This window comes from Pseudorca crassidens, chromosome 1 (assembly GCF_039906515.1).
Source record: "Pseudorca crassidens isolate mPseCra1 chromosome 1, mPseCra1.hap1, whole genome shotgun sequence".
Taxonomy (NCBI): Eukaryota; Metazoa; Chordata; class Mammalia; order Artiodactyla; family Delphinidae; genus Pseudorca; species Pseudorca crassidens.
Window position 1 is genome coordinate 6127003 of NC_090296.1, and position 283129 is coordinate 6410131.

General features: G+C 51.5%; 3 protein-coding genes across 13 annotated transcripts; 2 read left to right on the forward strand and 1 right to left on the reverse strand.

Annotated features, from left to right (window-relative positions):
• The first annotated feature begins 23862 nt into the window (after nt 1-23862).
• On the forward strand, nt 23863-107586 carry CCDC85C (coiled-coil domain containing 85C). 6 transcript variants are annotated; one of them, XM_067726098.1, is made up of 7 exons: nt 23868-24989; nt 86984-87057; nt 93567-93605; nt 97562-97669; nt 102392-102487; nt 103346-103444; nt 104356-107586. In XM_067726098.1, exons 1-7 carry the CDS (start codon nt 24179-24181, stop codon nt 104443-104445), a joined length of 1317 nt encoding a protein of 438 aa, XP_067582199.1. In that variant the 5' UTR covers nt 23868-24178; the 3' UTR covers nt 104446-107586. The 6 variants fall into 6 exon arrangements, with proteins under 6 accessions (XP_067582229.1, XP_067582248.1, XP_067582239.1 ...); XM_067726128.1 differs by lacking the exon at nt 102392-102487 and having other exon boundaries at nt 23863-24989; XM_067726118.1 differs by lacking the exon at nt 93567-93605 and having other exon boundaries at nt 23869-24989; nt 97565-97669.
• A 430-nt stretch (nt 107587-108016) lies between these two features.
• CCNK (cyclin K) lies at nt 108017-127364 on the reverse strand. Of its 4 annotated transcripts, XM_067726080.1 has the most exons (12): nt 127128-127364; nt 123451-123605; nt 122719-122967; nt 122160-122241; nt 120523-120654; nt 116631-116736; nt 116071-116128; nt 114936-115105; nt 114314-114585; nt 113575-113608; nt 110686-110757; nt 108017-109387 (listed from the first exon to the last, which is right to left on the reverse strand). In XM_067726080.1, the coding sequence occupies exons 3-12, from the start codon at nt 122913-122915 to the stop codon at nt 108762-108764; spliced, it is 1749 nt and encodes a 582-aa protein (XP_067582181.1). In that variant the 5' UTR covers nt 122916-122967; nt 123451-123605; nt 127128-127364; the 3' UTR covers nt 108017-108761. The 4 variants fall into 4 exon arrangements, with proteins under 4 accessions (XP_067582181.1, XP_067582172.1, XP_067582165.1 ...); XM_067726071.1 differs by lacking the exon at nt 123451-123605 and having other exon boundaries at nt 127064-127363; XM_067726064.1 differs by lacking the exon at nt 123451-123605 and having other exon boundaries at nt 127128-127359.
• Nucleotides 127365-127692: 328 nt separating this feature from the next.
• On the forward strand, nt 127693-196997 carry SETD3 (SET domain containing 3, actin N3(tau)-histidine methyltransferase). 3 transcript variants are annotated; one of them, XM_067726041.1, is made up of 14 exons: nt 127716-127851; nt 139975-140115; nt 140230-140339; nt 142812-142904; nt 145109-145257; nt 147266-147338; nt 147644-147900; nt 183720-183778; nt 184666-184780; nt 189486-189560; nt 190576-190742; nt 191628-191713; nt 194794-194954; nt 195643-196997. In XM_067726041.1, the coding sequence occupies exons 2-14, from the start codon at nt 140102-140104 to the stop codon at nt 196087-196089; spliced, it is 1806 nt and encodes a 601-aa protein (XP_067582142.1). In that variant the 5' UTR covers nt 127716-127851; nt 139975-140101; the 3' UTR covers nt 196090-196997. The 3 variants fall into 3 exon arrangements, 2 of the variants coding, with proteins under 2 accessions (XP_067582152.1, XP_067582142.1); XM_067726051.1 differs by lacking the exon at nt 139975-140115 and having other exon boundaries at nt 127693-127851; XR_010940821.1 differs by lacking the exons at nt 194794-194954; nt 195643-196997 and having other exon boundaries at nt 127711-127851; nt 190659-190742.
• Nucleotides 196998-283129: the final 86132 nt, after the last annotated feature.

Consider the following 283129-nt stretch of genomic DNA (forward strand, 5'->3'; position numbering starts at 1 on the left):
ATGGGAAATGCAATGGAAGGGCCCCCAGAGGGGGGGCTGGTAGATGATGGCCCTGTCCCCCAGCATCTCTAGAGCACGGGCACCTCCTCTCCCAGCCCTAGATAGAGGTTAACCCTCACTCCTGCTCAGAAGCCCTGGGGAAGATGTTCCCACATGCTGAGCACACTTCCCCTAGGGGTCTGGGGCTGGGAGATTTTTCTGGAGTGACTGTGAGAGCTTCTGCCTGCTGGGAAGCCTCCTTTCCTCATCCCGAGGTTCCATGAGGAATAAATGCCCGCTTTGCTCCTGTCCTGCCAGGCTCCCAGCAGTGGGAGCTGCAGCCTTGCTCTAGGACAGACCTTAACTCCTCTGGCCCACTGTGGGCTGTTCAATCGTGTCCTGGAAGTGCAAGGAAGGAAGGAACGGCAATCAAAAGACATCAGAGCCCTTGTTTCAAAATCAAAGGTCTGGGGAAAATCCCAGCATGCGGATGTCAGCTGGAAACCGGGCTGTCATTTCATAGACAGCAAGGCTGAGGCTACCTGATCTCCTCTGCCTTCCCTCTGCTTCCTGGAAGGACAGTGGCCCCTGGAAAGAGTCCGTGAAGACAGCCTCCCTCACCTGATGACCCTGGACTTGGGAAGTGGGATAAGTTAAAGCTGTCTTAGAACTGTTGCCAGGTGTCTCTTCTAAATCTGCCCCTTCTCTGCCCAGAACCCACCCACAGCGCCTGTATGGTACCCCCAGAACAGTCTGTACCCTAATGCTGGCCTCAGGGAGCCCCTGGCTGGGGATGACTCATCCCTCCCAATCCTGCAGGTCTCAAGCCATAGGGGCCCACACTCCATTGGTTGTGACATGGCTCTGGGGTCCCCCAGCTTGAGATGTGTTGCAAATAGTTCTGCTTAGTTCCTTTGGGGGGGTCTGCCTGACAACATAGATTCTCCCTTAGGTGTCCCCACAACGCCTGGCAGCTGGTGCTCCCCTGAGGCTTCAGCTGAAGCAACAGAGGGCTTGATAGGTGCAGGCGTGCTGGGCTTGGGTCACCCCCCTCCCCCTCCAGGGTGATGGGCTGCAGCATCTTATAGGGCTTCCCTGGAGCAGCTGCCTTCCCCAGTGTGCTCCTAGCCCCTCGTGTGTGGCCCTCCTGCCCCTAGAAGGCTCCTTATCCATCCGGTCAGGCCCACCCATCACATGGCTGGACATGGCCAGACTTGCCCAGGTGGGTCCAAGTCCCAGCCATGGATAGAGCTGAGACCCCAGATGGAAACCTCTCTCCACCCCTCTCCCCCTCATCAGTAGGTACATTCAAATATGTGTATATGTATATATATTCATATATATATATATATATTCATAGTGTGGACTTGGAATAATGTAAATCCCATAGCTCCATCCTGTCCACTCACTGGCAGCGGCCTGGGTGGGGCAGACCCATCTCCTCCATCACCACCTCTGGTTCCTCTCACCCCACAGTGTGCGTCAACTATCATCTTACTTGATACTCACAGCAACCTTCTAGGGCAAGCATTATTATTAAGCCATTTTACAGATGAGGAAACTGAGGCTCCGGGATGTTGACACTGAAGACCGACCAGAGGCGCTGGATCAGAACATGACAATGCAAGGGCATTTCTGTAGACACTGGACAGGAGGAAGAGGGGCAAGAGGATGCAGCAAGAGGAATTTATGGGTACTCTGAGTGGTTGGGGGAGCTGGGCATCAGGGCCTTCTCCCTGGTGTTACAAACAGCTGCCTGCCCTGTGTGCGGTGGGCGAGTCCTATATTGGCTGGGGGCTTGTACACAATGGCCTCAGAATCCCACCTGTTGCTGGGATTCCAGAAACTGGACTCTGAGTTTGTTGGAGGCTAAAACCAGGACCCACGGCTCCAGGGGCTGCTCAGCCAGTACTAAACATCCTACTGATACCCGAAAGGTCATCCCAGGAGAGGGAGTTTAAACCAGGGAGATACGTTTCTGTCCATAGACAGAGGGTCTTTCCAGACTGGGAGCTGACCCGTTAAGGAGTAAGCTTCCCATTGCTGGAGGCGTGCAAGTCAGTGCTGCTATAACAGGGGGAAGATCTGATCACTTCCAAGTTCCTTTCTGTCGCTCAATCTGTGAATGTTTAGATCTTTCATGTACTTTATATATATATATATATGTATATTTATTTGTTTATTGGCTGGGTTGGGTTTTCATTGCTGTGCGCAGGCTTTCTCCAGTTGCGCTGAGCGGGGGCTACTCTTCGTTGCAGGGCGAGGGCTTCCTATTGTGGTGACTTCTCTTGCTGCAGAGCACGGGATCTAGGCGTGCAGGCTTCAGTAGTTGTGGCACGTGGGCTTCAGTAGTTGTGGCTCACGGGGTCTAGAGCACAGGCTCAGTAGTTGTGGCGCATGGGCTTAGTTGCTCCGCGGCATGTGGAATCTTCCCGGACCAGGGCTCGAACCCATGTCCCCTGCATTGGCAGGTGGATTCTTAACCACTGTGCCACTAGGGAAGCCCCTTTTCATGTACTTTTAAGTATAGGCAATATTTCTATAGAGTTCAAAAACCAGAAAGCACAAAACTAAACCGGTGAAAAGGGCTCCTTCCCACCTATGCCCAGGCCTCAGGTCCCCTTCTGGAAGCCATGGGTGATACCAGGTTCTGTGCCATCCTCCGGAGTCTGTGTGTGCCAGCACACTCGCTCTTAATTTTTCAAATAAATACATGTTCATGTTATTTTTAATTGTACTTTGTCTCTTGCTTGTTTCTCTGACAATGGTTTTTTGGCGGCAGCCTGATGATTCAGGACAGTCCCCTCCAGGTGTCCACATGTATAAAGTGGGGGTAACCCCTACCTCATGGGGCTGTTTGGAGGTGACCTTTCCCTGGTGACACCCAGCAAAGCACCTGGCAGGCGTTCAGCTTCCTGAGAACGGTCCTATGTCAGGGGGTGTCCGGGAGTGAGCCAGCCCCGGCCTGCGTGTCTGCAGGAACTCCTCAGGCCACCAGGGGGCCCCATAGAGCGTCCCGGTCCTGCCGGTGGCCACACCATGTCCCGAGGTGACCAACACAACACCGGAGGCTCCTTGGCGGGAGGGAGGCACCTGGGCTGGGATTCAGCATCTTGAATTTCCAGGAGCACTGCCTCTCCCTCCATCCTGTCACTGTCCTCCTTGTCCAGGAATGCAAGGGCAAGAAGCTGAGGTCACCTGTGACCCCACTTACCTCTCCTGAACAGAGCAACAGTTTTTTTTTTTGTTTTTTTGTTTTTTTTTTTGCGGTATGCGGGCCTCTCACTGTTGTGGCCTCTCCCGTTGAGGAGCACAGGCTCTGGACGCGCAGGCTCAGTGGCCATGACTCACGGGCCCAGCCGCTCTGCGGCATGTGGGATCTTCCCGGATCGGGGCACGAACCCGCGTCCCCTGCATCGGCAGGCGGACTCTCAACCACTGCGCCACCAGGGAAGCCCAAGAGCAACAGTTTTTAAGCCATCTTTTTGGGTTTTTTCATTCAAAGACAGAGAGGAAGAGGCTGTCCCATGCACAGCCACTGCCCACCTGCCCCGTCCTGTCCTAACCCCTCAGCACCTGGGCCCTCGGCTGTTCCTGGATGCTGGGACCCCAGCCTGCCTTAGCAACACTCCCTGGGGACCTTGGTCCCTGTGGGACCTCATCACCTTCATGCTGTCCATTTGCTGAAGGAACCTTGCAAATCCACCCTCTCCTCCTCTTTGCTCACGCTGGTGCCTCCCCTCTGGGTGCCCCAGGTTTTCTCAACCCTGTGTCTGTGAGCTAGCCTTCTGGGCAGCCTGCAGGCCAGGCACCCGTCCTGCTGGGAGCCTGCAGGGCCAGCTTTGGGCTGACACAGGCGCAGGCGCTGGGTTCCCCATTCAGAGGCCGCAGACTTGGTCTCTAAGCCCAGAGCTGGGGCAGCTGGGCGGGCTGTGTCCCAGAGGCTGGAAATGGGTCTTCAACAGTTTCTACCCCTGTCTCTTGGTCCCAGATGCAGGACAGACCAGAACAAGATGGAACTGGAATCCTGGCTGGAGCAGGGAAGCAGGGAACCTGTTAGGCAGGCTCCGCCGGGGCCTCTCAGCTCCATGGGAACCAGGGGGCCTGAGGGGCTCAAACACACGGGCCTGGACCCCCAGGGACAGCAAGCCCTCTGGCTTCACCAGCCCAGAGCCGATTCCCCCTGGGGCTACAGGGCTGTCCCAGCCACACATGGAGACCACCACGCCACAGGGTCTATCACCATCAAGTCCCGTCCCGGTGACCCCACCTCTTCTCCAGCATCAGGGCAGACAGCCCCTTCTTCAGCTGACCCCACCTGGAGGGATAATGGTGCAAACGTTTACTGCACACCAGCACAGGCCAAGCACACTTCCAGCCTGCGGTCCTCACAATGACCTTGAGCTTTGCCCTGTTGTGCAGATGGGGAAACAGAGCAGCAGCTGAAGTCACTTGTCCAGGGTCACACAGGGAACAAGCAGGAGCGCCAGGATTTGAGCCCAGGGACCATGCGCTTACCCAGCAGGAGGCACTGCCTTTTGGAGCAGGGATACTTACTTAGCTTGCCTGGGGGGACTCTGCTTTATGGAAACAGTGAGTGCCTCTAGTTGATTTTTCAGTGTTCCCATCCATGAATCTGCTGCATCCGTCACCAAATGCTTCCAGGAGCAGATGGGCACTGAGTGGCTGCCTGAGTCCAGGATCTGCCAGAGGGTGGGAGAGACCCCATGTTGTTGACCCAGCCTGCAGACTCAGGCCGCATGATGGGGCCTCACATCTTCAGTGTAGTCCTGGGGCCAGATGGGACAGGACTCTGCCGAACCCTGGACACCAACCAGGCACCTGGTCCCAATGACGCAGCCACCCAGACCTGCCTGCCGAGGGCACTGCCCTCAATAATAATAATTACAACCAGTATGAGTCTTCTATTGTGATGATGGTAATAACCCTGGAAGCAGTTTTGGCGTGGTGGCCAGGACACCAGACTCTGTGTCAGGCAAACTGGCACACCTTGGCTGCAAGACTTTCTGCCAGTGACGTGACCTCCCTGACCTCAGTTTCCGCCTCTGCAAAGTGGGATGAGGTTGTGGAGAGGTGTCAGTTCCCACGGGCTGCCCGGGGGTCGGGCTGCCCAGGGCAGGGTCCTGGCCAGCCTGGTGGGGACCGAGTTGCAGCCACAGGAAAGGAGGCCCCGAGATGCTGCCACGTGGTGGAGCCTGAACCCACCAGCAGCTCAGGGAACCTACAATTCCAAGTTCCGTGGGCTGCAGCACCTGTCTGTCATCAACAGACGCCCTCGGCTGGTGGCTTCTGCACTTCATCCTCAAGGCAGTTTTCACTAGGTCAGGGACTAGTTTTTTCTCCAGACTCCTCTCTGTTAAGCAGATTTGAAATGGATGGGCTGCCCATTTTATTTATTTATTTTTACTTTAATTTTTTCGGCTGTGCCGCAAGGCAGGTGGGATCTTACTTCCCCGACCAGACACTGAACCTGTGCCCCCTGCAGTGGAAGCGTGGAGTCTTAACCACCGGACAGCCAGGGAAGTCCCTGGGCTGCCCATTTTAGAGATACGGTGACTGAGGCACACGGGAGGCCAAGGGCTTGCTTCGGATCTTAGAGAGGGGCCCAAGGCCAGTAGTTCAAGCAGGGATTCCGAATTTGGCCTCCTCTGTGTAGTGAACTAGGCTCCTGGGGGAAAGAAAAAGGGACACAGATCACAGTTGCGTGAACACGGGAGCGAGAAGGGAATCGGGTGGCTTACAGAGGCCACCAACGCCGTGAAAAAACTCACGCTTACAGGCCAGCTGCTCCAGCTGCCACCAGCCTTCTCTGCTCAGATCCCAGGATGGAGACACGGGGGAGGAGAAGCCAGGTCCCACTTCTGCCACTACCAGGGTCAGAGAAGGGGCAGGGTGTCCCCAGGTCGGGAGCTGGGGCTATAAATGCCTCATCCTGTGTAAGTGGATAAGGAGACCAGACTTGTCCTTTACTGAGCCCTTTTGCCCAGACACCGTGTCACCGGCTTTGCATGTCTCCGGTTGCCACAACAGCCCCCCTTGGGGTAGGCACTGTTGCTACCCTATTCACAGGGGAGGTGAAATCCAAGAGATGAAGCGACTGTTTAGGCCACACAGCTGGTGGAGGGCAGGGCTGCCCTGGAACCCGGGTCGGGGAGCCCCCAGGACCCTTGCATTGTCTCATCTCACGCTCCAGGGAGCCCCCCTGCCAAGGAGAAAGAGGAACAGCTGGGTGTTGAGAACAGAGCGAGGTGGAGAGTTAGGTCTGGGCTCGAATTCCAGCTCAGGTCCGCTAAGCCCTTGTCCTTCTGAGATCCCATCCCCTCGCCTCGCGTGCAGGCATGGGTAACTCCCCCGCCTCGTAGACTTGAAGGCAGTGCAGGGGTGCCCAGCTCACGTAGCGGATGCTCATTAACAGTAACTTTCCATCTTCCTTTCCCTTGATAATAAAGCACTTAGTAGGTGCTCAATAAAAGTTAGTTTCCAACTTCCTTTCCCTCGGTAATAAAGCAAAGTGTTCCCTCTCCCAGACAAAATATTTACATTTTAGTAGAAACCCTTGTCTTAAGAAGGAACGTCTTTATGACCGCCTGGAGGGGTGGGTTGGGGGGGTGGGGGGGAGGAAGGTGCAAGAGGGAAGAGATATGGGAACATATGTATATGTATAACTGATTCACTTCGTTATAAAGCAGAAGCTAACACACCATTGTAAAGCAATTATACCCCAATAAAGATGTTTAAAAAATAAAATAAAATAAAATAAAATAAAATAAAATAAAATAAAATAAAAAAGAAGGAAAGTGAGGGATGGTGGAATTCGAGGCGGCGGCATGCTGTGTCAGGCCAGGAGGCCGCTAGGAAAGGCTCTTCGTGAGCGGCCCCAGGGAGGCTGCTGCTGCCAGGGTCCTGCCCTCCTCCCCTGCCAAGCGGGGTTATCATCATCTCAAAAGCACCACTTCTAAAAATCACCCAAATTCTCCTGAGCTGAGCTCATTCCACAATCTTGAGATAATAGAGAAGGACTTCCCTGGGCTCATACATACCTTTGGGAATCGTGGTTCTCAGAGCCAGCCTCAAAGGGAAACAGGCATTCAAAGAAATACGGAATAAGGCTGCTCCAGCACCATTCATCCCTATTAAATCACACACACACACACACACACACACACAGCCGTACGTCATTAAAATGATAAAAGCCAGTGCTGGCAGCTCTGTAGGAAACAGCACACCCAGGAAGGCTAGCATGTTCTTCCCCAACTCTGCTGCCTACAGAAATGGGGAGCCCCCTTTCAGGCCCAGCACATGCATCTCCTCTACCAGGAAGCCTTCCTAGCTTCTCACTGGAATCACTGCTCCTCCCGGCAGCTCCCATAGCACATTAGTCTCATTTAAGGCATGACTCTCTGTCCCCTTCTCTAGCCCCAGCCAGACTGTGAACTTGATGACGGGGACCGTGGCGCCTGGCTCATTCAGCCGGTGAACACAGAGAGCCCGCCCCACGCTGAGCATTTTGTCCACATGGTCTGTGATCCTCAGTAAGCCTCGACCCGGCGAGCGTCCTCATTGGACAAACGAGGAAACTGAGGCGCAGAGAGGTTCAACCATTTGCCTGAGCCCAGCTGGCCCCGAGCCTGGGCTCTTTCAACAGTACAGAGCTTCCTCTTCAGGTGCCGGGTCCTGCCTGGGCTTTGGGAACCCCGGGAACCCCAGGGTGTAAGGGGGGGGGCTGGGCAGACAGGGCCAGCACTGTGCATGGGAGCCACGACCAGAGAAGCCAGGGGCCTGTGGGAGCCTCATGGATTGGGAGGGGGGTGTGGAGACGGACTTTACAAACCTGTGTCCTGGCGTGGGAGTCAGCCAGGTGAGGAGGACGGACAGGGCATCAAAGGGACAAAGGCAACACTGTGGCCCAAGGCATGGAGGTGTGACAGATAAGAGTGTGTCTAGGGGACAAGCTCTTTATGTTGTCCTTTTGGTGGAATGGAAAATGTAGGCTGGAGAGCAGAGCAGTTAGGAGGGAAGTCATAACTCCCTGGACAGAGTGACGTAGGGACAAAGTTCACCTTGTAAATCAGTGCAATCTGATATGAGGGTCTCTAAAGATGGGCCATAGGTCTCTGCCTTCAGCTCTGTTCACTTCCATCCAGCATCTGCATGGAGCCACCGGAAGCTTGCTTATCAGATGTGCAAATGGCAACGCCCCATGAGAACACAGCATTTCCAGGAACCTCAGCAGGTGAAACAAGGGACTGAAACCAACAGACTGGAATTGAACACGGAGAGCCAGAATAACCTGCCTTGAGGCACAGAAGGTTGTATGCACAGACTGACATGGCATTGGTGAGGCTATTTCCCCCCAAATTGTCTTAAAAATGGGCATCTCCTGTGGCTGAGATGGGGAGACCTGTTTCCTGGGCCTGCCCACAGAAGGTTCTTCATAAACTTTCTGTGGTCTGTGGGCCCCGGAGGGATGTCCTGTACCATCAGGTGTCCTGGCCCTGGGAGGGTCCTTCAGAGGAGGCGGCCAGCGGCCTGGCTCCAGGAGAGGCGTCCCCAGCGACGCCTGTAAAGCTCCCCTACCCCCTCACAACAGCTGGGGTTGGCCTAACCCACGTAAGCCCTCAGTCCCACCCAGGAACAGCCATCCCCGCTGCCCTGAGACCAAAGAGGGCCACTGCCGGGTGAATGGAAGCTCTGGGGCAAGGCGAGAGGAGTTAACTCCTTTCCTGTGGGAGTGGATGGACGGTGGCTACCTGTGCCTGTGATGAAATACAGACAATGGCTGGGAAAACTGGTCAAGGGGAGACTCAGGAAGCAAGGCAGCCTGGCGCACAGCAGGTGCTCCGTAAACAGTGATGAGTCGTGAATGAGTCAGCCGTCTTCAGATCACCAGGAAGCCGATTTAGCCCCTGTGCCTCAGTTTCTGCAGCTGTAAAGTGGGTATAACCTCCAGAGAAGAGTAAGTATTGGGCAAGCAGTGGCGTAGGCTGGGCACTCAGCCCAGGAAGACCCTTCTACCCAGCCATGGTCCATGCTGCCTTAGCTTGTGCACCTCCAGGGACAGAGAGCTCACTTCCTGGAGTCTGAAACAGAGCAGACACCAGCCTGCCTTCAAAGAATTCATAGTGGGTGGTGGTAGAAGGGAGCACACTAGTGCCAGGCTCTGTAGGACCATGGACACTGAGAGGCTGGCCTCGTAGGGCTGACTCCCCCTGCTCCTATTAGAGGCGTTCCCGTAGGGGTGGGCCAGAGTGTCCCATAGAGGGGCCCTGGAGGCGTGGCCCCCACCTCAGGCAGGTCAGAGGGGCCAGGGGCCAGAAGCCCTTCGCTGTCTGAAAAGACAAGGAATGATCAGCCCACTGGGTTTCCAGGCCTTCTTTCTGGCCTCTCCCAAAGCTGCTGACAGATCTGCCTCCCCAGGGAGGTGAGGGATGGTTTTCTCGCTTCCTGTGACCTCCACGGACAAAATTCATCACCTGCTGGCGGACCAATCCGGGCGGGCCCCAGAAAGATGGCATTGAGTCACCTGGGCCCTCGTTGCTCTGACAGCCGTGAACGCGTCAAGCCGGTAATTAGCTCTTACAGGAAAGGGCCAGATCTGTCATTTTCCTCCGGAAGTGCCAAGGGGGACTTGCCGGCTGCCCCTCCTTGAAGCCAGAGAAAGGCCGGATCCTCGTCCCGGCGCTAGACTAGATCAGGGGTGTGGATAGGAGCGGGAAAACATCCATCCTTCCGCTCAGGAATCCCACTTCTGGGAACTCATCCCAAGGAAACAATCCGACAGGAAAACCAAGCTGTGCACAAACACGTCCCCACGGGAGTTATTTATAATAGTTCAGCCCTGGAAATAAACCTCGTGTCCAGCAGTGGGGGAGCAGCTAAGCACCTCTGCTGTTTAAATATCACACCCAGTTGTGAAACGGGGTGAATTGGGGGGTGGTGCTTGGAGGTCCTGGATCAGTCACCCTGCGATTCCTGATGGCCCCATCCCCAGCCTGGCCCCATCAAACAGACCGACTCCAGGCTTTACCCGGAGGTGGTGGATCAGAATCTCCAGGGAAGGGGTCCGGGTGACACGTGTCCCACGTGATTCTTATCACCAGGCAGGTGTGGGAAACCCTGCTCACAGCTAAAATTGCAACTTCAGCAATGCATTTATTTAAACCTTGGTAAGTCTTAGTTTTTGCATCTGTGAAATGGGCCTAGCACCGGGCCTACCCGTGGGATGCTGGGAGGGTTAGTGAGATTATGATTACGATGGCCCCATTGGGATGCGGGGCTCTGTGAGCTTCTGTCACCACTTACACAGGCTATGTGTCCCTCTTCCTCTCCCCAACCCCGTCCTGTCACCACAGGGGAATTTACAGCTGTGCACTGCACTCAGGCCACACAGGCTGGTTTGAGGACGTCAGTGTCAAGGGGTGTGGGAAGGCTGGTGTGATGTTTCTGCGGGGGTCTTCTCCCTGCTCCCCACTGCCCGGCCGGGCTCAGTTTCAGTCAGCGGAGGGGAGGAGGGAGGCTCTCGTGAGAGCGTGGCCAGCCCTGCGCACCAGGGTGTGTCAGGCTCCAGAAGGGGGACTGCCGCTCCCCTTCCCATTCCTTTCCTACCTGGGCCCCCAAGAGCCAGGGGTGTTCCTGGGTGCTTCTGAGCCCCTGCTCTGTACCCAACCTGGTCCAAGCATTGGGAGGGGCCCCCTGGAGGGAGGTTACTAAGGGAAGCAGCTGGGCTGAGTTCCCAAGAATCTTCCAGAGAGAAGGAAAGGCCAGGCAAAGGCCTGGGGCTGTTAACTTTTCAGCTGAGGGAACAAGGCTAAGGGGACATTAGGGAGGTGGTTGTACATGCAGGTCCGGAGCTTCGGGTCCTAGTGGGTTTATTTTTTATATTTTTTTATTTAAAAAAAATTTTGGCCACACCGTGCAGCATGCAGGATATTAGTTCCCCAACGAGGGATCGAACCAGTGCCCCCTGAATGGAAGATGGAGTCTTAACCACCGGGCCACCAGGGAAGTCCCCCGAGTGGGTTTAAAAGGCAAGAGGCTATAGAAGCAATTAGAAAGCCGGGCTGCGTGTGCCTCTCCAGGCAACCAGGAAGATCTAGGCGCAGAGTCCAGGGAGGATGAGGGTGTCCCGCTCCTTGGATGGATGAGTCTCTTTCTTCCGAATAACTCTCGGTATCTCCGTGTGTTCACTGGAGGGACTGGACCAGGTTGGTGGTCCTGAGCCATTGCGTATGCTCAAGGGGCATTTTTGTTTTGTTTTGTTTTTTCTTTTTTGCCGTGCCATGCTCCATGAGGGATCTTAGTTCCCCGACCAGGGATGGAACCATGTCCCCTGCAATGGAAACGTGGAGTCTTAACCACGGGACCACCGGGGAACTCCCCCGAGGGGCCCTTTTGAATCTTAAGAGTTTGGGGCTACAAACCTAGATAGATTGGACAACAGCAAACTCGTCAGCAATAAGCATGACTCAGAGCCCATCTCAGAAGCACGGAGACCCCTGGAGCCACCCCTGCCCCTGTCGGCTGCACCTTCCGCTTGGAGGTGCCTGTCCACTGCCCTGCCGGCTCTCTCACAGCCCCCAGGATGCCGCATCTAAGTGGAGTCCCAGCTGATGCCAGCCCTTCCTCTTTGGCAGCTGGTGGTACCCCCTCAACAGGACACCCCCCCACCTGCTGGGCGAAATGCTCCTTCCATCGGACACTGGGGGTGGCGTGTGTGACTACATATTAGGAAAGATAAACTGTAGAGTTGAGTGAAGAGTTTGCAGCCTCCCTGCTGAGAGCCTCCAGCCCAGGAGGGGTGACTCCAGCCCTGAAATCCCAGTGAGGCTGCCTCTTCCTGGCTCTTCATTGGGTCTTCCACCGGCCTTTGTAGCAGGTGCACCTGCCATGGCAGGGACCTGTTACGGACACCCAGCTACACACAGAACCTCAGCTTCTGTGGGCACGAATGGGCGTAATAATTCCTGCTCACCTCGCAGGCTTGCTGGGAGGATGGGAGGAGGAAGCGGCCCAGAGAATGCTTTGTAAACTGGAAATGGCCGTGAAGAATGTCGGGGTGGATTAGGCTGGGCCGGCCGCCAACGGGCGAGGCTGCGGGGCCTAGGCTGCAGCTGACGAGGGTCAGGTCTGGGGGCTTCTGTCAGGGAGCATTGCTGGTTCTTCTCTCGTTTTTTTTCTTTCTTTAACTTTTCACTTTATATTGGAGTATAGCTGATGAACAGTGTTGTGTTAGTTTCAGGTGTACAGCAAAGTGATTCAGTTATACATATACATGCATCCATTCTTTTTCAAATTCTTTTCCCATTTAGGTTGTTGCATAATATTGAGCAGAGTTCCCTGTGCGCTAGACAGTAGGTCCTTGTTGGTCCTCCTCTCTTGTTTAACACACACTGGCTTGGATATAGGTTTTATTATTATTATTATTTATTTATTTATTTTTGCGGTACGCGGGCCTCTAACTGTTGTGGCCTCTCCCATTGTGGAGCACAGGCTCCGGACGCTCAGGCTCAGCGGCCATGGCTCATGGGCCCAGCTGCTCCGCGGCATGTGGGATCTTCCCGGACCGGGTCACGAATCCGTGTCCCCTGCATTGGCAGGCAGACTCTCAACCACTGTGCCACCAGGGAAGCCCAGATTAATTATTTTTATACTGCAAACAAAACAATGTATGAACTTAGGTTAAAAAAAAATCAAATAACATGAAAAGGTTCAGAAGGAAATGAAATATTTCCCTGGCCCTTCCTCCCCTTCCCCACTCCCTAGAACCACCTGTTTCCACATTTAGTTGTTCCTTTTGGTTTTGGTCTCCATGTTTCTCAGTAAGATGCTCCCGTGGCTATTTCTTGATTTTTCAATTCTAGATGTTTCTAGAATTCCTTCCGGTCGTGACAGATGAGGCTTCAGCTCCCACTCCCTCAGCATCCCCTCAAAGGCTCTACCCAATTCTTAGTTGACCAGTGGTCCAGGGTTTTATTATTATTCTGTAAATGTTACCTGTGAAAGTACCTAGTAGGGCTTCCCTGGTGGCGCAGTGGTTAAGGATCCGTCTGCCGATGCAGGGGATACGGGTTCGAGCCCTGGCCCGGGAAGATCCCACATGCCGTGGAGCAACTAAGCCCTTGCGCCACAACTACTGAGCCTGCACTCTAGAGCCCACGAGCCACAGCTACTGAGCCCATGGGCCACAACTCCCGAAGCCCTCACTCCTAGAGCCCGTGCTCTGCAACAAGAGAAGCCACTGCAATGAGAAGCCCGCGCACCGCAACGAAGAGTAGCCCTCGCTCGCCGCAACTAGAGAAAGCCCACGCGCAGCAACGAAGACCCAAAGCAGCCAAAAATAAATAAATTTATTAAAAAAAAAAAAGGAAGTACCTAGTGGTTCCTTTTATGGTGGAGCTTTGTTTGTTTATGTCCTGGCGTTAATGCGCTTTAAAAAAAAACAAACTTGGGAATTCCCTGGCGGTCCAGTGTTTAGGCCTCCTCGCTTCCGCAGGGGGGCAGGGGTTTGATCCCTGGTTGGGGAACTAGATCCCACAAGCCGTGTGGTGCAGCCAAAACAAACAACCAAACAACAAAAAAACGTGTTAGGTCTTTATGTGTCTCTTCTTACGTTCTCTATCCGCTCCGCTCTAACCTAGTGGCAGGATGGCCAAACGTCCAGGCATTCGGATGCCTTACCGAGCCCCTCCGGGCCTGGGCTCTTCCAGGCTGAGCCGTCCACCCCCTGCTTTGGGGCCTGGGCCTGACCCTCCCCCTGCTCCCACCAGGAAAGGACCTGCCCTCCTGGGGAGCCCTCCTGTGCCCTGGTCTACTCTCAGCATCTCGAGGAGCATGTGCTTCCAAAGCTTCCTGAGAGGTGCACAGCAGTTCATTTTTTTCCTTTTCATGACGACCTTGCACTTCCGAAAATGTTTAGATTCCAGTCTCACACATGGCTCTCTGTGGGCCTAGAATCCAGGCAGGAAATCCTTTTCCCTCAGACTTTTAAGGCAACTGATTGCTCTGTGATCTTCTAGCTTCCAGGGTTTCTAATGAGAAGTCCAATGCCAAGCTTTTAAAAAATGTATTAATTTAAAAACACGTGCACAGGGGCTTCCCTGGTGGCGCAGTGGTTAAGAATCTGCCTGCCAATGCAGGGGACACGGGTTCAAGCCCTGGTCTGGGAAGATCCCACATGACGTGAAGCAGCTAAGCCTGTGAGCCACAACTACTGAGCCCGTGTGCCACAACTACTGAAGTCCGCACGCCTAGAGCCCATGCTCCACAACGAGAGAAGCCACCGGGATCAGAAGCCCGCGCACCGCAACGAAGAGTAGCCCCCGTTCGCCGCAGCTAGAGAAAGCCCGTGCGCAGCAACGAAGACCCAACACGGCCAAAAATAAAAACAAAAAAAACCAAAACACGTGCACAGAGTTTCAAAAATCAAATACGGTTATAAAACTTAAAAGAAAAAAAACCAAAAAACAATCCCTTGCCTCATGGCTCCGCCCCTGATTCCTGCTTCCCAGAAGCAACTACTTTCGATTCTTCTGTGACTTTTCTCCACATTTGAAAACAACACACGTACACTGCTCTTGACTCTCCAGTTTAGGTAGTACCACTGCCTTTCTCTCAGGGACCAGGAAGGTTTAGCCTACTCATGCGCCCACCCTCACACATGCCACCCCTTCCCCCACCCTCCTAGTATAACTGTATCGCAATTTTTTGGTTAAATCAATGTTGTTTACATATTATACTATTTAAACACTATGGCCAACAGAGCCACGATATGTCCTATGACTGTATTTCCTTCCTTGTAGGACTTCTGGGTTTCCCTGGTGATTATTAGTTGCCTCCTTATTTTGACTTGCTGGGTTTTCTTTGTGCTTGTCACTATTTCACCGCCAGACTCTCTGACAGAGCTCTGATGTTCCTCTCAAGACATCCAAGGCCCCAGGGACTCCATGAGCTGTGTTCTCTTTCTTGGCCAGATCCTCCTGGCGCCCTCCCTCCCTGTTCCAATCTGCACTGACTGCTTCTAGCCCTGAAGCCCTCCCTGTCCCACTTCCCTATACCATCACTTTGGGATTCCCCATTTCCTGAATTTGGGTCCTTTCGTTTCTTTATTGAATTCCTAAGTTTAGAGAAAGAATGTCTGAGAGGTAATTTTTATTTTTTTAATCTGAACATGTCATACTCTACCCTCATACTTAATTGACCGGATACTGAAATAATTTTCCTTCAGAATCTCGAATGCATTGTTCCGTAGTCTTCTAGTTTTTGGAGATACTGTAGAGAGTGGCTCCTAGGGAAACCTGCTGCCAATGAACAAGAGCTTCATCTAACCCAGCGCTTCTCGGCCCTGCCTGATGGACTCCCATCCTCCAGATATTCTGATGGGATGGATCTGGGGTGGGGTCTGAGCATCTGCATTTTACCAGCTTTTAGGTGATTCTAACCAGTGCCCAGAGCTGAGAACCACTGCGCTGACCCCCTGGCCTTGTTCAGAGTTAGCCTGACTAGCTGCGTCCTTAGGACACTGACTTGTTCACAGGGGCTCTGAGCGCTTAGGAGGCTAAGATGTGATTCTTCGTTGCAAAGCTGTGTCCTGTATTGGGTCTTGGGGGTGCTGAGCCTGTTCTGGAAAGAAGGCTCAACTCTTCTCTTAGGGTCTCAGAGTCTCAGGCTGGGCTCTGGGGCATTCCCAGGCCTTCCCCTAGCAGACCAGCACCCCACCTGCCTCATTGTGTGGCTTGTGGTTCAGGCCTACCTTTTCTTGTGCATTTGAGTCTCTTTCTACCCCAGGAGGAGGCTTGGAATGATTCCATTTCCAGGTAAGGTCCAGAGGCTCGGAGAAGGGCAGGACTCCCCAGGGCTACCCTGCTAGGAAATATCAAGTCAGAGACACAGATTCTAACTCCAGGGCTTCTCTACTTAACCCAGCTTCCTCCTGTACCGTTCATTATTCCACAAGCACTCACTGAGTCCCCAGGCTCTCTGCTGGGAGGACACCAGGGAGCAGCGACGAACAAAAAGGTGAACGTGATGGTCCAGTTTTAAAGTTATTCATGTCATAGCTTCTCTGCCCAGCTGTGGGCTCAACTGGGGCCTGGGGGGACAGCTTGACTTCAGCCCAGCCTCGCCCGGAGCAGGTCACAGGAGGAATTACTGTTACTGCTGTTGCTATATCAAACAGGAGGAGCAGACAGAGAGGGCGGGGAAGGCTGGTGCTGCAGCCACATTAACAATTAAGGTCGTCACCGACTTCGTTCCACCATCAGGGCATAAAATATTCAGGCACTGGAGGAGGCTGGTCTCCGGTGTCTGCAGAGGGCAGGGCCGGGAGGGGCAGCGTTGCTGGCTGTAGATACTGGGCCAAGGGCAGCCTCCAAGGCCTGGGGTGCAAGGCATCTAGAGGCTGTAGGGGCTGGATGGGCGTGGCACGGGGGTGTCTCATGCAGATGGCGCAGCTGCAGACACCCATGGAACACCACGGGGACCAGGCCCCTGAGGGCCCTGGAGAAGAGGGGGCTTTGTCCTCAAGGACAGTGCAGCTGCGGGGAGGCAGATGAGAACCACCCATCACAGGTGGGCCCGCCCGCCTGGGCTTCACGCTTCCCAGCACAGTGACGCCGGCAGTCACAGAGATACACAGCTGGCCTCAAAGACCGTGTGTCTGGGGTCTGGAACTTATCACCTGGAGTAAACCCTGCGTATCTGACAAGTAGCATAAGTCTTGTAGCATTGTATTTGTGCATGTGTGAAAGCGTCAATTTTTTTTTTTTTTTGCCGTACGCGGGCCTCTCACTGTTGTGGCCTCTCCCGTTGCGGAGCACAGGCCCCCGGACGCGCAGGCTCAGTGGCCATGGCTCACGGGCCCAGCCGCTCCACGGCCTGTGGGATCGTCCCGGACCGGGGCATGAACCCGCGTCCCCTGCATCGGCAGGTGGACTCTCAACCACTGCACCACTAGGGAAGCCCCGAAAGCGTCAATCTGATAAAACAGACATTTCAAAGAAGTCATGGTAGGCAAGGCTGCTATACTGTTTCTTCTTTTTTTTCTCCCTTAATATACAGGGTGCCTCGAATATAAAATTTGACCTGGGTTTCTCCTGTGCTCTGAGAGCTATGAGAGTACAGACCCCAGAGAAGCTTGTGCCCCTGAGCATCAGGACCCAGGTACAGGGATGTCCATGGCAGCATTGCTGGTTACAGCAAAAAAACTAGAAACAAATGTCCTTCAACAGGAGAAAAGTAAAGGTAATGTATTCATGCAATGGAAATTAGATGGCAGAGTTCTCAGTGGGGGAGATTTTGCCCCCAGGGGCCATTTGGCAAGGTCTGGAGACATTTTTGGGTTTGTTTATTAATTTTTATTTTATAATTGGGGTATAGTTGATTTACAATGTTGTGTTAGTTTCAGGTGTACAGCAAAGAGGTTCAGTTACACATATACATAGGTCTATTCTTTTTCAGATTCTTTTCCCATTTAGGTCATTACAGAATATTGAGTATAGTTTCCTGTGCTATACGGTAGGTCCTTGTTGATTATCTATTTTATATATAGCAGTATGTATCTGTTAATCCCAAATTCCTAACTTATCCCTCCCCCCACTCCCAGCTTTCCTCTTTGGTAACCATAAATTTGTTTTCTAAGTCTGTGAGTCTGTTTCTATTTTGTAAATAAGTTCATTTGTATCATTTTGTAAGATTGGAGACATTTTTGGTTTTCACAACAATAGGGGCAGGGGTGCCACTTCCATCTAACTGGTGAAGGCCAGAGATGCCGGTAAACATTCGGCAGAGCCGAGGGACGGCCCCTGCCGGCCCCGACAATAAAGACTTCTCCAGTCCAAATTGTCAACATGCTGAGGCTGAGAAACCTCTTTATACAGCCAGCCGCACAGATAAATGAGCCACAGTTACATATATCAACGTAATAATACAGAACTTAAAAGCTTGTTGCCAAAGAACACATGAAGTATAATACCATTCAAATAAAGTTCAAACGCATGCAAAATTAAGCAGTATATTAGAAGGGAGAAATACAGTATTGTGAAAGCACAGGAATAAGCAATGCAGCATTCAGGATCGTGCTCACCCTGGGGTCAGGTGGGCTGCCCAGGTGACCAGGAGGGGCTCCAGGGGCCGGCGAAAGTGGTGATTCCTTAAGCCGGGCAGTTGGGCTCCAGGCACCTGCTGCTCTGCAGTTCGTTGTGATAGGAAATCGTTCATAATAAGAATAGCGTTTGTAAGTGCACTGAGGGGGGAGCTGGTCCTGCAGAGAGCTCCCCTGACTCAGTTTCCCCGTGATTGAGCATCCCTCCCTGCCCTGCTCCTCGGGGCAATGGTCTGAGTGGATGTCAGCATTTGAAAGGGGAGGAGGGTATTTCAGTGGCTCCAGCTGGGAAGGGAGAGACAGGGAGGAGGGATGCAGATGCTGATACCTGCCCCCACCACCACCATTGGTCCCTAAAGGCACCTTTCCCCCACCTCTGCCCTGGCCTCTGGCCAGCCTGGCTTTGTAGCCTCCTGCCTGTCTCCTGGCCTCAGCGGACCCTCTCTGATGCATTCTTCCCCTCACACCTCCTGTCACCTGCTATCAAACAAAAGTCTGCCAGTTTTCTCTTTGCTCTGTACTCTTCTGTGGTTCCCACTGCCCTCAGGTTGACCTTGAGGCTTTTGCCTGTGACATCAGCAGTTCCAGGCAACCATCCTATGCATCACTGACTTCCTGATCCCCAGAACAGGGCCTGACCATTGGGTAATGGTGTGAGTGAACGAGCCCACCCTCCCCCCAGGCCGCCGAGTGCTGCCCTCCAAGGGGTCGACATCCCCGCAAACTTGCCTACTGGTGGCCCCAGCATCAGTGCAGTTTCCTCACCTAAAAATGTGGGAGTTGAGACAGTTCATCACTAAACCCCATATTCCATGCTGCACCCATCCCAGAAGGAAGCTGGTGGCAGCCCAGGGCCATAGCCCGCACCCTTTGTAGTCCCGTTTGCCAGGGGCAAGCACTAGGCTTCCAGGAGAGCCCTTGTTTCAATGTACCTCAGGGTTTGCATCTGGAAAATGGGTGCAATTTCAATGTACATTATGGGAAGACTGTCCTGATCCAGAGGGTGGGGAGAACGCACAGGGAAGGGAGGCAGGTGCATCTCTCCAGAGCTGGGCAAGAGCCCTGCTAGCTGCTTGACACTGGCCCTTGTGGAGGAAGGCTCGTATGAGAAAACTGTGGCTCAGAGAGGTTAAGGAACTGGCCTAGGGTCACCAGCAAGTTGGTGAGGGAGGAGCTGTGAGATGGAGCTAACAACATGCAGTGACTGATCTGTCAGCAGGAAGAGCTGGAAAGCTCTTCCCAGTGGTCCATCCAGAGGCTCGGGGAGTCTCTCTGGCTTGGTGACAATGTGGAAGGCTGAAGTAGGAGGAAGCTGGGTGATGGACATGGTCTGGGCACAGCGTAGGCCTCCACATTGTAGAACCAGAGTCACAGTGAAAGGGATGTCACAGAGCAATTGCAGTACAGGAGGCTGTAGTCTATGGGGTAAGGTGCACTCTTGGGCCGAGATGGTCGTGGGTTTCAATCCCAGCTCATTCACTTGCTTGCTGTGTGACTTTGGACAAGTGACTTAACCTATGAGCCTCAGTTTGCCCCTTTGTAAAATGGGGATAGAGGCTCCTAACTCACAGGACTGCAGCGAGGGCTCAACGACACAATCCTTGTAAAGCGTTAGCACAGTGCTGGGTAGATACATAAAAAGTGCTCAACTGCGAGTTCCCTGGTGGCCTAGTGGTTAGGATTCTGGGCTCTCACTGCTGTGGCCCTGGGGCTCAATCCCTGGTCGGGGAACTGAGATCCCGCAAGTCACGTGGCAAAAAAAAAAAAAAAAAAGTGCTCAACCAACACTATCCTTTATTAATAATAATGACAGTTGCTTTTCCATGAGCCCTGATTTTTCATCATAGCCCCTCCTCTGTGCATGGTGACTTCCCCCGTTCAGGATCCTCCCTGAGGTGGGGTGCAGGGAAGAAACCCCAGAGCCCAGCCCCAGACCTGGTCAGCTGCCACTGCCTTGCTGACCTGCAGAAATAGTCAGCCACCACGCAAAGCTCCACTGGCCACACCAGAGCCCTTGAGCGTCCAGCAGCCTCTGAACACTGCCCGTAAGTTCACACACAGTGGTCTGAGCAGCCAACAGGAATCCACGTTAAATCCTGAAGAGCTAATGACACCACCATTCTGATCATCACGTGAGGGCTGGTTTAGAATCCCTGGCACCCACTGGGTGCTGGGTAAGTGGTAGGAGGTGGTAGTTATTATTATTGCTGTTGTTGCTGCTGTTAGCTATCAGAGCCCCAGGGAGGGGGCCACACTTCCTCTGTGACTATTCCCCGCTGTTCTCTGCCTCTCCTGTATGTTCCGGCAATAAGGCATGGTTGTGTCTACACACACCCCTCACCATTGCTCACCTCTAGGCCTTGGCTTTGTTGTTCCCTCCACCTGGATTATCCCCACCCTCACCTTCCCCATCTACAATCTGATAAACTCCTACTCACTCTGCAAGATTCACCGGGCGGGGGGTGGGGGGGTCACCTCCTCCAGGAAGCTGCTCCCACTGCCTTAGGATGCTCCCACAATGATGTGTTTTGCCCCGCTCTTCTGTGGTACTTACAACGCGTCCACAATGCATATGGGATTGCACATACACATATGAATTTATGCATAAATACTTAACTAATTATGCTTGTGTGTTCAGGAAATCAGTGAATGAAAGTGACCTTGGGCAAGTCATTTCCCTTCTGGGGCTCAGTTTCCTCATCTTCAAAATGAGGGGCTCAGACTCAATTGGTCACGTACTGAAGGGTCACACATTCACTCAGCAGACAGCAAATAATGGCTGCTCTGAGGTCTCTGTTCAGCGCCCCAGCCACAGAGGAGATAGGAAAGCCCCATCCCCTCTCAGTGAGGAGACAGTCTGCTTACTGCCAGTGTGCTCTCACCATTTCCCGGGTTCACAGACACTGCGATCGGGAATTATTTTGTCTACTATGTATTAGTGTACTGGCTCTCAAAAACATTTGTGTGGCTTTAAATGGACACACACAGTCCTGGAGATTCAGAAGAAAAAAAATTGGAGAGTGGTGGCGCATCTTTATTTTTTAAAAGACCCACAACTACTTTTACTGGGCATCTAGAGAATTACTGCATTAGAGGTCCATGATTTGGTTTTACGGATTTCATGACAAAGCAGAGCTAAAACAGCAAAGACACTTGACATTTCAGATCCTGGCTCGGGGTACAGGGTCTGTTGGATGGTGAGTATTCGAGGGGGCTTGGCACCTCTTGCAGGACCCTTAGGGAGGGGGCTCTGGCTTAGATGGTTCCCCTTGCTTCAGGACCCTTTTTTAGCTCTGGACCCTCTCAATCTCCTGCCGTCTATCCTGCTCTGCCCCAGCCTGTCCAGCCATGGTGCGGAGAGCAAAGACTGTCCCTGGGACCACCACCCAGGAGCCTCATCTCTAGCACCTTGTCTTTGCTGCACCAGGGGGATGTTAGGGATGCTCTCCTGAGTCTTGGTGAGGGGGACCCATGGTCCCACAGTCTGTAGATGATGCAAGCAAGCCCCGTCTAGATGGAAGCTTTTTTTTTTTTTTCTCTTGGAGAGTTCAGCTGAAGCTGCCAGCTCTGCAGGATCAGAGGGCAGAGATGCAGGCCATGGGAACCACCTGGGGCCACACACAAAGTTGGGGTGGCGGTTCCCACAAGCAGTGTTAACCATCTCAGCAACTTCCCTAGTGAGCCCATGTGTCCTGTGCTCACCCCTCACTCTCCCAGCTCAGGCTTTGTTCTGGGGAGAGCCTCCAGTGAGTTATTTAATCTGGTTGGCCTTTTGGGGTAAGAAAGACCTGTACCCTTCCCAAGCGGGAGCTGGAACCCTTTCTCTTCTCAAACTCAAACTCAGATGCCCTGGGCTGGGTCCTCGAAGCACAGTGCCCCAGTGGGGAGGGTGACCCCCAGCAGGCTCACCTGCCTGGGGGAACCTCAGCTACCCTGGAGCTTGACCCTCAAAGCTATGCTCTGCCTGGCACATCCTCTCCCTGAACATCTATATGGAGAGAGGGGGAGAAGGGTGGGGAATGAGGTCCTGAATCTGGACCTCTCTGCAACGCCCCCCACCCCCATCCCTTCTCCACACATGGGCCAGAGTGAGTCTCTTAAAAGGCAAATCAGGTCATATTGCATCCTGCTAACCCCCCACTGCTTTCCCAGCTGCCTTAGAATCATGGATGATCTGGCCCCTCTGACCTCATCTCTCACTCTTCTTCCCGAGCCCCCTCCCAGCCCCACTGGCCTTCTTTGAATAGGCCACTAACAGGCCAACCCTCGGGCCTCTGCACTAGCTGTTCCCTTCACCTGGAGTGCCCTTCCCCCTTATCTTTGTCCTTCTTGTCACTCAGATATCAGCTTAGACGCACCTCCTCAGAGGTCCTCCCTGACCACGGGATCTAAAGTAACTGATAATCACCTTCTGTGACATCAGCTTGTCTTAATCCCCTGCACAGCACTTATTACAGACTCATAGCTATCTAGTTTGTTTATTATCGTCTCTCCCCTCCTCCCCGCAGGGTGCAAAGTCCTCCCCCCCAGAGGGCAGTGGCCTCTGCCGTTGTCCCCTACAGAATCCCCCAGTGGTCTAGAAGAGGCCTGGCTTACAGTAGGCGCTGTACACAGTTGTCCAATGAATGGCTGAACAGCTGTAAATGGGGACATCAGCTGTTGCGCGGGCGCGCGCGCCAGGCCGTGGCGCTCACGGTCGAGTGCGCGGATTTTATCTCGTTGCGGGTCCCGGGGGAGGGACGCCCACCTCTGGCCGGCTGGCAGCAGACGCGCAGTAAATGCACTTCAGGGACGCGAGGATAAACGAGACGGACTCACACAGACAGTGGCAGGACCCGGGTGCCGGGCCAGGCTGCGGTGGGGAAGGCTTTTCGCCGCCGACTCGGCGCCCCCACAGTTAAGACCCCAGTGGGAGACCATCTTCCACCTTCCCCAGTGGTCTCCACGTCGTGAATCACAGATTCTCTCCCGAATTCCGGGACGAGCGGTCGGGTTGGCGGGGGAACGGTGCATGTCCCCGGCGCCCTCGCCCTCTCCTGGCAGGGAAGAGGGTACGGACCGTGCTCCGGGACGGTTGGCGAGGCCATGGCCTTCCCGGTGCGCAACCCGGGGCTGGAATGGAACGCCGCAACCTCGGCGCGCTCCGGCAGGGGACGGGGGTGGAAATGGGGGCGGAGGAGCCGGGGGCAGGGAAGGGGACAAAGAGCCGCTCTGCCGCCGGGGAGAGCGACCCCCGTGTCAGAGTCCTATTGTCCGTCGTATCTCACACTAAGCTGGACTCTGGTGCCCCCGGGAGGGAGAAGGGGAGCTGTCCTTCGGATCTTGGGTATTTGTTTATTTGGGGCGGGGGAGGCCGGGCGGGGCACGCGGGCCTAGGAAGGGGCTGGGCGACCATTTCCGCGCGTCTCCTTTAAGGGAAGCCCTGCCCTACCTTTCCCACCTTCCCCCTCCTTGCAGCCGTACCTGCATTTTAAAAGCGCCCTGTAGCCCTGGGATTGGCCGAGGCCGCGTCCTCCCGGCGCAGAAACTTGAACCGCCAGTGGACTGTACCATCTCCGCGGCGTCCCCCGCTTGCGCCCCGCCCCTCCCGCACACCCCCGGAGAGGCCCAATCGGACGGGCTGGGGGCGGGACCACGGCTCGAGGGCGCCTGTGGCAGGGCCCCGGGCGGGCGGGCGCACGGCGCGGAGGGACGTGGGGGCCGGCCGTGCCTTGCCCGCTCCCTTCCCCGGAGGCGGGGCCGGGCCGCGGCGCCCCGCCCCTCCCCGCCCGGAGTGGGCGGGGCGGCTGGGGCTCCGGAGCTGGGCCGGGGGCGGGCCTCCGCTTGCTTCGCCTAAGCCCGGAGAGCGCCCGGCACTGCAGCCGCCGACGCAGCAGCGGTCCCAGCTCGCTGAGCCTCGAGACACGCGGGTTCCCGGGCGGCCCGGGAGGGCGCTGCGTGAGGGCGCGCGAGGCGGCGCGGGGCAGGCCGCACGAGCCCCTGGTCGCCCCCCGCCCGCGGGCGGACCGGCCCAGCGCAGCCCCGGCACGGGGAGCGCCGGCCGGGCGAGGGCGCGGGCGATGCCGCGGTGACGGCCCCGCCATGGCGAAGCCCCCGGCGGCAGCGGCGGCGGCGGCGGCGGCGTCGTCGGAGGAGCTGAGCCAGGTGCCGGACGAGGAGCTGCTGCGCTGGAGCAAGGAGGAGCTGGCGCGGCGGCTGCGGCGCGCCGAGGGCGAGAAGGTGGGCCTCATGCTGGAGCACGGCGGCCTGATGCGCGACGTGAACCGGCGGCTGCAGCAGCACCTGCTGGAGATCCGCGGCCTCAAGGACGTGAACCAGCGGCTGCAGGACGACAACCAGGAACTGCGCGAGCTCTGCTGCTTCCTCGACGACGACCGGCAGAAGGGGCGCAAGCTGGCGCGCGAGTGGCAGCGCTTCGGGCGCCACGCGGCCGGCGCCGTGTGGCACGAGGTGGCCCGCTCGCAGCAGAAGCTGCGCGAGCTCGAGGCGCGCCAGGAGGGCCTGCTGCGTGAGAACCTGGAGCTCAAGGAGCTGGTGCTGCTGCTGGACGAGGAGCGCGCGGCGCTGGCGGGGGGCGCGGGTGGCGGCGGCGGCGGCGGCGGCGGTGGTGGTGGTGGCGCCGGCTCCCGTAGCTCCATCGACAGCCAGGCCAGCCTGAGCGGGCCGCTGGCGGGCGGCGCGGCCGGAGCGGGGACCCGCGACGTGGGCGACGGCAGCAGCACGTCGAGCGCCGGCAGCGGCGGCAGCCCCGACCACCACCACCACGTCCCGCCCCCGCTGCTGCCCCCCGGGCCGCACAAGGCCCCGGACGGCAAAGCTGTCGCAACGCGCAGGTCCCTGGACGACCTGTCGGCGCCACCGCACCACCGAAGCATCCCCAACGGCCTGCACGGTAAGGACGGCACCTGCCTGGCGGCGCGGGTCTCGGGCCCAGAGTCCCTTCCCCCGCGGGCGGCCGCCACTCCAGACCCCTCCTCCAGCTGGCATCCAGAGGCTCCCGAGCCCACCCGCAGTGGGGCTTTGGGTGGTAATTTTCTGGTTAAGTGATGGAGGCGTGCCCCTGCCCCTCTGAATACGCAGCGGGCCGGGGGCCGCCAGACCCCAGAAAAGTTTCTCTCCTGCGGAGTTTATCAGTATCAGAGTCTGGCACTGTAGGGCTGGCCGGGGGCACCGCATCCCTGCCTGGAAACCGTTGTCCGGGAGCGGGAAGTTTTTAATGGAAAAGAAAGAAAGAAAGGCCCTTTGAGGGAAAGTGAAATTCCCTCTCTTATCTGGAGCAACAGGCAGCCCCAAACCTAAGCAGTGTTCACCTGTGTGCTGGGGCTGGAATTCCACCTGACCTCCCTGCTGCCTGCCCGCTGGGAAGGATCAGAGGCAGGTGGGCCAGAGTACCCGGGGCTAAGAGCCTTCCTCGGTTGTTGTTAGTCCTGCCTTTTTCAGGGCTCAGGGACCTTTCTCAACTCAGGCTCTAAAACTTTCCAGAGGAATGCGGGCTTGGAATGAATCCTGGCTTTTTGTCTCTGCAGGCCTCGGTTTTCTTATCTGTAGAATGGAGCCAATAATCCCTACCTCCTGGATTTGAGGTGGAGATAAAAGCCTCTGAAGGGTTTGTAAACTGTTGGTCACCTTACAGGAAGTGCCACAGTCGTCTGCGGTGGCCAGGGTGTGGGTGGGAGGACCTTTGGCCTCAGGAAAGCTCAGCTACTGTCTTCCACGCCTGTGTGACTGTCGGGCCCAAGGCAGAGGGCTCTGTAGGAGCGGAGCAGCCGGCCCCCATCCCCAGCCCTCTGATCAGTGGTTCTGCCTGCTGCCTGTCTCCTCTCCCACCTCCCTGTCCTTCCACGTTTTTCAGTGGCTTGGCTCCTACTTCTGGTGGCATTTGCTGCTGCCTGAACTCTTTGCCTGAAGGTGGAGATTAAACAGCCCTTTCTGGTTCTCCTTAAAGGCTCTCCTAGTTCAGAGAAAGTGTATCTAGGCTTTAAGTGACTGTTCTTCCCCAGAGTGACAGCCTGGAGGGGGGGTGGGGTGGGGACAGGGCGCTCTCTCTTTGGTTTGGTGGCCAAGTGGCCTCGCAGGTGCCTTGGGGGGGGGGCGGGCTGGGGTGGGAACTGGACCCCGGGAGGTGGGGTGATAGCCCAGCACCGTTTTTCCTTCGTTTACCTTCCCAGCCTGTGAGTTCAGGGCAGGACTAGGTTTAGAGGGATATTTTGTTACTGATTAGCAATCTAAGGCTACAACTTGGGTTTCTCTCGGTAACTCTGTATCCACCCCACCTCCCACCAGCAGTCTCCTTAAGGCCAGTGGGAGTAGCTGAGCGTTAGGAGGTTTAATATGTTAAGGTTGCACCATCTGGGAAGTGAGGAGTCCCAGGCCCAGCCTCTCCGGCCTCGGCTTCTTGGGGGCCTTGGGAGGGTCAGATTTCTGGGCCTCGGTTTGCCCGAGTGCAGTACGAGGCGGGGGGTTGCTGCAGTCCTGCCTGTGGCTAGGAAACGAAACGTTTCTGGTTTTCAGCTGCGTCATCAATGACACTTGGCGAGGGCGATTCTCAGCAGGGCACTGAAGCCCCAGAGTGTCAGAGCACATTTGCTGAGAAGTTCTGTCATGTTTTGGACAAGGAGACGCGGACCCCGTCTGGCTCAGCGTTTTGCTGCCTCAGTGAACAGAGCAGGAGTGAGGTTCCCACCCCACTGGGGGAGGGCGGGACGGGTGGAGCTGTAGGGTTTCCTGCAGAACCCATGCTGCCACCAGTCCCATGCACACTCGGAACAGGACTGCCACAGATTTTGTGGTGGCAAAGCTTTATGTTGGGGTGACATGAACATTCATATTCTCATCATGAATTTCAGGTATAGGTGGCATCGCTGTCGTTTAGTTTTGTCTCATAAAGTCAGGCGTGGCCTTGAGTTGTTCTCCAACAATATGAGTAGGATGCCTGGAAACAAGGAAAGGCCCATCTCTTAGAAAACACTTTTCTGTACTTGGACTTGTAGTTTTGAGCGGAGAGCGAGCCAGAGGTGGAGGCAGGTACAGGCCTCAGTCTGGGTGGTGGCGAAAGGAGTCGGATACCAGGGTTGTGCCTCGGGCCCTTATCCCCATTTTAAAGCCAAGCACGTGGAGGCTCAGAGAGGTTCTGAGCGTTTCCTGGGAAAGCAACTGAGATTCAGGTGTCTCAGTCCCAGCTGCCTGGGTGGTGCCCTGGGGGTCCTCTCCTGCCCAGACCCGTGGGCTGGCTTGCCTCTCCAGCAGCCCGCTGTCATTGTGGCCGATAATATTCATCAGCAGACACTGCTGACTCCCTATTCTTGGTTCCTGACCCACGTTTGCCCTCCTTCTCCTGTCCTGGGAAGTGTCACTTCCTTATCGGTGACCACTGAGCAGATGGCTGATAACCCCGTTACCCAGAGGGCTCAGACTGTCTCGTGTTCAAGTCTACACTCTTCCCTCTTCTCTTTGGCCAGTTACGTAACTGCCCTGAGCCCCTTTCTGCTCTTCTGTAGAGTGGGGCAAAACCCAGAGTGCCCCCTTTATCCCTGCACACAGTGGGCCTCGACAGTTGTCAGAAGCCTCGACGGTTGTCAGCATCCTTGCCGTGCATCCTTCTTCCAAGGCTCCTCATGAAAAAGAGAGGGACCTGTTGGGGGTTTGCCAGATAGACATCGGTGTTCTCTTTGAAACTCTGTTTGCTGTTTAGACAGACAGCTCGCTTGAGTGTCTGCGACTGAGCCGGCGTCTGGTGGCACTTGCGGATGTGCTGGGGAGCAGTGGCCCTGTAATCCTGTCTCGGAAGCTGCAGGGTACCTGCAGCCCTTCAGGATGCTGTAAGGGCCCTAAGCAGCTGTGGTGGGTGGTGGCCCATCGGTATGCCATCCCTGGCTGGGGCTGGGCCTGGTGGACCTGTGAATGGGGATGCAAATAGGCCTTTCTCTGGGTTGTTTTGTTTTGTTTTGTTTTGATGGAGGTCTGGGCTGGGCTGACTAAAGTCTGGACTGGGATGCTCTTTACTCTAATCCGGTGGGGCAAACTGAGGCAGGCGAACCCCAAACATCAGAAGGTCAGGTTTGCCACTTGGAGCTGATGCAATTTCCAAACAAAAGTACTTTCAACAATTCTCCCCTCCCCCTCCCCATCCTGCGTGTCCCACCTTCCTTCTCCCTTCCCCCCCACGTCCCCATTCACATCTGTCCCAGTCCCCCCATCACACCACGGGGTCCACTTCCCTTTAGCTAACCCACAGAAACCGGGGCCTCCAGCAGCCTTTGTGTGGGCCCTGTTTACTTTTAAAAGTTTGGATTAAAAATTTCAGCTTCTCAAAATAAGATGGGTTTGTCCTCCTGCTTGTGTTTTTGTTGGTTTAAAGGGAGGATGGAGCGAGGGTGGTCTGGGCCTCTGGCCCTGAATAGGTCTTTTATGAGGGGCCTCCCGGCTCAGCAGCTCCTGGGCAGGATGCTAATAAGGCAGCTTTTCCTAAACCCAGTCAGGCCTGGGGCCAAAGGTCAGCAAAGACAATGGGGCAGGTTGAATAAGCTTTTCCCCCTCCCTCTGCATCCTGACCCTGACCATCCGTCACTGGCCTTGGGGTACGGAGCCCCCAGGGCCACATACCAAAGGGGGCTGGTGGTAAGGAGCTCACTGGCCTGTAACCCAGGGTGGGACCAGGGTGTGCCCAGCACTTCACAGTTTACCACAGAGGGTGTCCCAGTCCCAGCTCCATTCTGTTCAGAGCTTCCAAATGGTCCCATATTGCAGGTGGGGAAACTGAGGCATGGAGCGGTATGGTGACCTGCTCCCAGTCCCGTGGGCTGGCTGGGGGGCCTGGGATCAGTCTGGGGAATCAGTCTTGGCCTCCGGTGTCAGTCTGGGCCTGCCGCCCTGTGCCTGCTGCCCCTCTGGACCGGGACAGCCTAAGACTCCCATGGGAGACCCCCACCAACAGTGGAAGGCTGTCCGGAGCTTGGTCCTGGGCAGGGCCCCCTGTAGATGGACCCAGGCAGGATGGGGCGGGAGCTCCAGGGGCTGGACCTGTGTAGCAAAGGTGTGGCACCTGTTCTCAGTCCAGACCCAGAGGCTCAGTCATGCTGTCCTGCTTCCTGGCATGACGGTTCACGGTTCCGGACATCAGTGGGATGGGGAAAGCGCAGGCTTCCGCGCACGGAGTCCCTCCTCACTTATATTTTTCATTCCCTCGCTTCCCTGCCAGGCTGGTTTCCCTCTGCTGTTGTGGCCCCAGCAGACCCCTTACCCATGGCCCGGCCTCTGAGTTCTTAGGACACACACTTGGTTTCGTATCGTTCCCGGGGCAGCGCGATTAGCAAGGAAATCTGCTGCTCATCGTCTGTGTTTTGCACCCATGGGGATTTTCTGTGCCGTGTTTGTCCTTGTCATCAGCACGAGGAATTGGAAGCCTACGAAGCAGGACCCCTGTGGACCTCTGTTTTCTCATCTGCAAAGTGGGAAGCCGTTGCCCGCCCTTGGGTTGAGGGAGGAGGGAGTGTGGTGAAGTGTGTAAACTGCGCAGCGCGTGTGAGGTGACAGCTTACTGCACCTCGAAGCCTCATCTGTGTCTCGAGGATGATACTACTCTGGTCCTAGAACTGAGCCTTAAAGGATGGGTTCAGTGACCCTCCACTGTCACCTGGACCCTGCAGACTTGCCTCCTCGGGGTGGGGATGGGGGACCCCCTGACACATGCTCATGAGGGGGGCCCTTGTGCCCACCCCGTGTCAGAGTCAAATGAGTTGTTGTCTAGTTGAACAGAAGGGGGGTGGCCTTCCAGCGGCAGCAGCAGGTCTGCAGGTGGATCTGGACCATGGGTGCCGAGAGCCCAGGGCCTGCGAGGTGTTCTCATGACGCGTGGGGGAGGCCCGGGGCCTGGAAGCCTCCTCATGGGAACAGAAAGAACCAGAACATTGAGCCGGGGGAAGAAAAGCTTTGGGGCTGGGGAGCTGCTGCTGGGCGGGGAGAGCTGTCAGCCCAGCGGGGTCAGTGCTGTGTGTAGCCCCCCAGGGTGGACCCCCAAAGTTCCAGCGATTCGGATTTCAGCCCTCACAGACAAGAGCGGTCCAGGTGGACTAGGTTGCATCTGGAGGTGGGCAGCTCCCTGTCGGGGGAGGCATGCAAGCACAGGGCATTCCTGAACCCACTGTAATGGGACACCCAGAGAGCTGGGCATCTGGTTGTGTGAGTACAGAACAGCGAGTAGAGAATAGTCAGGGAGGTGGACGGGCAGGGCTGGGTGGCTGAGAGAATTCACCCTTCAAGCAGGAAGGAAAACAAGAGCAGACGTTTATTGAGTGGTTACTCAGTCTGAATTCTGAGTGCTGCTCACGGTGATTCGTGTAGCCGGGCTTGGGGAGCGGAGGTTCCGGAGCATTAACCTGGGGTCTGTCGTGGTGGCGGCCAGGCTGGGGACAGAGGGGCAGGAAGCTTGGGGCCTCCAGGGTGGCGATAGCTGTGACCGTGGTCATGGGAGAGAACCTTCTCTGAGGTTCTCAGATCAGGAGGGTCTGCCCCAAAGCCCTGCCCCCACCCCCCGTCTGCCTGCTTGTGACTCCTGACCTGTGGGGTCAGGGGTCAGTCCTGAGCTGCCCTGGGGCTCGGGCAGAGCAGCACCTGTGGGCGACAAACTCTCTCTCTCTGCAGCCTCACTGTACCTCTCCACAGGATGGTTACACCCACGATTGCTCTGCCCACACCTGCAACCTGGGTGCCCGGGATCCAGGCAGGGAGTGCTCTGGGATTTCATCAGAGCTGGGGAGGTGATGAGGGGACCCCAGTGGCTTCCCCAAAGCCTGGAGACAGAGGAACAAACTTGTCTGCTAAAGGGACGTGATGCTCCTTTGATCATGAACAGGGGAATGGTGCCCCTCTTCCCAGGCACCCAGAGCTGGTCATTGTCACACGTTCCCCTCTTGCTGTCCTCTGCTGCCACAGGCCAGAGGGGGCAGGTGGGTGGAGTGTGATAGGGCAGGTCTGGAGCTGGGTCAGTCCCCTGGTGATGAGTGCCTGCCTGCTCTCGAACGAGTCACTGTTGGTCTCTGCTGTCTGGGGAGCAGGGCAGAAGGATCAGGAGTTTTATCGATTCGTTTGTAAGTGTTCTTGGGATCACCCTGTGTATGATGTTTAAACAGAGGTGCGGAGCATCACTTAACCAAAGCAGAAGCCGGGAGCCCTGGGACGTAGGTGAGGGTCTGTTTCCCTTTCCTCCTTCCTGCTTCCCCATTGGCCAGAGGCCTTGGTCATTTGTTATTTCCTGAATTCAAAGATGGGCTTTCCCCTCCTCTGTGGCAGTGCAGGGTGCATCTTAGAATCAGTGTGTGTGTTTACTGCACGGTCTTCCCCTCCCTTACTCTGGAAAATTGGGCATCTGTGACTGATGGTATCTTAGAGTGGAGGAAATGCCATGCCTGGGAAAGCCGGAAACCCTGGAGCAAACTGCCCAGAGCCCTAAAGGCACTCAGAGGAGACTTGGAAGGGAAGGGGGAACCGCCCCAGGCTCGGCCACAACGGTGCTGAGATGCACTGGGGTCCCCGTTTCTGCTGAGGAAAAGGCTCAGGGCAATGAGGCAAGTCACGTCAGATCATGTGGGGTGGGGAGGGGGCCGTCTGGCGTGATGCTGGAGCCTGCGCCCACCTGTGCCCCCCTCGTCCCCGTATGAGTGTTCATCAAGCCCCTTTCACTCTTGGAAGTGCCCTAGTTTGGCTCTCAACCCCTTCAGGTGTGCCGGGAGCTCAGCGGAGGGGGTGGCTGGAGTTGGGAGCTGAGATGGGCCTGGGAGGTGGAGCCGGTCAGTACAAGCAGAGGAGAGTAGGGGAGAGGCCAGGCATGGCGGGAGGAACAGCTGGGGAGCAGGCACATCTGGCTCTGAGGGCTGACGGGTGACTGGGCGATGCTGGGCAGGTGGGGTCTGTGGCACGTCTCCCACTGTACCTGCATTCCCCCTCCCACCCCCCCCGAAGTCCCTGGGCCGGGCTTTTCTAGCTGTGAGTGGTTCCAGCTGTGACCTTCTCTGAGCGTTTTTCCACAGTTACGTGTGAGGGGTGCACTCAGAAACCGGTACTTTTACATAGACCATCCCCTCCCTTTCCCCTGTGCCCCACTTAATACACGGGTGGCCCCATCAGCTGATATGGTCGCTACATCTGGGGCTTTGGGGACACGGCTGTGCCCTCCAGCGCTGTTCTGTGTGGCTTAGATGACACAGAACGAGCAGCTTGAGCCCACTTGTGACCTGACCTAATGCAAGCCCCTTGTTTGCCCATCTGTAAAATGGGAAGCTTGGATGGGCCCCGCCCAGGGTCCCAGAGACCCTAGCATCCTCTACAACTGGCAGAGCCACAGGGAAAGGGCCACCTGCCCTGCCCATCCTGCCTCTTGTTGTTACCTTTGTGGTTAGGTCTCTTGCCTGGTGGCTGGCCCTCAGCTTGGGGCAGGTCTGGGTGGTGGCGGTGCTGTGGTTGCCATGACACACAGGCACTGCTCTGTCCAGCACTGGCTTAGACCGAGACCCCTGGCTGGCCAGCCTGTCCTCGTGAGGGGCTGTGGTGAGTGCCCCGGTGGAATTACCTGCCTCTGCCATCCGATCACCTCCTGCAGGGCTGGGTAGCAGGTTTGGTGCTAGAGGAGAATGCCTGGCTCTGGTTCCCTGGTGTGGGGTTGCCCGGGACGAGGCCACCTGTTCTGGACTTTTGCCATTTGCTGTCCTATCTCTGCCCAAGACCATAACCTTCCCCAGGGCGGGGTCCAGTGTTCCTGGCACATGGTGGGTGCTCAGTAAATGTCGGAGTGAGGAATGGGCAGCCCGGAGGCACTGGACGAGGTCTCCCTCTTGTTTTAAACCCGACAGTGATCAAGCCCCTTTGGCCACTTGCCTTTCTTTTTTGCATTTGTTCCATTTGGCACCAAATGGTCTTCAGCTTCTTCAAAACAAACAAACCTGCCCCCCGCTCCCAGGATGGTAACTTGTACATCCCGCTGCCTCGCCTCTCCCCAGCTTCCCTGTTTCCTTTTAACAGTTACTAAAAAATACATGTTTGCTTTTTTTTGCTTGTTGTTTTTGGTTTACTTTTATTTGTTTAATTAGTTATCTGTTTTATACGTATTAGTGTATATATGTCAATCCCAGTCTCCCAATTCTTCCCCCGCACCCCCGGCTTCCCCCCCCTTGGTGTCCATACGTTTGTTCTCTATGTCTGCATCTCTGTTTCTGCTTTGCAAACCGGTTCACCTGTACCATTTTTCTAGATTCCACATAATACGCATTAATAGACGATAGTTGTTTTTCTCTTTCTGACTTACTTCACTCTGTATGACAGTCTCTAGGTCCATCCACGTCTCTACAAATGACCCAATTTCATTCCTTTTTATGGCTGAGTAATATTTCCATTGTATATATGTACCACATCTTCTTTATCTATTCATCTGTTGATGGGCATTTAGGTTGCATCCATGACCTGGCTATTGTAAATAGTGCTGCAGTGAATATTGGGGTGCATGTGTCTTTCTGAATTATGGTTTTCTCTGGGTATATGCCCAGTAGTGGGATTGCTGGGTCATACGGTAATTCTATTTTTAGTTTTTTTTTTAAAATTAATTAATTATTTATTTATGGCTGTGTTGGGTCTTCGTTTCTGTGCGAGGGCTTTCTCTAGTTGCGGTGAGCGGGGGCCACTCTTCATCGCGGTGCGCGGGCCTCTCACTATCGCGGCCTCTCCCGTTGCGGAGCACAGGCTCCAGACGCGCAGGCTCAGTAATTGTGGCTCACGGGCCCAGTTGCTCCGCGGCATGTGGGATCTTCCTAGACCAGGGCTCGAACCCGTGTCCCCTGCATTGGCAGGCAGATTCTCAACCACTGTGCCACAAGGGAAGGCCCTATTTTTAGTTTTTTAAGGAACCTCCATACTGTTCCCCATAGTGGCTGTGTCAATTTACATTCCCACCAACAGTGCAAGAGGGTTCCCTTTTCTCCACACCGTCTCCAGCATTTATTGTTTGTAGGTTTTTTGATGGTGGCCATTCTGACTGGTGTGAGGTGATACCTCCTTGTAGTTTTGATTTGCATTTCTCTATAATTAGTGATGTTGAGCATCCTTTCATGTGTTTGTTGGCCATCTGTATGTCTCCTTTGGAGAAATGTCTATTTAGGTCTTCTGCCCATTTTTGGATTGGGTTGTTTTTTTTAAAATATTGAGCTGCATGAGCTGTTTATATATTTTTGAGATTAATCCTTTGTCTGTTGATTTGTTTGCAAATATTTTCTCCCATTCTGAGAGTTGTCTTTTCGTCTTGTTTATGGTTTCCTTTGCTATATACACGTTTGCTTTTATCAGTGGTTCCCAACCTCGGCTGCATATTAGATATCACCTCCGGAAACTTTAAAAAGTGCCACTGCCTGGACAAGCCCCCAGAGATGGGCCCCTGTTGGTCCCGGAGCCTCCTGTGGTTGTAGACGTTCCTGGGCGTTCTGCTGACTGCAGAGCCACTGTGGGAAGCTCTGGGAGAGAAGCTGCTGGGCCCGCAGGGCTGCCCAAGCTGGAGATGGCCCATCAGCAGGTGAGCCGGAGGCAAGGACGTGGCCCCACACTGGGGCATCACGGAGCCTGGCCCGCAGGGCGGGGAGGCTGGTGTCAGCTCACGTTAGCCGTGAGGGTGAAACAGGCCCGTTTGTACACTGCCTTGCCGACATTCGCCGTGTGGATACCCCGGGAGCTGGCTTTGGTTCGCCCGGCGGGGCTCCCAGGCAGCAGTGGAAAGCTGGGTCTGAGCCTGGCCTTGCATTTCCTGAGCACCTGCCCCAGCTCTGGACACAGCCCGGTTTGCTCCCCCAGCTCCCCGCCCTGGGAGCTAGAATAGACTGCCAGGCATCGGCACGGAGGCGCTGCCTTTGCCACCCCTGTTGTGGGGTGCTAGGCCGCCCCAGACGGGGTGGGGGCCTTTTAAGGCTGCGGTCAAGGGAGCAGAGGCAGGCTGGGCCAGTGGCACCCAGACGGCAGCTTGGGAGAAGAGCCGACCCATTTCCAAAAATAGCCCATCCACTGTCAGGGGAAGCATCTCTTTGTCTTCCCAAATCTGTCTTTCCGTCGGCTCCCGGGTTGTAAGGCTAGAAGGAGGCACGCTCTTGTCTTGGAATCAGAGGCTCCGGGAGGCACCCTCCCACCCCCCCCCCACAAGGGCCCGATTGTCCGGCGGCCCTGAATGCGCCCGCCCGTCACGGAGCGCGCCGCACCGGCTCCTCTCCCTAATGAGCCCGCTCTGGGAGTGGCCCTTTGTGGCGGGTTCCGGCCACGCTGCCTGTGCCAGGGCTCTCAGAAGGCTCGATTTCCCGGCCGCTTCACATCTCTCGGAGCTGATGGGACAATGGGAGGCTCCCGCCGTGCCCTTTCTCCTTTTTTTTCTGTGTTTTCTGGAACGTGCACACACCGCCCTTATACGGGACAGAAAATTAAGCAGCAGGTTTCTCCCTCTCTCAGCACCCTCTGCCCTGGCGGGGAGGGCTCCCCGCCTCTCCTCGCCTTTCCCAGCCCTTCCCGTGGGACCTCCCCCCACCATTGTCTCCCTCCTCTTGTTCCCGGGTCTCTCCGGGCTCCTTCCCCTGAAAACAGGCTCATGTTTCCTAGTCCAAAGCAATAAACAAAATCTTCTCCTTTCTGTTTTCCTGCCCCCGGCTCCCTTCCTTCCCCACCCAATCCTCCGAGGAGCACCAGAGGCCCAGCCCACCTGCCCACCCGCAGCTTCTTGGCCCCTGGCAGTCCTGGACCCCGGGAAAGGCAGTTCCAGCTTGGTCCAGTGGCCTGTTCTCATCCTGACCTCTTGGTGGTGTTTGATGCCCACTGTGGGCTTGTCTTCTAGAACAGGGCAGGGTGGCTGGGCACCGCCGACCTCCCTGGCAGCAGCTCCTGGCTTTCTCTAGCTGTCTCCTGCCCGTACTGGGAAGCATCGCTCCCGGGCTAAGCCCCCAGTCTTTCTCTACCTTTCGCTCCTGACCTGGAGACCCAGCAGTCCAGTGTCATCCTGGTCACCATCCTGTTGACTCTGTGCCCTCTGAGTTTGGGCCCCTTCGTCTCACCTACACTCCTGTCCCCTCTGCCTAACGGGTGGCGACCCCACTTCAGGGTTTCCTGGCTCTAGCCCTGAGCTGCCCACTAGTCACATGAGGCTGTTTCAATTCAACTTAATTAGGATTGAGTAACACGAGCGTTTCAGTTTCTGAGCTGTGCTTAGCCCCCTTGCCAGTGCTCTGCACCGTGTCATTGCAGAAAAGGAACATCTCCGTCCTTCCAGAGAGTTCTGTCGGCAGCGCTGATCTGGACGGCTCCTTGCTGCGCCGTGCACTGCACTTGTGCACAGAAGGAAGCTCTGCGTGTGAGCGTGGTGTCGGGGGCTCTGTCCCTTCCTGCCAGGCTCCACGCACGATCCCAGGGTCTGCTTGCCTTGCCGGTGCACAGCAGGCCCTTAGGGCTTCTGCTGGCAGGAATTGCCCTTTCTTACCTCCTGCACCCACTGAGATCCCGCCCTTCCCTTGAGGCTTAGGTCTGCCCTTAGAGATGGACAGTCACAGGATGTGTGACCAGCAGCCCTCGTCCACTCCTCGTCTGCAGGAGCCTCAAGCCAGGCTCTTGCCGTTTGCCCTGCAGCCACGGATGCCACTCCCGCTGGTGGCCTTGTGTGTGGGTTCACGTGTACGTGTAGGACACCCAAGCCCAAGAGGCCACAGGGCTCCAGGAGGCTGCAGAGGTCTTCCCCGTAGAGCCCAGCCCCCCACTCCCAGCCACCAGCTCCTTATCCTCGAAACAAGGCCAGGAGGCCTGCGGGATCCGAAAACAAAGAAAATGGCTTTTCAGACGGTGGGGTGAGGTGGGGTAGGTTGCGGGGGATGGACACAGGCCCTCTCCTCCCTCCCCTCTGTGTGTAGAGGAGGTTGCAGACCTGCTCCGGCCGGTCCCCCTCCGGCCCTCTATGCGTGGCTGTGACGGGCAGCAGGCATTCTCACCATCTCGGGGTTAACCGAGCTGCCTGGGTGCAGCTGCGGGTCATTGCGCCAGCCGCTCCCTGGCGGGTGAAGCCATTACGCACTGCACCTGGTGTTCTGGCCCTGGCCTCGACCCCCCTGGTTACTGCCCTTCCTGTGCCCTTGAGCCCACTGTTGGGTGTGTGTGTGTGTGTGGCGGGGAGCATCAGGGCAACCGGTGAGATGATAGCAGCATGGCTCCCCCATGCCCCCTCCCCCCTTTGAAGGCCTGATGAGGCACTGGCTTGGCCCCAGGAAGAGGGGCTAATATTCGGGCTTCCCTGACCTTGGGGGCCAGGAAGGTCTGAGGAGAGCCCCATTCTGAGGTATCTTACTCTGGAGATGCAGTTGGCGGTGGGGGGCTGGCGGGAGGGGGCGATCCTTGGCGTCAGCTCCCTGGAGGCCCCCAGCACCCCGTGCAGCCGCTGGGCCCCGTTCCTGCTGCTGTCACTCCTCTGCTGAGGGCATTTCCTGGCTTGGGGCCGAGGGTTTCCTGTGAGCCCTGCTCCACGCCCCCATGCAGCCCCTGCAGCCCCTGCCCCGCCTGTGGGAACTCCTGCTGACCCGCAGCAGCTCCTCAGTGTGTCCAGGAGGCCCCCCGGGATGCTCCCTGCCCTCCCTCCGAGGTCCCCGCCCTGGAGGGTGGTCCCCAGCACCGTGCTGTTTTCATCTCGCCTCTCTCCCTGCAGAGTCCATAATCCCTGTCCCCCGAGTTAAGGCCTCGTTCCCGTGAGCTGGCCTGGTTGTGGGCAATGTGATCCGCTCCCAAGCGTGTGGGGCTGAAACACTGTGGGTAATGCTGGATGAAAAGACCCCTTGTTTGTGGTGCAACCCAAACTCATGAGCGGGAAAGTGGCGGGGGGGGGGAGGTCGGGGTGGTGGCCGGCCCCCCCGAGTCTGCCCCCTTGCCCTCCAAAAATGCGGCACAGGTGGGGTCACTGGAACCTCCTGGCCTGGGGCTTTATTTGGGGGGTTGTGACGGGAGGGAGACACCCGGGTCAGCTCAGCCTCCTCTGGTCCCTCCGCAGTCCCTGCTGCTTCAAGGTCAGCTGTGCCCTGCTCTGTGCTGACCTTCAGTGGACACATGCTCAGTGGTCTCCTTAATCTGGGCATGACAGGCTTTGGGGAGCCCTGGGCCCCCAACATGGCTGTGTACTTATGCAGGTTCTCAGAGGTGGAGAGTGGTCTGTGGCCCAGGAAAGATCCAGAACCACAGTGGGAGCGCTAGTGAAATCCCTCCCTGAAGCCTTTAAAAATTTTTTTTTAAAAATTTGTTTATATATATGTATATATATATTTTAAAAATTTTGTTCAGTTTCTTTTTTAAAATTTTTACTGAAAGATAGTTGATTTAGTTAGTGTGTGTTGTGTTAGTTTCAGGTGTACAGCAAAGTGATTCAGTTGTACTTATATATAAAAATATACTTTTTTTTACATTCTCTTCCATTGTAGGTTATTACAAGATATTGAGTATAGCTCCCTGTGCTAAACAGTAGGTCCTTGTTCGTAATCTATTTTATATACAGTAGTGTGTATATTTCAATCCCAAACTCCTAGTTTATCCCTCCTCCCTCTTCCTCTTTGGTAACCGTAAGTTTGTTTACTAAGTCTGTGAGTCTATTTCTGTTTTGTAAATAAGTTCATTTGTATCATTTTTTTTAGATTCCACATGTAAGTGATATCATATGATAATTTTCTTTCTCCGTCTGGCTTACTTCACTGAGTATGACAATCTCTAGGTCCATCCATGTTGCTGCAAATGGCATCATTTCATTCTTTTTTTATGGCTGAGTAATATTCCATTGCGTATATATACTGCATCTTTATCCAGTCCTCTGTCAGTGGACATTTAGGTTGCTTCCCCTTGAAGCCTTTAAAAAGTAAAAATGAATGAGCTTAATGCACGCGCCTTGCCAGGAGGCTCCACGCAGGAGTCAGAGAGTGAAACCTAAAGGCCGCTTGGTTTGAGCCTGTGGTCTGGGAGGTGTGGGTGTTGAGCTCTGGCTCACGCCCACCCCGTCCTCTGTTCTCAGGAGTCACACCTCTTGTTCCTCTTTCCTGAAGTTGTCTGTATTCATGTGAGGGTTTAGAGTTGGGTAGATGTTTCCACGTACATCTATCTTTGCTTCCTGGACTTTTCTCTACGTGTTGCTTCCTTTCTGCCTCGTTTTCCCTGGGCCTCAGTTTACCCAGCTGGGAGATGAGGCAGTTGGACCAGGTCCATGGGGGCTCAGAGACCCTGGAGGAACTTGAGGAAGTTCCTCCCTGGGTATCAGCCTTGCCCTGGTGGCTGTTCCCAGCCTGGCCCCTTCTCCCCATGCAGCCGAACCAGTGCCATTGGGCCTTCTTTTCTGTGTGACATTCCTGCCACTCTGGGGCTTTCAGCATCCACGGTGGCCCAGTTTCTAACCTCAGGCCCTCACCTTCCAAGTGCTTGCCCAGGTGGGGGACTGATCTGACCCAAAATCAGAAAGCAGTGGCCAGGAGGGATCGCTTGCTGCCCTCCTCCACCGCACCCACCGAGGCTTCACTTTCCAAGCTCCGCCCCCCCACCCCCCCTGCCCCAGAGGCACACATGCCAACTCCCTGCCGCTGTGGGCACAGCAGCCATTGCCAGCGGGAGCAGAATGAAAATGGGAAAGTCTTCTAATTTCCTTCTTTTGAATTGCAACCTTGATCCTTCCTCTCTCCTCCTACAGACCACGCCTCTGGTGACTTTTGACTAGGTCTGTGGGCTCCCTTTTCTCCCGCTGAAAATATATGCAGTAGTGCCTCATTTGCCTTAATGAGAATGTCAGGCTTAGGGCCCTGGGAGGAGGGGGAGGCCTGGGGGCCAGGAGAAGGCGGTTTGCACTGCCGGGCCAGCGCCCAGCCAATGACTTTGACTCTGAAAGGTGCTCATTCACTCATGTGCAAGCTGGTGTTTGCAGCCTCCTGGGTGCCAGTGGGGCAGGGCAGCTTTGGGGGAGGGGGGAGCCCTGCATCCAGCCGAGAGGCCGTGTCTCCCGGTGGCATCCCCACTGGCCCTTCTGTGGTTCGCTGATTAGTGCCTGGAAGAAGCGGAAAGGACGGTCCCAAGGGGAGAATGGGGTCTAGGAGGCCTCAGGGGGTATGCGGGGGGCGCCAAGGGGAGATGGAAGGCATGCTGGGCTGGGTTCTCTGTGTTCCCCACGAGGACGGGGAGGGTGACGTGGCTTCGGTACTCGCGCGGCAGACATTTCTGAGGCTGTCAGTGGTGTGGGCCTCGGGGCGCGAGTGACTGCCTGCTGCTGTGTCCTATTCCTGCACCTGGGAATGAGCCTGCGGGAGGAGGGGTCAGCCCACCGCAGGGACAGGGAGGTGGGGAGGGGCAGGGAATCCTCAGGTGCACCTGCTCTGCCGTGACCACCTCCCCACGGCGCGGTGCACTCGGGTGTAGACCACGCCGGGCCCTCTGCTGGTCCAGTTGGGCCGCGGAGCCCCTCAGTCAGGGGAGCGGTGAGTGACAGTCTGACCTTGTTGAGGCCCCTCCCCCATCCTCCCCTCCCCCTCCCAATCGTCGGGCTCCACTTTGTCACCAGTGAAGCAGACCCTTGGGTTAGGGATCTCGAAGGGCCCCTTCATAGGGGGTTGGAATAAATCCACGTATGCCATTCTCTGATGTGTTAGAAAACCAGCATACACAACCTCCCTCAGTGGTCTTGAACGAGACTTAGTTCTGACCGTTTACTGCAGGCACCGAGGCTGTTTTTGGTCACGATTCATAGAGGACTAGGGGGGAGAAGGTCTTGGCAGGGAGAGTGGCCCATGGCAATGGGGGCGGTCAGAGCCCAGAGAGTCCTGCTCTGAACCACTGGGCACTGGGCCTCCCCCGAAGCAGGTGGCCGCCTCGGATAACGTGCTCTCGTGTCCTTCCTGCTGTCCTTAGGGTTTGTCCTTTTAATACTCGGGGTGCGTGAGGTGTCCAGCAGGCCCGGGAGGGGAATTTGTGGGGAAGGGGAGGTCCCAGTGGGAGGCTGCCCTGCTGGAGGGAAGGTGAGGTGGCTTGGCTGGGCCCCTGCTCTGCCGGTACCTGTCCTGGGTCAGGAAGGCAGGGACCCAGCTCCGGAGGTTTGCCTGTGGCTGCAGGGCTTAGCTGTGGCACGCCAGCCCTGAGGCCGCCTGGTAGGATTCGGGGACCTGGACCGGCAGCGGCAGGGGTGGGGGAAGGGCCAGTGGGGCCGGGGGCTGGCTCGCTGGCGCAGCACTATTCCCGTCCATGTCCCGAGAGGCTCAGACAAGGAGATGCTTGTGAGCCAGAGTTGTGAGTTGGCATCTGGAAATGATGCCTCATTACAGAGCTTGCTTCCTAAACATGCGTGCATTTATCATGAAGGGCCTTTAGGAGAAGTCCTCGGGGCTGCCGGGGCCCGGATGTGGGGAGGCGGAGCTGGCGCGGCCCCGTGGCACAGATGAGGACACGCAGTCCGCAGGCCCATGGGATTTCACAGATACCACCGCCCCATCCCTGTGCCTCAGTTTCCTGCCTGTCTCCCGGGGGCAGAGTGGGGATTTTGGTGGTCTTCTCAGCTCCGTGCTGTGCTGTCTCAAGCAGAGTGCCTCCAGCTGTGAGGGGTGGTAATGGTGGATGGGGCCCGGCCCCTGGTGCCTGCTGACCACTGCGTCCCTCCCCGCAGGCTGCTGGCCCCTGCTCAGGAGACACTTAGGGTCTGGTGTGTCTCTGAGTTGTGTGTGTGTGTGTGTGTGTGTGTGTGTGTGTGTGTGTCTGTGTGTGTGTCTGTGTGGTGGGCAGTCTTCTGTAGGAGCCCTGGAGGAGGGTCAGGGGCCTTGGTCTGGCCTCAGTCTGTCCTGGACCCCTCTGTGGGCCTCATCTGTAAGGGGCCCCTGAGGTCCCCCAGCCCTGCCCGTATCTGGGCCTTAGAGTCACGTTGGGGTCATTATTACTGTTTGGTCTGAGCACCGCCCAAGGCAGGCAGGGGCCATCAGGAAAGAAAGACCTGCCCAGAATGGGATGGTCCTCCCTGCAGGGAGGAGGAAGGAGTTCCCCGGGTGGCTGGCCTGGCCCCTGTCCCTGTGCCCTGAGCGTGGCCACCTCTCAGCCTCCCGCCTGAGGTCCAGGGAAGAGGGGCTCTGGCATCTCACACACCCCACTGCTGTGCTTGGCCAAGCCCAACTCACCCAGCGGGTCCCAGCTGAGGCTGTGATTCTGTTACCTGGCTGGCACTGGGTGCCACCTGATAGGGTCCAGATGGAGGGTCCTGAGCTCTGGTCGTGGGTCCACCTGTGTAAGCCCAGGCAGGTCACACACACCTGTGTGCCTCACCCTTCCGCCTCTGTTAGATGGAGTGACCCCATCCAGTTCATCTTAGGGCTCTTGAGGATGGACCAAGATGCTCGCATAGTAATAGTAGGAACAGTAGGAACTCGTGGGTGCTCGGTGCTGTCTGCGTATCCACTCCTTTAGCCCTCACAAAGCGCAGGCACCTCTGTTTTCCCCGTTGGACAGGAAGAGGAAGCGGAGGCCCAGAGGTTAAGCTGCCCAGGTCCCGCGGAGAAAGGGGCAGAGCGGTACCCGCCTCTGGGGCCCGCATCCCTAACCACGGCCTTGCACTGCCTCTCCGCGCACAAGCCGCATCATTCCCATGGACGCATCTTCTTCTCCTAAAACAATTGCCTGTTTATTATAGACGATTTAGAAAAATAATCACCTTGGGCCCCAGCACCCAGACGGCCTCTGCGTACCAGTGCGGTGTGGCCAGCGGTGGTATTGTCAGTAATCGGTACACTTTCTCACTTCCCGTGGGAGGCCTGGCCATTGAAATGGGTGAGTTTAGGAGACAAGCAGGAACATTCTAGTTCTGAGTGCGATTTTTCTCCTCTCTGTGGGCAGTGGGGCAGTTAGTGGACTTGAAACGTGCGCATCGGTAGAACGCGTTTTCTGGAACCTCTTGGCTCCAAAGCCCCTTTTGCAGCATGATGCACGTTGTAGATATCTCCCAGTGCATCACATGCCCCCGTCTGGGGACACACAGCCCCCTCTTGCAAGCCTGAGCTCAGCCTTCCTAATTTATCCTGGGGTCCCCTGACAGGAGTTCCCAGGGGGCTAGAATGTCTGCTGATGCGTGAACCCCACTGGGGATGGGGAGCGAGGCAGCCCCTTCTTTGTCTGGACTCTGTGGGTGGGAGTGTGTGAGGAGCTCCGGACTTCGTTCCGGACAAATGTCGTGTCCGGCTGGGGGTGGGGACACCCCTACAGTTGTCGTCTCACCTGGTCCTTTCAGGCTGCAGACTCCAACCCCCTGTGGTTTATCCTGGCGGAGACGCAGAGTATTACCCACCCCTAAACAATCCTTTGCTTATTGTGTGCCCGTAATGGGGGGCTTGGGAGGTACTGGAAGGCTCAACATGGAAATTTGAAAATCACCTATAATCCTGCCCTCTGCAGAGAACAGATATTAACGTTTTCCTTCTTTCCTAAAGGAGGAAATGCTGGGTGGAAAAGGGAAGTCTGTGTACACCTTCTGTTAATTTTTTTTTTTTAACAATGTATTGAATATAGTTCCCTGTGCTATACAGTAGGTCCTTGTTGTTTATCTGTTTTATATGTAGTAGTGTGTATCTGTCAATCCCAAATTCCTAATTTATCCCCTCCACCCCCTTTCCCCTTTGGTAACCATGAGTTTGTTTTCTATGTCTGTGAGTCTGCAAATAATGCCATTTGCAGCAACATGGATGGACCTAGAGATGATCATACTGAGTGAAGGAAGTTAGACAGAGAAAGACACATAGCACATGATGTCACTTACATGTGCAATCTAAACAGAATGATTCAAATGAACTTATATACAAAACAGAAGTAAACTCACAGACCTAGAAAACAAACTCTGTTAACGTTTTATTTTGAACTAATTATAGACTCATAAGAAGTTGCAATTGTAGCGTAGAGGGCTCTCGTGTGCCCTTCCCTCCAGCAGTGACGTCCTCGTGAGAACGGGTCATTACCACTTCTTTTAAAAAATTTAATTTTATCTGTTTTTTATACAGCAGATGCTTATTAGTTATCCATTTTATACATATCAGTGTATATATGTCAATCCCCATCCCCCAATTCATCACCCCCCGCCCGCCCCGCAACTTTCCCCGCCTTGGTGTCCGTATGTTTGGAGAACGGGGCATTATTGAAACCAGGACAGTGACGTCAGCACCACACAGTGAGTGACCAGACCTCAGACCCTCCCTCCGACAGCGCCTGTCTTTCTGTGCTCTCACTCCTATGTGTGTGGAGAGTTTTATGAGCTCTTGCCACATGTGTAGAGTTGTTATACACACTTTTAAAAATAAATGTTGCTGTTTAGAACTGTTTTTAGATTTACGGAATCATTGAGAAGATAGCAGAGTTCCCATAAACCCTGCGCCCTGTTCCCTGGTTGCTCACTTCATCCGCTGGTATATTGGTGCATCCGTTACAATTCACGAGCTGATATTGATACACTGAGTGGAGTCCACACTCCACATTTCCTTAGCTTTTCCCTAACGTCCTTCTTCTGTTCAGGATCTAATCTAAGACATGCATTTTATTTACTTATTTTGCGGTACGCGGGCCTCTCACTGTCATGGCCTCTCCCTTTGCGGAGCACAGGCTCCGGACGCGCAGGCTCAGCGGCCATGGCTCACGGGCCCAGCCGCTCCGCGGCATGTGGGATATTTCCGGACCGGGGCACGAACCCGTGTCTCCTGCAGCGGCAGGCGGACTCTCAACCACTGCGCCACCAGGGAAGCCCTAAGACATGCATTTTAAAAATCAACTTTTGCCATGTCGTATTACAGTTTGTAATCCCTTTTTTTCCCCCGGGAGCATGTTGAGAATATCCTTTTTTTTTTTTTTTTAAATTTTATTGAAGTATAGTTGATTTACAGGTTGTGTTGAGAGTATATTATCAGAGCATCACTGGCAGTTCTTACATGCCAGTTTGAGTGGCCCTCTGCTCATCCCACCTTGTGGGCGTCCCCGCCGGGACCTTCAGAAGGGGTACCGTGCTCCCTCTTGGCTTCTTTGGTCGTGTCAGCACCCCGCCCCCCCTCGGGTGGTCCGAGGGGCAGGCCTGGCACCCCTTCCTTGTGAGGTGGGGCAGCTTTGGGGGAACCCCCCTGGGTCCCCAGACTGGATGAGGTCACGCGGGAGGGCAGAGCGTGGCAGCAGGGTGGCTGGTTTGGAGGAGGAGGGCTGGCTCTGCCCGCCGCGGCCCCACATGCCTGGGCGAGTCCCACCACCTGCGGACGACCTTGCAGCCCAACGATCGCTTGGGCTAGAGTAACCACTCGTGTCCGGGGCCAGTTCCAGAGGCTCGTTGGCCCCCACCCGCTTTGTGGCCTTTCCGGGCAAGGCCAGGAGCCGCAGGTCCCGCCGACAGGATGTTTCTCCACAAGCCCATGGAGAGATCCCTCTGGAAATCCTCCTTTGGCCCTGGTGCAGGCAGGCGAGAGAATTGAGGACAATGGGACCTCAGAACAAAAGGCAGTTGTTGGGCAGGGTCAGTGGATGCCCCAGGCCAGGGCAGGCCTACCATCAGGCGGGTCACTGGATCTCTGCCCATCAGGGGCCAGGCCCCGAAGGAGGGGAGTCAGGCCCCAGGCCTGAGATGCCACACTGCGAGCTGTAGAGCTTGGAGTTTAACTTTGGGGCCCGTGTGCTTTGCAGGAGGTCCAGACACGCAGGGGGTCTGCCTGGCTTGGCGTGGCGCAGTCCATGGCCTACTCCCGCCTTGCGCAGGTCTTTGCTGCCCCGCCGAGCACGTGGTTTATGGTGAACCGGTGGCACCGTGAGTGTGGGTCTGTGATGTCCAGGTGTGGGGCGCTCCTGCCCGGCTCTGTCGCTGCTGGTGCTGGGACTTCACCCCCCAGGCCCGCCTCTGCTCCAGCCTCCCAGGTGGCTTCCCTGCCTCCCGGGTCTCCGCTTCCAGCCCTCTCTCTGCCCTTACAGAATGTTCTTCCGGAAGTACAGCCCCCACCTTGCGCCTCACCCACAGGGACCCTCAGCCTCAACGTCAAGCCCAGGCTCCTGGGAACACGGCTGGAGGCTCTCTGTGATCTGACCCTGACTCCTTTTCCGCGCCCCCTCCCAGAAGCTTCCGTGACTCCAGGCCAGTAGCGCCCCGAATGCTACCCAGGCATTTCCCTACCCCCCCGCGTTTGCCCGGACTGGCTCTTCCACCTCCAACCCCCTTCCCCTCCCCTCCCCTCCCCTCCCCTCCATTTCCATTTGGAAAATCCTGCTGGTGTGCAAGCTGTGGCTGAAATGCCACCCCCTTTTCACAGTTCCAGCCACCCTTTCCCCCCAGTGCTTAGCATGGGTCTCTCTGAGTCATGTCTCACTCTGCCGGGGCTGCATGCGGCTGTTTCCGCATCAGCCTCTGCTGTGAATTCCCAGGACGGCCCCACGTCTGAACCGTCGTTGGTCTGGCACCCACTGCCCACGTGGGGAGCGCCCCATGGGCGCCTGGTGCCTCCCCTGCCCGACGCCGCGTGCCACGCCGAGCTGCCCGTCCCCTGCTTCCTCAGGGGCCCCGGTGGCCAGGCCGCCTGCTTCCTGTCCCAGTGGCTCCATCCACCTCGGTGACCGAGTTCCTGGAAGGCGTCTGCTCTCCAGCAGCGGCCCAGGATTGTGAGGCTTGGATGAAGCGGCCAGCCTCGCCCTGGTGACTCGCTCCGGGGTGTGTGTGGTTTGCCACAGTGGCCGCTGCTGGGGTCACTCCATGTCCCAACCCCAGGCCGACGCCCAGAGCTATTGACGCAGCCAGATGGGGGTGGTCAGGGGTGTCTCAGGCCACCTGCGGGCGGACAGCCTGACACCCTCTGTGCCTTGGTGTCCTGTTGGTAAGATGAGGACAAGTGAGGGTCAGGAGAGGTGGCGGTGGGCAGGAGGTGGTGTGGGAGCCCCTCCCCCAGCGGCCCTGCCCTCGCGGCCTCTCAGCAGGTGGGGGTGGGCAGGGCCCTGAGAGTCACCAGGCAGCCCCCCCGCCCCCGTCCCATGCCCTCCTGGGTCACGAGGGCACCCCGCCTGCCCTCAGCGATCCTGAACCTGCTCCTTGCCTTCTGGGCTCTGCCCCGTCCATCTGTGTTTCTTGCCTGGACTCTTTGGGGCTGGGTTTCGGCAAGGCTCGGAGGAGGGTGGGCTGAGTCAGTCACTGGCCCCCCGGCTGCCAGGGGCATCTGGAGTGCCCGGGCCCATCATGGGTGTCTGGGGGTCCTGAGGGGGTCCTGTGGGGCGAGCTGGCAGGAGGCTGGGGTTCGGGGTCCCCCCTGCCTGCCCCTGAGCCCCGAGTCTCCTGACTGTGGAGTCAGCCACCAGCTTCTTGGATTAACTCAGCTGCAGCGATGACCCAGGAAGCCGAGGAAGCATGGCCTCTCTCAGCGTCCCCTTGACCAGGCTCCTGGGAACAGGGCCCCCCTGGGCTGCCCTGGGCCCAGTGCCTGGCGTCGGGCAGGAGCCAGGAGAGGGGCCCTGGATTTGAAGGGGAGCCGAGGGGATTGGCTTGGGGAAGACGTGGGGCGGCCGGGATGGAAGGGGTGTGAGTGTGTGTGCATGTGAGAGAGTGCGTCTATGTGAGTGTCTGTCTGAGTGTGAGTGAGAATGTGTGTGTGTGTCTGTCTACATGTTTGTGTCTACCTGAGTGTGAGTGTGTCTGTATGAGTGTGTGTGAACGTGTGAGCCTCCAGCCTGCCCACACAGCCTGTCCCCGCTCCCCTCGGTCACGTTCAAGAGCCTGAAAGCACCCCTCCCCACGGCTTCTATTTCTTGCTTTCAAGTCACCTTTATTTAAATGCTCACAACTGCTGGGCCTTCGGTGTGGTGCTGAGTTTATCACGTGTAATTGGGAGAAAGGGCAATTTCATTGCTTTTAGCACCCATGCTGCCCACCCCCTCCAGCCCCTCCCCAGAATAGAGCTGACTTCTGCAAGCTTTTTCCTGGGGTGAGGATTCAATGATCTGCCGGGTGGTATGACTGCACCCACGGAAGGTTCTAGGTGACAAGTGGGTGCTGTCTGTATCCGTGTTGGTGTTTACACACTCACGGCACCCTCCCTCCATCTGCACGTCCTGTTGAATGCGTGGGAGGGTGGGCGTTTGCTGAGCTGTGCCCCCGTGGGAACACCGGCCCTTCCTCTTCGCTGCATCTGAAGCCTCAGTGCAGGTGAGGAAACCGAGGCCCAGAGCTCAGAGGGAGCTGCCTGCTCATGCAGCAGACACCTGGCAGACCCAGGTGGCCCTGAGCCCTGAGGTGCCCCTGAGATGGTGCCCGGGAGACGCTGGACCAATGGGACGGAGAAGTGGAGGGGCTGGGCGCCCACCATAGGCAGCGTCCTTGCCGTGGTGTCCCCATGGCGTGCCGGTGGCACACCCTGGAACCTGCAGGCCAGTGGAGGAGGAACCGCCCTGGGGGCGTGCCGGGCGGGGGGGGTCCAGTGTGACTTGCCGCCCACTCGCTGGGCAAGTTGCCCACCTCACCTGGACTTAGTCTCCGTGGCTTTAAGTGGACTCAGGGACACTCAGGTGGCTCCGTGCAGGTCGGGGGCCCACACCCAGCACAGAGCAGGCTCTCAGTGGTAGAGATGCCTTTGTTCATCCAATATATGTTTATTAAGCACCCTGAGCGCGAGAGACGAGCAAGATGCAGACTGGAAACCAGAGAGGAGACAGGCCAGGAGTATTGTTTCTGGGGTTGGAACCGGTCCAGCGGGGCGCAGGTGCAGCCGCATCCCCTGCCGGTGTCTGCTGTGACGCTGAGGCCTCCGGCCGGCCGCAGAGCTCATCAGGAGTGGGGGCCCCTGGGGCCTATGGTGGCCCCCCTGTGAGCCCAGGCAGCCTGGGCCCGGTGGGACAGCTCATCCATGGGTGTGGGCAGGGGCTCTGACAGGGGCATCCAGGGTGGTGGGGTGGGCAGGGTGGTGTGGAAAGAGTTGCTGACTTGCTGTGTTACCTTGGGCACGTGTTCTTACCCCCTCTGAGCCCTGATTTCCTGCCGAGTGACTGAGAGTCTGTCCCTCTCTCCCTGCCCCCCGAGTCCCCAGGGTGTTGTGGGGTAAGAGGGCTGTAAGCCTGAAAGAGGTCTTGCAAATGTTTGCTGCTATCCAAGCGTCCCTCATCAGGAAGGCTGTTCTCGGCAGGTCTGGTGGGAAAGGGCTCGGGGTGAGCATGGGCCCTGGGGGAGCTGCGGGCGAGCTTTGTAACCGTGTGCACCCTGCATGCTCCCGGCATCCCTGTGTGGATGTGGGCCTCGGCTCCTTGCTGATTACTCCCTGGATCTCACAGGTTCTCGGAGGTGAGGCTGCCATGCCAGAGAGGTAGGTGCCACAGGTGAGGTTCGTGGCATGTGAGTGGACGGCGCCGTTCTGTCCTGGGGACGGTGTGTGACCAGGCAGAGGTGGGGGTGAGGCTCCCGGGAGCCCCTTCTCCCAGGCCAGCCTGGTCCCGTGTGTCGGAACCGGATGGACGCCGTGCACTGTGGCCGGCTCACCCCATTTGCAGGGACCCTGAGGATCACGCTCGCTGTCTCGAGGCCTCTGGCCCTGGGTTTTAGATGTGGTCAGTGGGGAAGGTTAGCAGCCACACTTTACGAAGGCATCTAGAAATCCCCGCCACATGTCACCGCTTGATTTGGTGATCTGTCACCCCCTTGGATGTGCCCTTGGCCCCCTTTGTGGGATTGTGGTTTCTCTTTGGGGATGGGGGGAGACGTGACTGTCAGTCTAGCCATGCCCATTAGAACTGCCTGGACAGGGGAGATTTGTGGGGTGGGCGGAGGACGCACACCCTGGGTTTCCCTAGTGTTTCCTGTCGCGACTTGAGTTCTGGATGGGAATGGAGGGGATCGCCGGCCCCCAGGTATCTGATTTGGCCTGGGAGGTGATTCGGATTCCTGACTTCCACCCCATCCCTCCGGCCAGCAGCCGTGAAACACAGGCCATCTGTGAGGGGTCAGCCTGTGGGGAGCATGCCGACCTTCTGTCCTGGGTGTCCCGGGCTGGGAAGCTGCCTTCCCGTTGGTTTTGTTTTCTCTCTGATGGCCTGTGACTGTCGCTGTGACTCAGGGCAGGGCTGCGAAGCCTGGAGTAGGTTAACCTCTGCTGTAGGGCCTGGGGCACGAGTGTTCCCTGCACGGAGCACGGCTCGGAGATGGTCTGAAGCACGTGAGTGTGTGGAGGTCTGCCGCTTTGTGGAAACGTTTGTGAATGATTTCCTCCGGTGCGGTCGGCGCGGGCTTCTGTGCAGCTCTGTGCTCCAGAGAGCTTCCTCCGTTTCTTGCTGGGTCCTCATGGCAGCCCTGCAAGGCCCATTACTGACAGAAGGGCACCAGGCTCACGGAGCGATTACTGGGTGCTGGTGTCCTCCGCGCCCTGCAGGGTGAGCGGTGTGCCATGGGCCCAGATGGTAGAAGGGGCCCAGCACCGTGGGTGTGAAGCCGTGGGGCCTCTGCGTCTCCCGAGGTCCTTGCCAGTCCCCTGGTTCGGTCACATTAATGCCTGCTGAGCGTCCTAATCCCCCGCGCTGGCCCAGGGTTAGGAAGCGGGCCCCACCCCGTGGCTCCCGTGTCAGGGAACTCGGCCGGATCCTGGGGGTGGTGCTAGTTAAACAGGAAGGAGGAAGCACAGGCCGTCCCCGCAGAGGCCGAGACTGAGCCCCATTCCGGATGAGATCCTAAAGGCTGCCCTCTGGCTGCAGTCCCCACCTCCAGGAAGCCTTTCCTCCCTGTCGCTGGTCGAAGCCATTTGCTTGGTGACCTTGGCAGTCACTCGCTTCTCGGGGACTCCGGGCATCAAAGTGGGATGCCCCGCGGGGTGGCCGGCGTCCCACTGAGCAGCTTCCACAGCCCATCCCTGGGTGAGGACCTGACCCATGGCCTTGTCAACCTCCAGAATGCCCTGTGGCGGGTCCTTCTTTGGTCCCTCTTTGCACTTGTGGGAACATGTTTAGGAATGTGCCCAGGTCACGGAGCTGTGAGTGGCGGGGCCGCAGGCACACCCCAGCCTGCCCGCTGGTGTACCGCTCAGGGCAAGTGTGAGGGCCAACACAATCATTTCACTTTTTGTTTTTTGGCTGCGCTGCGTGGCACGCGGGATCTTAGCTCCCAGGGATCAAACTCACACCCCCTGCGCTGGCAGCAAGTGCCGAGTGTTAACCACTGGACCGCCAGGGAAGTCCCAGAATCGGTTCACGTCGACGAAGCCCCTGGTCAGTGCTCGGAACCCCAGCAGATGTGCCTTTAGCCCTGATTGCCTCTCTTCTTTTCTACCCTTATCTCCCTACATTCCCTAAATTCCAGGCCCTCCTGCCTCCCAGGTCCCCTTCATCTTTATCCCCTCCCCCACCCGCGCTCCCCCGGATCTGGATTGAACTTGTTGGGTTCTCTGTGCCTCAGCCTGGTGGGGGGGGAGTATGCTATGCGTGTGCCAGGCCCTGGTTGCGGGGAGAGCCAGCTGCGGTTGGGATACTGCTCAGCCAGCATCTCTGCCTCCCTGATCCAGGAAAGATTTATGCTGAGATCTAACAGCTTCTGTGAACACACAGAAAACCCCCAGAGCAATTTTCAGTTCTTCATTGAGCTGCCTGCCCCTCCTCCCACCCCCCTCACCCCCACCCCCGGTCCTCTGTTGCGAGGTGGTGGGAGGCCAGAGAGGAAAGAGCAGGTGTCGCAGAATTTAACCCCTGCACAAAGCTGGCAGGTGAACGTGCCCTCCATGAGCAAAGATGTCCGGCCGAGATCCCGGGTTCCAGATGGCAGCTCCTGCATTCAGCCGTCCCCGTCTGTCCTTCACATCCCGGGATAACGAGCAGCAGGATCCCAGCAAGGCAGGATCTGGAGGCGCCCTGGACTGCCCCTCATTTGTGTATGGGCTGTGGGGACCAGAGGCTTTCTGCAGGTCAGGGGGCAAGTGTTAACGCGCCCAGGAATCTGAGGCTCAGAGATGTGGAGGGGCTTGCTCAGGGTCACCCAGCAGCTGCCTGGGCCTGACTCGGGCTCGTCTGTCTTCGCCTGCCCCGCCGCCCTTCCAGGCGGAAGGTGCAGAGGGCATCGAGCTAGTCTAGGTGGGGTCGTGGTGAGGGGTGCATTTGGCGATGGGGGTTGTAAAAACCAAGTCGTTCTGGAAGGCTGACACCCCTCCTCCCCCACCAACCCCGGCAGCACACACCTGCCAGCGATTGTGGAGGACGGGGACCGTGTGGAATGGGGGCATGGTGCTGCCTGGGGCTCTTTGGAGACAGGAGGCTGGAGCCAGGGCCGAATGCTGCTGCCCAGGGCCCCGACCCGGGCGGGAGGACAGCCTCCTGGGTACGCACTGCTCTTCGAGCCAGAGCAGCTGGGCTGCGGGGACCTCATCACTGACCAAGCAAGGCCCTGTTCAGCCCGCTCCTCTAAGGGGACATCAAGGCCCAGAGTGGGGGAGGGTGGTGACGACTGTGAAGCCTGTGGCCTCAGCCAGTGCCTGCAGTTTGGTGACAGCAGAGGGTCCTGTGCTTCTAAGTGAGACCAAATGGCCTTCGGTGATGTTAAACCTCCCCTGAGCAGTCAGGCAGTGCAGGCTGCGGAGGGGGGCAGCACCCATTCCTCGTTGGTGCGGGCTGGTGTAACAGAATACCACTGCCTGGGGGGGGGGTTATGGAAACAGAAGTTATTGCTTACACTTCTGGAGGTTGGACGTCCAAGATCAAGGCGCCAGCGTGGTCGGGTTCCTGGTTCACAGCTGGCACCTTCTCGCTGTGCCCTCACAGGGTGGCAGGGGCAAGGGAGCTCTCTGGACTGGAGCCCATGGTAAGGCACTCATCCCATTCATGGGGCGCTGCCTTCGTGGCTTAAGCTCCGCCCAAAGGCCCCGCCTCCAGCAGCATCACCTTTGGGGGTTAGGGTTTCAGTATGAATTCTGGAGGCGCACAGACATTCAGACCATAACAACCCCCGCGCCAGGCAGAGCCAGCTCCCCGGGGGCTCCCATTAGAATCTTGGCCACCCAGGGCTCCTTCCTCTGCCCGGAGCACCCAGGGGGCTGGCGTTCACTCCGGGTGGTCCGCCCAGCTGCGGGTGTGGTGAGCAGTGACAGCAGCGGGGCCGGCAGGGATGCTGGGGGCTCCAGGAGATGTTAAGTGGTGTGTGCACGGTGGCCATCTCTGCCTGGTTTCTGAGTGCCCCCAGAAACGGTGGCAGCCTTACTTGTCCCCTTTGGCACCGGGCATGTGGTGTCGTCTCCCGTGGTCACCGTGGCGCTCTGAGGTTTTCACCATCCCATCTTATGCACAGGGAAGGTGGAGCTCAGAGGTCCAGGAGCCTGGTCAGAGTGGTCCCGTGCCCTTCACCCTCTGCGGTGCCCGGGGCGTGTGCTGTCAGCTGTTTATCGAGCACCCGTTTCATGTCGGGGCCCCGTTTCCACGCTCTTGGGATATTCCCAGGAGAAAAATAGTCAGAGGTCTCACTGGGGAGACAAACTAGCCGACAGATCAATGGACAAGAGGGTTTTGTGTACTGGTGAGTGCTGGGAATGGACCAGAGATGGGGGCAGGGGTTGCGTCTGGGAGGAGGGCCGCCTGGACTGGGGCTGCATGAGCAGCAGCTGTCCCTGGAGGTCTTGCAGCCCAGGGAGGATGCGGAGGTGGGTGGGGATGAGCCCGGTGCTTTTCAGGACAGCACGGAGGCCACTGTGGCTGGAGGCTGGTAACCGAGGGGGCAGAGTGGGCGGAACTGTTGGAGTTGGGATTTTATCTAAGTTGGGCAGAGATGACACCATCTCATCTCACTTACACTTCTCGAGGTGTTCTGGTTTCCCGGTGGAGGATGGCCTCGGAGTGAGGTGTGGGTGCCTGCATTGGAGGACCCCTGCGGTGTCCTGGTGACAAAGGCCCTGTACACAGCTTTCAGCCTAGGGGGAGGAGGTGACACCCCAACATGCTGGCGTTGGAACTTATGTATTATTTCTTAGAGAAAAGTAATTTATTTTGTAAAAACAATTCATTTTGGGGGACTTCCCTGGTGGCGCAGTGATTTAGAATCTGGTTTAGAACCTGCCGATGCAGGGGACTCGGGTTCGAGCCCTGGTCCGGGAAGATCCCACATGCCGCGGAGCAACTAAGCCCGTGCGCCACAACTACTGAGCCTGTGCTCTAGAGCCTGCGAGCCACAACTACTGAACCCGTGTGCCACAACTACTGAAACCCATGCGTACCTAGAGCCTGTGCTCTGCAACAAGAGAAGCCACCGCAATGAGAAGCCCGCGCACCGCAATGAAGAGTAGCCCCTGCTCGCCACAACTAGAGAAAGCCCACATGCAGCAACGAAGACCCAAAGCAGCCAAAAATAAATAAATTTATAAAAATAAATAAATAAATAAATAAAAATAAATTAAATAATAAAGAGAAGTAAATCTAACACCTGGCACATATTCTTTTTTTAAATTTTTAAAATTTTATTTATTTATCTTTGGCTGCGTTGGGTCTTGCTTGCTGTGTGCAGGCTTTCCCTGGTTGCGGCGAGCGGGGGCCACTCCTTGTTGCGGTGCGTGGGCTTCTCATTGCAGTGGCTTCTCTTGTTGCAGAGCTCGGGCTCTAGGCGCGCGGGCTTCAGTAGTTGTGGCACGTGGGCTCAGTAGTTGTGGCTCACAGGCTCTAGAACGCAGGCTCAGTAGTTGTGGTGCACGGGCCCAGTTGCTCCACAGCATGTGGGATCTTCCCAGACCAGGGCTCGAAACTGTGTCCCCTGCATTGGCAGGCAGATTCTTAACCACTGCGCCACCAGGGAAGCCCACATGGCACATATTCTTTTTTTTTTCGTGGTACGCAGGCCTCCCACCGCCGTGGCCCCTCCCGCTGTGGAGCACAGGCTCCGGACGCGCAGGCCCAGTGGCCATGGCCCACGGGCCCAGCCGCTCAGCGGCACGTGGGATCTTCCTGGACTGGGGCACGAACCCGCGTCCCCTGCATCGGCAGGCGGACTCTCAACCACTGTGCCACCAGGGAAGCCCATTGTACATATTCTTAAAAAAAAACCCAAAAAACCAATTCATTTTTGAAGGGGGCGTGGCTGTCCCCCGTGGATGGAGGACTTCCCAGGGTGGCTGCAGCTTGGCTGTTCACAAACATTGCTCCCCACCCCCTCCCCACCAAGGCTGGCTGTGTGGAGCCAGGGTCACAGGAAGCCCACCCTCTTGGTTCCTCCAGGACCTACCGCCCTGTGAAGGTGAGCCCATGGACTTGGGAGAGCGTGTAGAGAATCTCACCCCGCCCCTGACTTCCAGAGGCTTCCAGAGCCTGGAGTATGGTTCGGGTTATAGGACTGCGTGTGGGGAGCCTCTGGGCCTCATGAAGACGCCCCGCTGGGGGTAGGAGGCCCACACCGAGCAGTTTCTAGCTCCTTTGCCCAAACCCCTCACCCCGTCCCTTCAGCCTCTCTCCCTGTGGCTCAGGGCCAAGATAAAGGGCGAAGAGGCCGGGCAGGTGTGATGGTCCCTGCTTCCCATGGGTCAGGAGGCAGGAGGGAAGGGGCGAGAGGGATTTGTTGTTCTAATCAGCCTGGCGGAGCCTGGCTCATGAAACCAGGGTCCTGGAACCTGGCATCTGCCTGCCCAAAATATGTACATCCGTCAGCCCCCGGACAGGCCACAAATTACCCTGTGCCTGTGATTCAGCTTCCCACCCACCTTTTTCTCCAAGGAGTTCCTGGCATCCTAAATCTTGCTGCATACAGAGGGGAAGAAAGGAGTCCGAGGTGGTACGAAGCGCTCTAGCATCCATGGACTGAGTTTGACCTTCCTGGTGGTGGAGTACCCGGCCGGCCCGCATCCCTAGCGTCCTGCCCAGGGACACCCTGTTACCTTGGCCTTGGGCCCGGCCTTCGCTTCTCTGAACTGCTGCTCACCTGTCACATGGGGCTGGGGAGCAGCTTAGCGCCACGCATGTACAACGGGCACTTGGTCATCATAGCAGTCAGAGCTGGGTGTTTTTAATTAAATTGTTGGCTGTTATTCTCGCTGCTGTGGTAGCCCCGGCTGGCAGACCTCGGCGAGGTGAGAAGGCCTGGTGGCCCCATGCTGGGCTTCCTTTGACTCAGTCCTCCTTCCTGTGCGTTGCTCTCTCGCTGGGGTGGTTCGTTGGAGAGAGCGAGCCCCTGGCAAAGTGGGGATGGCGGGGCTGGGGGGACAGTGAGTGGGTGGTGGTGGGGACCCTAAGGGCTGACCTTGCCGCTTGGAGCTGGGGAGGTGGCAGGGAAGGCGTCCTCTTTCCGTCACCTGGGACCCCCCCAGACTGCTGCCAGCCCCAGCGCCAGCCCCAGCATGTGCCACCGTCTCCATGTTTGCTTTTGCCCTTCAATTTGTATCAGGGCCTGAGTCTGCTTCTCTCCGAAGCCACATATACCCATAAGGTTTGTGTTTTCTGAGGTCAGTGGCCAAGGAGGTCAACACCTGGATAAGGTGCACTTGGCTCCAGGAGGACCTCTCGTTCCCAGGGGCCCGCAGGGCATATCTGAGGTCCAGGGACGCGTTTTCATCTCTCCTGTCTGGCCTGTCAGGTTGTGGCCCCATGCTCCCCTCTGACCACCCCCTGCTGGCCTGTCACCACCTTAGAAGCCTCTGCCTGGGCCACTTCTGGTCCCTGTTGTGGTTCTATAGAGTGGGGTTGATAAGGGACCCACATCACAGGGTCTGTGTACAGTAAGGGGCCAGGCACGCAGGCCACCCCCGCATTCCTGACCATCCTGAGGCCGGTGAGAGGAAGCTCTCTGTCCAGGGCCCTTTGAGGGTTCACAGAAAACCCCAGTGTTGGCTGCTGTGTGGCTTTGGGCTGGCCGGTTAACCTCTCTGTGCCTCTTTCCTCATGGGTCTAGTGGGGGACTGTTAGAACCTTCCTTACTGCAGGGTGTGGTGAACACTGGCTGGGATGAGGTGTGTGAGGTGCTCAGGTGTGTAAAGGAGCGAGGCCGTGATGTCCGCACGTGGATGTCACTCCCTGCGGAGGGTGATTTGGTTTTGGGAAAGCATATTTCCAGCCCCACATCAAGGGTTCCTTCTTTGGAGCCATTCTCACTTGCACAGGTCCCGTCCTGCTCTCATTGTAAGCTGCCCGGTGGAGGCTGGCCCTTAGCTCAGGATCTTTCCAACCAGCTCAGCGGCAGCAAATGTCCTAAATGAGCCCGCGTCTGGGACGGTAACTTTAATAGTGATGGTCCGCACCTTTGTGTGCAGACACCACGCTCAGCACTCCTGTGTGGTACCTCAGAGGTGTGAGATCGGAATGAAGGTCTCAGGCTCTAACGAGGACGCCTGGGGTGGCGTGGGATCCCGGTGTGAGGTCGGATGCTTTTGGTTTTCACGTGTTGGTTCTGGAGTGTCCTGGCTTTGTAGCCTCAGGCAGCTGGGTCCCTGTCTCTTGTCTTCTTAGGGCCTCTCTGGATAGGAGACGTTGACTTTTGTGGCTGCGGGTTTTGCCTTGGCACCAGGGGCCCCCCCGTAACTGCCAAGAGCCCCGGGCAGTGGTGGTGTGCTGCCCCCAGCCACACGCACTGCTTCGGAATCCCGCCTGGTGCAGCTGAGCAAACACCCCGCTGGCCAGTGGCCTGTTGGCTGGGGGCATCAGCGCTTCAGAAACCGGAGCCCTGTGTCGTGTGGTTTCCAGCTTCCTGGTTCCTGGGCTTATAGCTTCCTTGCCGTGGGACCACACTTGGGAGTTAGAATTTGTTATTTTATTTTATTTTTTTTGCGGTATGCGGGCCTCTCACTGTCGTGGCCTCTCCCGTTGCGGAGCACAGGCTCCGGACTCGCAGGCTCAGCGGCCATGGCTCACGGGCCCAGCCGCTTCGCGGCATGTGGGATCCTCCTGGACCGGGGCACGAACCCGCGTCCCCTGCATCGGCAGGCGGACTCTCAACCACTGCGCCACCAGGGAAGCCGGGAGTTAGAATTTGGATCTTCCTTTGTGGATAAGGCATGAGGTCACATGGGTCTTTTGTCAAAGTTGGCTGTTGCGTGGCCGGGTTTGGGGGCAGGGGCTGGGCTGTCGGGCCGAGGTTTGGGATCTGACCATCCCTCTCTGCCCCCTTTCTCCCTGTAGCAGCCACCCTCTCGCGATCCCCGGGACCCTCGGTCAGCCCACCGAGGGGGCTGTTTCTGGGGCCCATGTTCCTGCTGCTGTACCAGGCACCGGCCTCCCCAGGAGAGAGTGCCCTGCCTGCCTTTCAGGACCACGTTCAAGGTGGAGCAGGGGTGGGGACGCTGGAGAAGCCGGATGGGAGTGCTCCCACCCTCAGGTCGTTTCCAGTTCTGTCTCTGACAAGGTAATCCTCTCCTTTGTTGACAGCCTCACTGAAGTCATGTTTTATCTGCCCTTTTCTCTGAGCCTGTGTCTGGCTTTTGGCCAAACCACTAGTAATCACACAGCTCGCAGTAATCCTTACAGTTGTGGGATGTGTGGCCCGGCCCTGTCCCGCAGCCCCAGAAAGGCCCAGCTTCCTCCTCCCTGAGGACGCTGCACCCTCGTCAGCTGGTCTGCGTCCCCCTCCGTGTGGGCACAGGGTCCGGCGGCGACTTCTCTCCTTCAGCGGTGTCCTCACGTCTGCTCACCTGCCAGCCCGTCAGGAGGGCGCTGTCTTCTGAGCGTTGGCGTGTGTCCAGGGGTCCACAGAGGAGGCCCCTGGGGCTCGCCCGCACCCTGCAAGGCAGCTAGGGAGGTGGGATGTGCCTCGAGATGCCTGGGACAGAGGTTCCAGGGTGAGGAGGGGCAGAGGAGGTTGGAGGAGGTTGGAGGGGGCCCAGGGGCCCTGGGATCGTCCTCCTTCCCAGGCCCTCGGAAATGCACACACCTGGCTAGCAGCCCCCCACCTTGGGTCTGGAGGCCTGGGTTACACAGCAAAGAGGCCCTTCCCACTGCCACTCTGTTGAACAGCTGTGGATGCCCCCAAGTACACAAGGCTGGCCCTCCACTCCCAGCAGAAAATGGGCACCAAAGTGGCAGAGGCAGGGCTATAGATGCTGGAACTCTGGGACCCTGGCCTTCCCTAGGCAGAGGCTGGAGGGCACAGGGGCTGGCCCAGTGTCCTGACTCCGGCCAGTCTGGGCCAGTGGCCCCTTGAGGGCTAGCCCTGGGTCAGTGAGGCCAGAGTCAGGGAGCAAATTCATGGGTAGCAGGGAAAGGTCACAGACACTGGCCCCTGAGGGTGTCCCGGGCCGGGGGTCCCTTCTGCCGTGAGAACAAGGCTCTCATGGAACTCTTTACAAAAAGTGTGCTGTCCTGTCTCATCGGTCAACACGCCACGTCCTGGTGCCTGGGTCAGGGCGGCTTTTCCAGGGGCTCCTGGGACTGCTTCTGCCATTTCATCCTCGTGTCAGCCAGACCGGGGATGGGGGCCTGCCTTGCCTGTTCCTCAGATGAGGGGCCCCAGTGGAGGCCCAGACACGGGCCGAGCTGGCAGCTCGGGGACTTGGGGCAGCTCTCCGCGTGACTTGGGGAAGCTCTCTGCGTGACTTGGGGAGGCCAGGGGGTTTGGGATCTGCGGGCCTCGCCCTGCCTCGTGGCGTCTGGGTGCGGCAGGCGTGGCATCACAGCAGCACCCTGACCGTGGCGGGTTGCGCAGAAGTTCCAGCCTCCTCAGCCGCTGCCGCTTTGGGGATCAGAGCCACCGAACCCCTTCCTTTCAGCGGAGGGTGAGGGACAGTGAAGCGGCCGAGAGCCCACTGCCACTTGCAGAAGGCAGGTGCCCAGCCGGGAGGGACACGTGGGGCGGTGGACCGTGCTGGACTCCGGTCTTAGGGGGTCGCTGGGCATGGGGCGGGTGGCGGACGTGCTTGAGGCCTTTTCAGGGCAGCAGACACCTGGCAGGAGGCGGGCGCCTGCCCAGACCCTGATACTGAGAATCTCTCCTGCTGTAAACGGGTGCAGGGTTCACAGGGTCAGGCGGGGAGCTGTAGGGCCTGGGCACCTTGCTCACTCTCCAGGAGGGGGTGAACAGGACGCCTCCCCTCCCTGGATGGCTGGCGGCGGGTGGGGGCGGGGAGGCAGGAGACCGTAGGTTAGGGATGAAGAGCCCAGCTCTGAGAGGGTCAGCCCTGGACTCAAGGTCTTAGATCCACCAGCTACCATTCTGGGTGATGTGGGCCATTGACACCACCCCCCTGGAGCCTCAGTTTCCCCGTCTGGAAAACAGGGCAATGACGGCGCATCCCTCGTAGGCCTGAGTAATTCGTGTGATGTGTTTGGCAGAGCGCCTGGCACGTAGCAAGTGCTGAGCAGACTTTGGCAGTGGCCGTGATGGCTGTGAGTGAGCCTTCCCCGCAGTCGGTGCTCAGGAAAGACCAGCTTCCTTTTGCAGTAGCACCCAGTTTAAGCCGAGAGGATGCAGGGTCCCTTGCCGCGCCCCTTCCGATCTCCCGGGACCCTCTATAAAGTTGCCCCGTTGCGGCCCACAGCTGCCTTCCCCTGCCTTGGGGTGGGGGGCCGGCAGCGTGCCCCTCCTGCATCATGATGCCTCTTCTTTGGGGTCCCCCTGCTCTGCTGGAGGCCTGTTTGTGTTTGTGGCTGTTCTGCTCGGGTCCAGTTCTGTTAATAGAAGAGCAGACAATGGTTATGAAGCAGCAGGGGCTGGCGAGTGGGGCGGGGCATGGGGGTGCCGCTGGCGTCCTGCTGGGCTCCCACGTCCATCACACGGCAGGAGGAGGTGGCAGCCTGCCCGCACCCAGCCTGGGCACGTACCGCCCTCTCTCCCAGGGCTACATAAATCATGGGGACACTCTACCCCTGGGTCAGTGCAGTGGAGCTCGTTACCTGTCTGGTTTTTAGGCCTCCTTGTGCTTCCCCAGGTTAGTGCCACTCAGGTTTTGGATCATCTCTGGTAGAGGGTCCTAGGTGGCCCGTCTTGTACGAGGGGGACTGAAGTCCCTCCCTCTCAGCACAGTGCAGGGCGTTGTGTGTCAGAGGGGTGCCTGGCCCGGCGCCCCCCGCCGGGGGTCAGCTCTCCTCCCCCTACCTGCATGCTCCACGTCCTGGGAGATCCTCTGAGAGCCTGAGTCCCAGGCTGTGGTCGCAGTGGAGGAGGGAACCACTGCAAGGAAGGGGACAGCACGTCCAAGTGTCCTGGACAGGAGCAGAGGCATTGCACTGTTGGCAGGTGTGGGAGGGACTCATTGCTGTTCATGCCTCTTCCCGGGGCTCCCGGAGGCCCGTGGCGCCTGGCGTGGCCCTTCCCGGCCGACTTTTCCAAACCATCCACTGCCCGCTCCCCCGCAGGTCTGGGGAACGCCGAGGGAGTCCCAGCCCAGCCCTGTAGTGGGACTCAGCCACCCTACCTCCTTCAATTTCCTTCTCCCCTCCAGGCCCCTCTGTCTCCACGTTCAGGGACCTTGGCCCGGTAGCTGGCCTCTGGGGCTGGCGTTTTCTTGTGACCGCCCCTGGGCTTTAACTCCTGGGCTTTCAGTGGGACGGAGCGGTGTGCTCAGGCCGTGCTCTGCTGGGTTGTGCAGGCTTATTGTGTGGCCCCCTCCCCCTTCTGCAGTCTTGTTTGCCTCGGCTGGCAGGCAGGTGTCTGTACCATGTGAGATGCTCTCGGTGGGGCATGGAGCTGTGTCTGGGCCTGCAGGCAGACGATCTGGGCACACATCCTGCGCCCTCATTTGTGGAGTGCACTTGGTCAGTGGTGGACTCTGAGCCTCAGTTTCTTTGTTGGTGAGATGGGAGAACTTAATGTTAGCTGGTCCATGAGGCTGTTGGGGGGCTCAAACGCAGTGATAGGGCAAACGAGTTTTGTGTCTGTAAACAGACCTCCGCAGGACGGACATCCCAGCTTCATGTAATCCGTGGGCACGTCTGCCGCCTGCCCTGAGATGGTGAGCGCCAAGGGCGGGAGCTACAGGGGCCGCATCCCCGAGTGAGGCCCAGGGTGGGGAGTGGTGCGCCTCTGTCTTCGGACCCCCGTCCCCCTCTGCAGCCCCCCTTATCCCTGCCCACCCCCATATGTTGGGGGTGGGATGCAGGGAGGCCCCCATCAGCTGAGTGTCACGGGTCAGCTCTCCCTTGGTGACGTCGTATCTGACCTGTCAGGTCCTGTGACTACACAGCCCCTCAGCCCGGTAGCTGTGAGAGGACTGCGGACTGGCTGGGAGGAGGGGAGGGGTGGCGGGAGTTAACGCAGTGCTTGGGGACCAGGGTCCCCAAGCGGCTGTGCTTTAGCCTGAGCTGACTGTCATTGGTGAACCCAGCTGGGGGACAGTGCGATCAGCGGCCCGTGACTAAGCTCCGGAGCGGCCGCTTGGCTGCGTGCTCAGAGGCCCGAGGCCACCTGGGGAGGGGCCGTTTCCCTTCTACTTTGGGGCTGGTTGTCCCCGGTGGCCGCTGCTCCCGCCCGTATTCCTGGCAGTTCCAGAGCATTCCGGGGACAAGCACACTTTCCTCACAGACCGTTTTCTCCTGCATCTGCCCCCACCTACTCCCCACCCTCCATCCAGTCGCCCTGTAAACCCATGCAGTCTGTCCCGAAGGTCTCAGATTGGCCACATGCCCATCTTTCTGTAAAGACAGTTTAATTTGGAGCGTCCCCGAGGGGGCTTGACAGGCTAGACATTGTTCCTGGTATCGGGAGATGAGCCCGGATGAGCCACCAGCCAGCTCCCCCCGCCTCAGCTCCCTGACGGCTTTAACCGGCCACTTCCCGCCGTCAGGATCCATGCCAGGCACCATCCAGGGAGACGCACACACATGACCTGAGAGACGCACACACATGACCTGAGAGACGCACACACATGACCTGAGAGACGCACACACAGGTTGGCCGAGTCCCTGCCCTCAGGGAGCTCACAGTCAGATGGTGGAGGCTGATTCGGGGAAAAGGTGACACAATGAGACGAGAATCAAAGAGAGCTTGAAGCTCTGGTGCAGGTAGCTGGAGAGCACGCGTCCCCAGCGGGGCAATTCTAGAAGGCTCTGTGGAGGAGGGGGGCCTCAGAAAAGGGGTGACTTGTGCCTGCTGAACTCGACGCTGGGATACACACATCTGCCTAGCTGCAGGGGGGTGTGTCCCGGGGTGAGCCGGGTCCTGCTCCCCTTTTCCAGCCATGCCAGCCAGGGGTGCGGGGGTGCGGGGGGGCCAACACCGGCCAGAGGAGGCACTTCCCCGGGTGAGAGGACCAGAAAGCAGCGAGCAGGCGGCATGCGGAGCCTAAAAGGCCTCCAGCCGGCTAACTCCTTCTCTTCAAAGAACAAAGGACGAGACAGAAAACTTTTCTCATACGTGCTAATGGGAGACGGAGGCTGTCATGCACGCTAATGGGAGTGTGAATGGGGCCAGGCCCTATGGAGGGCAGTTTGGTGACTTAGAAAATTGCAGAGGCATGTCCCCTTTGGCCCAGCAATCCCACTGCTGGGAATTTATCCTACAGCGGACAGCACGCGTGCAGATGGGGCACGCCCAGGCCCTCATGGCAGCGGTGCTTGTGATGGTTGAGACTGGAGACAGCCCAGGGGTCCACTGCCTAGGACTGGTGCCTGCCATCCCCCCACCCCATGCCCCGTGCGCCGTGGGAGCCATCCTCAGAGGGAAGGCGGGACTCAGCCAGCCCAGTCTGGCGTGTCCCCAGGAGTTGCAGAGCCCACCTGCTCCCTCGTGTGCCGTGCACAGGACCCCTTTCCCTTGGAGAAGCACGCTGGGGCTGCTGGCACATGGAGGCCAGGGCAGCCCATGGGAGGGGATGATTTATGCCTGCCTGCTGGGAAGCACTGCGCCTTCTGCCAGCACTCGGGGAGTGTGGTGCCTGGCGTCTCCCTGCCTGCTCTGTCGCCCTCCCCATTTCGTCCCAGTGTCTTGCAGATACAGTGACCACTTAATCACCCCGTGGTTCTGCCTACTCCCCTGGTGGCGATACACCTGCCTGAGGTCCTCTTGATGGTCCAGCTGTGCCCTAGGCCGCCTGTGCCTGAGGGCCAGGGACCAGGAGGCGGTCAGGGCAGGGGCGAGCGAGGCGTGGCTTGGGCCAGTTCCCGAGTGTCCTGCCCACAGCCCCCGCTGGGTCCCGACAGGATGAGCGATTGGCTTGAAGGGGCCGCCGGCCACGCCATGCCATCTGGCAGGGCCATTGTGGACCACACAAAGGATGGAGCATGGCAGGGCAGGGGCCAGCCGAGCAGTGGACAGAGGAGCGGGAGGGAGGACGCCAGCCTCCCAGCCCACACCCTGCCGGCGGGAGCCGGCCCGTTTGTTCCTGCCGTGGACACGGCTTCAGAGCAGAGACCTGGGTTATCACTTCCTGGGGCGCCGAGGGGTGATTTCTCACCGTGCCCCCCCCCGAATCTTCGGCTAGAATGCTTTAAACAACTCTGGCTCTGAGCTGATTTATTGCTCTGCTAAGATGCAAAGGCAGTTTTATGTACTAGGTAATTAAGTGGCATTATAGATGGCTCGAGAGTAAGTGGCGCTGTTTTAATAATTAAAATAAATGACCCCTTGACTGCTTCCCAGCTCAATACTTTTTCCTCAGTGTCGAGACCCTGGAGAGAGGCGGGGCACGTGTGTGGGTGCATCCCCGTGTGAATGTGTGTACGTGGGAGTGTGTGCGTACGTGCACACGTGCGAGCTCACGTGTGTGAGTGTGAGGTGTGCAGGGGAAGGAGAAGTGGGTGGATCCTTCACAATGTCTGGTCTCCAGCACAGCCCTCGGGGAGCACGTGTCACTCGGGCCAGGCGGCGCGCTGTCCCGGATAGTTTATCTCTCTTCCGCTTGCGAGGCCAGGCTGACCCGGGGTGGGCGCTGGACGTCGCCCCGCCCCTGTGAGGCAGCCCTGATTCAGACCCCAGCTCTGGTGCCCTCTGGCTGTGGTCAGGCTGCCCCCTTGGAGGCTCAGTTTCAGTTCCCGTACGACGTGGTAACAGTCCCCGTCTCTGTACTGGGTGCCAGGCACCCAGGGGCATGTTAGCTCTCCTCTGAGGATTGAGAGGCAGGGAGCTCCAGCTCTGTTGTGGCACTGGGTGGGGGTGGCCACCGCCCTTGAGACCTGAGTGAGCAGTAGGCTTGCCAGAGGGGTGCAAGGTCATGGGCAGCAGAGGCAAAATGGGGAGCAGGACTTGTGGCCGGGGAGGGACCTCGGCCCCGGCTGGCTGGATCGTCTGTCCCTCCGAACATCTGCTGCCTGCCGGGGGCTGCACGAGCCCAGGAGGCAGCGGGCCAGCCTGCTGGGGCACGTCATTGTCTTCTGCCCCAGACAGTGCTTTTGTTTTGTGGGAGGGTGGCCTTGCCCCAAAGACGTGGGCTGTGGTGAAACGCACAGGCACCTCCGTGGGGCTGACCCTTGGCTGGCTGCCCGCTGGGCATTTCTGAGGGAGGATGGCATTGAAGGAAGCAAGAGGCCCAGTGGGCAGCTCTGCACCGAAGTCATCACGTGCGTGGCCGGGGAGGGGAAGGAGGGGACGTACACATCGCTGGGGGTCAGGCCTCCCCACGTCCTGTGTCCTGCGGAATTGAGTTTAATTGAATCTTACTGGCTCTGCAGCAAAGGTGCTTCTTTCACAGCTGGGAGAGTGGCAACTCAGGGGCCCAAGTCACAAGGCGGGGCCGGGTGTGAAGTCCCCTTCCTCCTGCCCTCCCTCCTGGCCCCCGATCCTCGGTCTGTCCTCCCACTGAAGTGTCCTAGGCCACAGTGCGTGCAGGCATGGTGTTGGGAGCTCATGGGTGGAATGTGGCTGGACCAAGCCGGGCCCCCAGGCAGAGGCGGCCCTGGCGCAGCCTGGCCCTCGGAGGGCGTGTGCTGCCCTGTCTGCGGGTGCCTCACTCTGGCCCCCTCCCTTTTGCTGCTGCGAGCTCCCAGGGTGAACCCTTGTGCTCAGAGTCTGCCTCCAGGGCCTGGCACGGTGGGGGGCACCCACTGAGCGTCATCTGGGCCTGGGTCTGCCCATCGGGGCACAGCTCTGTGGTTCGAAGCCCCTCTTCCTCTGCCCCTCTGACCCTACCACTCTGGGAGTCCCCAGCCGGCCCCCCGGCACGTCTTTCCCCAGGGCGCGAGTGTCTTTTCAAGCCGGGTAAATGGAGTGATGCCAGTGAGGTTTGGTTGCCAGAGGAGCTCACCCAGGCTCAGGCGGTCCCAGCGCTCACATCCAGACACGTCTAGGCTTAGTGTTGCCTGTTGCAGCAGGGGCAGCCATGCGAAGGCCACCCTCAGGTGCTCTTGCTTCCTGAGGGACCCTGGAGCTGTGGGGGACATCGCTCCGGACGGGCACAGCCTCCTGAGGCTGCCACGTGAGCACGCTTCCCGACAGGGCCGCAGGCTGGGGTCCTACTTCTTGTGGGCAGAGGTGAGGTACCTGCAGGCCCGGGAGGGAGAGCGTGGCATGGGGTGGACTCGGGCAGGGCCTGTCTGCGCTGTGGCTCCCTGAGGACCTGCTGCTGCCTGTCCCCACCCCCCCACTGCCCCGCCGCCTGTGTAATCACTGAATTTTGGAGCCTGGGGACTGAAGATGGTCCTGAAGATCCAGGAGCTTGCCCGGCACCAGGCAGGGGGTGTGAAATAAGCCTTGCTTCTTCCCCTCGCTCCCCTTGGAGCCCTGGAGAAGGGCCGGTGCCGCCTGAGGCTTCTCACCTGCGGTGGGATGGGCTCCGGCCCAGGCTGCGTTTGGGCCTCGGGGTAGGAGGAAGTCGCGAGAAGCAGAGAACCACGTCAGAGGTGTTCTGGTCCAGCCCACCGTACAGGCTGGGACCACACAGTGAGGGGTGGCAGGCCAGGGCTCCACCTGGCCTGGCGCAGAGAGGCCATTGATGCCCCACATGGTGCCCTCCAGGGGCAGTGCCACCTGATGGTGCCTGCACGTGAGTGAATTGCCCTGGCTGGACGGAGGGCGCTGGCCTGTGGCTGCAGCCAGTCCCGCGGTGCAGCTGGAATCCCCCCAACGCTGCAGGGTGGGGGGCAGTGGGCGGGCCCTGGCTTCTCATCCTGGCTCTGCGACTCCCCGAGAGGCTGGACTTCTCTCTGGATCTTGGTTCCCTGCAGAAGGGATTTCTCAGGCTCCCGCGGGCTCCAGCATCGGGGCAGAGCTGGGCAGTGGTTGTTAATTAACCAAACTGCGCCCTTGGGGGTGTGCGACCAGCACAGGGACTCTCTCAGCTGGGAGTTTTCTTGCATGTGTGACCTCTCTCCAGGCCGTGGACCCACCTGGGCGGAGGAGCATGCTTTGAATAGCTGACTCCCTCCAGGGCCCTCTGAGAGGGAGTGTCTCCTTTGCACTCTTACTCAGTGGCATGGGAATGTCTGCGGGGAAAGGGCAGGACCCACTGGACGTTACCGAGCCCCCTCCCTGCCTCTCCAAAGTGAACCTGGTGCTGTGGCCTCGTGGGGCTGCTCTGAGAGTCAAGATGGGGAGCGCTGAGGGCCTGTCCGGCCCCTGGCCTGCTGCAGGGGAGGGCTCTAGAATTGCTCCATGAGGGCTTTGTCATTCCCGTCTGCCCCTAGACTTTTATTCAAGGCGATTTTGCCAGCGCTGCTGCCTTCCAGTGATCTCACCACATATGTGACCATCACCATTTCCCGGATGGGAAACTGAGACTCAGAGGGCTCATCCCAGGATCTCCCAGTCCAGACCCTCCCGCCTGCCCCTGTGCTGGTCTGAAGACCCCTCTGTTGGCCGGGACAAGTGGGCAGCCTTGGGTGGCAACCGCTCAGAGGCAGCTCTGGCCCGAGAGCTCCTGGGTCTCGTCCCTTGTGTCCAGGGCACGTCTACCCGGGGAGGCAGCTGGTGTGAGCCAGTTCCGACAAGGAGAGGAATTCCGTGGCTGCGCAGGGCGGGGAATTGATTTGATCGATTTTATTCCTAAGGCGATTTTATTTCTTGTTAGAGAAACAGGAAGATTTGGAAAAGTAGAAAGAAAATCAAAACATGTTTAGCCCAGGGCTTCCCTGGTGGCGCAGTGGTTGAGAGTCCGCCTGCCGATGCAGGGGACGCGGGTTCGTGCCCCGGTCCGGGAAGATCCCACATGCCGCGGAGCGGCTGGGCCCGTGAGCCATGGCCGCTGAGCCTGCGCGTCCGGAGCCTGTGCTCCGCAACGGGAGAGGCCACAACAGTGAGAGGCCCGGGTACCGCCAAAAAAAAAACCCCAAAAAACCCAAAAAAACATGTTTAGCCCAGCCCCCCCCCCCCGCACCCCGACCCTGCTCTGAAAATCTCCCACTACAATGGCAGTGTTTTATCCCCCCTCCCTCTCTCCCCCTCCCCCGCCTCCCCCGCCCCCCCCTCCGCCCCCGGCGTGTTTTGGCTGCTGGTTATCTCGCTGTGTGTTTAGTGTAGAATCTGGCTTTTTTCCCTCAACATTGCATCAGACGCGCTTTTCCTCTTGGTCTTCGTAAACCTTGTTAGTGTCTATACAGCACCCCTTCAAGTGAGTTACCCAGAATTTACGTGACTGGCGCTCTGTTGTCGGAAAGCATAGGTTGTCTCCTGGCGTGTTGGCAGCTACGTTTCCTGCACGCAGTGCTTTAGGTCGGCGGTCGGCCTCTGCCTGGGAGGAGGGCTGTCGGTTTGGGGGCTGTGACAGGGACTCCAAGGCCCCGCCGTGGACAACACTCCGGGCAGCACGGCAGGGTGACGCCTGGGATGGCTCATGGCTCATGTCGGAGGTGATGTGTGTGGCTGCGAGTTGCTTGGCATGTCCCATTCTTGCCCTTAAACATCCCTAAGAGAGAGTGTGTTAGTTTCCTCATCACTTGGTCATTCCTTCTCTGTAGGTGGGCTGTCCTTCCCCTGAACCATTTGAGAGAAGTTGGGGTTAACACACCCCTTCAGCCTCAACACTCCAGTGTGGGTTTCCTAGGATCGAGGACTTTCACTTAGGTGGTGACAGTACGGTGACAGTGTCGGGAGATTGAAGCTGGCCCGCTGTGCGTCCCAGCACGGTGTTTTAGAGCAGTTGCTTTCTGATCGGGGATCCAGCGCAGGATCACACACTCCCTTTAACCTTCCTTCATTTGGAAAGTCTCCTCCCTCCGCCTTTGACATGTCATCTATGTTTTGAAGACCACAGACCAGCCCTGCGTTTGGCTCACGGTTGGATGCAGGCCGTGTGTTTGGGGCAGGAACGGCCCCGAGGGGATGCTGTGCTGTCGGCCTGTCCTGCCAGGAGGTACCTGGTGTGGCCCGTCTTGGGAGCAAACTTCCATCCGTTGGGTCAGGAGGTCTCCCCACTGTGAGGTTAGTACATATAACTTTGTAATTAATAAGTAACTTGTGGGAGGCACTTTGAGGTCACACAGGTGTCTTGATCCTCACCGGGCGCCCACAAGGCTTGCGTCCATTGGCACCGCTCTGGTGGTGGTAATGATGACTTGCTAACTTGTCTGTCCGTCAGCACCCAGCAGCTGGAATTCTGCTGTGAGGTGCCTTCCCCTTCTCCCTCATCGGGCTGTGTGTGTGGACGTGTCTTTTATCAGTGTGGATTCTTATTTTATCCAACATGATTGTAATCTCTGGCTCTCATTGTCATTGTCATTGTCACCTTGCCCGGCACAAACAGCTGGCTAGATGCCGGGGGGGGGGGGGGGGGGAGAAGGGGGTTGGGATTTGACATGTGTCCACTGTAGGGCCTGGGGGCCAGGATGGCCTGTGACCTCAGGCAAGTTGGTGAGTACCTCGGGGTTCCTCGTTACCCTGATGTTAGCAAGAGAGGTTGGGCTGACCTTGAAGGCCCTTTTGCTCCCTTTGGGGTCCCCTTCCAGGCCTTGTGCTGTCCCCCTGCTGAGACTGGGAGTTGGCTGTGGGGCAGTTCCTGGTGGCCAGCTGTCACCTGTCGTCTGTGGGCGTGATGACGCAGAGGGAGGCTCCTTGGTCCCGCCCACCTCACTTCCCCATGGTGCTTCTCCAGCAGGGCCCTTCCTCTGCAGTACTGAGGTCTGTTTATTCTCGTTAGTAACCAAACACTGACCTCATCCTGGCACCAGCTCTCCTGACCTTTGGGTCTGTTAGCGTTCATATCTTTCTTAAAGAAACACAGCTGCGTGGGCTGGCGGAGTGCTGCAGTGATGGCCCCTACCCACTGTGCCCACCACGCCCGCCTGTGCCCACCTGTGCTCACCAGGCCAGAAGGGCCCTTGGAGGCTTCCAACTCCCTCATTGTGCAGAGAGGTGTTCTGGGGCCCAGAGAAGGGAGGGGACCTGCCCAGGGTCACACAGCAAGTGATGGCAGGACCCGGCCCCTGGTGCATAGAATCTGCTCCCCTCACTGCTGGTCCCCACCCGCCCTTTCCAAAGCTGAGCCTCACCGTCCCCTCTCAGAGCCCGGGCTGGGTGCTTGGTGCCGGGGAGAGGGCTGATGTTTTAGGAATGTGAGGGTTGCCAGCCTTCTCCAGGTGCTGTCTTGGTGTGTGACACAGCCCTGCAAGAACTTGCAAAGGGGCGTGAGGGGCGGGCACACTCCAGTAAGAAGCACCCTGCAGCCCAGGACCCAGCGCATCCCGGGGGAGTGCCTCACCTGCCAGCTCGGGCAGGGACTGGGGGTCTCCCCTGCAGCTGAGGCTTGGCCAGAGGCGCCGTGGAGGAGCTGCTGTGTGGGGACAACCACAGTCACCTTCGGCTGAGGGTGAGGGAGTGAGGGCATGGGGGGAGGGGGAGTTCAGGCGGGAAAGCAGGGGGGCAGATCCGTGCAGCGAGTGGAACAGGATGTCTCCAGCAGTCCTGGGTGGTGGGAGGAGGGTCCGCAGGGGCTCTGCGCGCAGTCACAGAGCAGCCCGGCGGGCCACCGTGAGAAGCAGGCCTGCCTCTGCAGGTGGCGAGGCCGAGGCCCTAGGGAAGTCCCTTGCTCAGGTGCCACACGGGGATGCGAACTCTGAACTTGTGCTTGTGGAGGCTCTGGAAGGATCTGTGAGGAGATTGTCTCCACCCCCCAACACACCCCCCGCCCCAATTCCAGGCTGCAGGGGCCTGGCCTGGGGGTTCCAGAGTCCTCCCCGCAGCCCAGTGAGGAGAAGCATCATTCCTCCCATTATGAGGACGCAGAGGCTCAGAGATGTTTAGTCGCTAATGTGAGGTCGCAGGGCAGGTCCCTCTCCCGTGGAGGATCACACCCCGGCACATCCTTAGCGGCCTGGGGTGACCAAGTGCGTGGCGAGTAGGATGTTGAGCTCCAGGCTTGCCAGTCCCATTGTGAGCCACCGACTGAGGTCACGGTGGGAAGTGGAGGGTTTTCCAAGCCCTGCCCAAGGTGAGCAGGTGACCTTTGAGTCCTGGAAGCTTGTGCACCCTCTCCCTTGCTCGGAAGGCTGTGGGTCCAAAGGGCAATTTCAACTCAGTTTACTGGGTGAAAGGCAGCCCGGGCCACAGGGTCATTCAGAGAGCTGAGCCGATGAGCGATGGCAGGACCGGAGTGCACCTGGGGTGACGCGTGAATCCCAAACACCCAGAGCCCCCCATCAGCACCAACACCTGCAACGCCGTGGCCCTTCTCTGGAAGGGTGTTGTGCAGGGAGCAGGCCCTTCCTTTTGGGAGGCTCGGGGAACCTGCTCTGTCTTCTTGGTTCCCAGGGCACACTGAGGCCTGGGCGGGGATGCCCCTGTCCAGCAAATGCAGCCAGCCCGGACCGGCCGACCCCACGCCCAGGCCCTCTCTGTTGCATGGCGGGGATTGGGGCGGTGCCCGTCTCCTCGTTGCCAGCTGGGCCGGTCCATGCCTCCCTGGAGACAGCCTTGAGAAGGCCCCCACGATGACCTGGGGTGGACACGCAGGTCTGTGAGCTTTCTCAGAGCGGTTGGGTCACACAGCAAGCTCACGGCACCCCCAGGCAGCAGCCCGGGTCCTGCCCACCCGCCCTGGATCCCGGAGGAGACCCCTCCATTCTTCTGGCGTGGGAGCCATCTGGGCACAGGCTCCTCTGGCCTGGGAGAGCTTTGTCCTTCCTTTCCCTGAAACTCACACCTGGACCCCCAGCTTCGGGGTTTGCCCCATCATTGCAGCATTCGAATCAGACCTCCAGGCGACCTGTGACCACGGACGTCCTCCCTGGTCTCCCTCAGCCTGGGCTTCTCATTGCCACATGGGCCTGGGGCCCGGTTAGTGCCGGCTTGGGCCATTTCTCCTCTCGCCACGTTCCTTTCCTCTTTTCTAGACCCACTTTCTGCCTGGACTTGGCTCGGACTGTCTCTTTGAGACTGTTTCCCAGGGGGCTTTGAACTGGGGTGGGGCGCAATTTGCTGGGAGGCGGGGGGCTGAACCTGGACTCACCTGCTCGCTCATTCCCTCCCTCCCTCTAGGCTGCCTGCTGTGCGTCCATGAACACAGCGCTGGGCGCTGGCTGTCAGTCACTAGGGTCTGTCCAGCCCCAGTGGTCCAGGCACACAGGACCCTCACCCGCCCCAGGACTCTGTTTACGGTGGAGAGGTCTTCCCTGCGGTGTATGGAACCGGCCTCGGCTTGTTCCCCCATCACAGCCAGCTCAGCGGTCCCTGTACTCCATGCTCTACAAAAATCTCAACTTAAAATAGAGAAGGGGGCCTTTGCTTTATGAGCAAACAATACCACCTTTGCTTCAGATAACCTCCGAGTGTGACATTCCTAAATTGGATTCACTTTTAAAAGTTTGTGGTGATGCACCAGCCCTTTGCTAGATTTGAAAGGGAGGCAAATGCAGGGGGCTCGAGTGGGCCAGGCCCCAGGTGGGCAGTCATGCAGTGGAGGTGAGCGTGGCCTGATTTCTGCTGTCTCCATGGTGACCTGATGCTGGTGTGCCCTCACCTGGCAGCGTGGAAGCCTCAGCTCGCCGTTCTTTCCCATCAAGGTCATGCCACTGGAGTGTGAGCAGTGGAGAGGTCGGGGCTGGTTTTTATTGAGCATCTACTAAGGAATTGCCAGGCGCGATGCCAGGGGCTTTTAGAGCTGCTACCTTTCTTAATCCTCACAGCAGCCTTCCAAGGTTGGTGTTTTAAATCTCATTTTTAAATGAAACTGTGGTTCAGAGTGGCTAGGCAAGTCACCTGAAGTCGCACAGCCACAGCTTTTAGTTCCTCTGTTAGATTCCTACGGCTGCTGTCACAAATTACAACCTTGGTGGCTTGAACAGCACAAATGTATTATCTTAGAGCTCTGGAGGTCAGAAGTGCTAAAATCAAGGTGTCCGCAGGGCTGCGCACTTTCTGGAGACCTGAGGGGGAATCCTTCTCCTGCCTCTTCCAGCTTCTAGACGCCACCCGCATTCCTTGGCTCGTGGCCCCGTTCCTGTCTTCAGAGCCAGCAAGAGGACGTTTCTCTGACCATTCCTCAGTCACCTCTCCTGACCACAGCCAGGAAGGGCTCTCCGTTTTTACACAGTCATGAGGTTAAATTGGGTCCACCTGGATCATGCAGGCTAATCCCCCCTCTTGACCGCCATAACCTTAATCGCATCTGCAAAGTCTCTTTGGCCGCGTGAGGTCACATATTCACAGATTCCAGGGGTTGAGCGTGGGCACCTTTGGGTGGACAGTAGTCTGCCTAGTACAGTTCATAAGCGCAGGCTGATATCTTTATTGTGGTGTCATCTGGGGAGACTGAGGCCCGAGGGTGCTGCCGGAGCTGCAACGTTTCACCAGTTTTCTCCTCTTGCGACACGCCCTGGCCACAAAAGGAGTTGGTCCTTCACTGGCTGGAAGGACGCGCCCTCCCCGGGACCTCGGGGGATGCACCCTGAAGCCCAGTGTTGTCCATGATCTTCTGGTCAGCAGTCACCTGCTGTGGGTTTTCTGTGAAGGGGGAGGGGCAGTTTGCTGTCCTCGTGCCGAGTCTGTGTCATTTTAACGGGCGGGTCCTTGCTGCCCTGCCTATTTGCAGGGATGCGGCCTTGTAGGGGCTCTTGGGTCACATCTCTGTCCTGCCCTCTGACCCTCTGGGTCACCTGGGCCTCCTGCCTGCATCTCTCTGGGCCTGGGTGAGGGAAAGGGCTTGTTCAAGGTCACAGAGCAGTTGGGGCAGAGAGGGAACCCGCTCTTGTCCCCAAGCGGTCTGCGGGAGGGTGGTTTCCCACTGCTGTCAGCCTCCCATCCCTGTGGCCCTTCCTCCCCATAGGCTCCTGACCTGCTGCCATTTCACTGCTCCCAAGGGGTGGGGGGCGGCACCAAAGGAGGCTCGTTGCCAGGGATGTTGTGAGGTTTTCCAAAGGCAGCCCGGGAATTGGGACCGAGGGAGGGGGTGTTCCAACATCAAAAGCTTCCAGTACCTTTTCTGGAGCGTCTGTTGCGCTGCCCCAACTCTCTTCCTTTTACTTAAAAAATGTTATTATTACTATTATTGTGAAGAAATATATAAAAAGAAACAAGCTTGGAGAATAATGAGGCTATTGATTCCACTGCCCACCTTTATCAGATTGCCAACAATAAAGCCTTTTAGCATCAGATCCTTTTGAGAAATAAAGTGTTACAGGTAGAGTTGAGGCATCTTGTGTGTCACCTCCTCACCCCTGCCTCCCCAGAACCTTCCCTCGCCAGGAATTCGGTACCTAACCCCTCTCCTGCACAGATGTTATTTCTCTTACAGGTTGTATGTCCATAAGCAACATACGATGATGCTTTGCAGGTTTTCCGACTTTATAAATGATGTCACATTTATATGTGTCCCTCAGTTCCGCCTCCCCGCCCCTCCCCCCATCGTGCTTTTGAGATGTATCCTTGTTGATGGTACCTGTAATTCCACTTCATTCGTTTCCAGTTCTGCATAGTATTTCATTGTTTGGTTAAACCGCAATTCGTCTGGTCTCCCAGGGAGGACTTTGAGGTGGTCTCCATTTTTTTCACTACTTTGGCCAGCGCTGGGACACGTTCTTGTACCTGTTTCTGCACGCCTGGACCGCCGGGGGTCCTTGAAGGCAGGTGCATCTTCAGTGGCGGGAAGCCATGCCGGGTGGCTGTCTGATCTGCTGTGCCAGGGCGCCCCATGTCCTGCTTCCTGCTTCTTACGCTCTTGCCATCACATGAGTGACCACTATTCACTTTCTGTCGGTCAAATGGCTGAAACTGTCTCATTGTCTTTGTTTGCAGGAGGCTGGTCTTCTGACTGTGCTCACAGATCTGTGGTCTGCTGTTGGGCAGGGTTTTTAATGTTCACACAGTTGAGTGTGACAGGTCTTCCCTTTACGGTTTGTTCGTTTTGCTTCTTGATTAAGAAATCCTTTCCTACTTGAAAGCTGGAACTGCTCTTTTTATTTTTTTTCCTTCTTTTTCTTGTTTTTCCTCCCTCCCTCCCTTTTTGGAGTTGCTCTTTTTATTGAATTTGTTACAATATTGCTTCTGTTTTATGTTTTGGTTTTTTGGCCGCGAGGCATGTGGGATCTTAGCTCCCCGCCCAGGGATCGAACCTGCACCCCCTGCATTGGAAGGCGAAGTCTTAACCACTGGACCGCCAGGGAAGTCCTGGAGTTGTTCCTTTTTAACAACAGCTGTACTGAGACAAAATTCACACAGTTAATATATATATGAAAGTATACAATTCATTGCTTTTTACTACATTCACAGAGTTACCCAACCATCACTGTCTAATACCAGGTCATTTTTATCACCCCAGAGAGAGAGTCTGTGCTCGTCCGCAGTTACTCCCTGTTCTCCCTCCCCCTCGGCCCTTGGCAGCCACCAATCTATTTTCCGTCTCTGTGAATTTGCCGACTCTGGACGTTTCATATAAATGGAGTCGTACAAGATGTGGTGTTTTGTGACTGGCTTCTTGCCTGTAGCATAAGTTGTCACCCCCCTTTGTATGAAACAAGCCCAAGTCTTTAGAGTTGTTTTTTCCCATAGAACTCTGTCCTCCTCGGAACTGCCTTCTGTGTGTGGTGTGAGGTTGGGATTGAATTTTTACTCTCAGCACCCGCCACAGTCCCTTTCATGAAACAATTCAGCCTTCCCCCACCGGCACAGAATGCTGCAGGGCATGCGTGCCAGGCGCGCAGAGCTTCTGCGGGCCCTCACCACCCCGGGAATCCCTCCACCTTTCTTGTGATGACTTATTCTTGTTTTTACTGAATCAGCAAAGCACTGTCCAGACATGGTGCTGCCGCCAGAGCTGGTGCTGCTTGGAGCCCCTCTTCCTCTTTCTCTTGCTTCCTATGCTTTGAGCCCCAGCTCTGCTGCTCACGCGCAGGGCGGGGTTCCTGCTGAGGTGTCAGATCTCCGGCTGGACTTCCAGCCACTCCCCTGTGTCCGATGACGCAGCCGCACCTAGATTTTCTGTGTGCTGGGCCCGCTCCACCTGCCACAGCTCCCCGCACCTCACCGCCTCTGCAGGCGGCTGGAGTGTGCCCTGCCGTCCTGCCCCCTCCCTCCTGCCTCCTCTGCTGGACAGTTGGCTCCATTCTGGGCCCACCAGCTTTACATGCTTGGTAGAGACATGCATGATGTCTAACAATGAAAGCAAACTCCCTTTCCCCCGAAACCAGCAAGGTCTCCACTTATGGCTACCAAGGGGCTTGGCACATACACTCAGGGGCTCCCTGAATGTTTACCCGCCTACCCCCTTTCCTCACCACCTTCAGACATCCGTCCCGCATGTCCTGGCCGCCTCGGAGCCCCTGTGGTACGGCTGTGTTTGCAGGGGTTGAGCCCCAGTGAGTAGTCAGGGCCAGGAGGTGTGGGGTCCCTCGGGAAAGGAGCCCGAGAGGGGGACAATTTGAACAGTCACTGCTCAGCATAGATCAGGGGTCCCCAGCCCTGTGTGCACGTTAGAATCACCTGGAGGACGTTTAAAATGTATGGACATCCAGGCCCCTTCGCTGGAGTCCAGTTTAGTTGGTTCCAGGGGAGAAGAGATCAAATGTTAAAATGTCCCCAGGGAGACCCAGGCCAGGTGTGACTTGCCTTCTGTGTGGCTAGGTGGCTGTGCTGGGGCCTCTAGGTGGTCTGTTCAGCCTCTATCAATAAGTCCCAATCATTCAGAGTTAAATCAGGTTGGGGGGGGAGGGGACATGAACAGTGCTGACACCTGAACTGTCACCTAAGCACACAGGTTAATTTCTGGGCCTGATAATTGAAGGCACAGGAAAGGAATTCTGTTTTTCCTGTTTTCCCCTGGTTTTGAAGTAATGACGCAGTTTCACTTTGGGATGGTCGGGCCTCCCAAGCGGTAGATGGAAAAATAAGTTTGAGTTTTCAGCTTGAGAACACCCGTGGCTGCAGGCGGATCCAAACCGGGGTGTAGTCTACTTTTTGGTGTTTTTTTTGCGGTACGCGGGCCTCTCACTGTTGCGGCCTCTCCCGTTGCGGAGCACAGGCTCTGGACGCGCAGGCTCAGCGGCCATGGCTCACGGGCCCAGCCGCTCCGCGGCATGTGGGATCTTCCCGGACCGGGGCACGAACCCGTGTCCCCTGCATCGGCAGGCGGACTCTCGACCACTGCGCCACCAGGGAAGCCCCAAACCGGGGTGTGTTCTAAATGAGCCGGGTTGGGCTCGGCCTCCTGCTTGGCCACTCCGTCGAGATTTCAGCGCAGGTTGAATTAAATGCCAGGTGGCCCCGGGTGGACAGAGCACCGATCCGTGGGGTCCTGGTCTGTGTGTGTGGCACACGGAGGGGCAGGTGGGAGCCAGGAGACAGCCGTGCGCCTCGTCAGGAGAGGCCGAGCGGCCAGCGTGGCGAGATCTCAGTTCTCATCAATGCAGTTGTTCGTTTCTCTCTGTGCCCATTAATTTTCTTGCCTCTGCAGGCTCAGGATGGAGAGGGTGGGGTCACGGCTGTCCACTTGAGTTGGGGATGTGGGATTTGAGGTTTCCAGGATCCCACATATCAGGGCATGGAGGGGGGAGCTTGGGAGGGGCTGGGGGCCAGCCTTTCGGACATTCGTGACCCCATGAGGCCCAGAGTCTTGGGGCTTGCAGGTGCCCTGGGGTGGAGGTCCCAGGGGGCGAGAGGGCCAGGAGAACGCCATCCAGGGTGGAGTTCCCTGGAGCCTGGGCCCAGTCTTAGAGGCTGAGAGTCTCCAGAACCGCCCCACGAAGAGAATGTTTGCTCAGGGAGGGGAGGTGAGCCATGAGTCTTCCCAAGCCCTGCCCTTCTCTGCCTCGGTGGGCGGCCTGGAGGAGCACCGGGTTTGGGGATGGACACACGCATGCACGCACGCACGCACGCACGCGCACGTCTTGACTTTCAGCCCTGCTTTTATGACTCTGTGACTGGACCCGTTACTGGGCCCCTCCTGAACCTTGGTTTCTGTGTCTCCCTGGCAGAGTCAAGGCTTGGAATGAGCAGTGCCAGCCACCACGGTGCTGGTGTTCTGCGAGGCCCAGGGTGATTGTATGGGGCCCCCAGGGCTGCTGGGGGAGCTTTGAGGCAGGGTGGAAAGAACCTTGGCTCTGGACAAACCTGGGTTCAAATCCCAGCCCTGCAGTGTTCTTGCTGTGTGACTTTGGACGTGCTACTTAACCTCTCTGAGTCTCAGGCTCCTCTGCAGTAAACGGGGATAGCTCGGTGTGAGGATTAGGGGCGTGCTGGGAGGGCTGGGGTTTTGCTTGGCGTCTGCTGGCACATAAGAGGCGCTCAGTAACATTTGCGTGTGCGAATGGGAAAGAAGTGTCCCTTGATGTCCTGTGTGGACAGGGGAACTCTTCTTCACGCCCGAGGCTCTGGTAGTCATCTCGGAGTTTGCAGCCAGCTGCCTTGGCCTGTCCACCATGCAGACCTACTGGTGGGCAGCTCAGGTGGGCAGGCCCGCCTGGAGGAGGGAGGGGCAGGGGCAGCCCTCCCCGCCCAGCGCTGCCACTCCTCCTCGCAGGAACCTGATGTTCCTCTGATATGCCTCCTCAGCCTTTTCGCCTTCATCCATAAATAATATCTGTCTCACGTTCAGCCCGCACCTCCTGGGGCCGCGATGTATGCCAGGAGGCAGATGCGCCCTCAGCTGGGACTCGCCTTCCATCCTCCCCATCCCCACCCTGCCTTGTCTGCCTGTCAGAGTCCTGCTTGCTCTTAAGTGCTCAGCTCAGATGCCGCCTCCTTCAGGAAGGAGTCCCTGATTTCTCCCCATCAGCACATCCTTGCTCTCGGCCCCCCTCATCCCTGGGCTGAGCCTCTTCACTCCACCCTTTGCCCTTCCGCAAACGTGGTTATTCCTGCAGCTCCTGCACTAGGCTGAGAGACCCTCGCAGTAGGGGACCATGCCCTTACACGAGCACGCGTGATTGCTGGTCCTGCCGGTGCCTGGCTCTGTGACGCTGGGTGGACCCATTCACTCGCTGAGCGTTCTTTTTGTTCTCTATATGATAGGCCGTCTGCCGCCCACCTGGCAGGGTCCCTGGGGGATCTAGAGGGTAGTAGAGTGAGTACGTTGGCACCGGGGCCCCCCTCCCAGCTACGTGGGGAAACTTCAGTGTTCCAGGGGCTCCATCCAGTACTGAGCTTCTGCTTGCTTTTCAGTAGTGATGGGGAGCTCACAGCCCCCTGGTAGCCTGGACGGTCGTGAAACAGGTAACTTGCCTTTCTAGTCCTGGATTTGGGGACCCACTGCTCTGCAAGGATTCAGTCCTTTGGTGACCTTTGGGATTGTTCAGCGTCTGGGGAGTAGGTGGGCCTGGGGTTGGAACATCCTCCAAGTCCTTGAAGAAGACAGGACCGTTCCCAGGCTCCGCCGGATCAGTGTCCCGGGCCTTGATGGGGCTGTGCATTCATCAGAGGTGAGGGCAGCAGGGACACCAGCCTGGTCTGTGGGCAGGGTGGGAGGGCAGCGGCCGCTCTGGCACTGAGTACCGGCCTGTTTCCCAGCAGGACTGGGTACTGCAGAAAGTGTGGCCTTTGCCTTGAGCCCAGGGCTGCACTGAGCCCGAGGTAGGGAAGGCTGCCTGGGGAGAGCAGGTTGCTCCGTCACTGCCTGGTCTGCAGCTGTCACTTCACATCCCGGAGCCTCGGTTTCTTCATCTGTAAACAGGGGTCGGTCACCTGCTCACAGTGAGAGACGATGAGGACGATTGCCTGTAAGTAAGGCACACCATTGGTGCTCATTAAGTGTGTGGTTACTGCTGCTTCTTGCTGGAATGACCTCGCCTTGCTCTGTATGTCTTAACTCTGTTCGAGCTGCTATAACAGAATACCACAGACTGGGTGGCTCATAAACAACAGGAGTTTCTCTCTGGTCTGGAGGCTGGAAGCCCAAGGTCAGGGTGCTGGCAGACTGAGTGTCTGGAGAGGGCCACTTCCTGGTTCACAGACGGTTGTCTCCCTGCTGTGTCTTCGTTTGGCGGAAGAGGCAAGAGAGCTCTGTGGGGGTCTCTTTGGTTAGGACACTAATCTCACTCACAAGGGCTCCACCCTCGTGACCTAATCACCTCCCAAAGGCCCTGCCTCCTAACACCATCACATTGGGCATTAGGTTTCAACATATGGATTCTGGGGGACACTGACATCCAGACCATAGCACTGTCCCTGGCGCCCGGGGCTGGTCCGAGCTCCCTGGAGGTGGTTCTCCTGGTGGCCCTGCCTGTGTGACTTTGTGCATCGCTGCGTCCTTGTTTCTGTGCCTGTGGGGGGATGGAGATACCTCCACATGGGGGTGAAGTGTCTGAGGTTACCTGTGAGGGGTGACAGCTCCACCACATCCTGGGCAGGTGGGAGGCACGGGTGGAGACTGAGGCTCCGTGGTGCAGAGTGGGCCTGCCCCACTTGGTTTTGATTTCCACGGCCCGCAGGTATGTGTGGCACTCACCTGTCCCCTTGGGGGCCAGTCCTGGGGCGCGGGAGAAAAGAGAGAAGCCCAGGAACCGACTCACGGGAAGGCAGATGCTCTCAGGAGCTGCCCTCATCCTCTGGGGCAGAGAGGGAGGGAAGCCTGGAATGGTGAGGGTGCTTCTGCTTAATGAGGCCCCTCCATCTCGGTGCCACAGCCGACCCCTCGTAATGAAGTGGAAGGAGAAGGGAATTGAATCAGCCGGGCTGCGTTGTGGAAATGCCGGCCATCTCACGGCAGAGCTGCTGGGTGTGAGCAGGGGCCCAAGGTGTGGCGTTGCTGAGTCTCCTGCTGATGACCTGCCGCAAAGCCTGCCTGTCCCCGAGACCTCATAGGGACCCCGCTCAGGGAGAGGGGGTAGAAGGGAGGCAGGGCTGGTGGGGACCCTGGGAGAGGCAGCAGCTGGAGAATCAGGCCCCGCACATGGCTGCCCCCCAGTCCCCTGCCCTCAGTCTCCATCCACTTCCTCCTTTGCAGAGAGGGAAAGTCGTACTTTTTCCCAAGCTGTAGCAGATACTGTGGGCGCCCTGCCCAGATCCCCGTGGCGCTCACCGCTTCCGTGCCCACCACCCGCTTCACCTGTGGGCACCTGCAGCTCTGCCTGGGAGCTTGCCTCTCCAGGTGGGCACTCCTGGGGCATGAACACCACCCTCCTGCCATGAGCGGCTCCCACCAGGGAGCCCTTGGGCAGGCGAGCAACTGTGAGACCCCCAGCGGGTTCACACCCTTCTCATCAGCTCCCATTCCCCGCCTCACCTCTCCACACCCTCACCTGGGCTTCCTGGGGTCACCTCCCACGTAACCCACTTGTATGCGAATCCTTGTCTCACCCAAATTAAGATGAAAGTTCCTGGTGAGGTTGGCACAAGACAACAGGGTAAATGCTGTGGGCTGAGGTCTGAGGGACAGTTGCCCTTGGCCGCTGGCATGCTGTACCCTCTGTGGCCTTGGGGGTGCCAGGTCACTGTCACAGGCTGAGTGCTTCTTACTGTCATTGCAGCTGCTGCTGGTGGGAGCTCATAGGATTAAGAGTCAACTCGTTTGGGGAAACCTGTTCGACCCAGCCCGTAGGACTGATTCCTGTTAGGTCTTCAGGTTTTTCCAAGGGCCTACTGCGTGCTTAGCGGTGAGCTAGGTGGGGAGGGGGTGACAGGGGTGGTTGGACATGGCCTCTGGCCCCCAAATTCTTGCAGTTTGGACCGATGGTGAGGCTGGGGTGACATTGCCTAGGCAGGCAGGGGGCCAGGCTGCAGGGGGCGGAGATGTGACCTGGCAGCTTCCGGGAGGGCAGAGTGCCCTGATGGTCAACGCCAGCACCTGGCACAGGACTCCTCGGTGGAGCCGATCAGCGCCAGTGGGGAGGGGCTTGCAGACCCTCGGCTCCAGGACTCCACCCACCCACGGGCTGCTCTGGTCCTGCACGCCCCGGGAACAAGGACCTGTGAGGAGGGGCGTAGGAGGGCTGATGTTCAGGCTCCTGTGGGCGAGAATGTTGCGGGAGCTCTCCCTGTCACTCCAGATGGAAGGTGGATCGTGAGTCCCCCAGAATTGGACCAGTGGGCCCTGGGAGGGTCAGGGAATGTCCAGGGGATACCTTGGCCAGCCTGGCTCAGGATCCTTTTCATAGTCACCTCCCTCATTCCACCCCCCCCCCGCCCCCAGCAGTCAAGCCAGGAAATGGCTCTTCCCTCCCTGCTGGCTCTACTCCTTGTTACTGCAAACCTGGGATTAATTTAATTACACGCTTGTCTCCAAGAGGCGGGGGCATGGAGGCGCCCCGTGGGATTGTGAGTTGCCCGAGGCTGCTGGGAAGGATCGTCCTCCCAGGGAGCCGGGCCCTTCCTGGCATCCCCTGCCCTCCTGCTCTCACCCCTGCCACCAACCCCGACTTGAGGGTCCACCTAGCTCTCACTCGTCCCCACGGCAGGGCACCTGCTCTGACCCCCAGGTGACCAGATGTCCGGCTCCCTGGCTCCTGGCAGCATGCAGAGCCTGGCTTGGGGAGCTGAGGGTAGGGGCGGTGGGGACGGGGTCCCGTGTGGCCGGGGAGGCTTATCTGGGTCTTTGAGAAGGCGGCCTCATAGCCTGTTAAACTCTGCAGGATCGGGCAGGCTCGGGGCTGAGCCTGGACCTCGGAAAAGGCCCCCAGAGCAGAGCTGGGGGCAGTGGGCAGAGGGTGGCCGATGGGGCCCACTTTCCACGCCATCCTCTGGGCCACCCTTCTGTTTCCCTTGACATTAACACGGGACTCTGCGATGTGAAGGTACAATCGTTTAGTCCCTTCTCCTTTTTTATAAAGAAAGATTTCTCCCTATTCTAAAGGGAGATTACTTGAAAATTAACAAGAAACAGTGTGAATAAATAAAGTCACCCATCTCCTCGTGAGCAACACCACGGTCAGTATCTCTGTGTGCCTCGTTCCTGGATTTCTGTTTCAGTATTTTTAAACATAATAGCCATTCTACTTGTAGTTTTGTGTCCAGTTCTTTTCACTGGCGTTTAAGTGTTTTTCTTACCGTTGAGGAGAGAGACTCTCCTAAACGTCGTTGGTTGGCGACAAGGGTATAAACGCTCTGCTGTTGTTGGACGAAGAGTTGTTTCCAGTTTGGGTCACTGTAACGCTGTCTGCGTTCTTCATGATTGCAATTCATTCCTTAGGATACGTTCCATTGGGAGCACCGAGTGATTAAAGGCATTTTAAGCTTCTCACGTTGTTCTTTTGAAATTTAAAAGAAAAACCCAACAAACCTTGATGTCTGAAGCGTAGTTCATCCTCTGCAGCCTCTTGGGGTTTGGGGCGAACCCAGACAGATGGGCCGAGCGGAGCGGCTCCTTGTTCCGGGGCCATGAACGCGGCCTGTGGTTTGTGGGATGAGCGATGGCCTGTGTCCCTTCTCGTGGCGCTGGCTCTGTCGCCGCTCCTTCTTCCCGACTGCCATCCTGGGAGGTGGGCGTGAGGCTGTGGAGTGGCCGTGTGCCCGGCCCGCCTGTTGCCTGGCGCGGGCGCTAAGCTGCTCGGCACGTCTGCTGACTCCCTCCCACCCAGGCCAAGCTCCAGCGGCAGTCTGACAGAGAAGGGAAGGGCTGGGAGCTCCTGGCTCAGCGCATCGGAATGGCAGAGGGACACAAAATCGCCCCCATAGCCAGGAGACCATGGGCGGGCGGTGTGCCCGCCTTCAGGGTGGCTCTGCGACCGTATAGGGCAGCGTGAGAGTTAGTGACCTGACTCAGGTCGCTGGTCACACACAGGTGGCTGGTCCTTCTGGCTTCAGGGCTGTGCCTGGCAGCACATCCCTGGTGGGGCTGGGGTGCGCAAGGGGGCTGGCTTGCGGCCGTGCCCGAGGGTTGGGCAGTAGTGGGGCGTCCAGGGGAGACGCTTGACCAAGAGCCACGTCTCATTAGGGACCTCTGCTGGCTTCTCAAAATGGCACGGTGCTGTCAGCTCCTCTCAGAGTGGCGGGACACTTGGGATCCTGAGCACTGACCTATGGGGGTGGGCCTGGGTGGTGGGGAGAGGGTCTGGAAGTCTGGGCCCTGGGCCCCCCTGCTCACCTGCCAGCAAGTAGGGACACTATTCCTTGTGGCCTCCTCGTCTGGAAAACGGGGACGATGTCTTTTGGCCCCTGTGAGCCTTCAAGGAGGCGCCAGGTGCAGGGGCTGCCGTGCGTCATACGGGGGTGAATGGGGGGGACCTTCCCTCCCCCGCCGACCCCACCCAGAGGGGGACCACATAGGGGTCAGTGGTTGTTTTAACGTGTAAGGTTGAGGGAGCTGGGAGGGTCTAATCCGCTGTTTCCCGGGTGGTGTTCCAGGGAACCCTCCTGCCGGCAGCAGGTGGAGGACACAGAGGATTGGGGAGGCCAGGCTGCACCCCATCTCCGTCCCCCTGCTCACAGGGCCCAGCACCCCTGGAACACTGAGGCCCTTCCCATCAGGCCTGTTTGTGAGGGCGGGTGCGGACACGATGTGGGAACTGCTGGTCAGTTTGGGCTGATTGACGGGTAAACCGAGGCCGGGGCCCAGCATGGGGCGTGAACTGTAGTGACTGCTGAGGGTCCCCTGCCCGGGCCCTGGGCACAGGGGTCCGGTCCCCCCACCCTGCCCCGCCACTGCCCTGCGTGTGTATTAAGAAGCCATGGCGCCTCTCGCAGGTCACACAGCGGGGCTCCTCGCAGAGCTGCCCTGTGTCACCAGGGTCTCCCTGGGAGCGAGGGGGAGTGGCCTGGCCAGTGACCCTCTTCCTCTCTAGGAGGCTCCGCATTCCTGAGAGGTGACTGGCAGGGAGCAGGGGGGAGGAGTTGGTTATGTAATTGGGGCGGGGTGGGCCGCCCCCCATTCCTGCCCAGGGCGGGGCTGAGGGCTCCTGGGCCTGGTCCAGGGCTGGGGAGACAAGGCTCCTGAGGGTATGCTTGGGGAACACGGTGACCCACAGCAGGCAGGTCAAGGGGCACACGGGCACCTCGTGTAACTGGGGGCACGTCAGAGGCGGCAGCTCGGCGCTGCTGATGGGCGGAAGCTCGTGAAGCCTGGGCCAGCCTCCAGCGCAGGGGGCTTGGGGCCCTGGGGAGGGGGCCACTGGCCGCCCCATCCTCACAGGGCGCCCGTGGACCCCTCCTCTGCCGGCAGGCCCTGTTGGGGAGGGGCACGGCGTCCGCGTCACACACCTAAGGGCCCAGGGTTCGCCCGCGGTCATGCTGACTGTGCTGGCGTGGATGCATGACGGTCCAGCTTGTCCTTTGCCTGCACCTCAGCCCCCTTTGCCCACCTGGGAAGGTTAAAAGCCCCCCCGGGGGGGCAGTGGTGTGGGGCATTAGGGAGCTGGCTTTGGTCGAAGGTCTGGTGCCTTCTGAGATGAAGGGCCGCTGGTGTGGTCCGGGAAGACCCTGAGTCCTGCTGGGGATCGGGGCCGGTGGGTACAGCAGGAACAGCGACTGGCCCAGGGGTGGGCAGGGCCCAGGCTGGCGTCTGGGCTGTGTGGCCTCTGGCCGGGCGCTCATGCGGGTGAGAGGAGCATAGCCGTCCCTTAGCAGGTGGCAGCAGACCTCCTGGGGGAGGTACCCTATGCTGTCACAGAGGTGCTCAGACCCACCTTTCCTCCCTCGGCACGGGCACCTGCTGTGACTCTTCCGTCCCCTTGCCTACCCTACCCTGTGTTAACCTTCCCTGTCCCGTGTTCTGCCTCCCTCCCCTTGCCCTCTCTGCCCCATGTCACCCTTGGCCTCCACCCAGGCAGGCTCCCTTGTCCTGGCCTGGAGTGAGTTAGTCACTAGTTTTCTCCTCTGAGCTGATTTCCAGCCCAATGGGGAGGTAGGACCAGGGCCGTGGGTAGCCAGGGTGGCGGAATTTCTCCCGCTTCTTTTTTTTTTTAATAGAGACAGGATGCTTTAAGGTGGTTTTTAGAAATTAATTAATTACTTAGCTTATATTTTGGCTGCGTCAGGTCTTCGTTGCTGTGCGTGGGCTTTCTCTAGTTGCGGCGAGCAGAGGCTTCTCTTGTTGCAGAGCACAGGCTCTAGGTGCGTGGGCTTCAGTAGTTGTGGCACTCAGGCTCAGTAGTTGTGGCTCGCGGGCTCTAGAGGGCAGGCTCAGTAGTTGTGGCACACGAGCTTAGTGGCTCTGCGGCATGTGGGATCTTCCCGGACCAGGGCTCGAACCCGTGTCCCCTGCATTGGCAGGAGGATTCTTAACCGCCACGCCAGCGGGGCAGTCCCTCTCCCACTTCTGATGTGATTGTGCAGCGGGGTCAGTGTGGTGAGGGAAGGTGGATTTCACCCCCTCCGCGCTCAGGAACTGGGGGCGTGTGGCTGGAGGTGTCTCCCTGGCCTCTGACTGCAGGAGGGGTGGTGGGTTATCTGTGTTATGCAGCCCCCCGAACAGATCGCTTGTAGAAGTTCTGTGCGTCAGGCAGGATGGAGCGGAGGAAGCCCAGATGCTGACTTGGCATGCTTGGGGCCTCAGTTTCCCCCCTGAGCAGGGGAGGGCCTCCCTGGACCCTGGGCCTTGGGGTGGGCTGCCCCTGGGTGAGGGTCCCATCAGGGGAGCATTTGTGAGAACTCTTTTTGGACCTGAAGCATTGTGGAAGTTGAAGGAATCAGCTCAGGACGAGCTGGCGAGGGAACCCATCACCCACTTTCTGCAGGTCAGGGAAACCTGGGCTCAGAGGCCCACTGGAGGGGGCCCAGGGGAGGGTGGGCCCTCCTGTTGGATACAGTTTGCCGACGGGTGACATGCCCCCTTTGTGTCGTTACAGATCCCTCGTCCACCTACATCAGGCAGCTGGAGACCAAGGTGAAGCTGCTGGAGGGTGACAAGCTCCTGGCACAGGTAGGCTGGCTGTGGGCCAACCTCACCCTGAGGGCCAGCGCAGGCCCTGCTGCCCACCCACCACTCTCGCCCCAGCACGCCTGGGGTTCCCTTCCCCCCTCCCACCCCTAACCTTCCACCTGCCCCCGACTCCTGCCCGGAGTCACCTCCTGGGACACCTGGCCGAGGACGGCCACCTGCCTTCCCTCCATCACAGCCTTTCCCTGTCTGTCCCCACTGTGGTCTGCGAGCCCCTTGGGGGCTGGCGCTGGGCCCGTCCCAGAGATGGTGCAGAACACACACGCAAGTGCTGAAGAAATGGACTGCTTTGCCCTCTGGATGGGCGCATCAAGGCCCAAGAGGCGGGCTGGCCCGTCCCCGCTCAGACCCCCATGGAAACTTCCCTGCCCCTGCTGTGCCAGTTTCTCTCTGGGCTGGGGTCTGCCCTCCTCCCTCCTGCCTGGCCTGAGTCCACAGACAGGTGAGGCCAGGCCTCGTCCCTGGCCTGCCCCTGGCCTGTCCCCAGCACAGGGACGGCGGGTTAGAGATGGGTGATGGGGTCAGTGCGGGGAGGAGGTGGTGCAGGATGAGAGGTGGGGGGTAGGCGTCTGTGCCCTTGACGAGTGCGGCTGGAGCGTGGAGGGGGCGTGGCTGCCAGGACGAGGGGCCTTTCCTGCTGTTGGCAGGGTGGTGATGGGGGGCTGTGATCAGCCCGGTTGGTCGGGGTGTCTGGGGCCAGCTGGCTCGGCTGACCCTCCAGCCTCTTTCTCCCTTGTACTCATCCCTGACTTCATCTCAGTATCCCTCGCCCCTGCCACATCTGCTGGCCCATAAGTGGCCGGCCGGGATGCCCAGAGCGTTTCTCTGGGAACCAGCCCCAGGGAGGGCTCAGCTGCCTGGCCTCGTTGCTAGGCGACCAGTGGGCTTGGCGCCACTGCCCTGCTCAGACACCCTCTCTGCCCACTGGGCGGCGGCTGGGATGCTCACAGCCCCAAGTGCAGCCCGACAGCTGCCATCCCACCTCTCGCCCTAGCAGGGGCTGCTGGAAATTCCCCCTAGCTCGGCAGGACCCTGCAGAGTATGTGGTTCACATTTGGGTCTTTGCTCCCCCACATCCCATGGCCACCGCATTGTGTCAGGCGCATAGCCAGGCACTGAATCGCAAGGCTTGTTTTCAAACAAAATGTGTCACTTGTTAAGGTGCTGGAAGGGCCTGGCTACAAGATATGCTGGCTCCTCGGGGCTGGCAAGGGCAGGGAGGGGCTGGGGCCTCGCCTGGCGGTGGGCTAGGGCTCCTTAGACCTGAACACTCCCTGTGGGCTAAGGAGGGTGTGTGGGGCGGGCTGCAGGCGCTGTAGGCAGGGGCGATGGGGGCAGCCTCAGGACTTGGGGGCCTTTGCTCTGGGGCTGGTTCCCATCCAGCGAGTAGGGAAGCGAGTCACTCACTTCAGCCATGTACAGCAGGGTGAAGGCCAGGACCTCGCTCTGGCAGTGGAAGCCTCCGACCAGCGGGTCAGCAGCCTTGTGAGTCTGCCCCAGTCCAGCTGTTCTTTGTGTCACTGTTTCTGGGGAGAAGCAGGTTGAGAGCTTGGACCCCAGATTTGGCATGCCATTTGCAATGCTGTTCTGCGGTCCAGGCAGGGCATGGCTTGTGGTCCTGTTTCCAAGGACAAGGACAGGCTGCAGAGTGGCAGTCCTTCCTCCTCTTCCTGCCTCTGGGAGCCCCCTGGTCTCATAAGGGAGCCCCCCATAGCTGTGTCCCCTTGCCCCGTGCCCACAAGGGCAGAGGTGGAGGTTGACGGGGCCCTGTGTCTGCAGCATCAGGGGTGCGGGCCGCCACCTGGGCAGGGGGTTTCTCTGCCTGGTCCCTCCCCACCAAGCCTGCTCTGACCTGCTCCCAGGGGTCAGACTGGGGACATTGTCCTTGTCCTGGAGGCAGCAGCAGTGGGCTTCTGTCCCCGACCTGTACCCACGCCAGGCTCTCCGGAAACACACAGCCATCAGATGGGGGCGCGACCTCTCGCCCGGGCCCAGGCTTGCTGGCTTCAGGCAGATGGGGCTTTAGGGACAAGAACATGCTTTGGCCCGGCTCCTCGCTGGTACAGGAGAAGTGCTGGGAACGCCGAGACCATCCAGTGTGCCAGTGTTCCAAGTTTCTTGTTTCCTGAGTAGACTTTTCTTTCTCCCCAGATGAAGCCCTGTGAGGCTGAGCTGCTCCGGTGATAGCCGTGGGTGCTTGTGTGTGTCATGGGGTGGGGCCCCTGGGTCCTATCCTCGTCTCTTCCTCACGAGGACTCTGCTGGCGAGTGGGGGTCTTGCCCAGGGTCTCCCAGTGAGCGGGGTCAGGGCCATACGCAGCATCCCGAGAAGGGGACAGCCGTGTGGTGCTGGGGCCTTGGCCCTCCAGTGCACTGCGTACCCACCTGCCCTGGTCCCCTTGCTTCAGCCGAGGGCTGACCCTCAAGCTACAGGATGCAAAAGCACCCGGGGGCCAGGGTGCGGGCAGGGCATCTCCAGGGTCATGGGCGGGACTCCTGTTGCCCCTGCCACCCGCTGCCGCCAGGGCTTGGCCTTGAGGGTGGGTGGGTGCCCTGGAGGAGGGCGTTGCTGTTCTGAGCCACGCAGGGGATGTGAGAAACAGTGAGAGGAGGGCCGCTTCTGGCCTGCTCAGGGCTTCCTGGTAGCAGTTGACACCTTGCCTGCCTCTGGGCTCCTAGGGTGGCTCAGGTGGCATCAGCTTTATGAGGACCCTTGAGCCACTTCCTCTCCCCTGGCCTCTGTTTGCTTACCTGTAAAATGGGCACTCACTCACTCACTCCATGTGTAACTGATCACCTGCTGTGTGCATGGCCGGCGGGGCGGTGGGCTGGGTGTACAGTGGTGTCCAGGCAGAGGCCTACCCACAGGGGGCACTCTTGTGCTGCCTCCTTGTCCTGGCCAGCAGGCTCATGTATACGGGAGGGCTGTGGAGGACAGTGGAGGTGGGGAGAACTCCGTGGGCAGGGCTCAGCCCACGAGTAGAGTACTGGTCTTATTTTGATGAGTACTGGTCCAGGGAAGATGGGGTTTTCTTAGCCTCCTTCCTCCTGGCCTCCTGCCAGTAGCCTTCCCCAGCCACCCCCAGGTGGCCCGGCACTTGCTCTGGGCTCTCAGCCCCATAGGCTGCCTCTCTTGCTGCTGGGATATTGGGATCCTCCTTGTGAAGCCTGGCCCTGACCCCTGCTGGACTGTTAGGTACTCAAGGACTGGGCTGCTGGGTCTCAGTGGTCACATCTGTGTCTCAATGCCCAACTGGACTTGGTGGATGCATCTTGGGGAACCCAGGCTGCACCTGCCTGGTCTCCCAGGCTGGGAGGGGAGGCTGGTTCTTGCCCAGAACAAGGAAGGTCTGCTTAACCCAGGGAGAGTGGCTTCATAAGGTAGTGAGTGTACCATCTGTGGAGGTAATCAAGTGTGGATGGATGGATGGATGGATGGGGGTGATGGATGACCGTGTTTGGGAATATTGAAGAAGGAGATTGCTGCCATGGGTGGGATTCTGGCCACGGTCTCATGGGCTCTAGCTTGTGAGATTTCATGATTCTGGCACCTATATCTTTTCAGTGAAATCAAATTGCACAGAAACCTCCAGCTCTGTGCAAAGTGGAAAATCTGCCTTTGGCGAAAAGCAGGGGAGAGCAATGTTATTCTTTTAACTATCTTCGGGTGACGTGGCTTTGGGGTTTGGGTGGGAGGGCAGAGAGCCGCTGTGGATTCCCGTTCCCCACTGCCCACCCTCTCCCTCCACGGCCTCTATTTAACTCCAAAACAGCTTTAATTAAAAATGTGCCAGAGTGTTCACAGGCTAAATTACTGTATTGCAGTTCATATTTTCTTTCTCATGTCGGCTTTAAAATTTCATCAACACAGCTGCTTCCTCTGCAGTGATTCATCTGGAGCCCAGTATGTGATAGGATTTTTCCCGTGGATTCTGTGCCTAGCCGGGCTGGGCTGGAGGCGGCTCTGATTGACGCGGGGGCCTACGCTCTGTGGTTCCCTCCATTCACTTCCCTGCTGGGCTGATCAATGAAGGCTCCGCGTGTGCCCAGAAGCCAGCTTCACAAAAGAGCAAGAAGCAGGTCGGGCAGGAGCGGGCGGCCGTCTGGGGGAGAGGAGGCAGTGGTCCAGGCCCGTGGCTGTGACGGGTCCCAGCCGGCCCCCCTTCGCCTGGCCCCGGTGCCCACTCTTCCCATCCTGCCATGCCACACAGGGTCACTGTACACTCAGGTTGGAAGTGACCCCAGGATTTACACCAAGCATGGATGGGGAAACTGAGGCCTGGGTGGAGGAGGATTTCCTGGGACAGGTGATTGTATTAGTTTGCTAGAGCTGCCGTAACAAAGAACCATGCACTTTGTCGGAGCGGGGTGCGTGGAGAAGGGGCTTAAGCAACTGAAATGTATTGAATGTATTGTCTCACAGTTCTGGGGAGCATGGGGTCAACAGGTCAGCATATGAATTTGATTGGGACACAGTTCAACCTGTAGCAATGATGCTGTTGGCCTGACGGTATAAGAAAGTGGGTTTGAGCCCCAGAGGAGTCTGGGTTCAGATAATCCCTGCTCCACCACTCACCGGCTGTGTGGCTTTAGGTAAGATACCTTATGTCCCGGTGCCTGGTTTCCTCACCTATAAGACAGGGGCGATGGTGATGCCTGCTACAGCACTGACTGGAACCTGGGGGCGCCCAGGCAGTGCTTGCCCTTCTCTCCTTTTCCTGGGCTTGGGAGCCTGGGATTTTTCAAGGTCTGGAAGCCCACGCCCATTCAGCCGGGCTTGGTCCCTGGTGGACTGCTCCTTCTTGCCTTTTGTCTGCGTTTTGAACCATCCAGGCCTTGGGACTGAGGAACAGTCTGCTACTATCTGAGCCCATTGCTGACACCTCAGTACTGTTTCCCGCCTCCCCAGGGAGGGCTGTTTTGGTTGGTTGGTCCCCTTGCCCAAGCCCTGCAGAGATGCTGGCCTCATGGTGTGTCTGTGGTGGCAGTTCTGCTCGCTGGCATCTTCTGTGCCGTGCTGCTTCGTTGACGGGCTCTGGGCTGTCCCTGCTTCGCCTGTTTGGTGTTCCGGGGTTGGCTGTCATGTCCCCGCCCCTTCTGTCATGAGAGATGTGGTCTCTGGAGGGCTTCATCTGCTTCATTAGCAGAACCTTAGAACCAGTCCAGCCTCTTCCTCAGCCAGGGAGGAAACCCCCTCTTTCCATCCTCCAAGCAGATGGTCAGTCTAGCAACGTGGGCAGGAAGAGAGACAAGGAATTCTACCTCTGTCCCTTACGCCCGAGGCTTAACCAGGGTCCACCGTGAGCCAGACACCAGGTGCTCAGCATGGTAAGGGGCTAACCCCAGAGCCAGAGGGCCTGGTTCCAACCCCCAAAGTGCCACTTACCAGCTGGGTGGCATTGGGCCAGTGGGTTAGCCTCTCTGTGCCTCAGGTTTCCCAGCTGTAAAACGGGGACACTAACGGTGTCTGCTCCAGGATTGAAGGGCAAATCACGGAAAGCACTGAGGGCCGGGGCTGGCTGGCGATAAGGGTCGGGGGTCGGCCACTGTGACCTCACCTGTGGGCCGTCCAGCAGCTGAGTGTCCTACTGGACCCCAATTGACATGCAGGCAAACAGAGACCTGGGAGTGGGCGAGTTGCTCAGGTCCACTCAGTTGCGATGGGATTTGGGTTTTGCAACACCTGTGCCCTCCAGAGTCCCCCACCTGCCTCCACAGGCCCGCCCCTCACTCACCTCATCGGAGCAAGTAATGGTCCCACCAGGGGACCCGTGAGGGGATGACGGTCATTGCGGTTGGGACCCGGTCAGCGCGGTACCCATCAGTTAGTTACAGGCCACGTGGTTCTGGGCAGTACACACATCCGGGTTTGAAAAATGGTTTAGGACCTGAAGTCGCATGGGGGTAGGGGGCAGTGCCAGCTGCGGGTGAGACATCAGCCACGTGTTAACCGCACGTGGACGACACGCTGCCTCATCTGAGCAATAACCGGAAGAACCCGCTGGATCCCTGGCCACGCCGCAGCCCCTTTGATTCACGGCCTGCTAATGAGTTCTCGTAAAATTAAAAGGGGAAAAAAGCAGGTAAATCTGGTTGGTAGGACCTGTATGTTCTCGTGAGAGACCTTGCGGGCCACATTCGCCCTGAGGACGGGCGGATATCTGGCCTTGCCCAGCTGGCTGGGATCTCGGGGTGCCTCTCAGAAGGGCAGCTGTGTTCCAGTGTGAGCCTCGAGGAGGGCTGTGAAGGGGTTGGGGCCCCAGTTCTTGGCGTGTGGTAGGCACGCTGTCGGTCCTTGTGCAATCTGGAGTTTCTAAAAACACGGGGCTCCTGTGAGGCGCCTTGGGGACCCCGACCTCGGCCCTTGGCCTCCCTGCTGCAGCCCAGCCGAGGTCCTGGCGGCTTTGGGCTAATGGGCGTCCAGGGGAGGGAGGGCAGAGGTGAGGGTCGTGGTTGGCATCGCTGGGTGACACTTGCTCTCTTCCCTTCCAGCTGCCCCGCCCCTATGGCCGCCCGAGAAGCTGGCTTCAGGTAGAGCTGCCCGGCAGGGCTTGTTTGCAGTGCTGTGTGGGGTGGGGGCTGCTTGCAGTGCTGTGTGATGCCCTGTCTGCTCTGGGTGCCCCCCGCAGCGCCCTCCCATCTCTTCCTGGGAGCTGACCACCACCCAGGGTGCCCTGGTCCTGCCTTTAGATTCATTGTGGGATCCGCCCTCTCTCTGAGCTGGTGTTACTGCCCAGTTTTACAAAGTAACAGCAAAAGAGTTATGAGACAGTGGCCTCCTGTGATGCTGCACCCGGGCCCCTGCTTACCCACCTCTCACCGGATCTGCCCAGCTTGTGAGGTCAGGGGCAGGTCGAGATCTGCACTTTGCAGGAGAACCTGCAGCGCCTGGCAGGGCGAGGGCTTGCCGAGGCCACAGGAGTTAGTGGTGGCTCCCAGCTGGCCCAGGTCCTCGGGCGAGGTCTCCAGGGGTGCCTGGAGGTAGGAAGAACCCACCAGCGCCCAGTGCTGGGCTCCCACCCTCTCCGAGCGCTACAGCCTTGCCACCCCTGGGAGGTAGGTGTCACTGCCCTGTGTTAGGGTTTCGGAAAGCGGGGCTGGTGTCACTTGTCACCTGTCCCCATGATAGAGACACCGACACCTCCCTGTACCACGAAGGCTGGCAGGCTGAGGACTGGCTCCCACTGATGGGGTCCTGCCCCTGGTCACTGCATACACATCGGCCCATGGGCCCTGCGTCTGGGGATCTGAGCAGTCACCTGCGGGCAGATTGCCAGGTGGGGACGCCCGGGCGCCCCCGTGTCGGTGCTCACCTTCCATCTCCGCAGTGGCAGGCCCCGCTTCACCTGTCAGGCGCTGCCTCCCTGCCTGGGTGCACCCGGTAGGACCACGTCCTGTTGTAGCCTGCGGCCCACCCGAGGGGCTGAGAGCCCTTTGGGACCAGGAAGGCAGGGCGAGTAGCTGCCTCTGAGCGAGCCCAGAAAGCGGCCCCCCAGGGAGGAGCCCTGAGTGGAGGGGCGGGGAGGTGGGCGCCTAGCCTTGTTTTCTCTGAGTTCTGCCCTTGGCCCGTTTCTGTTCAGCACCTCCTTTGACGGTGCTCCCCAGGAGGCTCTGCAGGTGGCCTCAAGGGATCCCCCGGCTTTGCAAGCAGGAGTCGCTGGGCAGGCGATGACTAGGTGCTTCTGTGGCTGGGAGCCTCCTTGCAGCCCCACAGAGGCCCGGAGAGGCTGGGGTAGCCTGACTTCACACTACCCGCCGCGACCCGCTCTGAGCTGGATAGCGTTGCAGTGATGGCCCTGGACAGAGGCCCCGGGTGCCCTTAACAGTGGGATGGGAGGCTCTGCAGCCTCCTGGGTCTCTCCCTCCCGGTCCAGAACTCTTGTGCTGCTTTCTCGTGGGGGACAGGGCGGGGTGGAAGCGGCCGTTGCCGTAGCTGCAGCGCTGGATCGTTTCCTTCCCTTTTAAGGATCCGGGCAACCCTGTTCCAGCTCCTGCTCTGTGTGTCAGATCCGCTTCCCTGTGTCCCGAGGGACCCCGTCAGGGGGCCTGGGGGGCAGGGCAGTCCTCTCCTGGGGAGCAGTGGTGCGCCCCGTGTCCTGCCCGCCCCGCCGCCCCTGAAGGCCCCTTCAGCTTCGCTCCACCTCAGTGGTGAAACCCTAGGGATTTCATCTTCCAGGGCACCAAGAGGCAAGAGGCAGGAGTTTTAATTTGGGTTTAAGTGCAGTCGTGTTGCTTCATGTCGATGCGTCATTAGCTGCGTTGCCCCAGCATTCTCCCCGCCAGCTTTGTGGCTTTTTGCTCATAAAGTGCTGTGGGCTCGCAAATAGTTATGGACATCGCCGGAGGCAGGGGTAGGAATTGCGTGCTGCTAAGTAAAAACTCCCCACCCTCTTGCACACACACCTCCTCCCCAGGGAATTATCTGCCGGGAGGGAGGAGACACACAGACCTGTGTTTTCAGTAGCAGCACGTGGGCTGTTTCTGAACCCCTTTGGTCCGGGATCAGAGACGCTGTGGAGGAGGGGAGACTCAGCCCAGAGCAGAATCTAGACAGGGTGCGGGTAAGGACAGGGCAGCACCCGCCGTCCTGGTCCCAGGGGCCGACGGGAGAGAGCAGTGGCTCCAGTGCCTGGCCCTGTGGTCAAATCCATACCAGTGTGTGTGGCCTGCGGCCCCAGGGGTGCACGTTCAGCATGTTGAGTTGAGAACACGCTTGCCACTGGAGAAGATTTTGTAACTGTCACAGAGATCTGGCCAGGAAAATAATTGGCTTTGGGATTTTTGCCTATAAATGGAGCTGGGGGGGCGGATCCCCATGGGAGGGTGAATGAGTGCTGGGCGAGGGGCGGTGTCTCTTTCCTGTTGGCGCCCGGTGGCAGAGGCTCGGCTCAGATAGACCCCTGGCTGGGCCAGGGAGGGTCAGTATGCCTTGGGTGACAGTCCAATTTTAAGATAGAGGACTGTGACCGGGATCCCCCTGTAAGACCCTGCTGCAACTCAGGGGACCCCACTTCTCTCCCCTCTGTGTCCCTTGGTGACCTTGCACGGGAACAGTTCTTAGCTAGGCGGCTGGTCTCGGCTCTCCTCAGGCCGGCGGGAGCCTGGGGTGGGGATGGGATGGGAGTGGGGTAATGAGGGGAGTGACTGCCTTTCTCCTGTTCCTCCGGGCCGCCTCTGCTCCTGTCCTACAGATACTTACAGGGCACTGCTGTGTGTGCCCAAGCCCTTGAGACCTGGGGCGTCTGACCTGGGTCTGATGGGGGCGGGAAGGCAGAACCCAGGGAGTTGATGAGGCTGGAGGCCCCGTGAGAAATGGGGGCCTGGGTCCAGCGGCGGCGGGGGGGGAAGATGGGTGTGTGCGGGGCCCCCCGGGCAGAGCAGGGGAGTGCTGGAGAGGAGGAGGGGCCCCCAGGAGTGGCTGCCGCCCTGTCTTGCTCCCCCAGCCCTGGCCTCTTCCCCTCCTAGGGTTTGTTTGGGCAACTCAACGGCTGCTGCTGATTTATGGGACGTTCCGCTGCATTTTATCTGCCCAGAAGTGTTTCCGCAGTTCCTTTGAAGTAGAAGAGGGTGTTGGGGTCAGAAGCACCACCCCAGGGCTGTAGTGATGCAGAGGGTCCAGAAGCCAAGGTTTCTGCTCAGCGGGACCAGGGGGCCTCCGCTGGATTGAGCGTGACCCCTGGGTGCCCCCGCCTCTGGGTCCAGCCCCAGCTTCTGCGCGGCTCTGCTTTGCCCCGAGGGGAACCACCTAAGGCCACATAGGTGCTTGTTCATTCATTCACTCACTCATTCATTCAGTAATTCATTCATTCCCGCTTCCCCCCTCCTTCTAAGCGTGCCCTGGGCATTCATTAGTCATGAGCCCGGCTGCGCTGGCACCTGTGGATACAGAGGGTGAGGCCCAGGGCTCACACTTACGAGCTGCTTTCTGACGGCGGAGGCTCACGGGCAGCGTGTCAGAGCGCTCTGCAGGCTCACACCTTGGGCAGCCCCAGCCCCGTGGAGGCGGGAGGACTTCCCCGAGGACGTGGGCCCCAGGGGCTGCAGAGGCCGTTCCCCAGGCCATTCGGGGACCAGTGCAGGGTGCTGGAGCAGAGGAACGAGGGGGGCGGGCGGGGCGAGCCACGCTCCCATTCACTCACCTGTCTATTCAGCCATGCAAGAAACGTTTATAAAATACACAGCAGGGAGCGAAACGAAGCCCCTGGCCTCGTGGCTCTGACACTTGAACAGAGAGATGGACGTCAACGGCTACTGATGAAAGTGGTAGTGAGATCAAATTGGGGTGGGGGCGGAGGTGGGGTGCACAGGCCGGGCCTCCAGGCAGGTGTGAGGAACAGAGCGGAGGGAACCCACGGAGGGAGCCCTGCCTGGACCGGGCAGGGGTGTCTCGTCCAGCGGTCCGAGGACCTGACGGGAGCATCCTCGGCCCCCTCAGCCCAGCCCCTCGCCCCTCACCTCTAACCCCTCTCCCCTTCTCTCTCACGCAGCAGGCAGGCTCCGGAGAGTTCCGGACACTGCGGAAAGGCTTCTCCCCGTACCACTCGGAGTCCCAGCTCTCCAGCCTGCCGCCCTCCTACCAGGATGCCCTGCAGAATGTAAGTGTCCCTCTCCCAAGAGCCCCACTGTTCCCATGTGGACCGCCCACCTCCGGAAGTGGAGGGGTGAGGCTCAGACCGGCTGGTGACCTGCCCAGGGCACGAGGATGGTCCACGGCTGAGCTGGGATTGGGATCCTCAGCTTCTGCCCGAGCTGCTTCCAGGGCAAGGCTTGGACGGCGCCTGGGCTCCCGACCCTTGACCCTCCACCCTCGACCCTTAGAACCTTGTAAGGGCCCGGCGTGGTGGTGAGAGGTGGGGGCCCAACTTGGGATACCGTTGCCGGCAGTGCAGGCTGGGGCAGAGGCCACGCGGCCCAGCCGCTGTCTGTCTGTGCAACTCGTCCGCCTCTGTCACTCCTTGGACACAGCAGGGAGTGGCTGCCCTGTGTGTACGTGAGGGCGACTACCCCAGACTTTATAACGGAGGTGGGAGAGGAGCTCAAGTTTATGACCGTGGGCTTCCGTTATCATCAGGGCGCCTCCAAGGTGATCCTGGCTTCTCGCCTGGGCTCTGACCTGCCCTGGGTGGGACAGGGAGGGCAGCGTGCGGCCAGCTCCCTGGGATGTGCATGCCCGGCTCAGGACTGCTCCCTGTGGGTGAATGTGCCCGTCATCCCTCTGTGACCGAGGGATGTATTCTTGTATTCAGAATACGCAGATCTACAGAAGCAGAAAGTACATTAGTGGTTGCCAGGGGCTGGCAGGAGGCGGGAGGAGGTGATGAAAACGTTCTGTTGGATGACTGTACAAATCTGTGAATGTGCAAAAACTACCTCCCAAGAAGCACGCGTTCGCATGAGCTCTGTAGATGTTTATTGAGCATCTGCTACGTGCAGGGCCGTGCTGGGCGCTCTCCACACACAGAAGCCCTGCAGCAAGGCAGGGACTTGCTGAGAAGTCCCCACGGAACAGATGAGAAACCGAGCTGGCCTGAGGTCCCTTGCAAGGTGGGCCTGGACTCTCCCCCAGGGTCCCAGCCCGGCTGTCTCCCTTCCATCCCAGCCAGCAAGGGCAGCCCCGGGGTTCCTCCCTGGGCCTCTGCGCTGGCAGGAGCAGGCCGATGCTGCCGCTGGCTGCTGGCCGAGCGCTCTGCTGTTTCTCTTCTGAGGCCCTCGCACCTTCTCCAGGAATGTAGCTGCTGACGCTGTGCAGGCAGCAAAGCCTGCTGATGACAGATAATCCAAATATTTATCCAGGAGCCCCGTGGCTGAATGAGGCTCCATGATGAAGGGCTCTCAAAGCCCAGCATTGCATTGCCCCCACAGGAGCGGCTCCCCCAGCCCTTCATACCCTCTGCCCTCTGTTCATTCTGATTGACTGTGGGAATCCTAACAGCTCACGGGACAGGGCACTGAAGACTTCTTGGTGAGCTGCAAACTGTAAAGTGCTGTGCAAGCCTGGCTGGCTCCTAGGACGTGCAGATGGGAGCAGAGGGAGCTCACTCCCCGAGGCTGAGCCCCTGAGGCCTTGACAGTGCTAGCGGAGGGCATGAGTCTTCCGGAAGGCTTCCTGGAGGAGGCCTTAGGAGGGGCTCCCTGTGCTGTCTTTAGGCTGCCTGCGTGCCATGGGCTGTCACCCCCTTTGGAGGGAAGGAAGCTGAGGCCCACTGGGGTGGGGTGGGGTGGGATGGGACGGTTTGCCAGGGTCGCATGGCTAGTGCGTGCCAGCACCAGGCCAAGCTGGGCGTGGAGGCCGGGTGCCGGCGTGCAGCACGAGGCCGCGGGCAGGCTGTTGGGGCAGATGGAGAGGGTGATGGTGTCTTGTGGGAGGGGCAGCCACAGAGGCTGCTGAGGAGGCAGTAGAGGGGCCGGAGCTGAGGTGGGAGTTCAGAGGCCAGGCCCCTTGGGACGTTTATAGGGCGCTGAGCCCTTGCTGGGCCCTGGAGGGCCCGTGGGTCCACAGGGAGAGGAGGTTTGTGTGGGGGGACCCCCTGTGCTCTGATGCTGCCGGGGGCCTCGTCTCTTCCACAGCTACGTGTGGGCACATTTTCTGTAAGGCTACCTGCATGTCCACATGTCAGAGAATCCCGGGGTGAAGCAGGTGACCCTGTGGGGTGGGGACACCTCCTCCCTGCCCAGCTGGATGTCCCCACCCTCCCCGACCCCATCCCTACCCACTTCTCCCACCCACTGCCTGTCAGTGGAGCGAGCAACGGAGGTTGTACCCATCAGGGTCTGAGAGGAGGAGGCTTTGACAGCTCCCTCGGGGAAACTGGTTTCCCTACTTTTTTTTGGTCAGTTGACTATATTTAAGTGTCCATTTCAGTGGATTTTAGAATCTTCACAGATTTGTGCAGTCATCGCAGCAGAACATTTTCATCACCCTGGAAAGAAACCCCGTGCTCCTTAGCAGTCCCTCCCCGCAGCCCCCGCCCCCAGCCCCTTGGCAACCGCTAATCTACTTGCTGCCTCTCCGCATTTGCCTTTTCTGGATATTTCATATAAACCGGAATCATAAAACATGCCATTCTTTGTGACTGGCTTCTTTCACTTAGCACCGCGTTTCTAAGATTCATCCACATCGTAGCCTGTGTCAGACCTTCATTGCTTTTTATTGTCAAATTTTATTGTCCACATAAATTTGGACAGAGTTTTATGTGCAACAGCTGTGTGGGTGCCCCACATCTTGTGTGTCGTTCATCAGTTGCTGTGCATTGGTTTATTTCCATTTTCTGCCTGTTGTGACTCGTGCTGCTCTGAACACCCCTGCACGGGCACGTGTGTGGACGCCTGTGTTCAGTGCTCTTGGGAGCACCTCCCCGCTTTTGGCTCCAGCGCTGGAGTCCCACAGACCCGGGGGGGGGAGGCTCGGCCCCCTGGTTTACTAGCTCTGTGGCCTTGGCAAGTCGTGCAGCCTCCCCTTACTCATCTGTAAAGTGGGAGCATAGAAAGACAGCGTCTGCGCAGAGGGTGGCAAGCGGCACTCCGTGGGCTGCTCTGCTCCGAGTGGGCTCTTAGGAGGTCGGGGGCAGGCATCACCGGGCTTTCCAGGCTGTGGTCCTCCTGCCATGGCAGGCCTGCAGGGGTGAGCTGGGTTTGGGAAATGCTCTAAAGGTCGCGGTCCTGACCGCTGTCCGGTGGTGGCTTCAGTCGCAGGAAGCCGCGGCTACGCTCTCATTAGCACCTGCCGTCTGTTTGGTGGGGTGGCCCAGGAAGCGGTTGGATTGCACGGCCTATCGTGGCCACTCCTAGTCTTTGCTTCAGAATCGGCCCCCTTACAGTGCGGGCGGTCAGGGAGCCCCAGGCGCAGACAGGACCTGAGGCCAGAGGAGCCCAGGGCCAGGCGCCTTCCTGGGCTGTACTTGTGTGCGGTCGCCCCCTGCTGGCCTTTAGTGGGGAGGGCAGCCTTCTGCCTCAGGGTGCGCACCTATGTGTGTGTGACCCACCCGGCACCTGTCTCCCAGAAGCCGCTTTGGTTTCCCCCGCATGACACACCCGGCCGGGATCCAGAGACCGGGCAGCCTGGGCCAGAGTTAGGGAAACAGCATCCCAGGCTCTCCATACAGCCTGGGACACAGGGACTCTAGCTGTCGTGCAGACAAGGAAACCGAGGTGCAGAGTGGGTCGGGCCTGCCTGGAGAACCCTGCCCAAGCCCAGCTCTGCCGGACATCAAGGCTGTGGGGTCTGGCCTCTGCCTGGAGCCAAGAGCAGGGCGAGCCTGCGAGGCCCTGGGATCAGGTCCGGGCCACGCGGGCCGGTGGGGAGAAGGCAGAGGGTGGCTGCTGATGGTGGAAGATTCCAGGCCCCGAGGGTCCCCGCACAGCGTGGCCTGGCTGGGCAGGGTCCCAGGGCGATGGCCTCATGAGCTGAGCTCACTGAGTTGGCCTGGTCTCTGGAGGGGTCATCGGGGGCCACCGACGGAGAAGGAAACCAAGACTCAGAGACAGGAAGGCTGCCCAGACGCCAGGGTCTCCCCTTCACGCACTCCCTGGGGTGTTCTTGGTGTTTAATCTCTGCCTTCCAGCATCCGCCGGTTCCCCTCAGGTCCCCTCCCAGCGTCTCCTGACCTCCCGGCTCCTGCCGCCCCGCGGTTGCATCGGCCTCCTTGTGTGTGGCCTCCTTCTGTGCGGCCCTGATCCCTTCTTGACCTTGCTCTGGGGCCGGGGTCCCCGCTGCAGCCCCAGCCAAAAGCCCTGCCTTCCGCCCCATGGACACCTGGCCAGCTGGGGAGAAGCCGGGCAGACAGACACTCGGCTTCCGACACGGGCGGGCAGAGGGCCAGGGAGTGGGTCCCTTCCTCTCCCGGCTTGCCTCCCGGCCCCTCAGGCTGATGTGGGTGGTGGGCACATGGTTGCCAGTTAGGGTGTTGGCAGAAGGAGGTGGCACTGTTCCTGGGTGGCCGGACAGAACTGGGAGGGTCAGGGCTGGAAGCCCCAGGAATGCCCTGGGGGGTGGAGGCCGGGGAGGGAGAGAGACCTTAGGAGGCAGGCCGCCTGGGGCTGGAGCCCAGGTCCTTCGCACCTTCCCAGGTGACCGGCAAAACAGACAGCAGACCTTCCCTGTGGGCTGTTTAGAGGAGCCTGCGGGATGTGTGTGGGGAGTCCCGATGCTGCCCCCCGGCCTCACGCCCAGCCTCCTCTCCCCCGTCACCTCCACCCCCATTTCCTCCCGCCTGGGCCCTGGCCACGCAGACGCAGTGCCCTCTCCCAGCTGCTGGCGCACCTGTGGCTGCCACCTGGGAGCCAGCCAGGGCGAGCTGAGACGCACTTCCTTCCCACAGGGCCCGGCCTGCACGGTTCCCGAGCTGTCCCCGCCGCCCTCGGGCGGCTACAGCTCTGCGGGACAGAAGCCCGAGGCTGTCGTACACGCGATGAAGGTGAGGGCCAGGCCCTGCCGCTCCCTCGGGGGCCCCCAGATCCTGCTGCACTTCAGGAGCCTGTGACCTTGGACCCCACGTTTGCCCTCTCTGAGCCTGGGGGCAGCTGAGCGGCAGGGCAGGGACTTTGGCCTCTGGGTGGCCGTGGCTGCCTGGAGCACCGTGGTGTGGGGATTCCGCGGGGTGCTGGGTAGCGGCCAGGGAAGCTGAGGCCTGGGGGAGGTGGGGGGAGGGCTGGCACTCCCCAGGGTCGGGGATGGGGGTTGTGGGGTGAGGCTCAGGCCTCCCAGGCCCACTCTCCTCCTGTGCCCTGCTCAGGGCCTCCGGGTGCGCCCTGCGGTGCATCTCCCACCATGGCATCCCCATCCCTTCACGTGTATGCGCGCCGCGGACGCAGTGCACGGTCCCCCGGGTGTGAGGCCTGGCACGGCTGCACAGACACGGCACACTCGCGCCTGTGCGGGCGGTGACCGGGACACACCCCTGACGTGCATGAGCCGGGCCGCCCTGAGGCCCAAGTGGGGGCCCGGGGGCGGAGTGAGTCCCCCCGTGTGACAGTGGTCCCCACCCCACCTGTCCTCCCTGCTCCCGCGTGACCTGTCTTCAGCTCTGCCCCCGATGCTGACACGGGGTGCTGCTTCCCTCGTGTAGCGTCCCCGGTGTCGCTGTACCGCGGGGAGAGGACGCGAAGCGGGGAAGGACCACCTGGCCCTTAGGCCTCTCCATGCCCCTGTTCCCTGCACACCACCCCTCCGTCCCGGGACCCCACGGCTCCCGTTCGCAGCCGCGGCTCAGGGCGACCTGCCTGAGGCCTGCCTGGTGGCTTCCGCCCCTGACCCTGGGCCCTGTCCCCTGCAGGTCCTAGAGGTACATGAGAACCTGGACCGGCAGCTCCAGGACAGCTGTGAGGAGGACCTGAGTGAGAAGGAGAAGGCCATCGTCCGAGAGATGTGCAACGTGAGCCTCCTGGGGCCCGGGCCGGGGGTGACCTGGGGGGGTGGGCCCTGTGTGGCCATTACTCCCCCAGGAGGGGCCGGTGACCTGGGGGGCTGGGAGCGGGTGCTGGGGCTTCGGGAGCCCTGGCCTCTCTTTGTCCACTTGACTTCCTCCCCCCTCCCGCCTCCCTTCCCTCTTCCCTTCCCCTCCCCTCCCCCTTTCCTTTTCCTCCCCTCCCTCTCTCTCCTTTCCCCTCCTTCTTTCCTTCCCCCCTTCCCTCCCCAAGAACAGGGTCCCTGATCTCTGGTCTTGCTCGCCCCATTTATCCTGACCCTTGGCCCCTGTCCCCTGATGTCTGTCTGGCTCCCAGCCTCCCAGCATGCTGGTGCCCCTGCTGGCTGCCAGCGCACAGGTGCTGTTCACGGGGGTGCAGGTGGAACGCTCCATTCTGCAGGACGCCCCACCCTGGAGCTAGCTGCCTTGGCTTTTGGAAGCTGGGCTTCTCTGGGTCTTTGGGGAGGCAGAGCGTCATCCCCCGACCCGCCTGGCCAATACGCATGGTCTCCTTGGACTCGTGAGGGAGCCAGCAGGGAAGGTGGATCACGGGGTGCACCTGGGCCTCGCTTGGGATGAGGTGCCCCGAATCCCCCTCCTCTGCCACCTCCTGGGTCTGTAGGCCCCACTGGACAGCCGCGAGGCCAAGTCTGCCCCCAGATGTGACCTGCTCGGGGTGGGAGGTGTGGTTGTGAAGGGTGGACGTGCAAAGACGTACTCTGAGGGTCTCTGGGCCTCACGCGGCCTCCGTGTCCCCTCCTGGCCCCATGGCTCTCGGGACGCAGGTGATTCTGAAGAGCGATGGGGCAGTCTGTGCGCACAGGCCCCTGGGCAGGCTTGGGATGGGCCCTCCACTCACAGCTCGCCCCTCCCCACAGGTGGTCTGGAGAAAACTGGGAGATGCCGCCAGCTCCAAGCCCTCCATCCGGCAGCACCTGTCTGGAAACCAGTTCAAAGGACCTTTGTAGGGCCGTTCCCCTGTGGACGTGGACTGGCCCTGCCTGGGGTCCCCAGACGTGGGCAGGCCCTCGCGCCGAGCCACTGTCTTCTTTTTCCGTGGTGAATTGTACATAGGACGCTGCCTGCTGTGGCCTGGCTGCCGGGGGTGCGACTCCATTTCCCACCTCTCACACACCAGCAAACCGGGAAGACTATTCCCCGCAGCAGAGCGGCCTGGACAACCTCGTTCCTGCTCAGGGGCCTGGGCTCTGGGCTCCATTGGCGAGAGGCTGAGGCTGCTCAGAGATGTCCGGCCCAGGAACCGTGCCGGGCTGTGCCCAGCCTTGGTGGAGGGGCACCTCATCAAGACCTCCATCCCCGGCTGCCACCTGTGCTGGACAGAGGCCGCTGGCAGCTGGACTGATGCACGGGGCACCACTTCTGACCCGCCTGCTGTGGCCTGAACACTGGCTCCATAAGCAGTGGGCCCCCAGAGTCGTGGACGAGGAAACTCACCCGCGGCCCTTCCTCTGGCCCCAGGGCCCAGCCTCCCCGCTGCCGGCTCTGCTTGTTTTTAGAGTTCACGCCCCTACCCCTAGCCACACACTCTGCAGTGTCCCCTCACCCTGTCCTAGGCTGTGCCCTATCCTTTTGGGTCCCTCCTGCCCAGGGCCCGAGGCACCTCCATTTCTGTGCTTCGCATCATGGGCTGTGTGGAGTCTCTGGGCTGGGCCTCTCTCTCTGCATGGGTGGCACCGGGCCGTGGCCAGGCCTCTGCTCAGGAACGGTTGCCCCCGGAGCTTGGACCCCTTTTGGATCACTGTGGACGGAGTCGCGTGGCCGTAGGTGAAGGAGTTCTGCCCTCCTTGGGAGGAGCCCTGCTTGGCTCTGGTTTTCATTTTCCTGTGTGACCCTCAGCAAGTCACTCAGCCTCTCTGGGCCCCTGGTCGGGAAAGGAGGGCTCAGAGGTTCGAGGCCATCAGCTCTAGTCAGCCTGTATCCTCACTCACAGCACGCGAGCCAACGGGGTCCTCCTGCTGGAGAGGCGGCTGGTGGGTGGGCTGGGAGGGGCGGAGGCCCCAGCTGAGTTCCGCTGCCTTGCTGCCTCCTCTCGGTGGACGGTCAGCTCCCTTCCTGAGCCTCAGAGTCCTCCCCTGCAGAGTGGGCAGCCTAAGGTCCTCCTTGCAGGGCTCTGGGGATCAAGTAAGACCTTCAGTGTAAAAGGATCGTGTATAAACTGTAAAGCGAGACATGTAAATTTTAAAGTTTGTGTGCGAGGGCAGTGAGGCCCCGAGGGCGTAAGTGATCAGTGGCGTATCACAGACGAGATCCCAGAGCCTGGGGGGCGGGGACAGGCCGCTGTTGTAACCAGCCCCCGTCCACCCGCTGTCTGCAGTTCCTCCCCCATCGCTGGACTCCAGTGGTCATTAGAGCTCTGTGCGCGGGCGAGCGAAGAGCCCGAGAGGCTGGCTTGGCACCGGACAGGCCTCATCCGAGGCTCACGCGAGGGATGGGGACCAGGTGAGGGGACGGACGAGGCTGCCCCGTCCCTCTCCCCAGCGGGGACGCTGAGCCGTCCCCACCGCCTGTCTGCCATCGGCACCCTTGGGTCGACACTCAGGGGAAAGGCCCGCGGCCCTCACTGTGCCCGAGGAGTGCTGAACGGGTGCCGGTGACGGCGTCGGGCACGGCCCTCTTGCCCTGGGTGTTACAGGAAGCTATGGGCTCTCTGGAAGGAGCTGGTCCCTAGGTCATGTGGTGAGTTCCCTGTCATTAGGGGTGTGCACTTGGAGCTGGGTGAACATCCTCGGTCATGTTCTGGGTGGCTTCTGCCCGGGTGGGCAGTCAGCTGCAGGGCAGAGGCCCCCTCCCGGGTCCTGGAGTCCAAAGAACCGTGGAGCAGCTCGAGGGGGGTCTGGGTCTCTTGGGTGGGAGCCACATCTGAGAACCCGTGTGTCACGTCTGGGTCAGGCTGGCTTGGCCACCACTGAAAATAAGCAATAAGCCAGGTGTCCTGGTGACTGCAGGTCTCCTGCAAACGGACCCAGGGAAGAACAGCCTCCAAGGGACCTTTCCCTGCCAGAGGGAGGTGACCCTGTCCCCTAGTGCTGCGGTGGCGTCCGGGGAGTGGGTCAGGCGTTCCCTGCAGAAGCAGCCTCCCGCCCGCCATGGAGGCAGCACCAGCTGGTGCCGGTCTCCTTCCTGCCCCTGCCTGTGTCCCGGAGCCAGCACTGCATGGGAATGGCTTTTGAGGGCAGAATCGTACCTGTGACGGCATCTCTTTTAACGTAAGCTGTCGAAAAGCCTGCAGCGCCTCTGCGCGCCCCACGCCGGCCTGGGGCCCAGCTGCAGCGGGAGCCCACGGCTGGGAGGAGGGTCCCGGGGGCCAGCTCGGGGTGAGTCCCTGCTCTGCCACTAGCAGGGAGTGTGCAGGGGGTGACACCGGCGAACCTCCCATCTGGAGCCTCAGCTCTGAGAGCTCGTGGTGGGGTGTTGCTGAACCTGATGTCCTTTCATAAACACACTGTTTCTAGCGCCCGAAGCCCCGTGTGACACCTGTGCTGTGGCTTCCTTTCCCACTGTGATGGATGTCACCCTTCCAGCCTCATCCCAGGTGGCCAAGCCCATCCTGGAGTCGGAATCCACTGAGCACATTTTTATCCAAAAGTTATTAGCCACACATCAGTGTTGTTTAAAGAGAAAAAAGTGACCTTTTTTTTTTTCTTGAAAACTTGAGAGGAAACAATACATACTACTGACTTTTTTTTTTTAAGAAACAAAGGAAATGCATGACTGCAGAGCGGGAGAGGTGTATATTTTTCGTAACGTGGGGGAAGTACTTGTGCTGCTCTCTGGGAATGGGCGGACCGCCTGGCCCCTGGCCCCAGGCCGGCAGCCGCGCTCTATCTATCTACCTTCTGTCGGATGTGACCGCCCGAGTACTGGGGCCGCCCCCTCCCCAGCTCTGGGCAGAGCTGGGAGCCCTGGACTCCTGTGCCCGTTTCTACCTTCTATTGAACCACTTTGATTTGGGGAGAGAAAAAAAATTAGAACTTTTTGATAGTGTGGTAAAAACATTGATTTGAACTATTTTAGTAAAAGGAGTAACAGAAGATTGTGATTGATAGTGTATACTTTGCGCTAGATAAATAAAGGCTCTTGCAAGCCTCTGGTGGGTACGCAGTGCTCATTTGTTTTGGGTGATGGGGCCCCTCAGGGTGGATGGTGGGGGCCGCTGACTGCTGCTCCACGGCCTCTAGTCATAGGCCAGAAATGCAAAGCATTTCAAATCCGAACCCTGGTCTAACCCAGGACCCTGTCTATTGGAGGGACACTGGCAGTTCCAAACCAGCTTGAAATTCAACTGCTTCCTCCCAAGAAAGCCCACGCAGGCACTGGACGTGGGAGGCTGCCCCATGAGGGTACTGCCCAGGGAGGGGCTTGGGTCTGGCCGGTGGCCAGGCCTCTCCTGGGCAGCGTTCCTCCACTGCCTGTTGCTTGGCCCCCAGGGTCCAGAAGGAGAACATCTGCTTCTGGGCTGCAAACCCAGGGGCTGCTAAGGCTTGGAGCCCCACCTCGTGCCCGTAACGAACAAAGGCGTCATTTCAGAACTGATTTTATTTGGGTAACTGACTGAAGGAGTCTCATTTGTAACCAAGATGGAATTCACAGTATGTTGTTACATTCACACTTAAAAAATATATCTCTATGTACAGGAATTTGCAAATTGATGTAAACATACATTACTTCCAAGTACATTTCTCCCCTTCTTCCTGGAGGAAAAAGAATAGAGCCATCCAGCAAGTCAACCCCTTCAAAATAACTTCTTAAACGCAAAGGATGTAAGTATCTCTAAATCAAAAATGTGGTTCAATTGACCTACACGTGTCATGGGAGAGAACATCATGGAATGACAGCAATGACAACAGCTTGACTTCAGATGGAACCGGACTATTTAAAATGGAGTTTCCAGGAAAAATAGGCACTGATTTCTAGAAGGAAATTCACTCCTTACTGAAGCTATTTATTGAGCCAATATGGCTGGTTAACATTCTCACTAGTGTAAAGTAACTCAGCGCAGGACTCGCGGACGACGCTGGTTGAGACCAAACGCACAGTCGGGTCACAACCGGCTCTGCCTGGGCTCCAGTGAGAGCTGCTGTCCCCACTCCCCAGATGTGGAGGACCACCCCAATTTCACCTTGGGGGTCCGGTCCATTTCTTCCCATACTACAACTGTGTAGCATTATACAAGGTACCCTGCGGCTTACCCACTTAAACTACTTTTCAAGTTAATTAGAAAAACTTTTCTTTAAAAAACAAAGGAAGAAAGAAGGGCGCCAGGTTACCTCATCCAGGCTGCCCGCCCCAGCCCCCCGACTGGAGGCATGCCAGGTGGCGGGATGGGTGGGGGCACAGGCGGCTGCCCTCCAGGGGGCACAGCTGGAGGCGGGTAGCTAGCCGGTGGCAGGCCCAGGCCTGGAGGAGGGTGAGGGGGCACTGCGTGGGTGGGCGGCATGCGGGGGGGTGGCGGCGGGAAATTGGGGTTGTAGGTGGGCGGGGGGGGCGGGTAGCCAGGGGCGGGGGGAGGGATGGCGGGTGGCGGGAAGGAGGCTGGCGGCGGTGGCACGGGCGGCGGGGGCGGGTTCGGGGGGTAGACGTGGGGGTGATAGGGCAGGTGAGCCGGCGGGCCGTAGGCGGGGGGCAGAGCCCCGTAGGAGGGGCCCTCGGTCTTCATCATGGACTGGAGGCTCTGGTAGCCCTCTCCGGACATGTAGGAGCTGCTGGTAGACATGCCGGTGATGTAGCTGGAGGGCGGCGGGGGCGGGGGCCGGTGCGGCAGTGGTGGAGGCTGGTGCACTGGGGCCGGGTGGGCCGGAGGGGGGATCTGGACTTTGGGGAGGTCGCCGGCTTCCACGGGGCCTGGCGGCTCAGCCTCGCCCAAGGCGGCTGCAAGGGGTGGCTTCCGGTCTGCAGAAGGGAGACAGGCCACTGCCAGCTCTGGAACGGCTCCCGGCAGGGCGCCCCTGGGGGCTGCGCGTGTAGGGGGGGATCCACCAACTCCCTCGGGGCAGGGAAGCCCCCCCCCCCGCAACCCCAACAGCTCACGGCCACCCCGGGGGTTCCTGGCCCTGTCACAGCACCGTGGGCCGTCTTCCAGAGGAGCGGCAAGCAGCTGTCACCTTTGTGGCCAGACAGCACAGCCTGCGCCCGTGTCCCGAAGCCAGCGGCTCATGTGCTGTCACGCAGGCCCTGCACCTCACCTCCAGCCACTCTGGGTGTTCCCTCCCCGCTCCCCAGCGCACCAGGCACGGGCAGTCCCGGGGGCGCATGGAGTCCCTTCCGCCCAGACCCCCAGCCCTCTTTCTAGTACAAACGTGCGCGGGGCCCCTTCTTTCTGCCCGTCTTGCCTCCAGAGGCTGTGAGCCCAGGGCCAGGATGCAGCACCGTCTGCGGGCGGCACTGGCATTTGGCAGGACGCCTGAGAGGTGGTCACACGAGTGACGTGGCGTTAAACACACGCCGGGACGGCCTCTGACACCCCAACGACCCACGTGAGCGGCATTCTGGCCCGTGCCCTGTGTGGCGGGGGCACCGCTCCCCGCCCCGGCTCCCTGGCGGCCAGCAGCTGACTGGAAGAGCTGAAGCCCCCAGAAGCTCAGAAGTCGCTGGAGTATCTCCCACCTTCTGGCACACACACCCTAACTCCTGCCTTCTCTAGTTGGACACTTCACCTTCCAAAGTGTCGCCACAGCTGAAGAATGAAAGTTCTTTACAACCTTTCTCCTCTATTTTTAATGCCGCTGAGGAAGCGTCCCAGTTCACTGTGTGCCTGTGAAGGCCTTTTCACTCTATTCTCCACATGACTCCATGAACAACTGCTTACTCTCCAAAGGGTACTGAGGAGACGCCCTGCCAACGGGAAGCCGACGCGAGAGCCTGGAGTCTAAGGTCGACAGCGATCTGCCCAGATCTCGACAATGTTCCTAAGTTGCAGGGCTTTGTTTTCCTAAAACTGATTCTAAAGTCATTTATCCTCCACCATTTCTGGATGCGAGAGGTCAGAGAATATTCAGATATACTTAGAATTCACATCCTCAAGCTATCTGGTTGTAAAAAAACCAATTTTTTGAAAAATCCTAGGTCATTAACGTCTCTCTAAATTTCTGAAGTTCTTCTATAAATCCTCCCCAGGATTTCCCAAGTGTGCCCTTCAAAAAGGCAGCGAGAAAAGCTGGCCCTCCCAGCTGCCTGCAGGCAACACTTACCTGGAGGTGGATGGGCTGGAGGCAATGGAGGGTGAGGGGGCTCAATTTTGGGAATTTTAGGTGGTGGTGGTTCTGAAAAGAAAAAGTAGATTAAAAAGCTACTCTTCGTATACAGTAAGTATGTCAGAGAGAGCGAGAGAGGAGAAAAAGAAAAATGCACTGTTAAGGAATTTTCTGGGGGAAAAGGCTGATATGACCAAGGCTTGAAGGGAAGCTGAGGAAGGCACCAGCTAAACCATCCTTTTAAAAGAACAAAACAAATGAAACAAATACATCCCCCCTCCAGCTCCTGCCACCCCACGCCTCTCACCTCCTTCCAAAAGTAAAAACCCTCTCGCTTCTTACAGTCCGCCAGCCCATTTTCCACCTCTGCCCAACTTCCTCCTGACCACTTAAGACGAGCCCTCCAATGACATGAGAGCAGCAGACTGCATCTCAGTTACCAAGGGGTACCCGTCAGGGTCCTCACTAACACACAGAGCACCGAGAAAGGCCCCAAGTGCTCCCAGGAGAAGCCGGCACCTTTTATCTCTTGTCTAGGCACACTTAAGTTTGTTTTCTCTCTCACAAATGTTTACTCCTAGTTATAGCAGCACACCTGAACTGGCGTCGGTAGAGACCTGGAGGCTGGCGAATGGACAGAAAAGCAAGGTCGTTGGGACCGCTTGGGGCAGAGGACAGAGCCCATCCTTTAGGGTTGAGCGGCTGCATGTAACCAGCATCCTCACTGACAATCCTAAGTCGCCAAGACAGGCTACGCCACATCCAGCACCTTCCGTTTGTGACGGTACAGGGTGCGCGCACACTACCAGAAAAGAATGCCATCTTTTCGCTTGTATGGTTTGGTTCTTTCTTCCTGAAACTCACTTTATTCTGGCTCGTACGCTGCTCTGCTCTGCTTCTGCTCTGGCACTGCTCAACGTTCTTGGCTTCCTGTGTCCCAGACACAGGCTGGGTTCAAGGTCCAGGGACATCCCTCTCTCTATTCTCTTCCTCAGAGGCCAAATCCCCCGTCTCTAGGCAGAGGAGCTGCAGATCTATGCCTCTGCCTTCCATCTCTCCTCCCAAACCGTGGAGCAGGCTCCTGGGCCCTGTCCCGAGACCGAGCAGCCCACCCCTCTCACGCAGGCGCCCCCCTCCAGCCCCTCCCACAGACGGCTGAGCTGAGGTCATCTAGGTCAGTGCTGTCCGACAGAAATATAAGGAGAGCCACACAGGCAATTTTACATCTTCTAGTAGCCACGCTGAAAAGTACAAAGAGGTGAAATTAATTTTAATACGGTCTTTGATTCAACCTGGTATTATCAAGAATTTTGTCATCTTAATGTGGAATCAATGTAGAATTTTATTAATGAGATTTTTAATGTTCTTTTCTCTAACTCTTAGAGATCCGTGTGTCTTCTGCACTGAGGGCACGTGGTGTTTTTGGAGTAGGCCACATGTCAAGCGCTCACCAGCCCTCTGCAACCCAGAGCACAGTGGGGTCTTGCTTCCAGGCCCCAAGGCACCCCCGACACCACGTCTCACTCTGGGGCTCGCAGGCTCCTCCCCATTCCCCACCCTCTTGCCATTACTGCTGCCAGGGGAACTCTCTCTACAGTGAACTCAGACCGTGCCATTCTCCTGCTCAAACGCCTCCACTGGCTCCCCTGCCTATGCAGAATCCACCCTCCACCAGGCGGGCGCTACCACCTGCTTCTAGCACATTTTCAGTCCTAGCAAAAGCTACTCCTTTTTAACCCTTCACAGTCCAGTAAGACTCCCCGCTCTGTTATCTCCCAAATTCTCCACCCCACTGTTCACTCTGCTCCTCTGCCTGAAGGCTCCACCCTGTCAGCCCTTGTTGCTCAAGGCAAGTCCCCCTCCAAGGCCACCCGGGCTCCTTTCTGCCTCTTGAAGACACAGCGCCAGCTCAGCTGACCCAACATCCATGCGGCACGGAGTGCAGCCCCCTCTTCTGTGTCTCGCACTTACTGTTTGCCCATCTGGAGCTAAAAAAACTCCCCTGTAATGAACTCATCATCCCCACAAAGATCCTGAGAAAAAGGAGCTTTACTGTAACTTGAAGATCTCACAATAGTTCAATAAATAATTCACTGGGTTCCTACCCTGGAACTAAGTGACAGAGAAACAGAAATGAGTAAACATGGTCTGTGCCAGCACAGGGTTCAGTACTACAGGCTGACCCGGAGACAAAACACTTCTGGTTTTCTCCTCTGTGATCTTTCAGGTTTTGCTCACACTTTGTTAGTTTCCAATACAGAAACAAGTTAATCAACTCTGGGCTCCACAAATATGGGGGAAAAAACGTGTTTAAAAGAAGCCTGCCCCCGTAAGCAGCAGGGCAGCACGCCTACTGCGGCTCCGATCCTTTCTACCCATCGCTCTGCTGCTTGGTGCTCAGTCTGGGGGTGCCCGGGGCCCTTCACTCTGTCGACTGTGGTGGGCTTAACTAACCTCCAAAAATAAATGTTGCTGCAGCAGTTCGCCTACTTTCCTAATTATATTTTGATATACAGTCGGCCCTTCGCATCCGTGGACAGGGAGGGTGGACTACGAAACCCAAGCATCTGCGAGTTCTGGCATCCAAGGCGGGTCCTAGAGCCAATTCCCCGTGGATACCGAGGGATGACTTATGTTACCAAGCACATTTTTATTGCCACTAATTTTTTTTTTTCTGTATTGATACTGTTAAAGTACAATCCAAAAATATACAGTCAGGGAATACACAGAGAAGACAACGCAGCTAGCGTAAAGTTTTTGATGGGCTCTAACGTTAAATTTTAAGGCCAATCTAAATCTGAAAGGAAACAACTTTTGACTAAGAATTTAAAGTCTTGATAAACAACATATAAAACTAAAAAACGAAACACAAGAACATAAAATTACCTGATGCTTTGTTCTCTTCTTTGGGAGAAACAACCTGTTACAAAAGAAAATACACAACTGTTAACCAAGGCCCTAGATGCAGTGAGGAAAAACTGATTATTCAGGCACTGAACAGAATCATAGCCAGAACGTGGACTCAGACAAAAATTAATTTTGGCTTGAACTTGCAGAGCAAACCATGGCACCTAACAGATCATTTCTGCCTCCTTCCTCTTCCCCTTTCAAATCAGACAGCAGGCAGAATTACTAACTTTTCTGACTAGTGAGTTCTGAGCACTAAGTTTCATGCCCTCCATCGAGCTGTCTTAACCGTGGTGAGGGTGCTTGCTGACCGCCCCTATCCCGTGGGGCTTCCTTGGGGTCTGTGTCACAACGTACGGCTTCCTCCACTGGCGCGGCTGCTACCATGGGGAGAAACTTTTACAAGTTTAAAGACATGGGAGACACCTATTCCGGCAGTCAGTGTGCAGATGTGGAAACTACACCCGGGCACGTTTTGGGGCCCTGACACAGGCAGCAGCAGCTGGAGGAGGACAGAGCCGTCCTGGCCTCAAAAGGTACCTCTCCTCTGACCACGCCAGCTGTCAGGCTGCCTGTGGCCATACAGGCAGACGGGGAGGTGGATCGTGTCACTCCCTGCTTTTGGTGTTCCGTGTGCTGCCTCAGAAAGGGGAACACACACAGGTGGGGTGTCGCCACAGGAAGCCGGACGCACCCAGTGCCAACCTGGCGCACTCACCACGGCGCGCTTCGCCTGCCGGGGGGGACTAGGCTGCGGGGACGGTTTCTTGGGCTGCTGGGCCGGTGGTGGTGGCTGCGGCTGGGCTGGCTGCTGCGAGTCCTTCTGCGGGGGCTGGGGCAGCTCGGAGCCTTGAGCCGGCTGTGACTGTGGCACTTGTGGTGCTTGCGGTGTGGGCTGGAGAGGTGGGGGCTGCTGCAGCTGATGGGGCGTGTGATGAGGCATCTGTTGTTTCCCTTGTGAGTAAAGATCCAGGATTTGGTGGCAGATGTCTAAATGATAGGAAACAATTACATTTGCCACAAATTGATATTTTAAATAAAATTCTACCTAGAAAAAAACATACTCCCATTTCCCTTGCAGGTGCGATTCCCCTACAAGGGCCAATATGTGGCTGTCATATTTGTAATTCACCAATCCCTGCTGTGCACAGCACTGGTGTGCATTTTTAGTTCACCAAAACTATGTGTTTGGATAGAATGAACATTACATTAGAGAATTTAATTAAAGAATAGTTTGCATGGACTTGTTTGGGAGAATCCATTCTCGGGACTCATTCTTCCTCACAGGGAAGAATGATCTAATGTGGAACACCCTGCAGAAAGCTCAGCACGCCCTGTACCTTCCAAAACATCCACAGGGACGTCTTGCACAAACTGCTCCCACCATCTCCGGTACATGGGTTTGGAGGTCCATTCCTGTATTTCAAATTTGCACAAACGTCCCGCAAGATACATCACTGCCACTGCTATGATCTCTGGTTCCCACTGTAGTGACAAGGTCGTGCAGAGACTAGTTCAACAAGAAAAAGAGGTGACTTGACTCGGATGAGCAAACGTTTATGATTAACCCAATGCATGGAGATTAGATGCCATATCTAAATGTCAGTTTGCTTATTTTTCCCTATACATGATCAAATAAAGTATTACAAAGAAGCAAGTTTTTAGTCTTCTAAATGTACCGAGATAAGTTACTTTAACTATAGCTACTAATTTGTTCCTTAAAAAATCAGAATTCCAGCACATTCAAAAGTTGCTATGTTGGGCTTCCCTGGTGGCACAGTGGTTGAGAGTCCGCCTGCCAATGCAGGGGACGCGGGTTTGTGCCCCGGTCCAGGAAGATCCCACATGCCACGGAGTGGCTGGGCCCATGAGCCATGGCCGCTGGGCCTGTGCGTCCGGAGCCTGTGCTCCGCAACGGGAGAGGCCACAACAGTGAGAGGCCCGCGTACCACAAAAAAAAAAAAAAAAATTGCTATGTCATGAAATACAAATGAAAATGCTTAAGTTCTTCAAACAGCTGGAACCCTAGCACTGAACCATCTCCTTACATGATGGCAACTCGCGGGCCTTCTGTTCCCTATCCAGCACCTCCTTAGATCTCTCAGCTCCAAGAACATCAAGGCTCTAAAACCACTACAAGGAAGTATAAAGTTGCAAATATATAGTTTGCAATTTTGCAAAATGAAATGGATTTAAGTATATACTTGTCAAAATTCTCTGGTGTATTGTTTAGGACTTATGTTTCAAACCGGTGATAAGATTTCAGCATCCTATACCACCGTGATGTGGCAGGGTATCCCCTCTGCCGGGAAGCGGGTGACCTGGACTTTAACTCCAAGTCTGCCGTTAACTGGCTCCTTAAGCTGGGGCAAGTCAGTTTCCTGACTACAAAATAAGGGGTTTGGATTAGATGACACGTAAAGTCCCTACCTATTTTAAAACACCATAATTAAACCAACATTTGAACCCATGTACCTGTCGTTTACGAATGTCCAAGCCATTTGAACCAACTTTTGAATTTTGTTTTTATCACCTAGAAACGGGGAAGAAAAGGCAAATTAGTAATAGAAAGGAAAAAAAAAAAAGAAGAATGAATGAGAAGCAACAAGTACTTATTTAAAGCCTACTGTGTGCTTAGCACCACCCCCAATACACAGCAAAGAGCTTCGGCCTGGGAAACAAGGACAAATGAGCAGGCCCAAGTCCCACCTCTGTTCTCTTTCTGCATGACCTACACTGAACCACCATTTATGGGAAACCTGGCTCCAAGCCTGATTTTATTAGGCTATTTAAAAAATCCTTACTCATTTTCCTGCCTCATATCACTTGGCAACTGGATGACAGAATCTGTTTATACATAAAAGGAAACAGCGTTAACAGCTATAATATTGAATTGTCTGGCAAGCTATGGCCTAGGTACTTCACACACTGAACTTTCTGCTGTCCTCTTTTGAGAAGCGTAATCTGAGTATCATCAAATTATTATAAAGATCTGATTTCAGAATGAAAAAGTTCTCTTAACTTTTTTTTCTTACCTTTGAGCTGTTTCGCATACTTGAGTAGGAATTGGTACGGATGTTCCACCTGTAAATCAAACTTTATGGTCTGTAGTAAGATTCTCTCCAGAACCATTACTTCTTCCTAAAAATGAAATAACAAATGTTGAGACAGTAATTTCAATCACACGTCAGAAACAGCATTAAAAAAGTGAGCTTTCCTTTTATTCTCTCTTCAAGTTATATTTTAGCAACTATTTTTCATTCCTTTTCTCCTCTCTCCCACTCAGGCCTTTAACATGCTCACAGACAATGATAAATTCTGAAAAGAACTAAAAGTAGGAAGACAAAACAATCAGTTAATTTTTAAAACCTACTTGAAACAAAGTAAACATTCTTAGAAATGTTATTATTTTCCATACAGATGAGCCCCCTTTACAAAATAGACCTTTACTTTACAGATACTTTAGTTTCCTTCCAGACCTCCATTAAAAAAATGCAATCTTCCAGGCATTTACATTGAAAATTTTAAGCAAGAAAGATTATGACAGTGGCAGCTTCATGCAAACCTGGACAGTGAATTTTGTGTGTGTGTGTCTGTGTGTGAGAGAGAGAGAGAGAGAGAGAGAGAAAGAGAGAGAGAATGGGGGAACATCATTTTTGTGTTTTAATCATTCATCTACCTGAAACAAGGTATCCCAATGTCATTTACTAAGTAAATTATCATTTTCTCTTCTATTAAGCCACATCCTGAACTGTCTATACACACACACACACGTGCGCATACACACACAATCTTTTCTGTTCACTGCTCTGTTTGTCTACTTCTGTACCAGGATCAGAGATTTAACCTTTGGAAGGGACAGTTCAATGATTATTCCTCTTTTAAAAACCTTTCTTGTTTTAGCCATGTTCCCCCCACCACCTGCATTTTAATATCATTTTATTTAGTATCATTCTAGGAAAAATGAAAGCTACTGATGTTCTGATTGGGAACTCACTGAATTTACAGAATAATTTAGGGAAATGGGCATTTTAAACTACACTGAATCTTCTATCAAAAATTTATTTATGAAAATCTTCTTTTCAGTCCTTCAGTAGTTTTAAAGCCTCCCCGCCCCAACGTGGTTTCCACAAATTTATTATAAGGTTTATTCCTGGATATATTATTTTACTGCTGCTACTGTAAATGGAATCTCTTCTTTTATTATGCTTTCTAGTGTCCATAAACAACTTCTTGAATTCAACCTCTGTAGAGCCTGACTGTCCGAGCACTTATCATTTTACTTGATTGTAAAATACAATTAAGATGCTCTGTGTGGCAAGAACAATTACAATCACTTGTTTGAGTCGAAGAAGAAAGGGCCTTGGAGAGACTGACAATCTCATCATTAACAGCTGCATAAACCCGTTAACTCTGGGAAGAGAAGCCACGTAGATAACTGGCTTTCAGGTTAAAGTATGGCACCACACTTCACAGAATGTAGAGATGATTCTACCATGAGTGTTATTCCAAATGGCATGGCAAGGTGAATGTCTTTCCACCCTTGTTTCCCAAGTGTTCTCTCAGGAAAGCGTCTTAAAATCTTAAGGTTTTCACACAGTATCAAAAAAAATCCCACTATCACTGTCCCCCCACCCCACTTTTGTTACCACCTGTTTTCCAGAAGTTTCAACATATCCCTTAAATTTAGAAACAATCTTTTACCAAGTGTCCAGACTGTAGCCCATATAGTATTACGAGACAGCCCAAGGCCTGGCCTCCCTTTGTGTTTCAAATACTCAATTAATGGAATAATTATAGGTCTGTGTGCCAACATGATTCCTCAGGGAACTTTCCCTCAGCCCCACACTTCCTGTCTGGAGCACCTGTCTAGGTTCCCAGATCGAATGCCCTCACCGCACCTTTCAATAACTTTTATAGCATTTATCACAACTCATAATCAGGTAGCTGGCTATCTGAATATTTGATTAAAATCTGTCCCACCACTCGACTGTAAAATCCATGAGAGCAAAAGCCAGGCCTGCTTTGCCACCTGTTCATGTCTAGTGCCTAATGCAGAGCCTGGAACAAATATTTGTTGAACACACGAGAAATTAATGTAACAGGGAGAAACCACAGAGTTAGGGCAAAGCTAAGTAAGACAAAAAAGTTGCACATGATTCAGGACCGTATTTTTTCTAATTGTTTACATTGCCGCCTCCCCCCAAACTTCCCTCCTCTCCTCTCCGGCGAGGAAAATGTCTTCCACAATGTCCTCACCGCTCCCAGATCCTGGGTTCCTTCCTTTGGCCCCGACACCCAGTCATGCCTGGGGAGACTGCACATGAGAGAGGGGAGGGCAGGCTGCAAAGCCCCTCTGCCCACCTGAGTCAGGCTGGCCTGGCTTAAAAGCCTCATTAGCATGGCTGTTGCCCTCTTCCTGACTTCTGGGCCCTGGAACTGCAGAACTTCTGCCTCACTGTGCCTGGCCGGGATCTCGGTTTCCTGATGTGTTGGTACAGTGGGTAAAGGCTGAAAGCAGAAGGGGACTCCTCCAAAGGCGTCCTGGACAGAACACGCCAGCTGCTGCCACGTGCCCTTGCCCTGCGGTGCTTCCAGATCTTTGCGACTCCTTCTGCGTAACCACAGCTCATCAGCCACAAGGTCCCTCTGCCCCTGTGACCAAGACCTGACTAAAGCACAACACATTCCTACAACTGTCTCCCTGCTGTGTGAAAATCAAAAACCCACAGGCACTGGAAACATTATCTGATGCTACGTTACTTTTATAAAAGTACATTTTTGACCACTGTTAGTATGAATTCCTCATAGGCTCACATTTTTATAAACAGGTGAATGGATTTATAAAATAAGTTCAAGGGACAGAGTTATCCACACTGACATTACTTACAAATCACGACCACAGTATGTGCAAAAGCATTCTGGGCCTGTTACCTCCTGGAAGGCACACACGTTGCAGACACACACACAGATTCTGCTGGGTGGGGGAGGCCGACTACCGTGGGAGGCAGTACCAGCTGACTAGGAAAAACAGGGCTGTGGACGTGCTGAACGGCATCGTCTGGCTTAGTTTTGCTTTAACTGTGATTCTGAGTTTCTCCCCACATCCTTAGTTTGTCATTTATTCAACAAGTACCTGTTGAATGCCTACTCTATCTAGCCACTGCACTAGGTATCAGGCAAAACAGACAGGGTCTTAGCTCTCACAGATCTACAGTTGAGAAGAGGAATGTTCTTTGTGTGATTATCTGGTTAAAATCTATCCAATTGTGAGCTGTGATAAACATTATGAAGGCTAATTCGCAAGTGCTATAAGGGTTACAATGGGGGGACCTTGACAAGAACAGGGGAGGAGGAAAGCTGCCACCGACCCGAAAGTGGTCTCTTTAGAACATAATAAAATCATGTATACAATTATTTTACCATCATTTCCTGACATTAGCAGGGGTTGTGGGGAAGGGACAGGATGGATAGTATATCAACCTGGGTGTCTGCAAATGTTAATACCTTCCACCACTCTTGGGAAGCAAAAGACACACAGCACACGTAGACACACTTGTACATCCAGCATCTGTACATTCTGTCTTCCCAGAAGCCAGCTGGAGATGAACCCAAGAAGCCAAACTGCTTCTGGGCCTAGGAGTGCTAAGGGCCACGAGAGGACTTTGCTCACACATGTTCTATGTGCTACTGCCCCTAACGGGCTCACAACCCAGCATGGCACATTAGCAGATGCTACCTAAGTGTAGGCTACGTTATCTTCCCTCCTTTCTCACAGAAGCAAGGAAGAATACCTTCTGCATAAGTCCTCTTAGGGACACAGGGGACTGGCAGATACAGGGCCACGGCCGTTGTCAACACAGGGAACTCTATCATAATGCTGTTGTGAGGAATCAAGGCCTGAAGGCAGGAAGTTATGACTCTTACCTTTGGGTCATCTCCAAACTGGCCAAATTGTACATCATTTAATAAACTCCGAGCTGTTTTGATGATATCTTTACATTTTTTTGGTGTTTCTTCTACTTTCCCAGCCAGAAAGAGACAACAAGCTCCTGTCACCTAAAAGGGAGACAAAAGCTCCTGAGACCCTGTTATCAAAGCTCACACAGAACAGAAAAAGCATTTTGGGCCTTCACAACAAACTGGGCTCCCTCACTCTCCTGCCAGCTTCTTTCTCATTTGCAAACACCTGGACACTCTAAAATCTTGAAGGAAATGTCACATACAAATATTCCACCCGCCCCGCCATTTGGCTTCATAAATTATTTTAAATTTAGTTTTCTGAATAAAATGTCATGTAAACAAAGTAGCCACCAGAAAGGGAAAAAAGTCACAGAAACAAATTTTCTTTTCACATTGCAATCTTAAAGACACTGACTCCCTGACTGGTGCACCCAAACGCATGTCCTCTGGAATTCGCCTCTGCACCACTGCCCACGCTTTCTTTTTCCTTCCTCACGCTGCCTGGCTCCTGGTCCAGTTCCTACTCCACTGCGATCTTCTCACCGCTCTACCTTCAGCTTTTCTTTGCCCGCTCGCTCCAGTCTCTCCTACATGCCCCTCCCTTCACAGAATCCTGACCACGTTAGACATCAGTGAGATCCTGTGCCGGGGTACAAAGCGGATCCTGACACGGTCTCCTTCCCCTAGAACGTCACAAATTAATGAGGAAGATGTGTACAAAACTAAGTAAAATCTTAGCAAAAGGAAGACCCCCAGCAGACTAACTTCCTGTTACATCTAATTCTTCTTCTTCATGAAACACTTCCATCACTTCAGTTTACCTACTGAAGCCACAGTTCCCTAGTCTGGCATTCAAGGCCCACTATGGTCTGGTTCAGTCTACCTGGCACCCAGGGTCCCAGCATGCCCTTCCCGCCGACAGGCCTCCTGGCTGCCGCGCAGGCCTCCGCCAGGCCTTGGCTCACGCTGCTTTCTGTAGGACTGCTGCTCTGTCCCATCTCAGCACGGGTAAGTCCTACTTACAGTCAAGGCTTAACCCAGTGCTGGCACCTCCTCCCCAGAATTTTCCTCGATCCCTCTATGATGTAGTTAATCTCTCCCTCGAATGCTACAGCCTTCCTTCTGTACCTCTCCTATGGCCTCACTCTCTACAGTGTGTTTTGTACCTGTCATACCATCTACCCTGGACTGAAAGCTACTTGAGGCAGACTCTCCCACAGAGCATAAGACAGTCCATGTCTTAAGGAGTAACTGAAGAATAACGGATATGGTATAAAGAACTTATGCAGTCTTGGCCTTTGTTGGCTCTCAACTGTAAGGCCAATTTTATCTTGGGAAAAGTAACAAGGAAGCAAATTTTCACACTAAGTACAATATGATTATGGTTCATATTGGACTAAATAACAAACTTAAAAATACTTTAATACAGTTAATTGGGAAAAAAACAAATTTTAGGCTGTTTTTGTTTATATATAATATGTACCATACAAAAATAAATACTTTCTGGAAATAAAATAGAAAGAGAGACTACAATCTGTCCACTAAACTGTGTGGAAATAATAACATGTGATAGAAAATTATAATAAAATTCAAACACTTACATATCTTGGGAATTGCTTGAAGGAATGAAACATATAGAAGCGATGAAAATAAATTATTCCAGTTGCCAGGGTATCATAGTGTCTGTTGTTCTGGTTAAGGGTTTTGGCCAAGAATTTTTACAGGTTACGTCTTAGTTAAATGTGGAAAAAACAATAAAGACAAACAATAACAACAAGAGCAGTGGGAAAGCAAACACTATCAGTGGCAAAGCAGGCGAATGGGAATCTCCGGGTGTCGGAATTCTGGTACAAGCTGAAGTCTATGCTTTAGTAAGGCAGGGCTTCACTATCCTTTAGAAATACTTCAACTGAGGTCACTGGGTGCTATTTTCCATCCTGGTGGCCACCTGCTCAAAGGCTAATTCTACACATTTAAATGATAAAAAGGAAATAGAAAATCCCTGAAGAGCCAAGCAAATCTGAAGCAACATTTAAATAAGAAAGCTAATTAAGAGCTGCTTTAGTCAGGGATGCTACTTGGTCTTTTGTCTATAGCATTTAATTTAATTTGTGGTGCTGGTGGGGAGTCTGTCTATCACAGGTCCCAGAATCAGGATACAGTCCCAAACGTGTGCCCACATCAAAGATGAACCGAGCCCCTTCTCGGCGGTAGCGGGCCTCAGTGGCCGGATCGAGTCCTTCTAGTTGAGAGGGTGTATGAGCCAAGTCTTTTTTATCCCAGTACCAACATGGTTTTGTGTGGTCCAGGTTTGCTGAGGTTACTGAAGGGCTTGAATTTTCCTTATTCTCCTTCATTTATTGAAGTAGACTCGTTCTTTCCAACAGACTTTCTGAAAATGTTAGAATCCTAAAAGAAAGAGAAGAAGCAGTAATGTTGGAAAGGGATCCCTCACGTTAAATAATCCCAATCATTGTAAACAGTCTACGATCACAGATTTGTACTTGATAAAAATTTTTCAATAGAAAAAGCACTACTGATCGGTAGTTAGAAGCCCAGGCGTACCTCCAAACACAAATTTAATACTTAAGTGACTCACAGTACGATAAATCCCAAATTTCATTGCTTAAAAGGAGGAGCTTTTCTGTCTCATTTCCTTCTGCCTTTTTTCACTAGGCCCACCTCCCTTATGCTGGTCTAGATTCTGTTCTTCAGTAAAACCCAGGTTGGTCCTAACCCCCCCAAAAGATTTATCCTCCAAAATTATCCATTTCTTCCATCCAGCATCCAGTCAAAATTTTCCCTTTTTTAGTTTACTTGATTTCATTTAGGTACTTTCACTTAGAAAAGCCACCAGACTGGATGAATTCATATCTGCACAAGCCACTGAACTGAGCAATGTAGATCGGGTGTGGGTGTAGTGATCTGGGGAGAAAGGATGGAGGGAGGTAGTCCACAAGGGAAAGAAGGAGTTCCTTTAAATATTTCTTGCTTTCTCATCCTCTTCTCTTTCATTCAGAATGAAGAGATTCTCTAAAAGCTGTATGCTGAGAAAAGAAAACAAAAAATAAGGACTCTCACCTAGAGGCCATTATAATATGGAAATTGTTTGTAAACTGGATCAGCGAATAGACATTTTCATACAGGGCAGCAAAAGGGTTCTAAAAGAGGTAGCTAGAACCAGGTTGGTCTGGTTCAGCAAGAAAATAGCAGTTCGGCAGCCAGGCTCTGGGCCAGGGCCATCAGTTAATCTGGAAGCCTAACTTCTCCTGTGTGCTGCCTCATTTCTGGTGGGAAAGGTGACATGGAGGGCTGACCGCTCTCCTCCTTGCACCTGGGAGCTCTAAAGAGAAACGTTCCCTCCAACAGGAAGAATTAAGTACTACCTGGAGAAAAGTAATCTTCTTGAACTAATTTACACTCTGTGTGACTGAACTGGGCAACGGGTGGGGGCTGGGGGAGACCGGTTAACTAAAGCCTCAGTATGTATGAAGAGTTCCCAATCAGATGCTCAGTAAGAGTATGAAGAGCTGGGAGTTAGATGTCATACTAGATATATTTTCTCACCTATCAGATTGGCAAAAAGTCCAAAAGTTTGACAATATACTCTGTTGGCAAGGCCAGGGAGAAGCAGGTAATCTCTTACGTCGCTGGTGGGAGTACAAAGCGGAACCACTCTCACAGAGATTCGGAATTTGGCAATATCCAACAAAATTACACACACATTTGCTCCTGGATTTAGCGATTCCACTTCTAAGTATTTACTCTGACAATAAGATCACAATTATGAAACAACAAGCGCACAAGATCATTCAAAGTATTGTTTATAACAGCAAAAACTGTAAACAACGTGAAAGTCCATTGGGGCACTGGTTGAATAATATGGTACATTAACACAAATGCGTACCATGTAGCTATTAAAAAAGACTGAGAAAGATCTGTAAGTACTTGTATAAAGAAATTTCCAGGATCAGCAAGGTGCAGGAAAGCATACACAGCTATGTTAGTATCTAAGTAAGAAAAGCGGGGAAATACTAAGTAGAGATATCTATTCTTTTTTTCTTTTTTTTTGTGGTACGCGGGCCTCTCACTGTTGTGGCCTCTCCCGTTGCGGAGCACAGGCTCCGGACGCACAGGCTCAGCGGCCATGGCTCACGGGCCCAGCCGCTCCGCGGCATGTGGGATCTTCCCGGACCGGGTCACGAACCCATGTCCCCTACATTGGCAGGCGGACTCTCAACCACTGCGCCACCAGGGAAGCCCCACAACTGAGTTTTGATAAATTTAATAATTCCTGGCAAATTTACATCTTGTTAGTTTTGGTCTATAATTTCAGCCTTTAAGAACTCTTGAATCCTGAGTGCCATCTAACATACTGGCTAACTATCACTACAGGTTTTGAGTGCATTTATTAATTTGAGAAGCATGCCTCATATATTTAAAGTTGGTAATAAAAAAAAAAGTGCTAACCAGAGTAAGGGCAAGGCCAGAGCCCTGCAACTTATCGCTAAAGACCTCTCTTCAGGTTGACATCAACCCATTAATCAGCATTTGGGGTTTGCTAATTTGAACGGACATATATCCATCTAACTAGACCTTACCCAGTATACTTCTCTCTTGTGTCTATTAGGATAGGAAGAGGGATTATGTTCAGTGCCCTAAGGAAATCTAAATAGACTCATGTCTAGCAATCCCCCATCCACCACCAGTCTAGTAAACTTATAACAAAAGAAAACATGATTTGTGTCACCTGGTTTTCTTAAACTGAAGCTCTGTTGGTCTGAGGGTGTGAGCCCTTTTTCCCAAGTACTTAGAAGCTCTCTTCTTGTTGTCCCAACAAGACTCTAAAACAGATTACTAATAAGCTCTAGCATCCAAAGCCACCCAATTGCTCTCTGCAAAAACTGACACATTTATCAGACTCCAGTCTTCTATCATTAACTGCACTTTTAAGATTCCTCAAAACCTATGAACAATAATTTCACAATCTTATCTGCATGTATCTTGGTATATCATTTATTTGACCCTGAAAATAGAATTAGATGTAATCCAATTAGATATTCTTTATAATCTCCTCAATTACCTTGAACTTAATCCTTCTTGATTTTGTCTTGACCTAGTTTTAGAGACAACAAAACATTTTTCCTTCTAGATACTTAGCAAACTCTCATTGTTTTCAAATATAATCTCCTGAAACGAACAATTTATTTTGTAAGCCAAAACTATGACCATTGTTTTTCTTTATGACGTTCAATTTTAGAAATGGCATTTAAGAGTTAACGATCTCATTAGCAAGTAAAATGTTTCTTTATTGCTTGTTGGTGTAAACTACGTTTTCAAAATGGAATGTTTAACATGCTTTATACAAGAATCAACTAATGTTTCTCAACAAAGCATCAAAAGATAATCAAAAGGAGACAAAAGTAAAAAAAAAAACAAAACTAAAATTAGACACCAACGGTAGTCACTCTGAAAAAACAAAGCAATCCTGGATAACTATTACATTCATAGTCAAGATTATTTAACAAGCAGGCATCTAAGAACACTAAGAATCTTAACCAAATGTCTATCAATACCGCAACTATTACCATCATCCATCCATTCATTCAGCAATGAAGACAGTTTACTATCTGTCAGGCAGTGCTCTAGGTGCTGAGGATATAAAGCTCCTTCGTGGAGCTTTCATTCTAGCAACATCATTCATACAAACCTTAACCAGCGCCAGAATTGCAAGGCAGTGTGCTAGGTATCTTTAACGATACACAAGAGATACACAAGCATTATCAAGTTTACCTTAAAAACATAAAACAGGCCATCTTCAACTAAATGCTGTGAGAAGCCGTTCCTAACGTCAGAAGATTTAGCGAAAGCTCCGTTTGACTGGCAAGCCAAATTTCGGGAGCGCTACCGACCATGCTTTGTGCGGGGAATAGTCTGAGAGCTTTTAGATATCCTCTTGCCTTACGCCTCAACCTTCTAAAGAACAATTCCTCTGGTAACAAACCAAACAACCCAGGAGAGGGTCGGTAAGCGTGATGTGTCGGCAAAAACGAAACTAACCGCGTAAGTGCCTTTTCCTCATTCCTAGTCCCACCCTTATTACACGGGTCTTCAGATTCCGAAGTCAGAGTACCCCAGATGTGGAACGATACCCAAAGTCTCAGGCGTTACCAAGGTTGGGACCAACACACTGCGAAATAACCGGAAAGACGTGGGTAGTCTTCGGTTGGACCGCTGAGTGTGTGCGCGCCTAAGACCCCTGCCCTTTCTCCCCACCTTCCAGAAAGTCCCCGAACCCTAACCGCCCTTCACTTGGAGCGTCGCTACCTGCTCTACGGTCCGCGCCGGCCTCCCTGACCCGCTCCTGCGCCTCAGACCCTCTCCCGGAGCGCGTCTCGCGGCCCCGCTGTCGCCCGCTAACTTCGATCTGCACCCGGGGGGTAGCGGAGGGAGGCGGAAGCCGGAAAGAGAGACTCCGCCAGCGGATGGAGGCAGGTGGCCATACCCTAATCCGACCTCCAGGTACGCGGGACTTGAGTGGCGCTGCCCGCGGTCCGTCGGTCACTCACCCCTCGTCTCAGGCAAGCCCCTTAGCAACGTCTCTCCTTGTTGACTGCGGCCATCTTGGACGTGGAATGTCGGGAAATCTACGTCATCGCGCTGCGTCCGGGACTAGAAATAAGCGACCGGAGGGACGCCTGTCAACCAATGAGAAGAAAGTAGAGCTCTCAAACGTGGAACGAGCCGCCAGTCTTCTCCTGGCCCCGCCCCGCGGGTCAGCGGTCGCTGCGTCAGGGAGGAAGAGCCCACCAGAGGGCCCATCCCGTCGGAGAGAGGGAATTCGGGAGCAACCGAACCTGCTAACGGAACTTGGGCGCGAGAGGCGGGGCTCGGGGTGCCGGTCTTCCAATTAACGCCCGGGCATGGGCTCAGCCCAGCCAATTATGGCCCGGAACCTGGCGGGGGCCGAGCAGGCCGCTCTGGCCCCGGAGCCCGCCGGCCCAATGGCTGGGCAGGAACCCGAGCGGAACGGTCGGGGGGCGGTGGGGCGGTGCCGCGCCCATGCGACTGAACCGCGGGCCAATGGGCGGCGGCGGCGGCGGCTCGGGGGCGGGGCCTGGGGCGGGCGGAACCGGGTTGGGCCGCGGCGGCGGGGCCGTCTCAGGCAGCGGTCCCGCCCCCGCCTGTCCGGCCGCAACCGCCGCCGCCACCGCCTGGGGCTTGGTTGAGGTGGACTGTGGGTCCCGGCGGAGTGTGGCGCCGCCGCCGCTGCGCGAAGGGGCAAGCGGGCAGGTGAGTGCCGGCGGCGGCCCCTCCGCGCGCGTGGCCCGCGGGGCAGACTCGCGTCGCAACCCCCCCCCCCACCGCCCAGAGTGCTGCGAGGCTGCCCCCAACCCCGGCCGGCGCCCCTCGGCCGTGGTCCGGCCCGCGCCCCGCCGGCCGCTCTGGGCCTAGGGTGCAGGGGTCGGGGTGCGCCCTGGGGCCCGGCGGGCAAGGCTGGGTGCCGGGGGCCCGGCGAGGTCGGAGGGCGCCGCACGGTCTCTGCCCTCCGGCCTTCCTGGGGCGGGGGCGCGCTCACCGCTGCCCAGCGTCCCTTCCCGGCGGCCGTAGCTCCGTTCCCCGCTCTGCCCGCCCAGAGGTGGCAGCAGGTGCAGGAAGCGCCCGGCCCCTCGGCACCCACCGGGTGGGGCCGGGGTCGGTCCCTCTCGCTTTCGTCGGCTCGGCTCTGCGTGGGGCTGGCTCGCGCACCCGTTTCCTTCCTCTCTCCCTCCCTCCCTCCCGTCGTCACTCGGCTGCTTAGGCGAGGACGGTGTGGCTCTCATGTTCCTCTCTCCAAACCTCAGGTGCCCTCGGGGGTGCTCGGGGACTAGTCCCTGCTTCTCTCCCTCAATTTCCAGTTATAAAAACAGTCGTTGAAAATAGGTCATGTTTCTTCCCACGCGCCCTGGCCATTTTCCCCACGCTCCGTGCCCTACTAGGGAGAAGAATTCAGTGCTTTGGAGTTTGTCATTCCAGCATCAAACTCTTCCTCCTCGTGGCTCCAGCCTGGCGATGCAACTGTGTATCCTCTATCCCCAGTGTCTACTCGGGGGTGGGGGGTGTGTGGGCGGGGGAGGAGCCGATTAGCGTTGGGCGCCACTTGCGGCGGGGGAGGGGGGGCTTACCCCTGCCGTGTGTTGACTGGTGTAGGATCACTTGGGATCCTAAATGAAGGAGGTGACGTTTTGCATTTCCAAATGAAGGAGGTGATGTTTGGAAAGAAAAAATCCTTTTTAAAGTATGTTGACAGGTGAATTTTGCTTTTAAGAGCCTCCGAAGAGTTAACCCTTTAGTGATGGATCTGCACAGAGCTTGATTGTGGTGTGGTTACAACAGCTGTATGCGTTCGGCAGAACTGGCAGAACTGGACACTGAGAAGTTTGAATTTTGCCGTGTGTAGATGATAACCTCTTCCTCCCCGATTTTTTTCTCCAAAATGACCCTACTGCTATTTCAAAACTGAAGGAACCAGAAATAATTTTGGAAAGGTTTTTCTTACCATTTTAAGTGAATGAATTTAACTTAAGAATATAGCAAAATAAACGCAGCTTTCCTCTGTACCCTTAAAATTTGGCAAGACTTACTTGAACCCTGATATATTGTGTCCATACAGAGTCTACTATGTATGTAGTCTCATCTTAGCACATTAGTTGCTGGGGCTGCTGTGATTGATAGTTTGGAAAAGTTCCAGCATTTTAAGGAGTTTTTCTCGGGCCTAGGATAGTAATTTGAAAAGCCAAGTTCTCAGAGAGCCGCAGAACAGCTTGTTATTGGGCCCCAACGGCCTGTGTTTTCCTTCTGCTACCCCTTCCTGTCTGCCCTCTCTTATATATATTCAAAGTTGTAACTTAATGTCTGAAATGAAACTCTAGTCTGAACGAGTAAAATGGTTGCTGCTTCTCATCTCTTCTCCAGTGATCCCTGGGATAGGAATGGTGTTGGACTCGCAGATTAAAACATTTATGTCTACGTGTGCTGTAGAAATGAACGTTTCTGTTCAGTTCTGTTGATAGGAGTGCAATAAGATTGTCAGGAAGAAAGTAACACTTGCTGAACACTTAGGCCCCGTTTTCAGTGACGATTAAACCTTTGCTTTAGAAGCCACTGGAAACTGAGAGAGCTGTGAAGGTTGTACTGTAATAGTTTTCCATTCTAAAGTTCAACCCCTGGAAAACTGTTTTGTTCTGAGAGCTCTGATAATTGGTCACAACCGTTTCCTTAAAACTTGCCGCTCTCATGATCCAGAAGAGAATGGCAAAGGAGATGACAGCTGGAGGAGAGTATCTACAGTACGCTGGAGTCTGCTCGCAGTAAATATTTAGCAGATAATCATTGAATTCAATGGGAACCAGGTACCTACTCTGTGGCGCGTGGAATTTTAGTAAAAATATGAATGAAAACCTTACCTCCTGGCTCAGGGTTTCTCTTTCTTTTTACTAGATGTCAGTTTAGTTTGAAGCTTTCCAAATCTCTCAAAATGTTTGAATTACATAGTCTCCTTTTTTCTTATCACTAATCTGCAGTAGCTTTTAGAAATGTAACTAATAATACTGTATCTTTTTTGGTGTAGTTTGATGAATATCTATCACTGGGAGGTTTTTTTTATCTTTAGAAACTGGTTTGTCTTCTCTGGCTTCTGTGAGGAGTAGGGAGGAAGAGTTTCAAGTGTGTTTTCTCTTCGTGTACCTCAGTCCTGGGGGTGGGACCTAGATTTTGTTCCCGCACAAAGGAAATGGAGTCATTTATTACTATGGCATTAAACACTTTTAACAGAATAGTGAAGAGTGAATATATCTTTATTCTTATGGTACTTTGGAATTTGCTTGTGGCCAGTTAATTTGTTTTCTCAATGAACAAGAATTATATTTGGGCCCATTAATTTATCAGAAAGAATATTTTGATTTGCTGTGCATCCTTTTTTTCTTGCTACAGTTGAAGAAGTGTTTATCTTGGATATCAGTTCATTCTGAGTCATATTAAGGGGGTCAGATTAAGGATTCCTTGGCTTTTAAATTTTTCTGGTTTTCACTTTTGTTGCATATACAAGTGTACCTTACTTGACAAAATTGACTTCTGTACGTTGGATTTCCTTATGTCATCTCATTTTCCTACTCATAAAATTGGAGATTGTTAAATAGTTTGATCTGCATATATAATTTACATAATATTTATTCTCAAAGTAAAAATAAATTTCTAACAAAATATTAATACACATATTTTATTACAAAGGAGTTGAGACTTGTTTTTTTTTTTCAAGTCATTTTAATAGTCTTATGGGGAAAAAGTTGATTAACAGAATAGAATCCTTTTTGTTGTTAAATTCATTCAGTAACTCAAGCCAGAGATTAGCTGTGTAGACTCCATTTCCATTTGGGAGTTTCTTCTAGGTTTAGAAGTAAACAGATCGTAAAACCAGAGGTACAAACACAGCTATTGACAATTTTCAACTGAAATATATTTGAATGGAAGAAAAATGATTCCAAATGATTATAAAATTCAAATACCAAAGTTAAGACTTTGAACATTTTTTTCTTATTCAAGTCCTTTCCAAGTAGAAGTTAATTAATAATCAAGATAAGTCCAAACACTCTTGACTGGCAATGGAAGACAAGTCCAGCTCTGAAGTTAAGATTTTGAAAGGGAGCTGAGTGATACTGATTACCAAGCCAGAGTAAAATTTTAACTTCTTACATGTGTAGGCTGAATAATGGGGGTACAGAGGGACGGGGGGCAGAGGGACAGGGCAGGAAAAAGTGCTTTCACTATTTTTTAGAAGGACTAAAAAATTGTCTAGAGAATTAGATAAGCAGGTGTCTACATAGAACTCTCAATAAGTATGCAGTATTTTAGCCTTATTACCTATCTACCATCCTGAATTTCACTTTCCCCTTTGTTCACGATACAGTTCATTAGAACATAACAAGGCCTAAAAATTCTATGACCAAACCTTTAAGGTTTCAATCTCAGAAAATAGGCCTGACTCTTCAGTATCAATAGTTTTCTGTTAAGCACAGTTAAGAGAAAGTAAGGGTTAGTGTTGAAAAATACTCATGAAAGTTGCCTTTATCATAAAATTTGGAAGTTTTGTTCATGTCCCAAATTTAAGCTGAGGCCACTCCTTTGTATTTGGACAAGGCCAGCATAATGACTCTATAGTTTTAAAAGGCCAAAGGGGTAAAAGCTTTACATGGTATGTTTTACAACTGCAAAGGAATACTGTTATTTAGAATTTCAGAGATAATGAACCTTCAGAGCCTCTCTAAGGGGGTTGGTTTTGCACTGAATCCATGAAATACCATTGGGCATCTGTGACGTTTGACATCGAGCTGTGCTGATGAGGCTGTGCTACTAGCTGTCTGTCATGCTGCATAAATTTATTAACCTCACTAAACTTCAGCTTTCTCATCTGTAAAGTGGGCATAATATCTTTCTTTGTCTAGTGTGTAAAATGCTTACCTCAGTTCCTGATATAGGAAATATGCCTGATGATGCAGTTATGATGAAGACGGTCATGTTGGGGGCCTGCCCCAGGGCACACACAGGTTCAACAGCCCAGAAACAAACAACGTGACAGCATGAATAATTTGCATTTAGGTTCCAAAACTCAGTTGTTTAATGTAGCACATGTATCTGGCTGAAGGTCAGTTTACGTAACAAAGGGTGTAGTTGGTTACCACCTTATCCTCAAGACTGTGGGACCACGTCTCACTTATCCCTGCATTTCATATTAGATACTCAAGAAATGTGCACTGAATGCAAGCATGAATTCACTCATTCACTTGGCTGGTAGAAAAGTAAGGCAGTGTTAGCTATACCGATCTTCCTGGAGTTATGATGGGGTTACATCCTGATAGCGTGTTGAAAATACCATTGTCGAAAATGCATTTAACATACCTAATGTACCAAACATCACAGCTTAGCCTAGCCGACCTTAAAAGCGCTCAGAACACTTCATTTGCCTACAGTTGCGCAAAATCATCTAACACAAAGCCTGTTTTGTAATAAAGTGCTGAATATCTCATGTTATTTTTTGAACACTGTACCGAAAGTGAAAAACAGAATGGCTGTCTGTTCAGAAGGGTTGTAAGTGTGTTCGTTGTTTACGCTCATGCTCCGTGTAACCGGCGGGGAGCTGAGGCTTGCCGCCACTGCCCAGCATCACCAGAGGGTATCACACTGCATATCACTAGCCTGGGAAAAGATAAAAATTCAAGGTTTCTACTGAATGTGTATGCGCTTGCACCGTCTGTATTAAAGTTGAAGTATCTGAACGTGAACCACAGTAAGTTGGGGACTCATCTCCTTGGGTTGAATTTGGCAGTGGAGAGCAAAGCACTTTGATAACCATACCTGCTACATAATATTAGATATCTTTATTTTAAAGATGTTCAGGCTTGAGGGTTAACACAGATAGCCCCAGAGGTCTCTTCCAAACCTGATGTTCCACAATTCTAGAATCTAGAATCCTTATGGGAGGAATGTGGGTGGTTTGAAAGTAATTTCTTGACAGATTATAGCTAGCTGTTCCTTCACCCTTAACATTTTTCTTTTAGAAAGCTATAATAGGAAATGGTTATTCATGATACTGAATGATTCTTTGCTTTATGAAGAGTTTGTTTTGCAACTTCCTTTAAATAGGAGCCTCATTTTAAGTGTATTTACAACTTAATTCAATAGCAGTTTAAAACTAAGACTATTATGTATTGAAAAGTCAATCAAAGATGGTTTAAGTGTCTCTAAAATTATCATGTGTATTAGTGGAAATATAGCAAAAACATTGTAGAGAGCAAGTTTAAATCTCAAGTTTGTGTATATCTGTATCTATCTACGTATCTATCTATATATGTATATATGACAGCCCAGATTGTTCTGTATAAAGATAGAAATTTTAATTACATGCAGCTTATAGGTCTACATTCATCTTGGTATGTATGTAGCTACTGAGTTGAAATTAATTCCATCTTCTCGCCTGTCTGCTTGCCCAGACTTCTTGGTACTTTTGAGCTGTGACACATCAGTGTCTCCTTTGATAGAGGTTGGAATGATGAGTGCTAGTTAGCCACTTGAACCTGTATAAGTTAGTAAGGCTTGACCCTGTTACTAGATCCTGCTACTGTGCAAAGAGAGGTGTTTCCAGTATTTCAGTTAACATGGTACCAACGCAAGGACCATGTATGCTTCATCAGTTTTTGGAGGAGAGAGAGCTTAGCACAGTTAAATGCTTTTCAATTTGGGAGTGCTTTCATTTTCCTAGGCCATCATCCTGTAGTCTGTGTATTTAATTCAGTATGTAGTAATCTGATCCTAATGGCCTGTGAAGTATTTTAGTGAGATTCTTTTCTTCCTCCAAAAGATTAGGCAGGCTTCACACTCCCTTCAAGTCCGTTTACAGCTGGGAGCCTGAGGTGGGAGGAAGCCCTAGGACCATTCTCTCCCTTAGTCAAACCAGCTGTAAAGTTGGGAAGATGCAGCATACATTGAAAAACAGATGCTGGGTTTGAGCTAAGGTTTTCTGGTTTACCAAATTACCAAATAAGTATAATCAAAAATGTTTATTCTAGTTGTATTTAGTTGAAAGCAACTCAAGAATATCGCAAATATACATTCATTCCGTTTAGAATTTTGGGGGAAAGAAAAAAAACCCCACACAGCTGAATTCCATCTCGGTCTGTTCAGTAGGTGTGAAGTATACTTTGTAAAAATGGGTTAAGTATCCCCCTCACCACGCCCACCACGCCATCAGCCAAGTTCCTTAAATGCACTGTGTTCTTATTTCTCCTCACTTAGGCAGATTATGTGTGAAAGAATCACTTCACTGGTCAGAAGTGGTTGTTGATTACAGATGACACTTGCATATTGTCAGCAATTTAAATAATAATTGAATATGCCATCTATTTTACTGTTTTCTAAAGTTTGTTGTATCTCTTAGGTGGAGAGATTGTTGATGGACTTGCTAAATAGTTTATGGTGTTATAAAGAGCCAGATTTTGAGGATTTTGTAGATTTTTAAAATATCTTGATGGTGAAGCAATGTAGATATGTGTGGAACTCTTAGCTTGCTGTTTCTTTTTATAGATGCCCCTTCCTTTGAAGGACTGTCACTGTAATTGTTTACTGTAGAATCCTTTTGCCTGTCAATCCTATTGCTTTTCTGCATATTATTTTCTTTTGTCTTAAGTATTGTTTAAGTCCTTTTTTACTGTATATTTGTTTTCCCCAGATAATTCATTAAGAATTTGGAAATTATACCTGCTTTCGATCTAAACTTTGGGGGAAAAAATCTTTCATTTAGCATTGTACCTTCGGCTAAAATTTGGCATTTAACTTTGTGTGTGCATACACATATCTAATTTAGCACATCTTTGTATTTTTCTAATATACATATTTGAAATAAATATTGAAGAGAAATATTTGGTCTTTGTAGGAAATTGATGAATTAAACTAATAGGTACTGTTTTTCCACTGAGAGCACTAAGAATATTCAGGATACCTATTTGGCTCTTTCATTTGTTGAAACTTGGAATCTAGCCCCGGATTCAGCTGAACTCACAATGAAAATTATTCATTGTATGTAACAAGTTTTTGAATCATAAATGAACAGGGTAGGTAGTTATTTTAAATCCGTGAAGTTGGGGAAATCTTTGTTAGCTAAACAAGGCAGAAGGGGGTTGAGTTTAGGAAACCACTCAGCCTGGATTCTAACACTTTCTCAGACTGAATCTGAACATCTAGTCCTTCTTCTTTACCTGTACTTTATTCCTTACCCCTCTCTGTTTGGTTACTTTGCCCGCACATTTTAGGAGTTATCCAGGCTGAGTCCAGGGTCCTCATCTCATGACCCTTGTGGCCCGCAGGGCTGGCTGTCCCTCATCTGGCTGTGGTCATCTTCTGCAGCAGCTGGTGTGGTCCTGGCATGTGGATGTAGGAGACCTTGTTTAGTTGCAAATGTGCTGGATGTAACACAGGGTTTCAGGTTGAAGCTGTAGGTCCGCTGCTTGTTGGCTGTGGGCTCTTGGCCAAGTCATAGCCATGCCTGAGCACCCTGCCAGGCCAGTGGTCACCACTGGCCTCTGCAGGCTGTGGCGGGAACGTGTCTGGCCAGTGCAGAGAGCTGTACAGATGCTCGTGCCCCCAGTCACAAGTGCCCCTGGAGCTTGAAGTTGTGCTTGAGTAACAGCTCTTCCATTTCTATTGGAAATGGACTTATTCCTGCTTGGTTGTTTTCTAAGAGACCAAAAACACTTTAAAAATTCAGTTTGTGTTTATTGGAGAGATTCTTTTATGAACTTTAATACCTTAAAGCTTTTCTAACAACAAACTACGGTTTCCCAAAGGAAACTATTTTTTAAATGTGAATTTTATATGTATAAATTTATCTTTTGACTTTTAAGAGTCATCCTAGTTCTTAGAAGTAGTAGTTAAGTATTAAGTAAATGTCTCATTTTGGCTACTGTTCTGTCACTGGTGGAAGAATATATCAAAATGGTTCCTTGCTGTATAATCTTACTATTGTGATGGGAAATAAATCTTACCCATAAGTAACACTAGTAAATTCAGATAAGATTTTCCTTCATTCAACAAATATTTGACCCTCAACTGTGTCCGTGGCACCATACTAGACCCTACAGATAATTTAGAAATGGAAGCTTTGGGTTTTTTCTGCCACAAGACAGAAAGCCACACCAGTGGGTGAGGTAGGCACATAAATGATGTCAGCTACAGCGCGTGAGGCCGTGGGGGCTCCAGGGCTGAGCTCGGCAGGGTGTGGAGTGGGGAGGGGGCCGTCGGTGAGCTGGGGTTTGAGTCAAGACTCAGACACCATCACCAAGGGCTGAAGGCACGTAGGCCGCAGAGAAGAGGGAGCGTGTGGATCAGAGGATGGCATGGGGCCGAGGGGCTGAGGGAGCTGGCAGAGGGTGGCAGGAGGGCCTAATGCTTTGTGGGGTGAAAAGAAGTAAATGCGGGGCTACCGCCTTTGAGGTACTTTTAGGTGGTACATTGGTCACACAAATGCGAGAAGAATTGGTGCCAAACCATATCGAATCCAGAGGCAAATGAATCTTATAGACATTGACGTCTGTAAAGTTCAGAAAAACGGCTGCTGGGCCATAGAACTGGGTACAGAGAACCCCTGCCCTCCAGAAATGTTAGTTCTTCAAGTACACACTTGAGGACATGCCTCTGATTCAGTGCGCCGGGGGCTGAGTAATTAGGAGCTCCGGGACAGAGTGGGTCCAAGTGACTGGAGGCTTTCCTGGGTGAGGTCACTGTCAACCTGGTTTCTAGGTAGAACAGATTAAGAGCTGGTCTGGACCTAGGGTCTTGTACCCCAGGGAGGTACATCCCCTGGGGAGAAGGACAGCCATCTCCCTACCCCTCCTTAATTGAGAAGCGAGTTAATGCCTACTGGGAGATTCTTACTGTCTAACCTGGGCAGGCTGCTTTCTCTCTTTAGGGCTTATATCCCTGTGGGAGGGAAACAGTCCAAAGAGAATTCCAAAAGACTGATCTCAAGGTAAGCCAAGCCTTTAGCATCTGTTAATCACCTTGAACTTGACCCGTTCTTACAGATTTGCATGGAAGTGAGGGCTGCATGGAGGAGCCCGGAATTTCCTCAAGGCCATGGGGGACATTTTGACTGAGTATGTGAAAAATTTTGCCAGGAGGAGACAGGGTTAGCAGAGGGTAGCTTTATTTCAGGAAAAGGGGAGAACAAGAGCAAATCCTAGAGCTGTGTTGTGTAAGCGGTGATGGGAAGAATAAAGCCGGGCAAGAAAAATGGGGTGAAGCAGTAAAGGGCCCTGAGGGCTGTGCTGGGGAGGTTAGGTGTCACCTTAGAGCCATGGAAAGACCTTGCGTTGAGCAAAAGAAGCCTACATGTTGTATAATTTCATGTGTATGAAGTTCAAGGACAGCTGCTCCTGATTAATTGTAGCTTGTTGGCGAGGGGTCCATGGTGCTCATTTCCTGATGTGTTTTGAAGTTTCACCTATGTTGTATATTGGTACCTGTTACTCAGTGGGGGCAGATTTAAGTGGCAGGGGTGGGCTTGGGCAGGGAGAACGCAGGACACTTATAGTCTAAGCAAGAGATGAATTCAAGACGAGCAGGTGGCCTGAGATACTCAGGGGTGTTACCACTTGGCCGGATGTTGTCGGTGTCGGGTCTGGAAGACGTGTCCGCCCTCCTGCTCCCTGCGGAGCCCTGTGCTTTTGCTCTGCATGTCACAGAAGCAGTGGGGCAGTGGCCGAGCACAGGCTTTAGAGTCAGGCAGACCTGAGTTCTAACTGCACCTCTAACCTTGGACAAAGATGGAGGACTTCACCTTTTTGAGAATGTCATCTAAAAGATGAGGCTAATACCTACTGATTAGAGTGTCTGGGAAGATCAAATGAAGAGATGATCTTAGCCCAGTGCCTGGCAGAGGTTAAGGACTGCACACAGGGTCACTACTGCTGCTGCTTTAATTAACGATTGTTATTTCAGGACAGGTATCTAGATGCCAGAGAGTGATGGGAGTTGGAGGGATTCCTGAGGGAAGACTTGGGGTGGGGAGGGGAAAGGGGCTGCAGGCAGAGTGAAGAAGCCTGTTTTGTAGCCCTCGGGTCTTCGTGCTGGGGAGACTGGTGTAGGCGGGGCGCGGCTGCCTTGGGTTCACTGTGCCCCAGGCCTGCTAAGAGGAGGGAAGGGTCTTGGAGTTACTATCTGAGTGATGTTTTTGAGTTGACGCCTAACACACAGAAGGTCACGCTGGCAGGGAGAGGCCGGCAAGCCCATCTCTGACAACGGGCTTCACAGTTCTTCCTGCCAAGCTATATTTGGAAGTGTGATTAAAGCCCTACTTTCCAGGCTTACTGGTAGTCTTAGTTGTTTTCAGGTCAAGTTCAGTGGTCCTCCGCAGAGATGCCGTTGGTAGATGTGGAGAGGGCCTGGTGCAAAGAAGAGCGGCAGGTGCTCTGTCCAGGCCTCTCAGCTGTGAGCTAGTAAACCCGGGAGCTTCCTTCTCGTTTAGTCCTTGAGCTTGAGGAAAGGTGCTTAAACCATTCCCCCGCCTGCTCCCCCCACCCCACACTTTTTTTTTCCTTCTGCTTTTGATCTCAAAATAACTAATTCTCTTTGCTGCCGAAGTTTTAGGTATTGTTATCTGTTCACTTTTGTTCCAGGGTGCCTGGCACTATGTGTTCCACTCTTGTGTTTTAGAAGCCTTTTTAGATACGTAAGTTACAAAGTATACTTCATGCATCAGACGCATCAGAGAAGCTACATAAGATAGCCCTTTAATAGAAAGCTATTTTCTGTTGTTTTAGCATGGCCTGTATTTGCATGGAGTCATTGCAGTGGAATCAGTGATCAGCTAGGCTGCAGGAGAATATGCATTTTCAACCTTTTGTCCCATCACAGCTCTCCACACTACAATAGTCATTTCTCTTTGTAAAAAACAAGTAGGTCAGAGTTGGCCTTTTGGTTCTCCCTTGAGATTAATTGTAGCTTGTTGGCGAGGGGTCCATGGAGCATCATCGTGGTGTGTGGTATTCATTAGTGTGGGTGGCTCCAGTGGCTTCTCTGGGGGGATCTCTCTCCGTCTTCTTGGGTTGTCATCCTCAAGCGCTTCTGTCTTAGGAGGAATGCTCAGATCAAAGTCCTCAGACAACAGTTGCAGCCCTCCTGCAGCTGGGGTCCTCTTTCCCACCGCTCCCCAGAGAGACCTCTCCACCTGGGGTGCTGTGCCCCCTGCCCTGCCATGTGCTTCCCTCATTCCTGCCCTGCCTTTGAGTTGCCCACCCTTTCTTCATACATCCCAGTCCCTTTCTTTCTTCAAGACACATCTCCTGACTCACTGCTATAAAATGTTTTCAGACAGATGTTATAAACATCTCTGCCCGGCATCTATCGGTGCATCCCCTGTCCCACTGTCTCGTCTGCTTGTGGCATATCCTGGCCATTTCTTATTTGTTAGACCATTGAGGGCTCCAGGGTGGTTGAAGTGCCAGGCTGGGAGGCAGTGGAGACCTCTTTCGAGGGTAGGGTCTGCCATCGACTTCCTGTGAAACCCTGGGCAAGGTACTTTGGATTTTCCTTGAAGCAAGATTAAGGAATTGAATTAGCTCTCTGAAGTTTCTTTGATCTCTAAAATGTCTTCAGCATGTGTCTAGAGGGTCTAATCTGTTGCTTATGATATAGTTACTCTTTATGGGAAATTATTCGTTTAAAGCAGAGGGAGGAGAGAATATATAGGTTTTTGTGGCCATGTGATAGTTTGTGATACATGAATGTAGATGTAACTTCTATCTATGTAGTATCACAGAATACTAGGATATACAATGAAGTCTATGTAATTTGAAAAAAATTCTAGAGTAAAACTTGCTTCTACTGTAGTTTTTGTAGGTGAAAAGGAACGAACTTTTCTTCCAGAGACTACAAAGCAGCTTTTTTTTCACATTTGAGTGCCTCCAAATACTAGTATTAGTTACACGTTGCTTTTTCTGGAGGGAAACTTCAGGATATGGCACCTTTGAGGTAAGATCTTAATGTCTCAAGGCCGAGCCACTGCTGTGCCACGTTTTATTACTCAGTTTTGTTCTTTGGAAATGTAATGCTTTTCTCTTTGTTTTTTCTTTTTCTTCTCCGTAGTCAGAAAATGGGTAAGAAGAGTCGAGTAAAAACGCAGAAATCAGGCACTGGTGCTACGGCAAGCGTGTCCCCGAAGGAAACCTTGAACCTAACCAGTGAGCTGTTGCAGAGTAAGTCTCGGCTCGGCCTTCCCGCCTCTGTGTGGGACACGTGTGTCTCTCTCCTCACACCCATGCACCGCGTGGGGGTCCCTGGTCTGGGGAGCAGGAGGTGAAACAAGCTTGTGTTCAGATCGCAGCTTGTTTAGCCATGGGGCCTGGCACATTACAGATCTTCCCCAGCCTGCAGCTTCCCTGCCTGTAAAAATGGAGGTACGGTACCAACAGGTTCCAACAGGTAACTTTTACCTAACAGGTATGGTACCAACTGTAACTATGGTTAAAGGAGGCTTGGACGACAGAACGAATGAATGTAGATAACCACCCCCCCCTGCCTGCACCGGTGGGCCAGGCCAAACTCCACTGCTTTTTAACAGTGTGGCCTTGGACCAGTTCCTTAACCCTGCTGAGTCGCAGTGTTTGCATCAGTAAATAGAGTGTCTCGAGCCCCATGTGAGCTATGGCACGTGAAGGTTGAAGGTCATTGGGCCGTGAAGCCAGAGGTGAGCGCAGCGTGCCGCTCAGAGAGCAAACGTAGGAACTGGGCTCCCTTCCCTTTACTTTCAGTGATTCGTAATAGTTTTCCAGTTTCACGTATGGAGGTTATCCGTTCTTGCTCTAGGAAATTAAGTATCTGTTAAGTGCCGATACTTGCTTTAGCAAGTTAGTGTAAGCTGGTAACTTCTTTCTTTAAATTGGAATTTAAGTTGGTGCTCTGTATGTTTCAGATTTAGCTGTGGTCACTCGATTAACTAACTACGTTTGTCTCATTTTCTTGGCCCCTTATTTTAGATTATGTGAGAGGCTAACCCCCAAATAAAAATTGCGCTTTCTTTCCTTGACACAGGCAGGCAGGCAGGCAGCAACTGAGTCAGGGTCAGGTCCCTCCCTGAGTTCTCCCATCCCCCCTGTGGGGAGCCCCCCAGAAGGTCAGTGTGGGCTCCCACAGAGCACGGCTGTACCTGCCCGCCCCCACCTGTCTCTCCTGCTGGACTACAGGCGGCCTCAGGACAGGCTCCTGTGTTCTGGGGCCTCAGTCAGTGTTTGTTGATGGAAGAGTGAAGTAAGACTGGTTAACCTAAGTTATGAGTCAATGCATAACTAGTTATTGTTAATTATTATTAATTTTTAAATTAATTTTTATTGGAGTATAGCTGCTTTACAATGTTGTGTTAGTTTCTACTGTACAGCAAAATGAATCAGCTATACATATACATATATCCCCTCTTTTCGGATTTCCTTCCCATTTAGGTCACCACAGAGCATTGAGTAGAGTTCCCTGAGCTATACAGCAGGTTCTCATTAGTGGTCTATTTTATACATGGTATCAATGGTGTGTATGTGTCAGTCCCCATCTCCCAGTTCCTACCCCCACACCCCTGTTGATTATTTACCACATCTGGTCTTCTCTGTGGGGAACAAAGGGGGCCAGGAGGTTTATCAGGAATGTGGTCGGGGTCTCTCTCTTTAAACTGATACTGTCTTAAAAGGTCAGGGCCGCTGACAGGCCGGGTGCCCGGGGTGCGGCCTTCCACTGCCATGGCTCCGGTCTTGGCGGGTAGGTCTTTCGGTTTTGGCCTGACAGAATCTTAGCTTCTTTTTTAGCGGCAACTGTGCCATCTCTTTTTGTAACTCCCCCAGAGTGCTTATTATAGAGCCTTACACAAGGATGTGAAATGTTTGTTGACTAATTGTCCTTATGTCCAATTTAACTGGTTCCCTTAGGGAATCATTGTTATGGAGTTTAACTAGAAAAAAATGTTGACTCTTAATATACCTTCTTTTCACCATCCACAAGAGTTTTCAGGAAAATGTTTTGCATTTTAGCTTAGCTTTTTAGATTTTCCTGTTATGAGTATTCTGAGGAAAATTGATCAGAGCAGCAAGAATGGGGTAGATGCAAGTTAGGTGCTCACACCTGTGTCCTGTGGTCACAGTGTAATATGTGGCCTGGGTGGTTTCAGAGGGTTTACGTGCTTTAAAAAGTACACCTGGTTTATGGGCTTCCCTGGTGGCACAGTGGTGAAGAATCCACCTGCCGATGCAGGGGACACGGGTTCGAGCCCTGGTCCGGGAAGATCCCACATGCCGCGGAGCAGCTAAGTCCGCGAGCCACAACTGCTGAGCCTGCATGCTTCAACTACGGAAGCCTGCTTGCCTAGAGCCCGTGCTCCGCAACAAGAGAAGCCACCACAGTGAGAAGCCCGCGCACCGCAACGAAGAGGAGCCCCCGCTCGCCGCGACTAGAGAAAGCCCGCGTGCAGCAACGAAGACCCAACGCAGCCAAAAAACAAATATTAATTAATTAATTAATTTAAAAAAAGTATACCTGGTTTATACTTCTCACCTCTGTCATCACGGCTATATACCTTTGTTCTTTAAAAAGAAACCAACAGCAACAACAAAACCCAGATCCTCTTTCTTCTGAAGACTAACAGGCTAAGCTGAGAGAAATGTTTCGGTGCCATGGTTTTTGTGTTACAGAATGCAGTAGTCCTGCCCCTGGCCCAGGAAAAGAATGGGAAGAGTATGTGCAGATCCGGTCTCTAGTTGAGAAAATACGAAAAAAACAAAAAGGTAAATTTCCTCAAATGATCATCACATTTTAATAATATCCTGTGGAACCTGGCATAAGCAGAGAGGCTTTGAGAATGAAGGTCTCGGCATCAACCCTCAGGCCTCCGTGCCTGTCTGGGTGGTGGTTGTAGAAGGGCTCCTAGATATTGGGAGGGAAACTGCATTGGGAATCCATCAGGATTTTCCCCATGTTTGAGGTGCCTTTGCTGCTTTGGAAGGGATAAAAATGTTGAGCTTCAGCGGGGACAGTTTTTCTATCTGGGGACTAAGATGGTATAACTTTCATTTATTTTTATTTTATGAAATACATACTTAAATTTGTTTTTGCATCCTGTGTTTCCTTTAGGGTTTGAGGCCAGTACATGGTGTTGTGTGGTCAACACACAAATATATACGGATTGGTTAGTGTCTTGTCAAGATTTACAATGAGCTCAAATATGTCTTGATTTAATAAGAGATGTAGTTATATTTCTCAAACTGTGTTTTTCCAGGGTGTATTCAGTAGGCATCTTAATGATTCCCAGTCAGGCTGGCAATGGGGCCAAGTGTCAATTCGGAAAAGCGTATTCAATATACCTATTGTTTTTGTGCTGTAAAGCACAAAAAGTAGATTTGTATGCAGGCCACACGGAAGGTAGAAGGAGAAAGCATAATAAGGAGCCTGCGTTCAGAAGGATGAGAGAACTTCTTTGACTCCCCTTTTATTTATTGCCGTGAAAGTTAGTGGGAAGACGGTTTGTTTTGTATTTGCCCTCTTAGGGAGTAGTTTTACCGCTCTCCCATGCACATCTGCAAACATGCAGTCTTTAGGTTAGATAGTCTCAAACCCTCAATGGGGACGGGTTCTTTTATAATGTGTTAATTTGCATTAAATGGTAGACTGTGCTAATCCTGGCTCACCAAATTGGTTGCTGAAAAGTTTTTTTATATCCTGAGTTTCTGTGCTGAGTAGAGACCATTTACTATAACTGGCACTGAAGCTAGAGCATTCACTAGTTCTCAATAAGGGAAGAGTAAATTCTGTTTTAGAGTATCCCTAACAAAATCAGTTTTCTCCATTTAGCAGGTACCTTTGCAGACCTAGCCTGGCACGGCGTCAGGCCAGGCAGTCCTGCTTCACAGACCTAGTTAACCATGAATTGTATCTTGGGGACATGGCCACAGGCCCTGGGCTGGGTTCTGTGCCCAGCACCTCATGTGGTCGAAGTTCCTGTTCCTCTCTCTTTATTCCTCAGAAAAATAATGATTTTTCCTATACATGGCTTTTCATCTTTTTTGATATTTCAAACGTGCTGAAAAGTGCCGAAAATAACACCTAAGCAGCTACTATCTCAATTGGATACATGCCAGAGTCTTGTGGGTTCAAGTTCTTCTTTCCTTCCTTCTCAGCTACTGGTCCGATCTCTTCCCCTCCCTCCGTGCTTTGATTGGTTCTTATATTTGTTTTTAAGAAATTAGGCGTTTCAGGCACAGCTGAAGCCCCACACTTCCATCCCACTCCCTCCTCTCCCCTCCCCTCCCCCTCGGGGGGCGTTGTCTTTACAGTGAATGTGTTTCTGCTTCATATATAACCCCATACAAATAGATGGTAGTAATTGGTATTTTAACAATTTACGTAAATGGTATCATACTACTGGACTTTCAGAAAACCAGTGTTAAGTTTTGTGTTTCGCTTACAGTGATACATATAGATGCTGCTCATTTAAGTTGCTGGACGAAATTCAGAGCGTTCCAGTTTTGTGCTCTTAGAATCAGGGTCTAGGGCTCCTCCTTACAGACGTCTCCTTGTGCATGTATGTATGTGAGCTACTGATTTTTGTTTTCGTGTGAGTTTTGTTAAAGCAAGTGTGCACATGAGAGATGGCAGGTTGCTCTAGGAACCTGCAGTGGTCATGAAGGCTTTCCCCATCCCTGTTAGTGCACCTAATAGAACCTGACCGCCAATATTCATATCACCTGGGACCAGCAGCTATTGCTCTGTAACCAGCAGGGCGTTCAGGATTTTAACTCACCTTTCCTGTCACTAGTTAAGGTATGTACTGTGACATCTGGTGGTCAGTTTTGATTTTTTTTTTTTCAAGATCGGAGTCTTACTACTATTTCTAGGTAGGTAGTTCCAGTGGTCTGTTTTTTATTTTCTGAGAGCAACATGACTGATATGTTCTAAAAGTAGCTCTTGTTTTCTAAAACACGGATTGATATAGGTCTGTCTGTTACTTTTGATGGAAAAAGAGAAGATTACTTTCCTGATCTAATGAAATGGGCCTCTGAAAATGGAGCCTCTGTTGAGGGTTTTGAAATGGTGAACTTCAAAGAAGAGGGCTTCGGTTTGAGAGCGACAAGAGATATCAAGGTGAGTTTGTAGGTGAGCTGCTGGTCTGGGGGGCGGGCTCTAAGAGCATCTGGGTGGTGTGGCGTGGAGGGCCCAGGACTTGGAGACAGGCGTCTCGGGCTGTCCTGAGCACACTGTGGGCGTGTCGGCAGCGTGCAGCCCACCTCTCTCTCCCTGACCTGCAGTCTCCCGGCTGGCCCCGTGGTCCTGAGGGGCCTCAGCCCAGGGCTCTAGACAGCCCCTCCCAGGTTGTCCTCATTGGAACTGTGCTATCAGCCAGTGAGTGGGGCAAGTCGGGTCACATCTCCGAACCTCTGTTAGGAGACCAGAGAACATGTCTTGCGGGCTTTTGAGATTTGAGTGAAGAGGAGGATGTGAGCTTGGGTGGTTTGGAGGGAGAGCACACAGGGCCCTGTGATGGATTGGATGTGGGTGGGGTGGAGGGTGGGCAGTGTCGAGATGCGGACCGGTTTTCTGGAGTGGGTAACTGAGTGGCTGGAGGTACCACTTACGGAGACAGCAGCAGCAGAGGGGAGGGGAAAGAAGAAGAGAAATATCCATGTGCTAAGGGACAAAGCTCTTCTCCACTCTCGGTCCTTCCTTCCAGATGAAGGGAGCAGCAGCCCCCGGCGGGGCTCTAGGCCTCTCTCTGGCCCTCATCATGCCGCTCCTAGAGAGGAGGTGTAACGATCTGATGGTTCTGGAAGAAGGATCTGGGCTTGGCCTTTTTCTCCGTGGGAGCTGGTTGCCATATGTGTTCTCTCCCCTGCTCTCTCCACCCTGGGAGTTTTACAGGGCAGGCCACACGTGGGGAGGCCTGTCGGGGCTCCAGTCCTGCCTGTAACTAGGTGGGGAGTCTGTCTAATTCTGGGATTCCGTAGGTGATGTTTTGTGTCACCATCTGTTGTATTCTTGTGTCTCTCTCAGTTGGTTCAGAACTTGGGTGGAGGAAATGGATGTTATTTATTTGGGTCCCTTCAAACTTCCAGCAGCATCTCTGGTCAAGTCGCAGTTTACTTTTCAGTGATGCCTTGATAAACCATACACTGGTTTATTAGATGCCTGTTAAATATCTAGTGTGTGAATAGTACCTTGCTTGTTATTATACCATGCTTCCCAAAACACCAGGATCTCTTCCTTCATGAGGCTGATATAGTAAGGGATGAGACACACATAAAAATAAATAGTAGACATTGGTAAATGGCAAGAGTAAACCAGCTGTCACACTTTGTTCTCATCTCTGATGAGAAGCATCATTAGTATGGATGCTGCCCAGAATATCTTAGCGGTGGTCCGTCTTCACTATGTGCATGTTTTTTTAAGCTTTATTGAGGCATAATTGATATACAAAATCACACATATTTAACGTATATGTTTTGATGAGCTGGGACATATGCATATACCCGTGACACCATCACCCCACTCAAGGTACTATGTTGATGTGCATGCTTTAGGCAGTATAGACACATGGACAGGACTTCCTGAAAGAAGCATCTCATGTTGCCAAAGTAGTGAGATAATGCCTTGGGAAAAAATTAGTAACCAGAGTATGTCTTACGGGCTTGTGCTTTCGCTGGTATCCGTGTGCTTTAAGGTCAAGCATGTGGAGGAAGGAATGTTACTCTAGCTTCAGAAACTCAATAGCAATTCACACTGGCAGGTTAGGGTTTTTGTTGGAGGTAGAATTTTGTTTTGTTTTGTTTTTAGAACTTAAGTACAGCAAAGAATAAATAAGCACCCTTGTGCTCTATTCCCAAATTGTTATATTTGCTTCGAATTGCTTTTTTGATTTTTTTTTTCCCCAGTGTATATAGTTTTTCTTTGGAAACAGGATTCGAGACGATGCTTCTACTCATTTAACTGTGACATAAACGTGTACATTTAAAAGCGTATTTGATAATTAGAAATAAAATGCTTATAGGCAACCTTAAGTTGTATTTCATTGTGATTGGATTTCTGACCATAGATGTAGCTGGATTGACAATTGTAACATGTCTTGGTGATTCTACTATTATTTTTTTCCTCCTAGGCAGAAGAATTATTTTTATGGGTTCCAAGAAAATTACTAATGACTGTTGAATCTGCTAAAAATTCAGTGCTGGGTGAGAATAATTTCTGTTTGTTCAAGGCAGAGCAAAAATGATAAAAATATATAAAATTTCATTTTGTGGCGCTAGGGACTATATTTGGTCGTTTTCTCAACTAGTGAAATATTTCCCCAAATCCACACGAAGTGTTTTCCACACTTGTAATCTGACATAGTAGAAGAATGTCAAAAGAAGAGGGCACCTTACCTTAAATGTTACATGACTATCAAGATATTCCTATAACTTTAATATATATTTTGAATAAACACTTTTTAAAGCAGTGTGTGGAACTGATGCTGTTACCTTCTGGGTTAATTCAGGGCCCTTGTATTCTCAAGACCGAATTCTTCAAGCCATGGGAAACATCACACTGGCCTTTCATCTGCTGTGTGAGCGAGCCGACCCTAACTCTTTCTGGCAGCCCTACATTCAGACCCTCCCCAGCGAATACGACACCCCTCTCTACTTCGAAGAGGATGAGGTTCGCTACCTTCAGTCCACACAGGCCATACATGACGTCTTCAGCCAGTATAAGAACACAGCGCGGCAGTACGCCTACTTCTATAAGGTCATCCAGGTGAGCGGCTGGGAGCTGTTTGAAGGATGTGTTACAGGGTGGGGAAGGAGGGAAATTGATTGCTTAAATGTTCCACCTAAACATTTTGCTTTTTAAGGTAAAAGGCATCGAGTGCATTGTTTCTGTTTTTACAGAAATGTCACTGAAATGTGGTTGGAATACATCTGACTTCCTCAGTGCCCAGTGTTAAAACAAGCAGCGGTTGCTCCTAAGTTATGAAAGTCACTGCATTTTCTGAAAACGAAAGACAACCATGGACTTTTAGAAGCTCTACAATCTATCTAGTACAAAAAGATATGCCCCATGTCTAAATTTTCCAAGGAAATGAAAGTCCATTTGTGGGTTCTTCATACGTATATTAGTAGTAAAATATTGACAGTTGATTTCTTTATGTTTTGCAAAGTGTACTGTGTATTATATTAATTTTGATTAGTTCTAAGTAGACGTGTCATATGGAAATCTCTATAAGGTCATGAACATTTGAATTACACCTGATTGCTCCTTGCTGTGTTTTGGCAGTTCAGCCAGTGTTCTCTTTCCTTTCCAGCTGAACAGCACTCAGACAGCTGAGGGCCAGTGTCAGGGTTCCCTTGGGAGCTAAGAAAGGGCGAGTGTCTCTGCCTCTTGACTCGCCCCTTTCTCATATGCCCACGAATCAGCTCCTGGGCTGCTGTACCTAATAGGTGGCAAGTGGGAAGGTGAGCTGCTCCCTTTCCCTTTTCTTTGGGTAATTGGATAACCTGGATTAGGCTTGATTTGGTTGTTCCTTAGCTGGTCTGTCTCTGCTCTGTTTTCATTGCTACAGGAAATAATGTTTGGGTGTTCATCATTTAACCTTACAGCATGCCTACTGTGCAAGAATGTCACACTCAAAATTATATCCTCCCCTGTATCAAATACTTCAGATACATAAAAAACTATGACTCTTGTCTTCAAGTAGAAGTCGCTGCTTTTCTAAACTTTAAACTTCAGGAAGCCTTTAAGAATTATCATATAACATGTATATAGCATTTATTTTGAGTGTGCTTGGTTTGAAAAATATTGATGGAGCAGGCCAAAACCCTGATTATTCGGTTAGTTTGCACCTGCAACCCTGCAATCTAAAGTGTGACGTGGCTCTTCGTGACCTGAAAGGGTTGTGCTTTTATTCCTAGTTTTTTTTTTTTTTTTTTTGCGGTACGCGGGCCTCTCACTGTTGTGGCCTCCCCCGTGGTGGAGCACAGGCTCCGGACGCGCAAGCTCAGCGGCCATGGCTCACGGGCCCAGCCGCTCCGCGGCATGTGGGATCTTCCCGGACCGGGGCACGAACCCGTGTCCCCTGCATCGGCAGGCGGACTCTCAACCGCTGCGCCACCAGGGAAGCCCTATTCCTAGTTCTTAATTGTGTTTCTTCAATGACTAATAAAAGCGAAGCTGACCCTAGCAGGTCTAAACCTTTGTTATTTCCTATTGTTAGGCAACAAACTGGAAACCAGCTCTTTTCAGGAATGTGTTTCTCAAATCGGGGCTGTGAGATGGCGAAGGCTGGCGGCCTACCCTGAGAGGAACTGCCTCTGTGGTCAGGCCGAGGGTTCTGGAACGATGCTGAGTCTCCCGACAGCTGGCTTGGCGTGATCTTTGGATTTTCATTACACTCACCGGTCTGTTTATTTCAGTATTAACAAAGTAGTGCAGTTTGGCTTCAAGGTTCAATGAGATTTTAAAGGTCCGTGAGTCACTAAAATACTCTGTTCATTTTGATGGAACCGTCTCATGCCAGGTCTCTTAATAACCCTCTGAAATAAACCACTTTAGATGACGTTTAGGTGACTGAATTATACCACAGTCTGTGTAGTAAATAGTATTATTATGAACATCTCAGGAACTAGAGAACATTCTAAAAATAAACTTTAATTCAGAAGTTTTTCTAAGAGTAATAAAATTCTCACATGACTAACAAGAACAATTTGGATAACTTATAATGAATCCGAATATCCTTTTTAAAAAAACAACCACAGTCTTAAAGCGTTAATGAATCTATCCGTTATTCCTTTTTAGTATTCCTTTATTTATTTATTCTTCCTTTTTATTGGAAACTTTGATTAATAAATGTGAAACAAGGTATATCCAAATGTGGAATTATCAGACAATCAAATGTTGGCTTTTTTGCATAATTAAGCCAATCTTGAGTATTTGAAAATAATGGTTGTGATTTTAAAAATGGGTGAAAGGGTTCAAAAGGTAAAAAGAAAAAAATATATATGCAGAATCATAAATTTTAAAAATGATTTAAAGATGCAATCAAACTGTACTTTTCTTGACTGTCAAAAGCATCAAACCGAAGAGAAAGCAAGGTATGTCTGTGACCACATAATAGCTTCTTCTGTGTTACATCAGTGCATCTCAGCTGGGCGGTTGAGAGGGTATTTGCCCTTGAGAGAGTATTTGGTAACAGTTGGAGACAGTTTTGATTGTTAGATTTGGGGGTGGGGGGAATGCCACTGGCCTCCAGGCTGCAGTTGCTGCTGAACTTCTCTTGATGTGCAGGGCAGCCCCCAAACAAGGAATTGTCCAGCCCAAAATGTCAATAGTGCTAAGGCCGAGACCCCCTGCTTTGTATTTATATATAGAGGACAGAGCACCTCAAATACCTATGTGATTCCAGAAATCACCATCAATCCCTTCTAGTGATTGGATGCCTAGGGCCTGACTGGCATTGGTTGCTGGTCACTGTCTCCATATGTCAGAAAGTCTTCGTGGGCCAGTTCCAGATCCCCCCGGCTTTAGCTGCCTGCTGTAGCTAGGAGAATATATTTTAAAGTGCTTTTCTGCTTGCTGTCATTTAACAAACATCACTTCTTTTCAAAAACTTACAGATATAAGACTAGGTTTGGAGATGTTTGACTTGTTAAGGATGTAAGTACAGGGGAACAAAGATTGAAAAACTCTAAGTGTAAAATTCAGATTACTCTTTAAAAACACAGACTTGGACCAAGGAGTCGAGTCGAGATCCTTGAAATTGCATTTTGAAAATGAACTTTATGTGGTGGGCTATCATCATTTCTCCACATAAGCTGGTGAGAGTTCAGTCAGGAAGGGGGCATTTAACTGATGGGAGGGGAAGGACCATGTGCCCCGAACGGGGCAGCTCTGACTGAGGGTGGTTTCAGGAAGGGTCGAAGCAGCAGTGGGATAATCTGCCCAAGAGAGAGAGGCCGCACAGAAAGAGCCTGCGCTTTGTAGTCAGACAAACCTGAGTTGAAATCCTAATAAATGTATTTACTATTAAATTAAATATAATTTGGCATTTGTTGCTTTACCCTACCCCTCTGTGTTTGTCTCCTGATCTGTTAGGTAGAAGACCCATTTTTCAGCGTAACTGCTGTCAGCCCAAGTTGGGCTGTTCATCATAGCCCCCAGCACAGTGCCGGGCTGCAATGCCTGTGGCATGAGGAAACACCAAGGAGGCCACGGTTGAAGCCACCCGAGCCAGGGCGGCATGGCAGTGGAGAGGGTGGGCTCTGGGGCTGACCTGCCAGGGTTCAAATCCCCACAGCATCGTTTTTGCCAGGGCTCTGTGCTTCTGTTTCCTTTTCTGCAAAATGAGATAATACAGCACCTGTCTCCCAGGGTTGCTGAGTGGACGAAATGAGTTGATCTGCGTGAGGCCCTCAGTACAGCAGTACTTGTCATAGAAATGCTCCATTTCTGTTACTGTTTTGTGTTTTGATCCTTCAGGCCATGTCATTTGGCTGTTTTGTGTTAATTGTTTTAAGTTGCATCTCCCCTGTCCCTGCAGTACCTTATGGTAGTATTTCTTAACATTCCTACTAAAAACTCCTATTGGCCACGGATAGTGAAGAGTATTCCTGCAGGACTAGGGCCTAGACCCAAGTGGCTCTTCACAAACTCAGATTGCTTCGATATCTCATGCTTTTGTTGTTACTGTCATTGGTTTTTTATCTCATGTTTTTAAATATTAAAAATGTGTGCAGTTGTTTGTTTGCTGTGGTTTAACAATCATGTGAAATGACTTACTGTCAGGTCAGACTGGCACTGTAGGAAAACAGCCCAATTTCTCCCATGACCCTACCTGCCGCTGTGCATCCCTGGAACCCACATTCCAGCGGGAGAAGCGTGGCTTTATGTGGAGTAAATGCCATGAGCCCCACAATGTGGCCAGTCTAAGGGTGGTTCTTTTTCAGTAAAAGAAAATGTGACAGTCACTTAACGTTAGTAAAAATAGGCAGCAGAAGATATGATTGCACATTGAAAATACATCAGAATGAGCTTTGGCAGAAAATTTCTTAATTGATGATTTGATTTCTGTGCCTGATGGAATAGGACCTCAAGGCAGCCCAGAATGAGATGTACTGCTGAGACAACCAGGGGGTCTAGGCTATGGAGGAGAAGGTTTTTGCATAAGAATTCATGACAAAGAAAAATGGATTTAAGCAAGAGTTATCTTTCTAAAAATCATATTTTGAGTCTAGCTGTTTTTCTAGTTTCAGGATGTTCCCACTGCTTATAGAAGTCTTCAGTAACAATTGAGAGTAAACATGAATGTTAACACGGTACTGCTGTTATGTTGTGTGTCATGTTTTCTCACTTCAGTACCAAACCATACATCTTATGCTTTTCCAGGCTTGGATGTTGGGCTTTTTCTCCCTTTTAGTAGACAGATCACTTCAGCAATGCGTTATCACTCAGGGGAGAGTGAGTAGGATTACAGCAGTTCATGTTTAACATTTTCAGTACAGCGACCTGCCCTCAGTTTGATTTTTTCTTTTTTTTCTTTTGCATTGTAGCTCTTAACCTTTTTCAGGGTCTTGGGAACCCTCTTCCCAGAGACGTGTATGTGTGCTATAATCACAAACCCTGGCGTAACATTTGGGGGCTCAAATTCCAGAACCTGATTTGCAGGTTTTTGTTATGACTTCCAATTTAAAGTCATTTTTCTGGGGATGCAGACCAAACTCTGCTCTGAGCCGAAACTCATTCTTTTTCTCCTGAGCTGGCCGCTGGCCTGAAGGTCTGCCAGCCCCGGCCCGGCCACTGTCTCCTGGGGGCACCAGCAGTGTGACGCAAGCACGGCTGGTCCCTGTGTGGTGGCGATCCCAAGTCCCTGGGAGAGGAGCACAGAGACGTGTTCATAGTCATCTTGCGTCAGCCTTTAGGATGTTTATTCTAAAAGAAAACTGGCACTAATACTAACTTCTAGGAATTATAAATGCTTCTAGGTAAATTTCTCTGCATTGCATTCTTAATGTTTAGAGAAACCTCTCTCTCTCTCTCTCCTATCTCTCTCTCTCTCTCTCTCTCTCTGTCTGCTTGTTGTTGCCTAAGAACTAGGAAAATAATTTCCTCCCAGCATATTTTCTTGGTCAAAGGCTTTTGAGTGCGGCCGCTTGGTAGTTCAGGTTACTTTCTGTCTTTAGTTTGCTTCACAGAGTTGGTTTAAAAGTCTTTCCAGGACTCTGCTCGTCCTCTTCTGTGCAGTAGCGCTTGGGCTTCACGGTTCTTTAAGGTTTTTACATTGTACCTGCATTGTATTCTTCTTGAGATGTGCAGTATACAGTGTGTCCTTTAGGTATCTAACAGATGATAGTATGTAACCAGAAGCCTCAAACTCAGGGAATTTTTTGTGCATACCTGCAGTTAAGATCTCACACCTGCTGGTGAAACATTCTGCTGCAGTTTCATGGTTGAGAAATGTCAGCACCCAAACTCAGGAAGCTGAATTTAGAAATTGTGGCTCAGCCAAACGCTGGAAAAGGCTCGTGGGGATTGAGAACCTGAGTGGTGGTAGAATTTCTTCCTGTCAGTTTGTGAAGGGGGACGCGAGGGAAGAAGAGAGGATTAATAGTAGAGGCAGAACTTGGCCCTTAAAACTGCTGCAGAGCTTTAACCTATAAAAGTACGCCTGACAGACCAGGACATTCCAAAGTTCAGCTCCAAGTTGGGACTGTTGCATGGAAATATATGACTAGTTTTGTGATAGAAATCAGTGGGAAAAAAAGTAGGATTTGGCTTAAACCCAACTTTGAAGTGGTGTGATTGTGAGAAAATGAAGAAAATCATATCTTAACGTAGATGAATGATAGTCCAAATATTTCTCACCCGTGTCAATGGAAAAGAAATGAGCAGATCCTGTGAATGAGCTGTTTGTCTAGTTGACAATCCCACGTAGTGGGCTGGGCACTGCGATGTGGAGCGCCAGCTGTCCCAAGGTTAAGAGCTCTCTTGGGATGAGCACATTTTCCTGTGCTGTTGAGCTTGAATGTGATGCTCTTTTAAGTAAATTCAAGTGTACGGGATTGAACAGCATAGAGGCATATCTATAAAATTACTATTTCCCCATTAATCTCATCGTTTAAGTGATTTATCCCACCTTACTTGGATCTCCTCTTTTTGCGCTGATCGAATCTGAGAGGTACAGGGGAAGGGCTGATGGAGAAACACCTGTGTGTGTTAAGTGCTGTGAATTTTATTTCAAGCCTTCCGCCTTTCCTGCCTAATGCTGCAGGATGGGGGGAGGCTGTGTTAAGTTGGCCGGACAGGCAGCTTCTCCCACCTGGCCAGGCCCGTGGTGGCAGGAGACCCGCGCAGCCAGACTCACAGCTTGCTGTGAACAGGGCCTGCCCAGAGGCCAAGGAAGGTGCCACTTCTGGCTCTCGGCATCCCGTGGCAGTTGTGGCTGAGCGTCAGTTGCTGTCCCATTTCTCGCTGTTCTCCTTGTCCCTGCTGGAGCCACAGGAGAAGAGCACAGACGTGAATTTTTGCTGGAGATAGATTTACCTCTGTTTTCCTGAAGTTCATAGAGAAGATCTGATCATGCATGAGGCCTACAGGAATAACATCAGATTTGAGTAAAGCCCCTGGGACTCAGCATACTTTAAAGATCCAGCGCCTTGACACATGCAGGCGATGTATGTGGCCGTCAAATGCTGTCCTAGGCACGTGTGGGTGCGCGTACCCGAGAGCCCCGCAACGGAGGATGTGCACTTGCGTTCATGGAACTTGACTTCCGCTGGTGGCTGAGGTGGTGGCGGGCACCCCCGGTTTATGTGCAGGTTTACTCCACGTCATCCCTGAGGCCATGGGGAGCTTGGAGGGCTCTCCGTAGCTGGCTTCTCCCTCCGTTGGCCCTTCCCCTCCACCTAGAAACCTGTGTAAGGGTCTTCCTTCCAGATAAACCAACCCACCTTCTCCTCCTGACCTTGGATTCACTCCCCTTTCTTTTTGTTTTTAGCCCACTGTATCCTCCTGATTGTTCATTCAACCACTGTTTATTGAGGATCTCAAGCGTGAGGCACCACACCTGGGGACCGGGACTAATGTCCCTGGGGGTACAAAGAGGTGTTTTTGAACTTTTTATCTTGAAATAATTTTTTCGACTTACGAAAAAGTTGTAAACATAGTACAAAGTTGAAAGCCTGGCCGTGGGCACCACCTCCTGGATACCCTGCTCCTGCCCTCGTTCCCACGTAAGTTCCCTTCCGGGGGCACGTGTGTTCCGTACGTAACGCTCTTGTTCTCAGCCAAATTCCTGACAATGTCACGACTCCTGACGCAGGGTGGGGGGTATGGGACACCGAGGAGGTGAGTCAGAGGCGAGGGTGGGGATGAGAGAAGGCGCTTCAGTGGCTGGGGGTATCGAGGTAAACGTGGGTTCTGTGGTGAGGGCACTGGTTGGAGGTGCAGGATGTGATGGGGAGAGAATGAAGCCCTCTGATTCCAAGCTGTGCCCGAAGTCCGAGGGGCCTCTTCCCATCCTGTGAGTCGTGTTCTGTGCCGGGTGCCCTGGAGCACTGGCCGGACCGGGAGGTGGGAGTGGCTCCTGAGCTTGTTGTATGGACCTGAGGTCACTAACAGAAGATGCTTTGTGGGGACAGAGCGGCCCCATCGGTGTGAGCCCCTGGGCTCTCTCCTCAGGGCTTTAGTCCTGCCAGTCACCCTGTGAGGGAGGCAGTGTCCATCCTCCCTTTGCAGAGGAGCAGTGGGAGATGTGGGGTTCCCAGGCCCAGGTCAGAGCAGGCCGGCCGGACCCGAGCCCTCCCAGACTGGGGTCGGCAGGTCACAGTCTTTCTCTACAGCTCTTTCTGGTCTTACTTTTGGGGCAAAGAAGTGGTCTAGTGTTTTTTTTTTTTTAATAAATTTATTTGTTTTTATTTATTTTAATTTTGGCTGCGTCGGGTCTTCATTGCTGTGCGCAGGCTTTCTCTAGTTGCGGCGAGTGGGGGCTAGGCTTCGTTGCGGTGCGCGGCCTTCTCACTGCGGCGGCTCCTCTTGTGTGGAGCATGGGCTCTCGGCGCGCAGGCTCCAGTAGTTGTGACTCACGGGCTCAGTAGTTGTGGCTCGTGGGCTCTAGAGCGCAGGCTCAGTAGTTGTGGCACATGGGCTTAGTTGCTCCGCAGCACTTGGGATCTTCCTGGACCAGGGTTCGAACCCGTGTCCCCTGAATTTATAGGCAGATTCCTAACCACTGCACCACTAGGGAAGCCCAGAAGTGGTCTGGTTTTAAGGGCAGGGCAGTCTTGTTCAAAGTCTCTCTTGGGCTCTTATCTTGCAGAAAGCTGTGCCATCCCCTGGGCCTGCACAGGGCACCTGCTGGGATTCCTTCCAGCTCCTGGAGGGGCCCTCGTCCAGCCTCAGTCTCACTCTGTGCAGAGGTGGGAGAGGGCACATGCGGAGGACGCCGTAGGCTGCTGGCTTTCCCCCACGCTGGGATGAAGCTGATGAAGCTCCCTCTCTCTTTCTTTCTTTGTTTTGTCCTTACCAAATTGACTTTTACTGTTATAAAAAAGTGGAAACACTGGAACTTAGGAAAATCACTCCAGGCTTGCATGTTCTCTGGAGAGTTTCCAGCGACTTGGTGATCTTTGTAGAGCCTCTGGCTGTCTTGCTGAGATGCACTGACCTGTGTCCTTGCTTTTTCCTGATAGCTGACATTGTGCATTACTAATTTGTGTTAAATGTGTATGAGTGTTGTCCTTATCATGTCCTTATTTAAGGTTTCTGACTTTGTAGATTATTCATTCTGAACGTGTATCTAATTTTCACCATTTTTATAAATACAGGCTGCAGATATGACATTTAAAAACATCTAATTTGTGGTTTTAACAGTTTGCTTGTTTTGTATAATGTTATAGCAATTCAAATAGATATAGACTTCACCTGCTGGGAATCTAGTGTTCTTTGTTTTTTCCAGTTTTTGTTTCAGCAGCCTTTGAGGGACTCAAGAAACGAAATGCTCTTTCTCTGTATTCCTGGTTCTAAATGGGGGAAGCCATACCTGCGTCCAGTTGGTGGCGCATATTCCTTCTTGGCAGTTATTGAGGAAGGTCACCGTTTTGTGGTGTCTGTACAAGCGGGGAGGCTGGGCAGCCCCACGCTCTGTGTCCTCCTGTAGAAGTTTTCCAGGTAAGATTCCCAGATCTCCAGGCTGCCGTGGTTGCTAGGGCACTCCTGTCTCCTGCCCTTGGCTGGCCCGCTGGCTCTTCTGTCTGGCAGTCCTCCTGTGAACGACAGCCTTCCTGCCCTTGCTCGGCTTGTCACCTGGGCCCCTTGAGAAAAGCTTCCAACTTTGCTGATCAGAGTTGGGAACGGAAGTCCAACAAAGCCATTACAAGGGTAATCATTCATGGCAATGCCGCCTATGTGTCCAGCACTGTGAGAGCTTTCTTGCCTTTTATTCCAGGAACTACTGCCTTCCCATGAGAATCTGAGACAGAATTAACCAAATTAGATTCAGCGGAAAGCTCCAGTCCTAGGGCCCGAGTCTTTGGGGCATCACCCCGTTTTACAGGTGAGGAAATGGGCTGAGTGGCGAGTCAGGATTGAAGGCCAGATCCTCCCGACCCTAGAGGCTGTTTTTCCCACTTCCCTCGTCTCCACAGACCCATCTTCTCTACAATTCCTTCTCTCCCCTTCTAGCCCCCGCTTTACCAGTCCTGGGTCTTTCCCACAAGTCTGATCAGTAGAACTTTTTTGAAAATACAAGTTTAAAAACAAAAGCTTCAAAATTGTTTTTTCTTGAAACCTGCTTTTCTTCCCAGCCCCCTAAGGTCTGTATCTGGTGATTACATTCCCTATTCTCTGGGATAGGAATTCTGGTTTTATTTTTGTTTTGTTTTGTTTTGAGTGTGTGTGATAAGACGAGAGCCTGCTTCTGTTTTTTGAGACCTCTGACAAGCGCCCTTACGAGAACACTCTCCTGAGTGAGCAGACACATTGGCAGCCACTCGTGATGGTTGACGCTGACGTGCAAATTCTGTCCCTTCCCTGCACAGCTGTACTGCTTTCATAATTGCTTATGACCTAAGAAATTCTGGCTTAGGCTGCAACCTTCCCATGGCCACTCTGCGTATCCTTCTCGCCTTCTCTCAGGGAGAAAAGCATTTACAGTAGAAGCATGAAAAGGAATTAGAGGCAGTAGAGGAACCTCCATAACATCAGGGATTATATTATTAATACATCCTTTTTACTCGGGTTGGGCCGGGACCTCTCGGCAGCTGGATGTGGAGGCACAGCTGGGACTGTCCACCCCCTCTGCATTTGAGTACCAAGCGGAAGAGTGGATCGAGCTCACCCTCCGGTGAGCTTGAGGGAGTGTGTAGACCTGCATGGAGTGAGATGGTGAGGACGACCGCTTTAACAGAGTCGGTAGGTTAGTGAGTGTTCACAGGCAGGGAACATAGGCGCCTGTGTTCTGTTGCCCTTATTCCATAAGGTGCTGTGGAGTAGACACAACCGCAGTCCCCTCCGCCTGACTTCCTTGGAATTGAGAGCCCGAGCGTAGGTGGGGCTTTGCTGTTGGTATTCATCGGGCTCTGCTTCCTGCATTTGCAGAGGCGCTCTGCTTTGAGTATTTAGTGCTTCATTCTAGCCCTGGGGCGTTAGATCAGGTGGATCACATCTTTTACCGTTACGGAAACTCATTTTAGCAGCGTGTTTCTGCTGGGCAGATTATCCAAAAAATTGCCCATGCAATATAATAATTTTTAAATAGTCTTGTTAACAGCAGCTTCTTCCCACTCTGCCTAGCCATCCATTCTGCACCCAGCTTGCCAGTTTTCGGAGGAGTCGGTGTCCTGTAGAAGAAAGAACAGTCCGTCCGAGTCTGAGCTTGTCACCCGCTAGGTAAATCTGGTCAGGTTAAGTTGGAGTCTGAGTTCCCTTATCTGTAGAAAGGAGACATGGGTGCCCGCCAGCCAGGCTGTGTGGGAGTGGAGAAGAGGCATCTCTGCGGGGCTCAGCGTACAGACGCCAGCCCTGCAGACTCAGTGGGTCAGCCATACCCTCTCCTGGGCCGTCCTCTGGCCTCTGCTAGAACACGGTCCCTGCTCAGGGCCCGATCTGACAAGGCAGCCCTTCCCAGCGTGAGGACTGCTTAGAGGACCAGCCCTTGTACAGAGGCAAAGCATGCCTCCCTGGAACGTTCATCTGAGTCGTTTCCTGACTCGAGAGCAAAAGAGTAGATTTTGCCTTCTGCCACGACTCCTTCCCTCCCTGTCTACACCCCCCCACCCCCCCCATCCCCGCCTGAGGCATTTGTTTAGCAGACACCTCTCTGCAAGGTGCCCCTGCTTGGAATCGACAGTTTACCACGTTAGTCAGAAGCTTGCTTGCTGGGCCTGTAAAATTAATTCGGTAAAAAGTGATATTTGAGGACATAGATTGAAAGAGAAGGAAGAGTCCTTCCAGCTGAAAGTGGAGGAGGACTTCTTTTGGTTTTTGTCATTTTTAAATGGGAGCAGTGGTGGTTGGAGAAGGTGATCTCAGACACGGGCCCCCGCTGCTCTCTGACCTCGCCTTTGGCCTATTTTTTCCTCAAAGCACATTAGTACTTGACAGCATATGTGTATTTCTTCATTCATTTGTCTGTCTTCCCAACCAGAATGTCAGCACACTGGGGGCAGGGACTGTGTTTTATCCTCAGCTGGAAGGTGCCTAACACCTAGCAAGGGCTCAGTCGCAGTTTGTTGGGTGAATAAAGCCACCAGCCAGTAGCTGAAACAGCAGCAAGTAGCATTTAATGAAACTGGTCAGACACTGTGCCTTAGTTCATTTCCTCCTGTCAGCGTCCAGTGAGAGGTGCGATTCCTCCTTCCTCCTGAAGAGCAGACCTGCCGGGCCTCACGGGTGGTCTCAGGTTTGGCTCGGACCCTAGAGCCTGTGCTCTCTGCAGGCTGCAATCCTCCCTGCCCCCCTGAGAGTCCCAGAACTCAGGCCACCTGTCACTCAATCATCTGTTTTGTGGCTCTTCTGGAACCTGCAGGGGGTCAGGAGCAGACTTGTCTTCTGTGTTCCCTAGCTTAATTAATTCTCTTCTATTCTATGGGGTTGTTTGCCTGTTTTCTGTGTTCAGATAGCTTTCTAATTTTTCGTGGTCACCAGCAATGACTATGGTCACATGTACAAGTTTTTTCAATATTCAAGTCAGTTAATTTTGTTTGTTTGCTTTATTTTTGGTCTGGAGCAATTCTGACTTGTTTAAAATGGCCAGTGGCTTTCTTACTGTCGTTTCTCTTACTTTGGAATTCATTTTCCTTCCAGTGATGACGGACACCCAGTCCAGGCCACTGTCCTGCCTTCCAGAGGGTCTCTCCACTCTTAACCCTCCTGTCTGGGTCTGTGTGCAGAACTAGAGAGATCTTTTCGTAACATAAATTATATCATGCTGCTGGTTTACCATCACACTTGGAAAAACTCAAAGGGCAGGGCTGCTGAGATGGCCTCTCCTCCCACTTCAGGTGACTCCTTGGGTACCCCTTCCTCCCCGTCACTGCAGCCCGCTCCCCCTGGCTGTGATCAGTTCGCTGGTCTCGCCCAGCCTCCCTGGCCCCATCTGCTCCCTTTCTGCAGTGCCTTCCCCCAGTTCTGTGCATGGCTGCCTCCTTCTCAGTCTTCTGGTTTCAGCTAAAATGTTGCAGTTTGAGTGAGGCTTTCCCTTACCCTGAAGTAGATCTGCCTTATCCACTATGTTAGTGTGTTAGTCAGGACTCTTCTGAGAAACAGAACCAACAGGATGTGTTTATGTGTATAGAAGGAGATTTATTTTAAGGAATTGGCTCACATGATTATGGAGGCTGGCAAATCCAAAATTTACAGGCCAGGCCGGCAGGCTGGAGACCCAGGGAAGAGCTGATGTTGTAGTTCAAGTCTGAAGGCCTTCTGCTGCAGACTTCCCGCTAGCTTGGGGGAGGTCAGGCTTTTGTTCTGTTCAGGCCTTCAGCTGACTAGATGAGAAGGAGAGCGATGAGGGAGGGCAATCTGCTTTACCCAGAGTCCACCAATTTAAATGTTAAGCTCATCCAAGAACAGCTTCACAGACACATCCGGAATAAAGTTTCACCAAATATTTGGGCATGTGGCCCAGCCAAGTTGACAGATAAAATTCATCATCACAGTTAGCATGCTTTTTTAAAATCTGTGTATTGACTTATTATCCGTGTTCTCCTCTGGAGTGACCCTGCTCTCCAGGCACCACCGTGGCACTGTTGCCGGCACAGTGCCTGGCACACAGAGCCTGGGCAGAGCTTGTTCAGTGGGGAGCCGGTTGCCTGCCGGCTCTCCAAGTGAGTCTCGCATGGCCAGGGCCTCGTGGGAGGTGGATGGCCAAAGTCCAACCTGTCCTCGGCTCCCTAAGCTGTGTCCCCTCAAAGCTGCATCCTAACAGGCAGGCAACTTCTTCCAATTTGTACAAAGGTCCTCTGATGTCCCTAAACCTGTTGGGACATCAGAGGAGCCATGTAAATGAGGACTGCCGCAAGTCTAACAGAGCATGCCATCACTCTGCCCAAAGCTCCATGGCCCTGGCCTTTCTTCCTCTGTCTTCCCAGATGTGAAACTTACAGTGAGGGGAGGATTTATCACATCCTCTGCTTTTAGCAGACTTAATCTAGTAGCTGTCCATAAAACTGGTTTATACTCTCTTGGGCTACTGTGTTTTTCTCTGTAAAAAATAAAATACCGTCTATATTTTCCAAAAGATTAGGTGACGTGAAATGTACTTCACAACACTGTCGGCTTCTGTTGTGCTTTCGTTCTTACCCGGTGTTCACGACCAGGCTCTTATGCTCAGGTTCAGAGCCTTCTGCAGATGTGCTCTGGGCCACTTTTCTTCACTTCCCACCAGATGCCCTCCACTGCCATGCTGCCTCCGCTGACTCCGCTCTAGCCAGGGCTTGTGGCTGTGCTGGGCCTGATGGCTGCTCCTTACGTTGCTCCAGGGAACGGCTCCTCCTCGGCGTGTTGTCGTGTGGCCATCCGAGGCTGTATGCATTCCTTCTGACCCTCTCCCCAGCTGTTTCCTCCTGGAAATCACTGGCTACCTCCGGCTCACGTGTGACTGTAGCAAAATGCCCTACAGTTATCGACAGTTGAAGCTTGAATTATATTTTTGGGGAGCTGCTACTTTTAGGCCCACCTGTGTTCTTTAGTCCTTGAGCTTTGTCACGCGTTGCAATTTGGGTAACTTTTTCATTTCACAAATCAATTTTATTCTTTTGGCGTACAAGGAAAAGTGAGTTCTAAATATTAGTGATTGAAAACATATCATGGATACTGTGTTTATTTTTATTTACATTCAGCCTCATCAGGAAAAAATTATAATAGTATTCATTAAAAATTTTAAGTCAAATAACTACCTATTTAAAATACCTTCTAATAATAATGGTGTTTTGCTGAATGCTGGCTTCTCCTCCAGGCCAGTGGTAGGTGCTATAAGGAGATAGAGAAGTAATCTGAGTCCTTGCCTTGTAGAAATTTATAGTAGAGATGGGAGGAAAACAATTGGCAGGAGACGTTGAAGAGCAAAAATGGGAAACTGAGGCAGTGACTGCCGTCTGAGCTCCTGGGGGGCAGTCAGGTGGTACTTGAGTTGGGGCTCGAAAGGCAAAATTGTCTGGTAGAGGGAGGGAACTACTGTCAGCAAAGGTGTGGAGTTGGGGGGCGGCAGGACACATTCCGAGGAGGGGAGACAGCCGAGGCCAAGCAAAGGCCGCAGCCGCTGGATTTGAGGGAGGTCATTTCGGGGTTTGCATCAGGGACCAACTCCCAGAAGTTGGGTCCCTGCATCTCCCTGGGATTCCTGTAGCTCAGACCATTATGGGGTGAAATGGCTGTGGCCTCAGTAGTTGTATTTTATGCCACCTGCCCAAGTGGCTCAAACTCTCTGAGCCTCAGTTGCCACAATTACCTCCCACCCTGTCTCACAGCCGAGCTGTCAGGGAATAAAATGTGGTTTTAAAACGTAGCATTCTGTTAATGTAATTAACCAGAAGCTGGATTTGAGCACACTTCTGTGATGTCAGAAAGGAAAGTTCCAGTACTGGATGTGAAAGGCAGGAGGATGAAACAGAAAAGTCCATTTCCAGGAGCTGGGATGGAGGGTGCAGGAAGGAGGGAGGGTGGGAGGGCACGAGGGCCTTCAGCAGGCTTTGGGGTTTCTGCCCTGCATGTCGTAGGGAGCCCTGGGCAGCAGAGTGATCAGGTTGGCCTGGGTTTGTTTGCTCGCTTAAAGATAACCTCGTGGCAGGGAGGCCAGAAGACCAGGTAGCCTGAGGAGTTTGAGAAGTATCTGAAGGTTGGATTGACCGCATCTGCTGACAAACTGGATGAGAGGAGTTTGGGAGAGAGTTAGTTTAGGATGACCTTGAGGTTTCTGGAATAAACTGGTTTTAAGTTTACTATTCCCCCCTTATTCCTAAGCTGACTTTACCAGCCTTTCTCTATTTCTAACCTTTATGGTTTAGAAAGGAAACTTTTGATCCTAAATTTCTAGCTTATTCTAACTTGTTTGAATGCAAGGCACCGAAAGTAATCTTTGTATCTGAGTTTTCAGTCCAGACAGGTTTATTTTGTACTTTGGAATAGATATTTCAAGCAGAAACCTTTTGTATGCAAAAGTCAAGCCTGGAGCAAATCTTTATTGTGAAATTATAAGCTCGTGAAGGTGAAGGTTTTAATGGAAGCGCTCACCCAACCTTAACCGTAGTGACACACGCACAATAGCACGTCTGAACGAAAAGCTGTCAGACGAGCAGCGTTCAATTTAAATATATTAGTGATTTCAAGACTGTCTCTAATGAGTTCTGAAATCTTTGTGTCAGCCTCATGTTTTTTCCTTAAATGCTGTGAAATCATTTAAAATTAATAAGCTAGATTTCATTTGGTGGCGTTTACATCAGAACTGCTACCATCAGCGTGGAGGTCCTTGCTCTTGTGTGGTCTTCTCATCAGTCTAGTGGCTGTGGTTTCTAGAAGCAGAAGGACAGCAGCTTCCTGTTAACAGGTCATTACGCTAACCAGAGGGACCTCCTAGATACAGCTGCTGGGTGTCAATGCTGGAACTTCATCACCTGAACGTGGGCGGTGTAGTGGCAAGGGCAGTGTTTCAGTTACTGCTAATGTAGATGTGAAATGAAGCTTCCTCGAGGGTGTGAAGTGTTGGACCAGGGTGTATGGAGGACTTAGGAGTATTATTCCCAAGCCGAGAAAGGTCTGTTGGCAGGGATCAGTTCTGTCCGTGTCACACACACACCCCCCCGCACGTCGCAGAATCACGCAGAAGTCCCGCTGCGCCTAGGCCTTTGCTCTCTGGCAGTCAGCCTCTGTCACGCAGCACCACTGATGTGTGCAGAGCACTGGTAGGTGCTGGGGCTGCAGACGTGGTTTGGCCTCAAGGAGCTCTCCGTCTAGCGGAAAACCAAATCTCGTCCCGTAAGAGAAGAGCGAGGGGTAGGGGGCGCTAGCCCAGAGGCGAGGGGAGAGCCGAGAGACTGGGGAGTCAGGAGAGGCTTCTCAGAGGCGGGTGAGGTAACTGACTCCGAGGAAGGTCCGGGCTTTACTGGGGGGAGTGGGCAAAGGGCACAGGCTGGCCACTCAGTGCAGCTGGAGCGTGGTGTGCACGGGGCAGAGGAAGTGAGGGTGGAGAGACAGGCTGCACGGGGGCGGGAAAGCAGGACCGGCGCTGCAGTAGCACTTCATTTGGTGCCCAGATACTCATTAAGCACACTGAGTCCTCACAACCACCCTCCCGGGTCTGGCTGTGATTCCTGTTTGACAAAACGGAGGACTATTTGCTGGTCTGTCTGTTCCAGGACTTGAACTCATACCCAGTTACTGGTACACAAGAACTTAGATTCCTACCTGAGTCTAATGTACCTTCCGGATCTCCAGTATCATGCTGACTTCACCCTGTAGCCAAGGGAGCTGGTCGCTCACTCTGTAAGCATTTACGGGGTGCCCACGGCTCAGTAACTAATCTGGTTTGTATTTCAGCGTAAGCAGTTACAATGCTTTAAGTGGTGGACGTGTACTCACGAGTCCTGCTAAAGCGGAAGCACCGCAGAGGCAGGGCTTGGCCTGCGTGGATCGGGCACCCAGCCCAGTGAGTGCTGGCGCGCAGCGAGAGCTTGGTAACCAGTTACCAAGAAATACAACTCCTGGGTGAGGCCGAGAGTAGGTGGTGACCGACCCACGGTGTCAACACTTTTGGACGCAATTCTGGATTTTGTTTCCAGTGTGTGGGTAGCAGTAGCTTCCTGGACAGGCTGCTCTAGGAATGAAAAGCACATAAGAACATAGCTGTGGACCAGATCAAACCTGCATTAAGAAAAAATCTTTCCAAGCCAGCTTCACCTACTGTTTTTCTTTTTTAATTTAAAGGAGGTGCTTAATTTCAGCAAGACACTCATCCTGGTGCCTTAGTAGAGGAACAGGGAGGGACTCTCAGTGTGGTCGGAGAGATGGCAGGTGGTGTCAGGCTCTCTTCCTGGGCCTGTCCTGCCAAGCACTTTTGTCGGGATGGTGAAAAGACCTAGGAGGCATGCTGGTCAAATTTCTGGGTGGTGAAAAACCCAGGAGACTCCCTACGTAGACTAAGCCGGTCCAAACATCAAACATTATAAACGGTTTTTTGATAAGATTTATCTTCAGTCTCTCCACATGGCAAGTAATGGAAAAAGGTAAACATAGTGTGTATCTATTGATGGATTATATCATATATAACAAATAAGCCTTTGCAACGCCAGTTATTTAGAATGGTCAGTATTAATGGAATAAATACATGATAGAAAAAAAGGCAGGGCCATCTAGTAGCTCTCCGTAGTAGCACCTTCTGTGGCAAAGATGGACAGTTTGGGGATGTTCTGTTGACTTTTTAAATGGAGATTTAGTTTATACACTAGAGCACATGCATTAAGCATAGATTAGTCTTTATACTAAGTAGCTAAATCAAAGTCAAGATATGGAACATTTTTACCATCCCAGGAAGCTCCCCAGTCTCCTTTCCCAGGCTGTGTCCGCCCACGCTTTTCCAGAGGGGACCACTATTCCGATTCTGTCACCATGGGTCAGTCTTGCCTGCTCACCAGCCTCCTGTCATTAGGGTTGTACAGCGTGTACTCGCTTGCATCTGCCTTCCTTTGCTCAGTGTAATGTCTGTGAGATCCATCCAGGTTGCTGGGTGTAGCGGTAGTTGACTCCCTTATTGTTGCTGCATAGTTTTCCAGTGTTTGAATAACCACATTTATCCATTCTCTTATGGATGGACATTTTGGTGGTTCCCACTTTTTGGCTGTTGTAAACGAAGCTGCTGTAAGTAATCCTGTATGTGTCTTCTTGTGGACCTATGCATTCCTTTCTTCTGGGTGTTCTTGGAAGAAGACTAGCTGGGGTATTGGGTGGTCATATATGTGACCACCCAACCTCAGTAGATATCGATGAACCATTTTCTGAGCGACTAAACCCATTTGGTGGCGGGAGAAGTGCTCGAACATTCTGGTTGCTCAGCTTCCTCCCAGCCTGGGCTGCAGGGCCGTCCTGTGGGCATGCGTGTAGTCCCGACTTCCATTCCCCAGTGACTAATGGTGCTGAGTGTGTTTTCACCTGCTTATTAATTACTTGGGTATCTCCTTCAGGGAAGTGCCTGTTGGAATCTTTTACTCATTTAAAACAAAATTATAATAATATACTTTATTTAACCCAATAGAGCTGAAAGATTATCCTTTAAAAATATAGTCAGTATAAAGTGATTTATGATATATTTCACTTTTTTTGCAGTAAATCTTTGAAGTCCAGTGTGTATTTTTGGGGAGAGTAGTATATTATGTTATTAAGTTTTTAAATTGAGGCAAGATATATGTAACATAAAATTTGCCATTTTGACCATTTTTAAGCATACAATTCAGTGGCGTTAATTACATTCATCGTGTTGTGCAACCATCACCTCTATCAAAACTTTTTCATCACCTTAAACAGAAACTCTGTAAATGTTAAGCCGTAGCTTCCCCCCACCTGCCCCGCCCCGTCGCCTGTTTGTGATTTGGCATTTTCTTCTGATTACGTGCCCTTTATAAGACATGTTTTGACTCTCTCCTCCCAGACTGGGACTTGCCTAGTGCTTTCTTAATGTATCATTTGATGAACAGAAGTTCTTAATTTTAATCAAGTCTGATCTATCAGTCTTATTTTTTAAAGATGGTGTGTTTTTGTGTCCTTTAACGAATTCTTTGCCTAACCCAGGGGCTCTCAACCAAGAGCGGTCTGCGCCTTGGAGGATAGAGACATTTTTGGCTCTCACAGCTGGGCCAGGGATGCCGCCAAGCCTGCAACGCCCAGGACATTCCCCACGACAAAGAATCATCTGCCCCGAAATGTCAGGCGTGCTGAGGTGGGGAAGGCTTGGTCTGGCACAGGGTTGTGAAGATGTTCTGTACGTTTGCTTCCGGAAGGTCTACTGCTTCACCTTTCACATTTAAGTCTATGAGCCGTCTCTCTTTAACTCATGTGTATGGGATGAGAAGAAATTGAGAAAAATCTTGATTCTTCCACATCTGTGCCCCTAGCCTTTTATTTAAAACAAAACTCAGTACATTAATTATCAGGAGCTTTCCATGGAGCATTTTAACATCTAGAGCTACAGTTTCAGTGTTTGGTGGTCTAAAGGCAATGTTTGAAGCATGAAGTAAATGGCCTGGCATGTGCAGAAACTGAAGATTGTTTTCCCCTTCCAACTTGCTTATTAGGGACTTGATTTAGAGTATTTGTTCTTGTGGTTTTTTAACTTTCAGGTTGCAACCATAATGAAAATGCCCACACGAAAGATGCAATTCATAAAATAAATTGACTCTGAAGTGTGCTGTTTTAATTAGACTGTAATCTGGTTCTTTGCATATAAGCGTCATGATTAGACATTTGCCAGAGAGAAGGGAATTTGGTAGTTTTTCCATTGTAGTTCAGTTGTATGCCTACTTGTCAGGTCTTCCACAAAACTGACCACTTAAATATTCAAATCCTAATAAAATAGGTTGTGATGTTTTAGGATCGGTAGGAGGAGAGAATACCTTCAGAAGTGGTGCCCTTAAACCACGTGGACAGCTGTTCTTCAAGAGGGTGGCAAGGACAGAAGCGTTGTTATGAGAAATTGTCCCTGTGTTTAATGGTCATGTCCGGTACATTCATAGTATTCTTATATTAAAATCTAATTTTATATAAGAATTTATGGCTGTTGAGTGGTCAGATGGGGAAAATATCACCTTGTTCAGCATATGTTGTGGGATGGTAATTGTTCTGCTGTTGAAACTGACCCTGACAAGGCGATCAGTGGTTCTAGGGTTAGATGCTTAGATCTTGCTTTAAAATCCTTAAAAACACATGTTGCTATTTTAAGGCCACACTAGTTCCCCTTTTTCTGCATTTGTGTGAATGGTGTGTGCCAGAAAGGTGCTAATTTGGAATCAACAGCTGGGTTTGAGTCACAGCCCTGCCTCCAAATAACCTAGAGATGGCAGGTCACCTAGCCTCAGTTTCCACATCTGACATTGGAGGCGCCGGTCACTGCCTCATGTTGGTCCTGGAGGATTGAATGAGAAGTGTAAGAGGATTTTGTGAAGTACAGATCTTCACAGAAACGTGGGGTGCCCACTTTGTGGGCCCACCCAATAATCTTTTTAAAAAATTTCTTACCATTATATGTGTTACATTTATATAGAGGCAGCGCTTGAAGTTAGATGAATGGATTTGGAAACTCCTCCACTTCCTAGCTGGGTGACCTGGGGCACGTTTCTTCTGGGGCATAGTTTCTTTATCTGTAAAATGGGGGTGATGGTGGTACCTATCTCACAGGGTTCCTTGCGAGGTTTAACTTGGTTAATACTGTAAAATGCCTAGGATATTTTATGTGCGTGGCATATAGTAGGTACTCAATAAATGTTAATTGTTATTTTATTGTTACTGTAGAGTTGATTTGGATGATAATGCCATTCAGCACCTGCCTCAGTCAGACCCTTTTCTGCACACAGTGACCAGTCCTCTGGAAGCGGGCTGATGAGTTCCTGACATAGAGACCGTGGCCCTTGGCACTAGGAAGTTAGGCAGGGGTGACGGGCACGGAGGTTCTGTCGTGGGGAGGAAAGTGATACGTGAGCCAGCGGCGCCGCATTTACCTGCATCTTCACTACTCAGCAGATTGAGAAGTTTAATTGTTCATTAATGAGTCACCTGCATAATTTCACTAATTTCTGTTTAATGGGGCCATTTTGAGCCCCTAAAGGGCTGAGAACAGACTTTCTTCAGTTTTGTTTCCCCAGCTCCTAGCCTGACGTTTGGCACATGATAAATATAAGTTGAATAAATTCTAATTATCAGTTATTTGCAGGTCAGGTCCAAAACTGTGTTAGAGATCCTGAGAATCTAAGTAATATGGATGGAGTTGGAGACCTTTAGATTACTTTAGAGGAAAAAGTAATATGGCTGAGTCCTTGGCCTTGCTCTCAGCGGCCTTTTTGACTTTTTTCTTTTATTTTAAGTGAAATTATTTTAAAATTAGAAACCATACATAAGTACAGTAGAAAATATTAGAAAATACAATAGCTTAAGGAGGAGAATTAAAGTTTTATATATTCTGTTTGGCAGAGTTTCAATGACCCGGAACCTCAAGTGGGCAGATCTGGACAAAGATGGGGCCAGAAACCCTAGTGTGAAATTTAGCTTCTCCCAGACTGCATTTTGCCACCATTCATCGGTGTGTGCATATGTACCTGCATGTGCATATGTACCTGCAAGGCATGGGGAGGGGTTTAATCAGATAGCAAAGATCTTCACAACCTCCTCCTTGGTGGCAGCTGGCAATATACCCAGTTCCTAGATTCAACTCAAGTGAGTATAAGTCACCTGCAAACTTGTTAAAAATGGCGCTTCCTGAGCTCCACTCTTGGTGTCCGTAGGTCTGGACTGAGGCCTGGATGCAGTGCACCCAGACAGCAGCGTCCTGGACTGTAGGACTTTGGAAGAGCAAAGAGCTTGCTGTTGGAGCCTGTCCAGAATGTCTTACAATTCCCTTTGTGTATCACAGTTTTCATCTGTGTTACAGATCAAAAGCAGGTGTATGGAATTGAAGGGACCAAAATAAATCCATAAGCGTGTGAGGTGGGCCTTATGGAGGCCTTCACATTGCCTGATTTTCATAAGTAACTTTGGAAATTAAAGAGACTCAGATGGGTTTCTATATTGGATTTGATCCTCTTTGAGACTGCCAGTGTAGAAGCAACTGTTTATCACATCTTAACTAGCCAGTGTCTTTGTTCAGAGTACAAAGCATATGTTTCAAAGAACTTGGATGTCTCCAAAAGCTGTAAATTTAGGATTGAAATAAAGTATTAGTTTTCAGGTGACTGAGTGAATGCTGAGCACAAGTGGGGCCAAGGGGACAAGAGACAGTATCACCACACTAATGATCGTAAAGCAGACCAAATGCCCCTCATTCTAAGCACAAGCTCCTGCCTCCAATAGGAAGAGAATTGAGGTGTTTTGTCCACCTTTAGTTTCCATGCCTTTTCTGTGTCCTTCTCATTATTTCCCCTTACCGTCACCATCCTCTTTTGTCTTCACCTTTCTCTCCTTGTCCAGGCTAACCCTTTACCTGTGCTCTTGGTAACATAATGCCCACGTGTCTTTGTCCTGTCACTTATTCCCCATCCTGTGCATCTTCTTCCTTTTTTTTCCAGTAAATATGTTCATTTCCCCTTTCCTAAAAGGTAGAAAGGTGCTAACATTTACTGAAGACACTTGTTACTACAGCAGCTCCTAGCCCATCCTGACCGATAAGGTATGCATGTGCTCGTGTGAACTTTCTTGAGAAGTACTCCCAGACCCATAGTTGTCTGTTTTTTAGAGGCTTAAAACAATGCACCCTTATTCTCGCATGGGTGGTATTGGGAATCCAGGAATCCAGGCATAGCCTCACCAGGTCCTGTGTTCCAGGGTGTTTCTCAGGCTGCAGTCAGTGTGTGCTCTCATCTGAGGGCTCGACTGGAGGAGGACCAGCGTCTGCACTCCATCTCCTGACTGGTGGCAGGATTCTGCTCCTTGGGGACTCAGTTCTCACTGGTGGTTGGCCGAGGCCTTGCCACCTTAGACCCAATGTTTTTATCAGGTTCACCAGCCCCCTCCCCACACTCTCCACTTCCTCTGCTCTCTGTTTTGATCCATCCTTTGGTACATTACTTTCCCTAAAGAAGACCTTCTTCATCATTTCCATTAATTTACCAATGTCTACTGAATTTAAGTCCCTTCCTCTGGAGGGCTACTAACTTACTGATGCCTCTCAGGTGCCAGCAGACCTCGGGGGTGGGCCCTGTCTTCCCTTTACACGTGAGGCAGCTGACCAGTAGGGCCCCTCCAGAGCTGCTGCCCTGTGCACCGCGCCTTCTGCAGGGCCCTCGCGTGCCCACCAGCCTTTCCCTGCTGCTTCCCTACATGAGCTTTTCCACCCAGCACACCTCAGCCCCTCCTCCTCCTGCACCGATGTTCCTGGTACGGTCTGGGGCACTTTCTCCCTTCCCACCTGGAGACCTGACTCACGTGCCCCCTCCTCCCTGAGTCACTGCCTGATCGCTCTGTTGCCAGCAACGTCTGCAGCCCCTTCTCTGTGATTCCAGCACACGGCATGTGTTCTGGTGCCAAAACACAGTCATGTTTTGCCCACCTGGATGCCCTGCGATGGTGTCATTACTCTTGTGCATAGGGAACCCGTCCTACTCATTGTCCCCCACGGGGCCTGACCCGTAGCAGGAACAGTGAACTGGAGTCCGGCTGTGTTTATCAGCTCCTTGCGTTTGACAGGTTCAGCGGGAGAGCCCAGGGCTCCCTGTGCCCGTCCCTTCTCCCTCCCTGGATCCACCTGCCACCCGCCCCCTGCCAGACTGTATCACTTCCCCCTGCTCTGCACTCTTCCCCTCAGCCGCTCTCATCCCGACCATAACTGTGTCTAGTACCCGCCACCCAGCAGACAGGAAGCTCTGGGAGGAAGGCAGGGGCCTGAGCCATCTTGCTTACTTGTTCCCCATTCCCTGGCACAGCATTTCACTCGAGAGTGGGCACTCTGTAATATTTGTTGAATAAGGGAGTGGGTAAACGAGTGAATGAATGAATGGATCAACTCAAGAGCAGTTTAATATGGTGTAAGGTCAGGCACCAGCTGGTATTTTGCAGACTTCTGTGTTGGAAACGCAGAGGTCACTGGAGGGCATCTGAAGGTTTGAAGGAAGAGGGATATCAAACCATCTTAGGGTTGGCAGAGTGAATCAGTGGAAGGGAGGTAAATCTTTCTGATCTGGAAAGTAATATCAAATTGTAGTTATGAAAATTGGGGGAAACTTTTCCACGTCACGTTTTTTTCAGGGATATATAAGATTACTTCCAGGTTTTGCAACTTTTTTTTTTAGAAATTAGAAGATGACTAGAAAAAACAATGGCCATTTTGCCGAGGAGAGTCTTAATTGACAAAGCTAATGATCTAGAAAAACCTATGTTGGAAAATGTCACTTTATTATATGTGTCTGGAAGTGCAGATGGGAAAACAGGTTTTTTTCTTTTTGCAGCAGATTCATTAAGTGTTTAGAAAGAGGTTCTCTCTGTACCGCCTTCCCCAGCCTGAGAAGCTCGAGACTAAATCTAAACTCTCTTCTCTCGTGTCTGTTATGAAGCAGGTGGCTGTGCTGCCCTTTATAGCAGACCTGCAGCCTCCGCACCATCCTGTCTCAGCCTCTGCTCCCGGGCCCCAGAGCATCAGCAGGAGTGTCCAGGTGACAGTTAACTCTGAGCCAGGTCAAACCGTAGCCTGGCCAGAGAGATGCCTTATCACACCTCGCTGACCGTCTCATCCCCTAGGTGTTGTTTCAGAGTCTCTGCAGCCCTGAGCTGCCCCCAGGCTCACCCGTTCCCAGTTTACTAAGAGAAAACTCAGACCAGATGACAGGAATTTCTTCTATTTCTTGTTGTCTCCATCTCAGTTTCTTTGTGTCTTTGCCTCCCTCAGTCCCTCTGAGAAGGAGTCCTGGCCAGCAGCTAAGGTGAGCCTGGTGGCCCGTGCCCAGAGCTCTGTGACATTGCTCTGGGTGCCGTCTCTCCATCCCCATCTTTCTCATCCTTTCCTTCCTGCCCAGCTTTAGCCCTTGGGTTTACAGAACGTCCCTGTGCCTTTGAGATAACGTCCTGTCCCCTTCTGTCTTTAACCACAGCATGTACCAAGAATATTCCATGCTTGAGAGTTCTTCGAGCCCCTGTGGTCTAGGCCCTCCCACTGCCCCACCAGTGACATACCCCCTGATGGGTCCCTGGGCCACCAGTTGTCCGATCCCGTGGCTGTCCCACTGCCCTGTCTCCTCGACCTCTGTGACGTTCCTGCTGACCCTTCAAGCTCACTCTTCCCGGGGCTTCTCTCACTGCCATTCCTGCCCCCCCCCCCCGAATAGAAGTGCTCCCCAACTTTCGGGACTCTGGGTTAGGAGTTAGACCTGGTTTTCAAAACCCAGTTCTAAAATCTTCTCTCATATATGACTGTAATCAAAAGTCATCTTATATCGAAAGGTGACTTAAGTTAATATATTGGATTTCTTGCTTTCGGTTCCAAGTGAACAATTTGATAATTGCCTGTTTTATAGGTAGTGCTTAAAAGCTATGCACTGATTAAACTGTTCTTTCACTGAAAATTTGTATCCAGATATTGACTGCTCCAACAAAATGGTATTATTCTTAGAAAGTGAGACAGTATTTTCTCTGATAAAAATGAGAGTGAAATCTATCTCATAACTATTGATCAGTAAAGCATCTAATTAAGGAAATATAAGGCAAAGCATATTTTTTGTGGAAAAAGAAGTAGACTTGCATTGTCTCACTCGTCCTGCTGGGCTCTCACTTGGGCTTATCTTCAGAGATGGAAGCTGGGCAGAGCCTGGTACAGTCCTGCACGATTTGATCGGCCCTTTTCCTCTTCTTGATTTTATACCTGGTTCTGTTTCAAGGTAGACTCTAACTTTACAGAAGAATTTTTTTTATGACTTCTTTTCCCTAAGAAATTTTGATGCCAGTAGGGAAATAGCCTGGTTTTTAAATTTTTATCTTTTGGTAGAACAACGCTCGAAAGAGTTATGGTACCTTTTCTGGACTCAAAAGGAGAGAGGGACATTTTTTTATCAACTGAAGCTGAATATAAAATAATTTTGCTTAATCAAAAAGAAAGCTCTCAGCTACTTTACCCAAAGGCACGGACATTTTAAATTACATTTGGTTAGTCAAGTGAGTTGTCTTGACTTACTGTAAGAACATTCTGTTGTGCCTCTAACAAATTGTAGCCCTGTAATTCAGTTCATTGTAGTTTTAATGGGGGCATTTTTACCAAAAATGTTAAAAAAATTTTTTATTTATCAAATCTCAGGGTGATACGTTTGAAAGTTCCCTTTTCAGGGGATACAAAAAAGGTTTTCTATTCTGAGCAATAGCTCTTTATCAGTGACTTTATATTGTTCATACCTCCCTCCCTCCCTCCCTCCCTCCCTCCCTCTGTCTCTCTCCATCTTTCTGTCTGTCTCTCTCCTGGAGATACAGAGAGCTTTCCTGTGTACCCAGCCATGGAGCAAGAGGAGTGGCCTCTGTACCTCTCCTCCTTGGTTGGAACATTTGTGGTTTTGCTCTCCTGATGGGGAGGGGACCCAGAGAAGTAGTGTTGGGGATTTTCTCTTTGGTACCTTGTAGCACAGTTTAAGCATCCGGAATACAGAAAAGGAAGGGAGAGGAGTAGTCTGCGATGGTGGGGGCACCAGCGCCCTCACCACTGGTCGCGTACACGCTCCCTGTGGACCCCAGCACCTGCAGGGGTCGCGAAGAAGCACTGAACCTTGGTGCTGTGATCTCAGCCACCCACTCTTACCCACCTCCCTCGTGACCAGCAGCTGGCTGTGTGCAGCAGGGACCTCTACCCTGGATTTTGTTATCCTTGGGATTTACCAGGGTTAGCTCATAGCAGCTGGTGACCAAGTAGCGTATGTGATGTGTGGATCCATGTGATGTGCCTGAGCATGTGAGGGTTTCAGAGGCTTGCTCAGTTGTGGGAACCCTCCTGAATCCTTAGGACTGATGTATTACGTCAGAATGTGGCCGGTCTTTATCAGAATCCCAAGTCTGAAATACGCGGGTTCTCAGGCTCCGTGGTGCACCCCTGGGTTCATCGCTTACTAGCTGCTCGTGACTTCAGCTTCCTTTAGGCTTAAAGGCAGGACATTTAAGGCGCCAAAGTTCATTTCTCTAACAACTTGACAACGAGGAGAGTTGCAAGTAGCCAAAGAGATGGCACCCGTGTAAGCACTTGGAGGTATTACTGGTTTAGTGATTGATAAAGCTGTGGGGTGTCTTAGAGGCTGTTCAGAGTTATCATGAAAGTGATAGGCGTTCCAGGTAATGTAATATTGGAAGTTGTTGGGACACCAATGTGGCATAATTCTAATGAAGAAAATACCAGAAAGTGAATTCCAGATATGACCTCTATGTTTTAAAGTGTATTAAAGGAAAAGAGTGTACCTATCTACATGTATTTGGTACATATGTGTTTTCTGGGACCAGGGTTCTTCATGTCCAGAATAACAGGGGAATTGGGCTAGATGATCTCTAAGTTACCACCTGGGTCTGAGATTTTATGACTATAGATAGCGACTTTAACTAAATATGGCGTGCTTTCTGGTGGTTTGGAAATAACAGACATAAACATTCTTAGTTTTGGTAATATTGCCTGCCTCTAAGCTTTGCAATGTCCTTTAAAATATCTCTGTGCTGAATTTTAAATGAGAGCAATATTTACCAAGCATTTTCCTAGAATTTCAACAGGAAAAAAACGTGTTTACCGTATCAGAACTTAACCTTAATTTATAAAAGCGGGACAACTAATTATCCTTTGCCTTTCAGTAAGCTCCAGAAAACTTTTGCCTGGTTATTATCCCAGCCCCATCATTTATTAACTGGGTAGTGACCTTGGACATGCTGTTAATTTCTCTGTCCCTCAGTTTTTGCAGCAACAGAATGGGTCTACTAATAGTGCCTATTTCACAGGAAGCAGGATGATTAAATTATGTAATACACGTAAAGTTCAGTAAAGCTCGCAAGAGTTCCTTGCACAGACTGCTTAGTAAATGGTGACTGTTAATCCCTCCCTTCCTCCTTCCCTCTCAGTTTCTCAGTCTCTCTCTGTCTCTGTCTCTGTGTCTCTGTCTTCTAGAGATACAGAGAGCTTTCCTGTGTACCAAGCCGCGGTAATTCCTTTTCTGGGACAAGGTTTGTATGCATCTCTGAACGTCAGTCTCCCTATCAAGGAGATGGGCTTCATAATGGTGGTCAGAATGCTCTCCTCTTATGAATGACTGGTGCCCCGAATCATGCTAGCTTGATTAATTTAACCAGAGTCCAAAGTCTCTATCCTGAATTGTTGAAATCTAAAGTAGCCGAAATGAAAAATAAAATTCTATGAAGCTGATGATAAATAATTCTAGCCTGCTTTTCTGATGCAAATGCATCCTTCTAAAAATGAAAACTGCTGTTTACCATTCTGTTTATTTCTAGTTTCTTTGGCGATAAGTTGAGGAGTTGCAAGTATTGCTTGCTTGCTGGAGTTACTATCTTTTTGCAGACCAGAAGAGAGATTCGATCATGGTTTGGAGTCCTCAAGTTAATCAGCAGATTGAGATATTTGGGGGTGGGGAGTGTCAAAGGCAAAGAAACAAAAGATTTAAGAGCTTAGAAAAAAGATAGAGGCTGCTCTCTGACCCCCTTTTCAGATGAGGAGACGGAGGCTCGGCGTCAGGTGATCTGAGGTGACCAGGGAGGATGAGGCTGTCTCTGTTAAGGTGCACCGCTGCTGGGGTGAGTTGGAGTGGCACGGTGGAGGGCCATTTGGGACAGGGAACTGCTGGGCTTGGTCCATTTTGCCCCTTATTGGATTCTTAAAGTAGAGTAAAGCTTTCTCAGATATGCTTGAAGATAGATTTTTGGGGGAAAAAGAGAGAAGATTCTTTGACCCTAGATAGTGGGAAAATACCCTATTCATGAGAGATGGCAGACAGAAGGAAAGGAAGCCCAGATCTGTTTCTCCGGAAGCCCGTGGGCAGTGCCTGTGTGCGGTGCTGCAGGGGAGGAGCGTGGCAAGCACGTGACCCTGGGGTGGGGTCTGGTCACCGCCAGATCGCCTGCTTACCCTGGCGCTGCCTCTCGCCACCTTTGGAGTCGCCACTCCTCTGTCCCACCTGTCACTTTGGCCATGACGGGTCCACCGAGAGGAAATCTCCTAGCCCCCAGGTCGCGGCTCGCCCTTCGCTGCTGCCCAGGGCAGAGGGCAGGGGGAGCGTTTCCCTCTCACTGTGGAGGAGAGCGTTTCTCTGAATGAGGTATCGTGCGAGGCACCGGGGGTTCCCTAGTGGTAAAAAGGACGTCGTCCCTGCCCCGCTCACCTCCTCGGGCAAAGAACTGTGAACCGAATGTGCCTGTGTGCGTGTACACGCACACACATGCATACGCACGCACGCACTTGCACACACGCACGCGTGCGCGTGTGCACACGGTGGGAAAGAAGGGCCCAGGACTGGGAGGACACAGAGCAGAGAAACCTGGTGGTCGGAGAAGGAGGGTCTGGGCTGTAACCTCTGGCATCACCTTTCTTTTTAAAGTCACTTATCTGACTGCTGCCTGGCAGGACCCCTGTGAGGATAGTGACTGTGTCCTCCTGTCACACAGCACCTCGCAGAGCATTCAAGATAGTCAGTAAATGCAGTATTTGTTGAATTTCTAGTCCTAACCTATTCAGCTTTTTTCTGAGTCAATGAATATTTGTTGAGTGAACAAATGATTGACAGTCAAAAATGTAGATTGATTATGACTAAATTTGATTCGTGGCTGATTGCCCCTCTTCAGGGAATACAAATGGTAACCAATAAAGTTTTTAAACAGGCATATCTTTTTCAGTGTTTCAGTAGATTTCAATTTAATCTAAACTGGATGTAGGTTATAGATTTCAGTGTTCCAATGAAAAAACCAATTCTTCCATCCTAAAGTAATTTTATGAATTTATTGAACAGCGTTGATATTTCTCTACTAAACTCATTTACTTAATTAAAATTTTTGTATTATAAGGTAATACCCATTTGCTATAAAAATTAAGTATAAGGGAAAAGCAGACAGTTTAAATTTAATGTGTATTGATGTATTTATTTGATCGTATTGAGTGAATTCAAAGAACTTTATGATGAAAAATTCCCTGAAGAGTTGGGTGTAATCTGTGTTTAAAAATGAAAGTCTTTAAAATTGATTTTTTTCCCTCAAGAGCCAAACGCGTGAACCGTGCTTTGATTCTGATTTATGGTCATCAAAACTAAGTTCTAGATTCAAAAGATATTTTGCAATTTGTCATTCAGTTAAACTGTGTTATATCCACTTAGAAAATGAAATACGAGCAGGAGGGTTGAGGACCTACTAGAGATTGCTGCCTGACCTGCTGCTTCTAGTTAGCCTGTTTTTGGAGCAGGAGGGGGAACCTCAGTGTTCTAAGTGTAAATTTTCCTTCTGCCCCTCCCCTGCCCCCTGCCTTTTAATACATATGCCAAATACAGTCTTCGACATATTTTAGTTAGGAAGTTCAAATTGCATGCTACTGTGGTTTTTTATCGGAACAAAATAGATACAACTTCTAAATTATGTTTTGTCATTCCTGATACTATAGAGCCATTAATAGGTCACTGAACTACCATACATATTTTTCAAGTTAACAATTGATTATATATTACAGCAGGTTGTAAAATTCTTTAAAATACAGTATTTAGGAGTCATTTTTATGAACTGAGCTACTTTCCTTTTAATATATTTAAATGCCTCATTGAAGGTGATTATTAAATGTATTCAACTCAGTTTCCATATAAAAACTGGTCAAGGTTAGAGATGAGTATTCTTTAGAAAAGTAAAGATCTGATTTTGAGAAGTGTTTGTGTCCTAGAGGCCATTTGTGTGTTTTAATCTTTTTTTGTTTAATTTCCTTAGAGTGTTTTGAATCTTTCTTTAGGTTAAATGTGGTTTTTTTTAAAGAATTGTTTTAGGAAATACCTGTCCATATATTTATGAAAGTGCTTGTCTTTATTTTATTTTTTGAAATGTTTACTGTTAAATATTAAAAACAAGAAGCAGCTTTAACTCAAATGTATTTTGTTCCTGTGCAGAGCTGTTGCAAAGCTGTTTCACATACTAGATGTTTCTGAATTAGGAATTCACATAATAATGAATTCTGCTTATTTTGCTTCTCCACCAAGATTTGTTGTGTGAGCTTAAAATAAGGCTGCAGCTGATTCGTGTAGCACATATTAACTGTTTATTTAGTTTAAGTACATGTCTGTATCTTTCATTTCTGATCAACCTGAAAAATTTGCATGCTACACAGCAGTCATCTTCTTTATACTTTATTAAATATCTGTCAATTATAAATATCAAGGTTTTACATTAATGTCAAGATAGTACATCAAAAATTCATGGAATATGTGACTTTTTCCAAGGGTATTTAATACTTAATGCATTTGTGTCATTTTTCTTTCCCGAGATATTGACAGGTTTTATTAAGTGTTTGTTAGGGAGATTTCATTTTTATCAAGGGACTATAAAGAGAAGCTGCATGCTAAATCAATTTTTAAAAGGCAGAATGTTGTTCATTTTTTCATCTTCAACTCTTGTAATCCATAGGTTTTATTTAAATTTCTTCTTGGTTTATTTTTGTTTTATGTGAGTGATAGTTCAAGACAGAACTTTAATAAGGATCAAATATGCTGACTGTAGTGGTTTTTAATTTCCTTAAGCATAGCTACCAGACCCATGCAATATGGTAAATTCTTCAAAATGTCATACTTACATATTTAGCAATATTACTTCTTTTTATTGAAGCCAAACAAACGATTTTAGATATTAATCTTCCCCAAACATAGTGATTATTTTGTACTAGGTACAATATTACTGTGTCTCATCTGGAACACCTCCTATGATAGAAGAGGGAATGGGAGAGAGCGTCCCTGGGTTGTCAGGCTTGACTTAAGGAAACAAGAATCCTCTTTTAAAAGTAAGCTCTATAGGGCTTCAAGTCTGATTATGAGCTACAGGAACTGTTCATATCTCCAACTTCAGATGTTTATAATGCACAAGAAAGTGAAAATGTCGATCACTTAAAAAATATGGGCTTGTTTCTAAACCTGTATTTATGGGGTGGGTGGGGAGTGGGGAGGAAGTTAATGCTTGGTGGACCCTATGGCCTGCTCCTTTTGGGCCCTGGTACCTGAGAGACCCCATCACTGTCGTCTTTCTCTACTGCCAGACAGACCCTCACTCATCCCATGTGTAGCTAGATCTTGGAAACAGCTATCTCAAACTAATTAGCCACAATGAGTAAGTTTTCTGCTTTCATTTACAGTTTTTAAAGTACAGGTTAGGAATGTCTTCTATTGGAGATAAACAAAACCCTTATAAGATTTTGCTCTATAAATGAGGAGTGTTCAGTTATCCTCCCCATAAAGTGTGAACTTAATGACTTTCATCTAAGAACATTTTTAGGAGCTTTCAAGTAACTTCAGGTTAATATTATAATTTTTGGAAAATGTATTTTTAAACGTTAAGGCTTGATGTGTTAAAAAAAAAAAAAATCTGTCCAGAGCTTAGTGTTTGGAATAGACATATTTCTTATTCTTGTTTATTTTTTCAGGGTATGTGAAAATACTTATTTTTAAAGTTAAATGCTTTTCACGTGAAAATCACTTCAATATTTGAATGTTTCAAGATCCTTGTAAAACTATTATATAATAATTTAAAGAGGTAGGTTGGTTTCTTTTTTTCTTCTTTTTTTTTTTTTTTAGAAACCAAATTTCTCTTGAGTAAAGCTGAGCCAGTAGCCATTCTGGATAAACCCCGGTTTGCTTTAGGATAAGTTGCTCTGGGGGCCTTGCCCTAGGAAATAATTCAAGAACTCTGCAGCTGTAACCGATTCCGCCATGAGGCCAGTAGGTGGCGCTGGTGTCACAGCAGTGAGGGCCCCGTTGAAATGGAAGATACTTGCCTTTCTCTATAGCCTCAAATTCCACTTCAGTATAACTGTTAAGTGCATGTGTCTGTGGTAGAATAGCTTTTTTTTAAAACCAGAATTACGTACAGTGGGCACACCTTATTTCTGAAGCAGATAAGAACAACTATTTCTAACAGATTCTGCAAACATTACGTAACTCTATAGCCAAAATAATCTTCAAAATTAACCTGAAGAAAGCATTTGCGTATTTTTTCCCTTGCGTATTCTTTACGACTTCGTCAGGCCTGTGAACATAAACTTGTATTTTTGGTAAGAAATGTATATAAATAGTAGGAAGGGAGACATTTTGGAGAGTTAATTTTCCATCTTTTTGGTCCTTGGGGAGGCTGCCCTTGTTTGAAGAGTTTTCTTCGTAGAGTCCAAAGCTATTTAAAGATCTTTGAGTGTTTGGAACATTCTTCCACAAGTCGTTTTGACATTCAGCATTCTAATTTTGAAAATTGTCATCTCTTCTCCTATTCAGTAAGTCAAACTTTTCGAGGGGGGAGGGGTCGAATTTTTAATACTCAGGGGTTTTAGCATTGGAATTTACCAGCTTTCAAAATACCACAGGGCATTCCCCAGTTTAAATGAATTTAAAACATTTTAAAATAACAAAAGCAACAATGCTTTCCCCCCTCCTAGAGTTTGAGAAGAGATAGGATGTGCAACATTCCCAGCAGGTCAGACTGTGTGAAGCTTCATTTTATTATAAGTGAAAGGAAATTTTAGCAATGGAATTTCTTTTCTTCAAAGTTCTGAAAAATTTCTATGGTACTTATCATCAAATTAGTTTTGGGTGGAGGGGCAGTTCTTATCTGCGGAATTTGTACTCTTACGAGGAAAAACCTGAGCACCCTTATGGTCAAGTTCCATGATTAAATGGAAAGCTTCTTTAGGACTCTTAGGACACAGGCTTGCATTTCACTCATTACAAAGAAGAGGCAATAAGAAGCTTCTCCTCGAATCTTTGCTGTGCTTGACCATGGTATTGGGTTTTTTTCCTAAACCAGAGATAGTTTTTTCTAATCTTCCTAGCTAGAATAATGCAGCTAGAGAATGCCCCTGAGCGATAGGTTATTTTATATTTTGACCTAAATTATATCTTCTTTAATTTCATTTTTATTGTCAGAACATTTACATATTAGGTAACTGTATTTCCATATGTTGACTTTTCTTCCAAAGGGTTAAAACTGGGTTTAGGATCAGAGGGGAGAAGCAGGCACCTGGGAGCTAGCACCCAATTGGCAGCCTTTTGTAATATATAATTTGCCTAAAATTGCGCGCCGAGCACAAGCTTTTGTTTTCTAATTGATTTACGGTTCGAGCCACTTTTACCTCATCCCCTACTGTCCTGCATACGGTGCCAGCGAGTACAGTGCAGTGAGCGATGATAAATTACCATATGCACTTGTGATGGTAATGCGTCAAAAGTCAGAACTGCATACTGCACGGGGCTCCGTGCATTTGCAGTGCTGCAGAGACGGTGCAGCCGAATCGCACTGGTGTCTCAGAAGTCACCATTTGATCACTTACTGCAATCTGTCTGTCAGCCTGTAATGGAAACCGAAGATTAAAATTATACTGTTACAGCTTTGAATTTCTTAGTTGAGACGCAGTTTTTTAAGTGCTCGAAAGGCCCAAGGTGGGGGGAGTATTGTGGAGAGAGAGGATGTGAGATGTGTACAATTTTCTCTAAAGTGTGGAGTTTTGGATATTTTTATCAAATGTTCTTTTGTCCAGAGACAGAAAGAAAAGGAGTGAAATTCACATATGCCGATCTCGATTTTATCTTTATTACATTTGTTTGTAAAATTTAATTCATAATTTCACAAAACTGTGTTTTTCTTGATTTTCTGTATTTGAGCTGCATCTGCCATGTTGTATGATTCATTTGCACGTAACAAGTTGATTTCCTTCCAAATGATTTTAAGTCAGAGATAAATGAAAGAAGTTTCAATTTATTAGAGTGCCTTTAATTGTTCCTTTTATTGATGCAAGAAGAGATTTGGACTATTCGTGAGGGCTGTACAGCACATTAAGGCAAGAGATGCAAAGGGAGGCTGGGACAGACACCTGACTTGGAGACTCCGGGTTTCCGTGTAGACGAGAGACTTATGGTGTGGGTGTGCCTACCTTTTGTAAACTCAGTCCACCTTAAATTTTATTTCTGTGCCGTGTCTGTGGGTCCTGGTATCGAAATATGAAGCAGCAGATTTATGGCGGCTGCTGGGCACAACAAATTAAGTTGACAGTGATGTATGAGAGCATAATAGCACGATGATCCCTCAGTAGCGCGGCTGGATGCCTCCTGCTTCATTTGGCTCTTGTTAGGATCTGTTAGGCAGCTAAATAATGAAATTTTGCTGACTGATTTCTGTTTTCCCTTTTTCTCTTTTCACCTCTGCTTTCTAAAACTTCTAATTCCCAGACCCATCCTCATGCCCACAAACTGCCCTTGAAGGATTCTTTCACTTATGAGGACTACAGGTTGGTGTGAGGGGTGTGTGTGTGTGTGTGTGTGTGTGTGTGTGTGTGTGTGTGTGTTGGGGTGTGTGTGGGGTGTGGTGTACGTATGTGCAAGGCATGTGTTGGAGGGTGGTTTCTGAGTGAAATTGGGATCTCAGAAGTGCGAAGGGCTTGGGTAAGAAGTGACTTGCATGACCATTTTAAAGCCTTAAAAAAGAGATTGTTCTTTCTGGAAGTTACACTGGACCCCGGGGCAGGGAGCAGCGTTTTGATAGCCATGTGGAAATTGCCATTAACCTGTGTTGGTGGGGATTAGTTGATAGAGCCAGGTGATGCTCAAGATTAACGTTAGTGTGGGGTGAGGATTTTTTTTCTTTCAAACAGACTGTTTTAGCTCTTTAAAGTAGGGACTTTTTTTTAACAAAAAGATTTAATGCAGTGCACAACATAGTAAAAAAAAATACCATTCCACATTTTGTAGAGTTCTTAGAGGATTCCGATCAGAAAGGAGTTAGTGTTTGCTTTTCAGTGAGGCTCAAAATAGGTACAGAGTCAGCGTTTGGGTAAAAGAGGGGTGGGGTCTCTCCGCAGCAACGCGGACCGGGACCAGCTGAGGCCTGGCTGACTCTGTTCTAGGCCCTTCCTCCAGGCCGCTTTCTCCCGGGAACGTCCTCCCTTAATCTCTCACTCCTAGATTTCCCCTGGCTCCCTTTTCCTTCCATATCCCCCCTCCTTTTCTCTTTACCCTAGACTTAATTTTAAATGATGATGAACATCACCTTTGCGACTTAGGAAAGGGTTTTGAAAATTCGTGAGAGGTCAGGCACACCTCGGTTTTGGCTGAGTTGTGACTGCCGTGGGCTTTCAGATGTGCCGGCCATAATTCGCCTCTTTTCTGATTGTTACAGGTGGGCGGTCTCTTCCGTTATGACTCGACAAAACCAGATTCCCACGGAGGATGGTTCCCGGGTGACCCTGGCGCTGATTCCTCTGTGGGACATGTGCAATCACACCAACGGCCTGGTAAGGACCTCCTCGGGTCGTGTTCATTAACCGGCGAAGTTCTGCCTAAAAGTCACTGTCCCCTACTGCCCCCTCCAAGAGGAGCAGACAACGCCAAACCTCGCCCCCCATGTGTAGAGGCTGGCGGTTTTTTCTCTCTGTGTTTACTTAATCCTGAAAATGTGAGTCTTATATCACTTTCAGAAGCCACAGTGAACTGCATTTCTTTGCTAAGCCACGATTCCAGCCTAGACATACATTTTCTTATCTTATTGGATGACAGACTTAAACCAAAGTTTCTTTTTTCTTATTCTTTTTAAAATACCAATTTATTGAAAAAAAATCCTTTCTCCTTCTGGGTTTTCCTTTTGTGTTGCTTGTTTTCTCTCCTTGCTGACTGTATTATCAGTTACTTAAGTTTCTCTGATTCTTTCCTGCCGCCTCTCCCTTCACCTGCTATGCAGACACATCCTTGGCCCCGTTGATTAACCTGCTTTTGTTCAGGAGCCAGTCCTGGTGTCCCTGGCAGTGGGGCGGGAGGAGGTGCACTTCGGCGTTTGGCTCTTGGCCTTGGATGCAGGAGTCAGTTGGCATCATCAGACGTTGGAAAGATAGGGAGACGCTGTGAGGATTGTTAATCATGACGCATAGAGGAGGCTGCCTCTGTTTCTCAGCATTCTTCAGATTCTGAACCTCGGAGCAGGTTGCTGTGCTCTCTGTGCTGAGAAAGATTTCCTGATATTACTAGTTGGAAATATGATCAACTTCAGAACGTTTTGAATTTTTAAATATTATAATCGTATAGTGGTTTGGTTAGTTTTTTGTTCATCTTTTCTCAGTGTCAGCTTTCTTTGTTATTATTAGCAGTATTATAAATAGACTGGTGCTATAAATGAGTATTTCACATCTAATTCCACAAAATGGCCAGAACACATGCCACGTGTGCCAAACACTTGAGAGAAACCCTAGTGTGAACCTGGGAAGGTCTAGCCACAGCACACTCTTAAATTGGAGAGAAAGAATATCTATACTTTTATAATTATATTTTTGCCTTAATTTAGATGTGCTTAATTTAGCCGTTTTGAGGCGTATTAGCGTATTTTATCATTTATTTTCATTAATGAATACAATTTTATATTTTGTTCTTTTTGTTTTCTTTCAGAGCTATTTTAAATGATTATAACATTGACGTTTAAAAATTTTTCAAATAGCTTTTAATATTTGACAGTAACATTTTTCTTTTTCTTGGATTAGGTCATTGGTTCCCAAACTTGATTGATCATCGGGGTTTATTTTTTTCTTTCTAAAATTTAACAAGTACATACTTTACTGTAAACAAAGAAAACCAGTTAAAGAAAACAGAAGCCTCTGCAGTGAAACTCGGAGGTCCCCTGCCAGTCCTGGGCGCCGGCGGCCCCGTGGCTGGTCCACTCGACGCCTCCTGGGTAGCTGGCTACTGGCTTTCTGCACGTCTCTCCCACTCTTGCTGTGCATTTGCACCTTCACATACTCACATACACACTGGTTTTGTGTGGCTTTCATGTAAACTACTCACTCTTTCCCCCCCTAAAAGTAAAAAAAAAAAAAAAAAGTTAGTTTATCTCAAAATAAAAATAACGAATTGATGACAACTACTAATACTGTCTTTTTCCTAATACTGTTCATCAGGTCTCAGCCACCGCAGTCCTGGCAGAAACACTGCTAACCTTGAGAAGGTTTATCCAAGATGTTAGTGCTTTTTCTTGCAGCGGTTGTCTTCTCTGCACACTTAACTCTACTACACGTTTGTTGGACAGTTTCCCACCGTAAAAACAACACTTGATGGGAAATTTTGTCTGGTAGGATTTCAGAATCTCTTTTAGCACTATGAAGTTGTATGTCATACATATTAACAGTTAATCTCTTTTAAAATAAGGTACTTGAAAGAAAGGCTTAGCTTTTCAGACAGTAGATTTCTTTTTTGTGTGTGTCTGTCCTGACAGTCGTTGTCTGTCTGATCTGACTACCGCTGGGGGAGCTGATAGAAATTTGTAACCCAGCAACGCTGCGTGCTTCTAACAGTGTCCCCAAACCTGGTTATGGGGGTAGAAATGGAGGAATCAAGCCTGTGACAGTGATTCCAAACCAGCAGCAGCAAGGAAAAGCACGAGAAATTAAGAGGCTGGATGAATATCTAGGCCGGGCTGGAGACTCTAGCGAACGTGATCTATTTCCTAGCCACTCCGAGAAACAAACGTAGACAGGTTTATAAGGCGGCGTGTTGGGCTGTGAGGCATAATGTATCTGAATTCTGCGTGGCTTGTTCAGAACTAACGGGAACAGGTCTGCTTTCCCTTTTTTGAGGTTGTTCAGTTTATACAGAGAAGGATACTTCTGAGTGGGTTTCGGCCTCTGTATTAGTTCCAACAGGTAAAGCGTGTTGGAATGATCAGCCCTTGTATTTGGGTACGTGACCCTACCAACCAGGATGAAAGGGCTTTGGAAGATTCAAGCAGAATTGCAGGGGTTTCTTTTTCGAGGCCCTTCTGTTTGAGTGTTGAAGATCTGAAACATTTAGATGTGCATGAGGCTTCCAGTCTCAAGGTGAAAGCCCAGGTGTTTACAGTAGCAGACAGGGCCCCCTGCTCAGCCTGTCCTCGCTACACCCCAGTCTGTCTGGGCCCTACACGCCCACCGAGGGCCTCTGCGCTGACTGTTCCCGCTGCTTCCCCAGGCTGGGCCATCCTGAGCACCACGCATAGGATGGCCACACCTCCCCACCCACGGGCCTCCCTTCCTGTCCTCTACCGTCTGTCTCCTGTGCTTCCGCGTGCTCCTCTTATAGATTGTTGGCCCTCCCCCTTCCCTCCTGCTTCCCCTGACTTCCTTCTGCCTGTTCGTGCTCCTGTCAGGCCCCTGGGTACTGCCTGCACCATGGAATGCCAGCCTTCTAGGGCTGGGAGGTCATGGGCAATCCCCACTCTGTACCTTATCATCAGGGTCATGTTTGGGGGTCATAAAAGTGATTTTGATATTGGGCAGGAACTTCATGGAGCTGATTTTTTTATCAAGTGTTTAAGCTGTTCTGTGAGTGAAAATGAGCCAGAACACCTGCCTTCATTTAGTCCTCGTTGCTTTCGTATTTCTCATTGGTCTTGGTTCTGGGGATACTGGGTTTAAAGAGGAGTGTTATCTGCCCTTCCATCCCCAAATGCCATTCCCTGGACTCAAAAGTAATCTTTTGAGCTGTTGATACCTTGAATAGCAAAGTAGCACTTGTAGCCGTCTTGAATTTTGATTCTCTAGGATAAAATGAGGAGATCGAAGTAATTAATGAGCATTTACAGACAATCTAAGAGATTGGGGGCTGCTCTGAGGGACAGACTTCTGAGAAGGAGCTTTTAATATAAATTGGAGAGCCTATTCTTTTCCCTGCATCAAGCAGATATTCTCAAGGGCGAGGGCAGTGTCAGGTGTTGGGCCCGGTGAGCTAAGCTCCAGGCGCCGAGGTGAAAAGGGCTAGGCTGCAGGTCTGGCTGGTGGGGGGTGCAGAGATATAAATACCCTATTACTGGGTGGGAGAGGCTTTGGGGAACAGAGAGGGAGGGTGGGATGAAGGGGGGCATCTCCAGAGAAGCCGGGGCTCAGGCAAAGCAGGAGCTGAAGGTGGTCGCAGGCACGAGGGAGCGGGGACGGCGCCTGGAGTGGCAGGCGAGTGGCGTGTCCAGAGACCGTAGGGAGGTGTGGGCCTCCTTGTAAACTGGCCTTGCTCAAAAATTTGGATGTTTTCCGCAAGGCAAAGTGGAGCACCACTGAAAAGTTTTAAACAGGAGGTCAAACACGTATGCCACACGGGACACGGGAGGGACAGTTCTGGAATTTGAGACCAGTTGGAAGGGTTTTGCACGTGTTGAGCTGGGTGAGAAGAGCCAGGGGACGGCAGGACAAACAAAATGCAAAGGGTGACTCGGAAGGTGAAATGCTGACCAGTTGAGGCCCAGAGAATTTTGTGGTGACTTCAGTGCCGAGACCACGACATCGCCTGCCCCCCTCCCCCACCCCTTGACAGGAGAGATTAGGAAGAGATGCGGATTGTCAGTGTGGTTAGTGGATTTGGGGGTTCAGAAACTCTCACAGGATAGCTTTCAGCATAAAGAGAGTGAATAGGATACAACTAAGTTGTTTTATTTTTCCTTTGCTTATCTGAAAGTTTTAATTTCTCTAGTTCCAGAGTAAAATAAGTACATAATTCGGAAACAGCTTTTCTTTCTCCCTGATTCTTTATCCAGTGGGAAACCCGCCTTGTGTTCTTAATGACCAAATACTAAAGATGCTGTTTGCAAGTCAGTTCGAGTTCTCCAGAGATCCCGCTTCCCTCCTTGCGGGAGCGCAGGTCCTGTGGGTGGGTGGGTGGCTGGAGATGGCGGGGGAGGGGGGGGATGAGCTCAAAGCCTGTAACTTTGTAATGAATGATTATGTTTGATTGAGACCAGCAAGGGATAACCTATACAATACATTTTCCGAAGAGTATGTCCCTCACTGCAGGTACGGGGTCTTCCATAAGGATTTCTGGTGTGAGTAGAATCAAAGAAAATAACCAAGCAGTTCTTTGCTCAGTTTGGTGAAGCAAGCAGAATGCAGCCCTTTAAGTAGCTTTGCGTGTCTTTTATCCTCTAATCGCCGGAAAAAGGCCCTCCTGAGCGAGAGCACTTAGACGCTGTCCTGTCATCCTTCCTCCCGTGTACAGATCACCACCGGCTACAACCTGGAGGACGACCGCTGTGAGTGTGTAGCCCTGCAGGACTTCCGGGCCGGAGAGCAGGTGGGTTCCACACGGAGTCCCTCACCTCAAACTGTGTTGATCATTTTTAAAAAGTATTTAACTTGGGCAGAAAATTTTGAGATTTGTATTTAAGGCTTGTTTTCTGGAATACATATTGAGACCCAAAGCCGTAATAAATATGCCGTGCTTTGAATGGGACGTTCGGGTCCACCAGGGAGAAAGATGTGAACGCAGTTATTTGCACAACCCATCTACTGTGTGTAACACCGTCAACTGAAAATAAATTCTGTGTTACGACAGTAGAACAGATTTTTCGATTGTATAGACTGCATTGTTTTCGTATCTTTTTCTGTTGATTAGAACCTTCTTTAAAAGGAGGCAGTTTATTTAAGCGGCAAAACCATAAGGGAATCAGGAACCACAAGAGCTGCCTTCTTGTACTTTCACTTTAATCTGTGAGGTTTTGAGTAATATTTGGGGTGGGGTTGAACATGTGCGCGAATGGACACCTGCACTCTGCCTGGCAGTCCTGTGACCAAGCAGGGAACACAAAAGACAGAACCGACACAGACCACTGATGTTTGAGCTGGGACAGAGTGAAAAATACTAGCCTAACAAAGTGCCTGGAGACAGTGCAGAATGGCCGCAGCATCTAGAAGTGGGTTTCTGACAGACACTGCCTTAAACCCTGGTTCCAGGAGACGCTCTTGTAGTTAAAGGAGAGGGAGAAAAGAACATGGTGAATTCTAAAGTGCAGTCGTAAAGCAGCAGTCTCGCTGTGACTGGGAGTGTGAGGGGGTATGAGAAAGGCTGGGACGACGGGGTCCGGCTCCTCTGGGTGCTAGGAGGTCGGCGTGTGCTCTTCTCAGCCCGCCCGGCCCCGCCCGGCAGCACATGATGTTCAGGACAGGGACATGGTCACCTCAGAGCTGTTTGTCTCCTTAGTGTGAAGTTGCGTTAAATATATGAGAACTGATCCTTTGCCCTGCTCTGTACTGAGAATGGATGTTAAGTTTCTTTTATATCCCTTTATTTTTTCTTTACTGCATCTCAGATTTACATTTTTTATGGCACTCGGTCAAATGCAGAGTTTGTGATCCACAGTGGTTTTTTCTTTGACAATAATTCACACGACAGAGTGAAAATAAAGCTTGGAGTGAGTAAAAGTGACAGGCTGTACGCCATGAAGGCCGAGGTCCTGGCTCGCGCTGGCATCCCAACGTACGTAGAAAAAAATCTGTCAGCTCTTTACTGTGGTACTTGAAATATTTCCAGTCGCGTAGTGTTTAACTGGCGTGTTAATAAAACTTCTCCACTGTAGTTTGTCTTAATCCCTTCATCCCTGTTACACTGCAAAGTTAAACCGTGGAGATGCATGGTGATTTACCAGCGTTTTCAGATCAACGTAATTGTGTCGCTGGAAGCGTCCACAGCCAGTTCCAGGGAATGTGGCCTGAAATCCTCGTTCAGTTAAATAAGTGTCTCCATGTCATTAATGCCTTTCACTTTGAAAAGGTTAATGACCTGGATCAATTTGTTTCATTTAATTCTTTGCCACCATTAGGTTCTGTAATGAAGTCATGATAGTCAGTGATTTCAAGAATTTCTGGTTAAATCAAATCTTAAGATTTTCCTGCATTTGAGGTGCAAAATGATAAGGACAAGAATTATGATTTATTGGTTCTCCAGGGAGTGGAGAGAACCATTCTTAATGAAAATGGATTATCTAGACCTTTTTTTATTGAACTTGTCAATATTTGATTAATGATTAAAATGTGAACTCAACATAAATTATTGTTAACCTTTCTTAGGAGCCATGGGTATGCTTAATTCTCCTGATGTGTTGTTGTGTGCACCCGAGATGAAGGCTATTAGACTAAGAACTGCAGGCAGTGATGGTTACCGCCACCCTCCTCGGCCAGCCCAGGCCTTCCGCATTTCGCCAGGGCTGAAAATTCTGTTTTTAGAGTTCTGGTGAGGAGGTGGGGTCCCTCATGCTGGCCCAGGCTCCCTGAGGACCACACACGGAGTGCAGAATCAGAGATTTCACTGTGGGGCGAGGAGGCCACTGCAGCAGGGCCTGATCTCTCTTCTTCCTCTCGTCAGCTCCAGTGTCTTTGCATTGCATTTTACGGAGCCACCCATCTCTGCCCAACTTCTGGCTTTTCTCCGAGTCTTCTGCATGACCGAAGGTAAATCATTTCAGAAAAAAAAAAAAAAATGTTGCGTTTTTTTCTTTTTTTAATTCATGAAGTGTGAGACAGAGGGATTCAGATTAAAGATAAAATTACTTAAAATTAAAGCACTTTGGGGGGAAGAGGTAATATTGGAGAAAGAAGAAATTGATCTGTTTTATCCTGGAAGTATTTTATTAAATCCTCAGTGTGTTGTCAGTATATGCTTGTAATAAACAAATAATTCTCTACTGCATTGGAAGAAAACTTAATACATCTTGGATTGTCTGCCTGTATCAAAATTCGACATTTGTAGATGGGAGCTTCTGATGTGCCTGTTACCCGGGACGACAGAGCCCAAATGTCCTCACGGTGAATGGTCATCGACACTGAAGTCGGGTGGTCGGCCCTGACCCACGTGGGCCAGAGGACTTCATTTGTTAACCAGCTCTGTAGTGTGAATCCGAAATTGCCAGCAGGCCTTTCAGTGCCAGGCATCCAGTTGGAGTAAATAACACTGCAAACAGAACCTGTTTAAACTGCAAATATTCCTGTCTACAGCCTCTTATTTCAGGCACAAAAAGTTAAATGTATGCATTGAGCATTACTTTTATGTTTCCTTAAGACAAGCCGTTTGGGATCTCTGGCACTGAGATGTGATCTATTGCGGTTGTGTTTTCACTTTTCATCTGAAAATATACTCCTCCAAATCCCCTGGTTGTGAGGTTCCATTTTTAATTGTGTGTGACTTTGCTGTTGTTGTAAACTACCCTGGATCCTGTGCACAGCGGATTGGGTGGGAATGAGTGACAGTGAGTGCGTGCCACCTAACTGAAGAGACAGACAAGTGTTCTTCTGAAGGAAGCTGTCCGAGCGCTAGAGCAAGGGCAGCCCGGGGCCGGAGCAGAAATGACAGCCCGTGGAGGGAGTCTGCTGGTCTCTGCCGTCTGGCTCCCTCCCTTCATGTCTGCGGCCAGAGAAGTGCCGCCCAGGTCCTGGCTTGACATTGGAAGTAGAAGAAACTGAGTCCTGAAACACAGACAACCAACTGCAGAGCCCAGAGAGGTGTTAGGTGGTCCTTGTCCCTCGCTCGCAGCCACACTGCTCTAGACTCCCTGTCACTCACGTGGGAGCTTCTGGTGATTTTGTGCTTTGGCACTGGTTCCTCACTTCAATTTAGTGAACACGAGTTAAGGGTTAACCGTGGGCTTTTCTTGCATGTAATATAGGGTTACAAAGTTGAATGTCACAGTTCATATCCTGATGAGAGATGACGACGATGATAATCCCCATAATTTGGGAGCCCTCTCTCTGTGCCGGGCACGATGCTGAACGTGGTGCAGGCTTCGTTCATCCTCATCAGCCTTGCTGGAGGGAGGTGGGGCTCCCACTTGACTGACGTAGAAGCTCCCATGCAAAGAGGAGAGTAACTTGGCCATTCAGCTGGCCGGCGATGACCCTGACTTGGGACCCAGCTCTGCCGCCTCAGGGCCTGTACCCCAGGCCCCCACGTGGCTCCTGCGGGTTTGCAAGACCGATAGCCCACGGAAGAGATCCTAGCGCTGCAGGGTGTCCAGGGGCCAGGCTGGGGGCCACCAAACCACACTCTTGCGGTGGGCAGGGAATGCAGGAAATCCAGGAAGGGCTTGTCAGCGAGAGGGAAGAGGGGGAAGAAACCTGCCCCCGGAGCCTGTGGTTCACTTCCTGAGTGTTCCAGGCAGGGTGATGGCCTTTCGTGGGTTCTATTTCTCCAGGCATGTGAAGCCAGTCCAGTATCACTGTTAAGAGCGGCAGAGAGAAAACTCTGCTTCAGCCCCTCACCTTCCCAATGTTAATTAAAGGGTGCAACTCGGTAGGTTGAGGAGGAAAACAGAAACTGTAACCTTAGTATTGGGGGCGTCTAAAAAGAAGCTTCTTCCACTTAAAAAGCATTTTAAACATCTTCATTGCTTTATGCAGAGAATATAAACTGAAGGATCAAAAATCTAAAAATCCTGAATTTCATCATGACCTTTTGCTAACAAATGCAACTTAAGAAATTTCTTTTCTGAATATTAGATTAACTTCTATTTTCTTAAAAAAAACCCAGCAAACCTGCTTTTGAATCATCTTAGCTCCATTGATTCTCTTTAGTTTCTCTTTAGTCATAGACAGTTTGTCTTGTCAAGACAATTGATGCATTCTTTGAATCACTCTCACTAATACTAATAAAAGTTTGGTTTGCTGGCAGCAGAAGTTCTTCCATTTGAATTGTAAATAGTGACAGCTGTAGGGCATTTTGCTCTGAAAGAGATACTGTCTCATAATTACATAAGAAGCACGGTTGTATTTCTTGAGCATGAATAGGATCGGCATGTTTTGGTCTTTTGAAGATAATGTGCCAGGAGATAAAATGCTCAGAGCAGTTGCTGAATTCTTCCCTCTTCTTACATATATTTGAAGGCAGTTGAGATGTGCACTTGTGTTTATTTGTAATTCCTTTTTAAATTCCTGACAAGTGAGGGATATAGACACGTATTTCATTAACTAAGATTTTTCTAGTCCATTTTTGGGTTTCAGTTTGTGGTTTACTTGTTGTAAGATGAGACAAATAGCTTTGTCAGGTCAACTGCTGGAATTAGCATCCGTCAGATTTCAGTCTAGAAGGATCACTGGGTTGTTGTGCTGTTGTTTGCTTTCACAGTTTACGTTGCTCACCTACATGTCTTTTTGACCCAGTTGCTGTGACTGGGCTCAGAGTTTGCAAGAGGGGTGTTGTCAAAATAAGGCGTGTGTCGCTACAGATGGTCTTTAAGAAGTATCTTCCGAAACCATCTAAAGGCTCTCGGGATCCCTCTTAAATACAGTGAACAGTGTGGAGGGCTGGCCCAGCAAGGCTTGGTCTGGGTTCCAAATCAGGAAGACTCCCCTCTTTCTCCCCTGAAGCAGCTCTGGCTCTGCTCTGGAGAGTCTAGCCACGGCCTGGCTGATGGATCAGGGAGAACTCGTCACCCCAGGAAGATGACATTGTTGGGAAGGATGTTTTGTGAGGTGGGCTGCTGGTGAAAATGAGAAATAGTGCTGTTTCCCCTAACAGATGGCTGTTTGTGTTCTTGTAGAAGAATTGAAAGAACATTTGCTGGGAGATAATGCCATTGACAGAATCTTCACCTTGGGGAACTCTGAGTATCCTGTTAGCTGGGACAATGAGGTCAAACTGTGGACATTTCTTGAAGATCGAGCCTCACTTCTTTTAAAAACATATAAAACAACCATTGAGGTAATTCTGTTCATTAAGGGAGGATTTGTGCTTTGTCATGTTTTAAAAGATGTTTAATAAGAGATTCTTTCTTAAATGTAAATTACTGTCGTGCTTTAGCAAAATCATTGTGTATTTGACATTTTTCATTAAACTTATTAATATTTTTCTATTTTACATGTTTACCCCTACCAAAAGAGTCACACTGAGGCATTGTTGATTAGAATATAAATTTTTTACATTATTTAACATTTTTCCATAATTTCTAATTCATATGATACAAACACAAGTTTACTCTTGGGTCACTGACTTCAAGTGCCTGTCATTCAGCCATCGTTCAGCCAGGTGCCGAGCCCTGGGCTCCATCAGGGCACAAGACAGAAGGGTTTTAGAAATAAGTGGAGTTCTGTCAGTGTCCACGCACCATTTGGTTTAGGCTCTTCTTTTTTGTTTTATAATCATTTACTTAGGTATAATTTACATAGAGTAAAATTCACACTGCTGAAGTGTACGCTTGGGTTTAAGCGTGCAGTCATGGCAGCCACCTCCACAGTCAAGTTCCAGAACCTTCTGTCACCGCCCCCCCCCCCCCATCACTCCCAATTTCTCTCATGCTTTCGTCCCCGGCAGCAACTGATCTGCCTTCTGGCACTATCGTTTTGCTGGTTTAGACTTGCTGTAGTTAATTTTGCTCTGTTTCCTTTTCCAGGAAGATAAGTCCTTCTTGAAAAACCATGCCCTTTCCGTTCGTGCCACGATGGCCATCAAGTTGCGCTTAGGTGAGAAAGAGATCTTGGAAAAAGCGGTCAAGAGCGCAGCCGCGAACCGAGAGCACTGCCGCAGGCAGGTGGAGGGGCACGCCCCGCTCCCCAAGTACGAGGAGAGTAACCCGGGGCTGCTGGAGGGCGTGGCGGACTCGCGGCTGCCCCTGGTCCTCAGGGACCCGGACGGGGAGGCCGGCACACAGGAGGCCTTGACCCTCACTGAGGCTGTCCGCAGGGCAAAGGCTGCAGAGTACGGGCTGGTCAACGGCGAAAACTCTATACCCAACGGGACCAGTTCGGAAAAGGAAAGTTTAAATCAAGAGGAAAGTAAAAGAGCGACCGGAGACGCCAAAGAATCTTCTTCCGACAGCGCCGAGGAGGTTGGAAAGTAGCTCTGAGTCTGTCGGGGGACCCAGTTTAGCAGAAGTGTATGAACGGCCCCGTGTACATCGCTGTGTTTCCTTGTTCACGGTTTTCTTTCTGCAGAGAGGAAAATATGTTTTTGCTGCTTTATATAAAAATGATTTTTTTAAGTTATTTAAAAAATCTAGCTTCCCTTTCTGATTAAGATTGCCATCTTGCTTCTTGGCCAAACAAACAAGTTATCAAGCAGAGCACAGAGGGGGAAGAGGTGCCTCGGAAGACTTTGCAGACCCATTGCGGGCAAATGTATCTTCTTCCCGGGGAAGAATTCAGTTCCTCTGTCAGCTGTGCTTTTGTGGGCCTGTCATCTTGACAACCAGAATCAAAGCCTGCCCTGCCCCCTGCCAGCGGGGCTTGACGGTGGCGCTCTGGGGGTGCAGCGCGAAGGTGGGGCATTTGGCTGCACAGTGGAAAACAGGCTTCAGGTTAGGGAACTTGAGAGGAAGAAAGAAAAAATTTTCCTAAAAAAATAACACCCCAGTACCAAAAGAAAAGGTAAGGTGGCAACCTTATTTTTAATAGTTTTAAATGTTGATGATAATCCTAATTATATAAACACACAGACACACACACACACACACACACACATCTAGTGATTTCTAAAGATTTGTTTACTTTTTGTGTTTTGTTTTACTGTATTGAGAACTTGTCCTTTCTCCTTGAATCCAAGTAGGACATGCATCCTCCTCCTAATTTTAAATGTTGGCTCTGATTGTAAAGTGGTGCATTTGCCCTCCAGCCCTGGTGCCGGGGAGCTGCGAGGGCACCATGTTCAAGGCAAGGCCGCTCCTGGCTTCTCTGGTTGTCACAACAAGCTAGAGATTTTCAAAGCTACACTTTTGAGTAAAAAGCCTTATTAAAAGGAAAACGTAATTAATATTTTTGTCTATTCCTTTTCTTTGGAGTGCGACAGGCCCCTTGAATCGAGCTTTTATGCAAACCATCCTGCTTATCCGCGGGGTTTCGAACCTGACCCGTGCTGTGTGTTGCTCCCCCCTGGGGACTCAGAGATGGACGAGAGGCGCGTGTGCTCAGCCCCCTCCCTAGCCTGCAGGGCATGCTCAGGGAGGGCCGGTGGCACCAGGAACACAGGAAGAGGAGTTCTTACCTTCAGGGGAAGTAGAGGCTTGGGGTGGTGTCCTGGGGGTGAGGTGGGATCCATCCCCAGAAAGCCACCAGTCTTCAGGTTATGGATTGCCAGTCTTCCTTAACTACAAATGTTCACGTCGTCTCTGATGTCCTGACTATTAAGTACGTCGCTTATTTTGGGAAAGGCTATGTGAATTATTCCCCCGACCGTCCCGGTAAACATCGCTGCACACAGGTAGTCTTCAGGGTGCTCTCGGTGTTTCTCCTTGGAGAAGACACAGCTCTGCCAATAACTTGCTTTATTCTCTACCAAGGACACCCCACCTCCCAGGGCTCCGCATGTCACGTGTACCTGCTTCCTTGGACGCTAGAGACAGGTTTCATCTTTACGTGAGGTCGGCGCCTGTAACTTCCTATGTTGTTAATGTGAACACAATCTGAACTGCCTCAGAAGAGGATGCCAGTGACATCAGCTCTCCTATCAGCCCTGTACCTGAGATACTTTACCAAAGATATGAGGTAGTCTGGGAAACCTACGTACTAATTTCCAAAAGGCAGAAGCACGGTGGTACTCAAGGAGTTTTCTCTCTGGAACAGGAGCCCCAGAAGAGCTGAAGAATGCTCATGACTGATTTGCCTGTAGATGAGTTTCTCATTGGATGACAGCTTTCAAGTCTAATGTTAAATATATGTCCTTTGGGAAAAAAAAAAAAAAATATATATATATATACACACATATACACACACACACACACACACACACACACACACACACACACAGTTCAGATGTAAAGTAGCTTCATGAGATAGAATAGTTTTCAAAATACTCCCTGGAGAAGACTCGAGTTCAGGTGGAGCTGGACGCGGGTCAGGACAAGCCCTGGTCCTCACGGCACCACTGGAGGGTGCAGGGACCTGACGCTTGGGCCTCAGTTCCCTCATTTACTTGGGAGGTGAGGGAACGGTACTAAATTATCAGTGGTCCCTGCTTAAAAATTCAGACACTTTTCTGTCCATGAATTGCCCATCCACAGTGTCTCTTTGTTAAGGTTATTGGACCAAAAAACGATTATATAGGTTACGCTCCAATCAAGGAGACTGTCTGTGACAAAAAGGGTGCTCATAGAACGCTTTTGATGTCGGAAGAGAGTGTGTTGAATAACATGATTTCCTAGGTCAGATAGAATCACCCTTGCAGGACTCGGGGGGGGGGGTGGTCAGCGAGACCACAGTGCATGTCCTCAGCCCTCTGCGCCCATGAGGGATTCAGCGCTGCGGCACAGACACTTGGGTTCACAGCTGAAGCATTTGAAAACTGAGGAAAAGTGATTAAATTGGCATTGAAGAACCCTCACTGCCATCTGTCATGAAAATAGACCTTTCTCTCAAATCATTTTAAAGTTTACTTTCTTCTTAATGCTTTTGGATAAGAGGCTGCTCAGGCTAGTCATTGGAAAAATGCCAGCTTCTGCTTCTGTTTCGTTCGCTCTGTGTGTTATTTGTGTAAACAGGAATTAGATATCACCAGCCTAGAAAAATCACCCCGTTTTTCCACTCAGGCTGCCAATTGATGGGTGATTTCCCCCAATAGTTTCTAGAATAGGCTCACTAGAAGATGTATTTAATTTTTTGGAGAGGTGAGGTAAGACATTAAAAGTATAATATACCCAGGTTCCCAGTATGCAGGCTTCTGCTAAATTAAACTTTCACTTAAAAATGAGGGAATTTGGGCTTCCCTGGTGGCGCAGTGGTTGAGAGTCCGCCTGCCGAGGCAGGGGACGCGGGTTCGTGCCCGGGTCTGGGAAGATCCCACATGCCGCAGAGCGGCTGGACCCGTGAGCCATGGCCACTGAGCCTGCACTTCCGGAGCCTGTGCTCCACAACGGGAGAGGCCACAACAGTGAGAGGCCCACGTACCGCAAAAAAAAAAAAAAAAAAGGGAATTCGTTTTCTGTAAGTCATCACTTACTATGTGTTTGATGGTTAAAGCGTACATGTTGGAGTGAAAGAATTCAAAACAAAACCCAAAGAAAGTACCTACAACTTGAGTTCAGAACTAAAACAGCACTGGCTGTAAAGAAAATAGGGGATCATGATTAGTGGTGGTTGGTTTTGGGGGTGAGTTTCAGGAAGCCCAGATCTTGAAGTGTTGGCTGTAACCATGGCTACGGTGAGAAGCTTTTTATGTGATACACCGTGCCATGTTCACATTATTACCGATCTGGCAAAATGAACATGTTTATTATTAATAGGATGTAGCGATAACCTGACCCAAGAATCTGGCTCACTTTTATTTAAATGTCAATTTCAGGTAAGTATACAGTAGAATCCAGTAACCTCATTAGGGGTCACCCTACTATTGTAATCAGCAGCACGTTATATAGCGTATTCCTAAAATTCTGTGTGTAAATCGAATTGGAGTAACTCAAATTGTATTTAGATGCACTGGCGAATTTGTTATTTAAATGAAGCTGCAGTGCTGGCCCTGGGTATTTGAAGAACTGTCACGGGAAGGAGGGATGGGACTCACTCTGTCTCTGCAGAAGGCACAGCCAGGGCCAGTGGGCCGGGAGGCAGATCCCCGCAGAGGGAGGGGCGCTTCCTAACAATGCAGGCTGCTCTGGACGTGGGCATGGACGTGAACAGATCGCCGGCCGTGGGAAGAGGGTGTTCTAAGTGTCTGGGGCACTTTGATTTTATTTATCTTTATGCAGAGGGTGGGGAGGCTCTCCACGGTGGCTGAGAGTGCAAGTTGCAGGCCACATGGCTCTGGGTTCCTGACCCAGCCCCGCTTCTCTCCTGGGACCTGGGGACAGTCCTTGGATGTGTTTGTACCCACCTTTAGTGCGTCTGCGCTTCCTACCTCTAGAGGGTCCGGGAGGACCAGATGAGGTAACGGGTATGAAAGCTTCTGGCACAGTGTCTGCCGCGTGCTAAGCATTCAGTAAATGTGAGTCATTACTCTTTTCCAAGTCTGAGCCACTCCTGGGAGGCAGGAAATGTTAGTGGGACTGGGCGGGGGGACTGGGGGGCAGCAAAATCATCCCTGCTCTGCAGGCAGACTGCTGGCATCTGTCCACTGAGACAGACCTGGACTGAGCAACAGTTGTGTTCCTGGTGTAATGCCAGGTTCTGTGTAATTCAGATTCCTAAGAAGCCCTTGCTGCCCCCGCAGGTGGTGAGGCAAGCATTTGAACAAATAACCGTAACCCCGGGCAGAGCACGCCACGCTTCTGGAGACGGGGTGCTCTGCGCACTCTGGAACTCGGGAAAAGAAGCGCTGGAGGAAGTGGCACCTGGGCTTTCAGGGGTTCGTCTGTGAGCAGTGGAGTGGGGACAGGGCAGTGCCAGGCTGGAGGTGGGGGGTAGGAAGTTGAGGTCCCCCTGAGGAATCCCGCAGGAGGCTCCTGAACTGGCTGGTGCCCAGGGACCCCAAGGAGAGCTCCTGCAGAGTTTCACCTACCTTGTAATGAATGAACTTCTTTAGATGGAAAAATGTAGCAATGGCCAGCTGCTTGAAAGACCATTGGTATTTCCCGTAGAAACGAGATAAAACGACAGAGAAACCTGTGTTCATGGACGCCTTAGCCTGCCTGCGGGGTTAGGAAAGTTAGCCCAGATTGTCACACTCATTTCGGCGCCAACCCCTAGGTTTATTCATTCTCCTAACGCCCTCTTACGAGTCAGGCATACCTGTGTGTGTGTCCATACATATATTTTACATGTATACATTTACACAAATGTGTGTGTGTATATGTATACGTGTGCACATAAGATTTTCTCAAAACTCGTATTCTTCAGTTTCAGGCAACAGAGAAGGTGCTCGGTCGGCATGGCTGAGGGCAGACTTCACCCAGCTGGTGCGATGTGAGTGCTGGTGCCTTTGTGGCTCATCTTTCATTTCCTGGTGCCTCGTGCAGGACCTGGCGCCTAGTGCGTGCTCTGAAAAGGTTTCCTCACTGGTGGAGCACCCCCAGCAGTGGGAGACCTCCACCTCGGTGGCTGTGATTTACACGCTCCTGCGGAGAAGCTCCAGGCTGACGTTAAAATCCCGCTCTTCTGCCCCGGCTGGATCAAATCAAGGGCACAGGAATAACCCCCTCCCCCCTCACATCCGTCCTCCCCCCTTAGGAAGCAGGTGTTATAACAGACACACTGACACCACCAGCTCTACCAGCAGCTGTACAAAGGTGGTGTTTTACAGAAAAGCCTTTATAGGGTTATTTTTGCCAGACTTGGGTGCTGAGGGTGTTGAGGTGGAGAGCAGGCTCGTGGTGTGCGTGTTTGCTGCCTGCTGAGATGCTCTGGGAATTGGTGACTCATGCGCCGACGACATTAACAAAAGCTACCGATTGTTTCAGGGAACGGGCCGGGCCATTCCGCGTAAGTTAACTGGGTGGAGCTCTCAGAGTGCCAGGAGCCCCGTCCTTTGGGGTGACAGGAGCGGCTGTCTCCTCCCCCAGGCCTTCAGCCCTACGACATGAGTGGACCAGCGGTCGTGCAAGGGTGAGCAAGGGCCCCCATGGGACCCAGCAGTTTTCCAGGTCAGGCTTCTTGGAGGCTCAGACGGCAAAGACTTCAGACCTTCAAGGTGTGGGTTCTTCCCCACAGGGACCCAAACAGCCTTGGTCTGCTGCTATCTCGCACTGCACCCCGGTGGCAGGGGCAGGTGGCAGAAGCCCTGTTTTCCAGATGACAAAGCACAGGTCCAGGTGCCATGTTGAGCTGCCGGGAAAGTGAGCCACGGGTGGCCACAGGCTCCCATCCCAGTTCCTCTTCCTTAATAAGCTTTGATTCAGTGACACCTGTCGATTCACCCAACAGTTGTTGGAGTATCTGATCAGTGCTGGGGGTGCAAACAGTGTACCCCCAGCCGCTCGTCCACAAGGAGCTCCAGGAGCAGCGGTCCTGGCACCCAGCCCATGTCTGGAGGCTGCAGGGGGCCTCCTGGGGAAGTTACACCCAAACTAGGTCTTGAGGCACATTCCTTTGTTTCCATCCCTAACAGAAAAGAGACTGTCCAGGGCTTTTAATTCCCCAGTCTACAGAATGGTAGATTACCTGTAATTCTCTCTTAGACTAATTTTTATTCCTTATCCCCCCCTCCCCAAAAGGTTCATTTCTATTACCAAATAATACAGAATTTAAGTCTCTGATTTCTTTTCACAACTTAAGTGCTTTGAACACATGCCTCAGGGAACTAGAATCTTCTTCATGTTTACAGATACTACATTTCCAGATTTCCTAACATTCTGGGATCTTCCGAATGAGGGTGGAATGATAAGAGGGGAACCCCAGCATCATAGCTTTGGGGTGACTCCAGATAAATGACCGTGAAATCTGTTTCCTTGGCTGAAACAGAAACCCGTTATGAGACTGGTAAGTGAGAGCGCGAATGGTGGAGATTAGCCCCATTTCCCCAAACTAGTCCACGAGCACCCATCCCAGAATGATGCCATTTAAAGAAAACCACTTGTTAATCCCGCGGGGTTTGACTAGGCCACACCTACTTCAGTCTATCTCAAACGGACAATTAACAAGGAAATGAGAGGATCCAGCCTCAGTGACACACCACATCTGGGCATAGAAGCTTGTCACCTGTTTCCCTGTCGTTCCTGTGATAAGTTTTGTTGTTTACCGCCCAAGTTGCCTTTGGCCAAAGCGGCTAAGCTGTCTGTCCATGACATTTCAGTGTCTAGAAATCCAAACGAACAAATACTCTCCCCTACAACAAATATAAAATGACGCCCGTAGGCATCAGATAATTCTGCAGGCTATCTCCAAGGAAGCCGGAATTTCCAGCAGCAATTAAACTGCATGACTGGATACAGGAAAAATGTTATAATTGCTCACAGGTAGCAATTTATTAGGATAGATGTTACTTGTGACATGTGTCAAAAAGGTCAGAGTTTGTATTTCCTTGGACATTAACCTAATCTTTGAAACTCTAGAAGTTACACTTTTTGGTCATTAATTTTTTTTTTACAAGCAGAGATTTTGACAATTAACCCAGTTAATAAAGGTCAAATTTCAATTTTTTCTTTTCCAATTTCTGGAGCACTCAACTTACTCCTTTTTGAAAATGGGAAGATAGAGGATAAACAGTTATTAAATGAATACAAGGATGTAGTTCTGCTGTCAGGGTGATGATTATAAAACAGCTGTTACTGGAAGAATAGAATTGCTGTGTATGTGATGGGGAGGAAAGTAGATTACAAGCCGAGGAAATAGAAAAATTAAGCCCCAATAACGTGCGCAGTTAGTAGGATAATATGAGTATATGCGCTTGTTAAATCATCTCAGGATTCTAGTCATTCAATTATGGAGACTTCAGGCTTCAACTATTGAATCTGCACGTTTAAAAATAAGTGCTTTCTGCAAACTCGCAACGAAGGGCAACGTGAGTTAAGAACAAAAGCGTCACCCTCCAGGTTGCATCCCCGAAATGACCCACAGGCAGACGGGCAAACAGAGCAATCAAGGCAGCTCAGCCGCCAGCGACCAGAGGCCAAGGGTGAAGCTGCAGGGAATGGGTGAAGCCCATTCCCTGCACCACCACCGCGGGCAGCCTTCCCAGATCGGTGTCCACGAGGAAGGGAATTCTATCACCTCTTCATGGCATGGGAAACAGCAGAGAAAGTCCACCAAGACCTCCTCTGCCACCAAAACAAGACAAGCCAAACCTCCCTTTTCACCCTCATCCAACCCGACCCCACGCCCCTCCCTCTGGCCCTGGGTCCCACCTCCCCGCAGGCTTTATAGGAGCCCCTACCTGGGCAATCTCCTTTCCCCTGCTCCGTTTGCGCCCCCTGGTGGCAGTGCCAGCTAGGACGAACCGCCCTCCAGGAAGCCGCCGGGGGAAACGAAGCCAAGTTCTAGGAGGTACCTTCCCAGACCGAGCCAAGAACTTGATCCGAGAGGTGGATTTTTTTTTTCGCATTATGTGTGTTTGGGGTTTGTTGGTGCTCCTGTTGTGTTGTATAAATAAACGCTTCTCAGTACAGATGTGCTCAACGTTAAGGAATAGGTAAGACCCACAATTACACCTGTTTATCCAGCAAATACCAACGATGTGCACGGAGCCAGGACCCTGCCCTGTCTGCGGGTGCCCTCTGGCCCTGGACATCTCCCCGCCATCCGGCTTCTCCATCCTTAAACTGTGGCTGAGGCCCTGCACGTCCACGGCACATTGTAGCGCCCTCGCCACGAGATTTCACTTTGCAATTGATACGCGAGGCCCCGTTTACAGCCCGCGGCTGTGCCCGCGGCTCCTTGCACAGTGTAGGTGCCCAGAAGAGGCCCAAGAGAAAGGAAGTCCAAGACGGTTGGCTCAGCAAGAGGGCTGGAAACTGTAAACGGCAAGAAATAGTCTTCGACAAAATATAATTTGGAAAATTGTTAGAATGGTGACTTTCACTATAATGCTTTATTCCCAACAATTCCACAGCGTTATGCCTGCGGGCAGAGTGGACAGATGGATGGATAGGAACTCACAGGGTGATCGCATACTCTTAAGAAGGACAGATCACTTTCCCAAAGAATCGTGGTTGGGAGGCAAAGACGCGACTCGCTTTACAGAGCTGGTAGCAGCCTGTCCTCGGGGATGCGTGGCGCGCAGGGAGTGCCACCTGCCCGGGGACACCAACGGAAAGGAAAGGCAGGCGAACGGAGCAGCGTCTGCCAATCCCGAAATATCCCTGCAGGCTGCAAACCTGTGTTAAATCTGAGCGCACCTGATGCTCTGGGCCCCTCGTGGGGCTTGGTTAGAATAGGCCGTCGTGGCTTTGCCAGGAAGCTGTAGGGAAGGGGACTCTGGCCTGCATTTTTTTCCCTGTTGACCTCCTCCACTCACGAGTCACCTGCCCCACAGGCTGTAGGATGCCCCCCTCGGGCCTCATTCTCTTGCCCACCTCTCCGCCCCACGTCCTGCCCGCTCCACAGCGCTCTTTCTACCCCATGTCTCCTCTCCCTTTTCCACAGTAGACTTTTCCAGAGATTTTATTGTATCTACGATTTGCCCAATACCTACAGCGGGGGGAAGACCCCCAGACTGGAAGGAATCAGGGCTGGTCTGGGTACATCAGAGCGACACAGGGGTGGCCGCCGGGGAGGTGGTGTGGGAGCCTGGCCCCAGCAGACAGCAGCACCTTCCCCAGTGGACAGGGAGGCAGCTGATGCCTGGCTCTTCTGACGCTGGGGGGCTGGAGCCAGGGGTGGGGCTGAAGTGGAGGAGGGCCCTTGGAAGGCTGAAGGCTGGTCACAGAGCCTCCCGCACCCCCGCGCCAGGCAAAAGAAATGGGGCTTTTCTCCTTTAGGGAGGGGCCCTCTGAATTTTGGGGGAGATCCCTGTGGGGTCCTACACAGTGCACTGGGGGGACCAGGCTGGAGTAGGGAACCGCTCAAGTGTCTGCAGCAGTGAACCCCAGGGAAGGTGAAGGGGTCCAGCCAGGAGGTCCAGGAGGAAAGCAGATCTGAGGGAGGTGCCTGTTGGGGAGAGGAGAGCCCAGGACTGCTGGGGCCTGGGGGCTGGAGATGCCATTAAGCAAAAACTGCTCTGGGGATGGGAAGCAGGTCTCCTGGGGGAGCCAAAAGCCCCCTTCCCACCTCTGCAAAGCCAGCAGGCTGCAGTGACAGGTGTGAGCCCTGTGGACTCACACTTCCGCCTGTGGACTAACCTGTGGACTCAGCCCAGCCCTTCCACCGCTGACGGGGTTATTTAACCGAACTCCAGTTTCTCCGCCCGGACAATGGGTCAGCAGTGAAAGAGCGTGGTAAAATGGCAGCACGGAATCCGCAAGCTCAGACGGTCCCCTTCCCCACCCTCCCTCCACGTGTGCTCGGAGGGGCACGGGCCCCTGGCCTTGTACCTCGCTACGTCTTCATAAAGCGTGGGTGGCCAGCTCCATTTTGGCAGACCTACCGGAATCTGAAGTGTGTGGGGAGCCACCTGTGTAAGTGAGTCCCTTCGTAATCCTTTCAAGCTCCACAGTAAACTGGCCTGTCTTCTATTTCCAGCAGACCCTTCCACCTTCCCCTGCCTGCTCCTGCCCTTGCCCCCCACCATCAACACCCCCCTCCCCACTTTAAAGGACTGCACTCAGGGACAGGTAAAGACTCTCTAACTTTCCCTCAAAACCCGGTGGCAGCCCAAGATGGATAGATTTCACTACATAATTGTTTTAAAAAATTTTATTGGATTATAGTTGAGTTACAAAGTTGTGTTAGTTTCAGGTATACAGCAAAGTGATTCAGTTACCTATAGATACATAGATTCATTCTTTTTCAGATTCTTTTCTCATATAAGTTATCACAGAATACTGAGTAGAGTTCCCTGTGCTGTACAGTAGGTCCTTGTTGGATATTCATCTTACCTATGGTAGTGTGTGCATGTTCATCCGAAGCTCCTGACTTATCTCTCCCCACAACGTGTCTCCTTTGGTCCCCATAAATTTGTTTTCGATATCTGTAAGTCTGTTTCTGTTTTGTAAATAAGTTCATTTGTATCATTTTTTTAAAAATCAGATTCCACATATGAGTGATGTCATGTGATATTTGTCTTTCTCTGTATGACTTACTTCACTTAGTATGATCATCTCTAGGTCCATCCATGTTGCTGCAAATGGCATTATTTTGTTCTTTTTTATGGCTGAGTAGTATTCTATTGTATACAGGTACCACATCTACTTTACCCATTCCTCTGCTGATGGACATTTAGGTTGTTTCCATGTCCTGGCTACTGTAAATAGTGCTGCAGTGAACATGAGGGTGCATGTATCTTTTCGAATTATGCCTAGGAGTGGGATTGCTGGATCCTGTGGTAGTTCTATTTCTAGTTTTATAAGGAACCTCCACCCGTTCTCCATAGTGGCTGTATCAATTTACATTCCCACCAACATTGTAGGAAATTTCCCACAATTTTTAAAAACTGCATTAAAAAGCCCACCATAGGGCTTCCCTGGTGGCACAGTGGTTGGGAGTCCGCCTGCCGATGCAGGGGACACGGGTTCGTGCCCCCGTCTGGGAAGATCCCACATGCCGTGGAGCGGCTGGGCCCGTGAGCCATGGCCGCTGAGCCTGCGTGTCCGGAGCCTGTGCTCCGCAACGGGAGAGGCCACAACAGTGAGAGGCCCGCGTACCGCAAAAAAAAAAAAAAAAAAAAAAAAAAGCCCACCATAAACAAAGTCAAAAGATGTTCTCTCCCAGTAAACTGGAAGAAGATATTTACAACATTTACCAAAGGACTAATATTTCTATTATATAAAGAACTTTTAAAAATTGAGAGAAAAATGGGAAAAAAGACATGAACAGACAATTCACACACAAAGTCCTCAAACACACAAAAAGTGTCCAAATTCATTCGTTATGGAGAAATGCAATTTAAAGCAACACTGACATACCATTTTCCCCGTACTGGACTAACAAAAATTAAAATACGGCCACATATTCTGTTGGTGAGCCTCTGGGAAAACAGGTCCTCTCATGCACTTTTGCATTTGCACTCCTGCAAATTAGTACAACACCTTTGAAGGGAACTTGGCAAAACCAAGCAGAGCTACACACGCACTTACCTGTCAGCGCAGCAATCCCACTTCTAGGAATCTGTCTTGAAGACACACCTGCAACATACAAAAATAGACACACACAAGGTTGAGCACTACAATGTTGGTTGTTATCGCAAAATACTGGAGACTGCTCCAAAGTTCATAAACAGGAGAGGAGTTGAATCAACTCTGGAACCTCCACACAGTGGAGGAGGAAGAGATCTCCGTGAGCTGACGTGGAGTGATTTCCAGGACATGCGGTGAAGTGAAGAAAGCAAAGTGCGAGAGAGTTTCTGAGGCATGGTATCCTTCATGTGGAAAAGAAGGAGGTCTAGGCAAATACACTCGTTTGTGTAAAATAGATACAGGAAGAAAAACAGACACTAAAGAGATGAGTTACATGGAGTGGGTGAAAAGGAGTGGGGAATGGGGCTAGAAGGCAGGGAGGGGGCTCGGGTGGCCAGGCTCTGAGTCTTTCCTTCGGTCCAGCTATGACTCAGGACCTTTGCAATGTTTCACAGACCTTCATTTGTCCTTCACATTCCACCCAGAATAAACCAAACAAACCTGGATATGAGGGTAACCCCAAATGAAATACCCTCCCCCAAAATGAACCAAGCCATATTGCAAATGAATAGCACAACCACGCTGAAGGGTGTGGGGAAGGAACTAATATAAGCAACTTTGGAATTCAGTGTCTTGACTGGTTACTATAAGGGCACAGGGGAAAGAGCTGTACACAAACCTAGTCAGTAAATGCATTTCTTGAAGGGGAACGGGTCAGCAATTCTGAAACTACCCTCTACAGCCATGAGAATTGGACAAAGAATCATTATATTGTAGATAATAAGAGCTGGGTTTCTCCCTGTTGGAGAAAAGTTACAAAGAAGGAAAAGAGGAAGGCTAAAATAATCCCTGTGATCAGTATGAACTCACGGTCTTTACTGTGTATAAGATAGGGAGACCCAGAATCATGGATGTGTGTGGGTGTGGTTTAGCGCATGTATAGCACATGTGTTTCCCAGCTGTGTCCACTGAGTGGGCCTGGAAACAGTGATGCCCCAGTAACAGCACCCTTAGTGCCTCATCTTTGTTTTCAAGCACCATCCTCCAATAAAGGCTCCTGGGAGAAATGGTCTCAGGATCAGAGCAGGGAAAATACAAAATGAGCTCGTATCGGGCATCTTGTGGTGTCAAGAAGTTAGGAGGTGGTAAAAAAGGATGGGGTCTCGTTGAGAGAACACAGGAGTCAAAACGAAGAGGCTCCCAATGGCTAAATTGGAACAATTTGTGCAATAAAATAAATAACGGTAGTATTGGATTATAACACATAGATTACAACAAATGCCCACGAGTCCATACTGATATAAACAACCAATTCAATAAATAAATGGAGAGAAGGGACAGTTCTTCCTTACAGTCAAATTCCTATTTATTAATATAAAGAAAAGAAGAAAATAGAACGTGACCTTTTGGCAAACATCACACTAATAATTGTTGTGGACAGGATCCACCGATGGACGTTAAAATTAATGGGTGAACGTTTGAGACGAAACAGAATTTGCATGGTCTCAGAGTACCTCCCTCAAGACATGTATTAATTAGAAAGGAAAGATAGGAACTTGACTGTGGAGAAGCCTGGCAGACACCACCTTAAACAAGTGATCAAGGTCAACATCACCAATGAAGAGACACGGACACCATGAACCCCTGATGTGAGGCACCGAGCAGGACACAGAATCACCTCTGTGGGATTCTTGCCAAAAATGCACCACCTCGGTCCAATCCTGACAAAACATCACACAAGCCCAAACTGAGGGTCATTCTACGAAATAACTGATCGGTACACTTCAGAAGTGCCAGGATCATGAAAGACAAGGAAAGATTGAGGAACTGTTACAGATTGGAGGGGATGAGGGAGCCAGGACAACTAAGTGATGTGGGGATCTTAGACGGGACACTGGAACGGGAAAGGACACTCGTGGGACACCTGGTGACATCTGAGTTAGGTCTGAGGTTTAGTTAGGAGCTGTGTATGATGTTCATTGCCTGGGTTGGCTCACTGCTCTCTGGTCACGCAAGACGTGAACTTGAGGGGAAGCTGTGTGAGGGATATATGGAAACTCTGCACTGTTTTTATAGCTTTTCTATAAGTCTAAAATTAGTTCAGAAATACAGAACGAAGCCCTGTGTCCTAGTGACGACTGCCTGGGCCTGAACCCTGCCCTGCCACTCCTCACTGTGCATCAGGGTCCCGGTCCCGCCCACATGAACAGGATCACAGTGAGAGAGCCCAAGGGAAGCTCTAAGGACTGTGCCCGGGGCCGGCCGCTGCATTCTCGGGGCTGCAGGAAAAATCAGCCGCGAGCCTGCACAGAGAGCGTAAAACGTTTTTTTACATTTCTTTTTTAAAAGTACAGCAAGAACTGCAGACAAATCTGCAGCAGCACGTGAGGGTCCAAGTGGTGCTTTTTTGTTTTTGAAATGAAATGCTGAGAGACTGGTAGCCCAAACAGAGGATAAAGGACAGGGTTTTTCAGGCAATTAAGCTCAGCCAGTAGCAGCACACACGGGTGCTCATCTCCAGGGGAAGGGGACCACGTGCACAGAGCACTGATCTGTCCGCGGGGCTCTCCAGGTGCTAGCGCACGGTTCCCAGCCAGCCAGGGAGGGAGGGTCACCTTGCCACGTCACCGATGGCTTCCTCCAAGGCCCCGGCCCTGCCTCCCCTGGCCTGTAGCAACCTGGAATGCCCTTCCCGACACCATCTGCCTGACAAACTCCTCCTTTCCTGGCTCTGCACGCCCGCTGCCCACCTGTGCCCTCCCCCACCTCGTGGACCTGAATCCTCGCCTGGGGCGCCAAGCCTGCCCCCCACTATCACCAGGACCTGGGTGTTGCACGGGGGCTGGATTATGGTCTCCCTCTGAGGCCGCCTGAGTCCCCCCACCGACCACCCCCCCCGCCCCAGGGGTGACTGGCAGCGACAGGAGGAAGAAGTAACGGGATGGGTCACCATGTGCTGCCCATACACTGTGTGCTTCCCATGTGCCAAACGCTGCCCCCTCTGAGGCTCCGGGGCCACCTCTCTTGACAGCCTAGGAAGCTGAGGCCCGGCGAGGTTAGTGCACACGTGTGCCTGCATAGTAGAGTGTGTGTGTGTGTGTGTGTGTGCATCTGTGTGAGTGTGTGTGCATGCACGTGTGACTGGGACCCGGGCAGGCTGGCTGCAGAGCCTGTGCCCTCGCACCCACATCGACACTACAGGCTGTGATTACCGCCTTTTTCCAGACAAGGAACTGGGCGCAGAGAGGACCGTGACCCACCCAGGGCACAGCCAGGGAGAGGCCGAGTGGGGCTGCCCACTGAGCAGCCTGCCCTCGGCTCAAAGCCTCGGGCAGCTTAGGAGAGCCCTTCCGACCTCAAATGGAAATATCCCAGAAGCAAGGGAGACCCTTTTCCTGCAGGACATAGCGTGGACGGCAACTCGCCAAAGCGGGAGGTCCTTCCTGCTGCCTCTCCCCTTGGCCTTCTCAGCGGGACTTTGATGATCTGTTTCTATGTCCACCTCCACCACTAAACTGTGAGCGCCTCAAGGTCAAAGGCTCTTCGAATTCAGCTTTGAGACGTCCCTATTTCTAAACCCCGGGTCACACATACTCCAGTGCCAGCCCTGAGGACGCTCATTTCTTCCAGTGAGGTGTAAAGACATAATGGTGCTCCCACTGCCTCCCTGAATCCTTGAGACTTGAAAGCACGTCTTATTTCTCCACCAAATTGCCAGGATCCCTCCACCCCTGAGCCCTTGAAGGAAGTTACTAAATGTCCGCGCCCCGGAGGAAGGTGGATTTTTTTACCCCCATTTTCTGGAGGAGGAAAACTGAGGCCTCAGAGGCCAAACGCATTCCCTCCCACCTGATGGGAGGGGAAGATGAGACTTGAACTCGGCCTTTGGACTCTGGTCCCAGCCTCTTCCGACCACGCTGTCACCAGCCTGCAGAATTCCTTCCAGGGCTGTGCATCTCCTGTGTGGGCCCCGGAGGTTCTACTGCAAGGGTGAAACTTCTTACCTCTTTTCTCTTATTTAAAAACAAACCAAGCAGGACTTCCCTGGTGGTCCAGTGGTTAAGAATCCACCTTGCAATGCAGCGGATGCGGGTTCGATCTCTGGTTGGGGAATTAGGATCCCACATTCCGTGGGGCAACTGAGCCCGAGCGTGCCACAACCACAGAGAAGCCCGCGTGCTGCAACTAAGGCCTGAGCAGCCAAAGATAGATAAATAAATGAATATTTTTTAAAAACGAAGCTACTTTTTTTTACCACCCACACGCTGTATCTAGCTATATTAAAACACTCCCTTCCTTGACTGTATTCTGTTATGTGGTATTACTTTTCCACCAGCTATTTATCTTGCAAAAAGAAATCCGCAATTCAAAAGCAGCTTCCTCCCCATCGCAGTGAAGAGGCTCAGCACTTATTAGTCTGAGTCCACAGGACTGAAGTGAATGGTGTGCCCAGGTAGCCTGGGGACCGGTGAAGGCCCTCCAACAATGGGACAGACGCACGAAGGTTTCAAGAAATAAACAGGCCCGTGGAGCACGATGTGGGCGTCAACTGGGCACTTCTCGGCTTTCAGTGAACCTCTCAGCGGGAGGCGAGCCGGGTGTGAGGCCTGTCCACGTGGGGAACCTTCACACCCTCTCATCCAGGGGCGACTTGCAATCCCATCTGACCTTCACCATGGGCCCGAGATAGGCGGGTGCAGGGGTTTGTCCATCTTGTGGATGAGGAAACCAGGTCAGAGAGGTGAGCTGGGACAGGAATACAGGACTTAAGTCTCCAGCCAAGTTAAGCTCCCAGCTTTCGGGGCTCCTGGACCATGTGGGTCCCGCATCAGGGGAGGGAGGAGAGGGCCTGGGCCCTCGGGGGGCTCCCATTCCGGAGGGAGAATCCTACAACACTCCAGGGCGTAGCTAAGATGATTCCAGAGGCTGACAAGTACCTACAAGAAAGGAAAGCAGGTTGGTAGGTGGGCAGGTGGCTGAGGAGGGAAGGCTCTTCACTGGGCGGTCGGGGAAGGCCTCTCAGGCGGCGTGACTCACAAGGGGCTGCAGCAAGTTCCCTGGGGTGGGAAGGAGCCTGGGGTGTGTGTGTGTGTGGTTTAAGGCACAGAAAGGCCATCATGGCCGGCGCAAGGGGGGCGAGTCGAGTGGGGTGACAAGATGAGGAACTGGCTGGGAGAGAAAGCAGGGAGGGGGGGTTGGTACCTGGTTCCAGCCAAGCCACTGGGTGGGTGGGTGGAAGCCATTTACTGGGGTGAGAAGGACACAGAGCGGAGGGGCGGGGGGCCAGGAGTCTGATTTTTGCCAAATTGCATTCAAGGTGCCCGCTGGCGGCCCAGCCAGCTGGAGGGAGATGGATGACAGCACCCAGAGGTGGAGCTGCTGACAGACGTGTGGAGGCGTGGGAAAGGCCTGAGACCGTGCCTGCCCTTGTCCTGGTTTTGCAGACTTAGGAACAAAACGGTACTTGGTCCAGGCTGCATCCGCCTGGAGAGGTGGGGTGATGGATGGCGCGGGCTCACGGCTGAGTATCTTGCCCCTGCTCTGCTGTCTCATGTGGGTGGGGAAGCGAGCAGGCCCCAGGGGGCCGGCCTAGGCTCCTGCATCCACGGGGCTCCAGCCAGGTTGGCTTTGCGGGGACAGGGCTCTTGAGTTTCCTGAATGTCCGCTGGGACCTTCATTCTCTCAGAAAGTATCATCTGCACCTGTGTACAGTCCTGGTGCGGGATCCTGGGGCCCAGAAGCTGGCGCCTTGGGCCCAGTCTACCCTGCAGTGCCCGCAGGCAGAGAAGAGGGGCGTCCCAGGAAAAGCTGTCAGCTATGGGGAACACCGGCAGCCCCTCTGCCAGGTGAGCGACCACTGGATTTGCCCATGGGGAAGCTCCGTGGTGGATGGGGCAGGCAGAGTGTGGGCACACCTGGGGGAGGTGGGGGAGGGGAGACAAAGGCAGTGATTACCCAGACAGACAGACTCTCTTTAGGGGTGCGGGCAGCAGGAGTGAGCATCTGGGGAACGATGAGAAGGTGAGGAAAGGTAGTTCTGCGGGGGTCGGAGCCAGCCCACCAGGCACGGCCTCCAAGAGGACCCTCCGGCACAGAGGCGTGCTTTTCTCCAGCCATCGCTGGCCGCTTTGGCGCAGGCATGAAGCATGAAGTCTAACCCATTTGGCAAAACCCCTGCTGCGGTTTGGGGTTCGGAGGCAAAGGGACAAGGTGGTGAGGCGCACGGTTGGGTGAGAAGACAGGTGGGCACCTGAGAGGTGAGGCTGATGAAGGGACGGGGTCTCCTGAGCCCCAGAGCTGCGGAGTGAGGGTGCAGAGGGGGGGCGCTGGAGGGCAGGAGGGGGTGGCCAGAGGGGGCAAGCTGGGGCTGCTGTTTGGAGGGGTGACGAAGGTCAGGTTGTGGCCATGGCTGGGGGACTGAGACGAGGTGGACGGCAAGACCACAGGAAGCAGGAGGTCACATCGCTGGGCAGCTGAGAACTTGTCCCCTGGTGGCTGCAGGGGCCCCCGGGGAGGGGATGGGGGCAGAGAGCTGCATTCCAAGCAGGGTTCATTCTTTGTTCACCAAGGACATCATTCATGGCTTGGCCGAGGGTGAGGGACGCCCTGGGAAGGAAGCCCCTTCTCTTATCAGGACGAGGAACGCTGCAAACAGAGCTGGTCATCTCAGCTTTATTGAAAATACTCAGTGATTTCTGGTAATGACCAGCCGGAACTGAAGAACAAGCTCTCCTGAAAGGTCGTTTCTCCGAGAGAAGAAAATTACTCCTTTTCCTGGAGGCTGTCATCTTTCGCTTTAATTAATGTGAAACGTGTGCACGCTTAGCAGTGGCTTCAAACGTTTGAGTGGACTTCCTGTGACATTTTTAATAAAAGAAAATGTAAGTCCTCCTGGGATAACCGAGGTGTTCATCAGAGCCTTCTTGGTTGCACGGATGCTGGCACCTCCAGCGGCCCGGCGAGGACCGTCTCCCTCGAGGAGGACAGCATCACCCCGGCGAGAACTTCCCTGGCACGTGTGCTGCTCTATGCGTCCGTTCGCTGGGAAATGATATGGGAGAACAGGATTGTCTGTTCACTTCACAGCTGCCTGGGCAAGTGAGCTAACCCCCTGCCTCAACTTCTCCATCTATAAAATGGGGCAGCAGTGGCACCTATTTCATACGGCTGTTTTATGGATTACATCAAATACTTTATGTGGGCTGCTTAGCACAGAGCACAGACTCTGTGACTGAGGCTGGAGTGATTTGTCACTTATGCCCGTCCCCACGCACCTGGCGCTGTGCTAGGCGCCAGGATGACCTGGATGGATGGGCCGAGTCTGGTGGTTTTGCTCTTCAAATCCAGGGTGGCTGTTGGTCTCTCGTTCTTCCCCAGGGGTCCCCAAGGCATGCGCCCCATTGTGTTATGGTTGTTTATGTGCCTGCCACACCCACCAGACTGAAGGCAGGCCCATGTCCAATTTATCCTGGTCCACAGGCATCCAGCTCAGGGGCTGGCTGATCACAGGGCCCTGGGAAACAAGAGCCAGCATGGACCAGGGCTCTGAAGGGTAGGAAGGGTGTGGTCCAGGGGCCCAGTTTGGGGTGCCGGACTGCCTGACAGTCACTGGGACCTCAGATTCTCTCCACATACCTGCAACAGACTGTCCAGTCCAATTCCTTTATTACTATTTCCATTTTGCCAACAAGAAAATTGAAGCTGAGTTACAGGATTTTGGCCCAAATCACAAAGCCAACCTATTCTTTTTTTTTTTTTTTAAAGGGCTTCAAAGGCTTGGCTTTTTTATTTATTTATTTTTGGCTGTGCTGAGTCTTCATTTCTGTGCGAGGGCTTTCTCTCGTTGTGGCGAGCGGGGACCACTCTTCATCGCGGTACGCGGGCCTCTCACTGTCGCGGCCTCTCTTGTTGCAGAGCACAGGCTCCAGACGCACAGGCTCAGTAGTTGTGGCTCACGGGCCCAGTTGCTCTGTGGCATGTGGGATCTTCCCAGACCAGGGCTCGAACCCATGTCCTCTGCATCGGCAGGCAGACTCTCAACCACTGCGCCACCAGGGAAGCCCAGCCAACCTATTCTTTAAGGAATCAAGAGATGAACACGGTCCTAGGAGCAACCCTTCTCCGATAAGCAGGTTAGCTTTGTGATTCCCAAACTCCCCCTTTAAAGACCCCCTATAAAGTGCCTACTACACGCCAGCACCTCACTGGTGATTGAGACAGACCCAGCCACCCCTTCTGGAGGTCAAAGTGCAGTGAAGGCTCTTCCCTCAGCTACACCCACAAAGGCTCGGGTAGAGCAAGGGTAGCGTAGAGAACTTTCTTTTCCTGAACACTATTTGAAGGTGCCCACGCAATGCGCTATCAAACACCAGCCCCACTTCCTGCAAAAACGCAACAAATCAAAGCAAAAATCCTTGGCATGTATTTCCTACAAACAAGGACATTCTCCACCTAATCACCGTACAACCACCAAGGCAGGAAATTGACGCTGATGCATTACGACCACCCGATGCTCAGACCCCGTCTAAGCTTCACCAGAGGTCCCAGAACGTCTTTTATAGTGAAAGGATCCCAGATCACGTCTCACGTTTAGTTGTCGCACCCCTTTAATTGTCTTCATCTGAGAGTTCCTTCACTTTCCCAGCCCTGACTCTTCCGAGGACCCAGGCCTGCTCTTTCCTAGAATGCCCCTCAGCTGGGGTTTGTCACGCGTGGATTCAGGCTCCGCACCTTCTCAGGAACCCTACGGAAGCGATGCCGCGTTCCGCTCCCTGCATCCTAGGATGGGGGACAGGATTTCCATTTGTCCCAGAGCCAACTAGGGTGACTTTATTCATTTGACTGTGGTCGTTTCTGCCATATTTACCAACTGTGGAGTTACTTTCTCAGTAATTAATTATCTCCTGTGTGTGTTGTGTGTGTGTGTGTGTGTGTGTGTGTGTGTATGCAGGGGTATTACATTTGTATGTGTATGATATGTAAATAGCCCTTTCCTCTTCTATTACTGTCATTATTATCATTTATATTTTTTACCATTATTTATTTTGATATTGAACTTGGTCCTGATTTGGCCAGTGGGTTAGCCTTTCAAGCTGGCCCTGGTCCTCAACATCCTTTGAGCACCTCCTTACCTTCTGTCACAAGATATTCCAGACGTATCTTGTTCTTTCCCTGCCCCGGCCCCGGATCGATGGCTCATGCCCCGTTCCTGTTTAGTGGAGTGTGGTGTTAGCAGCCCAGATCTGGACAGGATGTGTGCTCATTACTATTGGGGGTGTCGGCTGCCAGGCTCTCTCAGTGGACAGAGCTAAACACACACATGTTTACACACTCATTTACCTCTACATTCCTCTATCTCTCTATATAATTCATACCTCCAATTCCATTCCAACACCAGAGTTCATCCTGGTTTTCTACCTTCCAAGTTTGTAGCTCCCTTCCCCAACAGTGAGACTCCAGGGTCCCATTATCCTCAAAATAATTGCTTATGGGATCAATCCTCCAGTAGGTGATCAATCTCCCATTGCCACCACCATCTCCCTTGGATGCCCCCTAACTCTGCCCGGGCTCCCACACCCCACCACCATCACCCTTGTGTACAGGGACCCTCCTTACGTTTCTCCCTGCTTTGGCTCTGATACCTTGTGCTCACCCGCCCCGACACCCTCTCATCCCCGTGGGGCCTTTGATTCCCCACATCACTGGCCCTCAACATGGCAAATCTTGCCCCCTTGGACCCACTCAGTCTCGACACCCATGCTGGGCTGCTATACCCTTCCTCCCTCTGGTGTGGACACCCACCCTGCCCAGCTTTGTCTAATGGCTTTTGGTCTGAATATTCAAGAAGAAAAGAAGGCAGGCAGGCTGCATAGGAAATTTTAACAGATATTGCCATATTAGTCTCCAAAGTGACGTTATCCATTTGTAACCTCACCAGCAGTGTATGAGAGGACCTACCTCCCTACACTCGATGTTGACACATTTAAATGTTTGCCAAACTAATGGGAAAAAAATGTCAAATTAATTTGCATTCCCTCTTTTTACTAATAAGTTGAGCATCTGTCTTAACCCTTTACAATGTCTGTTCTGCATCTTATCCACTCATATCATTTTCCTATTTTCTTATTAAAGGAATTCTTTGTATATTTTGAATACTAATCCTTAGTTTGTTATATATGCTGTAAATATTTTCTCCTTATCTGCCACTCCTCTTTTAACTTTACATTATCTTTCTTCATACAGACCTTTAAATTCCGTAGTGAAATTTATGAATCTCGCTTTTCTTTAAATCTTGTTTAAGGTTCCTCAAGGTCATAAATACATTTTATGTATTTTTTTCTTCTGTTATTCTTGCAGGGTTTAAAAAAATTATATCTTTATTCCATTAATTTTGGTTAACGGCATGAAGAGGAAATTTAATTTTAAATTGTTCCAATATTTATTGACTAATCCACCTTTTCCCCACTGATTTGAAATGCCACTTTTCTTCATATCCTAAATTCCAGTATACACATGGGTCTGTTTTTTTGATCTTCTAGTTTTGTTCCAAGGATCTATTTATCTATTCATGTGCTAATATCATATTATATTTATTAAAATTACTTTATAATATACTTTGACATCTTGTCAGGCAGAATTCCCCTCTTTGTTTTTCCTTTTTTCAAGCTATCTTGGCTAGTCTTGAACATTTACTCTTCCATCTGAATATTAGAATCAGCTTGTCAAATCCCATTAAAATCTTGATCAGGTTTTGATTGGAATTGTGTTGAATTTATGGATCTATTGGGGGGATTAAAATGGAGCAAAAATATTAATCCTTAGCGTTGTGATACGGCCCAGAGAATGTGCACACTCACGAACGGGCTCTCTGGCCCACCGAGGCTAGCTCTGGCCCTGGGGTCCCAGTGCCTAGTGTGTGGCTTGGGTCATGCAGGGCCACCAGGGCCCCCTCCAGAGGGTCTGTGGGGACCTCCCTGGGATACAGAATTCTGGCCCAGAAGGACTGATCCCAACATCACTCACCATCATCAAATGCTCACTGAGCACCTGCCGGGGGTGTCCAGGTGCCAGGGGTGAGGGTGACCCGGGGGCCAGGCAACAAACTCCTGCCTGTGGAGTAGGGTGTGGGATCCAGAGGAAAGAGCCACTGGCTGCTGTCTGGAGAGGACAGCCTCTAAGGTCAGCTCTGCAGGATGGGTCGGTTTTCCCGGCAGCGCTGGGAATGGGGCAGTGCAGGGAGATGACAGTAGTGTGGGCAGGAATTGGGGGGAACGGAGTGGCCTGAGTTGAGGGGAAGGGCAGCTGGCGATGAGGCCCCTCAGCATGAGGTCATGTCAAGGTCTGCTTGGGTGTACTGTGCCATACAGAGGGGTGCCCAGGGCAAGTGCCAGGTGGACGACTGGGGCTGCAGGTAGGAGGCCTGGGGGTGTATCCTGTCCCTGGGGATGGGACCAGGAGAAGACCATTTGGGCAGCCTGGGGGTAGCTGCATGTTTCAAGGGCCGATGGAATTTATTTCCATGTAGCTCTCAATGTTTATTAAAAGTAAGTCATAGAAATATTTTAGGGCTTCCCAGGTGGCGCAGTGGTTGAGAGTCCGCCTGCCGATGCAGGGGACACAGGTTCGTGCCCCGGTCCGGGAAGATCCCACGTGCCGCGGAGCGGCTGGGCCCGTGAGCCATGGCCGCTGAGCCTGCGCGTCCGGAGCCTGTGCTCCGCAGCGGGAGAGGCCACAGCAGTGAGAGGCCCGCGTACCGCAAAAAAACAAACAAAAAAACCCCCCAAACTTTAAAAATCATTAAAACTCAACAGTAACTGCAGCTATTGTTTACGAGTCAGACCAGGAGGAGGTTTTTTTTCAGGGCCGGTTATTTATCACTGACATTGTATAGAATTGCAGACACATGGTGATAATAAAAAGCAGACTGACTTTCAGTCAGTTTTATTATGTTTTAAATTCTATACAAACAATGTACCTGGCGGACCATTCTTACCAACCCCACCCCGGGGACACCGCCACCCTGACCCCACGTGTCTCTCCAGCCACCTCCTCCTGTCTCTATTCCCTTTCACAGCAGACCCCAGGCTCCTCCTAAACCCCATTCTCTGTGAAATGTGTGCTTAGTTCGATAGCAGGACTCACAAAAGAGCATCTGTGAAAATGCGTGAGGTATAAAGAGCAACTACACAGGAGCCCTGGGGTGCCCGGCACCCAGTGTAAGAAACAAGACTGGACGTCGACTCCAAGGTCCTCTGTGCACTCTCCCAGGTCCCGCCCCCTGCCCACCTTCCCTCAGAGCAATCACGTGCCTTGATTTCTATCCATTTATCATTCTCCTGTTGTGCTTTATTGTTCTGTGTGTATGTGGCCCTAAACGTGACACTGTTTAGTTTTGCATGTTTTTGATCTTCACGTAATTGAGTCCTTTTGTGTGTATCTTTCTACCCTCTGCTTTTTTTCCTCCACATGATGGTACTGAGATGATATACACTGTGCGCACAGCAGTTTATTCTTTTTCGCCCCTGTGTAGCATTCCGCCCTATGAAGAGACCACAATGTATGGATTCATTCTTCTGCTGATGAAATGTGGGTGGTTTCCAGATGTTTGTTTTTGTTTTTGCTTTGTTTTGCTCTCATGACAGTGCTGCTTCTACAAGGCCAGTCTCATGGTGCTCATGGGTCAGAATTCTCTGAGGTATAGACCCTGGGGTAGAACTGCTGGGTCATGGGGTGTTCTTTTCTTCAACTTTATTGCATAATGTAAAAGTGGCTTTGGTCATTTTGACTCCCACCAGCAAAGTTCCCAATGTTCCAAATACTGGTCAATAATTGATACTGTCATTGGCTAGAATGTAAAATCTTAAAAAATTTGGCACTCGTATATCCATGATATGAATGATCATGACCAGGTATAGAAGTCTGAGGTCACTGCCTTTTTTCTTCCCCCCCTCAATAGACTCTCAAACATTTTCAGATCAAAAGGGCACACCACGTTTCAGGCAGGATTAGTCTGCTGAAATTCCTAAATTCTAGGGGAAACTTTTTTAAAGCTCTCAAAATTCCAGGCAGAGGAAAACAGTTAAGTTACTAAGAGAATCTAGACCAAAATCAGAGTTCTTATTTCCCGTCCTGGAAATCAGAAGACAGAAGAATAATGAATCATTATAACAAGCACATAAAGTCAGAACTGTTATTATCCCCACTTTATAGCTGAGGACACAGAGAGGTTGGGTAAGTTCTTTAAGGTTACAAATCTAGTACGTAACTTATGATTCAGACCTACACTCTCTGACTCCAGAATACACACTTTTAACTACTACGCTCTCCTAAGTAAGATGCAATATAAGAAAACTACTTAAACATGTAAAGACCTTTTCCCAAACTGAGAAGCAAACAGAAATTCTAAAGCCACTGTCATTACAATTAGGACTAAGAGAGGATGCCTGTTACCACCACTATTATTCGACACTGTCCTAGCTAATGCACTGTTCTAGAAAATGAACAAAGATGATCCTAATATGTAAAAAGAAGTGATACAATTGCCTTTATTTTCAGGTTATAAATTATGTATATATAAAATTCAAGCAATTCAACAACAAGAAAAGGGTAAGGTGGCTGGATACCAGGTAAGTAAGCAACAACAAAATAGCCTTTCTTTACACTAGCAACAAACAAAAATGGAAAACCCACCACATTCGCAATGGCAGGAACACTATTTTTGAAATATCTGAAAAACATTAGGAATAGTCTATGTATGATAGCATCAGAAGAATAAAATACCTAGGAATAAACTCAACAAAAGTAGCACAAAACTTACCCTCTGAAACTACAAAACATGGTTGAAAGAGTTTAAAGAAGGTGTAAATAAGTGGAGAAACATCCCACATTCACAGATTGTAAGACTTAGTATTGTTAAGATGGCTCTATCTCTAAATTATCTATAGATTAAATGCAATCCTTATCAGAACCCCAGTTGACTTCTTTGTAGAAATTACCAAGATGATTCTAAAATTCATATGAAACTGCAAGGGACCCAGAATGGCTAAAACAATTGTGCAAAAAGGGAAACAAAGTTGGAGGACTCACAGTTCTGATTTCAAAACTTAGTACAAAGCAAGTGCAACGAAGACTGTGTGGTATGGGCATGAGGATAGACATATAGATCAGTGGAATAGAATTGAGAATCTAGAAATAACCCCCTGTGTCTATGGTAAATTGATTAAAACTTTTAAAATTAAAGTACAGTTGATGTACAATATTATGTAATATACAGGTGTACAATACAGTGATTCACAATTTTTAAAGGTTACACTCCATCTATAGTTATTATAAAATATTGGCTATGTTCCCCATGTTGTACGATATATCCTTGTAGCTTATTTGTACCTCCCACTCCCCCACCCCTATACTGTCCCTCTCTCCTTCGCTCTCCCCACTGGTACCCACCAGTTTGTTCTCTATATTGTGAGTCTGCTTCATTTTTGTTATATTCACTAGTTGTAGTTTTTAGATTCCACATATAAGTGATATCATACAGTATTTGTCTTTCTCTGTCTGACTTATTTCACTTAGCATAATGCCCTCCAAGTCCATCCATGCTGCTGCAAATGGCAAAATTTCATTCTTTTTTATGGCCGAGTAGTATTCCATTGTATATATATACTACATCTTCTTTATCCATGATGAACTGATTTTTTTTCTTTTTTTTACAGAAATGGTAAAAGACCCAAAATGGTGCCAAGACCATTCAACGGGGGAAAGAACAGTCTTTTCAACGAGTGGTGCTGGGACAACTAGACAGTCACATGCAAAAGCATAAGGTTGACCTTACACCATACAAAAAAATTAACTCAAAATGTCTCAATGAACGAAACTAACCCAAACCGAAGCTTATAAAACTCTTAGCAGAAAATACAAGGGTAAATCTTAATGATCTCAGTTTTGTCAGTGGATTCTTAGATATGACACCAAAAGCATGACCAACAAAGGAAAGAACAGTTCAGTTGGACTTCCTCAAAACTGAAAATTTTTGTGCTTCAAAGAACATTATCAATAAAGTGAGAAGACAACCCACTACAGAATGGGAGAAAATATCTTCAGATCATTTATCTGAAAGGGATCTATATCTAGAATAGATAAAGATATCATATAACTCAAAAATAAAAGACAAAGAATCCAATTTACAAATGGGCCAATCACTTGAATAGACATTTCTCCAAAGAAAATATGCAAATAGCCAATAAGCAGCTGAAAAGATGCTCAACATCGTTCATCACTGGGGAAATGCAAATCAAACTACCATGAGATACCATTTCACACCCACTAGGATGGCTAGATTAAAGTCAGATAATAGCAAGTGATGAAGCTATAGAGAAACTGGAACCGTCATACATAGCTGTTGGGAATGTAAAATGCTGTAGCCATGTTTAAGAACAGTCTGGCGGTTCTTTAAATGATTAAACATAGAGTTACCATGTGATTCAGTGATGCTACTCCTAGATATACGGCCAAGAAGAATGAAAATGTAAGTCCATACAAAAACTTGCACTAAGATGTTTATCTACACGATGTTTATTGCATCATTATTCATAATAGCCAAAAGGTGGAAACAACCCAAACGTCTATCAACTGTTGAATGGATAACAAAATATGGTATGTCCACACAATGGAATATTATTTGGCCACAAAAAGGAAGGAAGTACTGACAATTGCTATGACATGGATGAACCTTGAAAATATTATGCTAAGTAAAAGAAGCCAGTTAAGAGTATATGATTCCATTTATATAAACTGCCCAGAATAGGAACATCTGTAGACACAAAAAGTAGATTGTTTAGGGCTGGGAAGGATGGGGGAATAAAGGGGTGAATTGTAAGGGGGTGAACCATAGCTAAATGGTATGGGGTTTCCTTCTGAGGTGATGAAAATGTTCTAAAATTAACTGTGAGGATGATTATGCCTATCTGTGAATATACGAAAACCTGTTGAATTATATGCCTTAAATGGGTCAATCGTATGGTATGTGAATTATGTCTCAATAAAGCTGTGTTGCTGTGTGTGTGTTTTTTAAAGAATAAGTTGGAATGGGGACTTCCCAGGCGGTCCAGTGGTTAAGAATTCACCCTTCCAGTGCAGTGGGTGCAGGTTCGATCCCTGGTCGGGGAGCTAAGATCCCACATGCCTCGCAGCCAAAAAGCTAAAACATAAAACAGAAGCAATATTGTAACAAATTCAATAAAGACTTAAAAAAATAGTTTAAAATAAAAAAAAAGAGTAAGTTGGAACAATGACCTGGAAAGATTTTTATTAGTGCTTAAGTGAAAAAAGAAAGTTGCAGAGTGTTATGAATCGAACTGTGACCCTGCCCCCAGCCCCGTCCCCCCTCCCGCCCCCCACCCGCCATTCATACATTTAAGTCTTAACTCGGAGCACCTCAGAATGAGACCTTGTTTGGAAATAAGGTTGTTGCAGATGTAATCAGTTAAGATGTCATACTGGAGCAGGGTGGGCCGCTAATCCAATATGACTGGAATCCTTATAAAATAAAAAGGGGAACAACACCAAAAGTGAACTTTAATGTAAATCGTGGACTTTGAGTAAAAATGATGTGTCGATGTAAGTTCAATTGGTAACAAATGTCCCATTCTGCTGGGGGATGGTAACGTGGGGGAGGATGTGTATTTACAGAGTAGATGGGAAATCTCTGTACCTTCTGCTCAGTGTTGGTGTGAACCTAAAACTGCTCTAAAAAAATAAAGTCTAATGAAATTTAAAACAAATAAAAAGGGGAAATTTGGACATAGACATGCACAGACAGGGAGAATACCAAGTGAAGATTGGGGTTACACTGTTACAAGCCGATGAATTACCAGAGGATAAGAGAGAGGACTGGAACGAATCCTTCCCTGGCACCTTTAGAGGGGGGCGTGGCCCTGCAGATACCTCGATTTCAAATTTCTAGTGACATTAGATTGTTGTGAGATAATAATTTTCTGCTGTTTAAGCCACTCAGTTTGTGGTACTTTGTTATGGCAGCCCTAGGGAACTGTTACATAGAGTAACAATGGAAACAGAGGTTAATTTGTATTAATTCATTCTGTTAACATTGGTTATCTTATGGGATTGGACTGGAGTAGGACAGGCTATTAAATATGCTTTTATTGTTTGAATTGTTATAAGGGACACATACTCTTTTGTTTTGCATTTTAAAAACAATTTTTTTTTTTTTTTTCTTTTTACAAGAGAGCTGGGCTTCAGGGTTTGGAGGCTGTCTTCATTTTTTAAATTAATTAATTAACTTACCTTGGCTGTGTTGGGTCTTCGTTGCTGTGCGCAGGCTTTCTCTAGTTGTGGTGAGCGGGGGCTACTCTTTGTTGTGGTGCGCGGGCTTCTCATTGCGGTGGCTTCTCTTGTTGCAGAGCATGGGGCTCTGGGTGCACGGGCTTCAGTAGTTGTGGCACATGGGCTCAGTAGTTGTGGCTCGCGGGCTCTAGAGCGCAGGCTCAGTAGTTGTGGCGCACAGGCTTAGCCGCTCCGTGGGATCTTCCCAGACCAGGGCTCGAACCTCTGTCCCCTGCATTGGCAGGTGGATTCTTAACCACTGCGCCACCAGGGAAGGCCCTGTCTTCATTTTTTCTGTCGCCTTCCGGGGTTAGACATTTTAACTGTCTTCCGTAGGGTCCTCCTTTCCAGCCCCCAAATTTCTTGGCCAAACGCATTCTCCGAAGCAGTCAGGAAAATTCCACAGCACACCGGGTACGGGGAAAGCGAGGCAGGAAGGCAGCTCCCGCTGTCCTGGCTTGTGGACGCAGACTGTCATAGTAAGGATGAGGGTGACGGTGATGACGGTGGTGATGGAGGAGGTCCAGGGTGGGGAGAATTCATGCACGTTGAAATCTCCAGTTGGCACTTTCTCTTCCCCATGGAGCCTCACTTAATGCTCCAAGGCAACACCTCCCATTCACAGATTTGGAAACTGAGGCTCAGCGAGGTCACGTGACTTGGGTAGGGACCCATGGCTAGTAAGTCGTGGAGCCGGGATCTGAGACTGGATTAACCCAGCTCCGCCCCCCTTTTCCTTCCAACTCACTGACGCCTCAAACACCGCAGAGGTTGGGAGTGGTACGGTGCCCCTCCATGCCTCTGTCCCCGCCCCCGCCCCATGTGTCAGGCCTCATCCTTAGCTGCGCAAGGACCTCTTGCAGTTCAAAACAGCCACGGGTTGGAATAAAAAATCGGGACCCATCCCACCAGCCTTTCCCTCTGCAGTTTTCTAGCAGCCCCAGTTAATTTGCTGTGGTGTGGCGGCCTGCATTATTCAAGCGCATGGAATATTCAGGCTGTTGGACAGAGGCACTGAGCCTGTCGGGGCTGGCTGAGCGGCTGTCTCTCAAAAGGCCCCTGTGGGCTGGGGAAGCTGCCAGGCTCTGAGAAGCACCCTGCGCCTTGTTGCTGGGACAGATGTGGCTGTCGTCCCAGCCTGACCCAGGTGGAGACGTGGGCTGCCTCTGTCACCTGATGGGTGTCCCCATTTGGGGGGAATGTATTACTGGGCACCTGGGCTCTTTCCAACCAGACTTCTGGACGAACCGGCTCAGCTGTGTCCCCGCTGGTGGGAGCCCCACAGAATCCACTCCCGGGGGAGCTGGCCCAGTGTGTCGGGGCCGTGCAGAACTTTCAGGGTCTTGGACACTCTTCCCTCAGTCCCTGCGGGGAGCTGACCTCCAGCAGGAAAACCTGGAACTCAGGACGCCCTGTGGTTTCAGCACCGTGTCAGCCTCGTGACTGCAAACATGCCAAACCATCAGGTTGAAAACCCTGTGTGTGATCAGGCTGCCCAAGATGGCTGTGCTCTTGCTGGCTGTACATCCCCTGCTTGACCAGCGCCTGCTTCCCCTATACCCTACTCACATGACTGACCTTCCTATGTTCTTGCCTCTGCCCCAGCTAGTGACTGCTCTAATCTTTAGATGAGAACATCTCCACCAGGATAGCTTATCAAAGGGGTGGTGAGGGGCGTGCCACTCTGACAGTTTCCCTGATAACCAATGAGCCAACCTGACATCAGCTTCCCCTATAACTGGTAACCTTCTCCTCCCCCCAGGAGCCAAGACTGCCACCACGTCCTGCCCGCGGTCTGCCACACATCGTGGGGCGCTGCCCCAGGACCTTGATTCAGATGTGTAAGATCCCCCATGCGTTAAAGCACCCACGCCCCTGTTGCTGACGGGCTTTTTCTTTGGTCTTGAGGTTGGCCAAGTACAGGCCTTGCAGGTCTGTGGGGTGCAGCCCGACACCCTGGTTCGCTGTGATGTTTGGGTTCCCATGAGGTCAGTGTGAATGGGGTCCCCAAGCAAGAGGTCGAATACTAGAACCACGCTTCCAGAATCAGGGCACACGTCTTCCTAAGCCTCTGCCCTCTTGAGTCCTTGATTGTAGATCTAGTGTCAAAATGCCACAGCATCCAGTTCCAGAATCCTAGAGTCCTGGCGGGCGGTTCTGGAGCCTTGGGGGTGGTTTTGCAATCTGAGCTCCCAGTCACACTGTGCAGAGCTCACCAGCCCCTTCCTGAGCTGAGCCTTCGGGGGCAGACCCCGTCTCTGAAAACATGGTTTATGGAGCACCTGGCAGGAGTGAAGGCAGGCGCCCTTAAAGATACAATTAAGGAAGAAATCCTGGAAAGTTCTTTGAACTTTCGACACAGCTTCTTGGCCTCAATTAGGGCTGCCACTGCTCTCACCTTCCTGGGCAGATTTACGTGGGTGGAGAGAGACCCCGGAGCCCCCTGCTCCCTCAGGTACTCAGGGGAGCACACTTCTCCCAGGGGGGCCCCCGTTGTTCATGGCTCCCTCTGGGCTTGGAAGGCTCTGACTCGGTGGAAGTCTGCCCGTGTTGTGATGACCTTGTCCTCCTCCCATTTTACAGATGGGGACTCTGAGGCTCTGAATGCTCTCGTGGGTCTAGACCTGGGTTTCCCAACCTCAGCACTGTTGACATTTGGGTTGGATAATCCTTTTTGGGGGGGTCTGTCCTGTGCACTGTAGGGCGCTGAGCGGCATCCCTGGCCTCAATCCGTTAGATGCCAGCAGTCCTCCAGTGTGACAACGAAAAATGTCTCCAGACATTGCCCAATGTCCTCTGGGGAAAAAAAAATCTCCAATTGGGAAGCGTCGGTCTGTGGAATGGATTCCTGAGCCCTGTGGTGACTCTGCGGTGGGCCTCAGAACTGCCCTGCCAGCCCTGCCTGTTGCCTGACTGGCCCCTCTTCCCACCCTGAGATGCCCCCAATAGATGCCCCAAGGGAATAATCCCATTATCCCCATTTTTCAGAGGAGGAAACAGTGGTACAGAGTTTTAAAAAGAGGTTTACACTGTTCAAGGTCACACAGCAAATCAGCGGCAGAATTAGGATTCAAACTCGTATCTGTCTCTTTCAAATCTACCACACCATCTCCCTGATTCCTGTTGAGATCCTGAGCTCACTCAGTCATTCAACAAATATTTTTTGAGTACATACTACAGACCAGGCCCTATTCTAGATGCTGAGTCAACAGCAGTCAACAAAACAAAGACTCCTGCCCTCATAGAGCTGATATTCTAGAGGGGTTGCGGGGCGGGGGGGAGGTTGGAAAAGAAACAAATACCTAGCTTGGAATCAGGCTGGAAGGCAAATGAGAGGACTCCCAAGGCTGCTCAAATGCCCCCTCAGCTGGGCTGTGACTCAGAGCTATAAAAGCCACCATCAGTAATGGAATGGGTGGGTTCCCCCTTCATCCCCTGCCCCAGGAAACTGGGGCTCGGATAACTGCTAGTTCTAGGTCTTCCCTCCAGCCCCCAGGCACTCACATTCCTACACAGGGCTGAAGAGCCAGGCCAGGGCAGCAGCTCTGGGCAGGCCGCCTCCAGAAACTTTTCCCTTCTCCCACATCTGTCCAATTGTGAGCACGCGGCGCCCAGCCCGGCTGCGCAGACCCAGACCCCCATAAATTATGCACATCACTCCCATTTCTAGACAGAGGCGCTGGAGAAATTACAACTCCCATTAACTCACACTGCACAGGGAGGCCAGCTGTTTCTCCCGCTCCGGTCCTCCTGGGCTGGAAGGGATGGGCTTGGCCGTGGGAGGGCCGGAAACGCTCAGCTACTCCGAGCATTAATGCGCTGCGCCTGTAACTCCTTGGCCGAGAGGGGCCTTCCGTCCACAGCAGGAACGGTGCCGGTGCCTCGCTAGCTGGCCCGATGCTTGAAAAATTAGATGGAGAGGAAATGGTCGTGGAGGGGCCAGACTACGTGTCGCAGGTGCCGTCTGCACGCTGTGTATATAAGGGGCAGGGGGCTTCAGGCCGCCTTCCAGGGGTCGCCTTCCCCTTCTCTCCCCTCCACTCGTGTCCTCGAGGTCCCCTGCATGTGGCAGCTGGACTGACCTCTCCCGGATGTGGCAGGAACTGGCCAGGAGCCAGTTCCTGTGTAAGGTAATACGAGCAGGGCCACTAGAGGACTTCACTGGACCCAATCTGCAGATGAGAGAAGAAGTGACTCGTCCAAGATGACCGTGTTATTTGGGGCAGCAACCGCCGAGGTGACCGAGCTCTCCTGGCTGCGGGCTCTTGAAGCAGGAACCCCCTGCACACACAGTGCCAGATACCCGCCTGCGTAGCTGATTGGACCAGGGCTTGGGGGAGGAGCCAAAGACAGACTCAGGTGGGTGGTGGCAGGCGTGAACTCTGCCCAATAGGAACTGCCCATACAGGAGTGTGGCGACTTGAGCCAATCAGAGCCTGTCACGGGGGCGCTATCAATGCCCAGGGCTGGCCCGCGCCTGGCTTCCGCCCTGTGTTTGCGTGCTCCTGCAGTGCGGTTCGTGGGCGCTGTTCCTTGCCTACCCTAGCAGCTTGGGAGCACTGCCAGTGCCCTGGAACCGAACTCCTAGGTGGTGCCAACGCCCTCAGGTGAGAGCTAAGAGGTTCCCAGACCAGGCCTTCGGTGGTGACGAGAGGCCCGTGCGGTGGCAGCCGGCCGGGTACAGGTTTCAGTCATGTCACCACTAGTGAATTCCAGTGTCCACAGACAGACTGTTGAAGTTATTTACAGCAAGGCCCAGCGATATTGATCCGCATCAATACTTATAAAAGAGGCAGCTGTTTCTGTATTAAGGGTGTCTGTCTGTTGGCCCTTAAAGATATTAAATCTTAGGCCCAGGGATATCAGAGCTGAGGGCCTGGAAACCCCAAACAACCCAAGTGATGAGTGTCCCTTTGCAGGCTGGAAAGCCGGCCCAGGCAGGAGCGGAGCCCAGCCCCAGCCCAGTCTCGGGCTCACAGTTTTCTTTGCATGGGAATGACTTCTGGGGTCTCTTTCCGTTTGCCTGATCTATGTGCTGTGGGTGAAACTAATTAGAGCACATTTACCGTGCTGGACACCTTATATAAACTCTTCCTAAGCCCTCAGTGGTAAGATTTCATGTCTTTATAAAGATGGGGAAACTGAAGACCGCAGGGTTAAGTAATTTACCCAAGATCATATCTCTAGAAAATGGTGACGCTGGAATCTGCAGCTCAGCTTCTGATTCCAAAGCCCTGCTCTCTGCTGCCTGTCTGGCCCTGGAGTTGGGTCTTGAGGGTTAAGGGTGGAAAACATTCATTTACTCACGAGTGTACTCGTTCATTCAGCGTGCTCATTTCACAGTTCTAGCATCATCCTTCTCAGGCTCTATAATGCCATTTTCTTGTTTATTCACTTGCTTTCTTCTTTGTCTGTGTCTCCCCCTAGAACGTGAGCTCCATGAAGGCAGAGCATGTGTGTATTTTATTCACTCCAGTATCCTCAGTGCCAGGCACAGCGCTGGTTCTCAAGAAGTGTTGGCAGAATGTTGAAAGCATTGTAGGAAATTATATCAAGAAGTCGAGACTTATTTAGTTCTCGAATGAAATTGCAAGTGATCAGGGCTGGATGGTTGCTCAAATGAATGAAAGGACTAGTCATGTCTGCTCTCTGAGGCTCAGTCTTCTCGCCTGTGAAGTGAGGGCGGTAGCATTAATAGCTACTATCTGCCTACCTTGGAGAGGGTTAGTCACAATGTGTGTGTGGTAGTCATTCGGGCTGGTCACAGATTTTCCACATCCTCCGTGGGGTGCACATTAGGAATACAGGTCCCTGCCTCTTTGAAGTCGGGTGACTTACTTTGGCTAATGAAATATGAATACAACTGACGAGAGTCCCTTACTTTGGCTTACTTACTTTGTGACTTACTTTGGCTAATGAAATATGAGTGTGATGAGCATCCCTTCCAGGTAAAGACTGTAAGAGCCAGTGAGAGGTGGAAAGATTCACTGTATCCCCCACATCCAGAAAAACCATGCAAGAGTGTAGCAAAGTGGACCCTCCAGATATATATATATTGTGACTGAGATGTAAATTTTGTGTGTTAAGTTATTGAGAGTTTGGGTTTTTACTGCAGCAGGACCTAGCCTATCCTGACTAATGGAGTATGTGTATACAGTGTGTGATGCCAAGAGCAGAGTAGGAGTTGCAGAAAAGGTGCAGGTGAGATTCTCCTGCTCATCGTAGTTAAGCAGGCCGTGTCTTTCCTGGATGCCAGGGCCACTGTCTAGGGACAATGGAGACATTTTTTTCTCCAGCTCTTTCCCAGTTGGCTCTGCCTCAGGAAAGCAGAGAAACCCAGACATGAAGTCACCGCTTGTTTTCACGAGAGAGCAAGAAAAAAGCCGTTGCAGTATTGTGTTTGCCTTATTAAGGCTCATTTTCTCATTACAATTTTCCCTCCTAATTGCTAATTTTTCCAGCTTCTCCAAGAGCCATTCTACTTCCGCCTTGTTCCTTCCCCCCTCCAAGAGTGCTTCGAGAAACTGCCACAGATGGGCAAAGGAGAAACACACATGCTTGTTTTTAATTTACTTGAAATCCTCTTCTCTTGGTGCTACTGGGACAGGCAGCTGCCAGGCTCTCCTGGCTGTGTGGCTGGGGACTCAGGCTTGAGGACTAACTGCCTCCCACAGAGGGAGGGGCTGGTCCAGGTCCAGTTCTTTCCCAAGGGCCTGACTTTTTGGCGTCATGGTGGCCTCTCCTGGCCAGGACCTCTGAGTCCTTGGATTTGGTCCTTGGGTTACAACATCCCCTGAGTACCAGTGCTGTGCCTGGAGCTGCTCCCCTGTGCCTGAGTGCATCCACTGTCCCTCATCAGGAGGGAGCAGGGGTCCCCCACTGTCAGATGGGGAGACAGACTCAGAGAACCGAGGAGCTTAGAGCTGCAGAACGGTGGAAATTTCTCCTAGGACGGTCTGTCTGAATTCCAGGTGTTCCTTCCACATGGCTGGCCTGTCCAGATCAGCAAGGAGCTGGTTGCAAGTGACACCCTTTTTCCCATCCTCCCTGAGCTGGCTCTCAAACTGATGCACCGCTGCTCACTGGCCGTGGGACCTAGGTCAATCCCGGGCCTCCTCAGGGTCTGGGCCCCCACCTTCTGCCTGAGGGGATGGGATCAGATGAGGCCTTTAGGTCTGATATTTGGACTCCAGGCACGATATGCTCTTGGGTCTCCTGATCCCCATGAGGCGGGGAGGGTGGGAACTTTGACCCGACATGAGAGGGAGAATCAAAGGAGAGTTGTGCAATAGAGTGGCTTGGACTTGCCGTGCTGGCCCTGCCGCTGGTGGGCTTTGTGAGTTTGGGCAAGCCGCTTCACCTCTCTGAGCCTTGGCTTCATCGTCTGCAAAAGCAGGTAATCATCCCTACCTCACTGATGGGAATGCAAACATCAGTGTAAAGCTGTTAGCCTAGCGTCTGGCAACAAGCAGACATTCCCCACACGGTAGTTGCTACAGCTGTTTGTCATCCGCATCCCTGTTGTTCTTGTTATACAGGATTTTTTTAATGAATTGGAAAAAGTCCCACCTGCCACATACCAGAAAGGTCACCGGGTCCAACTTCTGTTTTTTACAAATTGGGAAACCAAGTCAAGAGAAGGGAAATGCCATGCTCCACCTGTGATCAAAAGAGAGTTAGCAGGGGGCTTCCCTGGTGGCGCAGTGGTTGAGAGTCCGCCTGCCGATGCAGGGGACACGGGTTCGTGCCCCGGTCCAGGAGGATCCCACGTGCTGCGGAGCGGCTGGGCCCGTGAGCCATGGCCGCTGAGCCTGCGCGTCCGGAGCCTGTGCTCCGCAAGGGGAGAGGCCACAACGGTGAGAGGCCCGCGTACCGCAAAAAAAAAAAAAAAAAAAAGAGAGCAGAACTCTGTTTTACCCTCTGCCTCCTCTTCCCCACAGACAGAAAAAGAAAAGCAACTGCATTGATTTTTCAGACCCCCGTGGGAGGGGACCCCTTGGGCACAGTTCCTGCTGAGTAGTGTATTATCACCAGAATGAGAGAGCCCTGTCCTCCATCGAGTTACCCAGATGCTGGGCAGCAGCAGAGGCCTGAGGACTTGGCACCAGTGGTCGCATCTGGGAGCTTTGGGGTTGGGCTAATGTCCTGGGGCGGGAAAAGGCCTGGCCCAAGATGTCTACCTAGGGCATCTGGACTGATCATAAGTGGCTGTTCTCCAAGGAACACGAACCCACATCATCGCCAGTTATTGACCAGACTGTCCTTATCCCTCGTTGCACTTGGCACAATCATAGCACATGACTGAACTTGAGAGTCTGCTTCAAGCTGCACTGCAAGCTCACACCCAGTGCCCAGTATGTCACTGGGATTATTAGTTGGGGAGAAAGAAATGAACCACAGGTTGCTGAGTGGTATCCTTTGCAGTTCTTCACCAGTTTTTAGTTCATGAAGTTCCTTCCTATCCATTTATCGCATTTCATCCCTCAAATCCCCTGAGAGATAGGGATTCATAGGCCCATTTTATAGATTGGAAAACAGAGGCTCAGAATTTGAAGCTGGGTTGCCCGTGTGGTAGCTGTATGTGGCTATTTAAGTTAAAACGCAGTCAAGTGTAAAATGTTCTGTTCCTCGGTTGTGTTAGCCACATTCCATGTGCTTAGTAAGCACGAGTGGCCGGGGACTAGCGTTCCGGACACTGCAGTGTGGGGTATTTTCGACCTTGCAGACGGTTCTATCAGATGTCGCCATTGCAAGGCTACTTAGTCATTACTCAGCAGAGGGGACCAGGAGCCCTGGTTTTCTGACTTCTAGTCCAGGTCCCTTTCCAGGGCCCCCTGAAAATGGAATTTGGAGTGTGCAGATGGGTGTGGGGAGAGCTCTCAGAAGTTCTCTGGATTTCAGGGGACCACGTTACGGGGGCAGGAGGGAGATTCAGGAACGGTCTTTCATCTTTCTCTAATAAGAGCAATTTATTTCCTGTTTTGCATAAAACTAGTAAGAACTGCTCCACCAACTCTAATGCAAACGTGGCCGTGTTGTGTCATTCTTCTAGTGAAACAAAATGGCATCAGTGGGATGTCTGGGGCCTGCCCTTGGACTTCGCTCTCCTTTTCCCAGAGTCCCCCGAGTCTGATACTCAGGCATCCTGAATGGGGTGCCAGTCTGTCCTCTTTCTCGGCCCAGTTGGACAGCATCTGGCCCTGGGCGCCGCGCTCCTTCCTGGGGTGGTCTGGGCTGTCCAGAACCATCCTGTCCATCTGCTGAGGATGCAGGGCCACTGCTGCCCAAGGGAGAAGACCTGAGCCTCGCTTCCCAGGCCAAGCATGGGCCACAGCATTTGGGGCTCAGCCCTTCAACCCACAGGCGGCCACAGTCCAGGGGACCCACAGCCCCTGGTGCTCCATCAGAACCAGGCTGGCTGGGGCTCTTCATGGGACCACGTCCCTTTCTCAGCTGCCCTTCCCTTTTTCCTGCCCTGGGAACCCAGGAGTCCTGGTTTATTCCTTTCTGCCCACCCTCGGGGGAGAAGCCTCAGGCACCTCGGCCTTCAGATCAGGGAGCTGTTCATAACCAAAGTGGTTCTGTCACCTCTCCCTAGATGAGCATGATTTTTAGTATACTTGTGGCGGGGGGGCATTGTGGAATTTGAGTCAAGGTTTCAACAACTTAAAACAAACAGACTTGAAAGCCACTGGTCTTGTCCATTTCCCTTGTTTGTTGGACAGCCATTGGAGATCTAAGAAAGGACAGGGTCTTGTCCAAAACCAGTACTGACTGGCTTGTCACTGCCCCTGCTAACACCAGACAGGACCAGATCACCCCCTGGAGGCAGAGCAGTAGCCTCCCCATCAAGGGCGACACAGGTGGCAAATAGATTTTACCCTACGTGCCGCCTCCCATCAGCCCGGAGCATCAATTCTTAAGAAGGATTCTGGGGCTTCCCTGGTGGCATAGTGGTTAAGAATCCGCCTGCCAATGCAGGGGACACGGGTTCGAGCCCTGGTTTGGGAAGATCCCACATGCCGTGGAGCAACTAAGCCCGTGCGCCACAACTACTGAGCCTGCGTTGTAGAGCCCACGAGCCACAACTACTGAGCCCGTGCGCCACAACTACTGAAGCCCGTGCGCCTAGAGCCTGTGCTGTGCAACAAAGAGAAACCACCGCAATGAGAAGCCTGGGCACCGCAACGAAGAGTAGCCCCCACTTGCTGCAACTAGAGAAAGCCTGCGTGCAGCAACAAAGACCCAACGCAGCCAAAAAAAAGGATTCTGATGCCATGTCCCACCTCAGTAAGGAGGAATGCTTGGATCAATGAGAAGTGTCTGCCAGGGGCCTGAGAGGTAAGAGCAGCCTGTGTGGGGTATGTGTGTTCTCGCGATTCCTGACTATAGACAAACATTTATCCCTTAGAATGGCATTTAGGCCTTTTATGTTCTGACCCTGTGCACTTTTCTAGTGTATTTCCCACTGTTTGACCACGTATGTAACACGTGCCTGTCTTTCCCACCTCTGTGCCATTGCCCACACTGCTCCCACTGCATGGAAGTCCCCCTCCGCCTCTCCACATGTCCAGAGCTGCCCTGTTTCTCCCATCTCACTTCTAGTACCACCTCCTTCCAGAAGGCTTTCAGACTCCCTGTCAGCATCGGTCTCTCTCACCGAGGGTGCCCACCGCTTTTTATCTCACCCCTCCTGCGACCCTTTGTGGGTCTCCCTACGGCTGTTGTCAGTAGTGTATACTTTCTCCTCCGCTGGTCTGGGAGGGACGAATAGGGCATTTTGGTTGCAGTGACAGCCACCAAGCTGGAGCCAGCTCAGGCGGAAAGAAGTCCACAGCCGAGGTGAACAGCTGAATTGTGGGAAGGGTGAGGGTGCAGCAGAATTGCAGGAAAAGAGTGAGCCCAGGGAATGAAAGGCCCCTGGGCTTTTCTCCCCATCTCTCATCTCTGCCTCTTTGTGGACAAGCCTCATCCTCTCTCTCCAGGCACCTTCTCCAAAGATTCACAGCTTACCACCGTATACAAGATCAACCTCTCTCTCTCGTTACAAAAACCTCAGGGAAGGGCTCTGATTGGCCTGCCTGGGCCAGGTGCTCCCCGCTGGACCACTTGGCTGTGGCCAGTAGGTGGGCTGTCCAAGAACATAGCCATAGGGAGGGTGATGGAGACGCCAGGGGTGGGAGATAGAGGGCTGCCCACTCCTTCTCCTGTGTGTTGAGTGGCTGTGCCCACCATGGACCCAGAGCACAGGGTATGGGGAAGGGAGGCAGGAGGGGGGTTGAGTGGGTGGGTGAGGCCAGCCACAGGGGGTGGTTTTGAGAGCCTGCCGGGGGACAGGGGTTGCTGGGGGCTTCTTTCCATATTTCCTCTTGCATTTAACCTTCATAATAATCCTTCCGTGTGAGGATTCTCTGTATTCCCAGGTCATACAGGTGATGACAAGCCGAGAATTCTGCGTACTTGGGTACCTCCTGGGGAGGCGTCATCACTTCTCTCCTTTACAGGTGGGGACAGGGGCGTGGAGCAGCTGAGCCGCTTCTCCAGGGCACAGACACTGGCTGCCGGGCCTGGCTTCAAATTCGCACCAATTGACTCCCTGGCCCCTGCCTCTTGGGACAAAGGAGCCAAGACTTTTTTTTTTTTTTTTTAACCCTGCAGCTCTGTGGTCTTTCAAAAACCTTGGGGAAAGGGAGGTGGGGCTGTGGGAAGGTAGGATGGGACTTTTCTCCAAATCTGGGGGTCGCCCTGGGGCATTCGCCTTCTCATTCTTGTTTCTGCCGCCCTGGAGTTTTCTCTGCCTCCGTATGTTAAAAAGAAAGAAAACAATTTAATGACAACCACACAAAAAAACTTAGATCATTTAAAAAAATACAGAAAAGTCTGACTTATGTGAAATTTAATTTAATTTATTTTTATACCAGCAGCTGTCAGTTCAAAGAACAGCAAAGTAGCCATCTGTGCTTAATTTCATCAATCCGCTGCCGATGGTCACGTGAGCGCGGCTCTTGGACTGAGGCAGAGCACGTGGCCAGATCCCAGCCCCCCCCCCCCAGGCCCCCGCCCCCAGCCCCAGGGCCCTCTGTCCAGGGAGGGGTCTGGTGGCTTCTGCTGGGAGCAGAGGGGCACGGCACCTGGGCACTCTGGCCGAACTTGCCACCAGCGGGGCGAGCCCAGCAGTCCCTCCCCTGACTTTTCACGTTATTTCTGCCAGTGGTGAGTGGGGTTTTCAGCCCTGCTGAACAGATAGGGAAACTGAGTCTCAGAGGGGTCTCTGGCCCAGGGTCACACAGCCGACAAACAGGTCCAAACCCTGGTTTGTCACCCTCCCGAACCCATGTCCTCACTAGGTGGGTGGCCTCCTGAGCTTGAAGCTACTACAAAACTCCAGAGGGGTCAGGGGATCAAAGAGAGCAGGGGCCCGGGGAGAGGAGGGCCTCTCCCACCACAGACCTGAGCCCCCTCTTGCCAGCCAGGAGGAGCGTGTTTCTAATGGACCCAGCTGCCCTCCCCGGGAGCTTCCTTCTCCCAGGGGAGGCCGCACGCGTTCCTCTGGGCTCTGAGAGGAGCGTGGGCGCTGTCACCCTTCCCCGGGCACAGCCCAGAGCGGAAGGCTCGGTCCCCACGTGGGGAACTTGCCTGAGGTCATATAAATAGTGAGAAGGGAAAGCAAGAACATGGTGCTCATCCAAACCACCAGAAAATCTGTCCAGAAGATCCCCGACCTGCACCGCCGAATCACAGGACCTCTGGGACCAACCGGGCCTCCCGCCTACAGCCTGAGAAGCCAAGGCCTGAGGGGGAGAAGGACCCATCCAGGGTCGTGCAGGGTTGGCTGCGGAGCCCACCTGGGACAGTACAGCCTCAGACTTCAAACGCACGGCAAGGCCAGCTTGTCACCCGCTACGGTGGCCTGGCCTCTCTCAAGTGGGCTGGGTTGGGGGGGGCCTTCCTGGGCCCCATTTCTTTCTGATTCAAGGAGCACCCTGGGGTTGAACTTGGCCCCTTCCAGTGGCAGAGGCAGGAAGGGTGTAACCTGGCAAAACCCTCCTTCTCCCCCCAAAAGACCCAAACTCCTGAAGCAAAGTCAGAAGAAACCCCAGTAGGGATTCCTGGACAAATCACAGCTTTATGTACTGATGAATTAAGAGAAGTAAGAGTGAGCGAGTCAGAATCATTAAAATATAGATCAAGAAAGTCACATTTCTCGATTTGCCATATTAAAGAGAAGCGGGGGAAACACGCCAATTGGCTTGTCATCCTCTCATTAAATAACAGATGGTGGCTGAGTCACTGCTCCCGGTAGGCAGGACGCTGCTGTCTGCTGGCTCCCTCACTGGGGCCCAGCCGCTAGCTTGGGACTAAGGGGGCCTGTGGGGGGCAGAGGAGAAGGAAGCCCACCTCATTCCGCCTCCTTGTCCGTCCAGCCCCATTCCGACCCCCTGCCCCTCCAACTTCTGGAAGAGCCCATCTGTTCCTTCTCAGTAATGGTGCAAACACATGGAGAGCCCAGCCTGGAGGGAGACAGAAAACGGGCAATGATGTGGTACCCTGAAGTCAGGGTTATGGGAGAGGATGCCCAGGGGCCGTGGGCACCCAGCAAAGGAGGTGATGAGCCTGAAGGGTGGGGGCCAGGCCCCACACACAACTTGGCCAGAGGTTCTTCTCCCTGAAAATCACCGAGTCAGCCACCCCCAGACCCTCCGCTGCCCAGAGGTCTGCGTCTCCCCACCTGGAATCTGCTCTTCCTTCCAACGCCTTGCCCCCGGGGGCCTCCTTCCTCCCTTCTCGGTGTTCCTCCATCCTCCTGTCCCACTGGCCCCCTCGCCCCTGCCACTGCCACATATGCCTGCCAGACCCAGAGGTGGGCATGGAAGAGCAGTGACCCTTCCCTCCAGGGGAATTTCTGGCCCATAGATGCTCATTCCCAGGTCCCTTTCCCTGACAAGCTCTTAGGCTCTCATCATTGTTGCTTTCTGAGGGCTTGAGTGCAGACCCCACTGCCGTCGGCATCTCCTCACCTGGGCAGTGTGATTCAGACCGTGTCCCCACAGAGCTCTTGATGGGCCGAGTAGACCGGTAGTGTCACTTGGAGGACAGGCGAGGGGGCTGTGATGGGCTGATGACTTTTAATGAGGTCCCCTTCAAAGAGAAACATGAGCCAGTTGGAATTTCGATAGGATTGCATTGAATCCATAGGAGGCTTTGGGTAGTATTGGACATTTTAACAATATTAATTCTCGCAGTCCGTGCACCCGGGATATCTTTCCACTTGTTTGCGCCTTCTTCACTTTCTTTCATCAAAGCCTTGTAGCTTTCTACAGATCTTCCATGTCTTTGGTTAAATTTACTCCTGAGTATTTTATTGTTTTTGATGCTATAGTGCATGGGATAGTTTTAAAATTTCTTTTTCAGATGTTTTGTTGTTGGTGTATAGAAATGCAGCTGATTTCTGTATGTTGATTTTACATCCTGCAACTTTACTGAATTTGTAGATTAGTTCTAACAGTTTTTTTGAGCCTAACAGTTGTTGAGGAGTCTTTAGGATTTTCTGTATTTAAGACCACGTCGTCTGCAGATAATGACAATTTTACTTCCTCCTTTCTGATTTAGATGCATTTTATTTCTTTTTCTTGCCTAATTGCTGTGGCTAGGACTTCCAGGGCCATGTTGAATAGTAGTGGTGAGAGTGAGCACCCTTGTCTTATTCCTGATCTGAGGGGAAAAGCTTTCAGACTTTCACTGTTGAGGATGATGTTAGCTGTGCACTTGTCATTGATGGCCTTTATTATGCGTATGTATGTTTCTTCCCTACCCAGTTTGTTGAGGATTTTTATCATGAAAGGATATTGCTTTTTGTCAAATGCTTCTTCCTCATCTATTGAGATGATCACATGATTTTTATCTTTCATTCTATTAATGTGGTATATCCCATTGGTTTGTGTATGTTGAACCATCCATGCCTCCCAGGGAAAATCCCACTTGGTCTTGGTGTAGGATTCTTTGGATGCGTTGCTGAGAATTTGGGCCACTGGAGATTCTCAGCTCACACTCCTTGGTGTCTCCTCCTGCGTGTCACAGGCTCAGTTTGGATCCAGACCCCACCAGCTGAGAGGCCTTGTTTTTGCAGGACATGAGACTTTGCTGTGACTGACGGTAGAGGCCATAACTCTGGTTTGTATCTTAATCAGAAGGAAATAATGAGCAATGCTGCATGTGAAAAACACCCAGGTGCTCCTTATACACCATCACATGTACCTAGGGAAACAGTCCAGCTTTAAAGAAGGAACTTGGGTTTGGGAGTTCAAGTGGGTTTTAACTGACCAGACATTCATTCTTGAAACATCTTAGAAAAGGAATTCATTTGATCCTCAGTCCTAACTCCAAAGCTTGTGTGGAAATGTGCTGTGTTGGTTCCAGCAGTAGGAACTGGGCAAATTCCTTCCTTCTCCGCCCGTTGCCCCCCCCCCCACCTCCCCCCACAAATGGCAGGAGTGAGCCCTACAGGCTGGGCAGTGGTGAGGACTCAACAACACGGATGGGCCTGGCCCCCAGTGGGGGACATTAGTGACACTGGGTCTTCAGGTCACAAGTGCACCAGAGAGGAGGGGTATTCAGAATGCCCGGATCCTCCAGGCTCCCTCCAGGAGCCCAGCTTTGGGACACCTGGATGCAGATGTTGCGACTTGTCCGTGGAGGCGTCTTTGCCCTCAGTGCAGGTGTTTATGGAGGTGTGTGTCTGACACCACCTGGCATCCATTGGTAACGCGTGGTCACACTCACCACCCCAGCCCTGCCGGAGATCTCCCGGCCGACCAGCAACTCTAGGCTGCCTGCCCTGACCTTAACGGGCCCCTCTTGTCTGGGGGATAAATTATGAAATTCTTTGCATTTTTTGTGCAGCAACATCTGGTCTCCTTGATCCGCGGCCCCTGATGAATGGGTGTCGAGGTCTTTTTCCTGTCTACCCTCGACGGCTCGTATTTTCCACCTGTTTGAAATCAATATTCTTCGGTGTAAATCGTGACCCGTCCCCCGCACTGCACCCAGCCCGTCTCTCTCCAGACAGCTCCTCGGCACAAGTGTTGGCTGGTGGCCTCACGCCCTGCTGGTTCGGTTTGTGAAATGATTTCCAGGACCTTGGCCGGCAGCCCGCCGGGCCCAGCATTCACATCACCTGGACATCCTCCGACACCGCCAATTCAGCACGTCCAAAAATCTCATCCCCTCTCCCCACATCTGCTCCCCTTGGCTTCCTGATCTCTGCGAAGGCTCTACCACCCACCCAGTCACCCAACCAGGAAACCTGCCCACCTACAACCCCATCCAGGAATTTCGTGGAGTCGCATCCTAAGATGATCTAGAACCTCTTGCTTTCTGGTCCTCAGTATTGCTGAAGAGCTCTTTGATTCCCTGGCCTCCAGTCGTGCTCCTCTCTAAGCCGTCCTCTGCTGACCACAGGGGTACCCTATGATCCACACCTAATCATCTTGCTCCCCTTCTGGTTCTCTGTTGTCTTCAAGATGAAGCCTGGGCCTTTGAGCATTGCCTGCAAAGCCGCCTTGCTCAGGGCCAGCCTTCCCCTCTGCCCCATCCCCGCTTCACTCCTCTTCCTCCTGTTCTTAGTGAAGAACGAACACTCTTTTCACCCTCTGGCGGCTGAGTGACTTCGGTGACTCTTTTAAAACCTCTGTGACAAAGCGAGAGAGTGGCATGGACATATATACACTACCAAACGTAAAATACATAGCTAGTGGGAAGCAGCCGCATAGCACAGGGAGATCAGCTCGGTGCTTTGTGACCACCTAGAGGGGTGGGATAGGGAGGGTGGGAGGGAGGGAGACGCAAGAGGGAGGAGATATGGGGATATATGTACATGTAGAGCTGATTCACTTTGTTATAAAGCAGAAACGAACACACCATTGCAAAGCAATTATGCTCCAATAAAGATGTAAAAAAAAAACCCCAAAACAAAAACCAAAACCTTAGTCCTTTCTAGACTTAATCAGCACCTCCGTGCCTTATAAATACATCTGGTAATTTCCTTGTCACCTGTCTGTGGAGAAGGCCAGGTATTCACCAAACTCTGAGGGTCTGAATCAAAACTTAGAGGGGAGCTGCCCACGGACCAGAAATCAATTGCATGGCAGCAGCTCATGTTACTCTAAACCATAGCCTGAGGGCTGAATCCAGCCCGCTGCCTATTTTTATAAATAAAGTTTTATTGAAACACACACCCATTCGCTTTGGCTGCCGTCATGCTGCGCACAGCAGCAGAGTCGAGTAGTTGTGACAGAGACCGCGTGACCCACAAAGCCCCAGATAGTTCCTTTCTGGCCATTTGCAGAAAAAGTTTGCCAACCTCTGCTTTAAAATAATGTACTCTTCTGGGCTTCCCTGGTGGCGCGGTGGTCGGGAGTCCGCCTGCCGATGCAGGGGACACGGGTTCGTGACCCGGTCCGGGAAGATCCCACATGCCGCGGAGCGGCTGGGCCCGTGAGCCATGGCCGCTGGGCCTGTGCGTCCGGAGCCTGTGCTCCATAATGGGAGAGGCCACAACGGTGAGAGGCCTGCTAACTGCCAAAAAAAAATAATAATAATAATAATAATAATAAAATAGTGTACTCTTCTGAATTCTTTATTGATGTGTTTGATTTCTTGTGAGTCGAATTCACCTACCTGAAACACCTAGCACGGTGTTGGTCAAAAGATGCCCGTTCAGTGCACGAATGGATGCCACTCCGATGGCTGTTGTTAATTTCCGCTGGCGCGCTGTTGGTGAGTAACCTAGTGAAAATATCAACTTCCTTCACCCAGACTTCAGTCGTCAGAATAACAGGCAATGCAGATGAGGCCTGGGTCCACGAGCCTCCCCCCCAGGAGAGGGTCCTTCTGCCTCCATCCAGAGCTCTCGGAAAAGCCTGGAGAATCTTGCATGCCTTCAGGGTCCCAGCGGGGGGCGGGGGGCGGACCGTGGGGGGCAGTTAGCAGACAGCGGTGCCCAGGAAATGCAGGGCGACCTGCAGGAGCAGTGGGTGTCTTTCTGGGGTGCTGATATCAGGCGGGGGGCGGATATGTGGTGGAGGGGCTGGAACCAGGGGGGAAAGGTGGGTCCACCCCGTGACTGTCCCACAGCTACTGCTCTTGTGCCCAAGGCTGCCTAAGACCCTCCAGAGGGAGCCCCCCAAGTACCTGAGCTGTTGGGTATGCGTGTGTGTAGTGGGGAGGCTTTGTGGGGGGGCTGTGGGCTTTCATTAGAAGGTAGGAACAGGAAACAGTGGCACATGGGCCCCACGTTTGTTCACTAAACGAACTGTGGTGCAGCTGTCACCAAGCTTCCCCACCGTGAACGAGGCATCTGTGGCAGTGAGGGAGCTGGGGCTTCTGCTCTCCTGACCCCAGGGTTCAGCAGGGGGTTAGGCCACAGACAAAGGCCAGTGGTTTCCTTTTGGCCTAACCTACCCCAACCATACCAGGAAACCCATGTTTTGGGAAAAAAATGTCTACTGACCACAGTAAAATGTTAAGGTGATATTTGATTTGCTCTCGGGGTTTTTAACCAAAGATGCATAAAACTTCTAATGGGTGCCGATGCAGCCAGGCTGATGGAGGTCCCCTAAAGCAAAGTCATGTGCTCTTTTAGTTTGTTGGTGAGGCTGGAAACATGGGTTCAACTGAACTTCCATTCATACCTTTGGAATATGGAATAACGTTCTGGTCCCACGATTACTGTCATGGGGGTCTTGGTGATGCCAGCCAGCCTGATACGTGAGTCCTCTGTGCACAGGGCTGAGTCCTGGGGCAGAAAGAGGCAGAAGGAGGGGAGTGGTGGGTCCCTGAATCACAGGGGCGTTGGGAGTTGAAAGAATAAGCATAAAAGGATAGTATTAGGAGATTCATCGTTCAGGGGTGTACTAAAACCTGTTTTCCCTTTTGTGAACTTAACCGTCCTGATCCACGTGCATTTTCTAAATGTCACTCCCTGTCGTGGTCTCCGATTCCCTTTGGGGACTTCTGCCCAACTGTGCCCACCTGGAAGGTGGGACCTGGCTTCTCTGGCCAGGCCTCGTGGAGCCCAAAGGCAGGGCCTCGTTCTTCCTTGTCTTTTAGAAAGGCTCTCATGCAGGCCCTGCCTCCTCAGATCCTTCGCGTGGACCGATTCTGCTCTTCCTTGGGTATCTGGCCTGGGCTTGGCCAGCTCTGAATCTTGGCGTGCCGAGCCCTTTGCGTCTACCCCATCCTTAAACTTGATCTTTGTGGCTTTCCAACCCAGTTCCCAGCCCGTGGGATCTCTACCCCAACTTGTGAAATGACGGGTAATCCTCCACCCGCCCTCCTGGGGCTCCGTCAGGATTTCTGGGACCCCCCACAAATGTTACCCAAGACATTGCCTAGAACCCCAACAAATACCATGTGGCAGTTCCAGATGTTTGAAACCCTGGCAAAATTCCACAGTATTTTACCAAGTCTTTGTTTGCTCTATACCCCTAGAGGATAGCCCTCAGGGGTTAAAGAAAATACGCTGCCTGAATAGGGGGATGGAGTCAAGATGGGCAGATAGCATAGGATTCGCTCCTTTCCATCTACCTAAAATGGCTTGCAAGTCAAGGAAGCCAAGATGGACACCTAAACGAACTAAAGCCGGGATACACGAGATGGATGTTTACTCGTCAACGTGGCGCTTAGAGACAAATAAAACACAAACGTAATAACGTAGTGGGCAGTCCTAAATACTGGAATACAGGCACGCCCTCTCCCACCGCCCCCGCAGGACTGGAGACGGGGAGTGGGCCACGTCAGCCCAGCGCTGTGCTCGGTGCAGGCTTTGGAGTCCGAGTACGTAGGAGTCCAGTGCTAACCCCATCTACCTCCTCAGGTGTTTGAGGCTCAGGTGAGACAGTACCTGGTTCACAGAGGAGATGATACATGAGCGCAGGAGCCTTTGGGCCCTTCCAGTGGACCAGCCTCTCACTGGAGCAATGAGGAACGGAGGCCAGAAAGAAGGGCCTCACCCAAGATCGCAAGACGGGCATCTCTTGATTCTCCATCCAATTAACTAAAAATACAAATTGAAAAATGCCCACCTGTGCGTGGCGCTCTAGTGTCTGACAGCTGGCAAAGCATTATGCTTCTGTCCTCACAATTATCCAGTGATGTAGAGGGCAGGGAAGAAGGATGCACAGAGGAGTAATGGCTACGCGGAGACTGAAATCTAGGTTCAGACACACAGATGGCTGGATGCTTCCCTCCTGCCTCCCTGCCACATCCTTCCTTCCCCTGGTAGGCTTAGGTCTCTCTCCACCAATCTCCCTGCAGAGAGCAGAACTCACAGAGCTGCGATGGGACTTGGAGATCAGGAAGTCCAGAGGCCCCGGTTCGTGGATGAGGGCAGCGTCTCAAGGACACTGTAGGACCCGCCTAAGATTCCTCAGGTGTCCAGGGCAGGTCCTTGGATGCCAGGGCAGTGTCCTTCCCATCAGTGCCCATGTCCAGCTGCATGTCTGGCCCTTCAGGGCAGACATGGAGGACTTTGGGGCACCTGACTTGGCACTTTTTCAGCACCGATTGCTTTGCCCCATAGTCACATGTGGTCCCACTTGGTCACGCCCCTCTGCTTGGGAAGCTGGGTGGCCATGTCTGCATCTCTGCAGATTTTCCCATTTACTGCTGAATTCTGAACTGGGCTCCAGGGGTTGGAGCAAGCCCGTGGCGTGATGGTCATCAGAGAGTCCCTCGATGGGCCCCGCTTCCTTGGGGACTGGCTTTTCTGCCTCCGGGAAGAATTACCTCCGCCACCTTCCAGTTCAAATGGCAGTCAGTTAATCTCCCCACATTCGTGGCTTTTGGGCAGTCTTCTCATGGTTCCCTCCCTCTTGGGTTACCTTCTGACAACGGATTCCATCCTGGGCCACCTTGGCCAGGTCTTTCCCTCTCTGGCTTTGTTCCTCATCTGAGAAGGAAGGCTGTGTGTGTGTGAGTGTGTGTGTGTGTGTGCACGTGACCTGTAAGTGCCCTGCTGGGCTCCGTACTTTACGGCACCGGCTCTCTGTTTGTCTAAGACGAAAGTGTGAGGCTAATGGAGTCACACGCGAAATCTGTCCCAGTTTCCCCCATCACACCCTCCTGCTTTTATACCTGAGGATTCCCCAGCAAAAAAGGAGCTCAGGTCCCACGAACACTGAGACCAAGTTCCACACTTCCAAGTACAACTGAGTCTTTCTCATCTAGCACTTGGGATACAAAATGAACACACAGCTCTTTCACTACTCAAATTAATCAGACTCAGAGCTCATCATCCCTGTGGGTCCTGGAGTGAAAGGTCGTGCTTCCCTTCCTAAAGTCGCCTTTGGTCACGATCCAAATACTCTAGGCAGGGACTCAGCAAAGGCTTTGGTCCTTGTGTCACAACTGAATCTGACTCAGACAATCCCCCTTGAGGCTGGGGGTCTTCATCACAGCCACTAGAGAACGATGGTCCCGACATAGATTGGCTGGGACTCCCAGGTATGGCTTTTTAGATGCTCTTTGCTTGTGCCAGGGTGGCTGATCAGATCGTGTTCCAGCAACCAGCTCTGCACCCCCCACCCAAGAAACCCAAGTCACCTGGTAAGATCTGTTGTTCCTTACCATGCTTTCTCCTTTCAGGAGTCCCTGGAATCTTCTACTAGCTAACCTTACACGGGGCCATCTCAGTGTCTTGATTTTTACCTCACACATAGCTATCCATCCCAAAGACTGTTTCCCAGCTTCCCTTGTAGCTAAGTGAGTAATTTATGGCCAAGTGGAATATGAACAGTAGTGTCCTGTGGGACTTCCAGGAATTCATCTTAAAAAGTTAGGAGCATGCCCTTCTTTGATCCTTCCTTTGTCCTGCTGTCTGGAACATGGATGTGATAGATGGAACTCTAGCAGCCATTTTAGATCACGAGGGTCACACTTTAGTGAAGGTGGAGCAGCGTGCTAGAAAGAACCAAGGTTCCTGATGGCCCTGTGTCCCTCATATCAGTTCTGTATTTCCTACTTCTGGATCTCTTTAGTGTGAAAGAGAAATACATTTCTCTCGTGTTCAAGTCACTGTTATTTTGGATCTTCAGTCACATGTTGCTGAACATGATCCTTACTGATACACCAAGCAAGCTTGATTTCTAAACAGAGAGGAACTCTGAGGGTATTTGCAGACCTCACATGTTCCCTTCCCTGTGGCAGTGATAGAGCCTGCCTGTCTTCTGTAAGGGGACACACAGATCCTTATGTACCTTGCTTAAGAACAAGAGACAATAGATACAATCTGTTAATCCCATCTGTTTTCCATAAGAGGGGAAAATGGTTACATGGTGATGATGGAAATTCTCAGGCTGGGTGGAGGGGATTTTCCGAGTGTTCCATAACAGGGACATGGGGGACGGAGGGGACACAAAGAGGAGACACTCGTGGAGCTGATCACAAGGGATTTATTGTCTAGCACTGACAGAGTTTGTAATTTTCAAAGCCCATTTCATTCATTATAACCCCATTATCTCCTGTTCTTCTTTCTCCTACCAAGTACTCCCAGTGACAACATTACTATCCCCACTTCCCAGATGGAAAACTTGAGGCTCAAAGGGTTGTGAATGGTTAAGCAGGTCTGGCCCTATTTTGTTATATTTTGTTTTAGAGGAGGAAGAACAATCTGGCAACCACCTATCCTAGACTTCCCATAAAATTTCCAAGCTAATTCAATGTTTTTTTTTTTCCTACCAGAGAACATTTGTCCCAGAAAGATCACACACACTGAGTTTTGGTTTGGAAAGTATATTGAAAACAACTTTAAAAATCATCTTCCAAGGTAACAAGTATTTCTGGGAAGGACGGAGAAAGTGCTGGGAAGTTCAGAGGGAGTCAGGGAAGACTTCCTGGAGGAGGTGGTCTTTGGTCAAAGTATAGAAATAATGCTGAACTGGGATGGCAGAGGAATACTCTTTGGGGATAACTAGGACTCCAGAGAGGAGGTGATGGGGAGGAGATGGTTATGGAATGTAAGAACATTCTGGAAGATGGAAGAGCATGTGAAATGCAAAGACCCAGGGGCTCTGGTGAAGTATCAGGGAGCTGGGATTCGTGTGATACACCTGGAGTGAGCGTGCTGGGAGCAAAGTGGTCCCTGTGAGAGGTGGGGCAACCTCAACTAGGGCAGGGGCAGCAGGAAAGGAGAGGCAGAGACAGCAAGGAGGCCGACTGGGCAGGACAGGGCTTCCCACTGGTCAGACGTGGCGGGTGTGAGGGACGGGAGATGGGGGTCCCCAGGTTTCCGCCTTCAGCCCCGAGTGGATGCTGGTGCCCCCACACGTAATGATGGTGAGGCATGTGATCGGCACATACAGGTTAGTAATTAATATGTGCCCCCATCCCCATAGGTATTCTTTAAATATTTGTTTAAAATTAAGTGTATGAGCTCAAGGAGAAATTGATTTTCTGTTAATAAAAATGGCATTCAGAGAAGATTCACTTACTAATTCTCTTCCAAAGGGCTGAAAAATTTCAACCAAACATTTCTGGTGCATTTTTATTTGTAGGTCTTCTTCTCAGTTCAGGTGTGTATGTGTGATTGTTTTTTTTTTTTTTTGGCTGTGCTGTGCAGCTTGCAGGAGCTCAGTTCTCTAACCAGGGATCAAACCTAAGCCACAGCAGTGGAAGCCCGGAATCCTAACCACTAGGCCACCAGGGAACTCCCTGTATCTGATATAGGGGAAAAAAGATCAAAAAGACAAACACCAAAGTATTAACAATCTTATCTATGTTTGGTGGAATTATAGGCAATCAGTTATTTTTCTTTGTGTTTCCCAAGTATTCTTTACTAAGCAGAGAGGTATTAAAGAAACAGGTTACCTACAAAGAAAGAACAAACAGGCTCGTTCCAGATTTCTCCTCTGAATACTCAACACTAGAAGAAAATAAATGCTCTCTTCAGGATTTTGAGGGGAAAAATTTGTGGACCAAAAGTTATGTCCCCAGCCAAGTGTCGTTCGTGAACAAAGGCTACAGGCAAATATTCTTGGATAGGCAGAGACTGGGAGAGATACAGCTCATGTTACCTTAAAAAATTATCCAACGGTGTATAGCCAACTGAGAGATGAGTCCAAATGAAGATCTCAAGAATGGAAACCAGTAGTATAAAAGGGCTGCCGAGAACATGGAAACCAGGAACTTCCCTGGTGGTCCAGTGGCTAAGACTCTGCACTCCCAATGCAGGGGGCCAAGGTTTGATCCCTGGTCAGGGAACTACATCCTACATGCCGCAACTAAGACCCAGTACAACCAAATAAATAAATTAAAAAAAAAAAAAAGAAGCATGGAAACTAAACATACAAGTGTATGTATAAATGCTGCTGTAAACTGGGCCACACAATAGAATGCAAAAAAAAAAAAAAAATCATGAAAATAAAACTTATAAAATAAAAAAAAATGTTTTTTTTAAATAAGCTTCATCTGTAACCCCCAATTGAAACAACAAAGACTTGGGGAAGGGCAGGGAGGAAGGAAAGCAGGATGAATTACTAAAAACACACAGTGATCCGTCAAGCCGTATTACATTGTTCTTACATTTGTTCTTGATATAAGCCTGATTTGATATAAGCCTATAAGCATTTGATTATCTTAAAGGAGATCACTAATGGCACTAAAAATTTGCATCAAAATATATTAGATGAAAAAAAGCCATGGTAGAAGGGTTTTTCACATTTGTAGGAAAGAGGAAGACCCATACACATGTAATGTTTGCACAAAGCTGGGCCACTGCCGGGGAGGGCGCCTGAGGTCCATGGGCTGATCTCCAGTGAGTATTCAGATCTTCTGGAACAATGTGGCAGGCATTTTTAAAAACGGCTTTATTAAGGTATAACAGACATAACTGCACGTATTTCAGATGTACAGTGTCATACATTTTGGCATAGGTGTGCAACAGTGTAGCCGTCACCTCACCTGAGATTGTGAGCAAATGACCACGCCTAAACATTTCCTCCATCATCCCTCCCTCCTCCTTCTCCACAGGGACAGGTAAAAGTGAGCATCACTTTACATAGATAGCAAGAAATAGAAAACAAAGAATAATAAGGGAACTAAGAAACAGAAAGCATAAAACAAGATGACAGAAAGAAGGCTGTAAATGTTGAATATTTTAATAAAAGGCAAAGACTGTCTGAATGATAATATCAATAAAGTGTCTACCTGTTCACACACAAGTAAAGAAATCGCTTTATTTTCCAGCATCTGTGGGACATTGACCAGGGTCGAGCATATGCCAGGTCATAAAAATCTTACTGTGTTCCCCAAAACATAAATTTCACAGGTCACATTTTCTGATCAAAACAAAATTAAACCATAAATAACTATTTCTTTTAAAAAAGTATTTTTAATAACAATGGGAACATAGAGGGATAAAATACATTTACAGAATATTTTGAAAGTAATGAAAATAAAAACTCTCTACCTAATAAGAATAAAGCTATTCTCCCAGGCAGAGTCATAGTTATTAAATGAATTATTTATCCAAAAAGAGAGCTAAAATGTATATGATTTAAGCATTCAATTCCATAAATTAGGAAAGGAGGGAAAAGCAGCCCCAATAAAACAAAAAAGATGAAGCCAAACTTCTTTCTTTGAATTTCATTTAATTTATTTTTTTATACAGCAGGTTCTTATGAGTTATCCATTTTATACATATTAGTGTATATATGTCAATCCAAACTTAATGCAGTAAAAAACAGAGCTAACCTATAAATGTGAGTCAATTTGTAAAGATAAACTTCAGTAATCTGGTGACTTTAATTAAATAACAAGGTACAAAATACAAACAATATGACAAAGAGGACAGAACTTCAGAGGGGTGGTTTACAAAAAGAATAATATATATAATTATATGAATACTTTGAAAATCTCAGTGAAAATAAGCAATTATCTGGAGTACTGCAACTTACCAAAAATTTTGAGAAGATATCAAAAACTTCAAAAATATTAATAATTGTAAGTCGACATTGAAGGTTTTATAAAAATACTTTCAAAAGAAGGTTGTGGGCTAGGTAGTTTTATATGTAAGTTGTTTAGGTTATTTAAGGAACAGATGAGTAACTTTTCCAAAGCATAGAAAAGACCAAAATTGATATCATTTATATGTGGAATCTAAAATATGACATAAATGAACTTTTATGAAACAGAAACAGACTCACAGACATAGAGAACAAACTTATGGTTGCCACAGGGGGTGTGTGTGTGAGAGTGATGGAGTGGGAATTTGGGATTAGCAGATGCAAACTATTATATGTAGCATGGGTAAACGACAAAGTCCTACTATATAGCACAGGGAACTATATTCAATATTCTATGATAAACCATAATGGAAAAGAATAAAAAAAGAATGTATAAATATATATATATATAAACTGGATCGTTTTGCTGTAGACAATAAATTAACACAACAATGTAACTAAACTGTATTTCAATAAAAAGACCAAAATTTACCCAAATGATCTTGCAAAGTTAAAATAATCTTGTCACCAAAAATCTATCAAAGGTAACCTCAAAATGAAATGATCGACCAGTCTCACTTGAGAAAGCAGATGTGAAATTCTAAATAAACTCCCCACAAGTCAGATTCAACAGCATCTTAATTATTCATCCAAGTCCAGTAGACTTTGTTCTGGGAATGTAAGAATGGTTTAATGTTAAGGAAAATCTATTTGTATAAGAAGTTGTATCAATGGGTTATATAAGAAAAGATATATGATTATCTCAATAGATGTCTGAAAGGCTTTTGACCCAAATGAACATTTATTCTCATTCTCAGATAATATATTTAACACAGAATAGTTTTTACTATGTGCAGCCCACCTTGCTGAGGACTTGACATGGTTTATATCATTAAATACCCGTAGCAGCTCCCTGAGACGGGTCTCCTCTCCTACATAAGGCTGATTCCTCCACCTGTGCATCAAATCTTATCTCCTCCCCCTCTCAGGTACCTTATGCAATCAATGAATTACCCCTCTCCTATACGTTCACCTTGGCCCCTCCCCACATCTGGTTCCTTCCCATCAATATTTAAATAAGCTTAAGATCTTTTTAAAAAACCCCTTGACTCTGCATGACCCTCCAGTGAAGACTTCTTGTAAGAATTGTTCTGTTCACTCCGTTTCCTCAGGCTCCACCCACAGCCCCCTCCAGGCTGGTTTCTGCTCCTTTCACAGTTTCCCCAGGTGACCTACAGGCGGCCTAGCCCGCTGGTCCCTTGGCAATCACATTACAGGTGAAACGATGCTTAGAGGATGAAGCACCATCCGGTGAGGGTGAACAGCAAAGGAGCATGTGTGAGTCAGGGTGACGGTTGAGCTGTGCTAACAAACGTGGCCCCCACCAAATCCAGTGGCTTCATGAAGATGGGAGGGGTCCCGCCTCCATCGGCCCTGGGCAAGCAGACTCCTTAAGCGGGCAGCTCTGCTTCTGGTGGTGACACAGGGATTCAGGTCCATCCTTCCAACCTGTTTGTCATTGAGGAAAATGATCATCCTTCATGTACAGATGGTTTTTTCCACTTTACAAAACATGGACATTTTACAGAGCACAGGACCCCTGGAAGCTGTTTATTATTATCCCAGTTTTGGAGGTATCGGGACTGAAGCTCAGAGCCCTTGTCAAGCAGACAAGCATCCCACAGCTAGAAAGAGGGGGGCCACGACCAAAACTCAGGTCCTGCCCGCTGGCCCCTAAGTCCACTGCTTCTGACAGGCAGTCACCTTTCACAGACTTACAGTCGTGTCCACCTCGACCCCTTGGTGACGGGGAGCCCGCCAGGAGGTGCTTTCCTTAGACTGGAGGCTCAGCAAGTCCCCATGGTGTCTGGAACTCTCTTCTCTCCTGCTCTGGAGTTTTTCCAGTGGGCCCGGCAGCCCCCTCCCATATGCATTCGGGGTTCTTCCAAGAGCCTTTCAAATGTTCCCCAAGAAAAGGCCAGACCCACTCCTTGGGCTCCACGGCTGGCCAGACACCACCCTCTTCTATGCCGCATGGAAATAAAGCATGGAGGTGACAAGCAGCTTGGAGGAGTAGAAATGTCAGCGTGACACCCTGAAATCTCCTCCGAGCACGTAACTCGGAGATGGTAAAGGTTGCCCAGAAAGCAAACTGTTAGCTAGGAACCGGGGGAAGTTCCTCCTCTGGGTTCTTGGAGCCAGGAGCTCCAGAAGATCTGCTGCGCGTGCCAGGAGCCCACCCTGCACTCAGGCAAGCTGACGCACGTGCCAGCACCCGCTCCACCCCTGTGGGGCCCCAGCCCTGCCAAACCACTTGTAGCTCCTGTGCGCCCTCCTGTCCCGTCCCCTCCAGCGTCCCCCTCCTGACTGCCTCTCCTGCCCCGGCTCCCGGCTCTGCTCTGCGGCCTCCCTCGCTCAGGCTGATCCCAGGCCTCCAGCTTCGAGATGGTGCCTTTCATGTCCATACCCTGGGGGCCTGGCGCAGAGGAGGGCTCCATCAGGATTTGTCCACTGAACAGGTGACACTTCCAGGAGAACAGCGTTTCAAGTGGACCGAGGTCATGCCCTGAAGTCCTTCCTAACGCCAGGCTGGCAGCTAAGAGGAAGGGCCACCGTGTCTGGGCCCCAGAGGCGAGGACACTGGGTGTGGAAAGATGGCCAGCCTGGGGGCACCTTTCCCGACACGGGGCTTCGGTTTCTTCGTTGGCAGAATGATGGGGGTCAGTGCCCTCCAGGGCCCGCCCAGGACCGGCTCTGTGCCTGAGTGCAGGGCATCTGAATTCCTCCTTCTCCTCGTGGGATGGATGCCAAACAGCCTTGCCCTGGCCTGGCGCCCGGCCTTGCTTCTGCCGCTGCCCATTCCCACCCACCCTCCACTTGTGCCAGGCCCCTGAAGGACCCTGCATAAGGAGCCCTGAAGCCTGAGCTCTGTCCTCTCCACAAAGCACCCACCCTGAGGAGATGTTCACGTGGGCACATCTGCGTGCTGCGTGTGCATCTTAGGTAGCAGAGAAGGTGCGTGGGTGTGGGTGTCTTGGTGTCTTTGCGTGTCACCCCCATAGATTCGCTTAGGGGCAGGCCGGAATCAGGAGGGGGAGGTCCGGGGGAATGGACATCACCCCGAGGAGGGAGGTGTGTACACGTGCATGGGTGCAGGCACCCAGGACACCTGTCATGTGTGTGGTCGGTAGACGTGCCTGTGGGTGGGAGAGGGTGTATGTGTGTGTTTGGCTGTGTGGGTGTTTGTGAGTTTGTGTGTTTACATGCGTTTCTTTGTGAGCACGTTTGTGTGCATGTTCACCCGTGTGTGTGTGTGTGTGTGCATGTCCCACCTCAGACCTGTTCAGAACCAAGAGGATATGTTCTGGTGGACAGGTGGGGGCCCTGGTGAGCAGACATCCTGCCGGCATCACCACTCACCTTTCCTTTTTTATCCATTTTAAAGTCTTGGTCGTCACGTCTGAAAATGCTGGAACGGCAGCCGAGGTTCTCTGAGCCAAAGTGCCGTGTGTGAACTGTGAAAACTGTCTACCCCGTGTGGGAGGCAGAGACGGTTTCCTATTTTAATTCTCTCGGAGACTCCAAAGGTTAGCAGTTTCTGCAGGTCCCACAGCAGGGTCACGAGCACGAGCCCCTCATGATCACCGGCACTTGCTGGCTGTGGGCAGCTGGAGAGACCCTTTCCCGAATGCATGGTGCCCCGTGAAGGGACATTCACAACGTGCTTTTCCTTCGGCATCATGACCTCAGAGCCATAAGGGAGCTTAGAGACTCCAGTAGTTGAACCTTCCCATTGACAGCGGGGGACAGCTGTTCAGTGAGCAAGTGACACATCCAAGGTCACAGGGGAACAGAAATGGAAACCCAGGTGCGTCCAGCCCCAAGGAGGGCACAGAGCAAGCTTGGGGCATGCTTGGAGGCGGCGGGATGGTGGGCAGCAGACTCAGGTGGGGGAGGCAGTGGGAGCCATCGATGGCGGCGGGATGGTGGGCAGCAGACTCAGGTGGGGGAGGCAGTGGGAGCCATCGATGGCGGCAGGATGGTGGGCAGCAGACTCAGGTGGGGGAAGGCAGTGGGAGCCATCGATGGTTCTTGAGCCGGAGAGGCATTTGCTCTTTGACACATTTTAGGGAACTCAGTCTGACCTCCATGGGGTGCAGAGTAGAGTGGGTGGGAAGGTGGGAGCGCCCCCTGGGGCTCTGGGGGAGCCTGCACAGCATCCAGGGGTGTTGAATGAATGAAGTAAGCGCAGGGCTTCCGCAGGTGGAGGAGGACAGGAAGAGCGTCCTGGGCAGAAGAAACCGCAGGTGCAAAGGCTGTGGGGGAGGGGAGGTCCTAGGAGCGCTTGGGGGCATCAGGCGCTCACGCGTGATTGGCGGGTCCCCATCAACGGTGGTGGCGGGTGGCGGAGACTGAGAGCCAGGCGGGCGCTTTGGCCTCTCTCCCGAGGGCCTTGGGTAGTCACTGGCGGCGTGGGTGCGCACCCTGCTAGACGCGTATTTCGGAAGGACAACCCAAAGCGCTGGGGGATGGGCTCCTTTCCAGTGGGGCTTAAGGCTGGGACGGCAAGGTGCTAGAAGAGTTAGTGACCAATGTGGGAAGCAGCAGGGTGGGGAGGTGGTAAGGGGGGCCTCTGTGCTTGTCCCCCCCACCCCCTTCCACCCTCCCAAGCTGTCTCTGGACATGCAGGGAGGCCATCAGCTGCAAAGTCCAGGGGTGAATGGGGGGAGAGGCAACGGGCACTTCGGTCCTCCAAAGGGGCCCGGGCACCAGGAATACCCAGCATGTCGAGGTCAGAGGGCACAGGGCCAAGCACTGGCAAGGGGATGGAAGACCCTTTCCCATGGGCTTGCAAAGAGGCCTCCTGGAAACGAGACTCAGGGTGTGGGCAGCAGTGTCTGTGAAAAACGCAGCCCTCCTGCCAGGGGTGACCACACCTCTGCAGGTGGTGGCTCTGACCCTGCCGCACCCTGTCTGCTCCCCACTCTGTCCCTCTCAGGTGGCCCTGCGCACTCTCAGCCTTGTCTGAGAACTCTCTCGGTGCAGTGTCCTTGTCCTACTGACTCCCCAGGGAGGTCACCTCTGCAGGCTCAGTCCTGGGTGCAGCCCTCACCCAGCTCCTTCCCTCACCACCTCCCCAGGAAGGTGTTGGGGGCTCTGTTTTGTAGGTGGGGAGACTGAGGCCCAGAGAGGTGAGTCATTTGCTTAAATAGCACAGCTGGTAAGAGTGGCTACCCACACACACCTGCCCGGCAAACAGGGGCAGGCTGTTTAGGAATGGGGGTTCTGGAGCCAGAGGGCCTGGCTTCAGATCCCACCTCCCCCCAGCAGGCCAGCTTCTGACCTGTATCCTCATCTCAAAGTAGAGGGCGGTTCCAGTGTCTGCCTTGCAGGGGCGGCCCAGGAAACACGGCAGGTGTTAGAGGATGTCTGCTGTGTAGACGGGTCACCCTTCTTCCTGGGAAGCAGGGTTCAAGTGCCTGCCTCACTGCTGTCCACACTGATTCCCACCAAATGCCTATCAGAATCTGTAATCATTTGTCAAGGCTGCCGTAACAAAGAACCACACACAGAGCAGCTTAAATAACAGGAATGTATGTCCCGCAGTTTCTGATGCCAGAGTCCAAGGTCAAGGTGTGGCTGGGCTGGTCCCTTCTGAGGCTGGGAGGCAGGATCTGTTCCAGGCCACACCCGGAGCTTCTGGTGGTCTTTGGCATTCCTTGGCTTGTAGACCCATCACTCTAATTTTTGCTTTCAACTTCACGTGGCATCATCTCTGTGTGTGTGTGTGTGTGTGTGTGTGTGTGTGTGTATGTGTCCAAATTTCCCCTTTTTAAAGAACACAGTTATATTGGATTAGGGTCCACTCTCATGACCTCATCTTAACTTGGTCATCAGCAAAGACCTTATTCTGCGTTAGTCTCTGCTCGTGAGTGTCACGGTCTGGTGAGGGTTCAGACGGGTCAAAGGCAGGGGCATGATCGGGTGATGCGTGCCCTGAAAGAGTGGGCACAGGGTCTTGATCACAGGGTGGGGTGGGGAAGCACAGCTACACAGTTCTGGGGCTCCCGTGGCCCCTGGCCCGGCACACAGTAGGTGCTCACTGCCTCTTAGTGGATGGATGAGTGAATGAGAACAGATTAAGAGAAGGCACAGCGCTGTCCTGTCCCAGAAGCACTGAAGCCACTTGAAGAGGCAGGACGGAATTTCTTGCCCTGGGCTCCAGCTCCTTGGGTGTTGAAAGACCAAATTCCTGAAATTCATTTCTTCTGTCTCTTGGGCCGGCCCTTTATCAAGCTTGGAGAGCTGGGGAAGTGCTGGCAGCGTGTTAGGGCTTGACGGCGGGGGGTTAGCTGGGCTCCACGTGCAGCCTGGATTCCAGACGCCGCCGCAGCCATCTTGATGTATGTGTGGTCTCAGCATAGAATTTCTCCATTACCCAACTGTTTAGAAACTGGAGGCAGAGTCCCTTTGAAATTGATGTTGCTTTTTGGAGCCATAGGACTGATAATTACTGGCGTGGAGGCTCCCACCATCCTGCAAATGTAAAAGGCCCGATGTGGCCCAAAGCAGGGGCAGACGGACAGGGCTTTTCTGACTGTCGAGATGCTGCCATTGCTTCCTGCAATGTTGAAGCTGGTGTCTTGGTGGTTTGGGGGGCAGGAGTCTTGTGCTGGGGCCACAGAGTGTCTTTACGATCTCTTCAGTTGGTTCAGTGACCAGAGTGCGGGGTGGTGGTGGTGGGAATCCTCCATCAGCCACCCCTCCTGCCTGTGCAATACTGGCGAGTCACTTTCCCTCTCTGAGCCTCAGTTTCCCCATCTATACAACATGGACTAATATACTGGGTGTAGGATAACTTATGAGTTTGAAGTTTAATGGTTCTTTATGGCTTGAATGACTTTTATTACTACGGCGGAGGGTCTGAAGATCTTCTAAGCTGTTCTTATGGGGAGGCTGATAATAATCTGTCATTTGGGGGGAAGACTCGGCAGCAGCAAGATGATGTTGAACTTCACAGCAGGTGGGGGGAGTTGGTGGTTGACCCGTTCACTGCCCGTCCAGCAAGGATTCGCTTCGTGTCCTGTGTTGTACAGACAGAGACAGAGGAGGACCAGACCGTTCTCCATCACCATCCATCTCTCTGCCTTCGAGCCTCTGCATCTCTGCCTCCGTCCCTCACTCTTCTGTCTTTCCCTCGAAGCACACTGCACATAAAATGGCAAAATGTGGGCTCCAGCCAATGTCAAGATCAACTAGCTCCTTTCAGCCTTAGCCAGACAGCCTTGGCCAAACGTCTGATCTTGGAAGACCACACCATTCTTTCCAGTATTTTCACCGCTAAGTTGGCATCCTGGAAGTCAGCATTTGTGAGCATTTCCAGCGTGTGGGGAGTACGTTCCAAGCTCTACCAATGAGCAAACCTTCACTGTTTGTTGAACAAATGGATGAGTGTTTATTCTGGGGCAGCTTGAAGGCTGGGTGAACCTCTCTACCCCGCTCACCTTGACACCAGCCAGCTTATGCGCTCCGCCTATAAAGAGAGTCACGGGATTTGGGTAGAAGAACAGACTTGAGATTGAGAAGCAGGACTCTGGCGATGAGGAAACAAGCTTGAAGGGTGAAGCGGGTCGTTGAAGATCGCACGGTAACTTTGTGTGGAAGACGGGGTGCAGCCCGGTTCCCCCACCTCGCAGGGCAGACGCTCTTCCGGGTGATCAGACCCAGGCTTGGCAGGTCTATCTGAAGGTGTCTGAGGTTTGTAGGTCTGTCCCCTAAGCAGAAGCATCTTGCCGGCTGCGTGGCCGTGGTACGAGCATTTCTGTCTCAGGCTCTTCACACGCTGGGCTTAAGCACCTTCAGGCACCTCTGGGGCCCACACAGACACCCTGGGAGGAGTGACTTGGAGCAACTCAGGTCTCTGGGCAACAGGAGCCACGAGCCCTGTGCTGTGGACATAGATGACATTGCTCAGTAAACGTGCTCTGATCCAGGGGTTGGTACCAAGCGATCAAAGAGAGAGAGAGAGAGAGACAGTCCTTCGGCAGGACGGGGGGCGTGGGAAGCCACACAGGGGTCCTGCACACACAGTAGGGCCACTCTGAGGGAGAGTCATGCAGAACACAGGGCAGGGCAGGCCACCCGGCCCCAAACCTAGTCTCTCTGTTCATCTCCCAAACCTGAAGGAAGCAAGGGAATCAGAATAAGGGAAAAACTAAGATGAAGCTGTGTTAAGTAGTGCCTGGGACACATTTACACTAAAACAATTGTTTCAGATGTTCTGAAATTCATATTTAACTGGGCATGCTGCATTTTTATTCACTAAGTCTAGCAAAGTACACCCTGAGGAGATGGGGTGACGGGGCTGCCCGAATCCTCAGGGTGCCCACTCACCAGGAACCTTCCCAGCAGCTTCCTATATTGTCTTAAATTAGAGGAAAACGCCAAAGTGCATTTCAGCAAAGCCTGGTCTAAGGGTCTAAGTAAGCAGGCTTTCTGGTGCTCAGGCCTCCTCTGCCTGGTTTTATGTGTTAATTTGCCTGGGCCATGGGGCGCCCAAGACATTTGGTCAACATGATTCTGGGTATTCCTGTGAGGATGTTTTGGGGTGAGAGTAACATTTAAAAGCATGGATGTAGAAAACAAACTTACAGTTACCAAAGGGGAAAGGTGGGGTGGGGAGGGCTAAATTGGGAATTTGGGATTGACGTATACACACTGCTATATCTAAAATAGATAACCAACAAGGACCTACTGTATTCTGTAATGACCTAAATGGGAAAAGAATTTGAAAAAGAATCGATGTATGTATACGTATAACTAAATCACTTTGCTGTACACCTGAAACTAACACAACAGGATTGCCCAAGTCACCACAGATGGCCCAGGACAGGGAATCAAGGAGCTGATGACCAAAGGGGGCTGATTCCCGGGAAGACAGGTGGAGGAGGAAGAGGCTTGTTTCCTAAGTTGCCATTTATGAAATACTTGCCCTGTGCCGGGGTAGCCAGTGAGCACCCATGTGTGTTCCTTCAGGAGTCCTCACCGCACTCTGGAAGGCGGCACCCATTTCATCCCCATTGTACAGGTGGGGAAACTGAGGCTGAGAGAGGGGAAGTGATTGGCAGCTGAAAGGGAAAGAGTCAGGCCTCCCAAATCCCCCGAGGCCTGGGACACCCCTGAGAACCCAGGCTGAATGCATTGCTTGGCATGTGGGTGAAACCCCTCTTTGCCTTCAGATATGGGAAGATAAGAAATGAACAGAGGGGAGGAGTATGAAGAGGATCAGGGAGTCTGATGGTTCTCAGGCTTGATGCCAGGGGGAGGGGCCTGAGGGGGGAGCCACCTCTGAGGCTGGGCAACAGGAGGGCTTCCTGGAGGAGGAGACACTGTAATGGAGAAGGATGGGAAAGGACAGTCCCGGCTGGGCCTGGCCAGAGTCGGGGCACAGGTGTGCACAGGGCAACAGAGGCAGTGTTGTGGGAGGGATGGAGCCGGGTACACGTGCTCCACAGCCCTTGCTGGGTCAGAGCTACTGTCCCCACTTTGCAGATGAGAATACTGAGGCCCAGGTCCCACGGTGACCCAGCAGGCCAACCTCAAATCTCAACGTCTCAATTTGTGCCCTGCTCTCTTCACCCCAGCAGGGTGGTTTTGGAGGCCAGGGGCCAGGGTTAGGGCTCCAGCGGGTGGAAGATTCGTGGCGGGTACAGACACAGCCACAGGACGAGGTCAGGAGTCAAGAATCAGTGCCAGTGCCCAGGGAGGAGTGGGGCTGGGACGTCAGAGGACAAAGCCAGGGCTGGCAGTCCACTCGGAGGGAGCCAGCCTCCTAGGCAGAGGCCAGGGCAGGGGATCTCGGCTTGGGCCAGCTGGACCCTTTCCAGACCTTCCCGCCGGCAGGAAACGGGGGTGCCTGGGAGGGAGAACCGCCTTGGGAAGGGGAGCCCCCTTCACAGAGTCCCCAGGATCCAAACTTCGTTGGGCAGGAGGATGCTTCCTGAAGCTTTGGAAGGAACAGACAGACAAACACGGAGTCCTGGGGTCGCTGCCAAACCCAAAGTTCGCTCCCTGGCGAATGCTGCAGGAGGGGAGAAGCACGCAACATATGGAAAGCCCAGCACCTTCCACGTTGCTGGGAGAGGCAGCCGCCCCTCCACAGCCTGCCATTCCCGTTTCCTTTCTGTTCCCTCCGGTGCCTTCCAGGGACTGGCGTCCCTATGGCCTGGCTCTGCGTGGCCTCCAGCAGTGGACACCTGGGTCACCGCAACCCCTGTCCTCAGGCAGTCACAGCACGTGGGGAGAGACACAGAGATAGGAGGTGATAGAGGACAATGTGGTCAGAGGGGAAAGTCACTGACTCTGCCTGGAATGCTCAAGGAGGGCTTCCAGGAGGAAGTGTCAGTTGAAGTTAGCTGGAATTAGGCTGGAGTAGGAGGGGTGATGGAGCTGTGTTTCCACCTATGCATGTCTCTGAGATGTTGAAACACAACCAAATGGAGGTTCACAGGTGTTAGAGTTTTGCTTGGGGTTAACACGGGAAGCTATAGGTGGGTGAGGCCAGGGTTTGAACCCAGGTGACCAGCCTGAGGCCAGGGTCTGTGTCCAGGCACACGGAGCCACCTTGATTCCCGAAGAGGCTTCCCCAGTAGCCAGACCAGGGCAACAGGGAGGCTGCGGGCAGAGAGGCGTGTCCTGCTCACTCTGGGACGTGAACTGGGTAGGGGGTCTCAGGACTGACTGACGAAGGGGACACCCTCCCTTCTCAAGGGCTGGGCTGGGGGAGGGGAGAGGAGGGGGTGGGCAAGGGGGAGAGAGAGAAGGGGGGTTCCAGATACAACACGCAGTGGGCCCGGGAAATCTTCACTCTCCTTCCCTGAGGCTCTCAGTGTGCCTGGGGGATGGGGCGTGTGTGAGCGTGAAACACAAGTACGAGTGTGTGTGTGCACATGCCCGCCAGCACGCTCAACAAACCGGTGGTGAGTAAGTGGGTGCATGAAAGGCCGAGGTTCAGCAGACCAGCCCTGGGGGCGCCCAGGTGTGTCTGAGGGTGCGGATGCTCCCCGGGCAGCCGGCCGTGCGCCCAGGTGTGTCTGAGGGCGCGGATGCTCCCCGGGCGGCCGGCCGTGCGCCCAGGCGTGTCTGAGGGCGCGGATGCTCCCCGGGCGGCCGGCCGTGTGCCCAGGTCTTGGTGGCAGCTTGTGCCCTGCAATCTGCTGACGACCCGCCAGTGGGCAGCCGACACCGGTGGTTTGGTGGCAGTGCCACGTGGCTGCAGCACCCACAGGGCTGGGGAGGGCCAGGTGTCTGCCGCTGTCTGACCCTCGGGTCCTCTGGCCTGTCTGCTAAGCAGAGGGGGCAGGACAGGAACAGCAGAGGGGGTGGGGGTCTGGGGTCTGGGCATCACCGTGGGAGATGCCCTGGGGAGAAGGAAGCCTCCTGGGCTGTACTCAGAATGCAGCCAGGACGGTGACCCCTTGTCGAGCTCTGTCTGGTCTGGGCGAGCTGTCCTCCCTCCTGGATGCCTTCCCATGGGCACAGGCAGAGTGACAGTCAGGGCCCGACAGATGAGGACAGTCCAGAGAGGAAGGGGAAGCAGGGGGCACATGGGTGGGCGGAGGTGAGAGCCCAGCCCAGGCTGAGCTCAGGGCATTTTCTCAGCCCCTCCACAAAGGCCCTGCCCGGCCGCCCAGCTGTGTGGTCAGCCGGCGGCCACAGGCTCTGACTCCGGAAGGTCAGCCCCCAGCACTGGGGGAGGGGTTTTCCTCTGACGAGCCTCATGTGACAGCATCACAGCCCACACCTCAAAGCTGCCCGGGGGGCTCCTGGGCCACTGAGAAGACACCTCACCTCTGGGACTGACCGTTCCTGGCCCATCTGTTCCCCGTCCCCCTTGAGCCCCTCCACGTGGGCCTTCCACCCACCTTGCTGTCCTCGCAGCACCTGCTGGCTCTCCGCACAGGGTGGCTGGTCCCCCCGAGCTCCAGGTCCGCAGACCTCCCTCCAGCCAGGGCTACATGGACCAGGGCACCTGGAGGAGGGTTTACCAGCTAAGGTCGTGCCCCGGACACAGTTGACAGCGCCCTCTGCCCACCCCCGACCACTGACATAAGATTTCTTGATGAGCTTTAAAATGGGTTTCACCTTAATTCCAATTTTGTTCATTCACTGAGACTTCATTCATGCTGTTCTGTCGCGCTGCAGCAAATCCCTGTCGCCTGCCCTTCCGTAACATGCAGCTCTAGCTGTGATCTAGAAGCAGGCTTCCAGGCCTCGAAACTAGGCTTCCAGATCAAATGTGGTTTTGATCTTCTACTTCAAAATCACAGCCCCCAAATTATCTATATGAAAAAAAGTAGAATCATTTCCCAGGGGTTCCCATCACCCCATGTCAGGCTTTATCCACAGAACTGGGGTAGCAAGATAAACAGGGCAGGTCTGTACACTCGGAGGGCACATGGCCCATCAGGGAGACAGAAGTTCACAGATGCTCCGTTTCCAAAGCCCTCTGGACACCGATCCCCTTAACCCTCAGTCTAAGACCGTCATGTAGGTATTATGTGCCCCATTTTATAGATGAGGAAACTGAGGTTCAGGGTCACGCAGTGAGGGAGGCACTGGGGCTGTTGTGAGAATTAAACGCGCTGAAGTGTTTAGGACTCACAGTCGGGTACCCACATCTTCTGACTTTCAAGTTTAAACCCTTCTCGCCTCTAGGGGGTGCTCTCCCCGCCGCGCACTATACCATGGTCACAAGGCAGCATGTCCTGTAGATCGCTCTGCTGTACCCGTGCACGAATAGCACTGGTAATGACGTCTATTCCTCTAGTGCCGTAGCATCAGCACAAGACGGGGATGCAGTGACATGTGTCCAGAGGAGGGGAAAGAACACAGGGAGGAAGGAGGTGTGGGGGGCAGGCAGAGGGTGCCCAGTCATCGTCTTACTTCCAGCTTTACTAGTCAGGATAATTTCCTCTTAGGTTTTTCAAACCCTGTTCTATAAAGCTGGGGACCTGGCCTGATGTGGCTGTAATATGTTTACGGGCCACTTCCAGCTGGGCTGGGCCCAAGCACACAATGGCTTTGCTTTTCTCCACTCTCTGGCCCCGTCTGGACCGTGTCACATCGCCCTTGCCCTCTTTTAACCCCTTGGTCTCTTGGGCAAAATTCAGTGCCGCTGAGAACTCCAGTGTCACACCCAGAGCAGGGCTGCCCTCCCATTTGATGGGACACTTGATGTCCCCTGGGTGGCCAGCCCAGTCCAGACACTGGCTCTCATGGGGGAGGGGTGAGTGCAGGGTCCGCCCCCCCGGCACAGCTTCCTGGCAGGGATATTCACCTTGTCCTGCCCGCAGCCCAGCTCCAGGCAGCAGGTCCTCCCCTGCCTCTGGCTGCCTGCCAGCATCCTCTCTCTCCCAGGTAGTTGTCTCTGGTAAGGAGGCAGCAAGAGCTCAGACCCCATCACTAGCTCAGTTGTCCTCTTGGCCTTTGGGAGACACTCACATGGTCCCCCACGCCGAACAGTCCTCCTCTGCTTCTTCTCTTTGCCACTGCCGGTCTTTCTCGCTCTCTCTCGTCTCCCCAGAGAGGCCCGGCCGGGGCAGGGCAGCCCACCTATTGCCCCCAAAGATGACCATCCAGGAGAGGGAGCTCTGGCAGGCAGGTGGGGGAGGGAGGAGGTCATCTCCTGTGGTTGCCTGGGGTGATGGTCAAGGGCAACACGGCTGCCGCGTCTGCCTGCCTCGCTGAGGGTGGGGCTTTGGTCCCCATCCAGCAAGGTCCTGTGGGTAGTAGAGTCCCATGTAGGGAGGGAAAGTAATTCTGGGATGTTTTACAGCGGTGTGAGCTGGGTTAAAGGAACCAAGAGGACATTGCTGCACCCAGGGGCCAACAGCCAGGGGAAGTGGGGAGGCCCAGGTGGAGGCGCGGGTGGTGGCACCCGACAAAAGCGCTTGTCGAGCCAGTCACGGTAGGACAAATCTAAGAAAGCCAAGAGGTGCCCCGGCCCCTCCCTCTGCCCGCCCTCCCATCCCCAATTGGGGCTTCCCATTGGCTGGAGCCAACAGGAAGTGACGGCACAGGGCAGGACTGAGAGGGAGAATGGATTGTGCGATGGGAGGGTGCTGGCACCTGGAGGATGCTCAGTGGTCAGTCACCTAAGCTCCGGGTGGCTCTGGCCGCTGGCTGCCGATGCCAGGGCACCAGGAAAAGCCCTGTTCCACATCCGTGGCATTCCCGGTGTTTCAGAAAGACCCTAGAAAGAGAGGGTCCCGTGCCTGTGAGCCTCTGAGCTGGGTGTGAGGACCCTGCCATGCTGGGAGCGGCCCGTGGGAAGCCAGGACTCAGCCCTAGTGCAAATGCAGCGATGATGGATTCCAGAGTGCTGCAGGGGGCGGGGAGGTGTAGGTCAATGGAGCCCCCTGAGACTGGAGGCCTGCGTGGCACATTGTCTTGGGCCCCAGATAGAAGGCACATCTCATAGGCCTGATGCGTGGATTATAATGAATAATAACATTGGCCACTTACCGTGCATTCACGGTACGCTATGGTCGTTTCGCATGCGGCTAAGTTACTCACAAAAATGGACAAAGCACGTGTCACCAACAGACATGTTTTCCTGCTGTGACCCATGCCATCCAGAGACGCTTTACACTACAAAGCCTGGCCCCTGACAGCCCGCACCGCCTAAAGGGAATGAGCCCCCGGCCCCACCTGGACCATCACCTGTGCAGGGTCTGCCCTGACCTAAGATACAACACATTTCATCGGCAACATCAAGGGCCCTGTCGCTCAGCAGCCGTGGGCCCTGAGGCTCCCGGAGTGGGGATGCCTGGGCGAGGACCCTCCAGCCCGAGGGCAGAGCTGAGCGCAGCCCCTGCGCCCTGGGCTTCCCTTTGCCCGATGGCTCGGTGCCCACAGTGTGACCAACGCAGCTGTCGTTTCTGAGGCCAGTGGTGGCCTCTGGATGATCATTTACAGAGCCGGAGGGGGAGATAAGGCTGGCATTTGTGCCAGTTTATGTGCCCTTTATAGGTCATAAAGAGATAGCACTGCCGGGGGCCACACTCTGGTGCCAGCACCCCCCCCCCAACTGTCTCTTTCTGCCTATTTTTTTATTGTCCACTCTTATCTTTCTCCCTCCCCATGCCCCACCCTGGTGCGGATCGCAAGACCATAACCTTCTTCAAACTGCTGCTGGCTTTTCCTGACCTTCTGCCCCTGGCACAGAAAGTAACTTTATTAGTGGGGCTGGTGAGGGCTTGGCTGGAGCCCCAGCCTGGGATGGCCAGAGAGGGGGGAAATTCTACCAGCACAGCAGGGACCCAGCTTTGTGGCCAAAGGGATTAAGGAATCCAATCCAGACGAATAACACTGTGCCTACCTCCTCAGCCCCTGCCTCTCTGAGGCAGGAATGGGGGTTGGATTCCATCCCTTTCTCCTTGTCTGACCTTTCCCTGCATAGTGACAACTGCTCTGATCAGAGAGCAGGGCCACTGATAGGGACAGGCACACCGGTGTCACCGGGGACCATTAGGGACTCCTGGGCCTCTGTCTTTGCCCCTTGAAATGGATTCAGGCGCTGGGTCTATGTCCACACCTTCTCATGATGGTGACGAGAAGAGCTGCCCATGGATGTGGGTAGCCCTCCTCAGTCTGAGAGGAAGTAAGAGGACGTGGAATCACATGACTCGGGCTTCAAGCAGAACCCACTCCCCCTTTACTCAGGGACTGGGCCTCAGCATCTTCATCTGTCAAATGGAGCTAAGATCCCTACCTTCAGCCACCAGGCATGGGATCATGTTCGCTGAGAGGGCACCCCGCGTGCAGTTGAGTGGGAAGGGGACAGCTTTGGAATCATAGAGACTTGAGTTCAGATCTCGGTGTCGCCATTGGGCAAGTCTACCTCTCCGCACGCTGGTTTCCTGTTTGCAAAACGGGGACAGTGAAGGCCACTTCTTGAACTGTGAGAATTGAAGTACATTGTGTCCCTGGTGGTGGCAAATGCTCAGCAAATGGCAGGAGATGGTGCTGATGCTGAGAGGAGATATTAGTGTCCCAAGTTCACAGGCGGGGAAACTGAGGCTCCAAGAGGATGCTCAGATGAATGGTGGAGCTGGGTCAGTGCGGGCCTCCCCGACGCACGCACGTGCCACTGCCCACTGAGCCCCTTTCCCTCCTTGACTGACCCCAGCAGAAGCGTTTGCTCCTGGAGTGGGTCCAGCCATCCTCACGTTTTGGTCACAGGTTGGGTGGGGGTGACCATGGCTAGTGTGGCATTTGCTCTCCTTCCCTGAACCTGTGGTGACAAGCTAACAGCTCTAACCAGGGGTCCTGCTTCCCGCCGCCAGCAAGGGAGAGATGTTGATGGCATCCCAGTGGGTGGGTCTGGGGCGCTTGTCCCCCAGCATCACGACCAGCATCCAGCGAGAGTTGGGGGGATGAGCTGGTTTCCTCTAGCCTTGCATCACTTGAGTCACTCAACTCTGGTGCCCAACCCATGTTTGTTTTGTCTTTCTGGGTTTCAGCCCTTTGGCCAGTGGGAGGTTAAAGATTACTGAGGCAGCTGACAATAAAAGTGCCCGGCACACTGGCCTTTGACCATCCATTAGAAGGCAGTGGGATCACGTTCTACACAACCGTCAACGGCGAAAAGTGGTGAGGGTGTGGGCAAGGAGCACACCCTCCTGTATTAATAGGAAGAGGACAGTCGCTCTTGCCTGGGCAATCGGGCCAAGCTTCTCTTTTATCTGAAGCCAGGGCCACAATGTGGCATTGTTCTCTGTCTCAAAGGCCACCATGCGGCCCCAGAGTGGACCCAGATGGACCCCACCCGGCAGAGTAAACACCCACCCAGAGGTGGCCAGTGGCAACGGGGAGAGTTTTCTTCTTTTCCTGGAGGAAATACTTTCCTTCCAAGTGACTCTGGGAATCAGAGACCTCGCGATGACACTAAACCCTTGGTCTTGGTTTCCTCATCTGGACCATGTGGCTAGCTGACACTCCACACCCCAGGCAAGGTTCCTGATCTTTTCTGTGCTACGGAGCTAGGGAAGCAGAAGGACCACCTTCTCAGAACCCCGTTTTCTTAACGTATAATATAAAGCCAGGAGATTACAAAGGAAACTGATCATACTGAAATACAGTTATCAAGATGTTTAAAAGCAAATGTGAGATACAGAAACACCTGTGTTTCTTTACGAATGCATGTAAGTTACAAGATCTAGCCAACTAGTAGATCTACCAACTACTGTAATTTCAAAGTAGTGATGAGTGAAAGTTATATTGCAAGATATCTACAACAACAAGGTCATAGGCACCACCTGTACCTCTGAGGGTTTTGGGGTTTTTTTGGCCTATACATCTTAAAAAATTATTTTTTATTTTGGAATAATTACTCACAAGAAATTGCAAAAATAGAAGAGTGGTCCCATTTACCCATCACCCAGCTTCCTCCAATGGTGAAATGTGACAAAATTCTGTCCATTAGCAACACCAGGAAGTTGGTTGGCACAATGTGATGAACTACACTACAAACCTCCACTCAGATTGCACCACCTTTTGCCCGCACTGGTCTTTTGGGCTAGTTTTTGGGTGTAATTCTGTGACATTTTATCTCACGCGTAGATTCATGCTGCCGCCCTCACAGTCAAGATCAGAGCTCTTCCCTTGTGGCAAAGAAGCCCCCTCGGGCTGCCCCTTTATAGTCCTGCCTGCCCCGCTTTCCTCAAGCACCTCCACCCCCATCCCATTAGTTTTCCATCTTGTAAAAATGGTAGTAGTTAACATGCACCAGGCACGGACCAAGCACATTCCCATGCTCTAAAAAGATGAAAACTGAGGCTCAGAGCGGTGGCTAATTACCTGAGGGCACTCAGCAATAAGTATCTGAATGGGTGCTGCCTGCCCTTCGTCTTCACCCACAGACTTCACAGTCTCCAGCAGAAAAGCCCTAGATGCGAGCTGGGAAACTTGGGCTCGGTTTCCAGCTCCATCTCCTGGGAGCTGTGTGATCCTGGGCACGTTCTGAACCTCTCTGAGCCTCAGTGTCTTCACTTGGAAGATGAGGGGAAGGTGTGACAGGCTCACCTCGCTGAGGTTGCTTGCTGGGTGAACTTAGAGAGGAGGGAGAGGAGCCCTGGGCATCTCCTCAGGGTGAGCTGCCCCCACCCAGTTGTGTGTGTGTGTGTGTGTGTGTGTGTGTGTGTGTGTGTGGTGGTGGTGGGGATTCAGAGCCAGATCAGCCTGGAAAAGATCAGCAGCAGCTCGTGCACACACACAATACACTTGCAACACACACACACACACACACACACACACACACACACACACACACAGGCAATGCTTGGTGGCCAGGTTATCCTTATTCTCCCATCATCTCACATGTCCCTGGACAGCCAGCACACCAGGCACGAGGTCCTGACAGAAGCTCCTGGAAGAAGGGCAGGTGGACATAATATCTGGAAAAATTCTGTGCTACCAGTTGCTTGAGGAAATTGGTGGAAAACTGCCTGTATTTAGTCAAGAAATGGTTTAATAAATAAATGAACGAGTAAACAAATATCTTCAAAGTAACACACCATGCAGAGTGTTCTGAATGAGATGAAATCCTTTCGATCGCTAGTGACAGAATTCCAACTCAAATTGGCTTAAGGTGGAAAAGAGTTCATGTGATAAACGCCCTCCAGGGCAGGGTACCGCTGGCCTCAGAGCGCCTGGAGATGGGGGCTGCGGCAACATGGCTGGCTGGCTGGCTCTCCATCTTTAAGCATCTCAGTTCCTCTCTGCCTGCTGCCTCCATGTGCGCGCATGGCCCCAGACAGTTCTGGAATCATACTCTCCCAGTTAGTGACCTGAGAGCAAAGACTACTCTTCTCCACTGGGTCTATCCAGAAGACACTCTGGGGAAGGGCCCAACTGGCCTTGCATCCCAGAGCCACGTCTGGACCAATCACAGTGACCCAGGCTCAGCTTTGGTTGTGAGCTTGTCCCTGTGGATAGGGGATGGGATCTGTTCCCCAGACGCCTAACTGAGGAGCTGTGCTGGGCTGAAAAAGCCAGCAACAAGATGAAACTTGTCAGGAAGGTGCCTGGGAATGTCCGGAGAAGCTCTTCAAGGACAGGAAGGGAATTCAGGGACCGTCAGTGTGTCGCCAACGGCAGCCCGGGTCACTCGGAACCACCGCATGCGTGCTTGGAAATGTTTATTGAAATTATTTAATAGTCCATCCACATATGTAGCTCCAAACAAATCCAGGCTAAACTAGAAAAGACATATTATATGGCCACAATTTAAAGAGACCAGGCCAACAGGCTTCACTCGTTCGTTCATTTATTCATTCGCCAAATGCTTGTTGAGTGTCTGAAATATGCTGGGTGTTGGACATAAACTAATGAGTGAAACAGATAGCTGCCTCAGTTTTCCTGATGGTGCTGTTCGCAGACCTGCGAGGGCCTGAGGGTAGAGTGGGAGCTGCTTGGCCTGGTCTTCCAGGCGTCAGCCATACAGCCCCAGCCTCGCTTTTTTTTTTTCTTTTAAATTTTTACTAGAGTAGAGTTGATTTACAATGTTGTGCTAGTTTCAGGTGTACAGCAAAGTGAATCAGTTATACATATACATATAGCCACTCTTTTTCTTAGATTCTTTTCACATGTACCCCAATGTTCATAGAAGCACTATTTACAATAGCCAGGACATGGAAGCAACCTAAATGTCCAGCCTTGCTTTCTAACCTCGGCCATCACTGCCCTCACGGGCCGGTTCCCTGCATTCACCTTGCCTTTGCAGGCCTCTGTGCTTTTGTCCCTGCTGTTGGCTCTGCCTGGGATGCCCTCCCCCAGTCTCTCTGCATCAACTCCATCTGAAGCCCCCTCAAGTTTGGCCCCTATGCCACCTCATCTCTGAAGCCTGTATCCCCACAGCCTCTGCTTGTAGGGGATGGAGTGCCATGGCACTAAGATGCTGAGGGTTGATTGGCACCGAATGACTGCCTTTCCCTAGAGTTGGATCCACTTGGAGCCCTGGACTGCGGGCCTCTGCGTACGTCCTCATTGCTGTCTGAGGTGTTTGACCCTGTTTGTTTCTCACAGCAGAATCATTGGTTTACTAATTATCTTAAAAACTGTTAGCTCATTTGATCTTCCCAATAACCCCGCGGGCACGGGTAGTAGCCAATTTTGAAGGAACATTGAGGCCCAGGAACTTCTATGTCAGGCAACACTGTGGACAAAATGGACAATTCTCGTGCTGGAAACAACTAAAAATCTTGGATTGAAAAAAATCTTAAATGCATCCATGAGCTGGTGAGAAAATAAGGTATATCAGGCCAGGCTGTAAGTGAAGACAGAGACTCAGGAAGGTCAGCAGAGGGTTAAAGCTAGCTTTTGACTCAGGGACATTTGTTGAACCAGGTGAAGTTGAGAATTGATTCTGTATACCCTGAGGCAAGGGAGTAAGACGAGGCAGTTCAGGACCTGCTCAAGACACGAAGTTTGGTATGAAGCTAGGAGTGCGGAAGGGCACACTGCCATGTAAGAGAGAACTAGAAATCAATCCTCCCCTACTGAGACTGAGAGGGAGAATGCTTGTCTCGGACTGTGGTGCTGGGTGAGAGGGAAAATGAAGCTTCCTCTGAGGATTTGTAACCAAGGAATGTTGTAGCCCGAATTCACACAACCTGGGATGCCAAAGAATTTCAAGCTGAGACTTTAGCTTAAAGTGGCCTCATACTGGCAGTGATTCCAGGTACCTGACAGAACAGAGCAAACCTGCTCTCCAGAAGAAACCACTTTCATCCCAGGCTTTTAAAAACTTTCCAGAGTTCCATGGAAAATGAGCAACTTCAATGTAAAAATCGCTAGACAGATAAGAAAATGAGAGAGAGAGGGAGAGAGAGGGAGAGAGATAGAGAGAGGGAGAGAGAGAGAGGGAGAGAGAGAAGGCAGAATGAGATACCGCATAATACATCTTTCAACAACTTCAGATATCAGTATTATATAAAGAATGCACAAAATTATGTTTAATATATTTAAGAAATAAAAGGGGAAATTTAAAACGAGTAGGAAGCAAGTAGGTTAGAAAATGAACTCCTAAAATGTAAAAAATATATAAGAATTGTAGTTAAAAACTCAATGGACAGATTTAATAGCAGTTTAGAAAAAGCTTAAGAAAGAGTTAGTGTCTGAAAAGGAATATATGTATATATACCTATATATAAAACAGAATCACTTTTCTGTACACCTGAAACATTGTAAATCAACTATACTTCAATAAAAAAAAGAACTAGTGAATTTGAAGGTAAAAACAAGGAAATTATTGATAATTAGCTCAAAAAGACAAAGGTATGGAAAATATGAACAAGAGGTAAAGAGATCTAAAAGATAGAGTCCAAATGTAGTCTAATCACAGCCGCAGAAAGGAAGGAGAGAAGAAGAGAAAAGAAGAGAGAGAGGGAGATGAAGGGACACAGGGGAGAGGGGAGGGAATGGGGCAAAGCCAGCAGTGTGAAGGGATAACTGTTGAAAACTTTCCAGAATTGAGGAAAGAAAAATTCTCAGAAGCCCAATACATTCCAAGCAAGTTAAATTAAAAGAAAACATAACACAATGAAACTGCAGGGCACCAAAACCAGAGAAGATTTTAGAAGCAGATTTATTTTTGTTAATGAGAAAAGACAGAAAATACATAAAGGAGGGACAGTCTGGCAGTTGACTTCTCAACAGAAACAGTGGAAGTCAGAACACAGTGGAATGGTATCTTAAACGTGCAGAGAAAAAAATAGTCAACCTAGAAGTCTATACCTAGTGAAAATATATTCTAGGAATGGGGATTAAATACAGCTTTTGTTTAAGGTAAACAAAACCAGAAAATTTGCCACCAGTAGACTTTCACTAAAAGAGTTCTAAAGAGTATACTTTAGGGCTTCCCTGGTGGCGCAGTGGTTGAGAGTCCGCCTGCCGATGCAGGGGACACGGGTTCGTGCCCCGGTCCGGGAAGATCCCACATGCTGCGGAGCGGCTGGGCCCGTGAGCCATGATCGCGGAGCCTGCGCATCCGGAGCCTGCGTACCGCAAAAAAAAAAAAAAAAAGCAATGGGAGAGGCCGCAACAGTGAGAGGCCCGCGTACCGCAAAAAAAAAAAAAAAAAAAAAGAATATACTTTAAGCAGATGGAAAATGATTCCAGATGAAGAGTATGAGGTGCATGAAGGAAAGCAGAACTAAGAAAACGGTAAAATGTGAGTAAAAAATTGTTTTATATGGAGTATGTCAACCAAAGTATGGGCATATTGAGTAGATGCTCATAAATGGTAGTAGTGATGATGATGATGTTGATGATGATGGTATAACAACTTGCAGGATGGTTACATAGAAAGAGTGCAGGATTAATATCAGAGAAACATAGGTCTGATCATTATACTTCCATTTATTAGCTGAATAAGTTGGAGAAAGTAAGTTTGAGAAAAAACTCTCTGTAGTTTTGTAATATATTAGCTAAGGATAAAAAAATTGTTCTCCTAGGGTTTTGTGAGTAATAAATTAGATAATGCTTATAAAACACTAATTACAGGGCTTGGCACATGGTTGAAACTTTGATCTCAATTTGAATCTCAACTTCTCAAAGTCTGGAAATAGATAAGTGGTTGAGGAAGGTGGATGGGGGCCAATCACTTATGAATGTTAATAACAAAAGCTACCATGAACTGAGTGTATACACTAGGCACTACACTATGACCTTTGTATACATTTTCTTATTGAAACCCTATGGTATCCTTGTGGTCAGTGGCATATTTAACACCCGAAGCCAAAGCTTCTTAACACTTTTCCTTCTCAATAGAACAAAATCCTTTTTGTTGATCATTTTGCTGAAAATGATCAACCATCAGTAATAACCATCAGTAATGATCATTATTTACTTCTAAAAAATTAACAGTTAAAAAGAAGTATCAGGGGGCTTCCCTGGTGGCGCGGTGGTTGGGAGTCCACCTGCCGATGCAGGGTACACGGGTTCGTGCCCCGGTCCGGGAAGATCCCACATGCCGCGGAGCGGCTGGGCCCGTGAGCCATGGCTGCTGAGCCTGCACGTCCGGAGCCTGTGCTCCGCAACGGGAGAGGCCACAGTGGTGAGAGACCCGCGTACCGCAAAAATAAATAAATGATTGTAAAGGGAAAAGTAAATTTGGCTTCATTTGCAGAAAACATAGCTGTAAACAGAAAATCCTAAGAAATCTACAAATAAGTGAATTCAGCAAGGCCATATAAGGTAAAAAAAAAATCTGTACTCATATATTACTAATTAAGAATTAGTTAATTAAATTAAAAAAAAATAAAAGAAGTATCAGTATAGCTGATCCACTTTGTTATGAGGCAGAAACTAACACACCATTGCAAAGCAATTATACTCCAATAAAGATGTTTAAAAAAGAAAAAGAAGTATCAATGTTAAGTATATTTTTTAAAATAAATTTTTAAAAATAAATTTATGTATTTATTTTTGGCTGCGTTGGGTCTTTGTTGATGCGCACAGGCTTTCTCTAGTTGTGTCAAGCAGGGGTGACTCTTCATTGCAGTGTGTGGGCTCCTCATTGCAGTGGCTTCTCTTGTTGCAGAGCATGGGCTCTAGGTGTGCAGGCTTCAGTAGTTGCAGCATGCGGGCTCAATAATTGTGGCTCGCAGGCTCTAGAGCACAGGCTCGGTAGTTCTGGCACATGGGCTTAGTTGCTCCACGGCATGTGGGATCTTCCTGGACCAGGGATTGAACCCATGTCCCCTGCATGGGAAGGTGGATTCTTAACCACTGTGCCACCAGGGAAGTCCTTAAGTATATTTAAATTTAGTAAAATATTTTATTTATGAGCTAAAATTTGCACATCAAACAAAAACAGCACACTTCACAGTTTGCAAGCTTGAACAATTCCTAACCATTATGAACTTACTTTCCAAATGCACACATGGAACTGAGTTCATGTGTATTGGGTACAAACCATTTAACTGGAACTTCTTTGAATTAATGTCCACGTAGGATATAATATTCAATAAAGGGTAAGTAATAAAATGTGCTAATTTTGAAATTGCCTACAAATTATTAAAACTCAAATGTAATAGCAGCAATTATTTAGAACCTAGACCAACTGAAGATTTTTCTTTTCCAGGAGGAATATTTTATTACTAGCATTATTTAGAATGGCCAATGCATGGTGTTAATAAAAAGAAGAGCAGTGCTTACTTAGTTTTGTTATTGTTTTAAAATTATGTATAGAAAATTGTCTGTGCACAGGGTAGACTACGTTCGTGGGGCCACACTTGATACTCTATGATACGCCACTGACTTAGGTATTGCCTTTGAAAATTTTCATCTCGGTTGGGACTCTCATTTTTGAATTTCAAATTTATTGTATCTTTGTGCTTCGTTCAAAACTTTCAATTTAATATCTATCTTTCTATGTCTATCCATCCATCTAAAATGTATGTGTACGTGTGTATACACACACAGCACTTACATGCATAATAAATAGACCATTCTAAAATTTACTATCGCGCTATATGATTTTTTTTGTTGTTATTTTCCCTTAAGGTGTCTTGAGGAGATTTTCAAATTAGTACAAGTAGGGAAAGCTACCTCATTAAAAAATGGTTACCTGCCATTTTATAGAGTGGATCCACCAAAATTTTTAAAGTAATTTAAAAAATTGAGGCATGACACACATACAAAAACATACACAGACCATAACTGTATAAATTAATGAATTTCTTAAAAGCCAACCCGTTTGTGTAACCATCACATATATCAAGAAATAGAAAATTATCAGCACCCCAAAAGTCATTGTTTTCCCTCAAATATACCCTCTATCCTGACTTCTATCACCATGGCTTATTTTGCTTGCTTTTTGGGCTTCATATGTATGGACTCATATAGTATGTAGGTGTTTGTATCTGGTTTCAAGAGATTCGTCCATATTGTTGCATATTTCAATGGGTCATTTACTTCCTCACTGATCTACAGTATTCCATTATGTGACCATACCACAGTTTATTTATCTATTCTACTACTGATGGACATTTGGGTTGTTTCCAGTTTGGGGCTGTAATGAATAACGTGGCTATGCACCATCTTTTCCCTGTCTTTTGGTGTCTGCAGATTCACGTTTCCGTTGAGGAGTGAGTGAGAGGGAATGCATACATTTAGTTTTAGTCAACATTCTTGCCTTGTTTCTAACCCTAGGTGGAAAGCATTCAGTCTTTAACCATCAAGTAGGATGTTAGCTGTAATTATTTTTGTAGCTACCCTTTTTCAGGATGAGGAAGTTTCCTTCTACTTGTAATTTGCTGAATTTTTTCTTTTTTTTTTTTTTTTTTGCGGTACGCGGGCCTCTCACTGTTGTGCCTCTCCCGTTGTGGAGCACAGACTCCGGACGCGCAGGCTCAGCAGCCATGGCTCACGGGCCCAGCCGCTCCGCGGTATGTGGGATCTTCCCGGACCGGGGCACGAACCCGTGTCCCCTGCATCGGCAGGCGGACTCGTAACCACTGCGCCACCAGGGAAGCCCTGCTGAATTTTTTATCATGGATGCATGTTGAAATTTTTCAAATGCTTTCTCTGCATTTATTGAGATAATCATGTCAGTTTTCTTCTTTATTCTATTAATATGGTAAATTACAGGGATTGATTTTCAAAGCTTAAACCAATGTTTCATTTCTGGGATAAATTCCACTTGGTTATGATGTATTGTCATTTTATATATTGCTAGAATTGATTGCAATATTGCAATTGGTTATGATTTTGGTATCAAGGCCACAGAAAATAAATCAGGAAGTATTTCTTCTTTTTCTATTTTCTGAAAGAGTTGGTGTGGGATTGGTATTATTTATTCTTTAAATGTTTGATAGAAATCAGCAGTGAAGTTATATTTGCCTGACATTATTTTTTTGTGTGTGTAAGGGGATTTTAAAATTACAAATTCAATTTCTTTAATAGTTGTTTGGCTACGTGTTTTCTGTTTCTTTTTGAGTTAGTTTTGATAATTCATGCCTTTCAAAAATTTATTTTACCTAGGTTGTTGAATCTATTGGCATAATGTTATTTACAGTATTTTGGTAAAAATTTTTTGTCCATTTTTGTGAGGGATGTTGTTGCATGGACCCAGCTCTTAAAAGCTCACAGGAGTTGACTGTGAACATTGCTTTCTAATTTCACATTCAGTGATGTCACTTTGATAGCTTGAAAGCAGTTATTGTGGCAATATTTACAGCATGGAAGTTTGGCAAACACTGCAAATCAAACTTTCTTTCCCCTGCCAGAGAGAGCAGAACACTGCTTGTTATCTTTTTTTTTTTTTAAAAAAATATATATTTATTTATTTTTGGCTGCATTGGGTCTTTGTTGCTGCCCGTGGGCTTTCTCTCTAGTTGCAGTGAGCAGGGGCTACACTTCGTTGCGGTGCATAGGCTTCCTTTTGCAGTGGCTTCTCTTTTTTGCGGAGCAAGGGCTCCAGGTGCGTGGGCTTCAGTTGTCGTGTTGCACCGGCTTAGTGGCTCCTCGGCATGTGGGATTTTCCCAGGCCAGTGCTTGAACCTGTGTCCCCTGCATTGGCCGGCAGATTTTTAACCACTGGGCCACCAGGGAAGTCCTTACTATCTTTTTAATGTCTGTGGGATCTATGGTTGTGTCTCCTCTTTCTTGAAATTGATCATTGTTTTCTTGGTTACTCTAGCTAGTGGTTTATCAACTTTATTGATCTTATCAAAGAACCAACATTTGGTTTCACTTACTTTATTGTTTAGTTTTTATTTCATTGATTTCTGCTCTCTATTATTTCTTTGCTTCTGCTTTTATTTTGATCCTTTTTTTTTTTTAAAGCTTCTTAATATAGTAGGTTACAGCACAGATTTTAAGGACTTATTTTCTACTATGTGCATTTAAAATTATAACTTTCCTTTTTAGCATCACTTTATCTGTAACTCACACATTTTCAACATGTTGTATATTTACCATCATTAAATTCAAAATACTTTCTATTTTGATTGCAATTTCCTTTTTGATCCATGGGTTATTTGGAAGTGTGTTGTTTAATTTCCAAATACTTGGGGCTTTTCTAGGCATCTCATTGTTATTGATAACTAATTTAATTCCATTTTAGTCAGAGCATATAATCTGTAAGATTTTATAACCTTTTGAAATCTATTGAGACTTATTTTAGGGCCCAGTGTATGATCTATCTTGAAGAACGTTCTATATACACTTGAAAAGAGTTTGTATCCTGCAGATGTTGAGTGTACTATCCTAAAAATATCAATTAGTGTGCTTGATGTATTGTTAAATCTTCCACATCCTTGTGGATTTTTTTCTCTAGTTGTTCTATTAGTTACTTTAAAAATATGTTTAAAATCTCCAGCTGTGATTGTTATTTTTTCCTTCCTCTCTTTAGTTCTATCAGTTTTTGCCTTATTAAATGCACATGAATTTATAATTTTTACATCTTTCTGCTTTATGGATTCTTTTATCACTATGAATTTCACTTTAGTAATACTTTTTGTAAAGGCTACTTTGTGTAATATTAATAGAGCCACTCCAAATTTCTTACGCTCACTCTTTGCGTGGTACATCTTTTGCCGTCATTTTACTTTCAAACTGTCTGCGTCTTTGCACTTAAAGTGCATCTATTGCTGACGGCATTTGGCTGGATTTTGCTTTTTTATCTAGTCTAACAATCTTTCCCTTTTGATTTTAGTGTGTGACCCATTTATATTTAACCTAATTACTAATTTGGTAGGTTTTAGGGCTATGATTTTTTTTTTAAGAAGTAGATTTATTTATTTATTTATGGCTGCGTTGGGTCTTCGTTGCTGCGTGCAGGCTTTCTCTAGTTGCAGTGAGCGGGGGCTACTGTTCATTGCAGTGCATGGGCTTCTCATTGCAGTGGTTTCTCTTGCTGTGGAGCACGGGCTCTAGGAGCACAGGATTCAGTAGCTGTGGCACGTGGGCTCAGTAGTTGTGGCTCAGGGGCTCTAGAGTGCAGCATCAGTAGTTGTGGCGCATGGGCTTAGTGGCTCCGCCGCATGTGGGATCTTCCTGGACCAGGGCTCGAACCTGTGTCCCCTGCATTGGCAGATGGATTCTTAACCACTGTACTACCAGAGAAGTCCAGGTCTATGATATTGATATTTGTTTTCCATATGTCTTCTCTTTGTTATTGTTCTTCTATTTCTCTTTTTCTGTCTTCTATGTTAATCAAATTTCCTGATGTTTTATTTAAATTCATCTTTACAGATATATATATATTAGGATTGTTTTCTAAGTGCTGTCCTAGAGATTACACTAGGCATCTTTAATTTATCTGCTTAGAATTTGTATTGAAATATTTCAGGTAAAGTGGAGGAACATTGAAACAGCGGTAACATTTAATGCTATCATCATATATATTACATCTATATTCATTATAAACCCAATAATACAGTGTTGTTAGTTTTGCTTTAAACAATTATATGCCTTTTAAAGACAATAAGACAAGAAATAAATATATCCTAAAATTTATCCACATGGTGGCCATTTCTGGTGCACTTTATTCTTTATCCTTTCCTATAGATACAAATTACCATCTGGTGTCATTTCCCTTCAGCTGTCTTCAGCATTTCTTGTAATGTTGGACTATGTCATTTTTTGTCTCTATTTTGCTTTCATTTCTGGAGGACAGCTTTTTTGGTTGCTAGTTTTATTTTTCTTTGAGTACTGTGAATACGTAATTCCAATACATTCTAATCTTCACTGTTTTTGTTTTGTATTTAATTTTTTTCCTTTTTCCTCTCTATGAAATGTACCATTTTTCTTGACTGCTTTCAAGAATTTCTCTACATCTTGACTTTCAGCCTTTTGATTATGAGGTTCTCAGGTGTCATTTTCTTTGTGTTTATCCTGTTTAGAGTTTGTTTAGCTTCTTTGTCTGTAACTTAACATTTTTCACCAAATATGGGAAATTTTAGAACATTATTTCTTCAAATATTTTTTTCAGAACTTTCTTTCTCTACTCACCTTTTGAACTCCCTTGATATGTATATTGGACTTCTTGATATTTTTCTATAGTTCTCTGATGTTCCCTTTCCTTCAATTTTTTCTTACTGCTTTGGATTGGACAACTTCTAGTCATTTATTTTCATGTTCAGTGATATTTTTCCTTCTCTCATCTTCAATCTGCTGTTAAGCACATCTAATAAATTTTCCATTTTTCATTTCAGTTCTGTACTTTTCAGCAGTAGAATATTCATTTAACTTTTAAAAATAGTTTTGTTGTCTCTGTTGTAATTTCCTATTTGTTTACTCATTAAGATCACATTTTTATTTACCCTTTTAAAACTCCACATCTCTGTTAAATATTTATAATAGCTGCTTTGAAGTCTTTGTTTGCTAATGCAACTTCTCTGCCCATTTGGAGTCACTTTCTATTAACTTTTCCCTGGGTACATGTCATATTTTCTTGCTTATTTGCATGTTTAGTAATTTTTTGTTGAAAACTAGACATTGTAGACAATACATTATTCTACATTCTGTTATGTTCTTCTAAAGACTGTTGTTTTTTGGTTCTAGCTGGTAGGTAATCTGCCAGGTCTCAATCTTCAAACATCATCTCTTCTATCCTTAGTTTTTCAGCTTCTAGCTGCTGTATTTTTAGTTTGGATCTCTGGGGTCTCCCGTGTACCAGCATAATTTAGTAGTTAGCCAAAGATTTGGACAGTTTACACCCACAATTTGTCATTCACTCTTTCTCTGACTTCCTTGTTCCTATGGTTTCTCCCTTAACTTTCTAGCTGTTTTACCAGTCTTGAGCTCTGACCTCTATATGCAGAAACAATTCAGCTTTCTGCAACCTGCTCTGTATACTGGGGAATAGCCTTAGTAAAAAATGCAGCAAACTTTCAAATTTCTTCCAATGCAGTTCTATCTTTCAAAGGTAGGCTCTTCTCTTATTTTTGCCTGATTTTTCACTGGGCTCCCTGTGCTCTCCAGTATGCATGTGCAAGTTAGCAGTCATCCAGGGTTTTGGGTAGAGTTTACACTCAGATTTTTTAGACTTTTTTCTTTCTGTTGCTCTCTTGTTTCCAGGAACCTCCCCACCCCCCCTTAAATTTTTAGCTACTTTGCTATCTCTGAAATACCACTTCTGCCTCATCACGCCTGGAAATCTGAGGTTTCTGCTGTATGTTTTGTGAGGGTTGGAGATCACTCTCAGTCACATCAGGGAAAAAATCAACATATTTGCAATTTTATCTCACTGCAATGGCCTCTTTTATAACAAAAGTCTCCTGTGATTTCTGTCTTCTTTTCATTACTTTACACTATCTTCAAATACTTTTTCTTTTGATAAATTTTGCTCATACTCTACAATTGTTATCTTTGGGAGTAGTTGCCAAACCAGTTCCCTCTGCCATTACAATAAGCCAGAAGTGTAAGTGGTATCATTTCAAAATTTCATATTGTGATTGTTTGCCATTGTTATATAGAAGTAAGAATGACATTTTCACACTCAGCTGGTATCTAACAATCTCACTACCTTCACTTATTAATTTTGATTAATTAATTAATTTTGATTAACTAATTTTGATTAATTTTGATAGTTCATATGTGGGTTATTTGAATTTTTTACATATGTTGTGTTGTTTGAGAAAATGACAGTTTTGTTTCATCTTTTCCAATTCTTATATCATTTATTTATTTTTCATTCTTTATCACACCATCTAGAATCTTCAGAACAATGTTGATATAAATGGTAGTAGTGGGATCCTTGTTTTCTATATTAAGAAGAAAGGATAAGATGATTATAACTGTCAGTTTTTTATATGTTATATAAGAGTATGAAAGCTCATTTCTTGTTTTTTAATTTTTAGCATAGTTTTTTAATTAAATTGTACCTTTATCACTACACATTATTGTTAAAAAATTATAAGCATTGCAAAATGAATTTTAAAAGAATACAATCAAATTTAAATATAATATACTAATTTCAATGTGTGAAATAATAATGTGACTACATAGATGGCTATAATTTCTGAAAGTTTATTTCTATTCTGTGTTTGCTAAGAAATTTTTAATTAGACAAGAATGTTGAATTTTATCAAATGATAATATAATTTTTCTGCATTTTCTGAGAGTTTAGTGAATCAAATTGGTTGATTTTCAAATATTAAACCACCCTTGCAATTCTGAAATAAATCATATGTGGTCATGATTTTATAAATCATTTGATTCAACTTGCTTAAATTTTGTTTAGGATTTTAGCATCTATCTTCATGAGAGGAACTGACTTGTAATTTTACATTCTTGATATGCTTTAGCAGAATTTTGACATCAGGATAATTCTGGTCTTATAAAATTCATTGGGAAGTCATCTCCCTTTTTCTGTTCTCTGGAAAAGTTTGTGTAATGTTGACTTTACTTCTTTAAATGTTTTAAAGAATTCATTAGGGAAACTGTATGTGCCTGGACATCTCTTTTTGGGAAGATTTTAAATTATAAAACAATTTTAAAATAATTATATAATAGCCACATTTTCTATTTCTTCTTGTGTCCATTTTGAAAGGTTGAACTTTTCTAGGGCATTGGACATTTCATCTAAGAATTCAAATGTTGGAAAATGGCTACTCTATGTATATGGGATCTGTAGTGATGTCCTCTTTTCATTTCTTATATTGGTAATTCAATTTCTCTTTCTTTGATTCATGACTGATTTTTCTGAATATTTATCGATTTTAATCATTTTTTCAAAGAACTAATTTTTATTTTTGCTAACTTTTTTTAGTATACACTTGTTTTCTTTTTAATTTATTTTTGCTTTATTCTGTATTCTTTCCTATTTTTGTCTTTGTGTTCAGTTTGCTTTTATTTTTCCTAACTTGAATACTTAGGTCATGAAGTTTCAGAATTTCTTCATTTATAATATGTGCCTTTAAGTTTCATTTAATCACAGTTTAAGTTCAATATGTTTTCATATG

Excerpts from the sequence above, each read along its gene's own strand:
- CCDC85C (XM_067726098.1), top strand. The coding sequence starts at position 24,179 with ATGGCGAAGCCCCCGGCGGCAGCGGCGGCGGCGGCGGCGGCGTCGTCG. Across the intron at positions 87,058-93,566 it reads GTGACAAGCTCCTGGCACAG|CTGCCCCGCCCCTATGGCCG; the intron begins GTAGGCTGGCTG and ends CTTCCCTTCCAG. Across the intron at positions 97,670-102,391 it reads ACCAGGATGCCCTGCAGAAT|GGCCCGGCCTGCACGGTTCC; the intron begins GTAAGTGTCCCT and ends TCCTTCCCACAG.
- CCNK (XM_067726080.1), bottom strand. The coding sequence starts at position 122,915 with ATGAAGGAGAATAAGGAAAATTCAAGCCCTTCAGTAACCTCAGCAAAC. Across the intron at positions 116,129-116,630 it reads GTATGCGAAACAGCTCAAAG|GTGATAAAAACAAAATTCAA; the intron begins GTAAGAAAAAAA and ends CCCCGTTTCTAG. Across the intron at positions 113,609-114,313 it reads GGCAGGCGAAGCGCGCCGTG|GTTGTTTCTCCCAAAGAAGA; the intron begins GTGAGTGCGCCA and ends CTTTTGTAACAG.
- SETD3 (XM_067726041.1), top strand. Across the intron at positions 145,258-147,265 it reads GAGCGACAAGAGATATCAAG|GCAGAAGAATTATTTTTATG; the intron begins GTGAGTTTGTAG and ends TTTTCCTCCTAG. Across the intron at positions 184,781-189,485 it reads GCAATCACACCAACGGCCTG|ATCACCACCGGCTACAACCT; the intron begins GTAAGGACCTCC and ends TCCCGTGTACAG.